The 288,358-nt window shown below is 38.9% G+C and overlaps 4 protein-coding genes and 1 long non-coding RNA gene across 8 annotated transcripts in view; 3 read left to right on the top strand and 2 right to left on the bottom strand.

Annotated features, from left to right (window-relative positions):
- The window catches only part of LOC108719941, a 133,559-nt gene extending 91,573 nt beyond the window's left edge, over nt 1–41,986 (top strand). The window contains exons 2-4 of one of the 2 annotated variants that reach the window (XR_005962187.1): nt 21,808–21,890; nt 26,757–26,893; nt 41,899–41,986. This is a non-coding gene — a long non-coding RNA (uncharacterized LOC108719941). Of the gene's footprint in view, nt 1–21,807; nt 21,891–26,756; nt 26,894–29,901; nt 30,226–41,898 lie in introns of those variants that run through there. The other variant, XR_005962186.1, reaches the window with a different exon arrangement.
- LOC121395027 lies at nt 8,702–15,797 on the top strand. Its single transcript, XM_041567511.1, has 2 exons — nt 8,702–9,133; nt 9,282–15,797. The coding sequence occupies exon 2, from the start codon at nt 9,460–9,462 to the stop codon at nt 15,262–15,264; it is 5,805 nt and encodes a 1,934-aa protein (XP_041423445.1). The 5' UTR covers nt 8,702–9,133; nt 9,282–9,459; the 3' UTR covers nt 15,265–15,797.
- A 17,961-nt stretch (nt 41,987–59,947) lies between the features above and the next one.
- Nucleotides 59,948–67,351, bottom strand: prr15.S (proline rich 15 S homeolog). 3 transcript variants are annotated; one of them, XM_018269253.2, is made up of 2 exons: nt 67,196–67,351; nt 59,948–61,264 (listed from the first exon to the last, which is right to left on the bottom strand). In XM_018269253.2, the coding sequence occupies exon 2, from the start codon at nt 61,194–61,196 to the stop codon at nt 60,807–60,809; it is 390 nt and encodes a 129-aa protein (XP_018124742.1). In that variant the 5' UTR covers nt 61,197–61,264; nt 67,196–67,351; the 3' UTR covers nt 59,948–60,806. The 3 variants fall into 3 exon arrangements, with proteins under 3 accessions (XP_018124742.1, XP_018124741.1, XP_018124743.1); XM_018269252.2 differs by having other exon boundaries at nt 66,962–67,341; XM_018269254.2 differs by lacking the exon at nt 67,196–67,351 and adding an exon at nt 66,710–66,948.
- Nucleotides 67,352–75,601: 8,250 nt separating this feature from the next.
- chn2.S (chimerin 2 S homeolog) lies at nt 75,602–230,587 on the bottom strand. The gene is made up of 13 exons (XM_018269249.2): nt 230,083–230,587; nt 180,374–180,412; nt 176,780–176,835; nt 168,553–168,584; nt 157,085–157,198; nt 154,113–154,395; nt 111,303–111,380; nt 98,652–98,736; nt 95,109–95,282; nt 92,684–92,761; nt 82,642–82,779; nt 79,261–79,366; nt 75,602–78,692 (listed from the first exon to the last, which is right to left on the bottom strand). The coding sequence occupies exons 1-13, from the start codon at nt 230,129–230,131 to the stop codon at nt 78,521–78,523; spliced, it is 1,404 nt and encodes a 467-aa protein (XP_018124738.1). The 5' UTR covers nt 230,132–230,587; the 3' UTR covers nt 75,602–78,520.
- A 15,409-nt stretch (nt 230,588–245,996) lies between these two features.
- LOC108719684 (probable serine carboxypeptidase CPVL) lies at nt 245,997–274,741 on the top strand. Its single transcript, XM_041567510.1, has 4 exons — nt 245,997–246,063; nt 252,441–252,556; nt 270,641–270,763; nt 274,413–274,741. The coding sequence occupies exons 2-4, from the start codon at nt 252,542–252,544 to the stop codon at nt 274,566–274,568; spliced, it is 294 nt and encodes a 97-aa protein (XP_041423444.1). The 5' UTR covers nt 245,997–246,063; nt 252,441–252,541; the 3' UTR covers nt 274,569–274,741.
- The last annotated feature ends 13,617 nt before the right edge of the window (nt 274,742–288,358 follow it).

The raw sequence follows: 288,358 nt of genomic DNA, 5'->3' as shown, positions 1-288,358 counted from the left end.
TCGTAAGATTCACTGTGCACACATACAAACCACATGTAAGGTCACATGAGCCAATTAACAGAGAGAGTTCTGCCTTTTGCTTCCTCACTTCTTCCTGTTACAGTTAATGTTGTAGTATTTCTGGTCAGGTGATCTCTGAGGCAGCACAGATAGAGTCACGAAATGGTGGTTCAAGGCAACAGATGTAAAAGGGCAATATTTATGTAAATATATATTCCAGTTTGGTAAGATTCTTTAATATGTCATTCAATTTGATATAAACTATCCGTTGCTTAAGTATTCATTTTGGGGGTATAGTTTTCCTTTAACTATTGGTGTAGACCATTCCAGTCAACATGATTTAAACCTGATTTAGTACAAAGGCAATGTAATTTTTCCCAAAATGTTTCTCTAGCACGACTGTGCTGCACTTACTGATTCCTGTTGCCTAAGGTTAGCACTACACGGGTGATTCTGGCGCGATCCAACACGCTGCGACAAAACGCATGCGACTTGTCGCATATGACAAACATAAGGTAATAGATAGAATTGTTGCATGGCATTGATCCGACACGACACGACTGTGGGATGCAGACGCTGCGCCAGAATTGTTCGTGCAGTCCTACCCTTACTGGAGAAGTTACTATACACACTTTACACATGATTAAAAGCTGGTTTAGTACAAATGCAATGTAATTTCCCCTCATATGTGTCCCGAGTGCATCTGTGCTACACTTGCCTCTGATCTAAAGCTGCATCTGATAATCTGCCCCTTGTGTTTGTCACTTTTTAGTTCAACTACAGCTACAATCTGCAGGTTGGAAAGCCCTGCTCTAAAGTGTTACTGACTCCAGCTTGTCTTACTGAAAAATTACTATCCATACTTCAATTAAAATATGATTTAATACGAATGCAATATCATTTCCTCTCATATGTACCCCTAGTAAATCTGTCCTGCACCTACCACTCATCTAAAGCTGTAGCTGACAATCTTTTAACTGCCACTTTCAAACTGTCACTTTGTAGTTCAACTACAGCTACAATCTGCAGGTTGGAAAGCCCTGCTCTAAAGTGTTATTGATTCCAGCTTGTCTTACTGAAAAAGTTACTATCCTTACTTTAAATGCAAATAAATATGCTTTTGTGCAAATGCAATATCATTTCCTCTCATATGTACCCCTAGTAAATCTGTCCTGCACCTACCTCTTATCTAAAGCTGAAGTGGACTATCATTTAACTGTCACTTTCCAACGGTCAATTTGTAGTTCAACTATAGCTACAATCTGCAGGTTTGAAAGCCCTGCTCTAAAGTCTTACTGATTCCAGCTTATTTTACTGAAAAAGTTACTATACACACTTAAAATGGGATTAAAATATGATTTAGTACAAATGCAATATCATTTCCTCTCATATGTACCCCTAGTAAATCTGTCCTGCACCTACCTCTCATCTAAAGCTGCAGTGGACAATCATTTAACTGTCACTTTCCAACGGTCACTTTTTAGTTCAAATATAGCTACAATCTGTAGGTTTGAAAGCCCTGCTCTAAAGTCTTACTGATTCCAGCTTGTCTTACCGGAGAAGCTACCATACACAATTTAATAACACAATTAACATGATTTAGTACAAATACAATGTAAGGGGGCATAGTAGGTGTGATCAATTTTGCACATGGATGTCTGGGGTAGGTGTGTCTCTAGCATGGCTGCCCAACTGAAAGCCTTTAGCTGTTGTTGCAACACAATTTGATCCCAGTGTCCAAATTACCAAATTGGGGATTACACTAAAGATGATTCTTGCTGCAGCACAAACCTAAGACCAAAGGGCACATCCCTAATCCATTAACGCTATGGTAAGATCCACCCTGTTAAGGTAAGGGAATTTGGTGGTGTCCTTACCTGGGAAAACGTCATTATGTTGAGCTGGCAGACTGATAGCTGATAGGAGATAAAATCCTATTCCATCACTGCCTTCTCTTGCTATTAGTCTGTTTCTCCCACAGCTGGTACCAGGGCATGATGGGAAAGTGATTAGCCAATCAGTAAGGTGTCCTTAGACATATGGTGGATGAAGCTTCACAGTCAATACCTGGACACTAGGAAAGAGAGCTTCACCAGTAAGGAAGTTGGGCTAAACCACTATCTGAAATAAGAAGGGGGGGGCAGTTAAGCTGTGAGTGCAGCAGTGTCAGAATCATTGCAAGGATCATTCATGTTGTTGATGTCATTGCTAGCCTGATATGTAGTTGTTATTGCGTTGTGATAGCTAATCCCACTCTGTGGAGAGCCCATATATGAACTGCTGGTAAAAATATTGAGAGATTTACAGTGTAGTTACATGTCATAGGGAAAGTCAATACACATACTGACACAGAAAGATCTCTTCCTTCATACACATGAGGCTAAAATTGAGGAAATACTAATTTCAGATCATGCACCAATACACATAGACTGTTCCTACCAGACTCTCACAATTCAGACAATGTTGCACCTTCACTAAGAAGGTGAGCTGAAAATCACGACACCCCCTGCTCATCCGCAGGTTTGTAATTACAATATAAATATAATTATACATCAAATGAAGCAAAAGTGGAACCTAACAAACTCCTGGGACATGCTCAGCCATAGCCTCCAGCTTTCAGATGTTGGATATATTGCACCATAATGCTCTAACAGTTTAAAACTTTACCTATATTATCAATTATGCTAATAAAAAATGATCCATATGCTTTACCCTTAGATGTACTCACTGACTTGTCACTGCCGGACATTGTTTTAAAATACATATATTTAAAAACCGCATAACATGGATGATTTTTGTGTATCTTTTTTACTCACATCAGTAACTACATATATGCATGCTAACAGTAGCTTCATATAAGTCCTATTAGTTCACTCACGCTTCCGTTTGTTCCCCCGAGCAATACCTGCCTATCCACATAATGAACAAGTGGGAGTTAGTCACAACACCATCCACCTATGACTCCCTACACGTTTCTCCATTATCACGGCTTCATCAGGGGCATAAGTGGAACATACGGAAGGAGTGGGGGTGAGTAAACTAATACAAATACAGAAGAATCCACATAAATATATATGCATACAACATGACACATTGCATACAGGAAATTCTACAGGAAACCAAACAATGACAAGTACATCACCTTTCTTGTATGGGCAGAGCCAATCAATTAATAATGATGAATTTCCCCAAAATGTTATACAAAATACAAAACCCCCCTGAATTGACATTGGAAAACGAAATCAAATTTTTAGTGAATTCATCTGGAACAAGACAAAACCAAGAATTAGCCTATAAAAATGCAACAGTGGAACCTTAAAAGAGGGAGGTTCATTTCCCCAACATTAAACAGTATAATATAGCAGCTGCACTGAGACAAAAAATTCATCCCACACTTAGGCCTTCTTTATACACTACATATGCACAGACAGCAACTTCTCAGTGAGATAATATATAATCCACTACTATACACAATGTGGCAAACATAGAAGCTTTCGAGAAAACTAGACAACCTGAATAGCTGCAACACTATCTACACTTTTTTGGACAGACATAATATCAAAGGCTGATACTAAGCTCTATAGTTAGTATAGGTATGGGTATATAGAATTTAATTAAAAATAGATAGGGGTGTGTGTATGGATGCTGGGTTTTCATTTAGAGGGGTTGAACCTGATGGACTTTGTCTTTTTCATCCCAGTCTAACTATGTAACTATGTACACTTGCTAAATAACCCAGATTTCACATGACCATTGACCAAAATGTGGACATGTGCAATACAACTATTTGCGAAAAAATATGCGCTGCACAAACTTTATAAATGACCCCCAGTGTCTTGATCTGTGCTGGGTTTTGTGCAATAATCTAAAGACTTTGTGGGTTCCAGGCAAAAATCTGAAAAAAACCCAGATGTTTTTTCAAGATTTTTTGAGGTTTTATCCCGCAGAAGAAAATTTCGGGAAAGTGTATTGATAAATAAGGAGAAAAAACCTGTGCGGATTTGGTCAGATTTGTTTTCAGAAAATATTGAGAGAAATTCGGATTTGATAAATGGGCCCCGAAGAGGGTTAAATATGCACTGGATAGAAGCATTCCTAAATAAGGACAAAACGGTTTGCAAGTTTTTTGAAACATGGGAAACCTCATTTGACATTATTCTGCAAACAATCAAGGCAAAATTCATTCATTTTTTCAAACAACAGACAGGATAGTAAGTGGAAACCCACCCATGTCCCTGCATGTAGTGTGACTGTAATGCATACTCCAACCCAGAAATCCTTCCATATTGTCATTTTTAGAATATTATTAGAGACCTCAGAATACTAGAGACGAGTTTAGGTTTCAGTCTACTTTTCTTATGTGTTGATAATGTCAGCCAAATGCAATGCTATCTAAATAGCAAGACTGTGACTATTTAAATTGTACAGGTATGGGACCTGTTATCCAGAATGCTCGGGACCTGGGGTTTTCCAGATAACGGATCTTTCCGTAATTGGGGTCTTCATGCCTTAAGTCTACTAGAAATTCCTTTAAACACTAAATAAACCCAATTGGCTGGTTTTGCTTCCAATAAGGATTAATAATATGTTAGTTGGGATAAAGTACACAGTACTGTTTTATTATTACAGAGAAAAAGGAAATCATTTTTAAAAATTTGGATTATTTGGACAGCCATTCCGTAATTCGGAACTTTCTGGATATCGGGTTTCCGGATAAGGGATCCTATTCCTGTACTATTTCTCTCCTGTGCAAAAACATAACTTGAGACTGTTTTACAACTCGCCTTATACTATTGAACTGTGTCTACCATATTACGACAGTGTCACGAATATTTGCACTGCTTTTGTACATGGAGATAAACAACATTTGTAATGCTTTTGCTCAAATGAAAAACACCATAGCTTTGCAGTTGTGTAATTTGGCGTAGAAACGTGTATTTAGTAGTGATCGGCGAATCTGTCCCATTTAGCTTCGCCATGAAATTTCCAGCAAAATTCATGAAACACGAAGTTTGACGCCGGCGACAATTTGTGGGAGGCAAAATTTACGCTGGTGACAATTCTGAAATTGATGCTGGCGTTGGAATTTTTGCCGGAGTCAAAAAAACCTTAGATACTGGTGTATTTTTCGCTGCAATTTAGCTAATTTATTTGCCTGCGACGAAACACGCTTGATAAAGGGGGTTACCCTGAAACGTTGCATGCTGCAAACCATTTAATAAAATAGCAAGGGTTTACCCTGCTAGCAATACCTGTGTGCCAGTGAATTTTCTTCTGACCTGTCATCACTAAAAGCAGCCCTATCCTTTTATTTATTTTAAAGAAGCAGCTACTACCTCCTTAAATTAACTATTGGTATAGACTATTCCAGTCAACATGATTTAAACCTGATTTAGTACAATGGCAATGTACTTTTTCCCGAAATGTGTCTCTAGCACGATGCACTTACTGATTCCTGTTGCCTAAGGTTAGGACTACACAAACGATTCTGGCGCGATCCAACACACTGCGACAAAACGCATGCGACTTGTCGCATATGACAAACATAAGGTAAGAGATAATAGAATTGTCATATGGTGTTGCAGTTTTGATCCGACGCGACACGACTGTGTTTGTGCAGTCCTACCTTTAATGAAGAAGTTACTATACACACTTTACACATGATTAAAAGCTGGTTTAGTACAAATGCAATGTAATTTCCCCTCATATGTGTCCCTAGTGCATCTGTGCTACACTTGCCTCTGATCTAAAGCTGCATCTGATAATCTGCCCCTTGTGTTTCTGTCACTTTTTAGTTCAACTACAGCTACAATCTGCAGGTTGGAAAGCCCTGCTCTAAAGTCTTACTGATTCCAGCTTGTCTTACTGAAAAAGTTACTATACTTACTTTAAATGCAATTAAAATATGATTTAGTACAAATGCAATGTCATTTCCTCTCATATGTACCCCTAGTTAATCTGTCCTGCACCTACCTCTCATCTAAAGCTGCAGTGGACAATCATTTAACTGTCACTTTCCAACGTTCACTTTGTAGTTCAAATATAGCTACAATCTGCAGTGGACAATCATTTAACTGTCACTTTCCAACGGTCGCTTTTTAACTCAACTATAGCTACAATCTGCAAGTTTGAAAGCCCTGCTCTAAAGTCTTACTGATTCCAGCTTGCCTTACTGAAAAAGTTACTATATACACTTAAAATGGGATTAAAATATGATTTAGTACAAATGCAATGTCATATCCTCTCATATGTACCCCTAGTAAATCTGTCCTGCACCTGCCTCTCATCTAAAGCTGCAGTGGACAATTATTTAACTGTCACTTTCCAACGGTCACTTTTATAGTTCAAATATAGCTACAATCTGCAGTGGACAATCATTTAACTGTCACTTTCCAACGGTCACTTTTTAGTTCAACTATAGCTACAATCTGCAAGTTTGAAAGCCCTGCTCTAAAGTCTTACTGATTCCAGCTTGCCTTACTGAAAAAGTTACTATATACACTTAAAATGGGATTAAAATATGATTTAGTACAAATGCAATGTCATTTCCTCTCATATGTACCCCTAGTAAATCTGTCCTGCACCTGCCTCTCATCTAAAGCTGCAGTGGACAATTATTTAACTGCCACTTTCCAACTGTCACTTTTTAGTTCAAATATAGCTACAATCTGCAGGTTTGAAAGCCCTGCTCTAAAGTGTTACTGATTCCAGCTTGTCTTACTGAAAAAGTTACTATATACACTTAAAATGGGATTAAAATATGATTTAGTACAAATGCAATGTAATTTCCTCTTATTTACCCCTAGTAAGTCTGTCCTGCACCTGCCTCTCATCTAAAGCTGCAGTGGACAATTATTTAACTGCCACTTTCCAACGGTCACTTTTTAGTTCAAATATAGCTACAATCTGCAGGTTTGAAAGCCCTGCTCTAAAGTCTTACTGATTCCAGCTTGTCTTACCGGAGAAGCTACCATACACAATTTAATAACACAATTAACATGATTTAGTACAAATACAATGTAAGGGGGCATAGTAGGTGTGATCAATTTTGCACATGGATGTCTGGGGTAGGTGTGTCTCTAGCATGGCTGCCCAACTGAAAGCCTTTAGCTGTTGTTGCAACACAATGTGACCCCAGTGTCCAAATCAGTTAATTGGGGATTACATTAAAGATGATTCTAGCACAAACCTAAAACCAAAGGGCACACCCCTAATCCATTAACGTTATGGTAAGATGCACCCCGCTGAGGTAAGGGAATTTGGTGGTGTCCTTACCTGGGAAAATGTCATTATGTTGAGCTGGCTGACTGATGGGAGATAAAATCCTATTCCATTACTGCCTTCTCTTGCTATTAGTCTGTTTCTCCCACAGCTGGTTCCAGGGCATGATGGGAAAGTGATTAGCCAATCAGTAAGGTGTCCTTAGACATATGGTGGATGAAGCTTCACAGTCAATACCAGGACTCTAGGAAAGAGAGCTTCACCAGTAAGGAAGTTGGGCTAAACCACTATCTGAAATAAGAAGGGGGGGGCAGTTAAGCTGTGAGTGCAGCAGTGTCAGAATCATTGCAAACATCATTCATGTTGTTGATGTCATTGCTCGCCTGATAGGTAGTTGTTATTACATGCTGATAGCTAATCCAACTCTGTGGAGAGCCCATATATGAACTGCTGGTAAAAATGTTGAGAGATTTACAGTGTAGTTACATGTCATAGGCAGTTCTGTCAAGTGGCACAGATTCAAAATGACGCCCATTTTGATCTGATTATGGGAATTGGGAAATCAGGTACCTGTTTATTTAGATCGATCAATAGTAAATTTAAGCTCAGCACCTTTGAAAACCCCATGGTACTTTGAGTAGTACAAGTAAAGGATCTATTAATGGAAATGCTCGGGACCTTGAGTTTTCCACTGATGGGAACTTTCTGTTATTTGACTGACCATATCTTAAGCCTGCTAAGAATCATTTAAACATGTAATTAACCCATTACCAATAATCTCAGTCATTGCATGTGCTCAATTTGTTTTATTTTCTTGTTTATGAAAAACAAAGGCCAAAGACCAAAATGGTCACTATTTAATACTGTGTATAGAAATATCAGACAAAAATACACGTTAGCCAACATATATGCAGCCAACAGCCCAAATCAGGACTTTTTTACTCACCCCACGCAGAAACTTGTGGAAACCCCATCCCTTAAAACTGATTTTGGGAGAAGAGTTCAACTCACTCCACTACCCAGACATTTAAAGGACAAGACCCCATACAAATCTCAATGGACAGATTACAGGAAACATATAACTCAACAATGATATAAGTCTACTGGATGCCTTGAGAGGGAAAGGCAATACACATACTGACACAGAAAGATCTCTTCCTTCATACACATGAGGCTAAAATTGAGGAAATACTAATTTCAGATCATGCACCAATACACATAGACTGTTCCCACCAGACTCTCACAATTCAGACAATGTGGCACCTTCACTAAGAAGGTGAGCTGAAAATCACAACACCCCCTGCTCATCCACAGGTTTGTAATTACAATATAAATATAATTATACGTCAAATGAAGCAAAAGCAGAACCTTTCAAACCCCTGGGATGTGCTCAGCCATAGATGTTGGATATATTGCGCCATAATGCTCTAACAGTTTAAAACGTAATCTTTATTATCAATTATGCTAATAAAAAAATGATCCATATGCTTTACCCTTAGACATACTCACTGACTTGTCACTGCCGGACATTGTTTTAAAATACATATATTTAAAAACCGCATAACGTGGATGGTTTTTGTGTTTCTTTTTTACTCACATCAGTAACTACATATATGCATGCTAACAATAGCTACATAGAAGTCCTATTTCCGTTTTTTTCCCTGAACAATACCTGCCTATCCACATAATGAACAAGTGGGAGTGTGCTGTCCATCACAGGACTATTGTGTTAAGACATCTAGTGGTCATTTGCGTAACTGCAGTTTAGCTCCTCTCATAAGGAACCATGAAGTGTCTTACACTTGTTAATAAAGTTTGTTAATAAAGTTTCACCCTCAGGCTGCAGGAGCCATCTTACCTCTCAGGAGTGTTCTAGGAAGTTCATCTGTCTTCCCTCCATACATATATGCTTGTAAGTCTGCATATTATTTGTTAGATTTATTGTGCATTGCATCACTGTATGTTCAATGTCAGTATTAGCTGTTCTTTCTCTGAAATGTGTTTATAAATGCCACATGCAATTGCATATTGTAATTTCAGTCTATTTGATTGTATTGCAGTTTTACAAAATAAACAACTCCACATGGAAGTATATTCAGTTTTACCTAAAGAACACAACCTCCTTCTGTCGAGTTATGTTCGCTAGCTGTCAGCTAATCGTTAGTAGGACAGCATAGTAAAAAAGCATACGTATACGTAACAGGCGAAGATAAAGAGCTGCATTTGAATTCATACATCATGAATCCAGATAAGAGTATGGACATCTCGCAACAAACTTATGAGACCAGGTCCCACGTGTCTGGCTCCAGATATTCAGGACACTCCAGCAGATCGTCTGCAAGCTCTGCAGGCCTCAGAGCAAGAGCAAAAGCTGAAGCAGCACGCGCAGCGCTCTCATATGTCGAAAAAGAAGCCGATATGATCAGACAGAAAGCGGAGTTAGAGGCTAATATGCATATACTGCAGATTCAAAAGGCAGCAGTATCAGCATCGGCAGAGGCTGCAGTATACGAGACTGCTTTCGGCTTGGAAGGAGATCAGCTCCACGATGTTCCAGAAGTAGCAATTCATGATCCAGTACAGAGAACTCAGGAATATGTACAGAAACACACTTTGGACCAAGTCAAAACAGAGTATCCTTCTATTGAACCCATCTCCAGCACAGTTCCACAGTTCCATAACTCAACATATAAGCAGCCTGTTCCAGATACATCTGAGGCGCCCCCTGCTGCTCATGATGATTCAAAAAATGTTCCAGCTTCAAAGGTGCGCGTTCAAGAAAACATGGACTATGCTAATCCTCAGTATCCATCAAGTGACCCGGGTTATCATACGCCCTCTGTGAGAAATGTCCCCTTAGGATCATCAGAGTCAAATGATCTAGCGAAATACCTAATTCGTCGAGAATTAGTAAGCACAGGCCTCTTAACATTTGACGATCGTCCAGAGAACTATTGGGCATGGAAGACATCATTCCAAGGTATCACCAGAGATCTCAACCTCACAGCCAGAGAAGAGCTAGATTTGCTGACAAAGTGGCTTGGGCCAGATTCATCTCGGCAGGCTCAAAGAATCAGGTCGGTGCACGTTCATAACCCTTCAGCTGGGGTTAGGATGGTGTGGCAGAGACTAGAAGACTGTTACGGCAGCCCTGAAGTAATTGAAAATGCCCTAATGAAAAAACTGGACGATTTCCCTAAAATGTCTAACAAAGACAATCTAAAGTTGAGAGAACTTGGCGACATATTGTTGGAGGTGAATGCAGCTAAAACAGAAGGCTACTTACCAGGACTGGCATACCTAGATACAACTCGTGGGGTTAAATCGATCATTGAAAAGCTTCCATATAGTCTGCAAGATAAGTGGATTTCTCAAGGTTCTAGGTACAAAGAAGTTAATCACGTTCCCTTCCCACCATTCAGTTTCTTCACCAACTTTATTGTCAACCAAGCAAAAATCAGAAACGACCGAAGCTTCATATTCTCAACGTACAGCAACCAGATGCCAGCACACACAGAGAAGACAGGAGCTAAGTATGGTAACAGACCTTCCGTGTCGGTCAGAAGGACAGAGGTGTTAGCCACGGATTCAGCTGTGCAGATTACTAACTCTGAAAAGAAATCTTTGGACCCAGATAGTCCATGCCCGATCCATAGAAAACCTCACCCACTGTCAAAGTGCCGTGGATTCAGGAGCAAGCATATCGACGAACGTAAAGCTTATTTGAAAGAAAATAATATCTGCTTTAAATGTTGTGCATCCACCAAACATTTTGCTAAAGACTGCAAGGCCAATATAAAATGTAGTGAGTGCAAAAGTGACCAGCATATCTCAGCACTGCACCCGGGCCCAGCTCCTTGGACATCAGAGACTATTGTAACCGTCAAAGAGCATGGCGGGGAGGACAATGAACCTATTTCATCCACAGTTGTATCCAAATGTACAGAGGTATGTGCAGAAGGGACAAGGCCCAGATCCTGCTCCAAGATTTGTTTAGTAACTGTATATCCCTCTAACAAACCTGACTGTTCTGTAAACATGTATGCAGTATTAGATGATCAAAGTAACCGTTCATTAGCTAAATCTGAATTCTTTACTGTGTTTAACATTAGTGGTGAAGCATTTTCCTACACTCTAAAAACGTGCTCAGGTACTATGGTGAAAACAGGGCGTAGGGTATCTAATTTTACTATTCAGTCTATAGACGGGAAATCACAGTTAGAACTTCCCACTCTCATCGAGTGTGACATGTTACCTGATGACAGGTCAGAAATACCAACACCTGAGATTACACAGCATTTTCCTCATTTGGAATCATTAGCAGACAAAATTCCTGCACTTGACCCTAATGCTCAAATACTCCTCTTGTTAGGAAGGGATATCCTGAGGGTTCACAAAGTACGTGAACAAGTCAATGGACCCCATAACGCCCCCTATGCACAGCGTTTAGATTTGGGTTGGGTCATAGTTGGAGAAGTATGTTTAGGAGGAACTCATCCATCAATGGGTGTGAACTCATTCAAGACAAATGTACTACCTAGTGGACGCACTTCGCTATTCAGCCCATGCTCTAGCTTTATGCAAATAAAAGAAAACTTTAATGCTTGCAAACGGCCTTTCAACCCCGCTCTATGCTATGTGAAAACGGCAACTCACAGCATGGACAGTTTAGACCATAATGTGTTTGTTACAACTCCAAATGATGAAAAACCTGCTACGTCAATTGAAGATAACATGTTCCTTGACATAGTTGAAAAAGAGATGTTTATCGATGAAACGAATCATTGGGTAGCACCCCTACCATTTCGTTCACCACGTCTTAGATTGCCAAACAATAGAGAGCAAGCTCAGAAGAGACTTCTTGCTTTGCAGCATTCATTCAGAAAAAAACCTGAAATGAAAGAGCATTTTGTTACTTTTATGCGAAAGATCTTTAGCCAGGACCAAGCAGAGCCCGCTCCACCGTTGCAACCAGATGAGGAAAGTTGGTACTTACCCATCTTCGGTGTCTATCACCCTCAAAAACCAGGGCAGATCAGAGTGGTTTTTGATTCAAGTTCTCAGTATCAAGGTATCTCACTGAATGACGTACTTCTTAGCGGACCTGATTTGAATAATACATTGTTGGGTGTACTCATGCGCTTCCGCAAAGAACAAGTTGCAGTGACTACTGATGTACAGCAAATGTTTTATTGTTTCATGGTTAGGGAAGACCACCGCAACTACCTGAGGTTCCTTTGGTACCAAGACAATGACCTTAGCCAGGAAATTTCAGAGTTCAGAATGAAAGTACATGTCTTTGGGAATAGTCCTTCTCCAGCCATAGCCACTTACGGACTCAGACAAATAGCGAAGCGTGGAGAAAGTGAATATGGCAAAGACGTAAAACAGTTTATCTTAAGAAATTTCTATGTAGATGACGGACTTATTTCTGTGCCTACTGAAGCTGAAGCAATCAGTCTCTTGCAGAGGGCCAGAGACATGCTGGCAGAATCAAATCTCAAACTGCACAAGGTAGCATCAAATAGAAGTGCGGTAATGGAAGCATTTCCTGCAGATGACAGGGCTAAAGAGTTAAAAGACCTTGTTCTAGGTGTTGATCCTTTGCCCCTTCAACGAAGTCTAGGAGTAAGTTGGAACCTACAGACTGACAGTTTCACCTTTCAAGTGTCCAGGGAAGTAAAGCCATTCACACGGAGAGGTATCTTGGCCACAGTGAATAGTCTTTATGATCCACTTGGTTTTGCGACTCCGATCACTGTACAAGGTAAAGCTTTAGTTAGAGAGCTTTCAGTAGATCAATGTGATTGGGATACCCCACTCTCTCCAGACAAAGAGACTCAATGGAGAACGTGGACAGAAGATTTGATTCATCTTGAAGGTTTCAGCATTCCCAGACCCTATGTGCCAGTGTTGTTTACAGCTACAAGGCGAAAGGAGGTATGTGTTTTTTCTGACGCTTCTACTATGGCAATAGCAGCTGTAGCATATCTCAAGGTTACAGACAGCGATGGTCAATGTCATGTTGGCTTTATTATGGGAAAATCCAAACTAGCTCCTAAACCAGCCCATACAGTGCCACGTTTAGAGCTATGTGCAGCAGTTTTGTCAGTTGAGTTAGCAGAACAAATTGTTGAAGAAATGGACTTTGAACCTGACGCAGTTGAATATTATACTGACAGTAAAATTGTACTAGGTTATATTCATAATACTTCCAGAAGATTTTATGTGTATGTTTCAAACAGAATCAATCGCATCAGAAAATCCACTAGTCCAGATCAGTGGCATTATGTTACCACTATTCAAAATCCAGCAGATCACGGGACTAGACCAATTCAAGCAACCCACTTTAAACATACTAACTGGTTTTCAGGTCCAGATTTCTTGTATTATTCAGTCACAAGTCATCAACCTGAAGCCAATACGTTTGACCTCGTAGAACCTGGTTCTGACAGTGAGATCAGACCCGAAGTGACAGCCTTAGCAACTGAGGTACATGAACGTCAGTTAGACTCACATAGATTTCTCAGATTTTCAAATTGGAAATCTCTTGTGAGAGGCATAACTAGACTTATTCACATCAGCAAGTCATTTTCTAGCAACACACAAAAAGATTCATGTAAGGGCTGGCATTGCTGTAGAAAGTTATGCCATCCCTTAGATTACTTGCAAGCAGAGACTGTCATTGTCAAATGTGTCCAACAAGAGGTGTTTTCAGAAGAGATTAAGTCTTTGTCAAGGACGAAGAAAGTCACAGATCAAAGCCTGATCAAATGTCTGAATCCTATAATTGACAAAGAGGGATTACTCAGAGTAGGAGGGCGTTTGTCTAATTCAGACATGGCCGAGAGTGAGAAACACCCCCTCATAATTCCAGCCAGCCATCATATAGCCACCCTCTTAGTCAAACATTACCATGAGAAGGTAGCACATCAAGGTCGTCATTTTACTGAGGGTGCATTATGTTCGGCAGGCCTATGGATCACAAGAGCTAGAAAACTAGTCTCCAGTATCGTTCATAAATGTGTTATCTGCAGGATGTTGAGAGGAAAGGTGCAGGAACAGAAAATGTCAGATCTCCCACCAGACAGGCACGTTGTAGCCCCTCCATTCTCACATGTTGGGCTTGATGTCTTCGGGCCTTGGAACGTGATGTATCGCTATACTAGAGGACATTCTGCTCAGAGCAAAAGATGGGCTGTAATGTTCACTTGTTTAAGTACCAGAGCAGTTCATTTGGAAGTGCTTGAATCCATGTCATCTTCAAGCTTTATTAATGCTTTAAGAAGATTTTTGTCTATCCGTGGACCAGTCAAGCAATTCCGATCAGATAATGGAACAAACTTTGTAGGAGCTTGCAAGGAACTGCAAATTAACTCAGAAGATCCTGAGATCCAAAATTACCTTTTTGAACAGAGATGCACTTGGACCTTCAATGCTCCTCACTCATCTCATATGGGAGGAGTGTGGGAGAGGATGATTGGCATAGCCAGACGTATTTTAGACTCGATGTTGGCACAAGGCAAAAATGTTAGACTGTCACATGAAGTGCTGATTACTTTGTTAGCTGAGGTTACGGCCATAATGAATGCTAGACCATTAGTTAACATTTCAATGGACCCTGAGAAACCTGAAGTTCTTACACCAGGAATGCTTTTGACTCAGAAAGCTTGTCCTATATCAGCACCACCTGGTGAGTTCACTTTGAAAGATCTTTACAAGTGTCAGTGGAAGCAAGTTCAGAACCTTGCTGATACTTTCTGGAAACGTTGGAAGCAAGAGTATTTGTCATCACTTCAAACAAGAAGGAAGTGGAAAGAGGAGAAACCAAATGTTCAAGAAGGACATGTTGTCTTGTTGAAAGACCCTCAAGCTAAACGCAATGAATGGCCAATGGGTCTTATTGTAAAAGCCATTCCCAGTGGTGATGGGAAAGTTCGCAAAGTGGAGGTTAAAGTCATTAACCACGGAGTTGCTAAAGTATATCTCCGACCTGTTTCAGATTTGATTGTCCTTTTTCATAGTAAAAAGTTATCGGATTGAATTTACAGTAATTCTTAGGTATATTATAGTGGCATATATTTACGCCAGGCGGGGAGTGTGCTGTCCATCACAGGACTATTGTGTTAAGACATCTAGTGGTCATTTGCGTAACTGCAGTTTAGCTCCTCTCATAAGGAACCATGAAGTGTCTTACACTTGTTAATAAAGTTTGTTAATAAAGTTTCACCCTCAGGCTGCAGGAGCCATCTTACCTCTCAGGAGTGTTCTAGGAAGTTCATCTGTCTTCCCTCCATACATATATGCTTGTAAGTCTGCATATTATTTGTTAGATTTATTGTGCATTGCATCACTGTATGTTCAATGTCAGTATTAGCTGTTCTTTCTCTGAAATGTGTTTATAAATGCCACATGCAATTGCATATTGTAATTTCAGTCTATTTGATTGTATTGCAGTTTTACAAAATAAACAACTCCACATGGAAGTATATTCAGTTTTACCTAAAGAACACAACCTCCTTCTGTCGAGTTATGTTCGCTAGCTGTCAGCTAATCGTTAGTAGGACAGCATAGGGAGTTAGGCACAACACCATCCACCTATGACTCCCTACATGTTTCTCCATTATCACGGCTTCATCAGGGGCATAAGTGGAACATATGGAAGGGGTGGGGGTGAGTAAACAAATACAAAAACAGAAGACTCCACATAAATATATATGCATACAACATGACACATTGCATACAGGAAATTCTACAGGAAACCAAACAATGACAAGTACATCACCTTTCTTGTATGGGCAGAGCCAATCAATTAATAATGGTGAATTTCCCCAAAATATTATACAAAATACAAAACCTGCCTGAATTGACATTGGAAAACTAAATCAAATTTTTAGTGAGTTCATCTGGAACAAGATGAAACCAAGAATTAGCCTATAAAAATGCAACAGTGGAACCTTAAAAGAGGGAGGTTCATTTCCCCAACATTAAACAATATAATATAGCAGCTGGACTGAGACACCTAAAAGAAAAAAATTCAACCCACACTTAGGCCTTTGTTATTCACTACGTTTGCACAGACAGCAACTTCCAGTGAGATAATATATAATCCACTACTGTACACAATGTGGCAAACATAGACGCTATTGAGAAAACTAAATAACCTGAATAGCTGCAACACTATCTACACTTGCTAAATAACCCAGATTTCACATGACCATTGACCAAAATGTGGAAAGATGAGGACTAATTTAATGCATAGGACTATGTGGTCCAGCACTTGATCAATTGTGCCCATGTCAGACTGACCAAGGGGACCAAATGCTGTTATTAATACTCACTGTAGTAAAAAAAAATCCATATTCCAGGTATGGGTCCGGGATACCCCACCAATCATTTAGGGGGTTATTTATTAAACTCCTGAATTTTAAGTGGGGAAAAAAAGCCCACAAAATTTTAGGTATTTATTGTATTTTGTATATTAAATAAAAATATACAAAAAATATACATTATACCCCGAGAATGGAAAAAAGTCTGAAAATCCTGGTATCTCAGATCTGCCGAGGTTGCATATAAGTCAATGGGAGAAGTCCCAAAGATACTGAGGCTCATTTATCAACACTGGGCAAATTTGCCCATGGGCAGTGACCGTTAGCAACCAATCAGCGAATAGCTTTTTAAAGCCAGCTGCAAGTAGAACAATGAAAGCAGCATTTTTTTCAAATTTGACCAGTGTTGATAAATAACCCCCACTGTATCTTGATCTGTGCTGGGTTTTGTGCAATAATCCAAAGATTTTGTTGTTTTCGGGTAAAAATCGGATTTTTTTAAAAGGTTTTTTCAGGTTTTATCCCGCAAAGAAAATTTTCGGGAAAGTATATTGATATATAAGGAGAAAAAAACCTGTGCGGATTTGGCCAGAGTAGTTTTCAGAAAATATTGAGATAAATTTGGACTTTGATAAATGGGCCTCCCTAAATAAGAACAAAACAGTTTGCAAGTTTTTTGAAACATGGGAAACCTCAATTGACATTATTCTGAAAGAATGAATGGCAAAAAAGTGAGAAAGGGGCGTGACCCCGAAACTTTGTACTTCGCAATAAACACGCAAGGCAGCTTGCTTGCATTGACCCTGTGTGCCTTGGGATTTTTTCGTTTGTCGCCAGCGTCCAAATTGACGGCTGTGTCTGGCGAATTTTCACTGCAATTTTGCAAATTTATTCGCTGGCGGCGAAACACCCAAATTTTCGCCTGCAGAATAAATTCACCCATCACTAGTACTTAGCCATGTTGGATACAGCAGAATATGTCCTACACATACCACCTACTTTGATATATCTATGAATATTGGGTATTAAACTTTTTAGTAGACCTCTGTTCATATTTAGTGCAGTTTAGTGACTTGCAGCAATTTTAACTGGTAATTTTCTTTAGAAAAGCAATGCTTCATAGTTTGGAGTAGAAAGAAATATTCACCCTAAGTTTCAGCAGAATGTGTAGTTTCAAAAATCAGTATTTGGTTTTCAAGGGTCCCTGTGCTTTTTTTTTTAAACGTAAGCCGTGAAATTAGTATATTGGAGGTTTATTTTGGGTCTCTACATGCCATGTACTTCTTCAGATAAGGAACTATGCAGTCTGGCATTTGGTAAGTTATTCTCCTCTCTCCCCAGCTTGGACACTTGTTGGGTAATTGTCATTTTTTGGCCAATATATTTGCTTCCGTGTGCTATTTTTGTAGTAGTTGAGGGAGTATGCAACTAAAAACTGTCTGGTGCTATGTCTAAGATACATTATTTTGCCTAATATATATGTGATTTTTTGTTATATAAAAATATTTATTTTAGTACCACCCTCTTTGATTCTTTTAGTGTGCAAGTTCTAACTGGAAATTTAAAATTTTTGCCATACTTTTGCTGCTAAGAATTAGTTGAAAGTCTGAGGTCTCCTCCATTCGAAATTCAAATAGTTAATATTACAAAAACGGAAGGATTGTTCCATTTGGTATTTAATTAGTACACAATGCACTTGTTGAAGAACAACTTCTCAGCCTTTGGCAGCTAAAAGGTATTGAAGGTTGTTACTCAACTGTAAAATAAAAGATATACCAGTACCCGCACATATGCTGATAACACATCTTTACAGCAGCAAAGCAAATTATAGCAAAATCACGGCTATCCACTACCTTACATTTTGGGAGAATTGAAAGCAAAAATAAACGCAACCTTTATAATGGAGAAACTAACTAATACTACACAATAAACAAAAACGATTTCATGTAGTATGGGACCCCTGGATTAAATACACTTTCCCTTATGGCTTTAATCAAACCACTTTGTCATTGTGATAATACCTGATCTTCTCTAACATGCATAGGGCAAACAGAAAACTGAAACCGAATACAGGTATGCTAGAATCCCAATTGCCATGTTGTACCAACTCAACTTTCACGGGCAACCTATCTGTTCATATACGGGAAGCTATGTTTTTTTGTTTGTTACGATTTGACTCCGTTAACTAATCTATCAACTCTCTGAAGCTAACTATAGCCGCAAGTTTGAAAGCCCTGCTCTAAAGTCTTACTGATTCCAGCTTGCCTTACTGAAAAAGTTACTATATACACTTAAAATGGGATTAAAATATGATTTAGTACAAATGCAATGTAATTTCCTCTCTTATTTACCCCTAGTAAATCTGTCTTGCACCTACCTCTCATCTAAAGCTGCAGTGGACAATCATTTAACTGTCACTTTCCAACGGTCACTTTGTAGTTCAAATACAGCTACAATCCGCAAGTTTGAAAGCCCTGCTCTAAAGTGTTACTCATTCCAGTTTGTCTTACTGAAAAAGTTACTATACTTGCTTTAAATGCAATTAAAATATGATTTAGTACAAATGCAATATCATTTCCTCTCTTATTTACCCTTAGTAAATCTGTCCTGCACCTACCTCTCATCTAAAGCTGCAGTGGACAATCATTTAACTGTCACTTTCCAACGGTCACTTTGCAGTTCAAATATAGCTACAATCTGCAGGTTTGAAAGTCCTGCTCTAAAGTCTTACTGATTCCAGCTTGTCTTACTGAAAAAGTTGCTATATATACTTAAAATGGGATTAAAATATGATTTAGTACAAATGCAATATAATTTCCTCTCTTATTTACCCCTAGTAAATCTGTCCTGCACCTACCTCTCATCTAAAGCTGCAGTGGACAATCATTTAACTGTCACTTTCCAACGGTCACTTTGCAGTTCAAATATAGCTACAATCTGCAGGTTTGAAAGCCCTGCTCTAAAGTCTTACTGATTCCAGCTTGCCTTACCGGAGAAGCTACCATACACAATTTAATAACACAATTAACATGATTTAGTACAAATACAATGTAAGGGGGCATAGTAGGTGTGATCAATTTTGCACATGGATGTCTGGGGTAGGTGTGTCTCTAGCATGGCTGCCCAACTGAAAGCCTTTAGCTGTTGTTGCAACACAATGTGATCCCAGTGTCCAAATCAGCAAATTGGGGATTACAGTAAAGATGATTCTGGCACAAACCTAACACCAAAGGGCACACCCCTAATCTATTAACTTTATGGTAAGACCCACCCACTTGAGGTAAAGGAATTTGGTGGTGTCCTTACCTGGGAAAACTTCATTATGTTGAGCTGGCAGACTGATTGGCTGTAGCTGATGGGAAATCCTATTTGCTGCACTGCTTACTCTTGCTAACAGTCAGTTTCTTCCAGAGTCAGTTCCAGGGCATGATGGGAAAGTGATTAGCCAATCAGTAAGGTGTCATTAGACATATGGCGGATGGAGCTTCACAGTCAATACCAGGACACTAGGAAAGAGAGCTGCACCAGTAAGGAAGTTGGGCTAAACCACTATCTGAAATGAGATGGGTGGCAGTTAAGCTGTGAGTGCAGAAGTGGCATAATCATTACAAACATCATTCATGTTGTTGTCATTGCTTGCCTGTACAGGTATGGGACCTGTTATCCAGAATGCTTGGGACCTGGGGCTTTCCAGACAATTCCTTAATTTGGATCTTTGTACCCTAAATTACTAAAAAATAATGTAAACATTAAATAATCCCAATAGCCTAGTTTTGCTTCCTATAAGGATGAATCACATCTTAGTTTGGATCAAGTACAAGGTACTGTTTAGTCTTACAGAGTTACAGTGTGTGTACTGGTACCGTGTTGGATAATTCATTTATGTGACGTGCTGTTCTAGCAGAAACTTATTGAGATATATTTGTGTATTTAGATAGCTGGTGGGGGGGGGCATACATGCTTTTAAGACAAGGAACCATGGTGTGATTTCTTACACCTAAATTAATTAAAATCTGTAGAATTTCTTTACTTGCAACTAATGAAACAAGTGGCAAGTTCTGTGAATTTTCTGTCTTGTGAACGACTGTGTATGTAGTGCGGCAGGAATTCTATTCCCTACACCCATTACACTGACATTCTAAGCACTGGTGCCATAAGTACAGGAAAATCAGATGAGTTCCCAAGGACTTGCTATCGGTATTGAATGAATCACAATACTACAGAAACATTTTTGTGAATGCTATTGATGGTGCCAGACTCACAACTATTTCTGTGGATTCAGCAGCAGACTTGAATAGTTGTGCTCTGATCGGTTGAAGAATTTACCTGATCAACCCTTTAGATAGAGCGCAGCCCATAAATAACAGCTGCTGGACTTTGCCTCTGCTCTCACCCTATCTCTTTGGCAATTATTTAATATTGATTGTCATGTAAACGATAAAGGGACATGAGCAGATGTGATGTGAGCAGATTCCACACTTGTTCCGCACCAGATAATATAGGGCCAGTTTCTAGGACTCTAGTACCTGCCGGGCCCTAGGCCTAATCTGCCTAATGGATAATCTAACCCTGTTGAATGCAAATTTGCATTTGTAATTGCACCTATCAAGACTATATCTAAAATTGTACATGTGTCTGCAAGCTCCTTTATACTTTAGCAGGTTTACATTTGAGGCTTGTTTTGCCAGGTGCAAAGTACAGGGATGCAAAGACTCCACGGAATTAACACTTGCCTGAATGTTGTGCCTACAAATGTACTTGATTTTAACTTATCACATTTTTGATCAATATATCTAAAGTTCTGTATACGGTAAGAATCAATCTTACTGAATGTGCGTTACTAAGGCATTACTTAGGGTAGTAGTGACACCTTGTGGTTGTAAGTATTTATGGTTTTTAGACTTAAAGAAAAATTGCATTTATAGAAAAGACAGTACTGATGCGTCATAAAATGATTTCCCCCACGCTCACCTTTAGCCACAATCACACCGCTCCCATGCCAACCCAGCCTCAATGGTGAACGGAGTACAATATAGCAGAACATGCCATCAGGCCCACTCCCCTATGCAGCCTCAGGGTCTGCTGTTTAGTAGTTACATCACTTGGCCCGCTATCAGACCTTTCATTTACTGTAACTATTGACTGCATACCTACAAAATGGCTAAACCCTCATTTCAATCCATTCGCTATAAATTTTATGTGTTTTATTTTATGTCTCTTGTAATTGTTGTATTTGTTCCCATGACTGTTCGTATAGGGCGGTGCAACTGGACCCCAATTCTACTTTGGAAAAGACAGTCCATCAACTTTTTGCCTGCCTTGCCTGAAGCAGAGACCTAGGTATTCCTGAAAGCTTGTGTTTTTAAATCTATTTAATTAGCAATAAAAGGTATGACTTGCTTTGTATTCTCTGGCTTTAATCTGTGGCTAACACTGTACAAAACTCTGCTACATAGTATATTCTAGTTCACCTGTCTAGTACAGGTGTAGTACTATTAAAACTTTATTGGGATGGCTGTAGGGGCCCACCTACACCTTAAATTGGCTCCAGAAAGTAAGCACATATAATAATTATATTCTGCCTTCCTGACTCCATATGGCAATGAGCATACTTCCTGGATCAATGATGTTTGGTATGTATTAATACCAGTGACATCTTACACCATACAGTTATTATCATCTAATTCTGGTCTGTTGTGTTATTAAGTGTTAATCCTTTAGTTATATCTGTATCCAAACAGATCATATATAACATAAGGAAAAGCACTATACACTAGGACAGGAGAGAAATTAGGACCTTCTTCCAGGTACAAAGTTAGATCCTGCTGTGAACAAATAGAAGGGATGGGCCAATTATATGGTTTTCATGGTTTTCATGGAGATCTAGTGAGTTAAACACCAGAGACAGGGGCTTGTGGAAAGGGCCAGGGCAATTAATAAAGATAGGTGCATGGAAAGGGCAGCATATGGGGTGTCAGCGATGATTGCCAAAGATAGGGGTTGATGGAAAATACCAGAAGTATTATCCAATGGAGAGAGACAGAAATTGAGTACTGGTGGCAAAGGGCTAATGTAAAGAGATAAAAGTAGGGGGCTGGTGGTGAGGGCCAGTAATGGTGAGTGTCAAAGTAAGGGGCTGATGGAGAAGGACAGAAATGGGGGGTGGTGGTGAGGACCAAAGAAAGGCCCAAAAGAAAGGGTCAGATGTAGCTCATCAGAAATGGAACAATGGTTCGGTCCAAAGGTAGGGGCTAATGGAATTGGTAGGCCTGGGTGATGGCAAAAGTTGGGGGCAAAAAAACCCTTAATATAGGGGTTAGTGGTGAGGGCCATAGACTGATGAAGAGACCAGCATTTAGGCCCAGAGATAGGGGGCCAAAGATAGGAGCAGATGGAGATGGCTAGAAATGACGGACCAGTGTTGAGGGCTATGGATAAGAGGCCAATGGAGGGGACAGAAATCGGCAGCCAGTGGTGAGGGTCAGAGATCCTCAGAAAACTACAATAGAGCTGAGGGATAGAAGACCAGGGGTGCTGGTAAGAACCTCACACTCAAAAGCTATTAACTGCTGACCTCCTTAGGAATGCTAAGAATGAGTCCAAACCATGGAGAGCTGTGTATGCCTTTGGGCTCAGTCCATTGTGTGGGTGCTGTGATTTGTTCTTCTTGATAAATAATTTCCAAGTACAAGGATATACTTGATTAAACGCGAAATCACCAGATTGCTTAGGGATTCACTTCAATAAAATTAGGCTATATGTTTCTATATATAATATTGGATATAGATTGAATAGAGAGTTTCCAGCCTAACCATGTGCAATAAAGATATTTAAAAGTTTTTATAAAGAACTCCTTGGCCAAACAAATCACTTTCTAAATATATTTTCAGGGGTCTGCCACTGTCCCTCAACTATTGCCCTCCATGTCATTAACAGAAACAACTGTTTCACATTATCATGTGATTATACTCCATATTGTGCAGGTTGAAGTTTCAAATTTGGGGGGTGTCACTCAGACAAGGACCTATGAATCCTCTTTACTTTCATAACTGGGTCTTTAATCAATGATCTGTTTTAAAACAAGATTTAACGTGAACACTTGTCATTTTATTTCATTTTCCCACACTGTTCATAGTTTTTGCCCCTAAAATTTTCATAATCATTGCATATACTGCAAAATATAGTGCCTACTGTTTTGTGCAAGTGATGCCCTAATACTGGTGCAGTTTTTGACACCACCTTGGAAAGTGTCCGTGACACTCACATGCTCAGTGGGCTCTGAGCAGCTGTTGAGAAGCTAAGCTTAGGGGTCGTTGCAAATTATCAAGCAGAAAATGAGGTTTGTCTGTAATATAAGCTGATGCTACAGGGCTGATTATTAAATTCTGACGCTAATTGCACTGGTTTCTGTGCTGCCATGTTGTAATTATCTGTATTAATTACTAATCCGCCTTATATTGTGACATTTATATTCTATGTGTACTGTATATTGTGAGTCAGTCCCTAAGCTCAGTAAGTGACAGCAGCATAGAGCATGTGCAGTGAATCAGCAGAAAAGAAGATGGGGAGCTACTGGGGCATCTTTGGAGACACAGATCTTTACTGCTAAAGTGCTATTGTTGCCTTGGGCTGGTACAGAAGCCCAAAACATAATCCCCTGAAGTAAAGGAGGCACATGAGGTGACGTGATGCTTCGTATGCGCATTCACTCGGGGGGGTTGGTTTGGAAGTCAGAAGGGGGCCACCGTTGGCTTCCAGGAGGGCCCTTCGTGTCGCAGCCCCAGTGGGCCCACAGTGCTCCAATCCAACACTGCACCTTTAACTTTTAGTATGTCATAGGATGGCTAATTCTCAATAACTTTTCAATTGGTCTTCATTATTTTTTTTAATAGTTTTTTTTTATCTGGAGAGCTGCTGAATAAAAAGCTAAATAACTAAAATAATCACTAATAATAATAATAAAATAATTAAAAAACTGAAAACCAATTGCAAATTGTCTCAGAATATCGCTCTCTATCATGCAAATTGGAGAGGCCTTCCTCTGGATCAACTAGCAGTTAGGCAGATTAAAAAAAAACTAAAAGGTTGAACTTGATGGACGTGTGTCTTTTTTCAACCTTACTTACTATGTTACTACTGTGTTACTAAAAGTTAACTCAAAGGTGAACAACCCCTTTACAGTTCATGATTGGCCAAACTGCACTTCAAATTGAAACTTAATGAATTATTAGCTAATTGCTTTGACCCTTTTAGTCCTGTGGTCAGCATTAATTACTGACTGGCACCAGGATCTTTTTTTATAAGTTGATAGATATTTGATGGATCTAAAGGGTTAATAATGACCCATTTCAACTTCATGGCTGTACAGATGTGCAGATCCTTTATGATGTATCAGATATCACTGTTCATTGTAGTTGAGGGTAATAACATATGCAACAATTGCTTGAGGTCTAGTAACCCAGATCAATCAATTCAGTGTTTGCCTTTAAAGAGTAATTGCCTCCTGCTGATTGGTTTCTGTGGTTTCCTACAACTGAAAAAAAACCCATAACATCTTTTATTTCATTACCCCGCAGGTGCCCTGTCTGTGCTGCTCTGTTCAAACTGTATAAATCACTCTCCTACTATTTTTGTTTTGCTTTGACATTTTTTTGAGCTGAAACATAAAAGTAAAACTGTATTTTGTAGAGAGAAAAAAAACAAAAGAAAAATACAAAAAGCTTTTTATTACTGATGTTCGTTAAAGTGATTTTAAACCCACACGTAAGACAGACTCATTGTGCCCACATTGCTGAAAAACTTAAAGGCCTTGTAAACTCAGCTGTATTGGTGTCCCACAGCTCCCCCTAGTTTTCTATACATAGTTGTTGCCGAAAAGCATAATTCTAGATGCAAAAAAATCACCTATAAGAATTCTACTGATCAGAAAACTTCATGCAAATGAACTGACAAATAAGAATGCTGAATCCCAGTACCATGTCAGGCATCTTGCTCTTATCTTACATTATCTCTTACGTAGAGGTAATTTTTGTCTTCATTATATTACACTGGAATCAAACATGGGGATAAAGGACAGACTTATTCAGTGCTGGGAAACTTTCAATCTGGCTCCATGTTCTTTGTTCCTGCAACTGGAGTTGAAACAGGTCATCTGGGATTCTCATTGGAAGATTTTTTTTTTTTTGCATTTTGGAGGAGATTTGGGGAAACGTTTTGGAAAAGTTTTATATATGTTGCTTTAAGAATACAACCCTGGTGTTGCCGGACTACAGCTCTCAGCGTACTTCAACCTTCATTATATGTTACATTATTATGAGATTTGTAGTCCAACAAGAACCGAGTAACGTTTGGCTGAGAAGTAAAGTGCAGCAGGGTTTACTACCCCTTTAAAACCCCCACATGCCTGGGTCTGCTAGCTACTGTCATGGACTGGGTGCATCATGGGTGTGGGGTGCAAGGCCATGCATTTTGCATTGTAGGAGGAATTCTGTGGGTGGAATCCCTGCCCCTCTGTAAAAGACACAAATTCACAAAAGTCCACTGTAGTTATCAGCAGTTTGAAAAAGTTCCCTTGATTAATGTTACATAGTTAAATTAGGTTGAAAAAAGACAAAGTCCCCTCCAAATGAAAACCCAGCATCCACACACACACCCCTCCCTACTTTTAATTAAATTCTATATACCCATACCTATACTAACTATAGAGTTTAGTATCACAATAGCCTTTGATATTATGTCTGTCCAAAAAATCATCCAAGCCATTCTTAAAGGCATTAACTGAATCAGCCATCACAACATCACCCGGCAGTGCATTCCACAACCTCACTGTCCTGACTGTGAAGAACCCCCTACGTTGCTTCAAATGAAAGTTCTTTTCTTCTAGTCTAAAGGGGTGGCCTCTGGTACGGTGATCCACTTTATGGGTAAAAAGGTCCCCTGCCATTTGTCTATAATGTCCTCTAATGTACTTGTAAAGTGTAATCATGTCCCCTCGCAAGCGCCTTTTTTCCAGAGAAAACAACCCCAACCTTGACAGCCTACCATCATAATTTAAGTCTTCCATCCCTCTAACCAATGTAGTTGCACGTCTCTGCACTCTCTCCAGCTCAATATTGGTGCACCTCTGTAGATTATTTTCACAATTTTGTGGTAACGCTAATAAGATTTGTACTGTATATCATTTGACTGTTACTTTTCATTTTACAGGACAAGATACAGTACATAAGGAACACAAAGAAGAAGTCATTGTGCCCTGGGAATGTTGCTGGCATGCAATGGTATCTTCCTTTTTCTGGTTCCAGTTGCATCTACAGGACATACAGTCTGACACCAGTGTGCAACAGGTGATTTCTGCTGCTTTTTTTCATTGTCATTAAAACACATTTTAAAGGGATCCCTAAACCTAATTCATGTTAATTTAGTGTGGCAATATAACACTGACACCGGGTATTTTTTTTCACTACTTTTCCACAAAAGTCACAAATTGCACCACAAGGTACTTGCACCCTTGCCAGGTCTATATGCAAACTGTGGTATGTAGCATATTCAATATCTGCTCTTAGCATCAGGTACACGAGGGTCATGTTACTGACATTCCGAGGGTCTCTGGTTACTATCACTACCACGAACATGCAGAGCTGATGCCAATTTAGTCCTGACTTTAACTGCAAATGCTTCTGGTTGGCAGTGACCACCATAGGGCCCAGGAGAGGAAGTCATTCATTAGATACGGAAACTGGCAACCACCCTTTGGATACTAACTCTGCCTGTTATCCTAAGGTTCGTTTTAGGCAGGTGGTTGCACAACCTTTGTTCCCTGCAGAAGCAAAGAGTTTTTTGTTCACCTTTAAGCCTGAGATTTGCCCTGGATTTTTTTAAATTGGTGGACCTATGCCTTGAAGGAGAAGGAAAGGCTAAAACTAAGTAAGCTTTATCAGAAAGGTCTATAGAAATACACCAGTAAACCCCCAAACAGAGAGTCCTCTGTTAAAAGAAACACAACATTTCTTTCCTTCTATTGTGTACACATGGGCTTCTGTATCAGACTTCCTTTTTTCAGCAGGGAGAGACTCAGGCAGGAAGTGATGTCACACCAAACTAATATGGCAGCTGCTATCCTAAACAGAGAGAGCTTCTAGAGCTGTTTAGACAGATATGGTAAAGCATTCTGCAGAATATATATAGTGTTATAGCTCGTACTTCGGTCTGGGGACCACTTGGATTTTTGTGGACCATTTTGTCAACTCTTGGCCTGCAAACCAGCAAATCTTTGTTTCCTAGATATACTATTCCTTATGAAGAAATGTTCTCTGTTTATAGTTGGTTACCATGTCTTTTGACTCAGAAGACTATCTCCATTTAGACCTTTCTAGATGTTGTAGCACTATCGTTCTTGGTCTGTACTTGCTCTCATTTCATTTCCTTTCAACAACCACAAGCTTGTGCCTGACTTCTACTTGGACTGTCAATGTCACTGAGGCCTAGCCATTAAATCTTGAATTTGTTTGCCAGTTTCAGCACAATAGAGGGAGGCAGAGCACAAAAAGCAGAACAGGCGCAGTCAGAGAGAAGAAATGTTGTGCAAATTGTTGGTCAGTAGTGATGGGCGAATCTGTTCCAAAAAAATCATCAATTTACCAGGAAATTGGCAAAATGGCGAAAAATTTGCATTTGAAGTCAATGGGCATCAAAATTATTTTTAGGCAAGCGACAATTTTTATACGTGCGACTATTTGGTCCAAATGAATTAAAGTCAATGAGTGTCCAAATAATTTTGAAGGAGGATTTTTTGACGGTGAATTGTCGCCGCAGTTACGCGAATATTCGCTTGCGGCAAAACGAGGAAATTCGCTGCAAATTTTTGTCTGGCAAATTTATTTGTCAATCACTATTGGTGAGGTAATTCTTTCAATCTATCCATTTTGCACAGTAATATTTCTGGAATGTCTTCGGTTTATGTGTTCACGTTACCCATATTCTTATTTGGGTTAAAATTTCTTGGGTTAAAGGTTCATTACACATTTTCTGCAGTGATTTTAGTGGCATGTCTGTGTAATTATAGCCAATGTGAGTGGCAAAGGGCCTAAAACATTGGCACCTTGCAATGTAGGAGATGGTGCTGAGGGATAAGTTGTCAGGGATGGGTGGGGGGCACCAAAGCATTTATAAAGTCCTGGCCCCAACTCTAGAAACAGAAAATCAATGAGAGCAGGGTAATAGGATGCAGAGAAACAAAACAATTCAGTTTCATATTTGATTACAGGGACTTCTGGTGACCAGAGCATCATAGCTGAAATGTAGATTTCGATATTTACTGGCAGCAGCACACCAACCTCAGATTTCATCTGATCTCATTTTTTGGAAGTGGTCTGGAGATGCAACTCCACCCACCTCATTGTTAATCTGATCCTGAGTGTAGTCTACAATCACCATGGATCAATATGCACATATTTCTGTCTGCAAGATTAGATGTGTCTCCCCTGCTCATATCCTGCAGCCATAATAACTGGTTTCTATTTCTGACTTTCCCCCACCATCAGGCCAAGGTTATCTGATGGAACTGCTTAATTCAATGGATTGGAGCATAAAGCAGACAGATTAACCGGATATGGTGCATATAGTTAATCCCCTAAATTACAGTAACACTTTAGGGAGAGCTGTACCTTGTACTATGCTAATATCACCATACATTTTATAAGGATTTACCTGTATTCACTGTAACCTGACAAGCTTTGCTAATGTCAAAACTAAATGTCAGGCTGATAAGCGCTATAAAGTTGTAACCTTTGTAAGTATAATATAATATCACTGAGACACTGTCTGCAAAATGGTATTATGGCTCTGTATTTGTGCTAACATAGCTATGATTCACTTGCTGCTTGCAATGCTGAAGCACAAGATACAGTCATCTTACCATACTAGCAGTAATACTACAGGTGGGAGAAATACACAAAAACGCAGGCATATCACGTTGGATGCAACGGAAATAAGGTAAGATATGGAAATGTCGGATGAAGTTGCAGCGTTGATCCGACGCGACATGACTGTCGGATGCAGATGCAGCGTCTGCACCCAACAGTCGTGTCGGATCAACGCTGCAACGCCATTCGACAATGCTACTGCTTATCTTATTTCCGTAGCATCCAACGTGACGCCTACGTTTTTGCGCAGTGCGTCGGATAGTGCCGAAATCGCCCGTGGAGTCCTACCCTTACTGGGACACCAATTTGTTCTTCTTGTTGTATCTACTTGTTTGTTAACCAGCTTCTATGATTGTTATTTATTATTCGGACTTACATTGTGAATATCAGAATATTCATACCACATTCATTTCTGTGAATTTTAAATGCAGGTGATTGGTGAGTGTTGTTTTTGATGCAGAATGTCTTCGCTAGAATAACATAAGCATTTCACCAGTCCTCGAGTTCATCAGTTAAGGAGGTAATTAACCTTCATGAAACACATTGTTGTCAAATAGTAATCCACTAATAACTGTAGTCTTTTTATTTCTTATTTCTGTTTTTCTAAAATGTTTTGTATTAAAAATGTATTTATTTTGCACCCCCCCACTGACATTTTAAAGAATAACAATAGCTTATGTATCTTTTCCCCAAATGTAATAAAAGGCACTAAGTTTGCCCAGGGGCAGTAGCGCATAGCAACCAGTAAGTTGTTTGCTTTTAAACAGGTGAGCAGTAAATGCTACCTGCTGATTGGCTGCTAGGGGTTACTGCTCCTGGGCAAATTTAGTGCCTTTTATTACATTTGAGGGATAGTGTAAAAGATTCAAAAACTGGGCCTAATAAAAAAAAAACATTTAAAGTGGAAGTAAAGGTGAAAGTGGAAGTAAAGGTTTCTAGTAAGTTTTTGGATTCTGTTAGCATTCCTTCAAATGTGCAAATCTGCAATAAACACTTGGTGCTCAAAGGAGAAACAAACCCTTAATAAATAAAAAAAAAACCCTACCCTACATAGACCCTCCCCCCCCCTCGGGCAAATTCCCCAAACTTTACTTACCCCTCTGCAGATTCTGTCCAGTGGAGTTCACGGATGCCATCTTCAGCTGCTTAGGTAATCTTCGGAATGAGAACGACGCTTCAGCAATTTTCGTGAGTTTCAGCACATGCGCAGTTGTCGCGAGACAGAAAATTGCTCCAACTGCACATGCGCCGCTTCGCTGGTCTCATTCGGAAGAGAAGAAGATGGCTGCCTTGAACTCTGCTGGACAGAATCCACATTATCCTATGTACTTGTCTTTAATTTGAACCTGTTGCATAGATAAGATGACATGGCCACACTGCATTTCAAGATGATGTTGGGACTGCCCCACATCTTGCAGGGGGAATGGAGGCTATGGCAATTCAACCCATTTTGTACCTTCAGTTAAGTTGGTTCAAGATAGTTCCCCAGAAATAAAGACTTCTTTTCAATTATTTTCTATTTGTGACCATTCCTCTAATATTGAAGTTTAAAATGTCATTGTTCAATTATGCCTTTCTGAAACAGCTCTCAGAGGGGAGTCACCAATTATATAAACTGTTCTAAATTGAAATATTTAATTGATACATTACTTATCTTTAACCCTACTGAGCACAATCCTTGAGTTTCACAGTGGGCAAAGACACAGAACTTTGTCACCAGTGATTAGTCTCGGCTACAGGGGGTGATGTTCTTGTTGCCTCTCCACCAGTTAACATAAAAATCACCACTGGAGAAGCATAAGTTCCAATGTATTTCCTCCAGCTCTAATTGGCTGATTCCAGCATGAACCAACAATCCGCAATGCAAATTGGATTGTTTATACTATGCTATATTATATATTTGCAGCTTTCTGTTTCTAATCAGCTATTAACATAAGCAGCTGTGTTCTACACTACTAGCTGATCAGGTCCTCCAAGTTCTTTAAGCTACTTTCTGTACCTATATACTTGTAACCAGACACAGATAAAGTCATCATGTAAGGACCTTGTTAATAACCAATGGCTGTGTGGTCCCATAGACCACCAATGTTAATATTAGTAAGGCATCTGCATAATCATATACTGTACTTAGTGGTCTCCCACTTAATTTTGTTATATAATTAACAACCCTTGGCATCCAAATATTATAATATAATGCTGTTTTGGTTCAGAGATATTTCATATGGCTTAGTTCCTAAAACAGGGCAAAAAGGATTAAATGGGAAGGAAAGGTTAAAACTAAGTAAGCCTTAGCAGAAAGGTTCACCTAAATATACTAGTAAACCCTCAAAGTAATACTGCTCTGAATCCTCTATCAAAAGAAACACATCATTTCTTTCCTTCTATTGTGTACACATGGGCTTCTGTATCAGACTTCCTGCCTTCAGCTTAAACCTCCAGGGCTAGTGCTTGAGCATGCTCAGTTTGCGCCTCTTCCCCCCCCCTTCTGTGCTGTAATCTGAGCCCAGAGCTATAAGTGAGCAGGAAGTGATGTCACACCAAGCTAATATGGCAGCCGCTATCCTAAACAAACAGAGAGCTTCTACAGTTTTTTACTCAGGTGTGGTAAAACATTCTACAGAATAAATATAGCATTCTAGCTTGCACTATTGTGGCTAATCTATTGGCAATAAAATGCCTCCATAGCTTTCTTTCTCCTTTAATTAATGTTATGTTCAAATGGTTTCAAAGACCTTTACACTTCATTCATAGACCCCAAGAAAGAGAGAGATAGAGAAACTCTTATTGAATGTATTTGAATATGATCACAGTTACATTTTAAATAATGTAGAGAGGAATTTTCTTGGTGTAATATAAGATGATGCTGACTGCACTTCTATTTATACACCATGGAAGCCTTTATACCTATACACTAAACTATATGGTATGTTCAGGTCTGAAACGAATTTGCGTCTTTTGAATACTTCTTTTTATAGTGAATCCTAATTTGTTCTTGTCAGTATCAATAACTGATTGTTTTTCTTTGTGTCTTTAGCTTTGCTCAGTTAGACAGTTACAATAGAACCTTCTTACTCTGGCTGCTTAAACATTTATCACTTAGTTTGTGCTCATTCAACCGAAGCAGCTCAAGATGATTGTAATTTGATATTAACAGTGTTTACAAGAGTTGCCCAGTGATTAAATGTGAATTAATGCCACAGTGAGATGCACATTTCTGCCAATCCTATATGTAGAAATTAAAAATATCTACCAATAGTGGATTAGGGTGGAATTTATTTATATAGCAGCAGCAAGTTACTCAGTGTTTTACATTAATTCATAACAAACAGGGGTCTTACATTAATTTAAAACACAAGGGTAACATAGAAAATATGGGATCAGAAGAGCTTACAACATATTAATGCATTACAAACAGAATACCCCCTGCCCTCTTTATAATGAGCTGTTCTTTTGTCTGATAGCCTAACAGGTTGCAGCTAGGGAAATGGATGGGGTTGTTTATACAGAGGGCTTCTCAGTGCACACATACATAGATAGATGTATGGGTTTCACCAAGAAAAAGGGTAAATTAGAAATGGAGAAAAATGGAGTGGAAGAAGTAAGTCCATAGGCAAAGCAATCAGGCAGTAAAAATCCATATTCTAGTGCCTCCTAATCTCTTGATTCCCAATATATTCCCTGCATATGTGTATGTGTGTGACAGCTAGATACCCTGTGATATCCAACTGTTCAAGGAGGGACTCAATCTGTTCACTGAGCACTGATTAGGCATTTCTAACTTTCCACTTAACTGATCTGTAACATGGCATGGGAGCTTCATTGTAGGTTAATGGTCTAACAAGCCGCTACAAATACAAAGGAGACTGGTAACTCGTCCCTGTTTTAACTCTTTTGATGCACACGCACGCTTTTTGTTTCTGATCTGCAGCAGATTCCCAGGTTGCATGGCAGTTTTGTATAAGCAGGAGCATGCACATTGACCCATGGTCCTTCTCGTAGTTGGGGAGAGGCAAGAACTGTACAATGGGACTATAATGTAAAAACTGCCTTAATTTACCCTCCTCTTTTTTGAAATAGTGCTAATGGGGTGAATATTAATGCTGGCTTTTGTTTGAGTAGCCAAAAGTAAGTTAAATCTTAATTGGATTTATACTGTATAAAAGTTCCTCCTGAAAAATTTCCCATGATCTTTTGTTTTCTCAAATCACTTGCCTTTTCATACACAGCACTGACCACAGACTTGGTGAGTTTGGTATTGTTGCATTGTGATAAAAAAATAAACCTTCCTGCTCAGTAAACAGCAATGGAGTGACAATGAATTAACTGTTGCATTATTTGTATGTATATACAGAAACTCAGACAATGGAGGACCAAACTGACTCCATTTATCCCTGAGTTTTAGAGGCTGATGCCACCTAAGGGTGAAAACACCCGGAGCTACTAGTAGCAGCTGCTTGTTGTGGCTACAAAATGCCAAATACCCTGCCATAGACAACAATTGCCTCTGCTAAACACATGTAGGGGGTTATTTATTAAAGGTGAACTAAAGCTTAACTAGAGAAGTAACTAGAAATGCTGTACATTATGTTTTTTGCTTCAGTACCAGCCCAAGGCAACCACAGCCCTTTAGCAGTAAAGATCTGTGTCTCCAAAGATGCCCCAGTAGCTCCCCATCTTCTTTTCTGCTGATTCACTGCACATGCTCTGTGCTGCTGTCACTTACTGAGTTCAGGGACCCACTCACAATATACAGTACACATAGAATAGAAATGTGACAATATAAGGCTGATTAGTAATAAATACTGATAATTACTACATGGCAGCACAGAAACCAGTGCAATTAGCGTCAGATTTTAATAATCAGCCCTGTAGCATCAGCTTATATTACAGACAACCCTCATTTTTGCTGGATATTTTGTGAAGACCCCTAAGCTTAGCTTCTCAACAGCTGCTCAGAGCCTACTGAGAATGTGAATGTCGCAGACACTTTCCAAGATGGTGACCCCCTGTGACAAGTTTGAAGTCCTGTATCATTGCTGCTATTGACAAGATGAAACTTTAGGCTGGTGAAATAAGTTCAATATATGAAATATGGCATTTTTAGCCACATACATTTTTAAGGTTTAGTTCTCCTTTAAAGTCCAAATGCCAAAACCCTCAAAATAAAACATTTGTTTTTTTACTATAAAATCCAATTTCTTTTGTGGAAAACAAAAAAATCGAATTTATTATACCCCAAGGATGGAAAAATTCTGAATCCGAAAATCCAGCATCTCAGAACTGCCTAGGTTACATATAAGTCAATGGGAGAAGTCCTGATATCTTGATCTGCGCTGGGTTTTGTGCAATAATCCAAAGGTTTTGAGTTTTGGTGAAAAATTCATACGGTTCATTTTTTTCCTACACAGTAAATTTTCAGGAAAATGTATTGATAAATAAGGGGGAAACACCTGTGCGGATTTGCCAATTACCACTATTGTCAATTTTGTAGCAGTGACAAGTAGCTGTAACTGGAAGCTCAATGTGTTTAGGAAGCAACATTAATCCCACCGCCTTCCCCCACATTTTCCCTCCTCAAACGTACCTTTTTTTGCTTTGGAGCAGGTCTAGACATGGCTACATTTGCACCCTGTCCACTAGAAGAACTTTCCAAGAGGCAGTGTCGGCAGCTTATAGGCCTATGTGTGCGACCCTACAAGGATAGCTGAACAAAAATCTTAAATATTAATCATAGCATTCAACATGGGTTCAATATCACATTGAACCACTGAGGTCCATCTTGAACTTTACATTTGTAAAATGACAAATTTAAATGGACACTATATTTCTTGTACCCTTTACCCTAAAAAAATTTTTTACTAAACATTTTGCTGTTGCCTGGCATGAGTCAATTCATGGAAAAAGGGGTTACGTCTGAAACGTTGCATCCGCAATAAACGAGCAAGGGTTTTCCTGCTAGCATTACCCATGATGTGCCAGTGTTCCTTTCTATTATAAGTGAATTCATGACCTTTCCTTCTCTTACTGACCATGACTCCTGTTGTAGGGTTAATGTCCCTGGGAAACCAGTAATTATACCTGGGTTGTGTGTAATGCTGTAGATCTGGTTTCTTTACCAAATTCAAAAAATGCTCATTCTAACATACTCAATAAATTCCAATCTATTTGGACTAAAACAAATAAGGCAAGGTGGGGGCAGAACAGAATTATTGGGAATCAACATAAGTGGTCTACAAATGAAATTAACATTTTATACATTATATTGCTGCACATGATTATCTGAGTTACATGAGACATTTAGTTGGTGTGCAGAAATAAAGAGAAATCCTTTAGCGAATGATCTAATTTGTGGTCTTGAATCTTGAATTTCATCCTAAAAACAGCAAAGCAACTATGTTTAGGGATACGTTTACAATAATATTCAGCTTGAGGGCAATAAGGCCTTAATATGGCTCTGAACCCCCGGGGCTATTTTGTCTCAATGATTGACAGTATCAATGACATTCTCATGACCCCTTAAATCTCTGTTAGCCTCAGTCTTAAAGCAAGACCAAATGAATTTTCTTTCCATATATATATATATATATATATATATATATATATATATATATATTCCGTTCGTGGAGCGCACACCATAAAGTAATTAATAACCTGGGTGCCAGCCTAAATGTAAATCATAGAGTCAATCCAGAAATGACGGCACTCTCAGGAAAAAATTCAAACAATCCAATAAGGTGAAACCATAAGGTTTATTGTGATCCTACGTTTCGGTTCCTTCTTGGAACCTTCGTCAGGGAAAGAAAACAGCTGACGAAAACCGAAACGTAGGATCACAATAAGCCTTATGGTTTCACATTTTTGGATTGTTTGAATTTTTTCCTGAGAGTGCCTGGATTGACTCTATATATATATATATATATATATATATATATATATATATATATATATATATATATATATATATATATATATATATATATATATATATATATATATATATATATATATATATATATATATATAAATAAATAAATGTGTCCTTTTTGTTGAAAGCAGAAAAAGTAACAAACCATTTTTCAACACTACAGCCTTAAAGGACAAGGAAAGTCTAAAATAGAATAAGGCTAGAAATGCTGTATTTTGTATACTAAACATAAACATGAACTTACTGCACCACAAAGCCTAATCAAACAAATAATTTATGCCTTCAAAGTTGGCCACAAGGGGCTGTCATCTTGTAACTTTGTTAAACATGTTTGCAAGACTAAGACTGTGCACATGCTCAGCATGGTCTGCGCTGCTTAGGGATCGTCATAAACAAAGCTGCTTGAGTTCTGCATGGCTGGTAAGTAAGGCGGTGGCTCCCCCTGCTGTTCATAAGTATGACTGTTTCCCTGCTCAGCAGTTAGGGGCTGTCTGACAATTCCTATCCACAGCAGTAAATGAAGGGGGAATTTCACTGCATACAGTCAGGTTTCTTATAAAAACGGTACACATTTTTTAATTAAAGTATATTGGAGATAGGTTTCTTTTTGATTAAAGAAAGTAAAAATGGGATTGTATTTTTTTGCCTTTCCTTGTCCTTTAACAAACATTGTAGAGTGATAAGTGGTTCAGGAATTTTTAATCTGAATACAGTGTCCATTAAAGGGATAATGTCACAATATCGGGGTTTTTTTCAGAATGTACCATTTAATAGTGCTGCTGCAGCAGACTTCTGCACTGAAATCATTTTCTCAAAAGAGCAAACAGATTTTTTTATATTCAATTTTGAAATCTGACATGGGGCTAGACATATTGTCGGTTTCCCATGTGCCACTAGTCTAACTTGTGCTCTGATAAACATCAGTCGCTCTTTACTACGGCACTGCAAGTTGTAGTGATATCACCCTCCTCCCATCTCCCCCAGCAGCCCATCAGCAGAACAATGGGAAGTTAGCCAGATAAAGCTCCCTGGTAGATATAAGAACAGCGCTCAATAGTAGAAATCCATGTCCCACTGAGACACCTTCAGTTACATTGAGTAGGAGAAAAAATAGTCTGACTGAAAGCAGTTCCATCCTGAAGTGCTGGCTCTTCTGAAAGCACATGACAAGGCAACATTATCTTGCTAATATTACAAATAAAAAGAAAATGCACTTGTTGGGTTAGGCATGACATCTTACACGGTGGAGGGAATTATTTGCAGTGTAATTTTGAAATAAACTACATCATAACAGAATCCCTTTAACTTTGTAACGCAACTAAGCTTATCTTTAATGTATTCATTATGTAGACTTCTGTAGCTTCACATTGTGCAACCAACCTTATCAATAAATGATCGACATGTATAAAATATGACAGATAAGTAAACACCATTATAATTTCATTTTAGTTTATAAAAATTGTGATAAGAATGGTTCAGCCATGAAGACTACAAGAGGAATATGGTATCTGGCATAATTATTCTGGAGAAACAATAAGTAAAGTGTAGCAATTTCTAATAAACAGGTACTTAAGATTTCTTATTTCAACAGCTGTGTTCTTGCAGTTTGATAGTGTATTGCTTCCATGGCCCATTAACAAACAAGCTGTTGTTGTTAAATTAATCTGCTGAATGCAAGTCTTGGCAGCTGGATTATCAAACAAGAGCAAAGGTTGGCACTATACCTGTGCTTTCAAACTGTCTGCTTTCTTTTTGCACAGCCAGTTCTATTCCTTATAATTCGACTGTAATTTATCTTCAGGGATGCCTAAGATCTTGGCGATATTGGTACAGGTTCACATGTAGTGTACTTTCTCATATTAATCTTGCTGGAATCTAGTTGCTATGAATAAATGGCACATCTGCTGTAACAACAACTGGTCTATAGATTGCTAGGTATGTATAGAATGATAAGGTTACTATATAAAAGATAATATTGTACTCACACACCCAAACACAACCTTTAAGCTTGTGAGCTCATTTGGGCAGGGCCCCCTTTACCCTTTGTATCAGTTATTGGCTGATTTGAGTTTAAACCTGTATGTTCAATGTATACACACATTTAGGGGCAGATTTATTAAGGTTCAAATGGTAAATTTGAATTTTCAAAACGCACAAACTTGAATTTAAAACCACCAACTTGAATTTGAATTAGAACATTAGATTTATCAAACCTCCACCCTGGAAACAGTTCTAATTTGATTATTCTCCACCTAAAACTTGCCGAATTCATGTAGAAGTCAATGGCAGAGGTCCCTTGAACTATTTAAAGATGTTAATAGTAGCGGTGAGCCAAATTTTTGCCAAGTTTTGCGTAAAAAATTACACCTCATAGACTCCAAAAGGAGAAAAAAATGTTCCATGTCATATTGTGTCCAAAAAAATAGAGGTTTTAGAGGAAAAGTCTATTTGAATTAGACATTTTTTCATAAATAACATACCATTCGAATTGTTTAAAAAATAACATTACTCTAAAATTTGACACGAATACTCATTATATTGTCCCTCACTTTTGGGGGGTTACAGTATTTATCAAGGTCCGAATTTATCTCAGTATTTCTAATATCCAAGCAACTCTGAATTCCCGAATGGACCTTATTTTTTAAGAAAAAAGCCCGAAAAAATAGGGTCAGGCAAAACACAGAAACTTCGGAGCTTTCACTAAAAACTTGTAATTGTTTGGAGTTTTACATATAAACTATGATTTTTTTCTGAGTTTTTTCCGCCGAAATTATTGGAAACGGTACGGACATCAGCGCAGACACTGGGACCTCCCCCATTGACTTATACAGGACCTTGAGAGCTTTTAGATGCCGAAAACTATGAATTGTAGTTCAGATATTCAAAAACTTGATAAATAACCCCTTGGTGTCTGTATGGTGCTTGTGCTATATACAGTACATACATGTTCACAGGAATGATGATATCATTACAATAGTTATCAATCATTTCAGTATGCAAAAGCAGCATCCATAATTAGGGGACCCAAGCCCATTTTTAATTAGGGGACCCACATTAAGCTGAAAAATCAGCTTTAGAAACAGTTATACAGCTCATTCTAATTACTATTATAGTAGGAAACAACACATCAATAAATAGAACCATGGGGCACCACACTCAACAGTATGGGAACCTATTTTTGAACTCGACCAATAGGTTAAAGATCCCTGTTTTACTCTTATAAAGAAATAATACAGCATATTATATTATCTCTCCCCTTACATATTAACACAAAACAAACACTTTGATAACATCCATCTGCTTATGAGTTGCATGATTGCCCCCAACCATGACTAATAGTTTTCTAAAGCAGGGTATGTGTATTTTATTTAAATTAAAGGGAAAAAAAAAGAAAACACAATTATAAGCAACTTTCCAATTTAAATTTATTAAAAATTGTTAGTGCTCCACATGTTGTCGCATACAAGAACTGAACTATAAAATAGTAACGAGATGGTATTATACCCCTTCCAAATTACAGCATATATATAAAAACTCTAATGGTATCTGCTGGCGTTGTACAAGAGAAACAGGCACTCTATACCATATATTTTGGAATTGTGACCTCCTGCGACCTTTCTGGACGGAGGTCTGCTTACTGGCTGGGCAAATCATGGGAGACACTGTGGCGGCAGATCCTTCGCAAATATTGCTCTTTCATAATACAGTACCTATGACGGTCTTTAACTCGGGTCTAGAGCCTCAACTGCTTAATGCCGCTAAACTATTGATACCACTACACTGGAAAACGACATATGTGCCTACCATTAAAGATTGGTTTAACAAAATTGCGGAAATTTGCAGATTCGAGGAAATGTCATCCCATACCCCTGATCGATTCGCGAAATTTTCTACTACCTGGATGAGATGGTTCCTATTTAAGGAAACGGATCTTTATAAAACCTACCTTTCCTGAGTTGTGGACTCAGTACCATCCCGCTGCACCCCCTCTCCTTTCTCCTTTCTCCCCCTCACCTTCACCTTCTTTCCTGCTTACACTTTTCCTGTTGTTTCGTTTACGTCTATCTCCTTCTGTTTTGGAGTATTAGGAGTCCTAGCTGTTCTGATATGAAACACTGTTGACTCGCACTGGTTAGTTTGTCATTTTGCAAACTCTTACCATCAGCAACCTTGTATGTGACAATGTAGATGTTTGCTCCACTGTTTAAGACATATGTAGCTTGGTGCTGTTAATGTGTTTACAGCTTTTGTATCACTGTTAATTTCCAATAAAGCTCTTTTGAAACTGAAAAAAAAAAAAAAGTGTTAGTGCTTTAAAGGACCAGTAACAACAACAACAACAAAAACCACAAAGACAAATGAAACTTTGAAATTGCTAAATCTTTATTAAGAAATAACTTACCGAAACTCCGCTTGCGCTCCTCTTCAGAAAAGGCAGCCGGGCGACAATCCATCATGCGGCCCTCAATGTCTCCCTGCCTTCCTTATAGGAGATAGCCAGGAAGGAGAAATCGAGTGCCGCACAATGGAACGTCGCCCTGTTGCCTTTTCTGAAGAGGAGCGCAAGCAGAGTTTTGGTAAGTTATTGAAACAAGAGAGAAAACAGAACTGCTAGTAAAGGTATGGGGTCTGTTATCCGGAAACCCATTGCTGTTTTAGCCTATGGGGGACCTCCTAGAACCTATTTGGAGTCAATTGGTGGACTTTGAAAAAAATTTTTGGGGGGAAAAACTTAAAATCAAATTTGTTTGAATGCGCTATTCCTTCGATTCGAATTCGGACATATTTAATTGAAAACGGACTTATTCAACCAAAAAAAAAACTTTGACTTAATTTCGGTTGGTCTTTTTGTATTGGAATTACGCAGTTTTTTCAATTCGAAATTCGACCCTTGATAAATATGCCCTTTAAAATACAGTAGGTGTAGGAGTCCTGATGGATTTAGTGGTTCCAGATTCCTAATCCAGAAGAATAATTCTTTAAATCTGTTCCCTCCTCATCACTTTGGTTGAATTGTCTCAACAATGTGGAATTTCAGTTGGTTTATCGTTTGAACAAACTGAGCTGTTGCTGCCTGTTCTTTTTTACCTGTATTAATTTATTAATTGAAGATCTGTGTCAAATTAGCAAATTATTAATTGGCAAATAAGCAACTTGGTGCTTTTCTAGCTGACTTTCTTGAGCATATGAGGGTCTCATCACAAGTGTCCTTATTTATGTTTGTATATAAATTAAAGGACAATTCAACCCCAAAATAAAAATGTGCCTAATAAAACATAATTCTAAGCTACTTCAGTGCTTTTATAGTTATTTGTACAAACAATGGCTATTGAAAGCAGCATTTGCTGAACTCCTGGTTGTTTCTTTTTAAAGGGGAACTATCGCGATAATGAAAATTTGATATAAGCTTCATCATACTGAAATAAGAAACTAAATACAATCAATTAAAAATTATGCATCGTTTCTGAAATAATCAAGTTTATCTTCACTGTTCCTCTCTTAGCAACTGCTAGCATCCTCTCTCTAATACATCTTCTGGGCAAAAGGAGCCCCCCAAAAAGATATATTGGATCATTCATCTGACACCCAACTGCTGAATGAAGACAGAATGAAGAGAAACAGATACTGAGAGAGGAATAGTGAAGATAAACTTTATTATTTCAGAAACAATGCAGAATTTTCATTTGTGCGAGAGTTCCCCTTTAAACAATGTTGCAAAACTCTTGGTTCCCCAGCAGCAAAGACATGTCTGTTAGTCAGCTGCATTGTCTGATATTGTTTCCTCAGTCTGAGCCATCAGGGCAGAAAACACAAAGGGACAAACACTGCTTTTAATAGCAATACATTTACAAATAACTTAAAAACCATATGTAATTTGTAATGAATGTAGATTGCAAAGTTGCTTAGAATTATGTCTTCTTTTATTAGGCAAAATAATATTTTTTGATTTGAAATTCCCTTTGTTTTATATTTCTGATTTCATTCACTTTCCCTATAAACAGAAATAACCTGTTATTCATTGGTTTAAGTATTAATCATTTTTTCCCATTTCTTTATCTAAGATAGTAACAGACTGTGTTTTTTTTTTGTTTCTATTTGAGTCATAAGACTTTTTTCTTAAACTCCCACATACACCACACCCACCAGACTTAACTATGTCATGTGCATCATATAACCTGATAGGTTATCTACTTGTATGCCACTGGCAGTTCTTTATAATAGTGCTGAAATAATACTGGTCATGCACTAATGGCAGCAATCCTTGACAAGATTAAAGGGGTAATACACCTAAGTTAACGTTTAGTATGTTATACAATTTCCCATTCATAGCAACTTTGCAATTGATTTTCATTCGTTTTTTTTGTTTTATAGTTTTTGAATTATTTGCCTTCCTCCTCTTCAATACAATTTGCTAGTTACTTTTTTATGTATAATTTATTAATTTTCCACAAAAAACGTATACATTCAGTACATAGTCCATCTCTTGCTTTTTAGTGTCAGTCCTTCTGATTCTCATTCAAACCAGGGTGTGGTTGCTAGAGTAAATAAGACCCTAGCAACTAGACAGCTGCTGGAATACCGTACTAGAGAGCCGCTGAATAAAAAGCTAAATAACTGAAAAACCATAAAATATTAAGACTAATTTCTATGGATGCACCGAATCCGCTATTTAGGATTCAGCCGAAAGATTCGGCCCAATACCGAACCAAATCCTAATTTGCATATGGGGGAAAGGAAAAAGTAGGGGAAAAACTTTTACATCCTTGTTTTGTGAAAAAGAGTCACGTGATTTCCCTTCCCGCCCCTTAATTTACATATGAAAATTTGGATTTGGATTTGGTTCAGCCAGGCACAAGGATTTAGCCGAATCCCAAACCAAATCCAGGATTCGCTACATCCCTACTAATTGCAAAGTTGTTAGGAATAGGGCATTCTATATCATACTAAAAGTTAATTTAAAAGTAAACTACCCCTTTAATAGGAGTATAGCGCCATTCCCAATAATCTTTTCACATGAAAACATAATATAATTTGCCTTTATACATGCAAACCTTCTACAGTTAATACAAAATATATATACATTTGTTGATTTGTTCATACCTTCCAACTGTCCTGTGTTTCTTGGGACAGTCCCGATTTTGACAGCTCAATCCCCAGATTGTTACTGAAATGTCCTGACTTCCTGCTTGTTCTCCTGCACTGAACAGCCAGAAAAAGTTACACCGTTTTTAACTTAATTGGCTTTTGGCAGAGAGCTCAAAAAACGTGACAGGCACACTTAGATACCTTTGTAACAATTTAAGATAACCAAAAACACTATTGTAACAATTTAAGATAAGCAGGTCTCTTGGGGAAACTTTAACTTGCCCTTCATTAGCAAAAGCTGCAGAAATTCATTTGAAACTTTCATAACCTGCCAAGACAGACAGACCAACAGAAATATAGAATTCCTTTTATAGGAGACCTAAAGCTTAACAAAGAAGTAGGGTAGAAATGCTGCACACTATGGTTTGTGGTTCTGTACCAGCCCAAGGCAACCAATGCCTTTAGGGCATTGCCCGTAGGGGTCAGGGGAGGGGTCGGTGGGGGTCGGCAGCAAGTTTGGACGCACTGGCTCGGCGGCCCAATGCAGGAGTGTCCGTGGCCCGGAGGTTGGGGACCCCTGACTTACACAATACAAATGTTTTGCCACTGGCAATTCACACTAACGTCAATGAAATAGTATTTTTGAAAGTTTTGTCACCCTCGCTGAAAGAGATTTAGCACAGGTGTAACAGAATGAGATTGGAGAGCCTGAGAATAAATATGATGATATGATATGAAATATGATATGATATGATGATGAATAGGTTCTTCTCATGTAGTGGGCAAATTATTATATACACTATGGGGCAGATTTATTAAGGGTCAAATTAAAAATTTTAATTTTTTTTTATGGTCAACAGTCAAATTGGAATTGTGAATTATCCAAACTCGTTTGGAATTTTAATTCAAATTTGATTTGAAATTCGCCACCTAAAATCTGGCAAGTTCATGTATAATTCAATGGGAGAGGTCCAGGGACCAATTTGGACATATTACTAGCCTTCCTGACATTTGAGGTTTTTTTCGTAGAAAAAACTCAAATCTAGTTTAATTGAATTAGATTCGAGTTTTCGAGTCAGTAAAATTTTGAGATATTGTTTTGTTTTTTTTATTAAATAACCCCCCAATCGAATTTAGAGTATAATCGAATTTAATAGAGTTTAAAAAAACTTACATAAATTAAAATTGGACCTTTAATAAATGTGCCTCTAAATATTCATAGACTGAATTATATCAATTATATAATACACAAAAGCCATGAATATCCTGTAAATTATATCCTTATAAACGGTGAGTTCGGATGTCATCAGTTATAAACAGTGAGTTCTGATGTAATTTTTGTCACATGACTCATTGAAATTTGTGTATTATAATAAATAAAGTACCCCCAGTTGTAAAATATGAGGATATTAGAAGTTACCTCGGAGTTCCATGACCTGTATAAAAACACTCGGCCTTCGGCCTCGTGTTTTTATATGGTCATGAAACTCCTCGGTGACTTATAATATCCTTATATTTTACAAGAGGGGGTACTTTATTCACTATATATCATATCAATATACAGTATACATATCATAAAAATGATCCCATAGGCCTCCAGATAGAAAGCCCCGCCCTAGATGAGTCTTTGGGCATCTTTGGCTCCCAGATGGGCACTGTGGAACAAAGTTTAAAATTCCCTGCTATAACTGACATATTTTCTAATCTTTCAGATAGATTTGGATAACCTAGGCGCTGATAACCCCGGTAATACATATCAATAGCTGCAGATCTGAAGAAGCCTGGAAAGAAGCCAATTTCATTATTCAATTTAAAATGGAAAGGGAATTTGTTTTGTTCCTGTTGAGATCACCTGGGATTCTGTTTGTAATTGTTCAGTATACAATAACAGGTAATAGTGCCAGTGCTGGGTCTAAGCCAAACACAAAGTTTTGACCTTGGCTAAGGCAAGAGGAAACTACATGGCATGAACATAGTTGTGGGGTTTTTTTTTAAAACCCCTTTTTACACAACCTCTTTTTTTTTTTAAAAGTATGTAGGGGAGGTCAGTGCCTGAAAAATCATTGATGACATTGGAGTTTGGTCAATATTTTAAAGCACACTTCTCAGTTGTATCTACTGTATCGGACAATTTCACTAACCTCCATAAATTCGCCAGGACAACGCTAATTCACTAAAATCCGAAGTTGCATCCAGGGCGCTGAACTCTGGCAAAGTTGCGCTAGCGTTACTGCTCCAAATGAACCGAAGTTGCGCTAGCGTTGGCTAATTTGCATACGGTGGGAAGTGGAAGTTGAATGGACGTATATGTTGCAGCAAATACATTACATTACACAAGCCGGGAAACCTTAAAACAGAAGGAAAGGCAAATTATAAATAAGCCTCTAATCAAAGGCTTGTGGCAAAGCAACTTATGTATCCTTTTAAAAGTTTTCTCCATGCTATGTAGTGTAAGAAGTAGCGCTGTTAGGCAGACTGCAGCCGTGGACTCGGGTGACGTCACGCTGTACACTGTTTGCTTGTGCCTTGATGCGCATTCAGTGTAATTTCCAGTTACTGCGCAAGTACTGTGGGCGCTTCCTTGCTCCTATTCATGATCATGCGCATGCTAATTTACATATGCGATCGTCATCATTGACCCTGAAGCTCACGCCCCCTGCCCAATCAGATTCTTAGGGTCTGGTTACTCAGGAGACACTCGATCTTTACCAGTTCATTACAGTTCTTGCTGCAAACAGTCTACAACAGGCGCATGCGGTGCGCTGCGAGGGGACATAAATTAATAATTAATAGGCTTCGGTAAGGCATGCAAGCTATTATTATTATATAGCTTTATTTGAATTTGAAAATACATACTGAAGGAAGGAGCGATCCTAGTTTTTTTTTTTTTTGCGCGTTCGTGTAATTCTTCAGTCTTCGTGCTGCCACTACTGATCTGAAGGCGCAGATTTCTAATGAGCGCTACGTCAGTAATGACCCGATTCCGGGGTCAATCGTATTTTTTTTTTTTTTTTGGTGCATGTGCAGTACCGAGATGGAGGTGAAGGTAATGTCCGTTACTGCCTGCCTGCCTAAATAAGCGCTGTGACCGACGAGATGGATTACAGACCATTACATTGGCCTGTGTGACTTACTAACTTAGTGATTGTAGAGGCCTTGGGGTGTACATTAATGGGAGATAAGTATTTAATTTTGCCTTTCCTTCTCCTTTAATAAAAGAAAATAGAGTTGTTATATTGCCCTACACATGAGCCCAGTGTATAGTTTATGTGCCATATGGCAGGAAATGTATGGGGGAGCCCGGGTACCCAAAAAAATTTTTACGGACTTTTGCAGCCTATCACCCTGAAAAAACGAAGACGCCAGCGTTTTTTGGAACTTAGAAAATTTTTCAACTAAAAATTGAAGAAGCCCTATACATTCCATTGTACTTCGCCTAGTCTGGCGGAACAGGTAGCGTTCAGTAAAATGCGCATTTTAAGATTAACTAAATAAATGTGTAGAAATGTTGTACATTATGTTTTGTCCTTCTATACAAGCCCAAGGCAACCACAGCCCTTTAGCAGTAAAGATCTGTGTCTCCAAAGATGCCCCAGTAGCTCCCCATCTTCTTTCCTGCTGATTCACTGCACATGCTCTGTGCTGCTGTCACTTACTGAGCTTAGGGACCAACTCACAATATACTGAATATATATATCATATAAATATCACAATATAGGGTTAAATATTAAATAATTTAGATTGTTGGTATATGTCAGCTCAGAAACCAGCACAATTAGCATAAGAATTTAATGATCAGCCCTGTAGCATTAGCTTATATAACAAACCACATTTTGCTTGATTCTTGATGGTTTGTAACTCGGGATGTGTTTTCATGTTTTGTATAAATTAAGTTAAACCCATCTACACATTTGAGCTTCTCAACAGCTTCCCAGAGCCCACTGAGTATATGCTTGTTGCAGATTTCAAAATGGGAATCTCCTGTGACAAATTTGAAGGCCTAGACCATTACTACTATGGAGATGCTGAATCTTTAGGGTAAGGAAACACCTGGCGATTCGGGGAGATTTAGTCGCCTGTTGACTAATCGCCTCTTGTTTGGGGCAACTAATCTCCCCAAACGGCTTCTGCCTGTCTTCCACATAATAAAAAATCTCCTGCAGCATGGCACACGCGGTGCTTCTTATTCCGAAGTTGCCCGAAGTTTCCTCGTGAGGCATGTGCCATGCTGTAGGCGATTTTTCATTATAGACGGTGGAAGACAGGGGAAAGCCATTTGGGGAGATTAGTCGCCCCCCCAAAGAAGAGGCAATTAGTTGCCAGGCGACTAAATCTCCCCGAATTGCCAAGTGTGGCCTTAACCTTAGGCTAGTTCAATTAGTTCATTATATTCAATATGACATTTCTAGCCATATTAATTTTTAGGGTTTAGTTCTCCTTTAAGGGTAAGGACACACTGGACGATTTGTCGCCAACGTTTTAAAAAAGTAAATCGCGGCGACAAGACGATCGTCTTTTTTGAACAGACGCTTCACAGCGACTATTGGCACAGAGCAATTTGTATCCCATTACTCTGTGCGGTACGTGCTCCACCCAAACCGGAAACGGTTTGTGCTTCCCGCTGTAACCTGGCGTTCGCATTGTAATTTGAATACAATTGCTGCTACTTATCTGTATGTGTGTGCGTGTCTAGGAGATTTCAGTGCTTTTCTAAGTACATGCTATTTCTGATAAATCGCTCGGAAAAGGGTCTCAGTGCGTTTTGGAGCTACAGGATTCACAAACGCGCTGTGGGCACAGGAGCTGGCGTCTTTCATTTGGTTTTGTTCAGAGACAAAACGAGTGATATGTCGCCGTGATTTGCTTTTTAAAAACGTTGGCGACAAATCGTCCAGTGTGTCCCTACCCTAAAAGTGCTCACTTAAGATTAAAATTAACAATACAATAACAGTCTAAGGATGAATGTTACGTTGTGAAATGCAAAGTTTTATTCTTATTTGTGTGAATTGTTTTTGTCTTTGCTACTTTTATTACATTTTCCCCCTAAAGTCTGGTAATCCAAATTACGGAAAGGCCTCTTATCTGGAAACCCCCAGAGCCCAAGCATTCCACATAACAGGTCTCATACCTGTAATTCTAATTACTTTTGGTTATTTCTTTTTATTCTACAATGATAAAACAGTAGGGCATAACAAAGCTGCATGGGTCCATATTAGTAGCAAAACAATCATATTGGGTATATTTAATGTGTTGTTTTTTAGTAGACATATGGCGATCCCAATACAGAAAAAAAACCCTTATCCAGAAAACCCTCAAGTCCTGATCATTCATATAATATAGTATAGAGTACATATAGAATATGGAGTATATTATTGATATCACTGTACAACAAAGAAAACTGAATGACATGAATGAATATATATATTAAAGAACTTGGGATTGAACAGGTAAATTAAAGGAAGCTCTGATTACAGGCATTTCTGTGATATCAGAGTCAACTTGTTTTGGCAAATAATACTGTAGGCTTATCCTTAAAGGGGAACTATCGCGAAAATGTAATATTAGCTTCAGCATACTGAAATAAGAAACTTTCTAAATACAATCAATTAAAAATTCTGTACTGTTTCTGAAATAATCAAGTTTATCTTCACTATTCCTCTCTCAGCATCTGTTTCTCTTCATTCTGTCTTCTTGCAGGAGTTGGGTGTCAGATATTCATTTATATCCAATATATCTTATAGAGGGCTCCTTTTGCCTAGAATATGTATTAGAGCTCACTCTATTAAAATCACCAGACATCATGGGGCCCATTTACTTAGCTCGAGTGAAGGAATAAAACTTTGAATTTCGAATGTTTTTTTTAGCTACTTCGACCATCAAATGGGCTACTTCGACTTCGAATCGAACGATTCGATCTATTCGAATCGAACTATTCGACCATTCGATAGTCGAAGTACTGTCTCTTTAAGAAAAAACTTCGACCCCCTAGTTCGCCATCTAAAAGCTAGCTTTTTTTGGTCGAACAAAAATCGTTCGATCGATGGATTAAAATCCTTCGAAACGTTCGATTTGAAGGATTTAATCGTTCGAACGATTTTTCCTTCGATCGAATGAATAGCGTTAAATCCTTCGACTTCAATATTCGAAGTTGAAGGATTTAACTTCGACAGTCGAATATCGAGGGTTAATTAACCCTCAATATTCAACCTTAAGTAAATTTGCCCCCATGTCTCTCTACATGCAGAATTTGTGCAAAAGGCAGTTATTTTGTTAGATTTAGTTTGTATCAGTTATTTGAGTGAGCTCTAATTCATCTGCTAGGAAAGGAAGCCACCCTTTATTATATATTGGATCTAACTGTCAATGAATATCTGACACCCAACGGCTGCATGAAGCGTGAATTAAGTGAAACAGATGCTGAGAGAGGGATAGTGAACATAAACTTTATTATTTCAGAAATGATGCAGAATTTTTAATTGATTGTATTTACAAAGTTTCCTCTTTCAGTATGCCGTAACTTTTATTACATTTTGGTGATAGTACACATTCTATTGCTAAGCTGTAGCATATGTGAATGAGCAATTGTGCAGCCAGCAATGACAGGGCTACTTAGGCAGTGCTTTTATTTTAATAGTGTTCAGTTACATTACAAGACACTGTTACACAGTTACAGAAGGCCGTTTTAATAGTGTGTATCAGCAAGAGCCATCACTTATCTCATTTAATGCTTTTTGGTACAATACCTCTTGTATTTTAATACAGTGAATAGGCAAACTAAAGGAATTAGAGCCCCCCCCCCCATATATATTATCGTCTGGCATGAAAATAATGGCTGGGATCAACAAAATGAAATAAGATCCATGTGACATTTGATTAGTTTGTTTTGCTCAGTGGTGGATCAGGCAGCCTTTCAGTATCAGCTTTCCCAAGCACAAGAGGAAAACACTAAGCTCTCCCTCCATTATCTTAAAAAATACTCGTTGGAGGAGGCGTGCCCGAACCCACTGCAAGAGAATGAAAGAACTCACAGCAATGTCACTTCTCTATACTGAGTGCACATTACCTCTTAAAATGATGGTCAGGCTCAACTAAATACTTTAGCTGGACTTAAAACACATTTTTGTACCCCTCCTGTAGGGAATATTGTTCCCCCTTCTGTAAAATATAAGGATTGTATTTGGGGTCCAGCAACAAGACCCCACAGGCTGAGTACTGTTCTACAGGGCAGGCAAGGTGAATTCTAATATATATCTAATTCTATATCTAATTCTAACAGATACATACATTGTATTTTCATATACTTCTCTAAGGAGTAAGATCTAAAATTAACTATTAATTGAACTACCGGTAACTGTTTATGAGGATATATATTTTATGGGTTATTCATGGCTCTTGTTTATTATTTAGGGAATACTGTATCATTAGAGAAGTTACTGAGCTGTCCTATGACCATAAAGAGCATCAGGCCATAGATCAAGTTATTACTCATTCAGATAACGGAGCAGTTTTATGTTGTAAGGTACAACTGCCAACAGAATGGTAGCACTATCAAAAGGGGTAAATTAACTCCTGCTGTTCTCCATGTAGAACACCGCTCTGTGCACCCAATTCTTTTACATGGGCCTACACAGGAATAATGGAGGTAAAGAATCTTCAAGTTGAATTATAACACTCACACGCAAATAACAGAAATAAAGGTAATTTGTTTGTACTTTGAATATTCATAGTAGATCATCAGCTACTCCCACCACTTGGTGTTTGTCCCTAGCAGAATCTCTTAGTCTGTCTCCAAGAAATTTCCAAGATACTGCCCAGGACCCTACCCTTTGGAGTCTCTACAGTCTGATGGATATCTGCTGGGAAACAATGCCACTCTACTTAACTGTGTGCCATGCCAGTTGCTACTCTATAATCATAAGAAACTAGCAAAATTGATTGCCCATAACAGCACCACTATGAATTAATGTCCAGGCAATAAAGATAAAGGGGGAGAAATATACTCACAGTTCACCCCAGTCCATTGGTGCATAAACATGTAACAGGAACCAAAAAATGGTGAGTTTTTCTCCAAAATAATAACCAAAAGTATGATTAAAAGTCAAACCATTTATTGGGACATTTGTTTGTGCCTGTTGGGGCACTTACTTTAGGATAATGAGCACACCCCTAAACACTCCTTTTAAAGAGGTATACACTGTTGTAATTGGTCACAACCCCTTTAAAAGGCATTTGCTCATTAGCCTATGAGTAAGTGCCCCAACAGGCACAAAATGTGTCAGGCCTTCACCTGTATGTCACAATAAATGGTTTGAACTTTGAATACTTTTGGTTATTATTTTGAAAAACTAACAATTTTTTGGTTCCTATTCTATAATTATAAGCCCTCAATCATGGGGTCCCAGCCTCAGACTTCCATTAAGGTCCAGCACCTTCCCTTACTGTCTTAGGCTTGTTATGAGACCTCCTAGCTCAGGTTCTCCAGCAGTATTAGGACTTCATCCATAGAGTAGATGTCAAAGAAGTTCTATTCCCTTTTATAGACAAAGGAACACCCATAACACCTACACAGGAACATGCCTTCCAACCGTTTTTCATGGTAAGTCTTTATATCCTCTTCAGAACAAAATGGCGAAATTCTATGGAAAAAGTGGTAAACTCTATTTGTCAAAGGGATTTATTGAACCTTAGTTAATTGGAATGTTAACTCCTTGCGCAAAGTCAAATGGATCCGCAAAACACACAGGGTTCCAACCTAGAGGATAAAAAAGTTTTTGATAGAAGTGTATGCGCTTCCTAAAAAAGGATTTTGCCGGATTTCACTCGCACATCAGCGCTGTTCCCCAGTGCAGTACGATCCGCGTTTAGTTCAATTGATGTGATATACCTGGTTTGTAAGTATAGGTTTTCATTTAATTTAACAAATATAAATAAACTAAAACATAGCAATGACCATGGCCGGATAGGGGATAGGCAGAATAGGCACATGACTAGGGTGCAACACTGGTGGGGGGGTACCCCTAGTCCTGTACTTCGAGTCCCCCCAGTACTGCCTGCTCTCCTCTGCTCCCTAATTGCCGTTAGAGTTGCTGAGGGTGTGGCCCTGGTAATGACATGGGTTCTTCTGCACAGGGAACTTTTTATTTCTGCATATTTTTGTGTAAGTTGGCATACTGGAGCAATATAGAATGTGCTCAACAAAATCTAATGAATCATCTCAACTGTACAGGTCTTTTGATGATTTGCCATAAAAGTGTGAATCATTTATTATTCTGGAAATCCAGGGCTGGCCCATTCAGATGTCTTTTTAAGATTCTAACTACTGTATAAACATTCAAACAATGACGCAGAATAAATAAGAGGCACTTTTAAGATGATTGTTAGCGCCAGACTGGCATAGAATTCTATTTCACCTGCATGGAGCCAACTGTGAACAGAATCTTGGAACAGTTTGGCTAAAACATTGCAGTTCTACAACTGACTATTTGTAAAATATCTTGGAATACTGTATTTCTTGATAATATACATCTAAATATTTAAATTCTTAGGGGCATATTTATCAAAATCGGAATTTTTGAGTATTTTAATAAAAAAAGTCCGACCAAACTAGAATCCATGATTGGACTTTATTTATTATTAAAAAAGCAAGAATTAATCGTATCAGGAACAAACACCAAAAAATCTAGTGAAAATCCAAATCATATGATTTTTTTCCTGAAAAGTCCAAATTTTTCATCTTTTTGCCTGAAAAGTCCAAATTGGATTTTTAGACTAATTCCAGCAAAGTAAACTTCCAAATAGGATAGGGACCTCTCCCATTAACTTACATACAACCTCAGTAGGACTGAGATGCTGGATTTTGGAGTATAATAAATCCTGAAAAATTTTAGTTTTTTTCCACTAAAAATTCAGATTTTATAGTAAAAAAAAAAAAAATCGAATATCTTTATATACACATACTGCGGTATTCTAATCTAGGCACAAACAAACAATATGGTGGAGTTTCCATTCCTACCCCTTATTTCCGGTAATGCAGTGGGGCTTACCTGGCTCATGTTAAAAGGCACCTATCACAGCCAAAATCAAACACATATTAACAATCTGACCCATACAACCTAAACATGTTTATTTAAACTACATATACAGTTTTGGGGGGGGGAAAAGCAGTTTTTAAAAAATCCCTTACTTTCCGTACTGACGGAGTCCATACCGTGACTATAACATGCAAATGAGTTCACAAGCATGCTCAGATTGTAGCACTGTCCTGAGTATTCTACCCAGAATGCCTAGCTTTAGTAAACTAGAAGTATCATGAGATTTCTCTTTCTTGTCCCCTGCTGGTGATGTCATTATGCAAATGAAGGGAACACACTAACTCCCAGACAGGTGGCAGCACTACTGAACAGCAGGTAAAGGTGGCCATATACGGGCAGATTAAAGCTGCTGAAATTGGTCCTTTAGGCTAGGGGCACACGGCGCGATTTCGCCGCGATTCTGCGCTGGGCGAGTTGTCGCTGCGTTTTTTAAGCCGAAATAGCTTTGCTAACTTTGGCGCTGGCGTCAATGCAAATCGCGGCGAAATCGCTGCGCTAATTCACACGCGGCGATTCTTTTTCTACTGTCGCCCGGAAACGCCCAGCGAGGCAACTTCGGACGACAATAGAAAACGAATCGCCGCGTGTGAATTAGCGCAGCGATTTCGCCGCGATTTGCATTGACGCCAGCGCCAAAGTTAGCAAAGCTATTTCGGCTTAAAAAACGCAGCGACAACTCGCTTAGCGCAGAATCGCGGCGAAATCGCGCCGTGTGCCCCTACCCTTAGACCGATTCGGCAGCTTATCTGCCCATGTGTGGGGGCTTCCGATGGGTCCAACCGATCGATATCAGGCCAAAAATCGGCCAGATATCGATCGGTCAAGTTTGATTTTTTGTACGAAACAGGACCACATAGACTAGTTGATGCGGTCCTGCGACCCGTCGGAGCCCATTTGTAGTATTGTAATTTGATATCGCCCAGCCGTTAGTGGGCATATCGGGTTAAGATCCGCTCGTTTGTTGACCTTGCCAAACGAGCGGATCTTATAGTGTATGGCCACCTTAACACAGAAGTTTGTCTGATATGAAAATAGATTAGAAGGGTTGCTAGGCAACCAATGACTTTCAACTGAGCAGGTGCGGGATTTCAGAGCTGCAGTTGGCTGGGAAGATATAAATAGGAGGAGCCAATGAAATCCAAGATGCCTTAACTAGAACTGCAGTGGAGATAGGGTAGATCTTGCAGTAGGTATAGTGAGCTGATGATTTACATCATACAAAAATTTTAAAAATCGGATTTCTTGAACTTTCACATAGTGTATTTACCGGTACTTAGTATATATCGATTTTAGTTATGATTGGTGCCCTTTAAGGACAGGTTTGGAGGCTTAATCATAAAAGAGAAAAAAAAAAACATCAGCACCATCTGTTCTGCAGACACTGGTGGGTGTCTCTTGGGGAAAGTAAGACAAATACAAGAGTCTTCTGCACTCCTCTTGGGGAAAGTAAGTCAATTCAGGTTTTTTTTCAAGTAACAGTTACAATAGGGATCTCTGTGACGTTGCAAGTAGTTTACTTAGTTTAAGGTCAGATTAAACATTACATATGTGGCTACTCTGTTTGCATGCTTAGTTAAAGTGTTCTTAGAATACACACAAGATATTGTAGCAATTGTAAAATGCACTTAAAACTCTTAATAGCAATTATTGAGGAATTGTTCGTGGTCCTTGAGACTGTTCTTGGGCCTTTTTTTCTCTTCTGTGATGCCACATCACTAAACACTTCATAGGGTCAGAAATTTAAATTAAACTGCATTCTTGTTTTCTGTCCATTCATTGTTTTGTTTGACATTTAGCTTTTGTTCTTCGGTTTACCAACCCAGTATCTTTAAAGGGGTTGTTCACATTTAATCTAACTTTTAGTATAGTGTAGAAAGCGATATTCTGAGATATTTTGCAATTGTTTTTCATTTTTGACTATTTCTGTCTTTTGAGTTATTTCACTTTTTATTCAGAAGCAGTTTCAGATATATGGTTGCTTGAGTCCAAATTACCCTAGCAACCAATGCACGGATTTGAACAAGAGGTTGGAATATGAATAGCAGTGGCGTAACTAGATATTACTGGGCCCCACAGCAAATTATTTTTCAGGCCCCCAAAATGTTTAGAGGTTGACTTGTTTCTCCAATATTTATTGAAATTGTATATGAATTAGGGCCTCGTGGGCCCCCTATACCTCCTGGGCCCCCCTGCAGCCGCAGGGTCTGCTTCCTCTATAGTTACGCCCCTGATGAATAGAAGAGGCCTGAATAGAATGGTGAGTAATAACAAATGGCAAAAACAATAATTGGTAGCCTTACATAGCATTTTCTTTGCAGTGACCCTCCATTTGAAAGGTGAAAGTCAGATGAAAAAATTGGATAATTTAAAAAAACTATTAAAAAAAATAAACAACAAAGACCAAATGAAGAGTTGAGAAAGTTGTGGTGGGAACTTAAAAAAGTAAAAATCTAGCCAAGCTTATACATGCCATTTAATTACAAAAATACTATCAGGTAAACTGACTCTGGTGCCAGTCAGGCTTGGGAATTGTCCAGGCCTGAGTCTGTGGCTAAGAGCTTACTGGCAAATTCTTATGACTGCTTTGTATTCTATAATGGACAAAAACTGGCATGGAGAAAAACATTACGTTTCAAATAGATGGTGCTTAGTCAGTCAGAACTTTTTCTCATTGTTCTATGATTAAAGCAATTTCCAAGCACAAAATAAAAGAGATCTGCTTCAGTGAGCTCTCTACCTAACAAACAAATGTGCAGTCATATTCTTGATTGGGTGGAGTTCTGACCCCCCAAAAAATCCTGGATCGACATTGAAATCATATGGAGAAATGATCAAGGTCCCAAAGTAGATTCACAAAACTCACCAATCACTGTAAGAGGCCCAGGTCCACCGCTCGAAGCCTTTAGTTAGGGGAGCGGATCAAAACTGTATTGATGTAGAACAGGAACGCAATGAGAAGTCTTCCCAACAGACACATATACTGTATAAGTTTATTGCATACAAATGGAGATTGCCTCTGTGTGTCCCCAATACACTTTTTTCATTTCATGCGTCTGTTGGGAAGACTTCTCTTTGAGTGCCTGCTGTACATTTAAATCACTTGCAAAATGTTATTACATTCCAGAAACGTTATTTAATTTACCGTATATACTCGTGTATAAGCCGACCCGTGTATAAGCCGAGGTACCTAATTTTACCTACAAAAACTGGGAAAACTTATTGACTCGCGTATAAGCCTAGACACAACTAAGACCCTTTATGCTACAATCACTACAGCGCAAACTAAATCACTGAAAATTAGTCCCCCCCCCCAGTGGATTTATATTACAGATATTTTTCAGCTGAGACAAAATATACTTTCCACTAGCAATTATACACACATAGACACACATATACTTTACACACACACACTCTTCCCACAAAATAATCACACACACATACTATACACACAAACTCCCCACACATATACTATATACACACACAAACTCTCTACCCACACCATCATACACTATATACACTCACCACACAATAATGAAATTGCGGGGAAACGCGAGGGGTGTCCGGCTGCTGCTCGAGCTGTGGACTTCCAGGGGAGTAGACGGGAGGAGGAGGCTGGGTCACTGGGGAAGGAAAGACTCGTCCCCGGATTAGACACAAGGGACTCGGTGTGAGCAAATAACAAGGCGAATTCCCTGGCTGGATCGGCTGATGATTCATCGCTCCTTCCGCCCAATGCCACACTCGATCATCCGCAGCACGAGCGGCTCCCCCGGGGGAGGAATGGGCTGATCGGGCGGGGGAAGGAGCGGACTGTGGATAAAGGGAGAGTCCATGTGTCCGAGGGAGGAAGGTCGGGTAGAGGGAAGACTCCCGGGGAGCGGATTCCCCACAGGTTGGAGGGACTGGCGGTCAGTTCCGGTTAGAGGAGCCGCTTGTGCCCGGGGTTCGCTAATTCCTTATTAGCCCAACACAGACCCCCGGCTCACAGCCAGTTCTTCCGCCCTTTGCGCCTGCTCTTTCCGGATCCTGTCCCCTCCCGGTGCTGGGCGGGTGCTACGGACAGAGGGAGCCCCCTGCAGGCAGCGCGGACAAGTCGAGCCCCGGGGAGGGAAGTGTCACATTAGGCAGGAGCCCCTCGCGTATACTTACCCGCGTATAAACCGAGGTCAATTTTTTCAGCACATTTTGGGTGCTGAAAAACTCGGCTTATACACGAGTATATACGGTACCTTGTTATTGCAAAGAGTGGAGTTGGGTGAATCCAAAGGACCAACTACTGTACATAAAAAGTATCCTTGTGGGTCCCAAGGTCCCATTACCTAACACATTCCTCCAGGATCTCTGTACCTTTTGATGAATACTTGCAAACTACTGCTCACTCTGAAACCAGAGACTAAAGGTGACCATAGACGCACAGATAATATCGTATGAAACTCATTTTCGTATGATATTCGGTGCGTGTATGGTGGAAAAAGAGCCGACTGAGATCAGCAGAAGACTTGGATATCCGTCGGCTCGTCGATCGGGCTGGACGGAAATTTTAGGGTAAATAGAAAAAATAATCCCTACCATGAACAACTGGCCATCTGTTGAGACTCAATCAGGCCAGTGACAGTGGATCTGATAAAAGACTTGTTACCCAGGGGTGACAGGTCAATTGCAATGTTCACCATGTATTTTACAGCTTGTCTGATATATTGTATCTGAAGTCAAAATAGTTAACAGGGAAAGCATGGCTTTGCCCCCACTAGGCAGTCACAATGAATACGACCATTCTATGTCATGTGGATGGCCCTGTCTCATATATCAGCTCTGTTACAGGCCATATAGGGTAGAGTCAGGATAATACAGAACAATATGTGGGTGTCTATAGCAGTAGATGATACCCCTCGAAGCTCTTGCTCCACAGACAGGCAATTATATGCCCCCTCCTTTTTAAAGAGCATTAGCAGCATATAGATAGACATATTCCTGCTAGTTGGAAAACTAGCAGGGATATAATAGGGTGGGAAGTGGAAACTGTGACCAAATACAGGAGGAACCAGGTTTAAATTCTTCCTTTTTTTTCTAATAGCCTGGACAATGGGTCTAAAACTGAAAATAAAACTTTGTTTTTGTGAGTGTAGCCATTTACATTTTGTGAGAGTGTGAAACTAACAAACTAAACTTTGAGGATTAAATGGGATGGCTGCTGTTATATATTAGTAGAAGGTGTAGTAGATTTACTTAGAAATACCGAGGCAGCCTTCTAGACTGGTAAAATAATCTTTTGACTTCAGCAATATAAACAAAGGATTACCATTACCTCCAGGCCTGTTAGAGACAGCTAGGGATTTGTATATGTCCTGATTGAAAGGAGTGGTAGAAACAAAGCACGGAAGTATTTCTTGCACTTGGAAATTACAGAAGATGCAAATTGTGTTTTTTGTATTTTATAACATTTGTTGTACATGAATGGCTTTAAACTTTGGCCAGACAAATCTATCTTGGTTTCATCTGACCACAAAAACTGCATCATAATCAAAGCGAGTAAGCCCTTAACCATAAAAAAGGTGCTATGATTTCATTTTTTTGCTCGTTTTTTTCTTAAAGAATAACAGAATTATCAGCTAAAAATGGGCCCTATGGAAGATGGCTTATTCGTAATTCAGAGCTTTTTGATAAATGTTTTCTAGATAAGGCATCCCATACCTTTACTAATGGTAGGCATTTACCTAGCAAGCAGTGGGCAAACTGGATGTTTAGGGGAAGGCCCAACTCCTTCTGTTTATAACAGCGGTCCCCAACCATTTTTTACTTGAGCCTCATTCAAATGTAAAAAGAGTTGGGGAGCAACACAAGCATGAAAAAAGTTGGTAGCCCTTATGTGGACTGGCAGCCCACAGGAGTCTCTGTTTGGCAGTACATCTGGTTTTTATGCAACCAAAACTTGCCATCAAGCAGGAATTTAAAAATAAGCACCTGCTTTGAGGCCACTGGGAGTAACATCCAAGGGGTAAATAAGTAACACGTTGCTCATGAGCCACTGGTTGGGGATCACTGGTTTAGGGTTTACCACTCTGTGCCATTCAGGCTTTGTTTGTTCTAACTCTTGGCTGCCATATGCCCAACTAAGAACTCCTTATATTTACAAATGAGCAGAAAAATCTGAAGCAAGGGTGGGGGTTATAACATGCCAAGCAGTCGAGGTACACTGCATGATCTAAGTTCTTCTAATATACCAATTACACAGCTAGAAAAAGATTAACATATTGCAGCTCAAAGTGCATTCAGAAGCCTAATCTTTGCAACGGTTCTGAGGGCAAATATTCTAAGACTGGTTCTATAAGAACAGCGTTTATATACTTGGCGGGGAAAAAGCGCTCAATATATTTATTTAACTCCATAGATTTATTTTTATTGACATGTGTAAAAATAATATCAGTGGTATAACAAGGCAACTCTTGTTTCAAGAAATAAATATTTAACTCATGAAATATTAACAATATGCAATTTGACACTTAGATTTAATTCTTCCCATGGGAAACAAATGTGTGTTAATTTTAGCCCTTGCAAATCTGGTCCTTCTGTTGACCACAACTACGTCATGTCAATGATACCCACTGTAGTGCGAAAAACGTAGTACATCAAATGCAGACCTCATTTCAGCCCAATAAAAAAAAAAAAAAAAAGAGTTTGTGTATATATATATATATATATATATATATATATATATATATATATATATAATATACACACTTTATTTTGCTATTAACTTACCATATTCTTCATCTATTAAACCATTTAACCATCACCAGACCGGGGATGAAAATAATCGCATAGTACAATTATAATTTGCCAGCAGCACATTATTAGAATATCTACAGACGCAAACTTAAATTATTCTTCATTATTTAAAATTATAAATATTCTTTAGGAAACATTTTTTTCTGTTCTGGTTCCAGAGACAAAACATATTCATGAAGGAGCTTCACTCTAAAGGTTTCTTATTGTGCTTTAGTCTCTTGACAAATAGAACAAAACATTATAAAACAAGGCACACAAAAGTTGAGTGGATTTAAGGCATGGTGAATGTTTTAACATTAAGAAATCCATCATTTTTTCCCTTCAGAGAGCAAGAGGTTTCCTGGTTCTGGGAAAATTGCCCAAAGGTAAAATAATATCCATTGTTAGCTCATTGCGTGAGTGCGCAGTCCTTGTATACAGTGGCCCTATAAATGGCCTTTTTTTATTATCACTGCCGCTCATCATTTGCATTTGATGGGTTTTCTTGAAAGAACTTAGGACTCTCTGGTAAACAAGCACGCACCTTCATTTTCTCCTTAAAGCGTCCTGAGCGAGAGATTTTTAGGTTCCTGCGACCAGTCTTCTCATTGAACATCTTATCTTGTTTGGCATCACTACAGTGTTCTGGGCCTGCAGCAGATATAGAGTTTGGGTGCTGGTTCTCTCTGGAGCCTGGAGACGAGCTCAGAGATCCACTTCCGACTCCCCAAGTTCTGTCTTCTGTTGTCTCAACTGAAACTGGCGTATTATACACAGAGACCTCCTTGGGCTTTTTACGTACAGTAAGTGATTTCCACCAGTTACCGCCGGGATTTTTCTCTGTGGCACTGTCTGCCATGATATCCCTTTCCTTCGATGAGACGTGACCAGATCAACAATGTTACTTCCTTCCTTTGGTCGACCACACTGTTAAAAGAAAAGCATTAAATATATAAATGATTTATTGCATTAATAATGAAAATGTTTTTTTTCTCTCCAGATCTGTCGTGTATTCATATATAACTGGGTTTGTGGAATTACAGGGCACTTGGTGCAAATCTAGCAACCCATGGCAACAATTTTGTTTACATTATATATGCTCTGTGCTCATTGGTTGAAATAGGCTGGGCATGGTCAAACTTTTGTTTTTTAACAACATTTGACAACCCTTAGCCCTCATGCATAGTTTCTTTAGAAATGTTTTCCCCTTTAATACCGAATGCAAAATGTTTACATTAATTTACACTACAACCTGTAGAAGATAGGAATTGCCATAGTAATGCCTCCATTCTTGTACTGAACAGGAGACAATTATGTGACTGGAAGTAACAGGACTAAAGTGACATTTTTGACAACAAAGCTGTAGGGAAGATTTGTGTAATAAGCTCCCAGTATTAGCTGCAGGGGTTGATAAGAAAAGGAAAAGCACAGAGCAAGCCTTCATCCTGATGCACCTGCAATTGTGTGGCATTATTAGATTCGTCAAGACAAAATGAGGAAATGTATTCTTTTGTGGAAATTCTCTACAGGTATGGGATCTTTACAGAATTTGGATCTTTCATACATTAAGGGGCAGATTTACTAAGGGTCGAATATTGAGGGTTAATTAACCCTCGATATTCGACCAGGAACTAAAATCGTTCGACTTCGAATATCGAAGTCGAACGATTTAGCGCAAATCCTGCGATCGAACGATCGAAGGATTATTCGTTCGATCGAACGATTAAATCCTTCGAATCGAACGATTCGAAGGATTTTAATCCAACGATCGAAGGAATATCCTTCGATCAAAAAAACGCAGGCAAGCCTATGGGGACCTTCCCCATAGGCTAACATTGAGTTCGGTAGCTTTTAGCTGCCGAACTAGGGGGTCGAAGTTTTTCTTAAAGAGACAGTACTTCGATTATCGAATGGTCGAATAGTCGAACGATTTTTAGTTCGAATCGTTCGATTCGTAGTCGAAGTCGTAGTCGAAGGTCGAAGTAGCCCATTCGATGGTCGAAGTAGCCAAAAAAACACTTCGAAATTCGAAGTTTTTATAACTCGAATCCTTCACTCGAGCTTTGTAAATGTGCCCCTAAGTCTACTAAAATATCATGTAAACACTAAATAAACCAAGTAGTCTGGTTTTGCCTCCAACAGCCTGCAACTCCAGTACAGCCAGGTATGGGATCTGTTATCCAGAATGCTTGGGACCTAGGGTTTTTCTGAATAACAGATCTTTCTGTAATTTGGGTCTTCATACCTTAAGTCTACTGAAAAATAAGGATTAATTATATTTTAGTTTGGATCAAGTACAAGATTTTAAAAATGTGCTTAAAGATTTCCAAGAATGAGGAGAGCACTCATAAATAGCAATTTATGCTGTGATGTGTTTATTCAGGCTACTACACGACATGTTTCGGATCCATGTTGATCCTTTATCAAGTGATAAACACACTTGATAAAGGATAAACATGGATCCGAAACATGTCGTGTAGTAGCCTGAATAAACACATCACAGCATAAATTGCTATTTATGAGTGCTCTCCTCATTCTTGGAAATCTTTAAGTATATATCGGGATAGCGGTGTACCCGTGGAGGATTGGATGCATTCTATTATCCAGCTGAGGCAGTGCGGGGAATGTTCCTAGAAATACAAGTTTTAAAAATGTGGTTTATTTGGATAAAATGGAGTCCATTACGTAATTTGGAACGTTCTGGATAACAGGTTTCCAGATAATGGATTCCATACCTGTACTATTATCCGCAGAGCCAGTAGCAGAATGGGCTCTCCAAATGGTCAGTCTGTGGGCCAGCCTTTTGAAGATTTGGGCAGCCAACTCTGGTGCAATAGCTGATGATAGACGGTCACCCTCTTTAATCAGAAATGGCTGAATCCTATGACCATATCAATGCAGGTATATCAGGTCTAGCTAGTTCTAAATCCACTTGTATTATGTTTTATTCCAACAATTTTAGCATTTCTTATATTATATGAATAAATCAATAAAAACGTAAAATAAGAGACCCTAATATCAGATGAAGTACTGCATCAAGAACATAGCAGGTTAAAAAACTAAAAGCATAGAATCTATGTAAAATGTTCTATATGTAATGAAATAGATTGCACAGTAAAGTGGTGTTTGCTGGTTGCATGCGCTCAGGTTACACGTTGGAGTCAAAGTAAAACACACTGCGCAGCTCTGACATGTGTTGTGTAATTTGCTTGAAGGAAAGTCTACATACAGAGATAGAGAGATACACACACACACACACACACACAATTTTAGTTTCGGCTATACACTTAGTTTACTTAGCAACGCAGTATAACAGTGCTACATAAACAATAAGTAATACTAAATAAATAGTATCACACAAGTCGATTTTAACGCTAACCTGAGGGTCTCCCTTTAAATAAATATATCAGTGAGCACAATCCTAAATGTAACTGTTTACAGACATACTGTATTAAACTTTCTGAATTTTTTGGGTATCACATGGATTCACCCTCTCTCCCACTACAGGGGCCCAGTCTCCCTTTTCCTGCACCAGAACTCACAATGGAGTTGCCTTGATTAAAGAAGAACCAAGGACCTAACAAAAGAAGTAGTCCATAAATGTTGTACATTATGTTTTGTGCTTCTGTGTCAGCCCAAGGCAACCAACAGCCCTTTAGCAGGAAAGATCTGTGTCACCAAAGATGCCCCAGTAGCTCCCCATCTTCTTTTCTGCTGATTCACTCCACATCTGTGCTGCTGTCACTTACTAAGCTTATATACAATATACAGAACACATAGAATAAAAATATCACAATATGAGGCTGATTAATAATTAATAGTGATAATTACTACATGGCAGAAGAGTGCAATTAGCATCAGAATTTAATAATCAGCCCTGTAGCATCAGCTTATATTACAAGCCAACCTCATTTTCTGCTGGATAATTTGTGATGACCCCTAAGCTTAGCTTCTCAACAGCTGCTCAGAGCCAATGAGCATATGAGTGTCACAGACACTTTTCAAGATGGTGACCCCCTGTGACAAGTTTGAAGTCCTGGATCATTGCTGCTATTGACAAGCTGAAACTTTAGGCTGGTGCAATAAGTTCAGTATATAAAATATGGCATTTTTAGCCATTCATTTTTAGGGTTTAGTTCTCCTTTAATGGCACCACCAACAGTGCAGGCTTGCAGCAGAGGCACGTGTTAACATAAAGCGATACCGAACGGGATAAGTTGCTCTATCGGGTAAAGTCTCGAGGACTTCATTTAAGAAACAGTCAAAGTGGACCTTATTATCTGATATTCAAGATATGAGCAGAAACATTACCACAACAATATATCAAAAAATCATTGGTATGGCCCAGCTACATATTACCCATAAGAAGGAGTCTGGTGAATTTTCCGTGACTACAGTATGTAAGTGCCTATAATCTGTTCGGTACAGATACAGATCTAGTGAACAACTCCAGCTCTCGCCAATTGCCCTTCCCAGCTCCTGACAGTGCTAAGCTTATAACCCTAGACCCATACAATGGTCACAGGAAAAAGTTGCTAAATCTTTGTTCCACATTTGTGTAGAGTAAACATAGAAAGGGAGTTTTTGGCTTGGCCCTGCTTTTATTCTGCCAGGCTGAACAATCATGTTATCCAGGGAAGAGTCCACCACTAGGGCCCTTGCTCAACAACCTGCTCCTCAAATATACTATGTTAGGGTTGCCACCTTTTCTGGAAAAAAATACCAGCCTTCCTATATATTTATCTTTTTCCCCTATTAATGTCATTAGGATCAGCCATCATTTTTACCGACCAGGCCAATAAAATACCAGCCAGGTGGCAATCTTAACTCTGATCCATGAGACTATGCTGTGATCTTGGACGTGACATAAGAAAATGCCCAGCAGATTATCACTGAATAGGAGCCACATAGGGAATTATTGCTCTTGCATGCAGGCAGGCTAGTTTGTATTTAGTGAAATAGTAAAGCAATCCATATGCCTGCATATAATCATGGGGTCTCAAATCTCTTCATGATCAGAATGAACAAACTGTGGCGGATACACTATAGCTCCCGCATATAAACAGACCGATTCCACCTATTCTATAAACTGTGGGTATTTTCAACAAGTTGTTTGATTTGTAAATTGAGCCTGATATATTGCATATTGCAATATTAATTCCTCGGAAACCAAGTAGACCAAGAATGAAGTTAGAAAAAAAATACACTGATAAATGCTAATCACAGTGTCCAATGACCAAAACTACTTAAACATGTTACTATTATGTTCTTCCTAACAGGCAGCTAAGTAAACGTTTTGTGGCAAATTGAAAATCTAAATAAAGCTGGCCACAGACGCAAAGATCCGATTGTATGAATCAGCGTACGATCGGACTTCCCCATCTCCCGACCTGCCACTAACCATTCCGATCAAATAAAGTAGTAAAAGAACAGATCAGCCAATGTTCTACCTCTGACAGCAATCGTACGATAGTTATGTCTGACAAAGCTAGTGACAGTCTCCCACTGAAAATCATACGATCGGCAATACACGCAGAGATATTACCCGCAGCCGACAGAAATCTTTGAACTTGTCTGATTGATCAAATTACCGATTTCCGCTGGAGGAAAAATGTCGGGACTCTCCACACACGGTCCGAAAATCGTACGAATCCTCGATTCGTAAGATCTGATCTTTGCGTCTATGGCCAGCTTAAGGGCAGAGACACACGTGGAGATTCAGTCGCCCGGCGACAAATCGACTCTTGTTTGGGTGACTAATCTCTCCAAACTGCCTTCCCGCCGATGATTTCGATTCCAGCCGGCGGGAAGGCAGTTCGGGAGATTTAGTCGCCCCGAAGAAGAGGAGATTTGTTGATGGGTGACAAATCAGGGAGAGACACACAGGAAGATTAGTCACCCGGCAAAAAATCGCCTCCTCTTCGGGGCAACTAATCTCCCTGAACTGCCTTCCCGCCGGCAGTAACATAACTAGAGGGGTGCGGGACACGCAGCTGAGCCCCCCGCCTTACGTGCAAGCTTGCTCCCCTGGTAGTTCCGCCACTGCCTGGCGGCTATAATCTAAATCGCCGGCGGGATGACACTTGGAGCGCTTCATTTTCCGAAGTCACCCCAAAGTTTCCTTGTGAGGCAACTTCGGAAAATGAAGCGCTCCGAGTGCCATCCCGCCGGCGATTTGCATTCTAGCCAGAGGGCAGGCAGTTCGGGAAGATTAGTCGCCCCGAAGAAGAGATTTGTCACCGAGCGACTAAACTCCCCCCCGAATGCGCCCGTGTGTCTCTGCCCTTAAGGAAAGTGGGGGGGCAACGGAGGAAAGGGGGTCAGGCTCCACACGAGATGACAAGGTTAGGGAGTAGGCAGCTCAATACTTACAGTTACACTATTAGTAGCAGATCCTTTAGTTTATAACTAATGTGGTACAACTCTCCCAGTCTCTGAGCACTTAGACATATACACTGAAAATAACCTTAACTGGTCTTCGCTGTTAGAGAACTACAATTCCCAGGATGCCACATAACACATTTAATTATTCCAGGTGATGGGTTTTTCCATTGTGACAAACACATTTGCTGAATTAGGAGAAAAAGTCTGTGCAGCGCTGCCTCCCAGCGGGTCCCCGCTCACCTCAGTGTTCCACAGCAACAGACTGTTTGGCGGGCAGCTTGTGTTTCCCAGGGGAGGACAGGAGACAGGTGTCAGCGAGAGCAGCAGTCACACACAATCCGAGCGACAGCATCACAAAGCATTCTTCCCCACTATACACGGACCCGGTGCAGCAGTGCAGGTACAAGGGAGCCGCTCGTCACTCTTCTGTCCCTATAATATTGCTCCTACCAACCACAGTCACGTGCTACACACCTGCGCTCCCGCTGAGCAGCTACAAAGACAACGAGACTGACTCGGCTTCGGCATAAAAGTGGCACCTCTTGTCGCTGCCCTCTCCTCACGCACCGCCCACTGTGCCCAGGTAAATGTTTTTCAGTCGCAGGTGCAACGGAGAGGTGGCTAGGCTAGCTCCGCCCATCGAAATTTGTGATTGGTTGTAGAACAAGCAGACTTTTACCAATTGGCTGGAAGCAGACAGGGAGCGCGGCGGAAAGGTTAAAACGAGGTGAAGGCGGGAGCGTTGTTTTTCTGCTTCACTGATACTATTGGACAGTATCTTAACATACAAACGCCCTCTTTCACTCCCATTACCTGCCTTATGTACTTGTAGCTGTCAGCAATGATTTATTCCTCCCCTAGCTCTCGTTTAACATTAAGTCAAAGACGGATAGTCACCGCTTCACGAGATTGAGCCTGACTGGAAATCACAGGGTTTCTCCATTGTCTTCACTAGGCTGCCCGAGCTGTGCCAAGCAGGGTTAAACACCAGAAACCCGCCCTTTTTATTTACTGCACCTTCTCCATTAATAACATTATAATAATTCATTGCTGCAGGGTTGCCAGGTCTCATGTTCAAAAGTCGGCTACAAAACCAGCCAAGAGGCACTTCAAAAGTAGCCCAAAAATAGCACAATATGTCCAGTGACAAAAAGTCTACAAAATTAAATGAATATAAATATGAAAGTATGGCCTTTTTCAAACTTTTCCATGAAGCAATGTGGGACAGATTCGGCTGTTGCGGGGAGGCAGGAGGAATACGGGCCCCAGAAGGCCCTAATACACAGACAATTTCAATTCATGTTGGTAAAGCAGATCAACCTCTAGACATTTTAGTGGCCAGCAGATTTTTTGCCTCAAAATTGTCTGAAATTGAGTAAATTCACCAGAATGTTTAAGGGTGGCGGGAGACTGGGGTACAGATCCCAAAATCTAGTAACACCTGACTTCTACACAAGTTAGTCCCATTGCATGCTGGGGATTGTAGTTATATATTAAACTGGGCAGTTGGCAAATTGTTAAATAAAAACGATTACCCAACATCAGGGTCGGACTGGGGGGCCCGGGGCCCACCGGGACTACTGGCCAGGGCCCCTTCCGACCCCCCCTGCCCCCCATTGTGATGCACCGAGTGCGCGCACACAAAGGCGCCACTCGGCGCACCAGCGTGAAGGCGCCTAGGTGCCTGGCGCATGCGCAGAAGGCGCTGCGCTGAACTTTTTTTTACAGATCTCTGGAGAGGTGTCTGGCCCGGCGGGGGCCCATTAAGGGTCGGGGCCCACCGAGTATTTTCCCGGTGTCCCGCCGGGCCAGTCCGATACTGCCCAACATGCATTGGGAGATGCAGGCTTGGCACATCAGGGCAAGAGAAAACTTTGGCTGGTTTCCAAAGTACAAACCAGACAAAGTCCCCAAAAGTAGCCCACATCTGTACCTTAGCTAGTTTGTAATTTCAAAACCCACCTGGGCTATAAATTAGTAGCCCCATTTGGCTGGAAAACCAACAACCTGACAACTCTGCATTGCTGTCACTGGTTACCTGAAGGCGACGTGAGTTGTTGATGTGACGCTGTTTTAGGAAAAACAGTGCTGCTCATTAGTGATGTGCTGGCCGATCTGATACCCGCAGGTTTACCCGCTGGTCGGACGGGTTCGGGTCGACCTCCCACTGCGGGTGCGGGTTGAGCTTTTTTTTTTTTTCGCCCGCGTATGCTCGCCCCACCCCTTTTGTGACGTCATCGGCGGGGCGGCGCGGATCTATAAAAGGACCCCAGAAGCGCGGGTGCGGGCTGGAGCAGGGCGGGTTAGCAGACCCGCACATCACTACTGCTCATAGTTATGGTATTCCGTGATGTCTATTACCTCTAAAATTTTCAGGAACTGATTTAATGGTCAAGAGAGTGAGCTAAATCTTGTTACAGCTACAATTCTTAGTAGCTTCCCTGTCAGCAGGGCTGGTGTCAAAGTATTATTCCTTCTCTTCAGATGCAAGGGGAGTGCATTGTGAGCAAATCCAGATTATGCAATAGTCTTATGTGCAGACATGTTGCTATTAAAGTCCCATGATTTAAGCACTGCCTCACAAACCACCCCCATCCATAATGGCCAAATGTAAATGTCAGCTTAGTCATACAGCAAGGGATGGTAAAGCACATTATGGTAAAGAAAGGATTAGTAATGTTTTTTGTAAAGATTTGTTTACTTTTCTTTCTAATATTCTCAGATATCCAGTTCACATATTACAGATATGTAGGATGTGGTTAAGCACTGCCTTGCATTAGCAGGGATACCGATTTGCAAATGACTCAATATAATGTTGTTTGCTTTAGAATGGATACAGGAGACTCAGACTTAAAAGAAATGTTGCAGAAATGTCTGCAAAAGGGAGTTATTTTAGGGGTTGACATTCAAGCGACATACAGGACTTGGGGCAAGTTGCAGACTAAAGGGGGGAATTATCAATGTTTGTATTCACAGTTTTCCACAAATAAATCTTTTTGCTAAAACTCAGGAATCTGAATTAAAGTGAAACCTCAATTTTACATCCCCTGATTTTAAAGTTTTCCCTCATTTTACATTGTTGTTTTTTGGTCCCACCTATATATTATGCATAATACATTTCCCTGATTTTGCATTTTCCTGGATTATACACCATTCTACTGTATGCAGAAAAAAACTTGTATGTACGCTATTTATTGCAAAAAAAATTGTAAAGCTTGTAAAACTGACGGGTCTATGTAGAAGTCAATGGGAACTGTCCTTATCAAATTGTAAAATATTTATTAACTTTGAGGTTTTTGGGATATTTTTGTTTGCTTGCAATCGCAGAAATTCTTATAAAAACAATGATTTCAAGCTATTCACATGTGTTCTGGATCTTTTTAAGTCAAGGTTAAAAAAACCTTTAAAATTACACAAATCCAGATTTTGATAAAAGTTTGTTGCCTATGTGAAGGATAGATCTGTGTGGTAGAAAGTGATTTAAAAATTTTATTGAATATAAAAGATAATTAAGTTACGTCTCCAGTGTCTATGGAGCTGACAGTGATCTCTGCACCAGATAAACCTGCTCCTTTATGTTAAGTAACTGCAAAATACTTTTTCAAAACACAATGCAGTTTTATTTATTTTGCTCTAATTTAAAAATTGAAATCAGAGTTTGATTTGGTTCAGATTCAGAATTCTGGTCACATCTTTGATGGATCTGTGCTTGGCCAAATAAAAAACCAAGGAATTTATGGTGAGGGACTCGTCAGAGACATTCATTATCTGCATCTTATACAGCAGAGAGTGCAATAATTATTATATAATACACAAAAGCCATGAATATCCTGTAAATCATATCCTTATAAACGGTGAGTTCTGATGTCTTCAGTTATAAACGGTGAGTTCTGATGTCATTTCTGTCACATGACTCACTGAAATTTGTGTATTATAATAAATAAAGTACCCCCAGTTGTAAAATATGAGGATATTAGAAGTTACCTCGGAGTTCCATGACCTGTATAAAAACACTCGGCCTTCGGCCTCGTGTTTTTATACGGTCATGAAACTCCTCGGTAACTTATATTTCACAAAACGGGGTACTTTATTCACTATATATACTTATTATATATACCTATAATAAACAAAAGCCATGAATATCCTGTAAATTATATCCTTATAAATGGCTCTTAGTGATGTCATCAGTTATAAACGGAGCTTAGTGATGTCATTTTTGTCACATGACTTATTAAAACTTGTATATTATAATAAATTAAGTACCCTGGTTGGAAAATATGAGGATATTAGGAGTCACCTTGGAGTTCCATCACCTGTATAGAACTCCTCGGTGACTTATTATATCCTTATATTTTACAATCGGGGGTACTTTACTCAGTATATTATATATAATATTTTTGTTACTTCTCTTTATAGACATTTGCAGTGGAACTGGTATATTATGACAATTTTAATGTTAGAATTGTAGAGATAAATATGTTAAACGCTTTAGTACCAGATGAAACCATATCACATATTAGGACTGCAGAAAAATAAGAATAAATTCAACTGGAGCAAAGAGTAATTGCTTCGCAGCATTTGTTTCGGTGAGATAAATTACTTGGTGTCCATGGCAAATGCTTCAGTTAAATTTGCTTTATTTGTCAAGGTGGCCATACACAGGGAGATCCACTCGTTTGGCGAATCTCTCCCCGATATGCCCACATTGAGGCGGGCAATATCGGGCCGATCCGATCGCGGGCCCTTGGACCGAACGATCGGATCAGAATGGAGGCAATATGAGCGGTCGGATCGCGGGACCGCAGCAACGAACAGATGCAGAGCGATCCAACACGATTCGGATCTTTTGGCCAGATATTGATCAGGGACACCCGTTGGATGGCCCCACACACCAGCCAATAAGCTGCCGACTTCATCTGTCGGCAGCTTTTATCAGCCCATGGGGGGCTTACGTGAAGTGTTTTCTCAAAAACAAATTGTTACAAAGGTACAAAATTCTAAAGTTCCTTTCTTTCCCCTTGGTGGATGACCCAGCTGGATTTTCTAGTGATGTTCAGATATAGAATAAAGGGTCAACTAATGGCATCTGGTCTTGTAAGACATGGTGGTTCCCATCCTTCTTTCCTGTCAGAAAGTTGCAGATCAGTCTTGGTAGATAACATCTTGCTCTGAAGCTGAGAATCCTGTGTGCCAAGAAATGGTAGGATTTAAAGAAACAGCAAATGAGTTACTACTTTCTTAAAAATCAGTGCTTTTAATTTTGCAGGCTGGATGTGGCCCTCCAAGGGATTAATACAAACCCAAGCATTTCCGAAAGTGGAAGACTAAATTGTTTTTAATATGTTGAAATTAACATGTTTTTACTCTATCTTTAAATGGTGCACCAAGTATATATATATATATTCACACACACAAATTGTTTTTGGTGTTTACTTCTTTTGGTCACTAGAGGTTTTGTGCCCTTTATTTTGGTAAACAGGCATTCTGACTTTTTAGCACTGAACTGGGACTCCTTTTTTTCTTTTTTTTGATTCTCAGCTATGCGGCTCATATTAATTGACTGTTACCCTAGTTCTGACACTGTTCTGTGAGATAACAGTTTTATTGTTATTGTTCATTTGTAGTCCTTATCTTTTTGTTCAGGCCCTCATATATTTGCCTTCCAGTCTCTCATTCAAACAACTGCCTGCTAGTTAGAGTAACATAAAGTTAAATAACTGAAAAACCATAAGAAATGGAAAAAAAAATGCAAAATGTCTCATAATATATATGTCTATATCACACAAAAAAGGAGGAGGAACAGTAGTGAAGCAAAAGCTTAACAAATGATGCAGGAGAATTCACAAATGAGAATGTCAGGCATCCTGCTTATATCTTACATTCTGTTTGCCTTTGAGTTAACTTTTAGTATGATTGCAGAGAGTGATATTCTGAGACAATTTGCAATTAGTCTTACTTTTTTATAATGCATGGTTTTTGAGTTATTTACTTTTTTATTCGGTATCTCTCCAGTTTGCAGTTTCAGCAAATCTGGTTGCTCGGTGGAAAGTTACCCTAGCAACCATGCATTGATTTTAATAAGAGACTGGCATATGAATAAGATGGGGCCTAAATAGAAAAATTAGCAATACAGAGCATTTGTTTTTTGAGATGGAGTCAGGGACCCCCATTTCAAGCTGGAAAGAGTCAGAAGAAGAAGGCTATAAAAAGACTATAAAAAATAAATAATGAAGACCAATTGAAATGTCATTTAGAATTCGTCATTTTATAACATACTAAAATTTCTCTTAAAGGTGAACCACCCCTTTAAGAAACCATGTTGAACTTGGACTACAGCTCCCAGCATGTCTTAACCTTGATTATATGTCTGCTGGGATTTACATTTCAGCAACAACTGAGAAAAGTGTGGTTGATCAGTGCAGAGCAGTAGGGTTTAGTGTCCCTTTAAGGCTACTAGAAACATTTAATCCTTAAATATAATGGGATTGTTTTGGAAGTTCAAATAGTTTTCTACATTATCCCAAGAATGATCTTTTGCCAAAAGTATTTCCATTTACTTACATATATATCAAAATAAAGTGAACAAACAGAAAAGCAACTGCTTATGAAATTTCAGACATATATGAATTGCTGACAAATGAAAATATAATACTTTTGGCTTAATATAATATGTTGTTGGCCAAATCGGTCCAGGAAAAACACAACTAACTTGTTTTTAAACTTCTAACTAAACGTTTATTCATCAACGGAATGCTGCAACTGGCAACCCTGTATGATTCTTCTTTTAGTTCAAGAGAAAAAGAAACCTATCCGGTTCTGAAAGTTCTTTATTCTGCTTATAAATTATTGATGCACAGCCATGTTAAAAGGGATTGCATTTCTGACACCATGTTAGATTTTGTAGCTCTCTGTAAAGGGACAATATGCAGCACCAGCCAGTGATGGACTTAGAAAACAGGACATGTTTCATCCAATTGCTTTCTATTATAGTAGAACAGGGACCTGTTATCCTGAATGCTCAAGACCTGGGGGTTTCTGGATAACAGATCTTTCTGTAATTTGGATCATACCTTTAGTTACAGTCCTGCAGCGGGTTGGGTACCCGTAAAACCTGCGGTACCCTGCGGGTTAAGATTAGAGGTTCCAGGTGCGGGTATAGACGCGTTTCTGCAGGGCGCGGGTCGTGTCGTGGGTATTTCCAATAGTGATTTTTACTCCTTTTTTCTGATGACATCTACTTCCAATGAGTTCACTTCCAGTTTACAATGACAGCACTTCCTGTTTTACTACTTTTTTTCTGATTACACCTACCTCCGATGACGTCACTTCACATGCTCAGTGTGGTCTGGGCTTCAGTTGGGAGGTTAAGCTTAGGGATCATCATAAATTATCAAAACAGCACAAGTCAAATAAAATCTGCAATAGAAGCCAATACAGCAAGACTGATTAATAAACAGAATATGCAGAATTGCACTGGGTCTACGGACACAAATCTCTACATAGTCGCCGGCTGCTCTACAGGGAAACAAACAAAGCTGCTCGAGTTCAGGGAAGTAAGGTGGGGTTGACCCCCCTGCAGTTTGAAAGTATCATTGTTTCCCTACAGAGAAGTTAGGGACCATCTGAAGTTTCCTATCTGCAACTGTCAGAGCAAGTAAAACAAAAGTGAAATTTCACTGCATACAGTCAGGTTTATAATAAAAACGGTACACATATTTAAATTAAAGTATATTGGAGATAGATTTCTTTTTCATTAAAGAAATAAAAAATGGGATTTTATTTTTTTGCCTTTAGATCCCCTTTAACCCCCTCTCCCCCGTCAGCATGTACCTGTGTGTGTCAGTTCCTCATATGATCAGGCGCGTGCAGGGAGGGGGTTCAGGAGCACAGGAGAGCGTGTCTGGGCTGGCAGGGCCCAGAAGGGTTGGGGAACTCTAGGTTTTTACCCGTCCTGCTGGCCCAGTTCGACCCTGGAGGCACATACCTCTTCTGCCTGCCCCTAGTTCAGCTGGACTAAAGCTGCCTGGTGATAGTGATGAGTCGGGAGTTCCTGCATCACTGTGTGCATGTACCTGCTGTATGGGAACAAGAATAAATAAAGTTGGCTCCATCTCTGTACATGTCATTAGTTGTGCCAGTGTGAGAGGGTGTGCAGGGAATGTCTATAGCCAGCTGCCAATGGGTTAAAGTAAGTTAGCTAGAGGAACAGCATCCTAACACACGTGTATAGTTTAGTGCAGACTCAGTACAGATTTAACTTTGCATATTTCTGCTGCCCAGTGGACTCTTATGGTTCTGTGTTTGTTTTTGTGATCACATACAGTAGCTCAGTGCAGTATATATTATATATATAATGGGGGTCATTTATAAACTTCGCGCAGGGCAGATTGGTTCGCAAAGTGAATATATTTGCCCTGCGCATGGTTATATTTATAAAGCTGAATAAGAGGGTGCATACAGAATTGCAAATTTTTTATTCACAATGCGAATATCTAAAGGGGCTTTATAAATATGTCACAATTCGCAAATTGCGAATCTTTATGCGCACACTCTGCGACTCAATTACGCCACAACTTTGGTGGCGGATAAAATATTCGCAAAACAGTTTTGCAAACTGCGAATTTAACGCTATTTTCGCGCACAACAACCTCGCACATTGGGTGCGCTCGCGCAAACTACTGTCTCATTTGCGCGCCATTTGCGAAAATTTATTCACACTGCGAATTCGCAAAAACCGGAAAGACGGGCAGAGCAGTGCAATATATTAGCGCTCAGCAAAAAACATGCGCAATACAACCATTTGCGAAAAATATGCGCTGCGCGAACTTTATAAATGACCCCCACTGAATTATAAATTCCAAAGAAATGAAAGTACAATTGTAAGCTTTACATCTTATTTTTATTTAAAATTGTGCATTCATAATGAAGGCGTTTACTGTTTGGTGGCCCACTAATCACAGGTCCCAGGTGCCACACAGTATCAACACAACCTGTAGTAACACACTGTCCTCACAATCAGCTGAATGCCAGTCCCATACACACAATAAGGGAACGCTGTCCAGTCATATTAGCGGTTTTATTAATAAATATAAACTCATGTCTTTCTCCAGCAGGGCTTTATTTTCCACAACGGACGGGATCATAAAAACAATGCACAAAACCCCACTCATTTAACAATTTGTTTAGTCAGCAAGAAATAAAATGTGAACAAATAACACAACATCGTATGAAATGCACTCTCCAAATACAGTATCGACGCATCCTGGAAATGAATTATATGAAAAAAAGTGCTAATGTAACGGTATTCATGGTCACATTGGACCCTCCTTGTGTTCTATAGTACAATAAAGTCACAATCATTTATTAAGTGTATCAGTGAATCCTGCACTGTTCTGTAAAGTCTGCTTGTGCCACTTGTTGGTCTAGTTGCTATTTCTGCTACTTGTGTGTTGCTACTAACCCTTGTTTCTGGATCTAGGGCATTGAATATCACCACCACTTTTGTGTAGGACAACTCAGGAAAAAACCATGATGAGGAAAGCTTTGTACGTAGTTATACTGGTAAGGAACAAAAGATACATTTCTTACAAATAAATCCTGTTATTTTAGGGGGAAACAATGCATTGTATAAGACTCTGTAAGATCATGTTAACAATACTGAAAAGGTTAAATAAACACAAAGCAAAAATGTATTCATGTGGTTCAATGAGCTAATAAATCAGCTCTCTGAGAAGAAACTGGGGGAAACACTTTTTATAAAGGGATTGTCCCAAGATAAAAGAGATGAGCAAATTAGCAAGCATCGTGGTTCTGAAAGGGTTAACCAAACAATACCTATTTCTGTACATACAGTATAAACCAAATGTTTTTTTTTAGGGGAATTATTTTAGACATATAATCTTATATACTGTAGCTTTAACGCTGTATAAAAATACTCCCTGCCTTGTAGGGCTCAATTACAAATTCTAGTACAAATTGGAAAAAAAACATGTAAACTGCCATTTTTGTAACCCACAATGCAATGTTTCATCCTATAATCCTGTTTAGCAGTAGGTGCCTGATAATTTGCATCTGCTTTGGTAAATTGGGTGTAGGTTGTGGTGGCATTTTGGAGGTACAGGTATGGGATCGGTTATCTGGAAACCCATTATCCAGAAAGTTCAGAATTATGGAAAACCGTCTCCTATAGACTCCAATTTATCCAATTAATGTAGATTTATAAAACTGATTTCCGTTTTCCCCGTAATGATAAAAAGGTACCTTTTACTTGATCCCAACTAAGATAGAATTAATCCTTATTGGAAGCAAAACCAGCCTATTGGGTTTATTTAATGTTTATACAATTTTCTAGTAGACTCAAGGTATGAAGATCCAAATTACGGAAAGATCCGTTATCCGAAAAGCCCTGGTCCTGAGCATTCTGGATAACAGGTCTCATACCTGTACAAAGGTTGATGATGCCTGTGTAGCCCTATGCACTGTGCTGAGAGTGTTGTAACAATATCTTCCACACTGGACTTCTGCACCTTAGTCTATAAAGTGAAGTTAGAGATCGTCACAGTCCTCTAGAGTGAAATTCCGCCACTCTCCATTCATTTCTATAGGATTTTGAAATGGGCATCAACATTTGTTTACGTGCAAAACACAATACAGTCAACGTTTTTTGGGCGCCTTTTCTTATGGGCATTTTTTCTCAGTGACTTTTTTGTCACGGCAATTTGTTCTGTAGCAAATTTGTGCCACATATTTACGAAAAAATTCACAGATGGAAAATTGAAAAAATGGAAATGTGGAAATTTGCCACAAATCCATGGCAGGCAAAAAAATTTGCCCACCACTAGTCAGCAGCTGCTGTCAGCCTGTGTATTTTCTGCTCCATTGTTTTGAATCAGATTTGATCAGACACATTTGCACCTGGGCAGTAACCCAAAGCAACCAATCAGTGATCAGCTTCTTTCAGTCAGCTGCAGGTTAAACGCTGAAAGACATCATCTGATTGGTTGCCATGGGTTACTGCCCAGGTACAAATTTGCCCAGTGTTTATAAATCACTGACTTCAGCTTCAGCTCCGCTATATGTGACCACACACAGGCTGATCAGATTCAAATCAATGGAGCAGGGTCACTGAGCAGATCTTCTCTCAACAGACGCTGACAACAGCCCGTGTGCCCATAGCCTTATTCAGCTGAAGCCGTTGCACTTTGGCACAATTGCCTTTGTGAATAGCATTTAGAATTAGCCAATGAGCCGAGCGGATTGGGATCAGCTGATAAGAAAATCAGAGTTTTCCTAAAATCTTCCACAATGTTATTAATAAATTAAAATGTGCAATTATTGTTCATGGCCTGAGAAACTATTGCTCTTATTATATAGGATAGACTGAATAAGAGGCCAGTGTGACAACCAATCACAAGCAGTCACTGTGCTGGAATCTCTACACATCTGACATGTTTTGTACAGGTAAATACAGAGTGCAGATACAGAAAGCATTACCAAACCTCACTTTCATTTTGGGGTTGAAAAAAATATAGTTTCTTTAATGATAAGACATTAAAAAAATAATTAAATGCCAAGTAAAGGCAAACAAAAGACTCGTTCCGACCTCCGCTCAAGAAATCTTTTTCCTCATTTCAAAGAGATAAATACACACAGTATGTCTATGAGACATGTCATCGTTTACATTTTGGCATCTATTTTGTCCACAGTGCAGCTGAAAATCCAAGTCCAGCAAGTGAACCGTTAACTCGATGTCACTGGCCATGTTGGCCCGGGCCGAGCAGACGACAAGCCTTCAGTTCCTCAGAACAAGACGTCTTCATTCAGTATTAAAAGCTGCACAATTTGCTTCTGGTGCCTCATGTCGTTTAGAGAGTTGAGTGGATTTTCTTCAGGAGGTCTCATCAGCGTTGGGCCAAACACGATGCCCAGGTTTTCTGCTCCCATCAAGTTTTCCTTCTCGTTCAGTGCGACCCTAGAATGGAGCAGAGCGGGGGAAGTTGATGAATGACGGCTGAGTCATGTGATCTTCCCATTACTCACCTCATCGACTACATATAATAGGTATTTGTACATTTCTACTATATTTCCACTTGTTATTGTAGAGCCAGGAATGTAACAAATAGAGAGAAACCAGCCAATGATATATAAAACATTATTGGGGTTATGTAATAAAATGCACGAGTTGCTCTGGTGGGGTAACGCATAGCAACCAATCAACAGGTAGCATTTACTGGTTACCTGTTTAAAAGCAAACATCTTATTGGTTGCTATGGGTTACTGCTCCTGGGCAAACTTAGCATGAGGCTAGAAATCACGTGACAGTCCTAACAACAGATCTCTCTGGGTGCAAAATTCTCCTTGGTGAAATCTATCATTGTGTTTTTAGCAATTCCGATATTTTTTTATGTGTGAATCTTACCAGAGGAAGACATTTCACCAGCAATGACACAGCTTTGGCAAATGTATCCCTTTTACTTAATAATGACATTTATTAGAGCATCTTGCAACGTTGGACCTGATCATGTGACAGAAACACTTACTTCTTCAGGTGGATCATCAGGAACCTGAGAGTCTCATAATGTGCGGGAGGCAGAAGCATAAGAGCATCATGTACGGCCTCTAGTCTCTCATCTGCGCTGGGTATTTCTAGAAAAGTAAATAATAATAATTACATGCAATATGCATTAAATGTTTTGCTTCTGGGCAGCATATACGTATGAGTTTCTCATTTGCTTCTGGTAGATTCCCACATTATTAATCAAATTTCTTTATTGCCCTTTGCAACTCATCTTATGAAACTCGACAAACCAAATCCCTGAAATACAACTGATATTTATGGCTCAGTCCCTTTTACTAATCTGTGTTCTTATGCTGAATAATCAGGAACAGTGCAAATCATTGCTCCTGAATAACAATCAGCTTCCTATTTGCACGGTGGATGAATAAACCAGAGGGGTGTTAGAGCTCAGTGCTATTGACCAGTTAAACATTCTAGAACCTTCATCTGTAGGGATAAATATGTCAGTTCCTTAAAGGAAGATTCAACCCTGCTGCACTGCTTAACCAAACTTTACTCAGCAGCAACAGTAGGGTTGTATTGTTAAAGAGCCCTGCTACACTGCACTGCTCAAAAAACTGTGCTCAGTTCTTGCTGGACTACAAAGTCCAGAATAATGTAACATATAATAAAGGCTGAGGCATGCTGGGAGCTGTAGTTCAGCAACCCTGAACCCTTTTCTTTCTTTCTGCAACTGAAGTTGGAAGACTGGAGAAACGAAGGCCAAGAATCTGCTGCCCCAATGCTCCTCCTTTGCTGCGCTGCCTGCACCTGGAATCATTACCTCCACTCGGTTGCAGGCAGATGCAGCTGATTTCGGCTTCAAAACGCAACATTTTGCACCGAAATTTGCTGTGCTTGAAGAACAGAAGAGCAGTGAGGCAGCTGATTCTCTGTCTGGAGAATCTGTGTTGTGTGGCGAATTAAAAAACGTTTCTAAGGGCTCTTACTGACGAGCGGTTGTAGCTGTGCTCCCCTGCGTTCCGTTTTTCTGCGTTCAGCCGCAGGGGAGTGCAGGAATAGACGCATTACGTTTTTTCCAATGGGGCTGTACTCACACAGGAGCGTGTAGGCGCCGAACGCAGCAAAAATGCAGCATGTTGTGTCTCAACTTCTGTTCGGCACCTACACGCGCCTGGGTGAGTACAGCCCCATTGGAAAAAACGTAATCCGTCTATTCCTGCAATCCCGGAACGTAGAAAAACGGAACGCAGAGGAGCACAGCTACAACCGCTCGTCAGTAAGAGCCCTAATATAGTTAGGCAGACAAAAATGTAATATATAAAGACTGGAGTGACTGGATGGCTAACATAATAGCCAGAACACTACTTCCTGCTTTTCAGCGACTTTAAGGGGGACCACATGGGACATAACTGTTCAGTGAGTTTGCAACTGATCCTCAGCATTCAGCTCAGATTCAAAAGCAGCAGTTATGACCCATGTGACCCCCCTCAAGTCACTGATTGGTTACTGCCTGGTAACCAATCAGTGGAAACCAAGAGAGCTGCAAAGCAGGAAGTAGTGTTCTGTTCTTTATACATTACATTTTTGGCTAACTCACTATATTAGAAACATTTTTTATTTTGCACATACAATCTATTTACCTAGTTTTTATTTTTACACCGACCAATTGCTTTAAGCAGAGTTTCCCAGCACCGTCTGTCCTTTATCCACCCGTTTGATTCCAGTGTAATATAATTAAGAAAAGAAAATGACATAATTATCTCTATATGTAAGATAACATAAATATGTCTGACATGGTGCTGCGAATCAGCGTTCTCATTGGTCAGTTAATTTGCATTTATAATGAAGTTTTTGGTCAGTAGGATTCTCATAGGTGAATTTTCTTGCAACTATAATTACGGTTTTCGGCAACTTCTATAGAAAACTAGTTGGTGCTGTGGGATGGTGTTACGGCTGGGTTTACATCCCGTTAACATTTTCCTGAGATAAAAGTTTTACAAATGTGCTAAAATTTGAGATGTTGGGAATCCCGTAGGATTTGAATGCTAGTATATCTGCCCCTTGGGATGTCAAAGGTCTGTTATTGAACTGCCTATCACCTCACAGCAAATACTCTTGCCAATTACAGTACAGCATCTGACATCTATTCTATGGATACAGCTGCCAACCTCCCCAATCAGTGTGCAAAAAACATGGTGGCTTTTGCACTTTGCACCCTGCCCTGCACTTAGCAAATGAGTTCTCTAGCTGAGCATTTTTCAGTGATTTGTCACAAAGTTTGTATGAATTTGGCCAGTTAGTTGCATATTTTTCATTAACTGAGCTGGGGGAATGCAGGGGCCAAACTGCAATTCTTGGATTAGGCTCAGACGGTACACTAGCCAGAATTGTTCTTGTGGCCAGGGGTGCTCGGCCAATTAGGCAGCCTGAGGCGCTTGCCTCAGGCTGCAGCGACAGATACATTTCCAGGGGCGGTAAAAAGCCGCTCCTGTACTTTTAAGAGCCGAATTTCTGGTTTTGAAACCGCAAATTCGGCTTTACTAGTGCGGGAGAGCGCAGTTGCTTTCTTGCCTCGGATGCCTCCCCTGCAGATGGGTAAGCCGGCGAGGGGGGCTTCTTCACCGGAATCGCCGTTGCTTGTGGCTAGTGCCACTGTCAGCACTAAAAATGTCTGTCTGCTCCATCCCTATCTGTGTGTATTGACAGATGCAGAAAAACATGGATTACCCCCAAGAAGATCACAAGATTTAATAGATTTACTTGCTGAATGATGGACAACTGAATGAAATGAGTGAATACTAATACTAATGAAAGCTGACAGTATTACATTTCTCTCTGACTATTCACAGTAAGTTTAATATCCAGCCTTTATTATTTGTGTCCCTGAGGAAGACCCTTAAGGTCAAACGCGTTGGGCTCACTAAGTATATTCTTTTTGTATTTTTTGTTATATATTTTTTCTCTTTGTAATAAATGTATTTTTCTTTAATTGGGTGTGCTATCCATTTTTTTGATTATCTTTAGTAGTTATTTTTGGAGACCCTTATGGGGAGCCTTCTATTGATTAGCACCCTGCATTTTATTTATGAGTGTGTGGGCTGGACTCTATGGGACTATGGGGGGTATATCAGGTTTCCAGATAAGAGATCCCATACCTAATGCATTTCTTATCCTTTAATACTGCATCCAAGCTGCCAGGTCCTGTGTGTGTACATTATATGATACATTATATGATACCAGCACACACAGGACTTGCACAACACAAACATCATTGTACATCACACACACTCAATCACATCACACAAATATACAGTACAGGTTTTTAAAAAGAACACAAAATACAATTATTTGCACATGTGTACTACTGAAAAACGGCCTTTCACAAATGCGCAGCACTTACTTGATGCCTCCATAAATTTGGAATACGTGTCATACGTAATCACTGGGATTGGCAAGTCCCTAAAATAGAGCTTCAGTGCTCCGGTTATGATGTTGATGTCGGGGTAGATAGTACTGGAGATGTCGGCTCTATCGCCATCTAGAAATGCAAGAGAAAATGTTATAGTCAATGTCCACTTCATAGTATGTCAGTCTGCCTTTCTTACCCTGGGGCTGTCCTTGACGATTATTACTATATAAATATATACTACCTGTCTTTACCCAGAATGCCCATCTGTTAGGAAACTGCATAGTGGTCAAGCAGGTTTTGTACCTGTATGACAAAATATAATTCAATTACCCTTTAATCCCCTTCCCATCCCCTAACTTGTGTATCTATATAGGGTTCTTGTCCTATGGCAAGAGCAGGACTGCCCTACACCCACTTTGATTTGTGTTCTGCACCTAACAACAGAATAAATGCTTTCTGAATAAGCACTAAGGGGTGAAATGTTGCATCTCTAAGTCCTCCAGCACCTTCATCTAGGACATTAATAGTCATATTTAGTACTTCTTAAAAAAGATACAAAGTACATATAGAGGTCCATTTATCAGAGGTTGAATTTTTTAAATTCGAATATACTCACAATTCCACTGGGAGGTTATTTAAGAAATAATTTGACTGTTTAATATCCGATCAAATGGTTCCGACCCAAAAATCCGAATCGTATTCGATTCGTATTTGATTCATACAAATTTTTCTCTCGAAAAAAACTCGAATGTCAGCAAGGCTATTATCATCTCCAAATGGCTCCACGGACCTCGGCCATTGACTTGTAAATGAACTCGGCAGGTTTTAGTTGGTGAATATTCGAATTAGGACTGATTCCATGGTTGAGGTTTGATAAATCTCACATTCGAATTTACATTCAAATATGGGGATTAAGATTCAAATATGTGCATTTTGACACTCGAAATTTTGAATTCGAATTCCAATTCACTATTCGACCCTTGATAAATCTGCCCCATTGCTCGCTAGAAACCAAGCCGTTACCATTTGAGTCAATTCATTAAATTATTTAAATTATGCAAAGTGAAGGAATAAATTAAGATCATGCAATCCTACTGTATATGCGGTGCCCTATTTATGTTTATAATATGTACATGCCTTGTTGGCATTTACCATGAATACAAGGCACATAAATCATTTTAAACAGGGTTGTGATGAACAAACAGTAATTCTTGTTAGCTCCCCTTTATTGACTGATAGAGTCCTTTCTTTTTTTTGAAATTCTTTTTATTGAGATTTTCAATAAAATACAAGTATATGACAATATGATAAACATACAGTGTTTCAATAAGGAGCAAAAGAAATATTCATGAACATTACAGTAAACATTTGACATGAAAGACAACAAAATAAATAAACAAACAAAGAAAAAGGGGAAATACAAATAACATAAAATAATGAAATATCAGAATAATAATAATAAAGTAAAATAAAATTAATTTAGATAATTTAGAAAAATAGACCTGGTATTATCTCCTACCAATTAAAGTCTGATAATGCCAAAAAATATATGAAGAAACATTTTTGTGAATGAAGGCATTAAATATCTCTTTTAGCATTTTATTAGCATAGATCTTGTCCCATAAGACCAAGGATAAATGACCTCTTATCAGCCTCTAAAGATGAGATATAAAGAGACCATCTATTCCTTATTCTATTTCTCTGGAGAAGATCATCCATTCTAAATCTAATTACCTCTTGAATACATAAGTTAAATAGATAAGACAGCACGTCCTTCAAAGAAGGGGGGTTCTCTTTTATCCAGTACAAGAATATAGATTTCCGAGTAGCTGCCATAACTAACCAACAAAAAGATAATATTTCATCTGAGACATTAATAGAAGAGCCATTGCAAGATACCTGAAAAAAGTCCTTCACATCTACTAGAGCATATTGAGGATTTAAAGAGACATCTAAATTAGTCAATTTTTTAATAAAACCTTTTATTTTTTCCCATAGGTTTCTAATAATCGGACAATCCCAGATATAATGAAAGAAGTCAACATTCTTCTCTGTACATTTTGGACAAAAAGAAATCTTCTGAGAGCTATCACAGTTTTGGAACAATAAGCCATAACCTAAATGAATGAGCTGGAAATGTTGGTCTCTCCAAGACTCAGAACATATATTCTTTCTAAAATTTTGGAAAGAATGCAGGAGTTCCCTGGAAGAAACATCAGTTCCCAAAAATGAAGACCATTTTTTGCTCGAGTTCTCTAGTGGATCTAAATCCTTGGAGACTGACTTTAAAAGATGTAATGAGATCCATGAAATATTATTTAGTTTAATATCATCAACCAACTGTAATAAACCTTTATAAAACTGATGATGACTTAATTGTGTTTTTGTTCTATTATCGATTAATTGAAAGCCTTGTCTAATCTGCAAATAGCTGAGCCTTTCCTTCTCAGAAAGACTATACTTTTCCTTAAACATTTTCCAAGGGAGTGGGTCTCCCAAAATTGGATCTAAAATGTGAGTAATTTGAGAAATACCGAATTTTCTCCATTTGTAAGAAAATTGATTTCTTTGCTTTATGGGAAACCCCTTCAGAAAGAAAGGAGATAAAAAAGGTGAGACATTGAAGTTTAGATTATTCTGTTTACATAGAATTTTCCAAGTACTGGTTGTATCCCTAAAAATTGGATTTCTCTTAATATCTATATGTTGCTCAGACCAGTTTTTATGTAAAGAAGATATAATATGTTCTTTTGAGTCTAAAAATAATTCCAGATTCAGATTAGTAAATTTCTCAGTACCCGACAGCCATTCCACAATATATCTAGTATTAGCAGCAATATTAAACTTTCTGAAGTCTGGGACATTAAGTCCTCCTAAACCTTTAGGTTTTCTAAGTTTAGATAAAGAAATTTTAGGTTTTTTGTTATGCCAAATAAAATTTCTGAGGATTCGGTCTAACTTCTGCACATCAAGATGTTTTAGCAATAGCGGAAGGTTCAGAATAGGAAACGCAATTTTCGGAAAAATTAGCATTTTGAATAATGCTATCCTTCCCATTAGGTTCAATGGACTATCCATCCATTTTTTGCAATGAGTTTGCATTATGTGACTTAATGGAGAAAAATTTAAAGGGTATAATTTAGAGAGATCAGAAGGGATCAAAATTCCCAAGTATTTAATTTTACCAGAAGGAGATTTAATTTGAAGATCAGCTAGCAATTGCCTCGGAATGTTTGAACAAATGTTCAGAATATCTGTTTTACTGGAATTAATGAAATATCCTGAAAAAGTCTTATAATAGTCAAAAAAATTAAAAATATTTTTAAGTGATAACGTTGGATTACTAACAATCAAGAGAAGGTCATCAGCATATGCTAATGATTTGTAATGTTTACCATCGATCATCAGACCTTGAAATATATTTGAAGAATCCAGAAATCTAATTAAAGGCTCCATAGAGATATTAAACAAAAGTGGGGACAAAGGACACCCTTGACGAGTTCCTCTGAAGAGATCAAAAGTCTCTGATAATTCCCCAACTGCTGCAATTCTTGCTTTGGGATTAGAATAAATAGAGCTAAGTAATAACATAAACTGACCTTTAAGACCAAATCTGTCACAGCATTCTGAGAGATATTTCCAAGAGACATTGTCAAAGGCTTTCTCAGCATCTAAGCTCAATATTGAACATGGAATCATAGCTTTCTTGGCTTTGTAAATAATGTTTATTAAAGTACGTATATTCTTAACCCCTGTTCTATTTTTTACAAAACCATTTTGTTGAGGAGAGATAATACTAGGAAGCAATAAAGAAAGCCTATCAGCTATTATTTTTGTTAAAATTTTAATGTCGAGATTTATTAAAGAAATAGGTCTAAAGGAAGCCGGTTGAGAAAGATCTTTGCCTTCCTTTGGAATTAATTTGATATGAGAAACCATACTAGAATTTAAGACTTTCCCATGACAGTAAATTTCATTATATAGATCGGTCAAAAAAGGGGCTAGTTCCAATTTTAGTGTTTTATAAAAAGGAGAAATTAATCCATCTGGCCCACCAGCTTTGAAATCCTTTAAAGAATTTATGGTAGACAATACTTCCTGAATATTAATTGGTTGATTAAGCACATCTAGTTGCTCTTCAGATAGTTTTGGGAAATTAACCTTCGAAAGAAAATTCAGACTTTCAGTTTCATCTAGCTGTGAAGGAGAATAAATAGATTCGAAATAACATTTAAAGATATTTACTATGTCTTTTGGGAGGTTAGTCATCTTACCCAAATGATTTCTAATCAACATTGGTTTATGAGACCATTTACTATGTTTAAACATATTGGCGAGAAATCTATTTGATTTATTATGTAAATTACCAAACCCAGCTTTACAATAGGCGAAAGAAGATTGGTCCCTCAAATTAAACCAATGTTTAAGTTTATCTAATGCTTCTTTATATTTTTCACTATGTTGTTTAGTAGGATGCATAACGAAATTCAAATATGCCTTTTTTTGAGCTTTAGAATGCAAAATAAATTCTTTATTAATTTTTCTCATATAATGTATTCTATATGAAGTAATTTCCCCACGGATTACCGCTTTCCACGCATCCCATATCAATGGCAAGTTGGGTTCATCCTCCTGAGTTGACATATTTTCTTTAAGAAACAATTTCCATCTCTCTCTCAGCTTTTTATTAAATTCCGGCTTATCTTTGAGGAAAATTGGGTAAGACCAAGGAATGTTAGATTTTGGTGAAGGACCTAGATCTACCTCTATTAAGACCGGGGCGTGATCTGATAAGTTGATACTACCAATATTTGCTGATCTAGTTTTATTAAGTACATCGATTGATGAAAATAAGAAATCAATACGAGTTCCTATTCCATGCGGATGAGAGAAGAAGGTAAAATCTCTATCTGTCGGATTCAACATTCTCCAGAGGTCCACCATCTTAGTTTGACTTTCAAAATTCGATAACAATTTTGATTTTTTAATAGACTGTTTTTGGACTGGGCCACTTTTATCTAAAGGCCATAAATAGGATTCATTAAAATCTCCGCCAATAACAAATTTATTTTGTGGATAAGACCCTATCTTCTGGATTATCTGAGAGTAGAACTGTTCTTTACCTGAATTAGGAGCATATAAGGAACTCATGAACCAAACCTTATTTTGTAAAAGCACCTCAGCTATCACGAATCTTCCATCATTGCCCCTTTCTGAGTTCAATAATTGGATATTCAAAGACTTATGAAATAAGATCGCTACTCCTCCTTTTTTTTTCACTGCAGGGGAATAGACTACATTTCCAACCCATCCCTTTTTTAATTTTTCAGATTCTACGTCAGAAAGATGAGTTTCCTGTAGCATAACTACTTCTGATTTCAATTTTTTTAACTCAGCTAACACTCTTTTTCTCTTTATAAATGAATTAAGCCCATTTACATTCCAAGTAACAATATTAAGCATTAAAACCTATCATAAGATATAAAACATTGTTACAAGAATACCAAAAGTTTCTAAAAATACCAGGTCTAGTAAAATAAGAGGAGAATGTAATGTAAGCCAGGTCACTTAAGTGAATGAAAAAATAAAATAGAATCATCATAAAAAAAATTGGACAAAACTCCAATAAAATACATAAAAAGACATCAGGGGTGTAAACCATCTATTGATGAAATGAACATCTTTAAGTATATCAACCCAAAAAAAACAAAAGCTTCTTAACTTTAGTGCTTTGGTATCAAAAAATCTCAACCAACCAAAAAAGAAAAAAAAACAAAGCACCAGAAGAATAAACATTAGGTTCAGTGACTTCACTTTTTTCCTAAAGAGAGAGAAAGCTTAAACTCTCTTACAAAGATAAGTGGCAGGGAAAATTCCACATCATCTACCACTTACAAACTCAAAACCTTCAAATTTTAATTTTAATTGAAATATCAAGTTAAATTAGGTCATCATATTATCCAAATTAGATTGTTCCTGTGTAATAGGGGATCTGGATCTAGATCTTGGATTTGCTGTTGTATTCTTATCTTGAATCTTCTGTGTGGGACGAGAAAAAACTTTTGTTTCTTGCCTCCTTTCCTTAGTCGAAGCAGGAAAACCAAATCTTGCATCTTTAGGGTGATCCTTAATAGAGGATGAGGATTGTTTCTCAAGCCGGAATATGAAGTTTGAAGCATCTTTTGGGTTTTCAAAAATGTGGGTTTCAGTTGCCAGAAAAATCTTCAATTTAGCTGGGTACGTGAGTGCAAATTTAATGTTCATCTTAAATAAAGATTGGCAAATTGTAGTGAACTCCTTCCTTTTTTGAGAGAGCAAAATTGAATAGTCTTGGAATATGAGGATTCGGAAGCCATCAATATCCAATGTATGGTTTTTCTTATAGGCTTGAAGAAATATAGCTTTTTCAGAGTAGTCTAAGAACTTAGCAATAACTGCTCTTGGTTTGAGGGGAGCTTGTTCTCTCAAAGGTCCAATGCGATGGACTCTTTCCAGCTTAATGTTTGTCAAGTCTTGTGAAATCCCTAGTTTTTTAGGAATCGTTGAAGTAATCATAGTGATAATGTCACTCATCTTATAAGATTCCGGAATTCCTATAAATCTTAAGTTATTTCTTCTTGTCCTATTTTCGAGATCATCAATTTTAGATTGCATATCTTTTGTCTTCTTTTCCAGATCATCCAATCTCGTAGAAGTGAAAATTGTGTCATCTTGAATATCAGAAACCAGAGATTGTAATTCCTGCATCTGGCGATTCTGTGAGGTAAGGTTTTCAGACAAACTTTTAATAGTGCCTTGTAGAAGTTCAAGTGCTTTTTCAATAGCTGATTGAATAGCCTTTTCAATCGTTGGGTTAAGTAGTTTTGCAACTTCGGCTGCTAGAAGAGAATTTTCAGTAGATTTTTGTTGTGGGCTCTTAATAGAGCCATTGTCATTTTCAGAATTTTTGGAATTCTTCAATTTACTTCTTTCATAGGTTTTCCCATTACTTTTAGTAGAGAAAACTGAGGGGGCAGGAGAAGTATCCATATTTCAGCAGTAGATTTTCGTCAAAAAAAAAAAAAAAAAAAAAAAAAATATATATATATATATATATATATATATATATGTAATATATATATATATCGAAATCCACTATAGTTGCAAGCAGTATCTCAAGAAAACACTTAATCTACTTCAATGTAGACTGGTGTGTGTTTCAAACTTGGGGTGGAATAAAATGTCCCAAATATATATTTTCTTCACAGTTGCAATACTCTTTGCAGTCTGGTATGAAGATGCAGTAAATAGGTTCAGATAATTCACTTGTTTTTACCTCAGCTTCTGTTTATTTGCATTACAAGAGTCTTTATACACAAATATTACTATTTGTGAAGAGAGTGTAACATGAGGCTATAGTTTAACCACCTTTTTTTTCTCACACAGATGCGTCTTTCATTAGTCAAAGTTAGGTATGACTGAAGATCTTATCATCTCTTTAATAAAACAATGAGACTCGCTTTGTCTTTCCCTTCACACTGGTTAACTTTTCCTCCAGCTCAATACTTTTTGTGTAGAAGCATTAAGGCATAATATAAGGGTGCATCCTGAGGTAAATAAAGAACCCCTTGTCGGCCATCTTGCTTCATAAACAAATGCGTCTCACAGTAATAACTTTTGTTATACTTGGGGTTATTACTGCTCCTTTACAAAAACTTAGTCACTGACTTTTTCCTCAATAAATATTTCACTTTCCCTCAGTTTGGTTTTCTGTATTTTGAAGACTTTTAGGCTTGGTAAAAGGAGTTATCATGAGGTGATACTTCTGTCAGCCATTTTGTCCCAAAAGTATATGACTCCCAAATCTTTTAGTTTTGCCAGGAACTATTTAAATCGTTAATATATAAGTTATAGTTACTGAAATCCTCGAAATAATTCTCTTTCCTTTCCGGATCACAGGTTAACAAGTCTCCGTTTCAGAGCCAAGGCCATGGGCACCCGCCAGCACCGAGTCAAAACTCTCCTGTGCTCTCCCCAGCCGCAACCGGATCACTTCGGAAGACTCGCAAAAGAGAACAGGAACTCAGAGGATCTTAAAGGTAAGTAAATGAAGTATCTTGCCGAATTTAAATAGCTGTTGTAAGTGGAAATGCGCGGAGCTTCACTCCTGCCCTCCCGCTCTCTCAGGCGCCATAACCGGAAGTCCCCCTGATAGAGTCCTTATAGGGCAGAATGGGATTGAGCCTTATAATGCTGAATTTAGAGCAATATCGGGCTGCGCTGGCATGTTCTTCCTAGGGACATTGCCCTGAGAATGAGGTGACTGAGGAGAAATGAATCCGCTTCTGTTCCTCTGTATTATAAGCTAATTAAAATGCTCTGACTGTGATGAAATCTGTCCAACTGGTCTGGAATCAAGTAAACACGAGAAAGAGGCCTGTATTGTGTTGCCTCCTAACAGTCACAATAGCAATGTGTTGGCCTATTAGAGAAGCTTTCATCCCCTCTGCCAAACACAAAGAAATTTATTTTTTTAGGAAGGGAAAATAAAGCAACAGGTGCACTAATATAGGCCCCGTAGAGCCAACCCTTTGTTCTGTGGATTTCATTTCTCCGTGAATTGGCTATGTAAACAAGGGGAGCAGTGAATGGATTTTGGATAAGTACCAGTGAAGTGACTGCACCTGCCATATACGATCACAAAACTCCCTCCTCTTCATCAAGTCACTATAATTCACTGATGCCCAACCTGAAGCCTCTTTCTGTTGTTGATCCGTGTACCCTCTACCAACCCCCTCACAGTCAGTGGCTGCTGGGAAGTTCTTCATGTATTAATAACACTTTTTTCAGCTAAAAGAAACACCAGGCCACAGGCTTTTATTATTTTGAGTTAGAAAATGCACATTCTGAAGTCAGAAAATAGTATTTTGGGTCAGGCCACACGAGCAGATCTGGGGAGATTAGTCGCCCCAGAGACAAATCTCCTTTTCTTCTGGGCGACAATCTCCCCGGTGCTTCGTTTTCCCCAGGCGATTTTCATTTTAGCCGTCGGGAAGAGGAGATTTGTCGCTGGGGCGACTAATCTCCCCGAATCTGCTTGTGTGGCCAAACTGTATATAGGGTATAATGTACCTGCTATTGTAAAATTTAAAGATATTATAAGTCGCCAAAGAGTTCCATGACTATATAAAATGGAATACGGTTTAAGTGCTTCTATACAGGTGACTTTAAGAGGCAGATTTATTAAGGGCCGAACTGAAAATTCGAATTCAAATTTTCGAGCTTTTTTATGGCCAAAACTGTCAAATTCGACTAGAGAATAGTTCAAATTCAATTTGAGATTTAACTTTGGCCATTTAACAACTCAAATTCATCTATTCACCACCTAAAACCTGCTGAATCGCTGTTTTAGTCAATGGGAGACGTCCTGGGATTAATTTGGAGTTGTTTGCAGCCTTCCAGACATTCGAGTTTTTTTCGGATTCGATTCAAATTCGATTCGAGTTTTTGGGTCGATCCTATTGACCCAAGTTTAGGAAATTCAATTTTTGAGTACATTTCGATTGGTTGAATTTCGAGTTCATGGGAGTTTATGGGAGTTTTTAGAAACTCACATGAATTCGAAATTCCAGCCAGAAATTCAACGTTTGATAAATGTGAATCTAATATTTTCACATTTTATTTATTGTAATACACTAGTACAGAATATCTGTCAGTTTCTACTGTCTTTGTGGCTGCCTCAAAGCAATGCAGGGGTTAACTCGGGTAAAAGTCAAGTGAAACTCTTCGGAAATCCATTGAGATGTTTCTTTGAACATCAATCGTACACAAACTATGAAGGCTGCAGAACTAGACCTACTACTCTGTCACCAATTGAAAGGCTACAATAAGAGAAAGGGAAGCCAAATACGCTTTCTATTGTTCTTGAATACTGGAGAAGTTAAAGGGTAAATACAATACTTGCAGTGACAATGATAAATCAATGCAGAGAATTGATTTATAGATTTATTTATTAATGCTAAAAAGTCACCAGGAGCGACGAGCGCAAACACACCTCGATCAAAGGACATTTTTACATCTTCAATGTGCTCAGCAAATCCGGAGAGTCTGTACAGACCTTCTGATTGGAGACCTAAAACGTGGCAAGCAGAAAGGAAAGAGATTTCAGATGGATGGAAACCTTTAATAGAAGCAGGTTCCTGCATTGTTTCTGCTGTTTGTCTCTCCTTTATGATCCCACCGCCCAAATCACCCTCCACTTAAGCCTATGTGAATCTTGTGAAAACACCAGTACCAGTGGTGTAACTAAAGAGGCAGTAGACCCTGTGGTTGCAGTTGTGCCCAGCCACTGAGTCTCCTTCCTCTATAATTTAGACATTTCCCCCCCGGCCCCTCTCTTACTTAAGGCCCCCATACACGGGCCGATAAAAGCTGCCGACAGACAGAGTCGGCAGCTTATTGGCCCGTGTGTGAGGGCAGGTTGGGCAGGTTAGAAATCCCATTGGATCGCGGGCGCGTCTGTGCGTCTATGCGGTCCCGAGATCGGACCACCCGTATTGGATCCATTCTGATCCGATCGTTGGGCCCTAGGGGTCTGTAGGGGCTGCTTTGCGCCTGGGCCCCTCTGCAGATTTTTTTATGGGGGGGGGGGCATCATTGTTACCCTGCTGCTCAGTGCAAGTGATTTTAACACAATTCTCACCCAAAAACACAATAAGAATTTCAGGTATAAGAATATCAGCCGTACCTGTGTTTTAACATAATCCTTGCCTTAAAATGTACTACTGCTGTTTTCACACAATTTACTAAGGAATCGGGGTAAGTTGGGGGGGGGGGTAAAAACTGCTCCATGTGCCCTTAGAGGGAAAAGCTACATTGAATTCTACATTTATTTGACTGTATAATAATTCTGATATTCCATTCTGTATACAGTAGGCTCGTCTGGAAAACATATTCTTAACATTTTCATAACCCTTTGTTTATTGTACATCTTTATGTCTGGCATTTCAGTCTTGTAATTTAATACATTTCAGTACATCATGTACAGTAACTGATGTGTAGATATGACCAGATTGGAGCTCCGGGCTATACTGGCAATCCTGTTTGTACTGGGCGGCTGGAGTGGGTGTTACTGGGGATCACCTGAAGGGATTCTGTAGGCTCAGGGGCTGGTGTAGGAGGAGTCATGAAGAAACCAAACCAACATACAAACATGACACAGGCTCTTTCCAGGTAATAGAGGTATTGGCTACAGAAGACAGGACCACTTGTACACTTATCTACTTGGACTGTCTACTGCAAAAAAAAATATTGTTTTCCCTTGATTTAAACACAGGCAAAGATGCTGCACAAAAATACAAGGGGTATTTATTAAAGGGAAACTGTCATGGGAAAATAGTTTTTCTTCAAAACACTTAAGTTAATAGTGGTGCTCTAAAATCTGTTTCTCAAAAGAGCAAACAGATTTTTTTTTTATATTTAAGTTTGAAATCTGACATGGGGCTAGACATACTATCAGTTTCCCAGGAGCCTACAGTTATGTGACTTGTGCTCTGAAAAACTTCTGTCGCTCTTTACTGCTGTACTGCAAGTTGGAGTGATATCAGCCCCTCCCCCCCCCAGCAGTCTAACAACAGAACAATTGGAAGGTAACCAGATAGCACCTCCCTAACAGCTAACAGCTGCCTGGTAGATCTAAGAAAAATCCAGGTCCCACTGAGACACATTCAGTTACATTGAGTAGGAGAAGAGAAACAACAGCCTGCCATAAAGCAGTTCCATCCTAAAGTGCTGGCTCTTTCTGAAAGCACATGACCAGGCAAAGTTTTGAAAGTATAAGAACCCATAAAAAATAAACACATTTTTTTTATAGTTTTACAATTTGGTATTTTGATAACTGGAAGAAAAGACACCGCTATCTGAGGTCAGAGTCTATATGCTTATTGCCATTTAAGAGTTGTAGTGAAGAGTAGTGCTCCTGATTAATGTATTAGAGTGACTGTAACATGAGGTCAGTAACACAGGGATGGTGACCCTTACACTGCAGAGGTTCATGACCCTGTAAATGCTGGATGATTCCTCCCCATGGAGGCAATCCATAGAAACCTGCCGTGTATTCATTCCTCTGGGCTACTGAATGAGACTGGTTGTCCCCAGTCTTATTCAGTTGGAAGCCATGTTGCTGAGACAGTCTTCATGGCTCCAGTCTGTCCCAATAAACAGGGATTAGAGTGTGCAGCTGTGAGACACATGATGGGATCAAGATACAACTATAAATAATCACTTTCTTCAATTCATAAATGTCACCAATATTTAACTAACAAGTTAAACATTAAGTCTCTCAAACCCTTTCTCTTAGTAAAATAAAATCATATATTAACGTGAGTTGATATAGAAAGTAGGAGACTTGTACACAGTCACGTGCAACTAAATAGAAGTGAAGAAATTATAACATGATATAGCAGGATCATTTTCCACACCTCTTGCTTCAATCTCTTGGATGCACATGTCCACAACCATAGGCCTGGGAGTATTGTGAGCCTTCACTAGGGTGGTAAGGTCGCAGCTATAGACTTTCTTTATGCGCTTCAGATCCGGCTGACAGTCGCTGGGTATATATTTGGAACATTGCTTATGTACACTCAGCCCACAGTCTGCAAAGAAACATTATTAATAATATTATTAAAGCTTCAACAATCATTCAGTTTAGCATTTAGTTGCAATAAGGATTAGATCAAAGTCCAAAATATCATATCATTTCCTTATCTAATCCTACTAATGATACACCAGATACTCAGGCAAAATTAGGCACTTTAGCACTTACAATCTGTGTGGTGTTTAGGCTCAAGCCATTTAAGTGACATACCCAAGCCTGGACTAAGGGGGTTATTTACTCCGAATGCAAAAATCATGATTTTTTTTTTTTTAATAAAATGTGACTTTTAAAAAATCAATAATTTTTCGGAATATATTAAACCCCGAGGATGGAAAAGTCCGAATCAGAAAATCCGGCATCTCAGACCTGTGGAGGTTGCATATAAGTCCATGGGAGAAGTCCCAATGATTTTTCGATGTGCACTGTGTTTTGTGCAATACCCTGAATGAAGTTTTCGGGCAAAAACAGAGTTTTCTGGTAAAAAATCCGTGATAATCGGATAAAAAAACCCAAAAAATTATAAAAATCCCGCAAAGCAAATTTTCCGGAAAATGTAATAATAAATAATCTTAAAAAACCCGAGCGGTAGATGCCGGCAAAAACAACTTCCACTTCGCAACATTTCAGCAATCTATGGGATACTCTCATCCCAAACTGCTACTACCACAAAAAGCCTACCCCACTTTACTGCACAAGAGACAGAGGATATAATTTTGAAATCCTTCACGGGACAAAGGAGCTGTAGAATCCAGGAAAATAATTATAAAATCATCACAAGATGGTATAATACACCCCTCAAATTGACCAAAATATTCCCAGGCACCTCGGACAACTGCTGGCGATGTGTTTCTACCTACAAGAAATCTCTAATGCAATATGCCTTGAATGCGGCAAAGATACGAATTCCCCGAAAGTGGAAATCATCAACGACACCTACAATAGTTGAATGGACCCTAGAAATGGAGGACATTCGTAAATTTGAGGACTTACATGCAGAATCGACCAAAGCGAAAAGGAATCATCGGGCAACCTGGAGACCCTGGCTCACCGAGGAAATGTTACTGGTTAGATTTACTAAGGGCGGCGCCCTGCCAGGCTAGAAAATTACCAGACCACTAGACCGATAAGCCTATAGTGAGCAGTAGAAGATATATGACAACCCCCTTATACAGCAGACAGTCCTTGACGTGACAATAAAACACCGACCTATCTGTAGTTCTGTAAGTTGGATACAAGTTTGAATAGAGGCCTTCTAGCCTGGAACCCCTATCTCTGGTTTAATTCATGCTTGGACATACCCCTAGTAGACAAGACAATAGTGACAATGACAATAATTTCAGGTAACGAGTGTTACGCTTATTGATATGCATCTTCTCTTTCGGCACAAATAAGTGTGACCGATTTGATTACTGTATACCATAATGTATGGATTGCAAATATACAATTGCTGTATGTTCAAGACTTGACCCTCTGTTCATTTTGAATAAAAATCAAAAATTAAAAAAAAAAAAAAAACCCCGAGCAGATTTGAACAGACTTTGTAGGAGAAAATATTGAGATAAATTCGGCCTTTGATAAATAACCCCCTACATATCCAGTTAACTACCTGGCATATTCTATACACAGGGAAGTAATGAGTGGCAATAGATAAAGGCAATAGATAAGAGGCCCCTAAGTGTGTGCTTGGATTCAAATGTTTTTGTAAATGCCAAGAATGAGAGTCTAAAAGCCACTTAAGTATGGTGTCCTAAAGCACTTGGATACAACAGTATCATATGGAATTATCAGCCAATAACTTGTCTACAAAATAATGACCATGGTCTTTGTCCTTGACACAAAGGTTCCAGATGAAAAGTTAGTGACGAGATTCAATTTGAGAGGCAATTCATATGAAGTCTATGGCAAAAAAACTAGAACTGAATTGGAAGAAACGTTTTTTCTCCTCAAACTGCATCTTTTCACGGGATAAACCGTGCGATAACTTTTTCTTACTGAATTGAATCTAGCCCAGAGTTGGAATAAATAGCAGAGGTAATTCCTTGTTTTTTGCTTTTATTGAACACCACAAAACAGTTGGTTGTACTCCATGGAGGTTATTATTGAAGTCCGAATGACAAAAAAACTAGAAAAAAAAATAAAGTTTTTTAACTAAAAAAACCCCTCAAAATTTTCAAGATTTATTAAACCCAGAGGATGGAAAAAGTACAAATCCGAAAATCCGGCATATCAGACCTAACGTGGTTGTATATAAATCAATGGGAGAGGTCCCTATCCTATTTGGACGTTTTTGTAGTCTGTGCTGGAATTAACCAGAAAATTCAGGCTTTTCAGTCAAAAATACAAAAAATTCTGAATTTTTTTTCACACAGGAGCGTGTAGGCGCCAAACGCAGGTTGAGATGCAACATGCTGCATTTTTCATGCGTTCGGCACCTACACACGCCTGTGTGAGTACAGCCCCATTGGAAAAAATGTAATGTGTCTATTCTTGCGCTCCCCTGCGGCTGAACGCAGAAAAAAACGGAACGCAGGGGAGCGCAGCTACAACCGCTCGTCAGTAAGAGCCCTTAGGACTCGTACAGATGCGCGTTTTTACCTGCTCTCCCCTCCGTTCCGGTTTCATGCATTCAGCCACAGTAGAGCGCAGGAGTAGACACACTAAATTCTTTTCAATGTGGCTGTACTCACACAGACGCATGTAATCGCCAAACGCAGGTTGGGACACAGCTTGTTGCATTTTACCTGCGTTTGGCGCTTACATGCGTCTGTGTGAGTAGAGAACAGTCACATATGTAATGTATACACACACTGAACAGGACTAACGTGATGCGGCACGTCGGGTTTTTTGAAGATAACTGAAATGTAATTAAACCTAAAGACTAAATGTGGAGAAAAGAAAAAGGATCAGCCTTGCTTATTAGTTACCCTCGTGTATTGCAAGGCACCTACCAGATCGCAAGCCTCCGAAGATGGAATTATAGCAAATCCAGAAAAAAAATTATTTTATCTAATGCAGCAAAAGAGGGGGGTCCTAGATTAAAGATTCTCTGGAGGCACTGGGGATTAAAATGGATTTTCAATAGAACAGCAGCTGAAAGATACAATCAGCACTAAATGATCTTAGCCCACATCTATCCATCCAGCACACATACAGTATATTTATGTTACGCTATAGAAATACACCCAATTTAGATCTAATGTTCAAGGGACATTCTGCTTTAATGGCTATTGTCCCACTGAATTTAAAGGGAAACCCACAGGGGAATATATATATATATATATATATATATATATATATATATATCTTTTTTTAATTAAGAAAAATGTATTTGCATTTAAAAACTGTAATTCTAAGCAAATTTCTGTACCTGAACATCGGACTCCCTGAGCAATGAGACCCCACATGAAATTGGCGCAGTACTCACACCAGTGTGGCCCCCGGAATGTGTGAACCTGAAATGTAAAAAGAATTTTGTTTAAAAGTGGACAGATGGTAAGACAGATTTAACTCAAAAAGAATACAATAAAGTAACAAAACTGCCCCTGCACCTGATAAATACTGAGAGCGGAGTTTTCTTGTCTTCAGCTACTTTACTGTACTTACATGATGCATTTCACAGTAATTCGATTTTAATGCTGCTCTTGACATCCTTACTCAACACTAGCTAATAGCAGCCCATCACAGAATTAATCTTCTCATTAACCTTAGAACAAAATGAATTCTAAAGGACTATTTTCTGGTCTCATTTTAGAAAATTACTTAATCAAAAATGACTCAATCAAATCAGTCAGATAAACTGGATCCTTTCCCTTGTAAAATCTCTTTAATCCACCTATTAGGGCTCTTACTGACGAGCGGTTGAAGCTGCGCTCCCCTGCGTTCTGTTTTAATGCGTTCAGCCGCAGGGGAGTGCAGGAATAGACCATTAGTTTTTTTCAATGGGGCTGTACTCACACAGGCACATGTAGGCCCTGAACGCAGGAAAAATGCAGCATGTTGCGTCTCAACCTGCATTCGCAGCCTACACGCGCCTGTATGAGTAAAGCCCCATTGAAAAAACCTAATGCGTATATTCCTGCGCTGCCCTGCGGTTGAACGCAGAAAAACGGAACGCAGGGGAGCGCAGCTTCAACCGCTTGTCAGTAAGAGCCCTTAGAATTATTGCAGCTGATTAAAGGGACACTTGCAGTAACCTGATTGGCTGGAAGGTGAAATCTTCAGATAGGAAAGACAGCTCCCTTGTAAAATAATGAACTAATTGCTTGAGAATAAAGGAAAGAAATCAATCATTTAATTTATTGTGGGCATTGTTATAAATGACACTGATTTATCACACCTCACTTTCTATTAATGACTATGGGATTTTTAGATTTGGAAAACCCTGGGTCCTGAGCATTCTGGATAACAGGTCCCATACCTGTATTAATTCCTTAATCTAATAATAAAATATTTTCCTTTACAAGAATTATAGTCTGGTCAGTTATTATTATTATTGGAAATGACAATGATAAAGCATGTTTCACAACAGATCTAACAAGATCAGGCTGTCTGCAAGTTTGGATATATGGCTCTGAACCATTAGGCTGTATCTGATGCTTAGTTGGCCAAAGGAAAATAAAAGAGTGATTTGTATGTCTAAGCCCATAATGCCTCATGTGACAGTTAACGTGTTGTTTGTGGTATTAAGGCAGTTCTATGTACTGTATCTGGCATGAGGCAAGTAAATACCTTTTGTTTTCAAAAGTCAGAATCAGGCTGTCTGTAAGTTTGGATATATGGCTCTGAAATAAGAAGCTGTATCTGTTCTATAACACCTGGATGCATAGTGGTAGGAGTGATTTGCATTTCTCCACCCATAATACCTTATGTGAGAGTTAAAATCTCATCCTTGGCATTAAGGCAGTGCCATATGTGTAGCATGAGGCAAGTAAATACCTTATGTTTTGTAGAAGGCTTTACACTGAATGTCTTACATTGTGAAGAGCTTTTTGGCTCCTTTTAGCCTGTCTGACCCTGACTAGATTGGCTTCTCTGCTTGCAACATATATTACAATAAAGTCAGTATAACAGTGGGGCTTCTTTGTATGGGGAGATCTCAATTTACATAACTTGAAAGCCAATATACACAACTTGCAAGCCAAATAAAACACACAGAATGCCTAAGTGTGGACTGACAATGTATCAGCATGGCAGACTTCTAGTTTGGAAACTTCATGTTCGAGATATATTTAGGTGGTTAGCTTCAAACATAATTGGACCTTGAACAGTACAGAGAATTGTGATTATAGGTTTTATTCTGGAACAAAAACCTACAGTTTCATATAATGAAGACATGAATGAGGCATAGTAGATTAGGGTCCGTGCTAGTGTATTGTAGGGAATGAAAATATTTTTGAGTTGTTTCAGCCACTTCATATTTGTCTCTTTAACCAAAGGTTGTGGAGGCTTTAACTCATACATTGACCATTTTTTGAATCATTGATAGATGTAGTGGTCTATATATATATATATATCTATATACAGTATATATATATATATATATATATATATATATATATATATATATATATATATATATATATATATATCTATATCTATATATATATATATATACAACATATTCTGCAGTGTTGTACAATAATGATACAAGAAAACATACAAAACAACCAATAACTAATACAAGAGGTGAAAAGGTCCCTGTCTGAAAGAGCTTACAATCTAAAAGATTTAGCATCGGCGTTTCTGTTATGTAGGCTACTGCCACACTAGGCTGTATCTCGGCCTGCTACTTGCATCAGGGATAACAATTCAGAGAGGCTTTTCTGCTACTGAGCCCATCTGTCAGTCTCCTGACTTTCAGGAATATGCCAATATATGTGGCATTACTTAAATCTGACACTCAGTTTCAGACATAGGGCCAGATTCAATCTTATGAAAAAAATCTTCTATTCCAGTTCCAGATTTCCCCACGGACATGTTCATGGCTTAACTGCCCTATGTGGAATTCAATTTGAACATCACTTTTTTTTCTGATACTGGTCTCATAACTGAACTCTAATTGGCATCTAAATAAATCTTGCCCATAGCTGCCCAGCTAAAAATTCTGATCACAGCTGAGTTCTGGGTTGGTATCTGAGTTGAATTTGACTAAATTAAAGGGATCCTGTCATCGGAAAACATGTTTTTTTCAAAACGCATCAGTTAATAGTGCTACTCCAGCAGAATTCTGCACTGAAATCCGTTTCTCAAAAGAGCAAACAGATTTTTTTATATTCAATTTTGAAATCTGACATGGGGCTAGACATTTTGTCAATTTCCCAGCTGCCCCTGGTCATGTCACTTGTGCCTTTAGGAGAGAAATGCTTTCTGGCAGGCTGCTGTTTTCCTTCTCTATGTAACTGAATGTGTCTCAGTGAGACATGTGTTTTTACTATTGAGTGTTGTTCTTAGATCTACCAGGCAGCTGTTATCTTGTGTTAGGGAGCTGCTATCTGGTTACCTTCCCATTGTTCTTTTGTTTGGCTGCTGGCGGAGAAAAGGGGGGTGATATGACTCCAACTTGCAGTACAGCAGTAAAGAGTGATTGAAGTTTATCAGAGCACAAGTCACATGACTTGGGGCAGCTTGGAAATCAACAATATGTCTAGCCCTATGTCAGATTTCAAAATTGAATATAAAAAAATCTGTTTGCTCTTTTGAGAAATGGATTTCAGTGCAGAATTCTGCTGGAGCAGCACTATTAACTGATTCATATTGAAACATTTTTTTTTCCCATGACAGTATCCCTTTAAAGTGATCAGGACTAAAAACTTTTGCAAAACAATGCATATAGGACACACAAAATAACCAAAATGCAACTTGAAGAAAACAGTTATAGTGGAGAATGGCCTACTTTTTCTTTTAGATTAATTAAAAGCAATTAAACAAAATAACAAATAGACACAAGCAGTGGAAAGCCACAGGCTGGAATCTGGCTCTTGAGTTTGCATTTTCAAAAGGGTATCCACACACTAGAAGCTGCCCAAAGAAGGTGAACTTCAATGAAATACATGACAAACTTTGAAATACATGAAATGCCTCAACAAAGTCCAAAAAGATGTAGATTGTAAAGGGGTTGTTCACGTTTGAGTTAACTTTAAGTATTATGTAGAGCAGTGATCCCCGACCAGTGGCTTGTGAGCAACATATTGGTCACCAACCCCTTGGATGTTGCTCCGTTTCTAAATTCCTGCTTATTTCTAAATTCCTGGCTTGGAGGCAAGTTTTAGTTGCATAAAACAGGTTGTTGCTCCCAGTTGCTTCAAAGCAGGTGCTTATTTTTGAATTCCTAGCTAGAAGGCAAGCTTTAGTTGCATAAAAAACAGTTGTACTGTCAAACAGAACCACCTGTCGGCTGCCAGTCCTAATAGAGGCTACCAAATAGCTAATCAATGCTCATATTTGAAACCCCCCAGAACGTTTTGCATTATTGTGTTGCTCTCCAACATCTTTTACATTTCAATGTGGCTCACTAAAAAAAAAAATGGTTGGGGATCCCTAATGTAGAACGTGATATTCTGAGGCAATTTAAAATTGGTTATTATTTTTTCATTTGTGAGTTATTTAGCTTTTGATTCAGCAGCTCTCTAGTTTGTCGTTCCAGCAGTCTAGTTGCTAGGGGCCAAATTATCCTAGAAATCATGCATTAATTTGAATAAGAAACTGTAAAACGAGTAAGAGAGAGAGTCTTAACAGAAATTTGAGTAATAAAATAATAGCAGTCCCAATAGATTTTGTTGCCTTACAGAGCATTTGTTTTAGATAGGGGTCAGTGACCCCCATTTTAAAGCTGGAAAGAAAAATAAATAATGAAGACCAATTGAAGAGTTGCTTAGAATTGGCCATTCTAAAACATACTAGAAAAAGTGAACCACCCCTTTAAGGGAAAGCAGAATGATAAACCATGAGACCTTGCCCTGCAGCTCTCTGGTGGGCTGCTTGGAAGTGTCAGTGAGCGCAGTTTAATGAAAGGGTAGGATACTTGTAACTCACTTTCAGCAAAGTATAGAACAAAACTAAAACATACATGGGATTAGCACAAGGGTATTCAAAGAAGCAACGTCATTAAAGGAGAAGGAAAGGCTTTGTGTACTTGGGGTTTCAGGTAAGTCAATACAATCACTTGGGGGTGCCTAACATTTGGAACCCCCAAGTGCACCAAGCCTTTCCTTCTCCTTTAAGCTCTGACTGTGTTCTTTGTGAAGATATCTAATTAGTAGGTTAGACTGACCTGTTGGTTATTTCGACTATGGTTGCATTTTTTCGGAAGAGAAATACACATATGGAATCTATTATCCATCATTTTTAGGATCTGCAGATTACCGGATAAAGTTTTTTCTGTCATTTTGATTAACATTCCTTAAGTCTGCTAAACACAATTAACACAAAATAAACCCAATATTGATTGTTTTGTCACCAATATGGATTTATGCAGCTTAGTTTCCATAAAAACAGAAAAATAATTTTGCCTAAAATGTTTCCAAATAATAGATGATCTGTTTTATATATTTGTCTAGGTTTATAGTATGAGTTGCTGCCCCTTCTCTTGTATATAAGCTGAAAATGACAATTGACAGGGTTCCCAAGAGTTATGAGAGTTTGGCTCCTTTTCTTGTTTTTTTTTTATAACTCTTTTGATCAATTTAGCACATTCATGTTTTGTAATGTCTGGAATATTCTTTTTATGGAATGTACCACACAGTATTATCTGTCATACTGGGCTGAAACTGAGAGAGATTATTATCACAAGATGTTTAGCTTTCTAAGCAGCAGCTCTCCAGATTGAAATGTCAGCAGCTAACCGGTTTCTAGGATTACATTTACCCTAGCAACTAGACAGTGTTTTGAATGAGTTTGAAATATGAAGAGGAGAGGGCCAGGATAGAAACACAAGTAATATAACACGAACACTAAAAAAGCAATTGATTTAGGCAGGAAGAGTCAGTGCCCCGTATAAAGGCCATAAAGAGGCAGAAGAGGAAAGTAAATAATTAAAAAAAATTAAATCAATTAAAAAGTTGCAAAGAATACAAGGTTCTATAACTTACTAAAAAAGTTAAAGGGGTGGTTCACTTTGAGTTAACTTTTAGTATGTTAAAGAATTACCCATTCTAAGCAACCGTTCAATTGGTCTTCATATTTTCTTTTTTTATAGTTTTTGAACTATATGCCTTCTTCATCTGACTCTTAAGAGCTTTGAAATGACCCCCATCATTGATTTCGACACTCTCCTATTCATATTCCAGCCCCATTTCGAATCAACGGATGGTTACTAAGGTAATTTCGACCATAGCAACCAGATTGCTAAAAAAATGCAAACTTTACAGTTGCTGAATAGAAAGCTAAACAACTCAAAACCTACAATTAATAAAAAACGGAAATGAATTGCAAAATTGTGTCAGAATATCACTCTCTGCGTCCTACTAAAATTTAATTTCAAGGTGAACAACCCCTTTAACATAAAGGTGAACTAAAGCTTTACGTATGACCAACCGATGACCCTCTAGCTATTGCTGAACCCCCATTCTGATGTGGGAGCTTAGCAATAACAGACATTCATGGATTAATTGTGGGTGCCTTCAGATTTTATGAGGACTGCCCTTATTATGCCACTACTAGTAATGGGCGAATTTATTCGCCAGGTGCGAATTTTCGGCAAATTTGCCTGTTTGGTGTCGGCGAATAAAATTCGCTGGCGACCATTCACTGGCGTAGAAAAAATGTTGACGCCGGTGACGGTTTCGATGCCGGTGTTACAGTTTTCCCGATGCCGCCGACTGTTGCGACGCCGGCGCCAATTTTGCGGCCGGCGAATTGTCCCAGGCGTCAAATCGTTACGCTAATTTTTCTCCAGTTTCACGAATTTCACAGGAAATTCGCAAAGTTCATGGTGAAGCGAAACGGGACAAATTCGCCCATCACTAGCCACTACTAGAGAGTTAAAGTTACACATATCAGTGGCTTGGGGGAATGTTTGCCCTTTGGGAAATCATATACAATTCAGCATATTGCTAATTTCTGGAGTCAGATTCCTGTTTTCATATGGAAAACCAGACCTTCTCAAAGATAACTCATATCAGCACTAGCCAAATATTCACGCCAAAATCCACCTCTGCTGGAAAGTTTCCTTTCATTCTTCTTCTTTTCAGCATAAAACTGGTTTTATTGTGTCTGAGAAATGCAGCCTCCATTGGGCAGAGTTGAAGAAGTGCATACTTTCCCAGGATCTCAGCGCACATACTTCTACAGACTTCCGACCTCTTTTCCCAGAAGAACCACATGAGTCAAATGGTTTGTGTACATTCACATTCACCACATTCATACAATAACAGTTATTCAGCTCTCGGACAGATGGGATGTTTTACTGTAACAGTGTGTGGGCACTAGGGATCGACATGGAGCATGTTGAAAACATTAACTTATCTTTTACTAGTCAATGCCTTTTTTACTGTATGACAGTCAGTTTTTCTATTGACTAGCTGAAAACTAGTCTTGTAATATTGTCTACTGTCAGTTGGTGGTACCACGAGAAAATGAGTGCAAAAGCCGGATTAGTAGCTATGGGCAGGTGCTTTAGTGTAATTCAGAACCTATTTTAGTAAATAATCTCCATGATGTGTCTCTGTAGTCAAGAAAACAGAAAAAAGGAAAAAAATATAATCCTGGAAGGGCATTATTTCACTGCCTAAAATATAAATATATATCCCAACAAGCAGGTGAACAGCCAACCCCTAACTGCCTTCATTGTGATATACAGGCCAGTGGGAGAAATGAAACCAGTTGTAAGACACATGTTGTGCTTTATGGATAACAGGTTCTCTTTCTAACGGCTCTCTCTATAGTAATCCTGTAGCTTCTGCAAGTTGTTGCCTGTATATCAAGTTTACAGATAAAAGAAAGTTCATTTGTCATAGGGTTTAATTGGGAAGTGTGATATAATTAACTTCCTTATACTTCTTATATTTTCTTGAAAGAATGCATACCTCACAATTGTCCCATTTTGACAGCTCAGCACGCAGTCCCGGATTTTTATTAAAAAGTCCACTGACACCAGAAAAAAATACAAAGTTTCTGAAATTGAATTAAATAAGAGGCTTTTTGGCAGAGAACCCAGAATACTCAGCACCTTAACTTAGATACGTTTGTAATAATTTAAGATAGGAATTCGACCAATCGAAATTTATTAACAGAATCTAAACCTAATCTGAAACGAATACAAGTCGAATGAGAAACTTGATTCGAATTTAAAAAACTTGATTCGGAAGGCTGCAAACATCACCAAATTTGATTCCTGGACCTCTCCCAATGATATATACAGCAATTCAGCAAGTTTAAGGAGGCGAATAGTCGAATTTAAGTTCTTAAAGGGCCAGAGTAAGATGAATCTCGAAATTTGAATTCAAATTATAACTCAAATCGAGTTTGGATAAACCTTGAATTCAAATTGAACACTTCGACCCTTAATGAATCTGCCCCTTAAAGTACTTAATTGTTCTGCAATCAAAATACATACACATTTAATAAATGAAGCAGAAACTGTCAACGCTCATTCACGCTGCAATCATGCTGATCATAAGTGTATATTGACGCAGTATAAAAGTTTTGGCTGCCTACTCTGGAGAGCTCAGGGACACAAATAGCATGTTCCCCTTAAAGATTAATTTGTCTGAATTATTTCCATCTTCGCGGTACAGTTATAATGAATCAGACAAGTTCAAAGGAAATGAGAGATAAACAATCTCACAGAGTCTGTAAAAAGAGCCTACTAATGTCTCAAATAGGACTCGTTTATGGAATTCCTGACTGAGTATGGCTGCTCACATGCCCCAGATACACTAGTGATGCATGCTAGCAACAATGACGTCTTTGCTTATTTATAAACCATAACTGTGGGACCCGTTTGCTAACGCTGTGCATATCTACCCAGTCCATTATTCAGCCTGCAGTGGACTGACCAAACTTACTGTAACTGCTGAATAATTGCTGCACTGGGACACATTTGCCTCCATATACTTCTGTAGACAGTGGTAAAACCTGTGCAGGGCCCCTGGATTTTTGGAGTATTTTCATATTATGCGTGGTTGTGATGCTTGTTCAGAACAGAATCCCTTAATGGATAGACTCAGTGTCGGATTGGGATACCAGGGGCCCACCAGAAAACCTCAGACCGTGGGTCCACTTTCCATTATTCCTCCTCTCCTGACTCAATCTCTTTATTCTCATAGTTTTTTTTATACTCTATTCTTCCATTATTAAGCCTCTTTTTTCCCATAAAGAAATAGAGAATGACAATGAAATAGGCCAAATGGTTAGAAGCAAGAGGGCCCACCGGGAGTTTTCCTGGTATCCCGGTGGGCCAGTCCGACACTGGATAGACTGCAAAAGCTAATGATCTAGCCTGACCTCCATATAGTGCACACACCTGGAATTTGTCTATGGCCTTAGGTTATATACCTGCATACAAACCTTGTCATTCCTCAGGCCTGTCTGGCAGGTCATATCTGCACCTCTGACGGCAGTTTTTTCCCATTGAATTCAGAATTTTACACAAAGCAATTAACTCCCCTAAGTGCTAAACTGCAACAGTGTAACTACCCACACCAATAAATCAGCAACTCAATCGTACAGGTTATAAAATGATCTAACTGGATGCAGTACCACCCTGTGCTTTTAAAGTCAAATTGAATATAAAAATGTATTCCTCTGGTGTATGACCTGTGTTTGGCGTGTGGAACACCTCAGAGGCTACAGACAATCTCTTATCTACCGATTACAGTAGTTTTAATATGGAGCAGAGGATTCTGGTTTTACTACAATACACTAGGATTTAGTGTTGCATATCAATAAAGGCTCTGTATCTGGGTATTAATGGGCTCTTTAGCTCACTGCATAACAATTGCACAGGTGACTGCCAGTGTCCTGGAAATTTATTATTTTTAATACACCTGGTGAATTAAATTTTGGACATAGCAATTGTACTTAAAACATAAAAACACACGTAGCATAAATATACTTCAGCTGAAATTGCCATGATCTCCTACTGACAATGTAACATTCTTTTCTAAAATAGTATAACTGATCCTACTACAAACCTGTGCCAGTTTATGTATTTGTGCCCTCCTGCATGTTAGAGGTTTCATGGGGTGGGCTCTTTTCAGGCAACATACAATATACTTAGGGCCACATTTACTTATGGTCGAATTTCGAAGTGAAAGAAACTTCAAAATTCGACCATCGAATTGCAGTAGTACGATATTCGAAGTCGAAATTTTTTTTGATCGAATATGACCATCTGCGATTGAATTAAAATCGTTTGATTGTTCGATTAAATTCTTCGATTTAAACGATCGATTGAATGATTTTCAAAAAAAAAACTTTGACTTCTAAAAACTTTAAGGTGGCGAAGTGTCGAAATCGAAGTTTTTTATAGCTACAGTACTTAGATTTTCAAATGGTCGAATATTCGAAGTTTTTACAATTCGAATCAAAGTCGAATTTGGCCTATTCGATGGTCAAAGTACCCAAAAAATTACTTTGAAATTCAATGTTTTTGAATACGAAAATTCACTTTGAATTCACTTCGACCCTTAGTAAATGGGCCCCTAAATGTCTATTTAAAGCAGGTGTTAATTACAGGGTTATCTGGCAAACCAGTGCCTGATGTGCCATGGGAAAGGTAACCAGCTAAGCTGCAGCACAACTGCACCCTGCAACTCTCTACCCATCGATGTGCCTTACCTCTGCTCTAAAATAACCACTTGCTAAGGGCTGCACATCCTGCACTGATATAAATGATGGGTTTCAGAGGTTTGAACCCTGTGGTTTGAATATTGTTTTGCTAATGGCACATATTTCCCTAGCCAGCCCTTCCACTGTACCTGAATGATAAAAATGTACATGTCTATCTATGGAGCACTTGTGCTCAGAAGAAGGTATTGCCAGTGTCGGACTGGGATGCCAGAGGCCCACCTGAAAACATTGGACCATGGGCCACTTTCCAAACTATTATTTCTCCTCTCCTCACTTAATGGACCAGTAACATAAACAAAAATTTAAAAAAATATTTTTTTCTACTTAACGAAAAAAAACCCACCAAGATATATTTAACTTTAAATTCGCAAAGTCTTTATTAAGAAATGACTTAGCGATTCTCCACTTGCGCTCCTCTTCCGAAATGGGGACAGGGCGACGATCCATCATGCGGTGCTCGATTTCTCCTCCCTGGCTATCTTCTATAGAAGGCAGGGAGGATAAATCGAACGCCGAACAATGACGCCGTTTTTATTATTATCATTCGGTGCCCTGGCTGCACTTTCACATTTTAGTGAATTAGCGTTGTCCTGGCGAATTTTAGGCCGATATGAGCGAAGCTGTCCCTGGCGAATTTCTGCAGGTTAGAGAATTTGCCCCATGTCAATCAGGCCTTCCTAACCATCTGCAGAACTGCAAAAAGCTCTTTTAGGGATGTGGTGCTCTGGAGTATTAGTCCATATTAATATATAAATAAAATATTTATAGCAACGCATACTTCTGCTGTGTCCTTTGCATCTTGTTGTATGAGCTTCTCATAACATTACTGAAAGGGCCCAATGAGCAAAGAGAAACTGAATAACACTCACAACAGGCCTCTTATATCAGAGACAATCTGAGACATCCCTCTGTTTCCCAGCAGAAATGATAAAGGAAGGAACAGTGTGACAGGCACAGTGCAGACACAAAGCCCTAATCACAAAATAACCTATTTGTTTCCCTTTGTGTTAGGATAGCCCTTCTTGATTGGGCATAAATAATCTGCTTGTTTTTGTACTTTGTCTGGTGTATGGAGTACAGCAAGTGTAAATACTGTACAGTATACTGCATGTCTGTTTGCATGTGTATGAGGAAATAATGGCACAGGCTTGTAGATGGTTCCTGGCACATGCCGAGAATAGTAGCGCAATATCTGTAAGCCTCTATGTACAACTCTCAACAGATGTTGTCAACATTATTTATTGGAGACAACAGGAATTGTAGATTAGCAAGAGCTGCAGCGTTATTATCTATATATTCTACATTCTAGTAATAATTCCACATCTGAGAGCTTGGTAGAGGAATGTCTGATCTGTAGACCCCTAGATGTTGTCAAAGTAGAACTCCCAGCATCCTTCACAGCCTTTGGCTATCAGCAGGATTATGGAAGATGCAGTTCAACAACACGCTGGATAAACATCTTTGGCTTACTACATTCCTCCCCCTATCATTTGGCCAGCCAAACATTAATATAGGCTACCCAGGACAATTAATATACCTTTTTGCCTTATGTAAACTTGCCAACAGAAAACTGTAAATTAATGATTAAATGAGCTGCTCTGAAAAAACAAGGAGGATCCACATGACTGTGCTGAAAACAGACCCTGGCTGCACTGTAACCCTGGACATAGTATTTGCATATATGGTCAGGAACTGCCACTCTAATATACTCTACATCTATAACTCTTGGGGTATACAGTAATATATATATATATATATATATATAGATATATATATATATATATATAAATATATATTCCCATTATATAATGTATAGCTACAGATCTGTGTACAAGCCACAAGAGGACTATCCATACAAGCATTTATATAGTAGTATATATACTTCATATTTACTGTACAGGTCTGTGCATTCTTCCCTGCCTTTGTATCTGATTAGTACTAGATTAATTACTGATCACTCTGCCATAAAAGGTTGAAAAAGATATACACTACGGCAGTCATTTCAAGGATCTTTCTTTCTCCTGATGGATGCCTTTGCAAGAGATTAAAATCTAGATACCGGAAGTGGATTACAGAACGCTTGCATACAAGGAAAGGTACAGCAAATCCTCTGGGATACTGCTGAGATCCGTTTATTTGCTGTACTTTTGCAGAGAAACCTTGTGGCACAGAAATGGATTAATAATGAACATATAAACATAGGAAAAGAATATTCAATCAGGTCACTTACCTTGAAGTTGTGTGCTTTATCGTAGTTGCAATGGTTGTCATTTTTGGCTATTGCTGCTCTTCTGACCAGGGAAGTGATCTGTGAATAGGCAAAGAGTTTTAGAGGTTGCCACAGGACTGCGCTCCTACTCCCAACCTTCATCCCTAGGGCGAGTGCTAGCAGCTCCTGTCGCTTCTTGCCCTTCTTAGACCTGTGGACAGCATTACAAGTTTTGTCACTTTCCAGCCATGGCTCATCGGCCAGCATGGTGTCTGGGTCCCAGATCCTTTCGCTTTCCTCCTCTGTGCCTTGAAGGCTTACAGTCACTAGGTTGGTCCAGCTGCTTCTGATGCTAGACAACAGATTGGAAGCAGCTGCAGCCCATTCTACAGAGACCTCCTACATGTGACTTGAATGGGCTGTCTTGTGGGTTGGATGGAGCTTCTGCATTTCAATTACTAACGACCCTACTTTGTTTCACTTCTAAAGGCAGGCGTGTGCCTGCAACTGCAGTCCTCACACTTCAAATGGACAAACCCCCTTCCTCAGAAACAGCATCCAGTAAACAATGTACAAGGGGGAGGCAGAAAGACAGGCTTTTGGTCATTTCAGACATCACTTCTGCTCTGTGAGCACATCACAATCATGCCAGACGCCTGCTCCTGCTGCTGCAGCCCATAAACAACCAACTCAAGAGCCCTTCTGGTCTGAGCCTCTGCAGATTAAACTATGCTAAATCCTGATGATGATATGATAAAATCTCTCTCTTTCCATATCCTGGGAGAGTGCAAATCCAGCAGGACTTGAAGGATTAGCCTGGGCTCTCCTGCACGTCATTTTTAATCTACCGCATTTATCTAAATGGAGTTTTGGGCTTTATATGCAGCTCAATGAATTGTATTCATGCATTCAGTATGGGACAATATAAAGCATCATCATGCAAATGTATTTTAATTACTATGGTCCAGTTGTAAAAAAAACTGCCAAGGCTTGACGTAAAAAGCAGTGTATATTCTGTATTAAACTGTGGGGTGAAATTATCCTACAACTGAGCAGGAGGTAAGGAGTCCACATCACAGACACACACACACATTTCACACCCCACATTTTTTAATTCAGCTAAGCAGTACAAAGAGCTCATATATATATAATACTGTTCTGCGTAAAGGTGGCCATACACGGGCCGATAAAAGCTGCCGACAGACCGTGTCGGCAGCTTATTGGCCCGTGTATGGGCCCCCCCGACGGGCTTCCTCGATAAAGATCTGCCCGAAAGTCGGCCAGATCTCGATCGGATGGGACAAAAAATCCCGTCGGATCGCAGCCGCATCTATTCGTTGATGCGGTCCCGCGATCCGACCGCCCATTACTATTCATTAGGATCCGATCGTTGGGCCCTAGGGCCCACAATCAGATCAGCCCGATATTGCCCATCTCAAGGTGGGCATATAGGGGAGAGATCTGCTCGTTTGGCGACATCGCCAAACGAGCGGATCTCTCCGTGTAGGGCCACCTTAACTCTGTATGTAGTTTTTATCTGCTGTATGTAGTGTAGTGTTAAGGTCCCCATAGACGCAAAGATTTCTCTTGCCGAACAACTGATTTTTAGCTAAGTCCGACCAATCCTTCGAAATTATCGTGGGGTTAGTGGGATTCGAACGATCGAACATCTTACAATTTTTCGTCCGACATCTTTCAGAAAATTGATCGGCCAGGTTAAAAAAATCTTTATCGGCCCCAGTGCAATCTATCTATGTTTGCAGGGCCAAGCAGGCAGCCACCCTTTGTTTTCCTGGCAAATTGGTCTTTTTAGTTTCGATGACAATCGGATCTTTTAAAAATCTTTACATCTATGGCCAGCTTAAGCCACAGAGTAAAAAAAAAAGATATGGGGGGCTCAGTTAGCAATGCTACTCACACTGGAGTGTTATAAGATCCTCTACGAAGCAGGTAGTAAGTCTCTGTTTGAAACCAAAGCTCCCCATCTCTTGATAAACTACCAGGTTCTGCTTCACTTTAAAAGCTGACTGCTCTGAACCCATTACAATACAATGCTGCAAGCATTTATGATAAGGGATTCCTGGGCTCTTTGCTAGTAGCTAAATCAGTGTTCCCAACATGTTGCTTACCAACCCTTTGCTTATTTTTGAATTCTTGCCTTGGAGGCAAGTTTTATTGCTTAAAAAACAGCTGTACTGTCAAAGAGAACCTCCTCTAGGCTGCCAGTCCACATAGAAGATACCAAATATCCAACCACTTATTTGGCACACCCTGGAACTATTTTCATGCTTGTGTTGCTCCCTGACTCTTTTTACATTTGAATGCGGCTCACAAGTAAAAAATAGTTGGGGACCCCCGAGCGACAGTATGCTTAGAGTTTGCCCTCTACCTGTGGTGGATATTAAATTATGATTATATGAAAATGTGGCCAGTTGAAAAGAAACAATGATATGCTATGCTAAAATAGTGAATAGTTTGTGGGAGGAACTGCCAGCAGATCAGATACAATAGAACCAGCATGTCCAGACATGAAAGATACAGTCTGTTATGTACCTTTAGAATTTATTTTGCAATAACTAGTTCTACACTCAAAAGTTAATTAACACCATATGTTAATATATATCACTAAGCAATGGTGTCTTTACCTCAGAGATCACTCTGGTGCAGGTCTGGACTGAAAGGCAAAACAGGCCCTGGCATTTCAGGTAGGTCCAAACAGACCCCCACCAGCCCAATAAATAGTGAGTGTCTATGGCATCTTATAGCAGCCCCTCTAGCATTTGCCAGAATCCACAGATTGCCAGTCTGGGCCTGCTCTGATGCTAGGTACATTTATTGTAACTGCTGTTTGTGTTTCACTGTGTTATAAATATATACAGTATATCAAGGCCTGAGGGGAGGGTTGAGATCACAGCCATCCATCTATAATACAATAATTAACCCAAAGAACAGTATATATTTACTGATAGTTGTAAAAAATTAGGGAACTTTTAGCCTATAGCAGGTAATACCAGCAGCATCATTGTAATTGTTATTATGGTTATATATACTGTGTATATTGTTGAGAGCTTATGAAATTGGTAACACAGTGTTGCTTAAATATCCCTGATCTCAGGCTATAAACAGTGTTATAATACAAATTTTTTCTGTTGCTGTTAACATGTTTATTTTCAGATACCAAAAAGCTCATCATATAACATAAAGCTTGTCATGTTTATTATGAAATCATAGTAAAGAAAGAGGTTGAAAAAGACACACAAACATACAAGCCCTCACGCAAATCATTTATTTGCAGCTTGAAGGTGATACAGTAGCTGAAGCCCCATATTATGGAGTTATCTCTAACTGCTTTCTGACTCTGAAAAGGTAATTAAGCAAATCCCTGAATCAGCACAATAATAAAACTGGCCTTGTGTCTTCTCACTTGCTAAACTGCATCCAGACCTTTTTTAAAGACATCTATTGTATTTGCAAGTAAAATTGCTACAGGGGGGAGAATTCTTTAACGTCAACTTTCTCCTTTCTTTTCATCTCATTCTTTACTCATGGGAGATGTCCTTGTGTCCTCTTGAAGGTTTATTGTTGGGTCAACAATACTGAGTAAACTGTCATGGTCACATGATTGAGGACAGACTGCACTGCTGAAATAACTGGCTAAATCTAATGTTCTCGTTCTGCTCATGATGCAGGAATGAAAGATCAATAAAACCCTTAAGTAACAGGTGTGTATTTAGCTTTATTATTCTGTAGGTTCCAAATCAGCAAGTACAAACTTTATCTAGTCCTGTGGTAACTAGTTGGGATGTTTAATACACCAGGCACCCAATATAAGTATTTATCCATGTTCTCCTCAGTTACAGTCATTACTTTCTTTTGAAGTCTTTCTGTAGGATAATGAATTCACTTTAAACTAAAAAGAGCATCCTTGCATTTCGGTTCTCTGTGGTGCTCGACCCCCCCATAGTCTTTAATTAAATGCCTTAACCCCTACTACTTAGTGTTAATGAACTTCTTTGTTCTTCCAGCCTTCAAACTCCCGTTTGGTATTTGCTTACATAGCATCTCTATTGCTGGACTATCTCCCCACATATTCCACTCTCATCCCTCCCATGTGAGATTAGACATGAGCAAGTCGATTTGTACCTACAAAGTGTTTTATGATTTTGCGTGGAGTTGAAAAAACACAAAGTTCTTTCTTTTTCTACAATACATTATTTGGCAATAATGCTGTTCATTGAAACAAAACTGATCCCTTCTATATACAAAAATAGAAAGGCCAAAGGCTAATATGTTTGGGACGACTACCTAGGCAGGGAGCCCTTATTATATAATATATAATATAGGAAGACTGCAAAATTTTCTGCAGTTGTAACCATAGCTGTTGCCATCATCTTAGGCATCAATATGTACATTTTAAATGAGATAGAAAAACAAAACAGTAGGAAATCCCTAGAGGGTAGGACACAGCATTACTTGAACTCGGCGGCCATGCTTGTATAGGGCTTGTATAGGGTTGCTGTGGTCATCAGTCTGGGGCAAAGTTAGAAAATGTATCAGCCACGTCTGCTGTCGCCAGTCCCATTTATTTGGATGACTGATTATTCATTAGACAGCACCCAGCACCTGTGTCTCAGAGAGTTAATGAAGCTTGTGCTTTACAGCTGAAATAATTGGTTCTACGGGATGTAGAAGTTGTGCAATGACATGACTCAGGCATTTTGTACCCATTGATAGAGAAGGAGCTGCGTTGCCTCACCTTCTTGTCTGTGTCTAAACAGGAAATAAAAGGGAGTTGTGGGACCACTCCAAGGCTAAGTAAAAATGTGTTTAAATACAATGGAAGTGCAACTAATTTGTCCAATAAATTAATGCACATTCCCTGGTCCCCTGTGTAGCACCCCAGCACCCGTCCCCTTCAACAAAGGTGGTCTCATGCCTTTAAAAATAGTCGTTGATTTGGGCAATCTCTCTCTCTTAGGGCTCTTACAGACGAGTGTTTTTACCTGCGCTCCCCTATGTTACGGTTTCATGCGTTCAGCCACAGGGGAGCGCAGGAGTAGACGCACTGAATTCTTTTCAACGTGGCTGTACTCACACAGACGCATGTAAGCACCGAACGCAGGAAAAATGCAACATGCCGCGTCCCAACCTGCGTTCGGCGCTTACATGCTTCTGTGTGAGTACAGCCCCATTGAATAGAATTCAGTGCGTCTACTCCTGCGCTCCCCTGCGGCTGAACGCATGAAACCGGAGCGCAGGGGAGCGCAGGTAAAAACAATCGTCTGTAAGTGCCCTTAAAAGCCGCAAAAGTTAGTGGGGGTTATTTATAAAGTTCGCGCAGTGCATATTTATTTGCAAATGGTCATATTGCCCATGTTTTTTCCTGAACGCTAAAATATTGCACTGCTGTGCCCGTCTTTCCAGTTTTTGTGAATTTGCATTGTGAACAAATTTTCGAAAAATGGCTCGCAAATGAGATGGGTGTTTGCGTGAGTGCACCCAGTGTGTGAGTTTGTTGTGTGCGAAAATATCGTTGACAGTAACTTAAATTCGCAATTTGCAAAACTGTTTTCGCAATTTGCATTTTTCACCAAATTTAAAAAGCTCTTATGGAAATTCGCAGTGTGAAAAAAAATTCTCGATTCTGTTTGCACATTAAGTACACCACCCTTATCCAGCTTTATAAATATAACCATGCGCAGGGCAAATATGTTCACTGCGCAAATCATTCTGCCCTGGGTGAAGTTTATAAATGAGCCCCAGTGGCGGGGGAGGATCTAGCCCTCTGATTGAAACCAATGCCAAGGTCAGGAGACACTGAACCCAAGGAGTGTTACTTTTATACTATAAACAGTTAGGGACCACTGTATGGGGTTTACCTTGACGTGGTATGGTGGCTTACCAATTTTATGATCATAACTTTGTAACTAAAAACCCCTGTTTTTGTAAACACATGCACTTGCATCTATACTGAATTACTTATGAGACAGGGACCAGGAATGTGCCTTGCATTTTTGTGTCTAAACAGGAGCAAGGATTTTACAAACTGTGTAGTTAATAAGTGCAATGAGTTCTTTTGCATGTATTAAATATAATATGTTCCTTTCTGCAGTGCATCCGCCATCATGAAAAAGAATTTAGATTTATAGTCTGAGCCAGCACACAATGTACACTAAAACATATGACAGAAAAAGTTATGTACCCTCTAAACAAAGATATGCATGCGTTAAGCAGGTCTTAAAAAGCGTGCAGTGTTATTTATGGACCTATTCTACTATCCAATTCTGCCCCTTTCTATCTGTAACTGAAACTGATATCTGGTAGTTGTGGGGTCTCTGACCCAAGAAAATTTGCGAAATTAGCGAAACGGCGTCCGTTTATGATGCCGGTGTCCGTTTTTTTGACGCCAGCGCAAACCTTAGGGGCCCATTTACTAACAATCGAGTTTCAAATTTTTCTACGAATCTCTAAAAATTTGTGTTTTTTTTTTAAATTAAAAGTTGTCATGGTCCTATAGTCAATGGGAGCTGCACTGATCCTATTGGACTATTTTAAATCAATTCGGACTTTTAGAGGTTTCAAAATGCTTTTCCACTATGAATTGAATTTTTAGAGGTTTTCAAGATATTTAATTTTTAGTGCATACTTCAGTATAATTTTTAGTCGTGGTTTCAAAAACTTCTAAAACCAACCTTTGATAAATAGGCCCCCACGAGTCACAGAACTATAGGAGCAGTAACCCAGAGCAACCAATAAGATGTTTTCTTTTGAACAGGTGAACATGCTTCTTGATGATTGGCTGCTATAGGTGACTAGACCAAACTTAGCTTTCTTACATAACACCATCAGCAAATTAAATAGGTAATGCAGTAAAGAATAAGGAACAGTTGAGAATGGAGCAGCAGAGCCAAGATAAGTGGCTGGATTTTTTTGTTTTGGGGATGACTTAAGGGGTAGTTCACCTTTAAATTAACTTTTAGTATGCAATATTCTGAGACAATTGCAATTAATTGGTCTTTTTTAAATATTTTTTTTTTTCAGTTATTTATCTTTCTGTTCAGCAGCTCGCTAGTTTGGTATTTCAGCAGCTATCTGGTTGCTAGGATCTTATTTACCGTAGTAACCAAGCAGTGTTTTGAATGACAGAAAAGCATATGAATAGGAGAGATAAGTAAAAAAAAGTTACAATAAAATTATAGTATCACAGAGCAATCATTTTTTTGTCTGCTGGGGTAAGAGACCCCCATTTGAAAGCTGAAGAGGAAGGAAAATAACAAATATAACAAAAAAATAATGAAGACTAACTGCAAAGTTGCTAGAAATACAACATTCTGTAACATACTAATAGTTAACTTAAAGGTGAACCACCCCTTTAAGTTGGCCATACACAGGTAAAAGTTACCAATTAGGTTATTTCAGATGGAGGTGGCATCTTATTGGCCAGTGTATGGGGCACCGACAGGCCTGCCTGCACAATATCTGACCAAAGTTTTTAAAATCAGGTTTAAAAATCCCATTGGACAAGGCGCGCATGTGGTCCCCATGCCAACTTAAGCCACATTTAGCCATGTGTGTGGGTAGCCAAATCCGGTCCAGATCCACTTAAAACAGAATAAGGAGAACTAGCCTACTGCTATAACATATGCAAAAATGTCTGAAGTTAAAAACAGCAGCAATTTCGCATGGGAAGATTCTGACAAACGGAGTAATCAAAAAAAAAATGTCATAAACAGGTGCAAAGTTTGTCCTCGCTCGAGAAACCAATTAAAGAACATTTATTGGTCTGATGCAAAGCAAACAAGTGATTGCGAGGGTTATTAGACCTGGGACAAATGTTGTACCTTATATTACATTACTTTACTAGTGTGCTAGATGTCATCAAATTTGCTGATAAGTTCAATTCCAGTTATCAAACTTTATTGAATAGCCATTATCAGAATTAGATAACAGATGTCACTGCTAGAGGTCAAGAGTCTATCCTGGTTTAACTATGAGATAAAAGACAACACTAGTATTACTGAAGAACAGGTTTATTATCTAAATTTGGGTATGTGTGTCACAACCCATGTAATTATAAGAGTTAGCTAAAATAAAGCACAGTCCACGTCATTATATGAAAATTGCTAATATGGCTAAAAACTGTCACAAATACAATGCCATTCATGCAGGCATTAATAATTCAGCATTGAACATATATTTCTAAAATCCCTTCACAGGAATCCCTCCACTTGTGCATCTACAGTAATTGTATGCAGTAAATCTGATGGAAATGCAGTGTACTCTCCTTTTGTATTGTGTGAATGAGCAGAACTTATAGGTTTAGGATCTATTACTCTAAAAACGTTTTATCCAGAAAGCTAGGAAACATGGCAATAACATTCGCTCTACTGTCCCATTTATACCAAGAATTCTTCATTACTGACTGATATGTTTGATGCTATTAAGATGGAAAAATAAACAAGCTGGGTTTTTCAATACTTAAATATTTGGTAGCCCTATGCAACCCGTAACAGTAGGCCCTCAACTGGTAATACCCCAGGTCCTGAACATTCAGATAACTGACCCCATGCCTTTATGAATATATCTGATAAGCTGCCCAAGGTCCAGTTATCTCTATTCTTGCATTCCGAACAGTGAATTTGTTTTTCTTGGTTGTGACTGAGCATGCATGTGTTTTTGCTGTACATAATTGCTCCCTGTTATACACAATAATTGGTATTGCTTGTAATGTAATGAATCCCGTCGTGGAGTTTTGGAGAATTTAAATTCCACTGAAACTAAAATGTTTTGCAGCTTAACCACGGCTACCCCTCATAGAAGAAAAAATGAGCCAAGCAGTTTTATAAGGCTAGCCAGTTTTTGCCTGCTGCTAGTGACCCACCCATTACTGTTTTAGCTGATTTCTCCTAATTCGGTCATTATATAACAGACGGGGTTAAGCAGGACCCAATGCATTATAATAAAAATAACCCTTCAATTAAAATAAAAAATTGTGATGTACAGATTGCCAGCCTGGTTTCGTGTAGTGCTGGATGAGGTATTTCCTGACAATTTCTCTACATGCATGGCTTTAACCAATCCCTTTTTCTGAATCTAGGTCAGGCATTCTGCTCCAGGCAAGCAATCCCTTGCACCAGCTGATTAGCTCGCTCCAGCTCATGCTTTTCTATGTGATTACTTCTATTCCAAGGTAGAGCGCAGTCATAACAGTCCAACATGTTAGTTCATTTTTTATCAGCTAAGATCACCTTGAGCTAAAGGGAACATCCCTTTTTAATTATTATATTGTAATTGCAAACTCAGCTCTGTACAAGCAAACACAAAATCACTGACACTGTAATTTAGGGCATTGTACCTACTAATTGTTACTTGAGCAATGGTTTGACAAGCACAAAACTGCTACTGTGAGCTACTGAAAAGGCATCTCTGCTTAAAACTGCTGTAATGCTGTAACTACTGTAATGCCCCACACTAAGGGGGTTATTTAATAAAACTCGAAATGTTCTTATTATTTTATTAACACGTTTTTGTCCATAAATTCAATAAAATCAGGTGCGGGAAAAGACTAAAATCGTGAAAGAATTTGATTCATACAAGTTTTTGTATTGGACAACTGAAAAAGGAAAGAATTTTTCAAATTATCGTCTGAAAACCACACATTATTCAGATTATCGTACAAAACCCATCACAGATCATAATATCTTTCAATTGTAAAAGAGACATCTGCCATTGGATCTAAGAGAGAGGGGAAAGGGGCACTGTGTTTTGGGTCAAAGGGTCCCCATATTTTCCTTTATGAAATGTTTCTGTTGTTATTTTATACATGCTTTTTATTAGTGTAGCATAGTTTCCTCTTGCCCAGATGTCCTGTATTCATTAAATTAAATATACAGATATAGGATCCCTTATCCGGAAACCCGATATCCAGAAAGCTCCGAATGTCTGCCTCCCATAGACTCCATTTTTTAAAAAATGATATCCTTTTTCTCTGTAATAATAAAATAGTAGCTTGTACTTGATCCCAACTAAGATATAATTAATCCTCATTGGAAGCAAAACCAGCCTATTGGGTTTATTTAATGTTTAAATTAATTCTACTTAAGGCATGAAGATCCAAATTACGGAAAGATCCGTTATCCGGAAAACCCCAGGTCCCAAGCATTATGGATAACAGGTCCCATACTACTGCTGAGTTGTTTCCTTTACCTTCATTCAGTCAAAGCCTTTCAATAGGAGGTGCAAGAAGACACCCTGGTCCCTGGAACCAGAATTATCACCTGGCATTTTCAGCCAAAAATCACAGCTACAATAGAAGAGATTAAAATGCCCATTGCGCTATACACCAGTGGACTAAACATCCTCAAATGATGGGAACAATGGGTCACAAAGTACAGGTATGGGATCCATTATCCCATTATTCCGAAAGCTCAGAATTACTCGAAGGCTGCCATAGACTCCATTTTGATTAAATGATTCAATGATATCCAGCAACCCCAGATGGAGGAAAGACACTTAAAATGCAGATAAGAGAAATGCTAATGTTGGTGCATCAGTGAAGCCAGGTTAGTGCACTTGATTTATGTCTTAAAACAGCTAAATCTGTTGCTCAGATGATATACTGTATAGACTTGCATATAGTGGCTGGGCTAAAAGGATTGTTTGGTGTTGTCCTAGCATAAGCTTAGCAGCCGTTGATCTAGAAGTTATACTTAGGTATGTTGTTGCTACTAGGAAATATGCCCAACAGTTATGAATCCATGACACAACCCTAAAATGTACCCATATGACAAATATATGAGGAACACTCTACGCCTTCTCCCACTGCACCCCTCATCAAGAGCAGTCACTTTATTTAAAGTTCATTCTTTAGTTAACAAAAAAGAAAACAATTGAATTCGGCTCATTTAGTGCATGTTTTCCATTCTAGGATATAAAGTCAGTGGATTAATATATGTAATATAACTTGAACTATTCACCCTAAGTAAATGCTTGCCAATTTATATACATTTCAATTATTTTACCATCTCAGTGTGATTCCAACAGTGGAATCACAGTGATATGGTGAAATAAAAGACTGTTGTTCAAGGATATTGGTGTGCTGGTCCCCTTTTCAGCTATACACAATCATTGATCGAGTAGCTAAGGATCTGCAAAGTTCTAAAGTCTTGTCAAATGTACCTTTAAGACTTGAGCATCTCTCCTCGCCTTATTCTTAAGCACTTTAAAAATCCTAACAATGCCCCCCAGACAGGGTGTGAACTTTGACGTAAACTCTGTGACTCTCTCACCACAAAAGGAATTCAGTGTCAGTGACTTGAAGACTAAAGGTGGCCATACACGGGCAGATTAAAGCTGCCGATATCAGTCCTTTAGACCGATTCAGCATCTTACCTTCCCATGTGTGGGGGCTACCGACGGGTCCTCCCAATCGATATCAGGCCAAAAATCTATTTGGCAAGTTTGGTTTTTACTGCGATCCAGGACCACATCGTCTAGTTGATGCGTTCCTCTGACCCGTCGCTCCCATTCGATCCCCAGGGCCGAACGTTTGGATTCACCCAATATCGCCCTGCAGTCAGTGGCCATATCGGGTTAAGATTCGCCAAATGAATGGATCTAATAGTGTATGGCCACCTTTAGGGTGTAAAAAACAACAGGAAAATAACCACACATCGCCAGGATTCGCCGTGTAAAAAATGAAGTAACTGCGTTTTTTCCTTGGGGGCATATTTATTATGCTGTGTAAAATTAAATTGGTTGGAACAAAAAGGTGTAAAAAGCTGTGTAAAATAAATGGTGAAGATGTGTGTAATTTTACACCATGTGAACGCCAGATTTGACGCTGTTATTTTACATTGCTTCTGGAGGAAGTTACAAAAGAAAAAATGAGCAGAAATGTTATGCCATTTTCAACTCGTTTTTTACATGGCAAAGCGTCGGGATGTGTGTCCCAATTTTTACACATAAGGGGGCGTAATAAATATGCCCCTTAGAAATGTAGCAAGATCAGGTTTGGGCACCTAGTGAGGCTAGCTGTCTCTTCCCCAACCAGACTAGATACTAGTAATAGTGTAGGTCCACAGTGGCTAAAGAGGTATGGAATACATCTGAAAACCCATCATCCAGAAAGCTCTAAAATTCAGCAATGACTTTTTCCACAATGTCTTATTGTAATGAATAATTCTTTATTTTTGGCCCATTTGCTTCTATGACATATGTGACAACACCACTAATTTTCCCTTATGATCTTTTTCAAATACACACAACTCTCCAAATGTCTCCCAGAAGTATTTTCAAATACACACAGTCTCCCTCTCCCAGAAGTATGGAGGTCCTTTAGCTTTACAATTAGCTTCCTTGACAAAGAAACATTTTACACACTGCTTAGATAAGGCAACACAAAATACACATCACAGCTCATTCCGAAGTCTGCTGCTGTGTCATCAAGGAGAAGTTTCAGAGAGTGTTATTAAAGATAACTCCATCTAAATACCATACTCCCACCAAAACATCCTTCCTCCCTCTCCCCCAGTGCACCAGACATGCCCTCCACTTTATTACAAATTCCACTCAAGGAATCCAACTACTGTCTCATAGCAAGAGCTGCTTCCCGGAATTGTTTATGTCACATCAAATCTTATTATTAACAATGACATGTCAATTTGTGGACTTAACTACAGGTGCTGGTAAGTGCTAAATATTTTCCAAGTAAACAAATACTCCCTTCCAGCTGCAACACCAAGACTTCTAAATACTTTATGAGTGATCACAGCACTGGAAACTGCAGAAAGATGGTGCTCATTGAAGCTAAACTGTAACCAGAAAGTACAATTTCTATTGAAAACTGACAATCACATTATTTGTTATAGCTTTGTGGGGTAAAACCTTGCATTATTTGAGACTACTGACAGCCTTTGGACATATTTAAACAGAGGAGAAGTTGCCCGAAACATCTTCCAGTGAATCCATCACCTTCTTGCTATGGAAAATGTGCCTTTAAATATACAATATGCCACTTATATTGTGCTATTGAACAGGCAAACATCTGTGTACACTCCGATGTTTCATAAGCGACTATATTAAAAATTAAGGTCATAATTGATCATTAGGCATCTTTTAGGCTTTACAGGATGCATGTTTGAAGTCTTATCTCCTGCTGAACATATCTGGTTTATATCCATTTGATCTACTTCTACCTATTAACTTGCATGTGCCATGGTTTCTCTTGCCCGTTCACTGGCCCAGGATGCTATTCATTGCCTTCTTGCCTGCCCATTATCCTTCAGTATTAAATTACATGCTGTTCTTCAGGCAGTCTGGATCTGCCTCAAATAAAACAGCACCCGGTAAGTCTACCCAACCTTTCTGTCAATCCATTCAAGTAGAAAAATTCTTCACCTAATTCAATTCCAAATTTCCCCATAGACTAGTGACTTTTCATGAGATAAACCACTAGGTATGTTTTTCTTATTAACGTGAATCTGGCCCAATGCATTATCCAAAAAGAATTTGGCATGGGTATTTCGATTTTTCCCAATAATATACATATTTTACATAAGAAGGTGATCCGCAACTGCAAATACAACACAATATTTTTTTTAATGCAAGAATATATTTCCTTATAAAGGTTCATCCTAAATAATAGCTATATCTTCCATTTTAAAAATATATTTGTGTGGAAAAAGCATCTGTAGAAAAGTAGCATGACTTGTATGAGGCTATACCGGTACCCTGTCTCACGAAGAAACTTCAGGTGACTTTGGAAAACTAATGTATGTTTTCCACCAGTGATTTAATTTAATGCTGGTGGAAAAGCATTTAGGGGAGATTTGAACTCTCTGTCTACCAGTAGCCCAAGAGCTATTTTTGATTATTGAGGCATGTGTGCTGTTAATTCATTTTTAGTCAGCTGAGGAAAGTAGATGGTCACATTTAATAAGGTCCCTTAAGAAGGGCAGAGATATAGTAAATTACATTAAAGTCTAAATTGGTCAGAGCCTTCAGTGGTATAAATCAGATTAGATCAGATTATCATCCTGACTAAATTGTGGCTCCCTGCTGTCATTTCTAGATTCTGAGAAATCGAATTTACTTGGTTTTAATAAAACAATGAACTCTGAACTTCAGTTTGGGTTGTCATGAAATATTTGAGATATGATGCATGAAGCCCTCTTCTCTATAGGAGAACCCACATACAGTATGTTGTTGCACAGTTTGGACAGAAAATGACAGAATTATATGAACAGTCTGTGTTTTTTTTCGGGGGGGGGGGGCATCCTAGGAGTAGTGCTGGCTTTCTGACTGAAGACACCAGAGTTCAGTGGTGATAACCACTCAGGGTCCTACAATTAAATAAGAGTCAGCCAAGTACGGAGTATATAAAACATGCCTGTTTAATATCTAACCTTTCTTTACATTTCATCGGTCTTGGGGTGCTACTAAATTTTATATGTATTTGTTGTTTACTGTATTGTTTTGCCATCAGTATGCATTTATACTAGCTAAGTTAACACAGACAATGTCTTATTTTAAGTGTAAGCAAACCAGTCACTAATCAATAACTGTAATCAGGGCATTGTTGGAAAACACACTGCCAATTTTGGAGCTTACTATATTACATGCTTCTGGATAACAGATCCCATACCTGCACAATAATATAAACCTATAGCTGCCAACATAACTTCATTAATGCCTCTGAAGTGCACATACTGGTAAAATCATACAGGTAAGGGACCCATTATCCGGGAACAGTAGACTCCATTTTACCCAAAAAATCCAAATAAATTTTTTTTAAAAAAAAGATTACCTTTTTCTCTGTAATAATAAAACAGTACTTTGTACTTGATCCAAACTAAGATATAATTAACCCTTATTGGAAGTAGGTGCACCGAATCCACTATTTTAAATGCGGCAAACCCCTGAATCCTTCACAAAAGATTCAGCCGAATACCGAACTGAATCTGAATCCTAATTTGCATTTTCAAATTAGGAATGGGAAGGGAAGAACATTTTTTACTTCCTTGTTTTGTGGCGAAAAGTCACGCAATTTCCCTCCCCACCTCTAATTTGCATATGCAATTTAGGATTCAGTTTGGCCGGGCAGAAGGATGCGCCCGAACCCGAATCCGAATCCTGCTGAAAAAGTCAGAATCCTAGCCGAATCCCGAATCGAATCCTGGATTCAGTGCATCCCTAATTGAAAGCAGAACCAGCCTATTGGGTTTATTTAATGTTTACATTATTTATTTATACTGATTTATCCTGAATACCCCAGGTCCCAAGCATTCTGGATAACAGGTCCCAAACCTTGTATTATTTGTAGTTGTTATTGTGATTAAGCCAGGCCTGGATTTGTGGAAAGGATGCCTAGGCCTAGGGCGGCAAGATTTTAGGGGGCGGCATGCTACCCAACCATACCCACATTGGTTCAAAAACACTGGGGATGCACTGGAGATATAATCATTTTTTAAATTTCCTATGCGTCAGTCCCCATTGCCCCGGTCCAGATGCACGAACAAAGGGGAGGGGACAGGGGCGACGAACAGCAGTGGGCCTAGGGGTGCCCACTATGTAAATCCGGCCCTGGATTAAGCTTTATTCAGTTTTCATGGCAAAAAAAAAGAGACCTTACATAGGCTGTAATCCTTTGCAATATTTTTCTTGTTCTTGCCATGTAAAGCTAAATCAGGTTTAAAAATAGTTTGCAGAAGGGATGAGACAGACATTGCAAACAGAGAGAATTTGCCTCTGGCCATAAAAATAATCAAGCATTTCTGTGCAGCTGTACAAAAGCATTATGGAATTTAAAATATTGCAAGTGTAGGAAAGGATTTTCAACTCTATCCAAGACAGAGATACTTACTGGCCTCATATGAAATCTTATTGGCCACAGGCATTTTGCAACCTGTGACAACGTTCAGTAACCTGCTAAACCGCCCCAGTCATGCCATATAATTTATCTCATTGTTTGGAATGGCTATATATTTTTTAACCATTTCTTTTCACTTCACATCATGAATGTACTGTCGTTCTTACTGTTCTTCAAACTGTATTGTACAAAGGAAATCATACGCATCACTTTGTTCTGTTGTAATAGATGGACTGTGTTTCAGATTTTATGGGGCATATGTATTATTACTTTAACAACATGATAATCCACCACACATGGCCACGCTTAGCTGTGTAAAAAACGGCATAACATTTTTACGTGTTTTTTTCTTATGTGACTTCCGCCAAAAGCAATGTAAGATAACAGTGTTGAATCTGGTGTTTGCTTAGCATAACGTTGCACACACCTTCACCATTTATTTTACACAGCTTTTTCAGCAAATTCCATTTTACACAGCATAATAAATATGCCCTTATGTATCATCCGCTGGGGCCCAAAATTATGCTTACTATAAAAAATATCAAAGAGAAGCAATCATTTTGCAGCCATAATACCTATATAGCTGATTATGGTAATGTTTCAGTCTCCTGGCATCCCCTGCAACCCCGTTCTAAACCGCATGTTTAGCATTTAGCATTGACATATGAGGGTTTATCTTCCAGGCAAAAGTATCATCATGCCAGTCCCAGGCAATGTTCATAAATCACAAGGAAAGGGGAATTTACTAACTAGGGATGGGCACATTTTTTCGCCTTGTTTCGCCGGAAAAATGACGCCCATAGACTTGTATGGCATTATGTGTCAAAATAATAAGACGCGCGTCCAAAAAATTTCGCCGCACGACAAAAAACTTTTGACACCCATAGACTTTAATGGGCGTCGGCGACATTTTGCCGGCAGCGAATTTTTGGCGAAATGAAACGGGTCATCCCTTTTACTAACACATTTTCACTACCATGTGAACTGAAAGGAAAGTCTACTTCACCAATTTGTTGGTGGCATCCCTCTGGTAATACAATTGCTTGAAGTGGGGCATTCAGAGGCAAAGTTACAACAGGTCAGTTAATTACTGGTCCAGTATAAAAGTATTTACTGGGGGGGATAATAAATTATATTATAAACAGGCCCGGATTTGCGGCAAGGCCGCATAGGCCGGGGCCTAGGGCGGCAAAAAAATAGGGGCAGCATGCCGCCCAGCCGCCGTTCAACTACACCAGCTGCGCCGGCGTTTTTTTCGCCGGCGCGCTGGGAAGGCGGGCGCTAGGACCGCGCGGCCACCTGGTCGGACCGCGCGGCCTAGTGGCGCCCAGAAGTGAAATCCGGCGCTGATTATAAATACATATATAATTCATCTCATGGCAGAAACCTCTGTGTGTTCTTATTCTACAGTATGTTGTAGAATACACAAATTTCAGTGAGTCATGTGACAGAAATGACATCAGAACTCACGCCGTTTATAAGGATATAACTTACAACATATTCATGGCTTTTGTGTATTATATATATATATATATATACATATATACACAGTCCAAAAGTCCTTAACGCATACCATAATGCATATCTAACTGAGTCGATTACCTGGGTGCTATCTTCACTGCCAAAATTATTCAGATAGCAAAGAAAAAGATGCCAGGGTTTATATATAAAAAGTTAAAATTCCATATTTATTGGTATACATTAAAAAGAAGAATCGGCCTATATATATATATCTTACACGGAAACGTGTAAATGTAGAATGTGTGGATTAATACTTATATTGCTCAAGTGTTATTTGCATTGGGTTATTTGGGTGTCTCCAGCTATTTCTCTTTCTAATTGAATATGACAGAATAGCAAGGACAGATGGCCGCATGCCTCTGTCCTGTCGTCTCCTTAGCAAATGCCATAAAACTAAACAAATAGATTCATTCCGTAGCATCAGACTGGTGCCTTTCATTACACCGTCTGAAATGGGTGGCTGTATAATTCATACAATGTAATTAAATGGAGCAAAAACTCAAGGAATTCTGTGAGACATATGAAAAGCCACCCACTAACAGGGATTTTATGCAGAAAGAATATAACAGTGAAAGTGTATATTGAATGTGCAATTCTGTAAAACAAATATAGCCCTCTTCTGCTACTGCATGAGATCTAGCACGCATTTATTGCATGTGGCGCTACAGGAGTCTTGTACCTCCGCTATATGGGAGAGCAGGTTCACTTTAATACACTTTAATATGGCGTGCCTCCACCCAAGGTCAGGACAGGCTGAACTGTAATACCCCTCTCTGATTCGCAATACACATACACAGTGGAACGGTTGATGTGTTTATTTGGCAGGACACTATACCTTTTAATTACAGTGATACAGGTAGCCTGCCAGCCAGGAGCAACGTCACTGAATAAATGCAGCTGACCATCTTTGAACTGTTAAGGCGAATTCCCACTTATGTGGCAGTTGCTTCAAAGTCCTTTGGCTTTCCATGCCCTGAGAAGAGCACGCTTTGCTCTTCAGAACTCTGACAAGGACAAGGACCCCCTTTCCTTCCGCACCATAAAGAGAGCGCACTTTTTCTGCCACTGGGGTTCCCTACTAACTTTCCCACACAGAAACTCTGGGAGCATACCCACTTTTCTTATAATCTGCTGATTCTATATCCCAGCAGCACTTCCTTTCTCCCAGCAGCACTTTCTCTCTCCCTCTTCCTTCCTGTCAGCTCTCAGAGGGTGGGGCTCCACCCCTCCATGCACAGTATCAATACAAGTGTACACAGCTCTCCTACACAAAATGCAAAAGTATTTTAAATATAATGTGCAACTGTGTTCAGTACATGGAAATACTAAATATCTAAGGCAAACAATATAACGATATTTGGTGGAAGAATAAAATATAGTAAAAGCTTTTGTTTCAGTGGAACTGAGCTTCAGTCTGGAGCAGTGTCAGCCTATCACCACCAGCATCTGCCATAGGCTAAGCATTTCTAATATTTTGGCTGTGGGATGTTGAGTTGTTACAGTCCCCTGTGTGCCATAGGCCTTTTTGAGTTCATACCAGATAACACAGGCAATAATCACTCATATTTTGATAAATATGCCCCTTGAATTTCAAGCTATTTTTTGTGTACTTCGACTAGGGACTAATCTGACTTTGATTCGAATTTGAAAAAACGTCGAAATTCGAAGATCGAATTTTTTTAAGTACTGTCTCTTTAAAACTTCGACCATTCGCCACCTAAAAGCTGCCGAAGTGCTGTTTTAGCCTATGGGGACCTCCTAGAACCTGTATGGAGGCAATTGGGGGAGAAAAAAACTTCAAATCGTAGTAGAACGTAGTAGAATCGTACGATTCGGAGTAGGCCGAATTCGGGCCACTTCGACCCCAAAAAACTTCGATCTCCATTCGGTTGGTCTTTTTGATTTCGAAGTTCAAAGTTTTTTTTAACTTCGACCTTTGATAAATCTGCCCCTTAGTGTTGAGTAAATCAGTATCAGGTTAGCACTGAAGCTAAATGAAACAACTAAATGCGATTTCCATGGCTAACTTTGGAGCAACTAGGACCTGATTCTATTGAACACAAGTCTGAAATGCAATCATAGGTAATAAGTCCATATGAAATGGATGACCCTGTCCACAATATACAGTCACATCTAGCCAATCAGTGCATTGGTTGGTGAGTAAGCAGTGTCTCTAAAAGTGAATTATGTTCAACCTCTCTGCAAGTAAATTAATTTCACTTAATAAAGTATACAATTTCTGAACTATCTTGTTGGCAGAATGTCACTACTGTACATTGTTAGTAGGGAAAGTGTTAAATGATATATTGTTCTTGAATGGCCATTTAAGGACCAAATATTGAAGGGAAGGCATTTGTGTTCTCATTTCTTTAAGAAAAAGTGTCCCTGCCACAACTGAGTGAAAGCTCTTAACCAGGGGACAATTAGGTCTGAACAATATAACTTTACTGTGTGAAGCCATCTGGGTCAATGCTATATTCAGCTAGAGTCTAAGTGGAGTTTTTTCACTGATTAGTTTATGGCCCAGTGGCTAGAGAGAGGCAAGGAAGAAGGCTATTGACTTTTTTATTTGAAAAAGACACCAGTGTTAAAGAAAATGCTAAAGGCGGTGGACACAGGATGACAATCTGCTGGCCAGACCCTTCTTGAATAATTATAGTAAAGTATGCCTGCGCTACTGTGCATAGCTAAGGAAGACTCCCACTTATAACCCAGCTGGTGTACATTACATGACATTGCTTCTTAATGCAGACACTGAGAGGTCTGTGCAAAAGAAATCTGTGGCAAACACTGAATAAATCATTGGCTGTAGGTGCCCGCAGAGAATCACCTCTGGTGAAATGTACATTAAGCTTTACTGTGCAGGGCTAATTTCACCAGCCAGCAGGGCTCAGTCCTGTAAAAACAAATATATGAAGATACAGAGGGATGTGCTCAGGGGAGAAAAGTAGAACAGCTGAACTCAATGTAATAGGATTAGCATTAATAACCAGATTTCCACTTAAGTGCTCCTGAAATGCACTGGATAAAATTATTATTATGTTGATAATTCATGCGGCAGTCTATAGCTCCTAGTCCTTGTACTAACTGCTAGGTGTATACGGCCTTCTTATTCATTTCATCTGGTCATTTTTCAAATTGTCTGTGCACAATATTAAAAAATGTGGCAAAATTATTTTTGCTCTTTAATAAGCAGAACTTCTCTATTATTTACATTCATACTAAAGAATATTCACTGATAATAAATGTTCAGTGCAGATAGCTACATAATGTAAACAGTCTGTTCACTTTGTGTGCTCACAATAAACAGTTTCACGTAGACTTTTTGATCCTATTCTTTCTCCTTCTACCACCCACAAACTATAGTTTAATACTAATTTCCCTTTTATGATGTATTGGTAACATTCATTTTCATTATCTTTAGCTTATATTGGGGAAAACACTATAATATTCAGTGCTATAGCTGATTTTTAATAATGGGAACATATCTATGCCTATGAAACATGGGGCTTTTTGGCCAACTTTTCCATCTAGCAGAAAACCGTGTAATGCCACTGCTTCGTGTGAATCAGCCAAGTCACTTGAAATGAAAGATTGTTTGATTCATTCCCTGTTGCTATTATTATATGTTAAAAAATCAAGTACCACAGATACTAGGGGACATATTTGTTCTGCAAGTACACCAAGACCTCCACTCCAAAACCATGATACACAGTGTAAAATTGTTCCCATCTGTGTAATGTGTAACTTTGTTACATCAGTCAGTTCTGTGCAAAGTTCTGTGTCAGTTGTGTGCAAAATATTGTGTAAGGAATCCGCCATTCCTCTCCCCAAGATGGCGGCGCCGTGTCTTCCCATGAGGTTCTTCCCGGCCGCATCGCTGTGACGCCAGCGCCGAATTGCCAGCATCTGATTGGTCGCCAGCGGTCGGAATGGATGCCAGCGTCAGAACGCCAGCGTCATGACGACATTTTGGCGCCAAAGGAGGCCTATTTAAGGAGCCTGCAGACTGCAAACTGTACCAAATTATAGGTTCCTCTTAGTGAGTTCCTGGGTGCGCTTTTGTGAATATTCTATTGATCCTGATATTGATCCTTGCCTGTTTACCGTGTATTGAACCCTTGCTGCCTGAACCGTCCTAATTGCCTGAACTTGACTTCGCTTTTCTCTTAACCCCTTGGATACCTCGAACTCTGTTGGACTGTGCTTAATCTTGGTCCGCTACTCCTGTCTGAGCCTTCGGACCCATATTGGTATGATTTTTTGAATTGTGATGTAAAATTAAAAACGTTACATATATGAAGATTAGTTTTTGTAATGGATTATTCCTATGATTGCAATGTATGGTAGTAAATCAGACATAATGACAATAAAACTCTATAACCACACCAACTATTTTACACAGTTTTTTATAGTTTACAAACCTTTTGTATAGTAAATGCAGACCTCAAATGTTAAGCTAGCCATATACAGATAATATTGTACAAAACAACATTTCCCATGTATGAGTTCCTTTACACTGCCCTGGTTTTAATGGCATGTTTGCATCAAAAACACTAGTCTAGTTTATTTGAATAAGCTGCAGTGTATCCATGGGGGCAGCCATTCAAGCTCAAATGGGCAAACTGGCACCTGTATATACAAACAACTACACGAAAAAAAGCAATCGGGAGCACCTTCCATTGGATGGAATAAGAAAACAAATTAATGGTGTGCAAGGTCAAGTGAAATACTAGTTAACCAACAAGAAGAAAATAATGACCCATTAAGCTGCACCCCCCATTCTATTTGTCAGAGGTTCCCACCAAATCAAAAATAATATTTAAAACATAACTTTTAATAATAAGTAAAAGGGTATGTCGAGAAATTAACAAAAAAAATGGTTAAAAGAGAAATTAGGAGGGAAAGCTATATGGACTCTGGGGTCTCTGACAAATACAATGGCTGGGGTGTGCAGCTAAATTGGTCATTCCTTTTGCTTCTTGTTGGTTCACCTGTATATACAGCAGATAACAGATAAAATATACTTTCTGTTCTTAAACGGGATAAACAGGAGCAAAATGTCATTGATGGTTCTCTAAAGAATTAAAGCCTGAAAACCTCTCGTATAAAAACAGAACATTGGTAGCTAAGAAATTTATTTTTCAAATTAAATTTAAAATGTAAAATGTTAAAAGAACATTTAAGCCCCCTTAGGGCAATGCCACATGGGGCGCTTTGTTGCGAGGGGGAAATTTCTCAACAACGTGCCTGAAAAGATCTTTTTGACCTTTGATTAATGTGCCTCCCAATCTACACTTATGATGTGCTCTACTACTTCTATACTCTGCAGTGCCTCCTACTTATGTATGTCTCCTTTGGGCATCAGTAGAGATCATGAATAGTGATGGGCGAATAAATTCACCAGGCGTGATTTTGTGACGAATTTCCACATTTCGGCGCCAGCGAATAAATTCGCAAAACTGCCGCGAGAATTCATTGCCTTCAAAAAATTTTGGGAGTGCGTCGAAAAAGTTGCTTGTGTCAAAACTGTTGCACGTCAACATTGTTCAGACGCCCCTTGACTTTAACGCCGGCATCAACATTTACGTTTTGACGCCGGTGTCAAAATTCACGTTTTGCGATTTTTTTTTTCGGCAAAGCAAAACGGGACAAATTTGCCCATCAATTATCATGAAGACCCCTCTATGTGGCATATGCCATGCAACCCCGAGCTGAGAGCAAGATTTATCATGAGAATCTTGGTTACCCATATTCCTTTCTGTATGAAAACAGGGTCTGCCCTGTGGTTACAGTTCCAGTGATTTTTGAATGAGTATTAGCCAGTTTTTAAAAAAAGAATAGCAAGAAAAAAAAATTTCAACGAAATAGGTGCATGGGCAGAAGGTTTTTTCTGCGTGAGCCTTAGCTCTGACTGTACAACACTTGCAGATACAAAAAAAACCAACATGAAGTGATACATTTGATCACTAACATATGCACAGGGGAGAACAGGAAACCTTTTAACTAAATATAGTAAAGCAGAGGAAACTTTCCACCTAAAATAAGCAATAGTCATTCCTACATTCTTTATATCCCACCCTGGGTCAATAGACAGAAGAATAGAGCTGTCACGCACAGACCCAGTATCAGCCCATTCTTGTAATATACACATTGTGCACAAATATGCCCTTCTGCAACACTGTAAGGCAAAGGCCATCACTCCTCTATGCAGTACTTGTCATGTAGTAGCCATGTTATCATAAATATTAAGAAGGAATATATATATATATATATATATATATATATATATATATATATATATATATATATATATATATATATGAAGGAATATATATTCTCAGATGCAGTTGAACTGCAGACTTTCAGCTTTTATTCAGTGGGTTGAACAAAAAGATTGCATAAATAGGAACTAAAGCCTTTTTTAACACAATCACTTTATTTCAGGGGCTCAAAAGTAATTGGAAAAATTAAAAAAATGAAAATAAAATGTTCATTTCTAATACTTGGTGAAAAACCCTTTGCTGGCAATGACAGTCTGAAGTCTTGAACTCATGGACATCATCAGATTCTGAGTTTCCTCCTTTTTGCTCCTCCAGAGCATTAAGCTCTGCCAGGCCTTTACTGCAGCGGCTTTCAGTTGCTGTTTGTTTGTGGTCATATGAAATGACATTAAATTGTTGTTGGTTTCAGGAATTAAAGTGAAACAAAAACGTGGAAGCAGCACAGCTGCTGTGCACACAAATCCATGGTAGATAGGGCCCTGTGAATTGCAAGATGATGGGTTGAATGACCCATTATGTGGCACATTTTCAAAGTTTGCATTGCTTGTTTGTCTTTGCCAGAGGCACAGGGAAATCCCATGATTACCTAGGTAGCGCAATAGCACCAGACTTACCTTTTTCAAATGTGTCTCTGCATATGGCCTGCCTAACCAATCCTCCTATAACTGCCAGACATTTCACTTCACACATATGGCAGAAAAAAAAACTTTTGTAAAAATATACAGTAGATATTTAAGGCCAAATCGAGGTTTGCATATTATGTTTTTCTGAACCTCTCACAAATGGGCCAATTTATTTAAGGGTGAAGGGAAGTTTTGCACACTCATATAGAAGGATTTATAAAATGTGTGCCTGAAATAATTTTTGTTCAGCACTCTTAATAGTGTAATATAAAATATTTATTGCTTTAGACACAAAATATTAGCTCTATTAAGAAAAACTATTGCTACAGAATCTGTTGCTTCTTTGTTGCTGATTATCTTTTAGCATCAGAAAAGTTTACCATTATGCTGGTAGAGCATTATGTGTGTAGGATGTATAGCAAAGGGGCAACAGCCCACACATTCCTAAGAATAACAGAGAAAGGTATTCACTTTACTGGATAATGAGAATGTTACAATGATGATAAGCATCACAATGAGCAATTAGTGGATAATGGTGAATAGTCACCATACTGTATTGTGTAACATGGTCAAGGCTGAGCAAAAGTAAACGTCTTATTCCCATTCTCACATATAGGACCCTTTAGGTTTATCTGTAACTGCTAGACCTATAGCCTAAGTTCCACTGTATATGGTTATTTTTGGCTGTGCAAAGGTGTCAGTGCTATATAAATAACATATTTTATTATTAATAATAATAATAATAATAATAATAATTTCCTAGCACAACTATAGTAGGCTAATTGTAACAAAATAAAGTTGATCTTTAAAGGACATGTAAAGACTAATATAGAATAAGGCTAGAAATGCTGTATTTTGTATACTAAATACAAACATGAACTTACTGCACCTCAACCCTAATCAAACAAATAATTCATGCTTTCAAAGTTGGCTACAGGGGGTCACCATATTGTAACTTTGTTAAACATCTTTGCAAGACTAAGACTGTGCGCTCAGTGGGGTCTGGGCTGCTTAGGGATCCTCATAAACAAAGCTGCTTGAGTTCTGCATGGCTGGGAAGTAAGGCGGGGGCTCCCCCTGCTGTTCATAAGTATGATTGTTTCCCTGCTCAGCAGTTAGGGACCATCTGCCAATTCCTATCCACAGCAGTAAATGAAGGGAGAATTTCACTGCATACAGTCAGGTTTATTATAAAAACCGTACACATTTTTTAATTAAAATATATTGGAGATAGGTTTCTTTTTCATTAAAGAAAGTAAAAATGGATTTTTATTTTTTGCCTTTACATGCCCTTTAAGCCTTGTTTTAAACTAAAGAAGGCCAGGCTAAAAGTTAGGTTACAATACATTAATTATAATAAACCATAGCAGCCCTACTGGCAAATACAATGTCAACTCAAATGCATATCATACCAATCACAGTTTTTAATTAATTTAATCTATTTGGTTGGAATGGATTTGCCAGCTCTCATTGTTGCACATGCACACAGTACAAAATATATGACCCGACTACAGACAAACTCAGACAGTAGGGTAATTGTAACAAAATAAAGTTGATCTTTAAAGGACATGTAAAGACTAATATAGAATAAGGCTAGAAATGCTGTATTTTGTATACTAAATACAAACATGAACTTACTGCACCTCAACCCTAATCAAACAAATAATTCATGCTTTCAAAGTTGGCTACAGGGGGTCACCATATTGTAACTTTGTTAAACATCTTTGCAAGACTAAGACTGTGCGCTCAGTGGGGTCTGGGCTGCTTAGGGATCCTCATAAACAAAGCTGCTTGAGTTCTGCATGGCTGGGAAGTAAGGCGGGGGCTCCCCCTGCTGTTCATAAGTATGATTGTTTCCCTGCTCAGCAGTTAGGGACCATCTGCCAATTCCTATCCACAGCAGTAAATGAAGGGAGAATTTCACTGCATACAGTCAGGTTTATTATAAAAACCGTACACATTTTTTAATTAAAATATATTGGAGATAGGTTTCTTTTTCATTAAAGAAAGTAAAAATGGATTTTTATTTTTTGCCTTTACATGCCCTTTAAGCCTTGTTTTAAACTAAAGAAGGCCAGGCTAAAAGTTAGGTTACAATACATTAATTATAATAAACCATAGCAGCCCTACTGGCAAATACAATGTCAACTCAAATGCATATCATACCAATCACAGTTTTTAATTAATTTAATCTATTTGGTTGGAATGGATTTGCCAGCTCTCATTGTTGCACATGCACACAGTACAAAATATATGACCCGACTACAGACAAACTCAAGGAGAAGGAGAAAGTCTGGAGCCCAGGGAAAGGTGCACTGAACCTGAGGGATGTTCCCTATTGGAGTGTAACTATTGTACTTTTCTATTCTCTTTATTCCAGACCTTGAATAGCAAAGCATTCTGTGCTCTTTATCTTGGGCTCAGTAGCCGATAGCTTAATGTCAAACAAACAAAACTCTCCTCTGCAAACATGCGCAGAGAAAGACTGCCTTTTCTTTGAAGATTTTCTTCTTCAGGAGCAGTGCACTTCAAAGACATTTTACAACATTTTAAACAACTTATATTGCACTTTTTTATAGTACATTTAACAACTCTGATGGATTTATTTTTTGGCAGTGTTCTTGCACTGTCTCACTTGGTTTGTGTATGCCGCTTGGTAGCTGGCAGTTTAAAAACTAATGTTTGCTCTCTCAGGGGGACCTCTTGTGGCACAGGAATAAAACTGCCTTGTGCCTAAACCATTCAATGTCACAAGTGTTTTTGAGATTTCACAATATTTATTTTGTATCAAAATATTTTCATAAGGAAATAATCCTTTACAGACTGTTCCTTTACAGAATATCACTAATGTATGTGACACCCACAGTACAAGGAGCTATTGTGAAGTACAGCTCCCAGGGAGTTCAGACATAAACAGTCGTTAAAGGAAAAACTATACCCCCAAAATGAATACTTATGCAACAGATAATTTATATCAAATTTAGTGGCATATAAAAGAATCTGGTTTATATATACAGAGAACCTGCGGTTCCTTTTTTAGGCGGAAGCGATCGTGCTGCGAGAGACCCAGGAAGGCCACCCGCCGCGGCAAAGGAAAGCACGCCAGCCACAACGCGTTCCAGGGGGAGACAGAAGAGGATGAACTAATCTTCAACCTATCCTCATACCGGTTGACAGCCACAGAAGAATCGCTACTTAAAAAGGGACTGGGCTTCGTTCTGGCAGTGAGTATAAACCAGTTTAATCATTATATTGATAACTACAAATTTACACGACAGCTTAGACTAAAGGAACATTTTGGCCCAGGGATAGCAGACTTTGGGGAAACGACTGACTTGGCACATGCAAATCACCCAGAAGGGGCTGGAGGCAAGTTTAAATTGAAAAGCACATATGATCCAGTAAGCCATAATCCCTCTATCAAAACTTTTAACAGAATGTTAAATATAGACATGTCCAAATGGCATAAGACCAAACAGAAGTAGCATGGGAATCTATCAGGAGCAGAAAGGGACGCAATACGATCCCTGAAGCAAAACAAGGAGATTATCATTAAGAGTGCCGATAAGGGTGGGGGAGTGGTAATACTGGACTATAAATATTACAGAGAGGAGCTCCTTACCCAATTGAGTGACACTTTGAATTATAACAAATTGTCTGTGGATCCCACAAATAAATTTAAGAAGGAGCTGAGTGACATTTTGAACATTGCCACAACCAATGGTTGGATCACTGAGAGCATGTTTAATTATTTTTTACCAGAATATCCAGTTAAACCAGTAATCTACACCTTGCCCAAGATCCACAAAAATGTATCCCACCCGCCAGGTCGCCGGATCATTTCATCAAATGGATCATTAAACGAGGGGATAGCTGAATATGTGGATCACTTACTCCAGCCATGCGTTCAACAGATTGGCAGTTACCTTAAGGACACTAACGACTTTTTGAAAATGATTGAAAGTATTGATTTTCCTGTGTCTGAGATTACGTTTGTGACCATGGATGTGCAGAGCCTCTACACTTGTATCCCTCATGAAAAAGGCATTGATGCCTTAAGTAAATTTATAACTGGAAACAAATTATACAAGGGGCCACCAGTGGAATTCACTCTGTCCCTATTAAACTTCATTTTGTACAGAAATTATTTCAAGTTTGAGGATCAATACTATATACAGTGTACAGGAACCGCCATGGGATCAACGGTCGCTTCCGCCTATGCCAACTCATGTATGCATGCATATGAAAGTGAAAATATTTTGAGCCATTACATGTTCAGAAAATATGGGGCCTTCTATAGGCGCTTTATTGACTATGTCTTTTTTGTGTGGCTGGGTCCAGAAATTGAATTGCAGCATTTTGTAAATGAGCTAAATGAAATGGATAACCCAGTCAGGTTCACTTTGAAATACAGTAGTGAACATATTGACTTCCTAGATGTTAAGGTCTATAAGAAAGATGTTAAAATTCACACATGCATATATATTAAACCTACTGACAGAAACACCATTGTCCACTACCAGAGCAACCACCCAGCCCATCTGTTAAACTCCTTACCAAAATCACAGATGTTGAGGGTGGTTCGCATCGATAGTGACCCTGAGAAACGGGCCCAGGATCTGGAGGACATGGGCAGGAAATTCCTAGCAAGGGGTTACCCGGGGAAATTGGTAAATGACACCAAACAATGGGCCATAGCACAAGATCGTAAAAACACATTGTGGGAGCAAAGTAACACAAGTATAAAATGCTGCTAATGATGTGTATTATGTGAGCCAGTATGGGACGCACTCCAGTCATGTAAACCAAAGTGTAAGAAAAAATTGGGCATTGGTCACTAGTGACGATAGCTTGAGCAAAAAATTGCCGACCAAACCAAAATTCAGTTATAGAAGGGGTAGAAATCTGAAAGAAAGTTTAAGTCTATCCGACCCCCGTGATAAATACATGTTGTGCCAAAAACAACATTTTCTAACACCTGGAGTGTATAAATGTGGGGGGTGTGTTTAATCACAGGAGACAGTTTCAAACACCCACAGACAGGTAAAAAATACAAGATTAAGCAGAGAATGACTGGCACTACCTCAATGATAGTTTACATCATAAAGTGTCCCTGTGGCTTAACATATTGTGGAAAAACCATCAGACAATTAAAAGAACGTATGGGAATGCATAGATCCAGTATACGGGCAGCGCTAAACCCTGAGAAAAATCAAAAAGAGATAAAAGAAAAAGGTAGAAAGCAGGATCTATCCCAACAGTTGGTGGCAAAGCACTGGGCTGAGGCCAAACATAGCCCAGCAGCATTTAGGTGTATGCCAATAGAACAAGTGTCAATCAGCCCTCGACGGGGTGATCATACTCATGCCCTGCTAAAAAGAGAGGCATATTGGATACATGAGCTAAATTGCGTTGCCCCCAATGGATTAAATGGCCAGCTAGTACTTAGTTGTTTCCTAACTTAACGGATCTCCCATGCTGCAACACTTATTTGAGACAGTAGTGACCAAATAAAATGAGATTTATTTGTGTGACAAAGTGGAAAGCAAGTTTGAATATTGACTTATTGTCTACATTGATTTTATCTTAAGTTTTTAACAAAATGTTTCCCTCTTTTTAAATTAAGGGAGATAACACTGTCTTGTTTGTAACTAAATAGATACTTTGTATAAATTTCACAGGTTCCTTGGCAGAATATGCTTCCAAATGGACTATTTTCATTGCACAATAGTGACACCCAGTGGTGAGAGAATACATTTTTGTCTTTTCTTTACTTGATGCTTACACTGTGGTTAATGTGGTTCTGTGGTTAAGAATGTGGAATTTTAATTGGTATGATGTCATAATTGGCTCCAAACACTCTTGAAGGAGTGGGGATATAAATATGTTAACATCACTGCATTTGTTTATCCTTGACAAAGGCCCTAATGTGGGCCGAAACATTGGACACGCAAATTGAGCACAATAAAATGTGAATTTATTCAACAGAACAAGTTGGAGTGCGGTTCTTTATGGAATTATATATATATATATATATATATATATATATATATATATATATATATATATATATATATATATATATATATATATATATCTATATTTAAATAAATATTGCCCTTTTACATCTCTTGCATTGAACCGCCATTTCGTGATGGTCTCTGTGCTGCCTCAGAGATCACCTGACCAGAAATACTGCACATTCACTTAGTTCGAGTGAAGGAATAGAATAAAAAAACTTTGAATTTCGAATGTGTTTTTTGGCTACTTCGACCATCGAATTGGCTACTTCGACCTTCGACTACAACTTCGAATCGAACGTTTTGACTAAAAATCGTTTGAATATTCGACCATTCGATAGTCGAAGTACTGTCTCTTTAATAAAAACTTCGACCCCCTACTTCGCCACCTAAAACCTACCGAGGTGCAATGCTAGCCTATGGGGAAGGTCCCCATATGCTTTCTAACAATTTTTTAGTGGAAGAAAAATCGTTCGATCAATGGATTAAAATCCTTCGAATCAAACGATTTTTCATTCAATCGAACTATTTGCGGTAAATCCTTCGACTTCAATATTTGAAGTCGAAGGATTTACATTCAGCAGTTAATTAACCCTCGATATTCAACCATTTGTAAATCTGCTCCTAACTGTAACAGGAAGAAGTGAGGAAGCAAAAGACAGAACTCTGTCTGTTAATTGACTCACGTGACCTTACATGTATAGTTTGTTTGGGTGCACCGTGAATCCTAGGATCCCAGGGGGCTGCCCTTATTTTTTAAAATGGCAACTTTCTAGTTAGGATTACATACCTCTCATCATTTTGGAAATATAAAGACGGACAAAAAAAGTTGTGCGTAGCGCAGCAAAAGGTTTTTGACCACATCCATTTTTGGCCACACCCCCTAATTACCATGTTCATTTTACAAAATTTGGTTATGAAAGTTTGAAAATATTTCTGTGTTTTTTTTGTCAGTTATTACAGTTATGCTAATGAAGGTGAATTGCCCTTTAAGCTGTGAGTCTAACTTCCCCCAAGAGACCTGCTTATCTAAATTGTTACAGTTACTTATTTGCTTATCTCAAAATTGTTGAATTGAATTTAGGATTTGAATTTAGGATTTATTTCAACAAAAGTTTATGGGGCAAGCTTTTTTTCAACCTCAGCTGCTGAACAGTATCTATGTAACAATGCCAGAGAAAGCATTAGAACTTATATCTCTCTCATTAATGTTTTGCCAGTAGTGGTTGCATTGTTCTGTCCAAGTTCCCATTAATTGCTTTGTCAGTACATGAAAAACAAGGAAAACTGATCTTCAGTTAAAGGACAAAGAAAGTTTAATTAAAGAAGTAGCTAGATATGTTGTACATTATGTTTTGGGTTTCTGTACCAGCCCAAGGCAACCACAGCCCTTTAGCAGTAAAGATCTGTGTCTCCAAAGATGCCCCAGTAGCTCCACATCTTCTTTTCTGCTGCTTTACTGCACATGCTCTGTGCTGCTGTCACTTACTGATCTTAGGGACCCACTCATAATATACAGTACACATAGAATATAAATGTCACAATATAAGTCTGATTAGTAATTAATACAGATAATTACTAAATGTCATCACAGAAACCAGTGCAATTAGCACCCGAATTTAATAATCAGCCCTGTAGCATCATCTTATATTACAGACACAACTCAATTTATGCTAGATAATTTGTGACGACCCCTAAGCTTAGCTTCTCAACAGCTGCTCAGAGCCCACTGAGCATGTGAGTGTCACAGACACTTTCCAAGATGGTGACCCCCTGTGACAAGTCTGAAGTCCTGAATCTTTGCTGCTATTGAGAAGCTGAAACTTTAGGCTGGTTCATTATATAAAATATGGCATTTTTAGCAATATTAATTTTTAGGGTTTATTTTAAAATAATTTTATACAGACTTTGGTTCCAGCAAACTACTGAACGGCTTTATATAGCACAATACCGCAGCCTCCACAATTTTCCTGTGTGAAGCTCTGCATTCCTATTAGAGTATATTTTTTTGTATAGATCCTAGATCTATTATCTGGGAATCTGTGTTTTTCCAGTATAAAGGGGTTTTCCCATACTCAGATTACCATACTTTACGTCTGCTAAATTTAAAGATGTCAATTTTTTTGCTTAAAATGGACTGTCCAGATAAGGGATTCCATACCTGTACCATGTGAGATATTTCTGGGGATTTTATGGTGAATGAAAATTCCAACATTGCGTAACATAATGTACAAACCCTGTATGCAAGAATGAAAGTGAAGACTGCTGGACTAATATAACCTGCCTAAGAACAACACACCTATTATTATAATCTCAGAGTCATACAGAATCCCGGACAGATTTGTTATCATTTTCTGCAGACTGTCTGACTTTTACCGCAATGCACGATTTATTACACTCAAGACATAATATAAATTGCTCCGTGGTCACTGTTTAACTCTCTTATAAAGTTGCATTGACATGCTATTTGCCTTTAGATGCATAACTCATAACATGCCACAAAATTATCTTTCTACTTTGTGTTAACCTTACAGTAAATATTTTCTCTAGAGTTTATGGGTCTCCAGCTAGTAACAGGTTACATTTTCCCAGGCCATTTAAAATAAATGACAACTATATTAGATAAATTCATTATTATTAAATAGTATTCACTGACATTTCCGTGTGATAATTTATTTTCAAGGTGTCCACACACATTAACACGGAACAAGGGGATATGAGATGGGCAGTCTTGGCATTTCCCTGCAACTCACCTGACATGCACATTAACCAGACTGCAGAAAGTGTGATGAGCCTAGAAACACATTGGGGCAAATTCACTAAGATGCGAAGTTGCGCCAGGCGCAACTTCGCCGCACTTCGATGCACTTCGTCACATTTCACCAGGCGTAGTTTCGCCAGCGCTTCGCAAATTCACTAAAATCCGAAGTTGCGCACAGGGGTAGCGTAAGGTTGCGGAGTTGCGCTAGCGTTGTTTCAATATATAAAGCGAGGTTGCGCTAGCGAAGGCTAATTTGCATACGGCGCGAAATTCAAATTTCAATGGAGGAACACGTATCTGCACTACAAATGCCTAAAAAACCTTCAAATCTGCAAATAAAAATTTTATTTTGCCCTACACATGTGCCCACTGTCTAGGTAAGTTGCCATGAGTCAGGAAATGTAGGGGGGAGGAAGGGGAGCCCCAAAAAATTTTCGATCTTTTTCAGCCTATCAGCCATCATGTAGAAAACACGCCAGCGTTTTTTGGGACTTAGAAAAAATTTTGACTTTTTTTGAAACAATCCCTATCTACTATATTGCGCTTCGCCAGGTCTGAGGTTGCGAAGGAAGTCTAGCGTAAAAGGTAGCGTTCATTACACTGCGCAAGTTAGTGAATTTGCGTAGTTTCGTCGCTAGCGAAGATTCGCCTGGTGTAAGGTTGCGAAGTAACACTAGCGAAACTACGCCAGCGTCCGTTAGTGAATTTCCGCAGTAGCGAAAATGCCAAACGCTAGCGAATTAACGCTAGCGTTCGGCGCTTCGCGCCTTAGTGAATTTGCCCCATTGTGCTTATGGCAGGTTTTAAAGGAGAACTAAACCCCCTTGCTTATAAAAACCCTACCCTTCATAGTACCCCTCCCTGCTCCCCCCGCAGTAACGTAACTAAAGGGGGGCGGGCCCTGGCGCGGGACGTGCAGCCGGGCCCCTGCCCCCCTCTGTATGCCCGGAAACGGCCGCAATTACTGAAGAAGTCATTGGCGCGCGAGCTGACGGGGGCCCTGAGTGGGTGCGGGCCCTGGCCCAATCGCACCCCCTGCTCTCCCGGTAGTTGCGCCACTGTCCCCCCGCACAGTTGTTAACATTGGTAAATACCCCTAAGCTGGTAATTACGCCTTGTTGCAGAGTCAGTGCAGCGGAGCTCACAGGGGCCATCTTCAGCGCTTCTGTAATCTTCGTTAAGTAAGCGCCATATCTGTGCATGTGCAGTTGGAGCAGTCTCCCACTCCGTGATAACTGCGCATGCGCCGAAAGTGATGGAAATTACCGAATCGCCGAAAGAAGACCCGAAGATTACCGAAGCGCCCCGGAAAGATGGTGCCCATGAGCTCCGCTGCACTGACTCTGCCATGAGGGGTAATTACGGGCTTAGGGGCATTTACCAATGTTAACACCTGTGCATGGGGGGGGGCAGGGATGGTGGACTATGGAGGGTAGGGGTTTTAATAAGCAAGGGGGCTTAGTTCTTCTTTAAGTACAGGGCTCCCCTGCAGATAAATGATGCAGCCCCCCTCCCTTGGCCCAGGGTTAAGGACTGCACTGGCTTGTTAATATGGTCCCAAGTGCAAAAGATTTGCATCAGCCCAATATCTACAATCTCAATAATGGACACATCAGGGAAAGATCCGCTCGTTAAAGTTTTAAGTCTCGGCTGTGTTATATAACAGCCACTAGAGTTCAGTATTGCTCTCCTTTAATTTTGAAAGTTTATCTCATAATTACTGAGGGGATTTCACAAAAAATACACACAAAAAACACGTTTTAGTGAGTCATGTGACAAAAATAACATCACTAAGCCCTGTTTATAACTGATGACATCACTAAGAGCTGTTTATATAAATATAATTTACAGGATATTCATGACTTTTGTGCATTATATATATTTATTTGTGTTCATTTCAGCATGCACCACTTGCACCTGCTTTCACACATAACCCTATATATATATATATATATATATATATATATATATATCATGTGACCAGGCAGAAGTGTGTAAAAGAAGCTAGATTTTCCTCAATCTTCACTTCACATCATATCCAGTGTGCTGAAAATGCATTTAAGTTTCAAAAACGATGGTGACTTTTCCTTTTCTGAAGCGGAATTGCCTGCAAAAGTCCTGACAAACTTTTTTTGGGTAACTGGTTTTCTCCAGACATTTCATAACATATGGAACATTCATTTTACAGTGGCCTCATGTGCAGGGCATTATATTAACTCTCTTGTCTTTATTAAGGTTCCCTGGAAATTTGTAAGGAGAAGTGGTAACATCAAGCATTTATAATAAAACACCTCCATACAACTTGAAATTACCCGCTGCGTGCAAATTGACCTAAGCGCAAGATCACTAGCGAATTTTCGCAAGGCACAAATGAATGCAAGCGTATCTTCGATATGAAATGCTCATGCTGCTAAAGTAACGCTAGTGAAAAGTCACCAGCAATTGGCACACAGGGCGCAACTTCGCATATTAGTAAATTAGCATAGTGGTAGCGAATTTGCGCCTGGCAAAGTGGTGCGATGTGTGCAAAGCAGTCGCTTGCGACAATTCGCCCTTTAGTAAATCTGCCCCTTGATTTCAGTTGCTCACACGAGGTACTTAGTGCTTGAGTGGATTGGGCTGATACTGGGAAGAATAGTGTTTGCCATCCCCCTGATAAGTGAGATGGATAGTTTCACAAATCCATCTGTTAATCGAGGCTGTGCTACCTGCCTTGTTTCCCTGATGAGGGGGTCCAAATAGGACAAAGAGATTGTTGAGTCTGTTTTGCATATGGATTATGTCAATGACTAAAGTATGCATGGCTCTTTGTTTGACGTAGGTCAGTTTCTGGCACGAGTGTAGGATTATCTCTTTTTTAATATGGTAGTCGGAAAACACTTTTGGTAGGAAATCGGGTTGAGTGCTCAGTACTAACTTGTCCTTGTGGAAAATGGACACGGTAAGAGAGTGCCGCAATTTCAGAAACTCATCTAGCAGAAGAAGTGGAGACACTGTTGGTGACGAGCGATGGATGGAAATGTGCAAATAGGCTTCCTGGCATCTGTTTCAGGTGAATCTCCTCTCTGGAGTCTTCCATTCCTTTTTGATAATCTCGTCTACTGTCTTGGAAATGTCTAGTGACTTTGGCTATTTGGTCTCTTCTTGGATCCCCAAGGTGACAAACATATCAGACAAAACTGCCTCCAATGCCTTGGACTGTAATTCTGTTTGGGACTCAGTAAATTTTAGGTCTGAATCAGCCACTGAGGCTTCTTCTGCAGGGGACTCATCTGCAGATAGGTTAGCGCTGTTGTCTAGCAGTTTGGGGGCGGCCGAGGTGGTTTGCAAGGAATGGCCTGAGGCTGTTTTTGAGTGACAGCTGCTATCTGTTTTTCAATGGAGGCAATCATTCCTAAGGAAACTTGGAACTCTTTTAGCCAATCAGGTATAACCGATGGTGGGGGGGATGTCTGGGGTGCTGTAACCTCTACGTTTTTTGTAAGGGGTTGCTGCCGTAGGTTTAGCCCTCTTATGAGTGGTCTTTTTAAGGGGTTCCGCATGTTTAGGTGGTTCCCTTGCTTCTGCATTAGCTAATTTTTGGGTTTCTGTCTCAGGATAAGGGTAAAGCAGTTGGATCTTTCCATTGGAGCTCTCTCCCTGAGCGCCATCTGTTGATCACTTGATGTTGGGGCGTGTTGTGTGGAGAGGGTGACGGGGTTGTCACTTTCCAGCACATTGGTTTTAAATTAAGCTTATTGTGGGTGTGGTGATGTCTATGTGAGAAGTAGGGTTCGGTTAGAGCTAATGCATACCGGGTGTCTTCCCCACATGAAGATTAGGTTTTTTTGCGAGTGGCAATGCAAAGGCATGCCGTAAGGAGGAAACAGATAGCGATCGGGCATGTCACTTAGTGAGGGTATAACAGCACTATGGCATGTCTGGTGAAATAAAAAAAATCCCTTCTAGCACTAAGGCATACTTAAAGGAAAACTATACCCCCCAAACAATGTAGGTCTCTATAAAAAGATATTGCATAAAACAGCTCATATGTAAAATCCTGCTTCATTTAAATAAACCATTTTCATAATAATATACTTTTCTAGTAGTATGTGCCATTGGGTAATCATAAATAGAAAATTGCCATTTTAAAAAATAAGGGCCATCCCCTGGGATCGTATGATTCACTGTACTCACAAACAAACCAACAAACCATACATGTTAGGTCACATGAGCCAATTAACAGACAGAGTTGTGTCTTTTGCTTCCACACTTCTTCCTGTTACAGTTAGAGTTGTAGTATTTCTGGTCAGGTGATCTATGAGACAGCACAGAGACCATCACAAAATGGTGGCTCGAGGCAAGAGATGTAAAAGGGCAAGATTTACTTAAATATATATTCCAGTTTGGTGAGATTCTTTCATATGCCACTTAATATGATATGAACTATCTGTTGCTTAAGTGTTCATTTTGGGAGTATAGTTTTCCTTTAAGGAAAAGTCCCTCACCACCTTCCTTGCAGAAGTATGCTGGATCTAAGTGGATTGCAACAGTGCTGAGGCAAGTCTGTGTGAGTTCCAAAATGCCTAAGGCATGAGCAAGTGTAAGTGCCTGGCAGCATAACAGCCTACCTTTACATGTATTTTGCCTAGCCAGCACAGGAACCTAAGGGACAGAATTATGGAGAGATAAAAAATTATTTTCCATCACACTTCCCTCATATCCTTTTATTTGAAATGTTTTTTATTGAATAGTAAAATAAAACCTAAACATCTTTGATTACATATGAGTAAGCTGATGTAACCAAATACAAGGACAATTGGAACCTAGTTAAGAAATAAGTTGCAGTCTTGTTGTTTTAGCTATGATGAGTCATACAGAAAATCTATATAACATAACTTATTCATAATACTCTGCTTGAATTAGACTCAACGGGGTTATTTATCAAAATCCGAAAAGTTCTCACAAATTTTTGAAAATTACTCTGACCAAATCCGCACTGATTTATCAATACATTTTTCCGAAAATTTCTTGTGCTTGAAAACAAATAAAATCGTTAAAAAATCTAAATCGTAGCCATTTTTCGGGTTTGTTGACAAAAACTGCGACTTTTTCAGATTTGTTGCTGAAACTTCAGACTTTTTTGACTTGATGCCCGTTTTATTAAACGAAACCCAGCGCATATCAGGATATTCACAGAACATCTGCCATTGACTTCTACATGAACTCGGCAGGTCTGAGTTGAAGTACTTTTTTATTTGAACCTTTAACACCATCGGGGTTTAATAAATCACCAAAAATTTGAGGGGTTTTTTTTCTATGAAAAAATGGTGGTTTTCCACTTAAAATGTCTCACATAGTCACTAATGCTAATCCTGCTGTCACATTTTAATTCTCAGTCCGGACCTGAGCTCCTACACTACCTACCTACCACATAACCATCAGCACCATTATAGCACAGAACTGCTTATTCATATATCCAGTGCCCAATGCTTTTTATAGATAGTTATAGGGATAATCTGGCCAACAATCCACATATAATAGTAAAACATTCACATCAGATCCTCCCATGGTGGATTCAGTCTGTAAGGTCTAAGTGGATGTGAAGATTTGATTAAGTAAGGCTTGGGGTGTTTTATTTTTCTTTTTGTATCAGTTTATAAAATAGTCTGCTTAAAAGGGCCGCAAACTTGTGCCAAAGTGATTGAATTATTGAGCAAGACCACAATATGTGATCCTGGACTACTTATGTATAACTCCCTAGCTCTATTTTTCAACATTACATTTAGCACTAAGATATATTATGCAAACTAGGATAAACTTGTTCCTACTCTTCTTCTTCTCTCTTCCTTCTTATCATTTTTTTTTATTTGCATAACCTTTTTTCTTTAGAATCTCATTATTATTGTACCTGTTTCTGAAGAAACAGAGACTACCTATTGTTCACTGTGTTTGTTATTACTGTCGTTGTAAAGGTTTGTAATCATTATTTACATATCGTCACTTCACAAAACCCTTATACTGAATAAAAATGTAAGTTACAAAAAAGCCCAGTATGTTTTTACAAACACTGGACTGGAAAGACGAGGAAAAAAAAAAGAAGTGGTATAGTTACAGGTTGCAAGTTACTGGATCAAAGCTCAGGGTCACATATTGCATAACATAAGGCATTGATTGCCTTTGAAATAAATGCACACACAAGATTCTCTATTTTGTCTGAAATCACGGCTTTATAATTATGTGTGATTTTAACAGGAATGCTAACATTGTTTTTTACACACCTTTATACTGTAACTATGACCCTTATGGCCTCATTTACAAATGATTAATTTGGATATAAATCTGATTGCACGTTGTCACTATTTACAAAAGGTGCTTGCAGACTCCTAGCAACTTGTGTTGTGAAGCAGTAATGCACCTGTGCAGTTTGTTCTGATGGGTGCAAGTGCACCATGGGCACTAAGTAAACATGAAAAAGCCCCAAGCCTAACCATGGCAGGAATTCCACAATTCCTTTAGCAGGTTGCGTCAACAGCCGCAATTAACCTGCAACAAGTAATTCAGATTCTAAGATATACTGTTGATAACATCACTGTGTCAAGAAATTAAAGGAATGTGCAACTGCATGGTGCAGGAGGAAGGTGAGATTCTATAGGTATTGGGAGCTTGCTTTGGAAACACAATTAAAGGTACTGAGCAATATAGTTAAGTAAAGAAGCAATGAGATTGTATAGGTATTGAGAACTTGCTTTGGAAACATAAGTAAAAGTACTGAGCAATACAGTTAAGTCAAGGTTTAATTAACTCAGATTTAGAGCTACCAGGGTCAGACAGGGGAGTCCAGGACCAACTGGGGCAGCCAACTCAGGGGTGCCCCACATCCCCCTTAAAGTCCCCATCCCAGTCTTGACTTTTCCAGAGGCTGCAACTCTTTCCTCACTGCGCGTGCCTTTTCACTGCTGTTCTTTTGCGGCTGTGATCGTGGGGAGGTCAGGGGAGCACCCAGTTTTCAGTGGGGACATCATGAAGGGGGTTTGGGTTGCCGGGGCAAACCAGTTTTTTTCCCGCCGGCCCAGTCCGACCCTGAGAGCAACATAGGAGTCCTATTAACAAGCAGACTTTTTCCATATACAAAGATTCTTTTACCCACTGTGTCACAACAGCCCCCAGATCTAAAGGGATATATATGAGCTGACATCTCTGCTACAGTTTCATGAGAAAGGTATTCCCTATGGACTGTTTCCCAACAGTTTATAGTTAGAGAAATTATTAAACACAAGTAATAAAACTTGATTAAATGATCATTTCTCTTTAAAGGGTGGTTCACTTTTTAGTTATCCTTTAATATTTTATAGGTTAATTCTAAGCAACTTTTTGACTGATATTCATTTTTTTTTATAGTTTTTGAATTATTTGCCTTTCTCATCTGATTCTTTCCAACCTTCACATGGAGGTCACTGACCCCATCTAAAATAAGATTGCTTTGTAAGGCTACACATTTATTGTTATTGGTACTCTGTATTGCTCATCTTTCTTTTCAGACCCTCTTCTTTTAAGGAACTACCTCAGGTGAGAGGTTTGTAGGAGAGAGCCTATATGTGCTCTTTAACCCAGGTTAAGCATGTTGGTAGGTAGAACGGAAGCGGAAACCATGTGATGTACAGCGAAAAGATTTAACGGTAACAATGGAAGACAAAAATAATGCAGAATTAACTGATATGATGGGAACAAGTCCGTGACAACCTGTGGGAAAGCACGAGCAAGTTCATAAGCAGGCAAGAGGTCTGGGGCAGGTAGAGTTTGGTCGTAATCGGGGACAGGCCAAGGTCAAAGGCAGGCAGGTTCTCCACATTATTTGGGGGGTATAGTTTACCTTTAATGCAGATGTAGGGAGGATAGTGTACCTTGGTGAGCCAAAAAAATTGGGAAACTAAGATTTTGGGTAGATGCTTATTTTCTCTTTATTGGCTATATAAGAAAGGTGCAGAGTTAGCAACCAACTAGTAGGAATCATTTACTGGGCACCTGTTTAAAAGCAAAATCTTATTGGTTGCTCTGGGCACATTTTGGAGAACGATTATGAGAATTTGGGCAAACATTTATTTTCTGCCCTAGCCATTCTTGTAATAGTAGCAGGAGGACTGATAAAACATTGCTCTGCGTTGAAATGAGTCCCAGCCAAATGTTGTACTACAAAGAGGAACTTATACTCAAAAAAGCCTGAGTTGCTTCTGAAGAACCTTGTGCGTGTCTTTATAAAAACCCAAGCATTATAACATATATGGCTACGTAACCCTGCTCACAGGAATATGTTGGTATCCCTGGTAACCATGGCCGGAGCATTTGTCTCTACACAATTTCAGACAGCACACAATATAATACTAGGAATTTTATCTTCTTGTTTGCCAAATTGATATGTGAATAATAATGAACAATGCATTTGAGAAAAGCACAATGCAAAAAAGGTATGGGGCAAATGGTTCACTTGCTGTGTAATTGTTTTTTTTATCACAGATTGATAAAATCAGAACATAAACATTATGGCTGCATATTACTGCTAATGAGATCTCTGCTAGGAAAATAATTCTGAGACAGACATTTAAAATGAAATTAAATATACACTCTTCAAAATATATAAAGGAATACTGACATCATACTATTTCCCTTTTTAATAACCCCAATTTCTAACACAATCTTAAAGGCCAAATAAAAGTCCCAATAGGGAATAGAGTTAATGTGGTGTTTGCCACCATGTCCATCATGTTAAAAATGTATGCCATAACTAATAGGGGCAGATTTATCAAGGGTCGACTTGAAAATTCGAAGTAAAAAAATTCGAATTTCGAGATATTTTTGTGTACTTTGACTAGGGAATAGTCCAAATTTGAAAAAAATTTGAAAATTCGAATATTGAAATTTATCATGTACTGTCTCTTAAAAAATTCGACTTCAACCATTCGCCATCCAAAACCTGCTGAATTGCTGTTTTAGCCAATGGGGGACCTCCTTGAACCTAATTGGAGTCAATCAGTGGACTTGACTTTGAAAACACTTTGAATCGAATTTGATAGAATACGATCTTACTTCGATTCGAGCGATCGAATACAGCCTATTCAGCCGCAACAAAAACTTCGGTTTTTTTAATACATTTCGGTTGGTCTTTTTTTATTCAAATTTCAAAGTTATGGGAGTTAAAAAAAAACCTCCCATTAATTCCAAAATCGACCCTTGATAAATCTACCCCTGAATGTCTCTTGCATAATTGAGTGCTTTGTCTCTGGTGCATCCAGAACTAAACTGGTAGGCTTCAATAAAGTGGTTCTAAATGGTTCTGAAAATGTAGTAACAAAAAATTGCATCTATCAACAGAAAAATGAGGTTTGATATTAGTGTGACTTTTACCTATCTCCCTTGATGTGAAAGCTATAGGTCTTTGGTCTTTTGTGATATCTTTGCTTTTAATGAACTGGATGGTTTTTCTCATTCATTTGAAGTTATATTTGCTGCAGTGGGAAGTAAAACAGTATGACAACAGAAAGAATAACTAATACTTTCCAGTATTTTTCCTCTAAGTTATAGAACTATTTCTTTTAGCCACCAGAAATCTGTGGGCGTCATAATACTTAACATTCAACCTGAGTGTAAAGTGTGCCAGCCTGAAAAAGCATGCATGCATTTTGTATGTTACACCCAATGCCAATGCTGAATCTATCCCAAGCATTTTTATTTTATACTACAAATACACTTGTATATAACATATACTGTAGGTATTTACCTTGTCCACAGACTTGCTTTCATTGGACACAGTTTTCCGCTTTGATTCAATCTTGGTTCTGCTCAACCTCCTGGTAACTTTCTCTTTCAGTTTGGACGTATATCCAGTTTGTTCATATATAGGGTTTGTTGTCATTTTTGCAATATACTCTGCAGCTTTTGTCTCTATATACAAAGTAATGAGGCCATCTGTTACCAAATCATGAATGGATTCAAACCTTTTCTCTCCCACAAAGTGCTTTCCATCATAGAAAAGCCTGTAGTTTAAGGTTTGAAGACCGAACCTGGGAAAGAGAGCATCTGTCAGAACACCAGTCTCAATGGTAATTTCCAGCACTCAGCATGGCCTCCTGCTAATCTCTAGTTTATATATGAGTAAAAACTGAACAACTACTCACACATAAAATTGTAATAGAAATCACACCTACTGACATGCTGATAATCTGTAATAGAGTACATTACGTTTTGGGCTTCTACACCAGCCCAGGGCAACCACAACCCTTTAGCAGTAAAAATCTGTCCCTCCAAAGATGCCCCAGTAGCTCACCATCTTCTTTTCTGCTGATTCACTGCACATGTTCTTTGCTGCTTACCTGAGCTTAGGGAGCAACTCACAATATACAGTATATACAGAATTGAAATGTCACAGTTTAAGGCTGATTCGTTCTTAATACAGATAATTACCACATGGCAGCACAGAAACCAGCACAATTAGCATCAGAATTTAATAATCGGCCTTGTAGCGTCAGCTTATATTACAGATAAACCTCATTTTGTACTTTTTAATTAACCCTTGGTTAGATTCTCAGCAGCTGCTCAGAGCCCACTGAAAATGTGAGTGTCACACAGGCTTTCCAAGATGGTGACCCCCTATAACAAGTTCCTGGATCATTGCTGCTTTTGAGAAGCTGAAACTTTAGGCTGGTACAATACGTTCAGTATGTAAAATGGCATATAGGGCATATTCATTTTTAGGGTTTAGTAAAAAAAAATTCAATACTTAATTTATTAATGTATTCATGCAAATATGTGATATATACTTTCATCTGAGAAAGCCTCTTTGTACTGGTTTAGTATTCTCTTTAGCTTGAACCTTTTCAGTTTTATGGCCAGATTCTTGCTCCATCAGATTCTGCGTAATCTGGCCACAGTCAAATGTGTAGTAATATATGTAGTCAAATTTGCCGCCCAGGAAGAATGAGGAAAATTTATATCTCTACATATTTATAATAGCACTACTAGAATATGTAGCACTGTACATATTTAATACAGAAAGGATAAACAGGGTTGATTAACAATGCAATATATAAATACAATACACTTATATTGGTTTAATGTGGCAGGAAACATCGGAGGAATATGCTTCTTGCCCATATAATTTACAATCTAAGTGTGTGAATAACAAAAATTGCACAATTAAGAGGGTAAAAGTGCTGCCATGCAAAAATATTTTGTTTGCAGTGGGCCTTAAGTTCTAAGAACTGACCAGATATTGTTCTAGTGCTTTAAGGATCTGAGTTTCTCTTGGAAAAGGTTGAGGAAGTGTTGGAACATGAATACAGCCATAGTAAATCAATTTTATTAATCTCATTTTTATGCACAGAAATATTGTCAGGGCAACAATGAAATGAAAAGCAAATTGAAATGTAAGGTTGTGTGTTGGTAGGTGCAAATCGGTGGCCTATAGAATTTGCATAATGCTTGTTCCTTAATGATTACTTAGCAAGTAATGTCATGCATCTAGCAAATGTAGGGTTACTATTTCACACCTTAGTAACATAGTAAGTAAGGTTGAAAAAAGACACATGTCCATCGAGTTCAACCTTTTTTTATTAACTACCTATCTGCCAGTTGATCCAGAGGAAGGCAAAAAACCCATCTGAAGCCTCTCCAATATGCCTTAGAGGGGGAAAAATTCCTTCCTGACTCCAAAATGGCAATCGGACTAGTCCCTGGATCAACTTGGACTAAGGGGCCGATTCACTAAATTCGAGTGAAGGATTTGAAGTAAAAAAACTTCGAATTTCGAAGTATTTTTTGGGCTACTTCGACTATCGAATGGGCTACTTCGACCTTCGACTACGACTTCGAATCGAAGGATTCGAACTAAAAATCGTTAGACTATTCGACCATTCGATAGTCGAAGTACTGTCTCTTTAAAAAAAACTTCGACCCTGTACTTCGGCAGCTAAAAGCTACCGAAGTCAATGTTAGCCTATGGGGAAGGTCCCTATAGGCTTTCCTAAGTTTTTTTGATTGAAGGATATTCCTTCGATCGTTGGATTAAAATCCTTCGAATCGTTCGATTCGAAGGATTTAATCGTTCGATCGAAGGAATAATCTTTCGATCGTACGATCGCAGTATTTGCGCTAAATCCTTCGACTTTGATATTCGAAGTCGAAGGATTTCAATTCCTAGTCGAATATCGAGGGTTAATTAACCCTCGATATTCGACCCTTAATGAATCAGCCCCTAAGAGTAGGACACTTATTGAAAAACCAGGTGACTGCATGGCTGCACACATATCTTTATTCCATACATCTAACTTGCATCATGTGTATTCAATAAGTGTCCTACTTTAAAGGGGGAGGTGGTAACCCTAAGGCAATGTATAAAAAAAGATTATCATTCATTATAGTACATTTAAAGTTCCAAAATGACAAAGTCTGGATTGGAAGAAACAGAATCCTTTGGCTGGAAGGCAGTAGACAGGCGCATGTAAACCAGGAAAGCCCACCCGGGAAAGCACAAAAATGTTTGTCACTTTTTCATAATGTAATACTTTTTTCCCATTCACTAATCCAGATATAGGTAATTTGGGGTCTTCCAGGTTCTGCTAAAATATAACGGACACAGTATGGCACAATTTAGAATACCACTAGTTGCATAGAAATTAATATTTTGTTTTTAAAGCTACCAGGGCAATTGTATGACATTAGTTTGTACTGAATTAGCAAGAGGAATATATGTACCTAAGTGCCAGCGTGTAGCAGCCGGGCTGCCTTTGACTTTCCCTAATGAGGTACGCTCCTTCCATTCCATACAGCAATGTATCTGCTTGCTCCCGGGAAATCATGCCATGAAACCTGAGAGACAACAGAGAATGAAATCAAAAATGTCTGTTTGTATTATTACAATATCTGCATTCAGAGAAGTCAGTTGCAAAAGGGAGATTATATTTCTATTACAGAGCCAGATTATGAATCTAGAGTGTTGTAGATTTCTCTGCTACTGAATTGTATTATATAAATGATTATTGTGTCACCCATAGCATTGTAACGCATTACTAGTCTTAAAACAGCCATCCTGCATTACAGTATATGGAGGAGACGTTCATTTAATCACATAGTAGACCTTTGGGGAGGATTATTACAGCTACATATTCAATCATATGTTTTAGGAATCCAGGATTCGGTTCGGGATTCGGCCTTGTTTATCAAGATTCGGCTGAATCCTTGTGCCTGGCCGAACCGAATTTGCATATGTATATTAGGGTTGGGTAGGGAAATGTTGCCACTTTTTCCTTTCCTGACCCTAATTTGCATATGCAAATTAGGATTCGGATTCGGTTTTCTGGCCGAATCTTTCAGCCAAGGATTCAGGGATTTGGCCCAATCCCAAATAGTGGATTCGGTGCATCCCTAATATGTTTCATAGTCAACTGGTACAGTAATGAATGAAATCACATGCAGTGCAATGCTAACCTTATACTAATGCCCCAGAATAGCGTTTCAGTGCCCTATTTACAGACAGCAGACTTAAATCTGAGCTTCAGGTCAGAAACTCCAAAAGGTGGCAAGTGCCCTCCTCTTGCCACCCCCCCAACACCCAGGACTACTACATTACATTAGAGTCCAGCATCTGCACCTGCAAAACAGGTGTTTTTCAGACATTAAGGGGGTTACTTATCAGAATCTGACTATTTTCTGATAACCACTCTGACCAAATCTGCACAGACTTTTTTATTAATAAACTTTCATGAAAATTTCTTGTTCGGGAAAAAACTCAATAAAATCGTAAAAAATCTGAATTGACCGAATTCTTCAAATTTGTCAGCAAAAACTGCAACTTTTTGCAATTTGACGCCAAAAACCTGCGTCTTTTTCAGATTATTGCCTGAAAACCATGGAATTTTTGGATTATTGAACGACAACCATCACATATCAGGATATCTTCCAATTATAAATGGAACATCTGCCATTGACTTCTAAATGAACCTGGCAGGTCGGAGTTTTAGTTCTTTTTTATTCGGACGTTTAAAAACGTAAAAACGTAAGGTTTTTTTCTATTAAAAAAAACCTGTGTTTTCCCCTTTAAAAGTCCGACCAGAAAAAACGGACTTTAATAAATAATCCCCAAAGTCTCTGATTCACTAACCGTGCATGCAGTCTGCGGGTAACCTGCCTGGGTGCACAGCAAGGTGCAGGACTGATTCCTCCAACCTGGGGATATGCCAAATTTTTCTCCCTTATCCATCCATTAATCTTGTGTGTAGATTAAGATAGTAAAGAGATTTTTAATCAATGAACCACCTTCTCATATAAGAACCTAACACAATTTCCACCTTGTCTCTAGGTTGGTGTCAGAAGCAGAGAACAACAATATTACAAATATAACACATTCATTTAAAACAGAGAAGTATTTTTATTGAGAATTCTTTCAGTTTTATCATCATACAATCCCTCAGAACATGCTAGGTTTTAAGCACTTATGGGGGAATGTAATAAAAGTCGGTAACGGAAAAACTATTCGCAATGCAAAAAGTTATGCCTTTGTGTGAACAAATTTTGCTTTTCGCAAATTTTATATAGCTTTTGCGAACTTTATAGTTTGCGCCAATTCGCAGTCAATGTAATAAAACTTACTTACTGAAAAAGTCATATGTTTGCTCCAAAAGATTATGACACCTTCAAGCACTTCATAAAGAGTGCGCAATTAAAATTCGTAATGCAATAACAGTTTAATGAACAGTAGTCAATCTCACTATAGTTACTGAGGCAGCATGGAAGTCAGCCTGGGTCCTAAAGGCATCATCTGTATTTTGTAGAAATCCAGCCTGTGACACTGAGCTGCTGCTACTGCAACTCATTAGAATATACAGAGAGCTGTAGTTGGACTATACAGAGAGGGCAGTGGGGCTCATTTGGGAGTCTGAATATATTTATTTGCTTGGGCTTTGCTTTACTAAGTCTGCATATTGCACAGTATTTCTAGAGATATAGTTATAGCAGCCTGTCTTCAGGGTCTCACCTATAATTTTACTGGGCTTTACTGAGTTACAGATGTTATCTATCTGTATATGTGTATATAGATATATATATATATATATATATATATACATGACAGAGTCTGTAGGCTAGTCATATTTTTATGTGAACAACATTCCAGCTGCCCTGTCATACCCTATAGAGGCTGCACACTGTCATTCAGGCTGTGTGCATAGGGCGGAATTAGTTCTATTGTGTTAAGACAGTTCCCCCTGTGAGTTAATCATGGAACATGTGACAGAGCTCTCTCTTTTACATAAGATTATTAGCTGCAGTATATACACATTCACTCCTCCCTATACTGCTAGCTTTGGGGGGTGTTAGTCTCTTACTGTTTATTTGCTGTTTTACAGCAGTCAATCACACTGTAGTCACTCAGACAGCATGGAAGGCAGCCTTGGGCCCAAAAGGGTACCCTCTGTATTATATAGAAATCCCATGGGGCTTGGAATAGGACAAAGTAAGACTACAGTAATATTCTGGGCGTTGCTTTCAGAAATCAGCACATTGTATGGTATTTCTATAGATATAGTTACTTGATTCAGCAGCCTACTATCAGATTCAGACCTCTATTTTACTGGGCTCTATTGAGTTACTGATTCAGCTCATGCTCAGAGGACAATCCGCTGCTACTGCAGATGGAACCTACATATAGTAATTCTCTGTTAGAATGTCTAGTAGGTTTCCAGATACTGAGGGGTAAGTATAAAGCAGTGACTGCTTATTGTAGCTTGGACCAGATGTAGATTACAGTATTTAAGGGTGTGTGCATATGCGGTATGTATGTATATATAATATATATATTTATATGTATATAAATTTATAGCCGACTACGCCAACATACAATAGTTCTCACAGTGCCTGTGGCTTGCAACAATGTCAGGATGCTTGCCTTGGGGCGCGATGGACAGAGTTTATTGGGCTGAGTAGCCAATGGGTAGCTAGACATGCTCTTGATGGGCAGGGGTCCTGCAGGAGTAGTGACAAGTGGCTGCCTGGTTACACTTGCCCACTTGACCCATAGCTGTTAAGTGGCCAGCATACCAGGTAGTCCAGGAAGGGGCATGGCGTTTGATTATTGGCAAGCATTCTCTCTGGGAAAGGGTTAGTTTAACTTTATTATTTAAGTTTCCATAAAATCCATAGCACCTGCAAAAAACAAAAATAATAGTAATAATACTACCGTACAATTAGCACAAGTGCTCCACAGCATTGGGGCTGTCAGACCGCGGGTCTCCCAGCATGTTTGGGCTGTCGGAGTGCGGGGCAGCATGTTTGGGCTGTTGGAGCATGGGGTCTCTACAGCATGGAAGGGCTGTCAGAGCACGGAGCTCCACAGCGTGGAAGGGCTGTCGTAGCGCGAGGCTCCACAGCATGGGGGCTGTCGGACCGCGGGTCTCCACAGAATGTTTGGGCTGTCGGAGCACGGGACAGTGTGTCAGAGCGAGTCTCTACAGCGTGATTGGCCTGTCGAAACGAGTCTCCACAGCAAGTTTGGGCTGTCGGAGCGAGCCTCCACATTGTGGATGGGCTGTCGGAGCGGTTCTCCACATAGTGGAGGGACAGCTACGGGACCAGCATGGTAAGTGGTTGGTTGACCTCACCCTCTGAGCCAGGTAAAAACGGCTGGAGGGGGGTCTTTACAGAGCTTCTATGGAAGAAGCATGGTAAGTGGTTGTTGACCCTACCCTCAGAGTTGACAGGGGCAGCTGAGGGCCCCCAGAGCAGAAGGGTAAATTTGGTATCTGGGATGGAATCAAATTGCCTACCATGTTAGCATCATAGTCCACCACATGGGCTCCTGTTCTTAGCAGTGAACTATTTGGGCGGATATGTCAGGCAACCTAGTTGGTAGTTCACTTTGCTATAACCTGTCCAACAATTATACATCCACAGGGGGGTAGCTGGTTATGCCGGCAATTGCACATGGTCATAGATTATTTAAAGATATTTCAACGAAGGAATGTAGTTAGTTCTGTTTTGCATACCTATGATATTAAAATATATATATATTCCATAAGGTTAATGTCTTATTTTATTCCATCCTGTGGTACAGAATGTGTGATATAAAGGAAATGCTTTTATATCTTGTGAATATTTAGTTTTCATTCTTTTTCTATGTTTTATTAACTAATAGCCAATAGTTATAAAGTTATGGTGGGGATGAACCCAACTGAAGGTTTTTCGTTGTGGCGGTAGGACCTTGCCAGAGTACTGCACAGGTAAATTTAGAAGAGGGAGAAAGGAGGTTCTCTCCTGTGACTGCACAGTGGGTTTATTGATACAGACGCTACTACTGCTTGTGCTAGGTGACAGCCTGCTTGGATTTCCTATCATCGACACACTGCAGATTCCGGACCGACAGCAGGGCTGCTGAACATCTCTCATGGTGCGAGATGCAGCTCCTGCTCATAGCAGAGTTTGGGGCCATCTTCTCTGTAGGTAGAGGCAGCCTAATACTCAGTGGTGGATATAATGACATAGTGCTGATCTCAAGTGAGGAGCGGCAGAGCATAGTAGCGACCCCTTATGGAATTCTGGCTTTGAATATTGCCTTGGGGTGAGGCTGGCAAGGTCCTATTTATTTGATAATAAATGCTGTGGCCATTTTCACCATTTCTGGCTCCTTGTGTTTCATTACTGTGTGTAACTAAGGAGTTCAATGGGATGGCTGAAGGTGAAGGGTCAATTGAGGAGTCCCATTGTCAGTGGATTCTTAGGGTAAGGCCAGACGAGGAGATTCGGGGAGATTTTGTCGCCTGGCGACTTATCGCCACGTCTTTTGCGCGACTATCTCCCCGAACTGCCTCAGCGTTTTTTCCCCATAGGCTAGAATGAAAAGTCGCCTGCGCTAATGCACTCACTCACTGAGGCAACTTTGGGCGACTATTGAAAACGCATTGCCGCGTGTGCATTAGCGCAGTCGATTTAGCGCTGTAGCCTATGGGGAAAAGACGCTGAGTCAGTTCGGGGAGATAGTCGCGCAAAAGACGTGGCGATAAGTCGCCAGGCGACAAAATCTCCCCGAATCTCCTCGTCTGGCCTTACCCTTAGTCTTATTGGTGCAAATTGTTTTGCTCTTTGTGACTTTAATTACATTCCCCCGTTAGAATCTCAGCTTTCAAATTTACTTTCTCACGCAGACTATTTCTGACTCTTGAAAAGTAAAGAAATGAATCAGGAAATATTTCTCTGCTTGTGTTTTCAATGAACAAATTCAGGACATATTTTGTAAGTATGGAAATTTAAGAACAAACAGTATTCAGTTATATATCATTTTTCAAAAACTCAGAGAATGGTTCATAGGAAAAGTTAATGTTTCCTCTGCGGCCAACATCCTGTTTTCACCTCTACAGGGTGACACAATGAACTGTATGTGCAGTCAAGGTGCAATTGTGTAGAGTAATTCATGTAAAATAAGAGATGTATAAACAACCCAAAAATCTTGAATAGATGGGATGTAATTTTAAGGTCGCATTTTGAAACCAACTGCTGCAGAACATTGAGAGCCCACATCAATGCTGCATTAATTACTATCCAATTTCCATTCTATCTCTTTCATTTCTGAAAACAATGGGATCTCATTTACTTTCTAAACCCGGCTCAGTGAAATCCTTTGCAGAAGATTATATTGGATGCATTCTGCTGAAGGTTAAATATGTACATAGCCAAGGCATAGCTATTACAAAAGACTTCTATTGAAATTACATTGCAATCAATGTGTGAAGGGCAATACAGATTGGTTGCTTTTCAGCTATTAAAAAAAAGAACGAGAGAAAAATCAGTTGCGGCCGGAAAAAAACACAGGTTACTTAGGAAAACTCAAGGCTATGCTACCGATTAACTATTTCAGCAGGAAACCGAGACCATGTTAGCTTTGAATTTGTATTTCAGTGTTTTGCAAATGTAAAGCCCTGTGTGAATCCAGTTCCTGAAAAGCAGACATGTGACCAGAACCTACTTTTTAACCTGCTTGGACCTGATGCTACTTCTATCTGCAAGTGCCAGGTCAAGTGTCGTCTGTGTCACTTTTCTTTTATGAGCTGGGCCACTCATGAACGAAATGTATCTTCATTAAAGGGGTGGTTCACCTTTTAAGTTAACTTTTAGTATGTTATCCAATGGCTAATTATAAGTAACTTTTCAATTGGTCTTCATTATTATTTTTTTTTACAGTGTTTTAATAATCTGACTCTTTCCAACTTTCAATTATATGTCACTAACATCATCTAAAGACAAATGCTCATGCCCATTTATCAAAGTCCGAATTTATCTCATAATTTTTTGAAAAAAATAGTTAATACATATTCCCAAAAATCTTCTGTGATGAAAAAAAACGAATTGTACGATTTTTTTGGATTTCCACCGGATTTATGCTGATTTTTGCCCGAAAACCCAGCGCAGATCACGATATCTTCGGGACTTCTCCTCTTGACTTATATGCAACCTCGGCAGAGCTAGTTTTTCAAATTCTGAGTTTTTCCATCCTCGAGGTATAAGAAATCAGATTTAATAGTAAAAAACCCAAAAAATGTTTCAGGTTTTTGGCATTTGGACTTTAATAAATAAGCACTTATTGTTATTGCTACTTTTAAGTACGCATCTTTCTATTCCCATTCCAGTCTCTCCAATTCGTGTATGGATTGCTGGGATTGAAAAGTGGAGAGCTGTGGAATAAAAAGATAAATACGGTAACTCAAAAACCACAAATACTGAAAAATTAAAAACAGGACCACTTCAAGGTACCAGTGTGCCCAGGTCAGAGACCTTATTAGTAGGCCCCACAGCTTCCCCAAGAAATGTGTAATAGGACTACCCTAAAGCAGGAGAACTTTATTGTAATAGGGCAGGCAATAAAGAAATAATCTGTACTTAAAGAAGTACACGTGAGGTCCAGGCGCACAGATACCAGTGCACAGATACCAACTTTTTATTTAATAAAATCTCTTTTGTAAATAATAAAAATAAATGGCAATGTAAAAGAAACTGTAAATAAAAAAAAGAAATGGAGAAATGTAAAAATTAGGGGCCAGCCATTTATGGGAGATGCTTCAGTCAAAATTTATAGCAGATTAAATTTCTGGTGGCCTCTGGGCAAATGTTCCTTTTGGCCATTTATCAAAATGACCCTGACTGGGAGATCAAACAAAAACATTATGAAACTGCAGTATAGTAATATAGTAATAAGTCAAATCAACTTGACTTGCTGTATATTTTCTCAAGAGACCTGTCTGAGTGAGAACCTTCCCTTAAGGGATATTTTGTAGTTTATTTGGGTACCTGGTCATTAGTAAAATGGCAGAAGTCAAAACAAAGAACACAGTTATAGAAAATTATAAATGAACACAGCAAGAAACAATGCTGCGGAACTGGTCTGGAACCTAGTCTTACAGCTTTCTCTGGGAATTAACGTCCTAGTTACTGTTACTTTATCCTGCATGTATATTTCTTTATCCTTTTCAAAATACTTTCATCTAACTATTAGCTATTGCATAAGCTGCAGAAGTAAGTAGGCGGCTGAGCTGATGTAATGAAGCCTCTTTCTCGGTTGTGGAGATTGTTATTTAAAGCTGATAGCTGATGCAGAACTGTAAGAAAAATATGTCAGATATAAATTCAGAGCAAGCAGGTATGAATTCATTAGTTTATGATCTGTGAAATGCGCTGCTCCCATCTCCATTCTACTCCTTCTCATTCTTCAACTCAAATACTGACAGGAGCCCAGAAGATATCTTTATCAGTGACTTCCAAAGCTGTAGGTAGCCTGCAGCACTATTTAAATGAAAGCTGTTTAATAACGTCACTGAGCTGTACAAAACCTATTCCAGTGTGTAACCAGGCCAGTAAAGCATTAACGTCTTTTAAAAAGTAGGTTTCCATCAACTGTAAGAAACAGCAGAGTTATTAAACATGTGGCCTCACACCTGTTGGACTAAAATCCAACCCCAAGTGACTGAATAATAGTGTCTGTTATAGTTCCCCTTCCTGTTGTGTGATGCCAGTTCCTCCCATCATCCTTTTGTGTTCCTGTATTCAATGAGTTAGGAGCTACTCTGAGGTTATTAAAGGGGAAGGAAACCTAGTTGGTGCAAAAACCCTCCCCCCCTCCCGTGTGTTGCTCACCCTCCCTCCTCCCCCCTGGCAAATGCCCCTAACCTGTTACTTACCCTTCTGCGCAGGTCCAGTCCAGGGAGTTCACAGACGACATCTTCATCCACGCGATCTTCTTCCTGCTTTGAACGGCGCATGCGCAGTAGGATCATTTTGTCGGTACGATCTACTGCGCATGCGCCAAAAGTTCTTCATGACTTTTGGCGCATTCGCAGTAGATCCCTACCGACGAAATGCTCCTACTGCGCATGCGCCAAAACGCCGTTCAAAGCAGGAAGAAGATCGCGTGGAAGAAGATGTCGTCTGTAAACTCCCTGGACTGGACCTGCGCAGAAGGGTAAGTAACAAGTTAGGGGCATTTGCCCAGCGGGACGCGTAGGCCAGGGGGGAGGAGGGAGGGTGGGCAACACACGGGAGGGGGGGGGAGGGTTTTTGCGCCAGCTAGGTTTCTTTCCCCTTTAAGGGCAATAGTCTTTTTGACCTGCAGCACTTGTACACCCGCTCCAAATAAAGCACCTTTGTGGATTCCAAGTGTCTGCAGTGGTAGTTACAGGTCCATACAGGCCAGGCAGAGAGGTCTCACTGGGAAATCAGCTATTATCACAGCAATTGGAGTCAGAATATAAATATTTGTTTTTTCAACTTCTTTCTGGTACTGCAAAGTACAGCATTAAAGCCACAGCAACTTGATCTGGCCACCCACATGCTGAGCCAAATCGGGCATATCCAATCATTGGCCTATCATCCTGTTGCCTTTACAGAGACCACACAGACAAGCACTGTATCAACGGGCCATGTGCTCCTTGTCTGACGGGATTTTAAAACTTGCTCAATAAATATGTGGCAGCTTTTTGTCCTGTAATCTGTTGGACAGACCCGCTGGTAGGCCCTGTACCTGGGCCAATACGTTTTAAACACTGTCTGGAGGAACCAAGTCAGCAACTTTTATCAGCCTGTGTATGTTCACCTTTAGGGTAGAACTTGACGGTGCCCTAGGTGACACTATTAAAGGTGTAAATTAAATTATACATTGTGTAAACACTACATAGACTAGAAAGCCAAATCAGTGGGCTGTATTTATTTTCAAGGAATGATACTTGGAGAACTGATATAAGACAAACAATAAGGGTATAATGCAATGATGCGTCTCGAGCCGACACATCGCCATGCAATGAAATGCATTTAACGTTTTGGATGTCCTGCAGATGCAGGAACTGAAGGAGAAATCACAGGTAAGAACTACATTTATCCGACTGTTGGATGAAGCGTTTTCATCCGAAAATGGGATCTAATCATGTTATCATCATTCCTCTATAGACAGTTGCCTTATTTTGAAAATTAATTAAAAATTTTGAACCCAAACTTTTTTTATTTTATTAAGGTACAGAAATTAGGTTGCCTTTTAAGGATTTTTAACAATAACAACATAATATTTTTTCATTTTGCTTCACTTTGGGCTGTCTGGGGAATAGTCATCTGTAAATAAAATGCAACGCTTGTATTAACTAATTGAGAGCTAGAGGCGTTCTGATTAGCAAACCACAAGGGGGCTTATTGCATCTTCATTCCTCACTTTTTCTCTTTATAAATTATGGGACAGTCACTTCATTATAGATAGTTGGAACGGCTTGCATCAAGTAAATTGCATTCTCAGGGCTGCAGCTTATTTTGTGAGCTTGGCAAACAAGTGTTGAGTGGTCGAACTGGTACAGTGATAGATATTCACTGTACAGGTATGGGCCCTGTTATCCAGAATGCTCAGGATCTGAGATGTTCTGGATAAAGGGTCTTTATGTAATTTGAATCACCATACCTAGTATTGTTCTGCATCCAATATGGAAAAATTATCTCACAGTTGGGATGAAGTACTGATGTACTGTTTTATCATTATAGAGAATAATGAAATCATTGATGAATTACTTATTAAAATGGAGTCTATGGGGAAATTTACTAAAGGGCGAAGTGGCTAACGCTGACGAAAATTCGCCAGCATGACGTTATTTCGGCACTTTGCATATTTACTAACAGTCGCTGGCGTAATTTCACCAAGGCAATAGAATCTGGAGCAATTTCGTACTCTTGTGAAAGAGCGTTGCTACGCAAATTCACTAGGTTTTTGATTTTACTGACCGTTACCTCTATCGCCAGACTTGCCTTCGCCACCTCAGACCAGGTGAAGTGCAATAGAGTAGATAGGAGTTTCTCAAAAGAAGTTGAAAATTTTTCTAAGTCCCAAAAAACTCTGGCGTCTTTTCCTTTTTAAAGGGTGATAGGCTGAAAAAGATCAAAAATTTTTTTTGGGGTACCCTCCGGCCCCCCTACATTTGATAACATATGGCACCTAAACTAAACTGTGGGCACATGCAGCGTCGGATTCGCTGGGCGGGCGCCCCTAGGCCGTGCGCGCCACGCGGTCCTAGCGCCTGCCTGCACTACCACACGCTGGCTCAAAAGCGCCAGCGTACGAGCGCCGAAGCACTGGGGAGTACAGGCGGCTGGGCGGCATGCCGCCCCCAAAAATGTGCCGCCCTAGGCCCGGGCCTATGTGGCCTCGCCACAAATCCGGGCCTGGGCACATGTGTAGGGCATTATATAATTTTATTAAGGTTCCCTGGCCTTGTGTAATGTAATGTATTTGCTGCAGCATATACATCCATTGAAATTTAACCGCACGCCGTATGCAAATTAGCCAACGCTAGCTTAACTTCGAACTGCTGAACATATTTTCGCTATTGCAACTTCGTCAGTGTTCGGTACCCTGTTCGCAACTTCGGATCTTCGTGAATTAGCGTTGTCCAGGTGAATTTGCACCTGGCAAAGTGTTGTGATGTGTGCGACGCCATCACCGGCGAATTTTCACCAGTTAGTGAATTTGCCCCTTTGGGAGGTGGCCTTCCCGTAATTCTGAGATGGATAACTAATACCATACCTGTATTATAAGCAAGCTCTTCTGTTAAATATAAAAATACTTTATCCTCCAGGACTAGGAGAATTAAGGGCAAGTAAGCTAAGGAAGTAAAGAAAACAGCAGGAATAACAGTACAAATAAAAGTCTTACGTACTCCCTTCCATAATGTTTTGGTCTGTTCACCACCTGTGTTTAAAAATAAGAAAGAATATATACATTAGTTGCAAAGGTGACAATTTAAAAGCTGCTAAAAATTAAGTTGTTCATGTTTTAACAGCTTACAAGATATGGATTGCTAGACCACAACGACAAATCCCAAACAAAACACATATTAATATGGAAGTATCCTTTACGTTAAACTATGAAATGGCAACCCCAATTGACTTTCATGAAAAACGACCTATATGGGAAGCTTGGCAATCTTGGAAAGACTTTTACAAAGGGGCAGATTTATCAAGGGTCAAACTGAAAATTTGAATTTTCAATTTTTTTTATGTTCAAAACTGGTAAATTCGGCTAGGGAGTTATTCAAATTCGATTCAAGTTTTTAAAAAAAATTTGAATTCGATTTTCGAGATTTATCATAGTCTGGACCTTTAAGAACCTCGAATTTGACTTTCCGCCACCTAAAACCTGCCAAACTGCTGTTTAAGTCAATGGGAGATATCCAGGGATCAATTTGGAGTGGTTTGACAATCGGAGAAAAAACTTGAATTGAGTTTTTTATAATTCAAATAGAATTTGATTCGAGTTTTCAGGTCGATTTAATTCATCCGAGTTTGAAATTTTTAATTTTTTTAATACATTTCAGTTAATGTAGAAGTCAATGGCAGATGTCTTGTTTACAATTGGAAGATATCATTATCTGCGCTGGGTCTTGTACAATAATCTGATTAATTTGGGGTTTTCTGGCAATAATCAGAAAAAATCTGAATTTATGGGTGTCAAATCCGAAAATTTTTTTACAATTCGTACTCTTTTCCAGCACCAGATTTTTTTCAAGTTCATTTATTGATAAATACGGTAAACATGTGCACTGGAGTTTGTTCAAAGTTGTTTTACGAAAATAGTGAGAAATTTTTGGATTTTAGTGAATAATTCCCTAGGAGTTACCTTTCATTGTTCATTTTTTTTGTTTTTTAAATAACAAATCATGTAAAGATATGTGAAACTAGATATTAGTGGGCCCTACAGCAAATTATTTTTCAGCCCCCCAAAATGTCTAGAGGTTGACTTGTACAGTATGCACAGTATGTTCAGCCTCAGTCTCATACATGGGCAAATGTAGTCCTCAGCCGACAAGTCCAAACTGATACTACTTTTTGCATTTGTGCCAGTTGGCTGGCATAACCATGTCTGGGAAATTGCGGCATATTTATCAAAAAATCATGACTGAAATTTGAAATTGCTGTAAAAAAATGGTGCACTTTTCCATGCCATTTTTCCTGCTGTTTTGAGCACACATTAAAATCTAGAATCAATTAATAACTGAAAGTTGTGAATGGCGTTTTTTGGTTTTAGGTGGCTAGATGTTAATTTTTTATTATATATAGTTTTAAATTGTAAAAAATCATCATAAAATAAATGTGACTTAATATAGCTAAACCTAGTCACTGGCACTAAACCTGGTTTTACTTTACAAAAGTTCATGTAAGTAAAGTTCATATCCTGCTAAACAGGGGATACCAGTAAGGCTTTAAATAATTGGGATAAAATGATCAAATCTCTCCATTATAAAATAAATATAAAATATGAATAAATATAAAATGTAAAACACTTTTACTGACTTTACTGATTTGTCTGTATTAATTTTAAAGCAGAAAACCCTTTGGCTCCTTGTATGCCACCTAACCATAACTTTACTGGTGGCTCTATTTGGCATGTAATTAAACATACCTTACTTCTGCCCTGGAACCCACAGAAGTCATATTGAAAGTGAAAGAATACAGGGGTGCTGGCAAAAGCAATACAAAACAATGTGAATATCTAGAACAGTATCTAAAAAGAGTTTGTATGGGCTTCCTATCCTTGGAGGTTGTCCTCCCACACTCCAAAACCATACAGGCAGGTTAACTGGCTGATAAAATATATAAGAACGCACCAAATCCAGGATTTGGTTCAGGACTCGGCCAGGATTCTGCCTTTTTAAGCTGAATCTTTGTGCACGGCCGAACTGAATCTGAATGCTAATTTGCATATGTAAATTAGGTGGCCCATTTACTTAGCTCGAGTGAAGAAATAGAGGGAAAAAAACGTCGAATTTCGAATGGTTTTTTTGTCTACTTCGACCATCGAATGTGCTACTTCGACCTTCGACTACGACTTTGAATCAAACGATTCGAACTATAAATCGTTCGACTATTCGACCATTCGATAGTTGAAGTACTGTCTCTTTAAGAAAAAACTTGGACCCCCTAGTTCGCCACCTAAAAGCTACCGAAGTCAATGTTAGCTTAGGGGAAGGTCCCCATAGGCTTAGCTATCTTTTTTTGGTCGAACAAAAATCGTACGATGGATGGATTAAAATCCTTCGAAGGATTTAATCGTTCGATCCAACGAATAGCACTAAATCCTTCGACTTTGATATTCGAAGTCGACGGATTTAACTTCGACAGTCGAATATCGAGGGTGTGGAAATTTGCCCCTAGGTGTGGAAAGGGAAATGACGTGACTTTTTGTCACAAAACAAGGAAGAAAAAAACATTTTTCCTACCTTTTCCTTTCCCGTCCCTAATTTACATATGCAAATTAGGATTCAGATTTGGTTCAGTATTCGGGCGAATCTTTCACGAAGGATTCAGGGATTCCCAAAAAGTTTAATTCGGTGCATCCCTAAAAATTAACCATAGTGTGCGCGAGTATAAATGTGATAGGGACCTTAGACTGTAAGCTTGACTGGGGCAGAGACAGATGCGAATGTGAAATATATTGGCACTATATAGTGGATAAAAACATCAGAATATGGGATGCGTCAAGTCAAGTCAGCATGTGGTGAATTAATGAATGTAAAAATATGTAGAAGCACGCCACAGGAAGCTAATGGAGGGGTGTCTGTGTGGGAGGGTAGTGGTAAGAAAGGGGGCAAACAACAGGGAATTGTTAACGTGCTTGTTATGGCCCCTAAACTGTGACGCCACTGGGAAACAGACATGTAATCCTCCTGCTACCTTGATGAGATACTAACATAGTCAGATTCACAAGAGCATTAGCAAAGGCATCTCACAGAGCTGTGGCCATATACTGTAGCACCATTCTGCAGTTCCCCTTTTGATTTTGCAGAAGGCTGCAGTTTAGTAGCAAAATGAAAAGCAGGTTCACAGTTTTTTTCCCTTCTTCCGCAGAAAGGCCATCTAGTAGTGGCTCAGATGTATGAACTAGTGTGTTTATTCCACTTCATGTAACCACATGTTACTTTCTGAAAATGAGTGCATAGCATACATCGCTTGCAGAACTTTTATGTGAACTGTATAAATAACACAAATATTTACTTTTAATATTTCCTTCTAATATGAGATATTTGTGTCACATATCTTCATGGGCTTCCAGTAAAGCACTTAAATTATGCCTTAAAGGGCATGTAAAGTCTAAAATGGAATAAGTCTAGAAATGCTGTATTTTGTATACTAAATATAAACATGAACTTAATGCACCACAAGCCTAATCAAACAAATAATATATGCTTTCAAAGTTGGCTACAGGGGGTCACCATCTTGTAACTTTGTTAAACATCTTTGCAAGACTAAGGGGCACATTTACCTAGGGTCGAATATCGACGGTTAATTAACCCTCGATATTCGACCGTCGAAGTAAAATCCTTCGTCTTCGAATATCGGAGTCGAAGGATTTAATACTATTCCTACGATCGAACAATCAAAGGAATAATCGTTCGAAGGATTTTAATCCATCGATCGAAGGATATTCCTTCGATCAGGAAATTGTTAGGAAGCCTATGGGGACTTTCCCCATAGGCTAACATTGGCCTCGGTAGGTTTTAGGTGGCGAACTAGGGGGTTGAAGAAATTTTTAAAAAGAAAGTACTTCCTCTATCGAATGGTCGAACAGTAGAACGATTTTTAGTTCGAATCATTTGATTCGAAGTCGAAGGTCGTAGTCGAAGTAGCCCATTCGATGGTCAAAGTAGCCATATTCAACCATTCGAAATTCGAACTTTTTTTCCTCTATTCCTTCACTCGAACTAAGTAAATGGGCCCCTAAGACTGTGCACATGCTCAGTGTGGTCTGGGCTGCTTAGGGATCATTATAAACAAAGCTGCTTGAGTTCTGCATGGCTGGGAATTAAGGTGGGGGCTCCCCCTGCTGTTCATAAGTATGATTGTTTCCCTGCTCAGCAGTTAGGGACCATCTAACAATTCCTATCCACAGCAGTAAATAAAGGGAGAATTTCACTGCATACAGTCAGGTTTCTTATAAAAACGGTACACATATTTTAATTAAAGTATATTAGAGATAGGTTCTTTTTCATTAAAGAAGGTAAAAATGGGATTTTATTTTTTTGCCTTTACATGCCCTTTAAATAATTTAATGTACTGATCAGTTGTTCATCCTATTGGTTGCTATACGCTATAGACCCGCGCAAAACGTAGGGCCTTTCATTACATAACATAGTAATGACACAAAACTCTCATTGTTGAAGAGCATGAACAAATTGACGGTTTAAAGGCCCGAGCGGAAATTTATTCTATTAAAAGGAATGTAAAGCTAAAGATAACATTTTCATTTGTTAAAGAAATATAACTCTAAGCAGCTTTCCTGCAAACATTCATTAAGGGAAAACTACATTTGGATAAAACTGCCAAAATATGTATCCCATCTTTAAAGGGCAAAGAAAGCTAGAAGCACTAGGGGTGGCAGTCTTCATTTTCAAGCCTCAATCACTATGTAACGATGTAATTATGTAACCTGTCTTGCTTGACTACTTCTAGATTATTTGAATAGCAGCCGGTGGGGGCAGGGGGGTTTATTTGTAAACAAAATCATTTGGTTAAAGGTGTTGTTCAGCTTCAAACACTTTTTTCAGTTGTTGGTTTCAGATAGATCACCAGAAATAAAGACTTTTTCTATTTACTTTCCATTTTCTATTTGTGACCGTTTTATAACACTGAAATGTAAAGTTTAATTTTTCACCTTCTAAAGCAGCTCTGGGAGGGGGCGTCTCCGACTTTTTAACTGTTTAAATTGATACATTTAGTTGATACATTTGTTATGTTTGTCCCTGCTGAGAAGAATCTGAGTTTCATTAAAGGCAGCTGTCAAAATTGATACGATAGTTGCTAATATTCCACAGCTACTTCTGAGAAATGTATCAACTAACTGTATCAATTAAATGTAGCAAATTGTAACATTTCAGAATACTCCAGGATAGAGTTCCGAATTCTTATCCGCTTGGAACCGCTACCTGACCCGACCCACAAGTACCTTATACGCTACCTGACCCGCGACCCGCTGACCTCATCGGAAGTAGACACAATCAGAGAAAAATGAATAAAACAGGAAGTGCTCTCATTGTAAACCGGAAGTAGACGTAATCAGAAGTAGACGTGGCCAGAAAAAAAGGAGTACATATCTCTATTGAGAAGCCCCGCGGCCGACCAGCGAACCGCAGAACCGCCGTACCGCTTCTTTACCTGGACCCTGAACTTCTACCCGCAACCCGCAGGGTACCGCAGGTTTTTGAGGGTAACCAGCGGTACCCGACCCGCTGCAGGACTCTACTCCAGGATCACTGAGCTGCCAGAGACAGGAACATTAACTTTAAACTTAAATTCTGGGAAAACTGTAAAAAAATAAAAGACAGAAAGCAACTGAAAAAAGTCTTTGTTTATGGTGAACACCAAATTACTGAAAAAAGTGTTTGGAAGGTGAACAACCCCTTTAAAAAGTTTTACATAATGGAATTAAGAAACTTTCTAAATAAAACTCATTAAAAGTTCTATACCATTTCTGAAAAATTAAAATTCCCTTTTCTCCAATACTTTTTTCATCAGGAAGAAGGAAGAGTTGGGTTTTTGTGGACCATTAGATCATATACATCACTGGTCTCTGTCCCCTTGGCCTAGGCAATGTAGTAACTAATTGTTTTTCAAAATAACCGAGACTCCAACATAAAACTTGATTATACAGTACTGAGAAATTTGATTATATTGTTTCTAGTTTCCATGAGCTGGGCCAACTTATTAATTATAGGGCCCAGTTTGGACCATTTGGGTAGGACAGTCCTTGACTCAAAGGACACAATTGTATATGAATTATCAACCATTACCATCCCAGCAAGTAGCTGATGGCTGGATTCATTTAACAGTGAGCTGTGTGGTTAGGTTTCCTGCCTCACCCCCCAGGAAACCAGCAAGGAACCAGCAAGGTTAGCTGACATAGACCTGTGGTAGAGGGGAAACAATAGTAACTTTTAAAGAAAAGTCCCCCTGTGAGTGATGCAGCTGCTCTATCCTGTCAAACTCATAGACATAACGGTTGAGCTAAGGCACCAGCTCATTATGTGCATGCATGTGTCCAAACAAGGCCGCCTACACCAGGAGTTCCCTCCCTATGCCAGGGGGAGAACACTTGTAAGGGACCTTTGTTTTAAATATACTGTCGTTTCCCACCATTCTGAGTGATGGAACCTCTGGTGGGGGGGGAAACATTTGATGTGATAGGTGCCCTTTAAGCAAACACTTGCTACAGAACAGTGTAGGAGTACTTAGACAATAAATAATAAATAAATATCCAGCAAATGGATATGAAGGCTATCTTTAGGTCAAGTTTGCTATGTATTGCAATCACAGAAATAAGTATTATACTATTATTTTACATCACCCTAGAATTACACAGTGTTTTTATTTATTTCTTATATTTCACTAATGGCTGTAACAACCCAGTTACCTCCTCCTCACTAATTTGGACCTGAAGTTATCTTACCCCAGACACTGCAGTTAATTGAAAACACAACTCAAATCATCAGAAATAGGCAGTTTTGAGTAAAGCAGGCAGCATGATAGGGTGTCGTAAAGAGCGTTGACAAAATGCAACTGTAAAATAAAACTTTCGGGTTGGCATCTCTGCTCATCCCACCAAGAAATATGACATTATAGGGGGTTTTTAACAAAAGGTGCAAAAAAGGTGTTTGGGAATTATGTACAGTATGGCTCATCACTGAATATTTTATTTCCAGTATCTCAACACCAAAAGCACCAGAGTACTATTAAGCACTGTCTACAGTGGTCAAAGACAGGAGAGCTGTAGTTCTCTAGTAGGTCCTAGGGGAAACCCAGTGCTGTTCCCAACCCCAGTACTACTGTCATGAGTGAATATAAAGCACCTGTTCAGTAAAAGGTCCAAACCAGTATTGCATCAAATGCTCCAGTCGCAAGTATAAAAGAGGTTGTTCACCTATGAATTAACTTTTAGTATGATGTATAGAGAGGGATATTCTGAGTCAATTTGCAGTTGGTGTTGTGGTTTTTGAGTTATTTGGCTTTTTACTCAGCAGCTCTCCAGTTTGCAGTTACCCAAGCAACAATGCACTGATTTGAATAAGAGACTGGAATATGAATAGAGGGCCTGAATAGAAAAATAAACAATAATAAAAAAGTAGCAATAACAATAGATGTGTAGCAATACAGAGCATTTTTTTTTAAGATGGGGTCAGTGACCACCATTCAGAAGAAAAAAGCAAATAATTAAAAACCTATAAAAAAAATAATGAAGACCAATTGAAAAGTTGCTTAGAACTGGCCATTCTATAACATACTAAAAGTTAACTTAAAGGTGAACCACCCCTTTAAGTACCTAGAAATGTCACTTCTTCTTAGCACTGCTTCAGGTGTAATCTGACTTGAAAATAGTCACAATTATACACAGAGATCAATGCCAGATGGAGGAAATTTTGTTTTTTTTAAATCTTACATTAAGAAATATTTGCACTGTACAACTTTTGTCTAAGAATGACATTTCTGATCCTTGTTAAAAACAACCTTTTTGGTATGGTAACTGAGAAAGTAATGTAGAATGTAGAACCTGGTTATTTACGTTTTAACTGCTGTTGGGGCACTAATAGAATTGTTGCTCAGAATTCCATACCTACATAACTGTTTCTCTAAAAATGTATAGGCACTGTATACAATGTTGCAACAATCTAGCAACTCACAATGTACCTCAAATTACAAGTGTTACATGTCCAATAGTGATGTGCGGGTCTATAAAAGGACCTCCGGAAGCGGGTGCGGGTCGGTGCAGGGTGGGTTAGGGTTAGGTGCGGTCAGGGCACATCACTAACGTCTAACTACACAAATCTTTTTTCTACTCTCTTCAAAATGTTTACTACTTCAAACCACATTTTTAAATTACTGTATTTCAGTACATACCTCAAGAGAAGATGTGATTCTCCTGGGTCGTGGAGCCTCCTGTTGTAACTGATACACTGTGAAACATAAAAGAGTACATTTTATACAATCCATTGCATTTACAAAAGGTTTCTTTCGGCAGACATACTGTAGAATTTGCATACGGAAATACTGAAGAAATGCAATATATAAAACACAAATGAACAATGAATGCACCATAGAAACAAAAGAAAAATATTAGCAATGGGTGTGATAGCATTAAATTCCATGTAGTAGAGTCCTGCGCCGGTCCATTTTTTGGGACCCGTACCTGACCCGTATCCAAAACCTGCAATCCGCAACCCGGACCCGCAACCCACATTCTTACCCACTTGGAACAGCTACCTGACTCGACCCGCAATTACCTTATTCGTAACGTGGACCCGCTGACCATCAAGAATCAGGAAGTGCTGTCATTGTTAACTGGAAGTGACATCATCGGAAGTAGACGTGATCAGAAAAAAAGGAGTAAAACTGGAAGTGCTGCCATTGTAAACCGGAAGTGACGTCATCGGACGTAGACATGACCAGAAAAAAGGAGTAAATATCGCTATTGAGAAGACCATACGGCAGGTTTTTGCGGGTAATTCACGGGTACCTGACCCGCTGCAGGACTCTACCATGAAGGACCTATGGTATCTTGGTCAATACACTGTCCCAGTTCTGTTTCATCTCTCTTAAAAAGTCAACATTCATGGGACCATGTACAGTGGAACCTCAATTTTACATCCCCTGATTTTAAGTTTTCCCTTATTTTACATTGTTGTTTTGTGGTCCCACCTATATATTATGCATAATATATTTCCCTGATTTTACATTTTTCCTGGATTTTACACCATTTTTTTCTGTTCCCCTGAAAAACATAAAATGGGGATTCTACTGTATTTAATCCCTACTAAATGCTGACTATAACAGCATGGACTATTTGAACTAAGGATGCACTGAATCCAGGATTTGGTTCAGGATTTTACCTTTTTCAGCAGGGTTTGGCTGAATCCAAGGGTCTGACCAAACCGAATCGATAAAATCATGTGACTCTTCATCACACAAACAAGGAAGTACTAAAATGTTTAGCCATGCACCACATGTGTGATTCTCTTTGGCCCTTCCTAAGCCCAATTTACATATGCAAAGTAGGGTTCGGATTTGGTTCAGTATTCGGCCAAATCTGATCTGGGATACAGACAAATCCCAAAATAGTGTATTTTGTGCAATTTGAACATAGCATATTTCATCCCTTTAAACACCGCACTGCTGGAAAAATGGTTGAACTGGTTTGCACAATGTAGTCAAATGATGACTGAAATGAAAAGTATGAAAAAAAGAAAGTATGTATGTGCATTCTTCAAACATATTTTTTTTATCTGGGTAAATATAGAGGTCTAGAAACCTAGCAAGCTAGTTACTGTACAAATTGTGCTGTGGTCAGTTCTTTATTTCTTTAGAATAGCCACATGCTTTTCTACTGATGGTTTTACTGAGAATTAAGAACATTCTGCTGAGCCGCATATCTTTTTCTGTGGTATACTGCTGTTTTTATTATTATTATTATTATTATTTTTATTAAATTTATATCAAGTTAGATTTGTCCAAATATTTTCAGGGACTACTAATGCATGGGGTCAAAGGCTGAAGAGACTTCTTTCCTCGCCAGAAATATTATTAATGAAAATGGAGTTTGTAGCTGGATTTCCGATTAGCTTAGACTAATAACATAGTGTGTCTCTAAGGTACTGTATATCAAGGAAAGAGGAAATTCTCTAGCACAACAGAGGTACTGTAATAAACATGGCTACAGACATCAATTATTTACACAATAAATGTAGCTAAACATTGATGTAATGATATATTCATTACAACATATGCATCCTTCCGCAGTTCCATAGAACATCCTATCATTTATAGTAAATATCCAAAATTCAACTGTGCATGAAGCTCAGACTGATAACAGTGGGGTTAATTATAAAAAAAAACAAAGAAGTAACCCATAGTAACTAATATCTTTTAATCAGGCACAGAGATCTCTAGCGTTTTGAAACCCAGGCATATTTGTAGCTCTAGGGATAGGGACAAAATGCTCCAAACACTCCCCATTTACTTTAAAAAGCAATTGCCTGAAAGCATAAGTGCAATTATTTTTGACAGGTTACTGTCACTTAGAAACATGTCAGTGAGTTTTTTGAGCAATAATCATAAAAGTGGTCTAGCACTTTCTGGTGACAGAAATTGGGGACATTTTAAGCATTTTGTTGTCATTCCATGGTGCTTCCTAGGGCCCACTGATTTGGGGGACCAAATATTTATTTTTTAATTTTTTTCTCCCCTTCCATCTTCTTAGCTCTACTGCCCTCCTCACCCTTGTCTGCTGACTCTTCAGTTCTTCTGAGAAAATCCTAGGTGGCTGTGCGTTCCACTGTGGAATGCATGGCCATCTTGGATTTTTTTTACAGGCGTGAGAGAGAGAGAACCAAGCAGAATAGGAGTGCAATTAAAGAGAAAACTTTGATCTGGTATATTCTGCTTGTACAAATGTAGATAATGCATTCAATTTATCCACTGATCTTACTGGCATTTCTGGTGTTAATGGAGTGCTAACTGGCAATTTTCCAGTGAATTTCTGGCATTTCTAGAGGTAATGGAGTGCTCCTTTTCCAGTGATCTTAATGATGTGTGGAGTTAATGAAGAGCTTACTGGCTATTTTCAGTGGTCTTACCAACATGTCTCAAGTTAATGGAATGTTCAATATCAATTTTTCAGCAATCTCATTTTCTTGTCTGGGATTAAAAATGTGTTCACTGGCAATTTCTACAGTGATTATACTTGCACAGCTGGGGCTAATATGCTAATTATCCGTTTTCTTTAGTAATTATACTGACATGTCTGGGGTTAATATGCTCATTGTACATTTTCCGTAGTGTTTATACTGGCATCTCTGGGTTATGTTTTGGTAAAATGTGTGTGCCCAAAAACTGCTTTGCTGCACTGCATGTGAAATTCAGTTCTTAAAGTTACCAAGTTTTTGCAACTAGTTAGGTAACATAACAGCGCTCGCTTTAAATATGAGAGAGTATATATATTGCTAAAAAGGCAGTGACTTTTTGCAGTGTCTGGTAAATTGCCACCTGAGACAAGGTTTTTACCTTGCCACATGTATACAATGGCACTGTTTCCCTTAGAATAATAAATGCGATTTTTTGATTGGTAGATGCAGGTTGCAGATGCAGGTGGATGCAGGTAGATGGGACAAATGCACATCTACTGCATTAAATGCCAAAATATCAACATGCCCACAGGTCATGGGATCCCCAGGCCAGCAAAGAATGTAGCGGAAAAAGTAAAGAACTGACAATTATCTGGAGGAAAGTGTAATATGCAGGATCCAGAAGCAGAATTATTTCTAGTGGTCCAGTACAAATAAAGACTTTCTCTAAATGCCATATTAATTTATTAACTGCAATTATTGATTTGTCTCTAAGTATTTAATACATTGTGTTCATTGTTCCATTGATGCACACACATAGTCTAGACATTCAGCAGATGGAAAAAAAGGAAGGAAGAAAAATGTCAATACTCACAGTAAGATTTCCAGACTGTAGGCTGGTATTCCTCTGCATCTACAACACAAAGAGATCAATCCATTACTAAATACTGCTGGGAAGTGAACACAAAATCAGATATACAGCAGTACATTGAGAGTTACTCTTAACAGGTGCAATAGCGGCATTTTCATAACGCATTTATATCTGCCCTTGAGAAAAGTTCTATGAAATATGCTTTTAATGGCAAAGATAAAGGTAGTAGCATGCCACTGACAGCTAAGAGTGTTCTAGCTCAAAAACAAATAGAGGATCACAGGTTACCCATTTTTTCACTTGTAAATTACAGTTTATACGCTTCCCTAAACAACTGTAGAAGCTATAATTTCCCACATTAAGCAGCCCATTGCGTCTGCCCATGGTTTAGAAGAATTTGGGATATATTCCTCCAAAGTGGTTGCAACCAGTATCTCATCAGCCCAGCTGGTTAAAAAGATGGTGATGTTATTATTTATTTTTAAATACAGACAGATCAGTTTTTACTCCTGACATGAATTGAAATAAAAAAGAACGAAACACTGATTAGACTGTCCACCATCACTAATATAATTGTAAATAATAACAAATGCTGCTTCCTCTCTTTATTTTCTTTCCTGTTCTCTCTCTCATCTCTATTTCTAATATGGGCATCTTCTTTGACTTCTTTGTGCTGACTATATACTTTTTCATGAAAAAAAAAAAATATATATTGGTAAATATATTAAGGCAATACAATTAATGAATAACAAACTGAAAGCACAAATACCGTAGATACTGATAAGGGAATAGAATAAGGAGCAAATCTTCCTCAATGCACAGTTTCCCTGCCAATCTAGGCAGGCAAATCAGCATCTCACATGCATATCCTAATGCACTCACACTAGAATATGTGAAATGTTACCAGAACTTGTTTCAGTTCAGTCAAAATTGTCACGGTCGGCACCCAACACCAGAACAAATGCCAAGCACCCTGGTCTCGGCTCGTGCTTTACCTGTAGTGTGACCGCCTTTGGCCTTGGGAGGAGCCCTCAGCTACTTGGATGCCACCAGGACTTAAACGAGAAGTTCAAGGCTAGAGGTTCTGGATAAGCAGAGGGGCACGACTGTTAGCACAGTCTTTGGGCAGAAGGTCGTGGATACAAGGTGTAGACAGAATCGTAGTCGGAACTGGCCGGGTCGAGGCAGGCAGAGAGTGAGCGTAAAACAAATCAGGCTGGGTCTGGGCAAGCAGCGTTCAAAGCGAGGTCAGGCAGGCAAGGGTCAAAACCAGGAGACCAATCAGAAGGATATAGCAGAAGGGATGTTCGAAGTTCAAGCAATGGATCAGGATACAGAGGTCAGAATCGTCAGGAACAGGCAGGGGTCACAACAGGTTGTCAGAATCAAGCTCAGGATCAGAATAGCAAAAGCTAAAGGCACCAGGAACAAACCTAAAACTAGTATGATGGGCCTTTAAATAATAGAATTTTTGCACCGTTGCGCGCTGGCGTCAATAAGCAGCAGAAGCGCGCTGCGCGCGCCCTTAGTTTGACCGGCACCTAGGAAGGAGGGACACGCGGCGGGCGTCCCCACCGATGGGGTGGCAGGCGTCCCTGCCGTCCCCCCACTAGACCACCAGGGTAAGCTCTTACTGACTCAACTAGCAGCTAGTTTGGCACTAGTTTTAATAAGAGGGGGTTTTAATTACCCTGATGTTAACATGAGCAACAGTACTGCCAGAACATTTAATGGCACAAATTGGGATGTTAGGTTTGGTTTTCAGCTAAAAACAGAAATGGTTATCATTTAAAATTATATTGAATCATTATTCCCGAAAAATTAATTGTAAAAGCTTTAAGGAACCGCCTTTGGAACTTAATTCAGAAGTAAAGAAGCCAATAGAAATGAAGAGAAAAGCATTGCAGACTACGGGGGTTATTTACTAAAATCTGAATGCAAAAATGCCAAAAAATTTGTGATTTTTTTTCCCAGAATGTTTTTATTTCCTTATGCTTTACAAATGAAATGATATAACAAATGAAACAAAGTAAAATAAACAAAGCAAATACGAATCAAGTTTTGAAGAACAGAATTGGCTATTAACATCTCTAGATCTTACTAAAGTGACCATCTAGACAGTTCAGGTGTACCCTTATCTTAGTGAATTTTTTTATACAATTGACTTTTAAAAAAAATCACAAATTTTTCGGAATTAATTAAACCCCGAGGATGGAAAAATCCAGCATCTCAGACCTGTCGAGGTTGCATATAAGTCAGTAGGACAAGTCCCAACGATTTTTTGATGTGCGCTGGGTTTCGATGCAAAAAAGCATAAGAAATCATGTTTTCGTGGTGAAAATCCGAAAAAATTGTGAAATTTTTTCCTGCAAAGCAAATTTTTGGGAAAATGTAATAATAAATAAGCGTAAAAAACTGAATGGATTTGATCGGAGATTGTAGCAGAAAATGTTGAGATAAAATCGGACTTTGAAAAATAACCCCCTACAAGTCAGTGTGGACAGGTGCTTCTTTTAATGCATTTTTTCCTCACTGGAATTTTTCGGGAAAATGTATAGATAAATAAGGGGAAATACCCGACTTGGTCAGAGTATATTTCTGAAATAATGAGATAAATTCGGATTTTGATAAATAACCCCCTAATATTCACATATAAATAAAACCTCAAAAAAATAATATATGACTCTGTATTTATGGCTGTTAAACCAGTGACTCTATGGAGTGCAGAGTGCATTATTTCACATTCTGGAATCTTCAAGATAGTCAACTTGGTGCATGTAAACTACAGGAAATCCAAGTAAATAAAAGCTGAAATTATCTCATGCAGAAATAAAGTTGATACCTTACTTGACTTAACACAAGGAATGCATATTAACATGATAAGAGTGAAGTCAGTAAAAAATGTAAATATCTTTAGCATGGGTTTAGGTAATAGGATTATTAAATTGCGTGAAAAAGCAGCCCTGCCACATGTTGCAACCTTTTTTTTTAAACAATTACTGGCCTTCCTATAAACTATGTTTCTTCCCTACAAATAACATTGGCATAGATTATAATTTTTACTTCCCAGCCTGGTAAAATAACAACCAATTGACAACCATAACTACATGAAATGTCATAACCATGTGGTGAGGCCTCCAACAGCCCTAGTTTTAGGAATATATTATAGATACTCCATTGCTGAAGAGGTCTGACAAAACACTTAAAAGGGTCATTCATATTGTCTCTTTCAAAGTAATATAATGATTTCTATGCTTCGCGAAGCAAAAAAATATGCTGGCTGCAAACTTTGCAGAACATGAATAAGAGGCGTGATCAGAGCTGCTGCTATGGGTTGCTGACAAATTGGCACTCCAGCATGAATTTGGGTTTCTTGTCATTTAATGTGGGAGTCTGTATGATGAAAAATGGTGCAATATTTCAAAATTAGGGGAAATAGTTTTATGTGAAACAGCTGTTACGATGAACTGTATTGTCAATAGATGAGAACAAGTGAATAATAAGGAGCTAAGGAATATATAAGGAATATATTGGACAGAATGTGAAATGTATACTTTATGAGGCAGTTCACTGGGAAAAGAGATGTTAGTAGTGAGAGATGTTTAGTGAGTTGCAGATAACGTAATGCAGCATAAAGGATTGTTCGCAGCAGGTTGGAATGAGAAAGAAATGTCCTGGACCACTAGACCCCTGCTTTTGGAGACAAGAAATAGAATGATATTGTTGAATCAGGTTAGGATGGTTGTCAGTATATAGGTGGTTGGGGAAGGCAAAAGATGTGATCAAGTGACCATGAGAAAGAATGTTAAGAGAGAAGACAGAGAGTCAATGGCTGAATGCGCCTGTTAGAAATAGCTACACTGAAGATACAACTGGAGCAAAAATAAATAGGCACTGATACTAAGTATTTAGAGCTTTTTTTTTTTTAAAAAAAAAAAGAGAACTGTCAGCTGTTTCAGAAGATCAAAGAACACAAGAATGGTCCCTGTTGTCCCTGGTCCTTAGTAGCATGGGTATCATTGATAATCTTGGTTAAACCTGTTTCAGTGAAGTGATAAGTGTGGAAAACTGATCTAGAATACATTCTACATTCAGACAAATGGTTCAATATATTCAATTCAATTCAATTCAATTCAATGGGTCAATCTATTATATCATACACATCCATACTTGTAATTAAAGAAACAACTTCTATTTTCTAGTTAGAGGGACAAGCAACAGTTAATCTGGCCTGTATCAGAGGAGGCTTTTTTAAGTGTTGGGTTACACATGCATGCATGTAGATAAATGGAAAAAATCCAATTTAGAAGAACAGAAGATTTTAGTTAGTGCATGGCAGATATTTTGGTTGGTCAATGGGGTGATGGGAACAAGTGGTGGCAGGGGAGGAAGAGGGTAACCTTGATATTTAATCTTTGGTAACAGGGAGGAAGGAATCAAAGAATGCCTGAGGGTGTTGGCATATATAGGTTCAGTTGCGCAGGAGGACTGTTCTCAATATCTTGTATACTATCACAAAGTACTATACAGCTATTTGGTAGTACAGGTATGGGACCTGTTATCCAGAATGCTTGGAACCTGGGGTTTTCCGGATAAAGGATCTTTCTGTAATTTGGATCTTCGTACCTTAAGTCTACTAAAGAATCATGTAAACATTAAATAAACCCAATAAGCTACCCAATAGGAATATGATTCATTAAATCTTAGCTTGGATCAAGTACAAGTACTACTTTATTGTTACAGAGAAAAAGGAAACCAGTTTTAAAGATTAAGATTATTTGATTATGATGTCTATAGGAGACAGACTTTCTGTAATTCGGAACTTTCTGGATAATGGGTTTCTGGAAAATGGATCCCATACCTGTATGCATCAGTAGTGTAGACTTTATATAACACTTTATAGAACTATTCATATCCAAGGACTGTGCATAGAACTATACACAACCCAATTCAAGTTCAGAAGAGTACTATCTCTGCACACGTTCTATCAGGTCAATGTAATATTGTGAATCCTAAACAATCAAATCTGCAGGAATCTCTTTGGCATGCATGACTTCCTCTGCGAACACGAAACAATTGATATTTAGAACTCAGTAATTTTATTTTGCTCCTTCTCTAAATCCAATTACATTCTGCCAGTCTTGTCAATTTCTTCTAGAAAAAAAGCAACTCAGCTTCAAAATCCTGATTACTTGCAATTTTCTTCACCTGCCAAGTCAATATTCTCTTGCTTTTGCCAGGGCATAATGCTATTCCAAAGGAGAATGCTAAAATCAATTTCAGGCACACAGTGTCTGCAAGTGGATCGGAAGTTCAATGCCTACATGGCAAGAATAAAACTTTGTAGTAGTGAAAAGTTTGAGCATTAACAAGAAACTGAATGTGTATTTTTAAAGATAAAGAAATGTGTTGCATAATCAAGTTGTTATGTATACAGTAACCCATGAAAATATTATTAAATCACCTGGAATTTTTATTTGTCTGTTTGTCACAACATCCTTATAAATGTTTAAACAGTGACAATAAGCTGTGGGTTCACATGCGATTGTCATGGAAATAAATTGCGGATTTTTAGAATTTGATGCTACAAATCATAATTTGTGTTACAAAAGTACCCATGGAAACCAAGCCATACACACCGACACTTTTAATTAAGGTAAGGTAAGGTAATTAAGGTAATTAATTAAAAGCAATTAATGACTTTTGTAATCAAAGAAACACGAGACACCTCATGCCTCATTCATTTTAAAAAAATGCTTCCCTTGTGGTGGAACGTGTTACACAGCCACTATGAGGTTTGCAGAAAAGCAAAGTGTGTGAGAACAATGACAATGTGTTTATGAAAGAAAACAGAAAATCATATCATACTTACCGAGATTTTCGTTTCCTGGACTGTAACATGGCAGTGGGCACACAAAGGGTTAATCCCCCTGCCGTGAGGAAGGTACAGGAAATGACGTAATAAAAGGGACTCCCCCTCGCCTTTCGCCCATTCTTAATGACTGAGTAAAAATACCCATGGGAGGGAAGCCCCTGCCCACTATAATATTCAGAGCAAGCTCACCAAATTTCGTTGTTGGCTTCTTCCACAGGTATTCTGTGTATAATACCCAATAGTTCAATGCATTCAGTAGTTTGTGGAACAAATCCAGGGCAGCAACTTGTCTGCAAAGTTCTTTATTGGGAAGCTGAGTTACCCCTGCCCACTGCCATGTTACAGTCCAGGAAACGAAAATCTCGGTAAGTATGATATGATTTTCTGTTTTCCTGTTCCTTTCACATGGCAGTGGACACACAAAGGGACTTAACAAGCTTATAAATGCAGGGTGGGAAAAATAAAAACCATACTCCAAACGTAAATGCAGAATTATTTAATGGAAGTAGCCGCATCCAAAATGGAGTGACCGAAACTGGCCAGCTCTTTGGAGTAGGTATCAAACCTATAATGTTTTGAAAATGTACAAAATGAAGACCAGGTTGCTGCTCTGCAGATTTCTTCTGCGGATACCTGGGCTCTGAGTGCCCAGGATGCTGCCATCCCTCTAGTAGAGTGAGCTCTTGGTGCTGGCCCAGGTGTTGTCTGCAGTGAGTAAGACGTCTGAATGCATTGTTTTATCCAACTAGCAATAGTACTTTTGGAAGCTCTGTTTCCTGCATTAGTGCCTCCAATTGTAACCAACAGATAGTCTGTTTTTCTGAAGGTTGCCACTTTATCCAGGTAAGTACGGAGGCATCTGACTACATCCAGGGTGTGTAGTTTCTCCTCTTGTTGATTTTTTGGTTCAGAGTGAAAAGTGGGCAAAACTAAATCTTGACACTGGTGAAATCTAGTGGGAACTTTAGGCAAGAATCCGTCCGCTGTTTTCAGTACCACTTTGTCTGGGAAGAACGTCATTTTTGAAGTTTTTATGGAAAGTGCATGTAACTCACTTATTCGCCTCGCTGAAGTAATGGCTAGCAAGAAAACTGTTTTTAGACACAGAAATTTAAGTGATGCCTCTTCTAGTGGTTCGAAGGGACTTTCCATCAGAGCCTTGAGAACCAGGGACAAATCCCAGGGAGGATTAATAAATATACTTGTCAGTATATTCCACTTGTAAGCAAGGAACGTCGTTGCAAAGCAAAACCTTTTTGGTTCAATAGAAGCGTTGGTGTTGAGGTGGGTAAGAAAAGACATGCTTTTAAGGCTTTCAAGTTAGCTGGTACAGCCGAAACATTTATAAGGTACAAGGAGGCCAATAAATCATGCAAAGAAGCTATAAGGCAAGCTAAAATTGCTATAGAAAAGGATATTGCAGCAAGCAGTAAAAAAAATCCAAAATTATTTTTTAAATATGTTAATAGTAAAAAAATGAAGCAGGAAGGGGTGGGAACCTTACTATCAGAGGGGGGTCAGCTGGTTGATGAAAACAAAATAAAAGCGCAGATTCTGAACTCATATTTTTCATCTGTCTACACAAATGAGGAACCAGTAAGTGAAGGTTTCCTTCTTAACAGTCCCAATTCTAGTAATACAACTAATGATGCATGGTTCACACATGAAGAAATTCAAAAGAGACTTGAACATGTTAAGATTAACAAAGGTCCAGGGCCAGATGGTATTCATCCCAGGGTAATTAGCGAGCTTAGCTCTGTGATTGCCAAACCTCTTTACTTAATTTTTCAGGATTCATTGAGATCTGGCATAGTGCCGAGAGACTGGCGAATTGCTAATGTGGTGCCTCTATTCAAAAAAGGATCCCGTTCTCAGCCTCAAAACTATAGGCCAGTTAGTCTGACGTCAGTGGTAGGAAAGCTTTTCGAAGGGTTAATAAAGGATAAGATACTGGACTTCATAGCAAATCATAATACTATGAGTTTGTGCCAGCATGGTTTTATGCGTAATAGATCTTGCCAGACTAACTTAATTTCTTTTTACGAGAATGTAAGTAGAGACCTCGATTCTGGGATGGCAGTGGATGTGATTTACTTAGACTTTGCTAAAGCATTTGATACAGTGCCACACAAAAGGTTACTGGTTAAATTAAGGAATGTTGGCCTGGAACATAGTATTTGTACCTGGATAGAGAACTGGCTAAAAGATAGACTACAAAGAGTGGTGGTAAATGGAACATTTTCTAATTGGACCAGTGTTGTTAGTGGAGTACCGCAGGGCTCTGTACTAGGTCCCTTGCTTTTCAACTTGTTTATTAATGACCTGGAGGTGGGCATTGAGAGTACTGTTTCTATTTTTGCAGATGATACTAAATTGTGCAGAACTATAGGTTCCATGCAGGATGCTACCACTTTGCAAAGTGATTTGTCTAAACTGGAAAACTGGGCAGCAAACTGGAAAATGAGGTTCAATGTTGATAAATGCAAGGTTATGCACTTTGGCAAAAATAATATAAATGCAAGTTATACACTAAATGTGTTGGGAGTTTCCTTAAATGAAAAGGATCTAGGGGTCTTTGTAGATAACACGTTGTCTAATTCTGGGCAGTGTCATTCTGTGGCTACTAAAGCAAATAAAGTTCTGTCTTGCATAAAAAAGGGCATTAACTCAAGGGATGAAAACATAATTATGCCTCTTTATAGGTCCCTGGTAAGGCCTCATCTGGAGTATGCAGTTCAGTTTTGGACTCCAGTCCTTAAGAGGGATATAAATGAGCTGGAGAGAGTGCAGAGACGTGCAACTAAATTGGTTAGAGGGACGGAAGACTTAAATTATGAGGGTAGACTGTCAAGGTTGGGGTTGTTTTCTCTGGAAAAAAGGCGCTTGCGAGGGGACATGATTACACTTTACAAGTACATTAGAGGACATTACAGACAAATGGCAGGGGACCTTTTTACCCATAAAGAGGATCACCGTACCAGAGGCCACCCCTTTAGACTAGAAGAAAAGAACTTTCATTTGAAGCAACGTAGAGGGTTCTTCACAGTCAGGACAGTGAGGTTGTGGAATGCACTGCCGGGTGATGTGATGGCTGATTCAGTTAATGCCTTTAAGAGTGGCTTGGATGATTTTTTGGACAGACATAATATCAAAGGCTATTGTGATACTAAACTCTATAGTTAGTATAGGTATGGGTATATAGAATTTTAATCAAAAGTAGGGAGGGGTGTGTGTATGGATGCTGGGTTTTCATTTGGAGGAGTTGAACTTGATGGACTTTGTCTTTTTTCAACCCAATTTAACTATGTAACTATGTATTTCAGGTATGATTATGGGCCTGAGCTTCTTTAGACCTTGAAGGAATTTTTTGATAAGCTGGTTAGAAGCCCATTGCTTACTGGTGTATGAAGATATAGCCGTTATTTGCCCTTTTAGTGTGGAGAGCCTTAACCCTCGGTCCATCCCTGATTGGAGAAATTCTAGAAGAGTGAATTCTGAGGTCATGACAGGGTTGTGGTCTTTTTCCTCACACCATTTCTTGAAAACTTCCCATGATTTTGCATATTTAATGTGTGTTGAGTTCTTTTTTGAAGCCAGCATTGTTGTGATTGTAGCATAGGATAACCCTAGCTTGCTCAGCCTGATCCTTTCAGTTTCCATGCTGTTAGTGCCCAGTTGTTCGGATCTGGGTGTAGTATTTCTCCTTGGTGGAGTATTGTTGGTAGGATGGGAAGGTGAAAGGGTTCCTCTTGTTTCAATTGCATCAAGATAGGAAACCATGCCCTTCTGGGCCACCAGGGGGTCACCATGACCACACTCGCTCTGTCCATCCTGATCTTCCGTATTACTTTCGGAATTACCGCCAGTGGTGGGAAGATATATGCTGTTTGGAACTTCCAGGGGAATGAAAAGGCGTCCCAATATTTCGTTTGACTGTCTCTCCTCCAGGAGCAGAATGTCTGTATTTTTCTGTTCTGGAATGTTGCCATTAGGTCTATTGAGAATGGCCCCCATTTTTTGGATATCATTTCGAATATCTCCTGACTGAGTTCCCATTCCCCTATAGCAGGGAATTTTCTGCTCAGGTGGTCTGCTAGAGAGTTCAGGATTCCCGGGATGTATGTAGCTGAGATGTCCTTCAGATGTTCTTCTGCCCAGGAAAATATAGTTACCGTATATACTCGCGTATAAGCCGAGATTTTCAGCACCCAAAATGTGCTTGAAAATCCTACCTCGGCTTATACGCGGGTCAGCTGCCTTACCGGTAAATTTGTAGAGATGAATCCCACATGATCCCCCTCCCAGCCGCGAAGAAAGAGCAACAGCGCAAGGAGTGTGTGCGCACGCTGACGTCATCAGCTCAGCGACGTGACAACTCCGGCGCCGGCTGCAGGAACAGTATCCCCGGCTCTCCCCTTCTGCCTGCCAGCATCTCCGGGCTGCCCCCTCCCAGCCACGAAGAAAGAGCAACAGCGCAAGGAGTGTGTGTGCACGCTGACGTCATCAGCTCAGCGACGTGACAACTCCTGCGCCGGCTGCAGGAAGCAGTATCCCCGGCTCTCCCTTTCTGCCTGCCAGCATCTCCGGGCTGCCCCTACCCCAGCGATCGCTTAAACTTTGAAGGGGCCCAGCAGCAGAGATCAGCTTCCCCTCCCACCCACTAACAACTCTGGGCAGCCTTTGAAGGCGATCAGCGCCTACTACAGGGAGCAGCTTCCTGACTCTCCCCTCCCATTGGAGCAAATTTACCGGTAAGGCAGCTGTCTTCTTAATATATCTATTTCATCTACCAGAGGTTTTTTTTTATCATTGTACGATGAATTAATGGTTTAAGCATCATGGCTTGATTTTTAACATTAAACCGACTGTTTGATATTTCTGAGACTTTTCTGAGTTGTGTCTAGGCTTATACGCGAGTCAATAAGTTTTTCTGGTTTTCATAGGTAAAATTAGGTACCTTGGCTTATACGCGGGTCGCTTATACACGAGTATATACGGTATGGTCGTGTTCAACAGTGCTTGAGATCTGGTTCCTCCTTGTTTGTTGATATAATTGACTACAGTGAGGTTGTCTGATCTTATCTGGACTTCTTTCCCTTGGATGATCCTCAGGAATTTTGGCAGACTCAATAGCACTGCATTCAGCTCCCACCAATTGGAACTTTTTCTGCTGTCTTCCCATGACCATGTATCTTGGCATGTCATGCCCCGGCAGTGAGCTCCCCAGCCTAATCTGCTGGCATCCGTGGTGATGATTTCCCAGATCCGAGGTTTCAATGAAATAGGTATTTTCAGATTCTGTTCTTTCATCCACCAAGCTAGGGACTGTATAGTTTTTGCCGACAGGCTGATAGTTTGTTGTGGTTTTAAGTGGTCTTTGCTCCATTGTGTCAGAAATTCTCTTTGCAACGTTCTGGTGTGGATCCTGCTGACAGAGTCCATCGTGGAGCTGAGTTTCCCCAAGATTTGTTGACAAGTTTTCGCCGATGGATTTGGGTTCGAACAGAGTCGTTTTACTTGACTCTGGATATCGGGTATCTTTTCCTGAGGGAGGCTCAAGTACCCTTCTTTAGTATTTATCAATGTTCCCAGGAATACTATTTTCTGGGTCGGTGTTAATACGGATTTGTCCCAGTTTATCAACCACCCCCAATCTGACAGGGTGGATTCCACCTTCTTTAGGTGTTTGGTCAATGTCTGGGATGTTGGAGCTTCGATGAAAAGATCGTCCAGGTATCCAAAGATTTGAACTCCTTCTATTCGGAGATGTTCTAGAAGTGGGGCCAGGATTTTGGTGAAAACTCTGGGCCCTGTTGATAGGCCAAAGGGCATGGCTCGATATTGGTAGTGCTTCCCCAGGATCAGGAAACTGTGAGAAATTTTCTGTGAGGTTCCCATATAGGTATATGAAAGTAAGCGTCTAAGAGATCTATTTTTGCCATCCAGTCTCCTGGGCAGATGTGCATAGCGATTGTTCTCATTGACTCCATCTTGAAGGTTTGTACTTTTAGATGTTGATTGAGGGTCTTGAGGTTGAGAATCGCCCGGAATGCTCCATTTTGCTTATGCTTTAGAATTAGGTGAGAATATATGCCTGAGAAGAGTTCTTGCATCGGTACTTCCTCTATGACTCTTTTGGTTAGAAGATCTGATAGGGCATTTTTGATGTTTTTCATGTCTTGTTCTGACCTCCTCTTGTCGGATGACATGAAGCGTCTTTTGGGGGGGGTTTTTAGTTGAAGAATATACCCCTTTGAAATCGTGTTGAGGACCCAAGAGTCTGTTACATGTTGAGCCCACACTGGCAAAAAGGCTTGTATTCTGCCTCCCACTTGGGCCAGAGGGGCTCGCGCACCTTCATGCTGATTTTTTCTCTGTTTTTTGTTCTCTCTTATCCAGATTTGGAAACCTGTCTCTCCAGGGTTGTCGAAAAAATGGTTTTCCTGGCTTATACTGCTTTGTGTCACGAAAGGAGGGTTTTTGGTCCCTGGACCAATTCCTGTAGGGCTTTCTGTCTTTTCTATCCTGTGGCAAGAAAGCAGATTTACCTGCCGAAGCTTTAGAGATGATCTGGTCTAAGCGTTCTCCGAAAAGGAATTTCCCTTTAAATGCTAAAGAGCATAAATTGTGCTTAGACTGGGAGTCTGCTTGCCAATGACGCAGCCACAGTGCCCTTCTGGCTGCCACTGCAATTCCCATAGATTTGGCTGCCATTCTTGACCCATCAAGCGAATCTTCGGCAGTAAAGTTATTGGCTGTCTTTATGTCTTGGACAATATCCAGTAGATTTTCTGTGTCTGCTCCTGACTTGATGGCATTTTCGATGTCCTGTATCCATATGCCATTAGCTCTAGCCAGTGAGGTGGTAGCTACCGCAATTTTACATGCCATCCCTCCTACCAAGAACATCTTTTTCAGTATGGCATCTTGCCTTCGTTCCATGGCATCTTTTAAGGATACTCCTTCATCCACGGGTAGTGTGGTTCGCCGGGCTATTCTGGTCATCGCAGCATCTACTTTTGGTGTCGACACCCAGTTTTTCACATCCTGTTCCGAAAAAGGATACATTTTAGTGAAGCGTTTGGATTCCCCCAGTTTTTTATCTGGATTTTCCCATTCTGATTGAATCATCTTGGAAATGACCTCATGTACTGGGAACATTTGAGCCCTTTTACTTGATTTGAACATTTTGTCTTGTTTAGGTATGGGGTCTTCCTCATCCAGGTCCAGCGTAGCCCTCATGTGTCTTATTAGAGGTTCAATAAATTCAATGTTGAATGTGGTATCCTCTATCTCTTCTGTTTCCGAATCAGAGAGAGGTATCTCACCCTCCGAAGTGCTTGAGTTTTCCAACTCCTCAGTTTCTCTAACTGAGCTCTTGTCACTAGGTCGGAGAGTAACACCCTGTTTAGTCAGGTTTTTCATGACATTACCTGTCACTTCATCCACCATTGTAGCCATGGACTGTTTGAAGGTGGATTGCATCCAGTCCATCATGTTTGTCATTTGTTCTTGAGCTGGTTCGCTCGCATCTGTCAGGCATTTTTTACATAGCCTTTTATCTGGCATGGCAGGATTGTCACAAGCCATGCATTCTTTTCTTGAGCTTTTGCTTCTGCTAGGTTCATCTCTGTGTGACGAACTTCTGTAAGGAAAAAAAAATTGCATCTTACTTACAGTCCAGAGCTTTTATAGTCCCATAGTTTCTCTCTCTCCATCCATGCTTACCCTCTGGAGCTTGAATGCGAGCATCTGTGACTCATTACAGACAGCCTGCAAAACATATACACATAACAGGTTACTTTGTTTAATTAACCTGAGCTCCCAGCGTGAAAAACTCCCACAGGTAACTACTTACACCTGGGACCAGTGATATAGTCAATACACACTTGTTCTGCCTTCACAAGCAGCAACCAGCCACATACAGAATCAATGTAGCAGCTTAGGGGATTTAAAAACATTTTTTTTGCGCCATCCCGCCCCTTTAAGGCTTACCCGGAAGTTCGCGCATGCGCATAGCGCATCAGGATGGACGTTAGTAATGGGCGCTTCAGCGTCTTATTGCGCATGCGCCGCTCAACGGAGCGGCATTGCGAGTTATTGCGCTGTCGGCAACGGATGGCCATGAGCCCGCCGGCTCCTCCTGGGGCACACATAAGAAGTTAGTCTCGGCTCAGGAGCTTCAGACAGAGGGAGAGCAGCTCTGCTGGGTAAGAGGGTATTTTTCCAGGAAGAAAAAGAATGGGCGCCAAGGCGAGGGGGAGTCCCTTTTATAACGTCATTTCCTGTACCTTCCTCACGGCAGGGGGATTAACCCTTTGTGTGCCCACTGCCATGTGAAAGGAACAGGAAACCACATTATACTCTAGCTTTTCTTGGTGCACATACACATGGGTAAAGATGAGTCAGGCTTCCTTAGATGGTAAATATTGCAAAATATCTGGCAAAACATTATTAGCTTACAGTAATACCAAAAACTGAAAGAAATGAAAATATAATGTACAAAACTAGAAGCACAACTACAGTTTATGTAAATAAGGTGCTGTGTAGCCATGGGGGCAGCCATTTAAAGCTGAAAAAGGAGAAAAGGCACAGGATACACAGCAGATAACAGATAAGCTCTGTAGTATACTGTCACGATCGGCACCCTATTTTAAGAACCAATGCTAAGCAGCCAGTTCTCGGCTCTTGCTTCTGCCTTTAACAGCCGCCTTTCACCTCGGGAGGAGCCCTCGGCTAATCGGATGCCGCCAGGTCTTAATAAGAGAGGTGCCTAACAAAGGGTTCTGAACAAGCAAGGAGCACGACGGTAAACAGAAGTCTTTTGGGCAGAAGGATGTAGAACAAGGCGTTGACAGAAAGCAAAGTCAAAACAGGCCGGGTCGGGACAGGCAGAATACGAGAAGTTACATATACAGTGCAATTCTTCAGAATTTATCTGTTATATACTGTCTCTTGTGCTTGATTGGCTGCCCCCATGGCCACACAGCAGCTTGTTTATACAAACTATTGCAGTGTTTCTGAAGCAAACACACTAGTTTAACTACTGAAAGGCAACAGTATATTGCATTCTCAATTCTTTAAAACACTTTCATTTTTTGGTCTTACTGGTCCTTTAAATGGTCATAATAACAGGTATAAATACTTTAATTAAAAAAAAACTGTTTCATGTTTAATTTAAAAAGGACTTATACAGTTGTACATCTCCGGGTGACATGTCCCCTTTAAAATTTTTGAATACAGTATGTGCGCCAGTTGGCTGTCAATTATATATTGGCTGCTCCTCCTCAAATCCTTTGCTAATTACTTTCACTTTCCATTCTGAATATCCTAGCTATCACTGCCCTCCTCACATTCCCCTTCCATCTTCATCATCTCATTGTGTAGCCAGTGCATGGGCATCAGGTGCATAAACAAGATTTTGGAATGGTGCACAGCTTGCCTTAATAACAATGTTCACAAAATGGCACCTGTCTTGGTTGTGAATTCCAAGACTTAAAGAAACAAGCTTTAAATAATTAATATAGTGAAAGTGAAGTTTATTTTGCTTGACTAACATCTTAAAATAGGGTTTAGAATTAATTTTTATGGTGACAGGTCCCCTTTAAAAGAAATCTGATAGAGAAAGAAAATAATACATTTTTGTGAAAGGTCCAAGACATTACGCATTAACAGGGTCCTTCACCCACAAGTGCACAGTGAAAGAAAATGTAATGCAACTTTCCGATATTTACAGGTACTGTATGATGGCTACTTGCACATGGATGTATAGCTTTATGTAATTACCTGGATATACCTGAACAGTCCTAAAGCTAGGCATGAAGCATGAATTGAAACCTGCCTTCAGAAGTACGATAGACACACTGGCTGTTGCTGAACAACAAATCTCAGCATCCGTTAACAAATCATCATGGTTGTATTTTTAAAGCAATATTTCCTGGAGAGATGCATTAAAATGCAAAATAATCGTCCAATCAGAATCCCACCTGATATTTGTAAATTTGGCTCCATGCACAGAATATAAGGGGCAGATTTATCAAGGGTCGAATTTCGAGGGGTTAAAACCCTCGAAATTCGACCATCGAATTGAAATCCTTCGAATTTGAATATCGAATTTGAAGGATTTAGTGCTAAAATAGCATTTGATCGATCGAATAAAAATCGTTCGATCGAACGATTGAATTCTTCAAATGGAACGATTCAAACGATTTTTAGTGATCGATCAAAGGATTTTTATTTGATGCCAAAAACTTTAAAAAATGCATTGGAAGGTCCCCATAGGCCATATAGCAATTCGGTAGCTTTAATTTGGTGAAGTATTGAAATCGAAGGATTTTTAAAGAGACAGTACTTCGACTATCGAATGTTCGAATATTCGAATGATTTTTACTTTGAATCGAAGTTGAAGTAAATTCGATGCCGTAGTATCCTATTCGATGGTCGAAGTATACAAAAAATTACTTCAAAATTCGAACTTCGAAAATTCACTTGAGCTTAGTAAATCTGCCCCTAATCGGCAATACATGTAGAGAAATTATAGGCAGCCGACAGAAATCTTTTAACCTGTCCGATCAACCAAACGACCGATCTCCACTGGATGAAAAATGACGGTACTCTCCACATATGATCCGAAAATCATACGAATCCTCGATTCGTAAGATCAGATCTTTGCGTCTATGGCCAGCTTTAGATCTACCAGGGACCTGTTATCTTGTGTTAGGGAGCTGCTATCTGGTTACCTCCCCACTGTTCTTTTGTTAGGCTGCTGGGGGGGAAGGTGATATCACTCCATATTGCAGCATTAAAGAGTGTCTGAAGTTTATCAGAGCACAAGTCACATGACTGGGGGCAGCTGTCTAGCCCCATGTCAGATTTCAAAATTGAATATAAAAAAAATATGTTTGCTCTTTTGAAAAATGGATTTCAGTGCAGAATTCTGATGGAGCAGCACTATTAATGGACGTGTTTTTAAAAAAAACATATTTTCCCATGACAGTATCCCTTTAATAATTTGCGACAACCACTAAGCTTAGCTTCTCAACAGCTGCTCCGAGCCCACTGAGCATGCGAGTGTCACACTTTCCAAGATGGTGACCCCCTGTGATAAGTTTGAAGTCCTGGATCATTGCTGCTATTGAGATGCAGCAAATTTAGTCTGGTGCAATAAGGTCATTATATAAAATATGGCTTCTTTAGCCATATATTTTCAAGGTTTAGTTCTCCTTTAATTCAAGCTCTGCTTCACTTCAACACTCCAGCATCAACTTTAGCCAAGGTCCTTTTGGCATAACTAAAACCTGAGCCCTAGGCCACAACTGACCTGATCAATATATCTATAGCTTTGAACAGGCATCAATCAGTAAAAATAATTGTGTAGGGGCACCTTAAGGCACTGCCTATCATACAGTTCTGAAAACAAGAGTTAATCATCTCAGGCCTTAAATTGCAAAAGATATAATTAGGATTCATGAAGCAACTTATCTTGATCCCAAGTATAAGCAAATTCTAAAGACAGGAATAGGTTAGTGGAAATATTTTGAACTCAGCACACATAATCTTAGCTGAATAATGGCTGCTATTAAATAATGTAGCCCAGGGAATATTTGATTTTGGCCTTTGTGCATTGGCGGCTCTGAGTTCCAGCGATCTTAACAATGCAAGCACGCAGCAGAATGTAATTACATTGTTAAGAAATGGTTGAACTGCTCATACATTCTAATGGCACATATTTCACTTGTATATGCAGCATTGTTATTTATCTCAAAAACATGTAGTTACTGTCACTAACTATAAGACCACTTCTACTTTCCTTTCGGGAGACTTACTGTATGTAATAAAGAACTCATAGGGCGTTATTTATTAAGCTCTGAATTTTTCTAGTTGAACTTTTAAAATACAATTTTTTTGTATTGTATTAGTCCGATGGTGTTAAAAGTCAGATGAAAAAAGTACTCCAACTCAGACCTGCCAAGAACAAGCAAAAATCTATTATAGATGTCCCGTTAACAACTGGAAGATTTTGAAGTTGAAAGATTGGAAGTTGAGGTGAGTTTCCAAAAAAAATGTAGGTTTCGAGTGCAAAATCGTAGGATTCTAATTGATTTAAGTGTATTTAAAAGTCGGCAGCTTATTGGCCCATGTGTGGGGCTTCCCCGATCGATAACTGTCCGAAAGTCGGGCAGATCTCGATCGGACAGGTTAAAAAACCCATTGGATTGTGGACGCATCTGTGCGTCTATGCGGTCCCACGATCTGACCGCCCGTATCGGGTCCATTATGATCCAATCGTTGGGCCCTGCCCACGATTGGATCAGCCAGATATCGCCTACTTCAATATGGGCATATCGGGGAGAGATCCGCTCGTTTGGCGACCAATTTGCAATAATTCAACAAACTGGCTAAATCCCTTGTCAAGCAGAAAAGTTCTTATTTGGGAAGTGTAACTTCGACAAACATGTTATATACCCCCTATTCCCTTTTTTTTAAGGCTTACATTACAGTGTGTGAAAAGAAATATCAATTGGCATATACTATAAGGGTGCACGCTGTCATAATCAGTTAAAAGTCCTAATGGCTGGATAGAGCCGGCTATAATAATTAATGATTTAATAGACACTTATGCAGTATGATATACAAGGACTATGGACTGAAGATCTGTCTCCTAGCAGTGAATATTGCCTGGGATTAGCTAGTACTTCAGTACTTCAAATGATTTGCTCAGTAGTCTGCTTGCAGCCACAGAGGCTCCTAAAAAGAGGTAAAGACGACAAATCTGGCAAATCAGAGTTTAAGCAACTGAAATAAAATCAATATCGATGCTATGTTAATTTTAAATATAAGAAAAGAAGCAAATGTGGAGTCACCATTATGATAGAATGTCTAAATGAAATCATTATCTTCCTGATGACATGGAACTGTAAATATGCATCCTATGACGCTAGAAGTCAAAACTCCACAACAATTTAAGCATGAACAGCCAAACCCTGGCCCTCCCTACAGTGGCAGATATGCTGGCTTTTTAGTGGAGCTATGGTGCAAAGGAAAAGAGTCATGTTCATTGCAGGTAAAAATAGTGACTATTGAAAAGTTGAGCATCTCCTTTCTTTACAAATTTCACATAAAGCTGCTGAGTTTCTATAGAAGTCAGTTGGAACTTCTATAGAAGTTGTATCAAACAACTTTAATCTTGTCTTACATTGTATCAACAGTCTAAAGGTGGCCATACACTATTAGATCCGCTTGTTTGGTGAGGTCGACAAAGAGTGGATCTTAACTCGATATGCCCACTAACAGCTGGGCGATATCGGGTAAATCGGAACGTTTGGCCCCGGATTAAAATGCTGCGAATGGGCTGCGACGGGTCGCAGGACCGCATCAACTAGCCTATGCGATCCTGGATCGCTGAAAAAAATTACCAAATCGGTGCCTGTGTATGGCCACCTTTAGCCATCAAAGCACAGCATAGAAAAGGACAGACAAACGCTGCTTTTAATAGCAATATATACAAATAACTTAAAAACCATAGAATATTTGTCAGGAATAAATATTGCAAAGTTGGTTAGAATTATGTTTTCTTTTATTAGACAAAAAAAATATTTAGGTTGACATTCTCTTGAAAACATTTGAGAACATTTTCTACAGGACAGTCCCAGTCCTTACTGAAATGTTGCAAGTTTCTCTTTGATCTCCTGCAATGATGCCAGAAAAAGATACAAAGTTTCTAAAACTTAATTAAAATAAGGGGCTTTTTGTCAGAGAGCCAAACACCTGCTCTTAGCTACATTTGTAACATTTGTGACAATTTAAGATAAGCAAAAAGTGGGTGTGGTCAAAATGTTTCCGCTCTACGTGCTTCACAGCTTTTTGTCCATCTTTCTGTTTTTCAAATGTTGGGAGGTATGCTGTAGGCTGCCAGTTCATATGGAGGCTACCAAATGGTCAATAAAAGTTGTATTATTCAATTTTCTGTTTGCAAACACGGGAAAAAATCTATCTAATTTTTTTCGACCTGAAATATTAGTAAATAAGCCAAATAAACCAAAAAATTAGTTTTAGTACGTACAGGTTAAGATTATTTTTGGCTAAACATGTCAGTTTCAAACAAATATCCAACCTGAATCCTGGATGTGGTGCATCCCTGGTTATGTCAGATGATAATGGTTATCACATTAACTGAAATGTGAATAGTGAATAGACATTAGAGCACAATATTTTCTAACATCGTACATCATGTATTACTGTAAATTTGGGATAAAAACAAGATAACATAACAATGGTCACATAAAAGTAGCCTTACCCATGTATTAAAAATATTTCAATAAAAAAATTCAAATAAAAAAACAACAAATAGCTGTTGCCAAAAATGTGCCTGAAGTGTGGTTTGCTTGGATCCATGTGATCTAAGAGCTGTCCTTTATTCAGAATTCTCAGATCTTCTTTTAATTAAGGAAATGAACTGAAATATTTGCATGAAAAGCAAGAACTTAGAGGAAGTGAAGAAAAACACAGGTAGTCTAAGGAGAACACATGCTTCTTCTTTGTATTCAGGGCCCAAGAATGACACACTTCTCCTTTGTAGTAAAGATACTAAGCCAGTCATTTAAAGAGGATCTGTGCACCATAATATAAGGTGTAAAGACTAGTAGTGCAAAGAATATAAACAGCCAGACAGATACGTAATTATAAATAGTTTAAAACCACTGACATGTTTAATCAATTAGTTACATTTTCTGCTGAGACCCCCTTATGAATGGAAATCTGAAAGGACACTGTAATAATACATTATGAAATTGCAGTGTAGTGCCAAATTTATTTTTGTTATTCAGAAGATGTATCACACATCATGTCTCTCTACATGCAGAATTTGTGCAAAAGGCAGTATTTTGTTAGATTTTGTTTGTACTGGAATCAGTTATTTGAGTGAGCTCTAATCATTCATCATTCATCATTCATCTGACACCAAACTGCTGCATGAAGACAGAATGAAGAGAAACAGATGCCAAGAGAGAAATAGTGAATAAAAACTTGATTATTTCAGAAACAATTCAGAAACAATTTTAATTGATTCTATTTAGAAAGTTTCTTATTTCAGTATGAGGAAGCTTATATTAAATTTTTATTTTTGCTATAGTTCATTACAGTGCTGCCAACTGGCACGATTTACCTAGAGTGGGGGGTCCCAAAACCTTTTTTTACCTGTGAGCCACACTGAAATCTAAAAACGATTGGGGAGTAACACAAGTATGAAAATAGTTCAATTTCATGGTCAAATTATGTGCGTAGTTTTTAAAAACTGTATGCTCAGGTCAGAATTAATACAAAATGTGTTTTTTCACACAAAATTCTTTGTGCACACCACAATTTGTTGTTTGTGCTGGCCTCAAAATTTGTGTGCTCACCTTAGAGTGAGCATTACCCCAAGCCAGGAATTCAAAAATAAGCACCTACCTACTGAGGCTACTGGGAGCAACATGCAAGGGGTTGGTAAGCCACATATTGCTCACAGGAGAAAGAAATCCAGTAGCACTCTGGAAATGAGGCAAAATATCCAGTGATTTTATTTAGCCCATATACAAACAAACAAAGCCCTTTGTTTGTTTGTATATGGGTTAAATAAAATCACTGAAGATTTTGCATCATTTCCAGAGTGCTACTGGATTTCTTTCGCTGAATGTAGCAGTTGACCCAAAAAGCAGGCAAGGGTCTTCCAGTCTAGCACCTGAAACCTGCACAAGTATACAAGAGGGTAGAGCACTCCTAATAACTGCTATTTACATGTTGCTCACAAATCACTGGTTGGGGATGCCTGATCTAAAGAGTCCAACAGATGTTCAGCTAAGACATAAAAACATTGTGGGACTACCACTATGACCAGAGTGAAAGTGATTTTAGGGTTTCCCAGCTACACTTCATCAGAGCAAATTGGGTGGTGCATTGCCACTCAACACAACTATGTAAGGACTGTGTTTAGGAGCAAGAGAATGGCTTTGATGCAGGCTCTGTCCATTTAAGCAAGCTGCACTTGTGCTTGCAGTCAAAATAGAGCCTTTAAGTCTAACAGTGACCAGTTTCAGCCTATATTCCAAACCTATCTATAACTCAAACCATAAATAGTGCCTTATTGGAATACTGCCTGGAAATGGAATTGCTGTGTCACAATATAAAAGCTGCAGTATGTGTGCACTGGCAAGAGTACAAGAGTACCCATTATGTGGATCACCGTACCAGAGGCCACCCCTTTAGACTAGAAGAAAAGAACTTTCATTTGGAACAATGAAGGGGGTTCTTCACAGTCAGGACAGTGAGGTTGTGGAATGCACTGCCAGGTGAAGTTGTGATGCTGATTCAGTTAATGCCTTTAAGAATGGCTTGGATGATTTTTTGGACAGACATAATATCAAAGGCTATTACAATACTAAGCTCTATAGTTAGTATAGGTATGGGTATATAGAATTAAATTAAAAGTAGAGAGGGGTGTGCATATGGATGCTGGGTTTTCATTTGGAGGGGTTGAACTTGATGGACTTTGTTTTTTTTTAACCCAATTTAACTATGTAACTATGTAAGAGTAGTAATCCCAAAATACTGCACTTAAAGGATACCTGTTGGGCAAAAATATTATCCCCAACCAAAGGTGTATGCTAATAGAGCCTGCACTCCTGTTGGGGGTAACAGTCTTTATTACTTTCCACAAGAAAGCTGTTCTGTGGAAAAGGTATTTAAACTTAATTGGAGAATTGGAGTGTCTCTCGGAGCAGGGCACAGAGCAGGAAGAATACTGCCTGGGGCAGAGGGACTAGGGGTGCTGCCTGCCACTGCATGGGGAGAGGGAGCCCGTGACAAGTGTCAGAGAGTCTTGAGTGAGACTGAGGAAAAGCCAGGAGGCTAAGGACTTTACAAAAGGAGTAATGTGAGTACAGGGGTGAGCCAACTATTTGTTTTTGATGGTGGACCACAAGGGGCCCAGTTTAGTAAGGGTCCTCTTCTACAGGCCCAGATTCCTGTCTTCGCCGGCCCAAGGCCAATTCGCACCGCAGGGTAGCTCCCGGCAACGTTGCACTGCCGGGTCCTAGCATCCGTGAACTTCTCACGTAACACCCTGTAGAAGCGTGCGCGTGAATGCGACAAAACGCTGGTGGTTAGCGCCTCTTAGAATGCAGCTGGGCGGCATGCCATCCCTACCATCTTGCCGCCCTAGGCCTGGGCCGTGGTGTCACTGTCTTATTGCTCCTTTGACCTATGCTGCCTGCCCACCATTTACTAATTTCCCCAGAATTTACGTGTACAACCTATCAGTTTGTCATAAGAAAGAGAGAGAGAGAGAGAGAGAGAGAGAGAAAGAGAGAGAGAAAGAGAGAGATTCCAGAAATATAACATTAATTCCCATAGCTAACAAAGATAACTAAGCATTTACTACTCAACTAGAGTTGACTGTGGAGATTAATTCCCTCCTCTCTCTGCTCAAACTCAGATAAAACAGGAAAAAAACAAATAAAGGACAGAGCTATGTGGGTAAAAGTCGGCCACAGCTTTATTTAAACCACAGTTTTAGTTCTAAACTATAGCCATAACAAATGTAATACATAAATATAATACAGGTATGGGACCTGTTATTCAGAATTATTGGGACCTGGGGTTTTCTGGATAACAGACTTTCTGTAATTTGGATCTTCATATATTAAGTCTACTAGAAAATCCTGTTAACATTAAATAAACACAATAGGCTGGATTTGGATTTATATCTTAGTTGGGATCAAGTACAGGGTACTGTTTTATTACAGAGAAAAAGGACATTTTTTGAAATTTGGATTATTTGGATAAAATTGAGTCTATGGGACACAAGCTTTCTGGATAATGGGTTTCCAGATAATGGATCCCATACTTCTACATAACAAATGTACTACATATTTTATATGGCTAACAAATTTGTGGAGGGAATGAGTAGCACAATCAGCCCCTCTGCACTTTTATTATGCTTTTATACAACATATAACCTGGTATTACATAGATAGAACAGACAGATGATTTTTATGTCAATGTACAAAAGTGTGTGAATGCTAAAAAGCCATTTATGCAAACACTTTATAATAGTGTATGTAATGACCAAAGCATTGTATAACCAAAGCATTGCACATAAAAGGTATATAATTTGTTTTAGTTTTTGCAGATTTGTTTCATCTGAAAAAAGCATTTGCTGAATCACATCAATACAATGTACATCACTGCATACAAAAATACATCAAAATATTGTATTATGGGTTTTTTAATGGAATGAGTTTGCTGCATTAACTGTAACTCTGTTGTCAAGGTTTTGTCTGTAATACACTATTTATTCTGTTTTCATCTTACATTAAGATCAAGTGAAACCATTGTAACATAAAGAAATAGAGTACCAAAAAAACTAATATCTGAGTACCCACAGGATAGAAGCTATTGGGTTTGACCAACCATTATACTTCATTAAAACATAACAGATGTGTCGGCTTGGGTGCATGGACATGTGGCTGATTTTGGTGCAAGATTACAAATGCTCAAATGAAATCAGCCTATCTAGACTGTCTGCAGAGCAGTGTAGCAATAACTGCAAAAGGCTTCTTTCCACTTTCGAATCTAAGTACCAGCTTTCATCAGATGAAATTTTCAGTTTAGACGTATTGGACCAGAGTCAATTTGATGAGAAAAGCTTATCTCCTAATTCAATTCCAAATTTCCCCATAGTCAGATGAAATTCAATGAGGAAATCTGATTTGCCTGTTTAGCACATGAAAACTATATTGAAGGATCTGGAAAAGTTTCTCTCCTCAAATTGAATCTCACCTATAAGTGCTCAATGGGTAAACCATAAAAAAACTTTTTCTTGTGAAATTGAATTGTGCCCATTGTAGGCAATCCGATAAGATCACGGGGTGTTCTGCTGATTTTTGGTCTGAGGAGAACCAAACGCCAACCTGGAAAACATTCCCAGATGGTCATGTAGTATGGATCAAACTGCCAGACCGAATCTAAGAATGTACAGTCAGCTTTACAGATAGAAAGTTCTAACATCATATATTCCTGCAGAGGCTAAATCTACAGTACCTTAAATATGGCCCATTTCATATTTTGGAGATAACCAGCATTTTTACTAGACAATTTCAAAGTATCAATGTATTTTGCTGTGGAATACACTAAAGTACCTGTTACAGAACATCACATTGTGGTGTTGGGCAGGAAGGAAAACATTTAGAAATATTTTAGCTTAATATTTCCTCAAACTGGCGACATGTAGACAAAATGCAACAATAAATGATGACGATTATGAAAGTATCAATTTTACATAACAGCCCTATCAATTTTCCCACAAGCTGTCCAATCTAGTTTAATTACACTTAAGCTGGCCATAGATGTTGAGATTTTTAAAAGATCAGATCTTCATCGTGAGACCACGATTTTCTCGGAACGATCGCACGATCGTACGAATTTACCATCAACTAAAAAGACCAATTTGCCAGGAAAACAAAGGGGAGCTGCCTGCTTGGCCCTGCAAACATAGATAGATTGCACTGCGACCGACAAAGATTTTTTGACCTGGCCGATCAATTTCCTGACAGATGTCGGCCGAAAAATCGTAAGATGTACGATCGTTCGAATCCCACTAACCGCACAACAATTTCGAAGGATTGGTCGGACTTCCATAAAATCGGTTGTTCAGCAAGAAGAATCGTCGTGTCTATGGGGACCTTTAGCAATGAATCAGATATTTGTTTATTACTGGAAAAAGACCAACTCATTAAATGCTTACTGCTCACTAGCATATATATTATATTACTTATATTTACTTTATAAATGCAAAAACAATTTGCATGCCCCAGAAATTTTCACTTACACATGGTAAGTACCAGACATACAAAAACCTGCTGTGACAGTGCTGTACCTGCTGTGTTATGCATATTATAGAACTCATTTCTGTTTGCAATGGCCAGTGCAAAAAGCTAAAATTGACACAAAATTTAGCACATATTTACAAAGGTACTTGTTTCTATATATGCTCCTTTGCATCTTGCGACCAGTGTATCCACCCAGCCTGTTCTGATGAACACAAAAATTGGAGCACATGGACAAAACAAAACTCTGAAATTACACACAGTCTGCCATTCACTCAATAAAGCAGTAAACATGCACCACAACTTGGGGCAGATTTACTAAAGGGCGATGTGACCGTGACCGTCACTAGCTACAATTCACCTGAGATCCCATCCGCAGGGACTTCTCCAATTCACGTGCAGGCGTAGAGGACAATTCACTAGAGAAAGAGCATATGTTTGCACCCTATCGCCAGGCGACTTTTCACTCTGGCGAACAGCCATTACTCAGCAAATTCACTAGAGTGCGAATTTTATTGAACGTTACCTCTTTTGTCTTCGGCACCTCAGACCAAGCGAACTGATAAAACTAAGCTACATCCTCCTCAATCTTATGTCAGTGACATCATATCCTGTATGCCGGAAAGTCATAAAAGTTGTAAAAAAACGCTGGCGACTTTTACTTTTTTAAAGTGGGATTGCCTTCAAAAGTCCTAACTATTTAAAGATTTTTGTGTTAACATTTTGAGCAGCGGGCCAGCGGATTCTCAGCCTGCGTTTCTCCACAGGCCAAGATCCTTGTTGGGTGGCCCTAGCGTTAATCACCTGGCTTATCCTTGTTTCAAAAGGCTTAGCCTTAAGGACAGAGAATAAAAAGGGACAGACAATTAATAAATATTCAGCCATGTATGACATGAGCCAAAAATTAGACTCTCAATCAGGGGCGTAACTACAGAGGAAGCAGAGGGGCCCAGGAGGTATAGGGGGCCCCATGAGGCCCTAATTAATGAGCAATTTCAATATATATCAGTAAACAGGACAACCTGTGAATTTTTAGGGGGCCCTAAAATTAATTTGCTGTGGGGCCCAGTGGCATCTAGTTATGCCACTGCTCTCAATGCATAACCCTAAGGGGGTTATTTATCAAGGTCCGAACTTATCTCAATATTGGCTGCTACAAACTCTGATCTAAGCCGCTCTGGTTTTTAACGCTTATTTATTATTACATTTTCCCGAGAATAACCTTTGCGGGAAAAGCTCAGATTTTCAAGATTTTTTCGATTTACATCCGAAAGCTCCAAAAACATTGTGGAATTGCCCGAAACCCCCGACACAACCAAAAATCAATGGGACTGTTCCCATACTTTTTATGTATAGTTTAGGTGCCATATGTTAGGAAATGTATGGGGGGAAGGAGGGTACCCCAAAAAAACCTGTCAATCTTTTGCAACCTGAAAAATGTAAAAGACGCTAGCGTCTTTTTGGGTATTAGAAAAAATTTAAACTATTTTTGAAGATCCTCCTATCTACTCTATAGCACTTCGCCTGGTCTGAGCTGGCAAAGTCAAGTCTGGCGCAAGAGGTAACATTCAGTAAAATCCGCAAGTTAGTGAATTAGCGTAGTTACATCCCTTTGCCAGAGTGCAACTTCGCCTGGCATTAGGGTGCGAAGTAGCGCTAGAGTATGTCTGCTTCACTAGCAAATTTATGCCAGCACCCATTAGTAAATTGGCGAAGTGTCAAAATGACATCACGCTGGTGAATTTTCGCTAGCATCAGCCACTTCGCCCTTTAGTAAATTTCCCCCATTCCTGTCCTGTTTCGACACATATAAGCTTCTATATGGCAAGTAAAATAATAATAGGGGCGTTTTGTATAGGAGTCTGCAATTGCATTTTCTGTTTCCTCTCTAATTATATTTGCATGAAAGGGCTCTGATAATGGATTAAAGCAGGTTTTTTCATGAAATGGTACAATTATCTCATAAACCACATGCTCGTGGACTGCATTGTATTAAAATAATGACATCACAGAAAGAAGTGTATATAGCTCTGGCAGGCAGGAGATCTTAAACTTACCCCAAGGGCCAAATGTAACCATGGGCCAACAACTGGGGAGTTTTGCTTTTGATTTAAAATAAATACTGTAACTAAATACCTGTACCTAGAGAAACATATTAAAAAGGCAATGCACAAAGCACTTATTACTGATTTTGTTGTGTTCTTATTTACATAACACATTAACATTTAACCAATGTAATTATAATTTATTAGTTGTTTTTTTTTTTTTTTTTAAAAAAAAACAAACATTAGAAATACATTTTATTGCTTGTTCTTTTCTGTTGACAGGTGGCTCCATTAAGGCTTGAACTATGAGGATTGTAATGCACTGATACTGATCTACTGGGAATCTTTTTCTTCAGAGTTGGTTGCACATGGACACAGATCAAAAATGGTACAGCAAAAATGAAGTGATAAACAAATAAAAATGGTTGTGACAACCCCTGCTTGTCACACTTTACAATCTAATTATGGAGTGATAAAAATGAGTACATAAGCAGGCATAGCATTATAGAGTTTGGAACTTTAATGTAAGGGCAATTTAAAATGTAATAGGTACTCTTCGTATCTAAATACTTACTCCCTTCACTGATTATAATACATGGGGGCAAATTTACTAAAGGGCGAAGTGACTAACGCTGGCGAAAATTCACCAGTGTGACGTCATTTCGGAACTTCGCCAATTTACTAACGGACGCTGGCGTAACTTCGCTAGCAAGGAAATCGACTCTAGCGGTACTTCGCTCCCTAACGCCAGGCGAATTTGAATGGATGTAACTACGCAAATTCACTCAGATGCAGATTTTACTGAACATTACCTCTTGCGCCAGACTTGCCTTCGCCACCTCAGAACAGGCGAAGTGCAATAGAGTAGATAGGACTTCCTCAAAAAATAGTTGAAAATGTTTCTAATTCCCAAAAAACGCTAGCGTCTTTTCCTTTTTTTCAGGGTGATAGGCTGCAAAGAGCGTAAAATTTTTTGGGGGCAACCGGTTTCCCCCCTACATTTCCTAACATATGGCACATAAACTATACACTGGGCTCATGTGTAGGGCAATATAACAAATTTCTTTTATTAAGGTTTCCCAGGCTTGTGTAGTGTAATGTATTGGCTGCGATATATACGTTCATTGATCTTTAACTTCCCGCCGTATGCAAATTTGGCAATGCTAGCGCAACTTCACTTTGCTTGGCGCAGTAATGCTAGTGCAACTTCACCAGCGTTCGATGCCCTGGACACAACTTCGGATTTAAGTGATAGATAGATACAGCTAGAATCACAACTTACACTCACTCACACCAATGTCCACCTCAATATCTTTTACATTTTCTTCAAAACAGTACTTCTAACAATAATGTTTATCAGAACAAAAGTGTCAATTTTTTCTAAATACAGTCAACAGTCCCAACTTTTAGGCCTGAATTGCTGGGGATACCTCAGTACCTAGAGCAACAGGTAGGTGACAATTCCTCTTTCTTGCTACTAGAGTTATACATGGCAACTGCAGCAAACAATTGACTTTTCTTTTGGCTAGATGGGAGACAAAGTATTTACTGGCCTGGGAAGGTCATTAAGAGGAAAGGGTTTCTTATGCTTTTTTTTTTTTTGGATGGCCAGAAAATCATCTTTACAACCCAAAAATAGACCTCCTTGAAACTACAAGCATTGCACAAAGAGTTTCATTACATTTCCAGTGGCACTCTGTTCAAACTTTCTGAATTTTCTTTCAGTTGGATTAAAATTGTGCATGTCAAATGCTGTTTTCTGCTGCTGTGCATCTGACCCTGTGCCAGGTGTAATCTTTCTAGTGGGATGATCAGAGGCTACCCTCAGGAGCATACAGCTGTTTAGAATTACCATTTAATAACCTATAAACAACTAATATATTAACAATCCCCAAAACGTAATAACAAAATACTGGTCTCTGAAATTACACTTATGGTGACCTTTTTGGGAAGCTGCTATGCACACACGCATGCACATATGCACACAGCAGATAGAAGGGACTCGGCAAATTATATAACTGAAGAAAGATTTCTTGTTTTCCAAGGCTAGTGATCCATGGCAAGCAACCCCTTTCAATTTAGGAATAAGATTTAATCAACAAATGCATTCATTTTCTGCCATCTATCTAAAATTAATACAGTAGATAGAAAGAAAACGTTGTTAGCTATCACCACATAACAACGGCATATAAAACAGAGAAAAATATATCCTACTAAGAAAGTCTGTATTGCAATTTGTTTATTTCTAGATTAGTTTCCATTAGTTGTTATAGGTTACTGGATGGGGGAAATTTCACAGTGTTAGTAAATGACAAAAAAAACACAGAAATACTGTATCACAAGATATCGCAGTAGATGTAGGCACAGGAAATAGAAATTGCAATGCAATAAAAACAAAATGTATAGAAGTAGGACAAATATCAATACCTAGTCATGCAAGTGCCAAAAGAATGCATGCTATACATGTTAAAATGGGCCAGTGGCCAAATTTTAGAGAGAATTAAAGTCAGGTGGCTCTGACTTCCCTTTAAGGTTATTAACTGTTGCTGGTTTCTATCTCACCTTCTTTTGCCCCGGTTAAAGCAATTACCTCCCCATTCAAAATGTGACATGAATTCTTTGATGTGAACATTTGTCACCCAAAGAGCCTGCCAAGCAGGGGCATTCCACTTTTTTTATACCATGTATTTACTAACAACCATCTACATGGGAAATGAAAGACTATGCTTATCTTGTCACATAGATATATATCAAGCTATGCACATATACAGATGCTTTACATCAGCATATATTTTAGCCTATAACACACTGAGAATTAACATAGATTTCTCTCTATCACTGCTGAGATCATATGAACTGAATATCAACATGGGGATTTTTTCTGATGACAATGTTAACTGGTGGTTCACCTTTAAGATAACTTTTAGTATGTTATAGAATGGCCAATTCTAAGCAACTTTTCAATTGGTTTCATTATTTATTTTTAGTTTTATAGTTATTTGCCTTTTCCTTCTGACTCTTTGCAGCTTTCAAATGGGCGTCGCTGACCCCTTCTATAATGCAAATGCTCTGTAAGGCTACAAATGTATTGGTATTGCTACTTTTTATTGCTAATCTTTCTATTCGGGTCCTCTCCTATTCATATTCCAGTCTATTCTTCAAATCAATACATGGTTATATTGTACATTGTGTATTGTGTATGGTTGTAGGGAAATTTGGACCCTAGTTTCCAGGTCGCTTACATTGCAAATTGAAGAGCTGTTGAATTGTCTCAGAATATTGCTCTCTACACAATACTAAAAGTTATCTCAAAGGTGAACAACCCCTTTAATAGATTCTCTCCTATTTTAAATGTTTTGGGTAATATACGTTTTTACTAGTCAGTAGTTTAAGATATTTGTTTGATCCTGACATTTATCTTGAAAGTCAAAATAATTCTTTCTACACAAAGAGAAAGAGAAAATTTTCTGCCTTTAAAAATAATTATTACATAAAAATGAGGTGTTAGTACCAAACTTTGGCCAAAATATGTAAGCTCACGTGCCACGTCAAGTGAGCTTACATATTTTGGCCAAAGTGTGGTACTAACATCTCGTTTTTTGTAATAATTATTTTTAAAGGCAAACCGCAAATGTTCTCTTTCTCTGTGTGTACAAATATTGGCTTTTTATCATTTATAGCAGCTGATCAACTCCATATTGTGGGATAGACCGAGTGCTGGCACAATGGTGTTTATAGCAGCTGGGCAACACCACAGTGTGTGTTAGAGTGCTGGCGATTTCTTTCTTGTTTCGTGTACGAAATAATTATTTATTATTTTAGACAAAGGAAGATGAATTGCATGTCTGCACTTGCCAGGCAGCTGTATGATTGATCAGCAACATCAAGGACGTTATTTACTAAAAGCCTTAATTTTCTCATTATTTTAGTAAAACAACTTTGACCAAACTCCCATCCACAATTTGACCTATTTATGAATAAAATAATTTAAAAAATTTGGTGTCGGAAAATACTCTATAAACGCTATAAAATTGTGAAAAAATTTGAATTGCCTGTTTTTTTACAGATTTGACGCCCAAAAAAATTTGACTTTTTTTGGTCACCGAAAACCAACATTTTTTTGGATTATCATAGAAAACATATCGCAGATCATGATATATTCCAGTTGTAAAAGGGACATCTGCTATTGACTTCTACATGACCTCACCAGGATTGAGATGGAGTATTTTTTGATTTTGATTTTGAAAATTTTAAATTTTTGTCCCCTTTAAAACTCTGACCAGAAAAAAAATCGAACTTTAGTAAACTGCAAGTATTTGTTGTAAGATTCATAATAACATCAGGTTGCCTATAGCCTTCAGCCCAGCAATATATTACAATGTTTTACAAAGAAAGATTTTTATTTTGGATTTTTGTTAAAGCCAATATAGTGATAATGTGCCAAATTTAATATAAATAATACGAATGTCGCACGTAAAAGCTGATTGCATCCGGCACGACTGTCGGATGTGAACGCTGCATGTTGCGTCTTCATCCGACAGTCATGTCGGATGCAATCAGTTTTACCTGTGACATTTGTATTACTTACATTAGATTGGGCGCATCTGACATGTCGCCTGTGCTTCCTTGCTTCGCGTCGGAACAGATGGACACGCACTGAAAATCGCCCGTGTAGTTCTACCCTTAAAGCTTACATAAGGTAAGCAGTCACAGTAGCCACACTTTATTGAAGGGGGTCACACAAGGTGGGTCTGTGGGCCACCAGTTGGATAGCACTTGCTTAAGGAACAATTCAAATCTCCCACTGCATATGAGTATTAACAACGTAATTTTCAGGTATGTGCTGTAAAATTACAAAATGCTTTATAAATGCTAAGTCAAAAAGAAAGCCATTTGCAACTTCCCAGACAAATTGATGATTTTTATTGTTATTATTAATGAGCTAAATGCATATCCTAATTGTGATAAGAAAATTTAGTTCAGCTATAGATATTATCCAGTGCTATGAATTACGCATACTTTAAATATGCATTCTTTCAATGTGCATGTGAATATAAGAAGATGAAGAGGCAGTCAATCTTGCGGATAATTCAGGGCAGTCACTTTCAAGGTATTAAGGCTGCGGCAAAAGCCTGTTGTACATAGAAATGTATGAAAAATCAGTGTGCTAAAAAACAAGCAGATATAATGGATTATGTGCAAAAATGCATGCAGCCCTGGCATACATGATCTTTCTTACAGAAGAGCCAAAGTTAATTTACAAATAAACTTTTCAAATTAGACTCTACAAGGATTTATTATTTTTATGTGAAATAATTTTGTAAAACTGTTTTGTTCAAAGGTTTTTCACTTGTTATGCTAACTATGCACAATTAAGTTAATTGAGTGAGGTGTTAATTATGCTACGTAGGGAGTGTTATATTGCCTTCTCTCACAAAAAATCTTTATGCTTGACAAAGGAGTTTACCCCGAACTGTTGCATTTTCTGCTGAATAAACACGCAAGGGCTTGGCCCTGCTTGCTCCTGCCTCCGAGTGCCAGTGATTCCCGTTCGCCTATACATGATCCCCATGCACATGCAGCAAGTGCCATTAAAGAACCCTGGACCTACCACCACCAACACCAAGCATTCAAAATTGCACTTTGTACAATACACTTGAATTCCTAAATGAGCCCTACAGTCTGTAATGAATAGTATTATATGGAAAGTGCAGCCACCAGACAATATGTATTTTGATATAATACAACATAGCCATAAATAACCTGTAAAATATCCTTATAAATGCTTCTTAGTGATGTCACTTGAATTACTAATACTAGTGTATTATAAAAAAAATTAATGGCTTTGTGCAGGCCTGGACTGGGAGTCAAAATAGGCCCTGCCATTCCAAGTACACAGAGGCCCAAACAGCCCCCTACCAGCCCACACAGCCTTCTACCAGCCCACTATATGGTAACTTTCTATGGAACCATACAGCAGCCCCTCTGGCATTTGCCAGAACCCACAGATTGCCAGTCCGGGCCTGGCTTTGTGTCATTATATGGTTGTAGAGATATTCAGTGCCTTCTAATATCCTTGTATTTGCAAAAGGGGTACAGTCCTCCCTGTATAATGTATACATCCCCTGGCCTTTGGCCCTTGTCCAGAGTAAGTGGTCATACACCGTTAATATATACTGTATTATGGCAGAAAAGAAAAAATAACAAATTGATTCAATAAAAAAAAAGATCAGTCATTTTACCTTAGACAGAGGCAAGATGCAGGTTCCACATGTTACAAATACGCAGATATAAAAGTGCAGTATAACATTAGTACATTTGTGTGTTTGGTTTACTATACAATTGCAGTAAAGTGTAAGTAAAATCATCTTATACATTTGGCATATTCTCCTTGTAAAAATTGTTGTAGTTTGCATATTCTCACCCAAGAAACAAATCTAGGTAATGCATGTACTGCATGTTATAATAGAACCATCAGCAATTGCTAAACTGCCAATAATATCTTTATAATTATTTTAATGATGAGGAATAACTAGCTCTTTGTTCAGTCAGGAAACCACTGATCAACCTCAACTTACCCTGCTGCTTCGTCTACATTGATTTTATCATGCAATTAGTACTAATCAAAAGCAGATATGCCCAAATAGGTCCCCTTCCTTTCTACATTCCACGTAACAGAGAATAGCAGCTATATGTACTGTATATATATATATTTATAGCAATTTCCAAAAGGACCCGCACTATGAGTATATGTATAACAATGACAATTGTAGGCCTCATCTTGATGCACAACTACTTCTCAGATACCTGTGCTGGACCAACAGGCAGGTGCGCTCAAGGCAAATCTGTCATTGTCTGCCTCCAACATCCCCTACTCCCTCAACCCCAACTCACTTGCTTGCTCTAGGCATGTGTTTCTTCTGCCGACCCCTAGTTCTAGCCCCTCAGATACTGATATGGGTTTCTGTAATAGCAACAGAATAACTTCCAGTCTGTATGGGGAAGGGGAAAAAATGCTTTTAGTTACATCCTTTGCGGTGGATGTACAGAATATTCTATTATCTATTGAAACAGTATTATAGTGTGTCATCTTCTTGACAGGAAGGCACTCTAGAGATCTAACTGTAGTGATAAAGGACAACTTCAGAGATGCCTGTGCACCAAGGCTACAACTGAACTTCAGGTGGAAAATGATCACGTCAATGGGAAGCCAACAAGCATTTTACTGAAATGTTCCACAAACCAAAGTAACTTTGCAGACATCCTTACATGATATTTGTTTATGGCCTAGATCTCCTCAGCTGATAATTGTCTGATTGCACCAAACAATCACCATGAAAGCATATGGAGAGGCAAATCCAGACCACCTCATGTGCCTTTTTACCCTTAAATGAGAACTAAACCCCAGTATCAAAAAAGCCGCCCTTAACCACCATTGCCCCCTCCTCTCTCCACACTGTGCATTAGTAAAAAAAAAACTTTTGTATGCTAAAAGCTTTTTAGCAATTTGTGAGAGCCAAAAGAATATTGTCTAGGCCTGAAAGTTAAATGGAGGCCACTACTGTTCTTACAAAGAGCTTTTTAGAGAAAGGATACATTCCCAAATTGACAAATAAAGCGTTGAGGAGCTTGAAAATCTCCCACATTATAGTCTACTGGTTAAAAAATCATGAGATATGGTCACCTATAGTATACATTTTGTATCCCCATTTAAACAACATAGTGGCAAAATGGAAAGAGTGATTAATGAATAATGACCTTTAAAGTGGACCTGTCACCCAGACACACAAATCTGAATAATAAAAGTCCTTTTCAATTTAGATATGAAATCCAATTTATATTTTTTATTAAAACATTCATAGCTGTTGTAAACTCATTCAAAAATCTCAGCTGTCAATCAAATATTGTCTGCCCTCCTCTATGCCTAGGCATAGAGGCGGGGCAGACAATTGCTTTCAATTTCCATTCAGCACTTCCTAGATGTCACTGCTCTCCCCACTTTCCCCCATTCTCTTCACCATTTAATTGTGTAACCAGGGCATGGGGATGGACATCAGGTCCCCCATTCTAGTGCACAAACAAGATTCTGAGATGATGCAAGGCTTGTCTTAATAACAGTGTCTACAAAATGGCTCCTGCCAGGTTGCTATTATTATGAATTCCCAGACTGAAGGAAACAAGATTCAAATAATTTATACACTGTAATTTAAGTTCATTTTGCTTGACTAATGTGATAAAATAGGATTTTGAATAATTTTTTTGGGTGACTGGTCCCCTTTAATTCAGACAGGCAGTTGGGTCACCTGTTCACATATACACCTCTGTTCTGCTTTAAATGTGGCCGTAACCTAAAAGACATGCTCTTTCCCTCTGATACAAAGCTTAAGAAATTAAATTCAGGGGTAAACCAAAGTATGGGATGTACCCTTGTCTAGGGTGCAATTGTTGCTCCTCAATAATCAATAATTTACACCCCCACCAAAAGTCATGATAATAACATTACAAGCTATGCCACCTGTAGTTTAATGTATGTTGTATATTCACTGAAATGTCCCTGTGATATAGGCTATGTTGGCCAGACATAACATACTGTAGATGAATACAGATCCTGGTAAGGCTAATAAGTGCTGGTGTACGGCTTCTTAAATCTGATATTTTGTTTTGCTTGTATGTACCTTGTGGTAATCTCTTCTTTTTCCAGCAGATTGGACACAAATATATCACTTTCATTGACTTTGTTACAAATGTATTATTGTGTAGTATTAATGGACACTGTTACAAACACTGAGACACACTTATCACAGGATATTTATCCTCTCTGACAAAGGACTCTCGTGTCTTAATTGGACATTTTCCTATGGATTGGACTCTATTTTAATTTACTAGGGTTGCCACCTCACCCCTTTAAAACCGAACACATATGGAATACATAGCCTGCATGGCTAATTAGCAATTCATTTAGATGCATGCTGCAGGCTGTGTATTCCATATGTGTTAGGTTTTACAGGGGTGAGGCAGCAACCCTATAATGAATAGATTTTAGACACAGCTTTTTCTGTTAATTTAATACCTAAGCACTGATGGGGGGGAAGAAAGGGGTGTGTTGATAAAGGCCTTGTGTTCTGTTTTGCCTTGCACTTGAGAAAGGGCACACAATCACATCACAGAAGACATTCTGCTTTAAGAGTGCACTTCTCAATCTCATGCTCAGGCAGCTAGCATCTTTATATTACATGCTCTATACAACTAAATCCCTAAATAATTTATTAACTAAATAATTAAAATGAAACACTTTGGCTAATTTACTATAACAGTGAAATTGGCCTTGGTGCAGTAACCCATAACACCCAATCAGCAATTAGCTTCCATGGGTCTATTGAAGATCGAATAATGAAAAGTAAATCTCTGTTTGATTGCTATGGGTTACTGCTCTGCTATTTAATCACCAGAGTAAGAGGTAGTGGCTGCTGTAATAACTCACAAAACACATTTATGTCCATGTTTTTTGACTGCTTATATTTGCCAAACTATTCACTATTTATAAAGTGCCATATGCCACTTATTTGGGGATTCTATGACATTCTGTCTGACATATTCACCTAAACTTTGAAACTTTTAGACGTAAGATTTCTGATGTAACCTATGTTAATGCATTTTTGTCAGAAAATTGTCACAGAACTTAAAATCGGACATTTCAGCTTATTCAAGCACTACGAGAAAATTCCCTGCAATCCAATCTCCCGAGCTTTCACTTCTATTCACTGTCTGGCTTACTGATAATAAGCAACAAACAAAAGTATTATGCCAGTCATTGGAAACATGTCTTAGGGTAGGACTCCACAATCGAACCACACCTTTTTAGCCCTATAAAAAAAAATTTTATCTCAATAATTTTTATTGATTTTCCGACAAATTACAATTTGAAAGTTGGTGAAAGGCTTACATCATTGATATTATCCATTTTCCAAGTCCAACATACCACTTCCATTATTTTACAATAATATTAAAACAAAAGATCAACAGTACAGAATTTGCCAGTAGTTAGATATTATTCATCCTATCATCTAATGCAGAGCATGGCACACACAGGGTGCATAGGGCAGGCAAAGTATGACACACACAGGGAGCATAGGGCAGAACAGAGCAAGAGACAGGGAAACAGTTAATACAAATAATTTTCTGCTATATACATCTTATTTACTTTTTGTCAATATTACATACTCTCATAGTCAATGTCACAATCACTTCATTGCTTTTAAATCTTAATTACAGCTGGTTTGTGTTTGCTTTCACAAAGCAAAGGTTAAATCTGACTACAAATGCCCTTGGCCAGCTACAAAAACATACAAAGCCTAGTGCAGAAAATGTAAAAAGCTCAATGCATAGTCCAAAGCTCAATATTGATTACGCAACATTCATGGGTGCATGTATTATGTAATGACCATATTGATCAGCAACTTCAATACCACACTGCAAAAGGACTTGTCATGAAATGTTTGACAGCACTTGGCATAATGGTATAGACACATGACTGATAGCTTTACACATTAGACAGACGGCATTGTTACCTTGCAGGCGCACATGATTAAAAACATTCATGGTTGTAGTTTTGTAAGCTCAACAAACAAATGGCCTACATTTCCTTTTTCCCCACCACATTCTCTTACATCTCATCTCTCTTGAGCTTTGAAGTATCTCTGAAATATCCTACAAACCCAAGTCTCCAGGTATGTACAATAGAAGGTGCCTTTTAGATCCTATGCCAGTTTTCCCAGGATTGTAGTTATAATAGACAATTTCTCCAGAGGTAACATAAAAAAATAATCTTTTTAGAATGCTAAAAGTATTTCATATTTTGCCTTTGCCATTCACTTTAATGGTACATGAGTCCTGTGGCAAGATACAGATTCAAGTTTCTTCTAAGTGACATGGGCATTTATTTTCAACCTTTCTTCCAGGGCTATCTTCTTGTGTAGTGCACTGACAAATCAGAATACCAATGTGTATCACGAACCCTACTATACAAGTCATACAGCTCCTGTGCCAGATCCTAGACTCAGGAAGGAAGTCCAGTTGCGAGGAACCCCAAGAACATACATTTTAGCTTCAAGGAGATTGTAGGGGGTCATTTAAAATGGCTATTCTGAGTGCATGTTATTATCCCACAATCCCCCTAAATTTCAGCATTGTTGCAGTCACCAGGGGGAGTTGTGCCTGATCTATTTTCAGCCAATGCATTAAATCAGCACAATTGCAAACAATTGCATTAAAAAAATCCTAGCATTTGGTGTGCAGGTAATATGTGCAACCTATACTTTTGGTGCAACTGTGCTGTGACAATTGACGCAGGCTAGTGATGGGCGAATCTGTCCCATTTTGCTTCGCCAAGAAATTTGCGAAACTCTGAAAAAATGTGCGAAATGGTGAAAAATTAGCAAAACACGTTGAAGTCAATGGGCGTCAAAATTATTTTGATCCGTGACAATTTTGACACGAGTGACGATTTTTATTTTTGTCCAAATGCAATAAAGTCAATGGGCATCCGAATAATTTTTATGCGCATAACAATTTTTACACAATCAACTCTTTTGTGCAAATGCATTAAAGTCAACAGGCGTCTGAATAATTTTGACGTGCAACAATTTTGACGAGCAACAATGTTTTTGTTGCAGCAAATTTTTCCACTGTGAATTTTTGCTGTCAGCGAAATCTGGAAATTCGCTGCAAATCTATACCTGCCGAATAAATTTGCCCATAAATTTGCCCTAAAGCAAGCCACTGTGTAAATCCTGGAGCTTCAGGGTTTGTCTTGTAATGGTAAAGGGCACAGCACAGCTGACTTGTGTTGTTAAACTAATTCACAGAGGAAAATTTTGTGATTACTTGCCCTATAAAAGAGAAATTACTTTCATTCCCTGGCAGCCAACTCTAACAGACGTTTGACATACAGCACCTTTAATGTCAGGAAGCAATTGTCTTCCAGACACCACAAGAGGACCAAACCATTCACTATTATTCAAGCTTCTAACAATACTAATATTTGAAATGGAAAAACCATGCAGTAGCCATCCGCTCTTTTTAACAAGAAAAGGCTATATTATATACAACTTTATGTTTTCTAAATAATCATGAACTGGAATATGGGGCAGCCTCTGGCATTCTCCTAACAGCATTTTTTCAATAATAGATAGGCACCCAAAATCCCCACCCACTGATAATTAAGATATAACTAAGGGATTGCGCACAAACAAGGTGGAAGCAAGGTGAATCCTGGTGTTTTATGTGGGGGGAAAACACAGATACTTCGCCATATGAAAGTCTCAGCAGAATTTTCATATTTCATGCAAAGGCACAAAGAATGGTTTTGGCCAGTTTTTCAGTTTTCAAAAATGCTATATGTATTGCTATGAATGGGAATGGGATATTAGGGTATTACTTATGTGAAAATCACGTGATGATGTGGGAAGGTGTATAATGCTTTAGTTTTGCCCTCTGTATACCCTGCATATTTAATGGGATCTGCTTTTTATTTTTTCTACACATGTAAACAGAAGAATGAGAAATGACTAAACATATCTTCTCGAAAATATGCAAGGAAAAAGGCAGCTATTTAGTATAAATGTGCTGTTTTTTTTAAAAAATTACTTCTGGGCACAAGGCACAGTGACTGACCCATGTACCCTAAATTAGCAATAGAACTTGGTGGAGGAGCTGCAAAAATAGTGGAACATTGGCAGGCAGGTTGAAGGCAAGTACCAGATTAAGGAAGAGTGCTCATTTTTTTCTCCTACAGTACATACCTGAAAATTAGTTTGAAGGTCTATTAGGATAATACCGGGAATGAAAACATATTTAAAATCCTTGTTATTTTCAAAACGTTGGATAAATGACTAATATGCCAATGGTTTGTGATATATTTTATCTTGTTATGAGCTAAAGGGTCCCTGAGCAAATATCTGGTTCTCCAAGGGGATCTGAATAAAAAAAATAGACATAAACATTGAATCTGACAAGAAATCTAAGGGGCATGGTATAACATAGTATAACTTGCACTAAAAAAAAGCCGCAAGCCTGTTTCCGTGGCTAAATACTTATTGTAACAAATAAAGGAGACGTTAGATTTCCTAAGAAATCTCACTTTATTCAGCACCATTTAGCTGCTTCTTTTTCATTGTTTTATACAAGGAATCCACGTGGGCATTTAGAAATATAAAGGATTGTCAATCTTGTGTGGTAGCTGCCAATAAATGAAAAACAAAATACACATGCTGAATAAGAAGTCATAAGCAAACAAACAATGCTCAGTAAGTGCATACTAATACAGCAAAGCCATGGAGTGCTAGCCCAGCTGAACAGGGACTGAATGAACAAACATTAGCACAGAATACTGGATACTGGTACTGCAGGTTCGTTAGGTTAGATGAGCAAATTTTCAGTCGACTGGGCTTGAACAAGAATATTTTATTGCAATTTTTAAAAGGATAGATAGAAAATTACATGTGGAAAGGTTACTTTTGTGAAAAAAACATTAATGCAATACATGCATTTTGAGCATTTGAGGTGTTAAAAGTGCATTTGAATAGACAACTTAAAACATCTATGTGTATGTATGGGCTTTTACCAACCCCTTATAGGGACATATATACATGCTGCTTAGCAACTTTAGGCACATGCCAAAGCACCCACTTATCCCGCTCTTGCATGAACACAAGGATATCCTGGAATTACTGGCAGCCTGGACCTAGCAGTAATTTCAGGGTTCCATAGTCACAACTGACCTGAAAACTTATGTTATTATTGACACTGTTGGCAGATTTATCAAGGATCAAAACTGTTAAATTTGACTAGGGAGTTATTAAAATTCGATTCGAGTTTTTCAAAAAATTCTAATTAGATTTTCGAGATTTATTACTCTGGCCCTTTAAGAACTCAAATTCAACTATTCACCACCTAAAACCTGCCAAATTGCTATTTATGTCCAGGGATCAATTTGGAGTTGTTTGCTGCCTTCCTGACATTCAAGTTTTTTTCGGAGAACAAACTCGAATCAAGTTTTTTAAATTCGAATCAAATTCGAGTTTTTGGGTCGATTCCATTCATCCGAGTTTAAAAAATTTGAATTTATTAATACATTTCGATTGGTTGAATTTTGAATTTATGGGAGTTTAGGGGAGGATTTAAAAACTCACATGAATTTGAACTTTGATAAATGTGCCTCCCCGTGCCAAAGACTAAACTAGCATATAAATATTAAAAGATAATTTTTGGCCACCATTTGTCAAAATGGGTTCTATTTTGCTTCCATTTTAGTACATTGGGTGCTACTTGGCACTATTGAAATGCAGAATTGCATTTAGAGAATTTGGGAATAAGCTCTACTGTCTGGGGAGATATGAGATTTGGGAATCTATTCCCTTCATTAAGCATAGTGCGCAGAATTTAAACAAGGCAAAATGCAAAGCCACAAAGTAGTCAATATTTGCATAGTTCCAAGTGATAGTAATTTTTGAGAGGATATATATATAGGGTGAGTAGTGAGAACTGAGAAGTAGCTTTGCAAATAGGGGTGGTCTCTCTCTCTCCTTTCCTTTTTCTCTTTTTCTCTGTAATAATAAAACAGTACCATGTACATGATACAAAATAAGATATAATTAATCCTTATTGGAAGCAGAACCAGCCTATTATTTAAAGCTTATATGATTTTCTAGTAGACTTACAGTACGAAGATCTGAATTACAGAAATATACGTTATCCAGAAAGCCCCAGGTCCCAAGGATTCTGGATAACAAGTTCCATACCTGTACATAATTACCAGAGCAATTCTAAAGGTATAAAACTCATTTACAAAAGCAAGTGAAGTGTACAATTTCGTAATTTGCCATGTTTTCACCTACAATGCAGTTACAATTACAGTGTAAGTGGGCGATGAAGGGGAGTTGCATATAAGCTGATGTAGCTGGTGCACCAAAACATGTGCAATGGCTCATATTGTATGTGTTTTGACAAATCAGATGCAAAAGTCCCGAATTGGAACTGTATTATTTCCTGTGCTTATCGACATGACACCTGCAGGTTATTCATTAGGTGCAACTCTGCTATGTCTATTGACTCCCAGTCCACAGTGGAACTCTGAAATTACAGCACCTCCATGGTGGGCACAGGTTTTTCCTATCCTGTCCAATATTCTGAAATCAAGAAAAAGTCAGCCCACTGAAATTATAGGTCACCTTCTACATCCCGATGCATACAGATATAATCATCCAGACACTGTATAACAGGCCAACAAATTCCAGATGGTATAATTAATGAAAAGTTCAATGCTTTGTGAGATTTCAATTTTAAATAGAAGATACTGAAACTTTCATCTTTTGAACTTCCATGAAAGTTAATTAGAAAAACAGTGGAAAAACATGACACTAATTAAGAGACCTGTTTTATAAATGAAGCACATACTGTAAGGAAGTGAACATACAGTACACGCAAACAGAGAACTTAACCTCCTACTTTATATTCTCTTTTCTTGTATGTATTCCAGTATGGCTGTAATACAGGATTCCAGCAGAAACACAAAATATAATATAGTTACCCTTTTACTGTGAGAGGTATAAGGAGTAGATCTTATAATGTTCCAAAGTTTACAAAATGCAGCTTCTATTTATAGTCTAATTAGCCAAGTCTAAAGGTCATTCTTTCCTTCTGGACCTGTCTGCTGTCTGTAACACAGTTATTCACTATTTATCTTTATCTGTGCTAGCATTCATTAAACAGCTATAGCCCTGTTATTGATAGGGGACATTTCAAAAATATATTAAAAATAGCAATTTAAAGAAAAGTAAAGTTGTATAAAATATGCTTCAAATAGTTTTGTCTTCCTTCTTTTCAGACAGAAACACGTTTTCTGATAATTACCTGAAGTATCTCTTTCCTTTCTGTCAAGCAGACTAGTCACCTTGCATTAGCATCAGCAGACTTGTAAGCCATGACAAATTTAAGATATTCCCTATCTGGACAGCAAGTATAAGAAAATAAGCTGCTGATGGCATAGCAAACCATAAATCCTAAATCTAACTATCCACAGTACAAGTATAGGTAATTACAGGTTTGCAGCACATACCTGGGCCCCAAATGTCCAGAAAAGCACCCATTTATAATTTGCAGCTCCAGGTATATTAGACTGATAACCATGATTTCTTCTTCATTTTATCAAATGCTTTTGTAAGATATAACCCACTCTGCTAAAACAGCCCATGCGTCGCCATGCTATCTTCTGGCCTTAGAACTGAACTAAAACTACACAGGAGATTTTATAGATCAGATCGATAGAATCAGGGGCGTAACTACAGAGGAAGCAGACCCTGCGGCTGCAGAGGGGCCCAGGAGTTATAGGGCCCCAGGAAACCCTAATCAATAAGTAATTTTAATATATATTGGTAAAACAGGACAACCTCTAGAGAGTTTGGGAGCCCCTCAAATCCAATGGACAGAATGAATACTACAAGTTGGATGTAGTCAACAATTCTGTAGGGAAGCGCAAACACAGAATTATTGACTTCACTCCAATCAAGTTACTACACACAATTTAGCGCTTAATTAACTTTCTTTTTCTAAAGTTAGATTAAGTTGCATGGTTCAAGATATAATGGGAATGATACAAATATCTGATGTGAAAACTATTTGGAAGATTTGTCATCTGGCATGACACCCCTGCCGGAAGGGAACGCTGCATGCTATGTCTGCATCCGACAAGATCCAATTTGATGTCTGATAAATGAAATACACTGAATAGGCAAAAAGTAATTTTGGGATTTACAACTCCATTCTCAAATCAGTGTCTCTCTAAAAAAATTACATTAGCAGTAACCAAAATTACTGCTAACTTTTTTTTTTTCAAAGGGGACCTTTCAAATAATTTTCTATCATTTTAGTTCAGCAAAATAAAATTTACTTAAAGTACACTATATAAATCCCAGAATTCCATTTTTGGAATTCACAGTCACAGCACGTTTTGGAACATTGATTTTATCCCCAAAATCTTGTATATGTACCAGAATGTGGAACCTGATGCCTATGCCCACACATGTCTAATGTCTAATGGCTACACCATTAGACATTGAGGAGGGATGGGGAATGTGGGGAGTGCAGTAACATCTAGGAAGTGCAGACTGGAAAGTGAATGTAATTGAATGCCCCGCCTCTCTATGCCTGAGGCATAGAGGCAGGAAATATACGATTGGCAGCTTCAATTTTTAAATACATTCATAACAGTTATGGATGTTTTAATAAAAAAAATTGAGGATTCATGTTTAATCTGCAAAGGACGTTTATATGATTGGTTGCTTAGATCTTTAAATACATTCATAACAGGTATGGATGTTTTAATAAAAAAAAGAATTGAGAATTCATGTTTAATCTGTAAAGGCCTTTTATTATACAGCTTTTTATGTGTGGGTGGCAGTCCCCTTTAAATGCAATATTAGGGCTAATACAAATAGGTGTTTTTAAAATGCACGCTGACCATAACAAATTCACTTATTGCATTTATATGTATTTTTTTTTTTTTTTTTAAAAACTATTTTTTGTCAGTTCTAAATGCAAGCCTTTATTATATTGCTTTTATTGCATCGAACGCAAGAAAATGCAGCATGGGTGTGTCTAAAGAAACACAATGAAACGCAAATTGAGTAATACACAACTCTGAACGCTAGTAAAAGCAAGCAGAATATAATGGAAGTGAAATGCAATTGCGTTTAAAGTGGACCTGTCACCCAGACATAAAAAGCTGTATAATGAAAGTTTTTTTTAAATTAAACATGAAACCCAAATTCTTTTTTTTATTTAAGCATTCATAGCTGTTGTAAACTTGTTTAAAAACCTCAGCTGTCAATCAAATATTGTCTGCCCCTCCTCTATGCCTTAGGCATAGAGGCGGGCAGGCAATTAATTTCACTTTCCATCCAGCACTTCCTAGATGTCACTGCACTCATATTCCCCCCTCTCTTTCCCATGAACTGTAATTCTGAAACCAGTGCATGGGGATGGACATCAAGTCCCCCAATCTGGAACACAAAGAAGATTTTGAGATGATGCAAGGCTTGCCTTAGTAAAAGCGTCCACATAATGGCACCTGCCTACTTGCTATAATTATGAGTTCCCAGATTGAATGAAACTAGATTCAAATAATTGATTTTTAGGGTGACAGGTCCCCTTTAAGTGCGCTCAAACCTGCGTCAAACACATAAAAAACAGGCATTTGTATGAGCCCTCAGGCCACGTGTTTTTCTGTGCTCTCGTGCGGTGGCATTTTTATGTATTCCACCTGAGAGGACCAGCCTGAAGTGCTGAATGCAAGTGAGACACTGCATATTTTGCCTCATCTGTATTCAGTGATTCAGAGCAGCGCCATTGTCATAGGCCACTAGGGAAGAATGTGTTTCCATGCAGTGGAATGCATAAAAAAGCCACCTCACAGATACACATATGAAATGTTTATGCGTGGGAAGAGTTAAACAACTGCCCAATTGATGAATCAATTGTTATGATTGTATCCTATTTTTGTACTAAAGCTTGGACAATCATGAAATACTGGTAGCAGAGTGTATTTAAGTGCTTTATTGTGCCCTGTGTTTGCAATTCGGGGGGGGGGGGTAATCAATGGTGATAAGATATACGTTATAAAATGAATGAGCACTGGTATTGCCATTCGGTGGAACACACACACACTGAATGGCAAATGCAAGTTGAAACACTTGTGGGTACTGAGTACAAGGATGAAACTCTATCAACCAGTCTGTTACTGCGTCAACAGGTGCAACCATTAAAATTCTGATATTACTCAGAGATAGCAGTTACATAGGAGGAAAAAAATTCTGTAATTACTTCATATCAGAATCCCAAAGTAAGTATATATTTATGCTCAAAGTAACGCTGTGAATAAATATTATAATCAAAACTTCCCATAAAACATACAAGCAAAACATAGATTTTCCATAAATGAATAATTCACCATATTATTAAAAAAGTCAAGCTGAATATACTTGGGGAAATCGCATAACATCTGGCTCAGTTCTGGCACTCATGATGCAGTGTCAACCACTGTAAACTGAAGCACTTAATATATTCCTACTTGCTTCTGTTACACAGCTAGTTAGCTCTTAAGATCTATGGGGCAGGGACCTCCTTCCACTTAGCATTTAATCTGGAATGTAGTTGTACTTTGTATACGTATGGGTTCCATTATCCAGAAGCTCCGAATAACGTAAAGGTCATCTCCTATATGTTCCATTTAAGCGAAATAATTATTGTTAAAATGTATTTCCTTTTTCTCTGTAATAATAAACCAGCAGCTTGTCATTATAACTAAGATTTAACGAATCCCTAATGTTTAATTTTTTGTAGACCAGGTATGAAGATCCAAATTACAGAAAGATCTAGAAAACCCTAGGTCCCAAGCATTCTGGATAACAGGTCCCATACATGTATTTTAAATACCTCCCAACATGAATTTTTTATACCTCCCAACTTGACAATTTTTTTTGTTACTGAAATGTCCAGATTTTCTATTTGATCTCCTGAACTAAACAGCCGGAAGATACAACGTTTCTAACTTAATTGGCTTTTGGCAGAGAGCCCAGAATACGTGGCAGGAGAATTTCGATACTTTTGTAACAATTTAAGATAAGATAAGCAAAGAAGCACTTGTAACAATTTAAGATAAGCAGATCTCTTGGGGAAACTGTGACTTGCAGCTTAAAGGGCAATTCACCTTCATTAGCAAAACTTTTATAACACATAAAAACCACAGAAATGTGTTCAAACTTTCATAACCTGACGAATGTTGTGCCTCTTTCTTTTTCGAAAATATTGGGAGGTATGTATTTATTCTTGTATTAACCCCTGCGATACAGTGATACATACACACATAGCACTATACAAATAAAAATATACATACATATTTTACACAAACTGAAGTTGTATTGGGTCTAAGGTCTCATGTACTGTAGATTGGATTTTATGGTTTTATGCCACTTAGTGCTCTTGCACTTGAAACCACGGGTTAATAAATTAGCTCTGATACATTTATTTTCTTGTAAGTAGCATTGGCATAGATTCAAATACCACTGTGTGTTCTAATGTGTTTTTAAACACAACTGCTACATTTCCTTTGACTGGCATTAAAAAGACAATAAAATACAGTAGAGGGTTGCGTTGGAACAAACTTAGTCGGCTCAAAAAATGTGCTTTTAAACGTCATGCCCAAAAAACCCAATGCCCAAAAACATCCACGTGTTAAAGCCCTTAGAAATACGGAGCAGGGACAGATCAGTGACACCCATTTAGGGCTGCAGATCCCTTGTGGTTCACAGTGCTGCTACAGGAGATTCACTAATGGAAAAAATACATGTAAAAATAATGTCAGATATTTTAGCACCTATTACTGAACTTTATTTTTATACATGTCCCACGCTTCTGTAGAAGAAAAAAAAAAAAAAAATATATATATATATATATATATATACACATACAGGAAAACACTGTAAAGCAGTCATAGACACATATGCATCAGTGGGCTGTACCGTACATCAGGGTTATATAGAAATAATCAAATAAAATGGATAAAATTAGCAGAATACTTCCACCATCCTTACACCCAGCACTAGTACTAGAATGCTGTGTTAGAATGCAATGTTAGAACATCAGATCCAGCAGTTACTGTGGGGCCAGTAAGGGGTCATGATTGACAGCTAAACTACACTGGAGATTGTGTAGGCTGCTGTCAAAATCAGATTGTATCCTTCCTGGCAAGGGCCAATATATCAATATATAATATAATGGGATATAAAAATCTGATGTGCAATCTACATAGACAATTTGCCTGAAGGAAAGGGAAAACTCCAGGCTGTGTCTACATCCAAGATAAAATCCTGTCTTTATCTATGACTTACAGAAAAACATCCCACAATATCTCATGCTGTTGCATACAAAATTTTAAGGGTCAGAGAAAGTCTGACCCACAAAATCAAATCCAAATGTCCCATTTAGTTTAGCCCTAAAGCAACAGGTGCACAACTTGATCTCCCCAACTGTATCCATGGTACATTATACAGGTGATCTCCCCAACTGTATCCTTGGTCCATTATACAAGTGATGTGCCCTACTGTATCCTTGTTCCATTATACAAGTGATCTCCCCTACTGTATCCTTGGTCCATTATACAAGTGATGTGCCCAGTGTGCCTCTATGCCACCCACTGTCCCATAAAACATGACCCACTTGTATGCTTCCCAACATGATTCCACCTAACATATCCTTCGCTAATAAGCAAGTCCCATAAATTTTTCAGCCAATGATCACTTTGTACATCGGAGCAGAACTTGGAACAGAACATTCTTGGCAAAATGATGGAGGGGTGCACCAATATAACAAGAAGAATCAGCACACAAACCTAAGGGATCAAGAAAAAGCCTACACAAAGCATGGCAGAAATGCAAATATAAGCCTGGATGCTACAGCTTTATGTGCATAAATAACATTGCACCTCATTCTTACTCTCCCGCCCCACACAAACACATTTGATGGACTGTTAGGGCAGAGATGTGTGGCTTGTGCAACCCTGGCTACAGCTTTTGCTAAATAAATAGAACTCCCTGGGGACTGAGAGTTGTAGTTCATGAGCAGCTGAAGAGCAACAGGTCTCATGATAAAGCAGAGGCAATGGGCAAACACTCAGCACTGGTGACTGACATAAGAGCAGCTGGTGCAGGGACAGTGCCCAATGTTCTGTCACGTGTCAGCAGCAGCAGCAGCACTACTGAGCCCCACAGTCCCCGGGAGGAAAATAAAGTCACTTGTTGTCACAGTAGAATTAAGCAGAGGAAAGACACCAATGATTTCCCCCCGAGATGCACCAGCAGGAAATGTCCCCCCTCTTACCTGAGGATACAGAGGAGCCGGACAGACTGGAGTTGCTGGAAGCGGCCATCCCGGTGCTGGACAGCAGGAGTGTAGAAGAGCCTTTTTAGCCCATGACACTGAGCCGCTAACCAGCCTCGCACTACTTTCCCAGCACTTCCTGTTCCCTCACACGACGTTCGCGCTTCTACCGCTGCTTATTTAGGTGTCACTCACGCTGTTAGTGGGCGCTGCTCTCAACTGTGACCGGCACTATATAAGTCTCTGCGTCTTCCCTCCAGCATCAGTCTCTGGCACTGACAGCTCGTGTGAGAGGAGATTCAGTGCAGGGCCTCCCCCCTCTACTCAGCAATCTCTCACGCTGCACCCACTTTGCTTTGCGGGAGAAGAAGCTACTGGTGTGACAAGAGCCTTCTGGGAAGTGGAGCCCGCTGGTTAAACACGTTGTACAGCCACTCGTTTGACAGCTCTCATTCTTAACCGTGACCAGGGGCGTGATTATAGCTGGAAAATGGCACCTTCCTTGGGGCAGAGTTACCCCTAGACCCTGGGAACAATACTTGCTCCTCTCCTGCAGCCAACAACAAACACTGGGGGGGGGGTAAAAAGACAGGTGACCTGAAGGGGATGTACCTTGAGCTGTTCAAGTCACTATTTCTAAGATAATGGGGAAATAACTTTTTAAAAGAACTTTTGTTCTTTTTAACTATTTGCCTTTTCTATTTTGCCCTTTTTAGACTCTGTCCTTGACAATGCTGTCCAGTTGTCAGGGCCACTGACCCTAGCAACAATTGACAGATTACACCTGAGGTTTCAGTTTAAGGGGTAGATTTACTAAAGTTCTAAAGCTAAATTGGAATTTTCGAATAGATTTTTTTTGGTCAAAACTCACAATTTCTATTTTAAAACCACTAGTTTGAATTCAAATGTGAGATTTATCACACCTCGACCATGGAAACAGTTCTAATTCGATACTTCGTCACCTAAAACGTGATGCGATCAGTGTCGGACTTGCCCACCAGGATACCAGGAAAACTCCCGGTGGAGCCAGGTGTTAGTGGGCCTCTTGTAACCTTTTGGCCTATTTCATGGTCATTCCCTATTTCTTTATGGGGAAAAAATGTGTAATAATGGAAGAATATAGTAAGTAGATATAAAAAAGACTATGGGGCAAATTTACTAACCTTCGAAGTTGCGCCAGGGCGCCACTAATTCACTAAAATACAAAGTTGCGATCCGGGAGGCAAAAGGTAGCGAAAGTTGCGCTACCGTTATTTGATCAAGCAAAGCGAAGTTACGCTAGTGATACCTATTTGCATACGGCGCCAAGTTAAAGTACAATAGACGTATATGTAGCAGCAAATACATTACACTACACAAGCCTGGGAAAGCTTCAAAAAATAAAATAGAGTTGTTATTTTGCCCTATACATGTGCCCACTGTATAGTTTAGGTGGCATATGTTAGGAAATGTAGGGGGGAAGGAGGGTACCCCCAAAAAGAATGTACAATCTTTTTCAGCCTATTACCCTTAAAAAGTAAAAGACGCCAGCGTTTTTTGGAACTTAGAAAAAATGTTAACTTTTTTTGAAGCAAGCCCTATCTACTCTGTTGCACTTCGTCTGGTCTGAGATGGGGAAGTCAAGTCTGGCTCAAGAGGTAACGTTCAGTAAAATCTGCATGTTAGTGAATTAGCGTAGTTACGTCCCTTCACCATAGCGCAACTTTGTCTGGCGTAAGGGTGCGAAGTAGCATTAGAGTAGGTCCACTTCGCTAGCGAATTTACGCCAGCGCCAGTTAGTAAATCAGCAATGTAACGAAATGACGTCACGCTGGCGAATTTTCGCTATAAATAACCTCCAGTTTGAGTTGAGAGTACATTCAAATTCACATAACTTTAAAATTCGACCTTTGATAAATAACCAACTTAATGTATTTTTGGTATTCTTACTTTGTATTGTTGAACTTACTATTCAGGCGTTCTGCTATTCATCTTTCATTCTAACTTACAAATTGCTAACTACCAAGCTGCAGAAAGAAATTAAATAATTTTACCCCCCCAAATGAAATAGTGAATGCTAAATACAAAACTTAGAATATTACTCTCTACATCAATGATCCCTAGCCATGCTGCTCACACCATCCCTTTGATGTAGCTCCCAGTGGCCTAAAAACATATGCTATTTTTTTTACAGTGAATGTGGCTCATGTGTAAAAAAAAAGGTTGGAGTACTCTGCTCTACACCATAGCAAAAGTTCATCTTAAAGGAGAACTAAACCATAAAAATTAATGTGGCTAAAAATGCCATATCTTATATAATGAACTTATTGCACCAAAAGTTTACCTAAAGTTTCAGCTTCTCAATAGCAACAATGATCAAGGACTTCAAACTTGTCACAGGGGGTTCTCCATCTTGGAAAGTGTCTGCTCAGTGGGTTCTGCGCAGCTGTTGAGAAGCTAAGCTTAGGGGTTGTTGCAAATTATCAGGCAGAAAATGAGGTTGGCCTGTAATATAAGCTGATGCTACAGGGCTGATGATTGAATTCTGCTGCTACTTGCACTGGTTTCTGTGCTGCCATGTAGTAATTATCTGTATTAATTACTAATCAGCCTTATATTGTGACATTTATATTCTATATGTACAGTATATTGTGAGTGGGTCCCTAAGCTCAGTAAGTGACAGCAGCACAGAGCATGTACAGTGAAACATCAGAAAAGAAGATGGGGAGATAATGGGGCATCTTTGGGGGCACAGATCTTTACTGCTGTGCTTGCATTGGGCTGGTATAGAAGCACAAAACATAATGAACAACATTTCTAGCTACATTTTTAGTTAAGCTTTAGTTCTCCTTTAAGGTGTGCTACACTAGCTTATGCACTGTCACATTAACACATACTCCAGAGTTCAAATTACAGGGAAATCGTGTCTCTACTCCATGTCTAAACCTTAGCCCGTGACTGAATTCTACACTGCCTGAAAATGGCCATTATAAGCTGTCAACTTATTGTCCCTTCCGAAGTCCTGCCTGTCCTGAAAGTGGTCAAATACAGTTATTATGTATCAAACAGGTTAGAAAACACTATCATGTGTGAACTGCATCATGAGATCCACTTCTGCACAGCACATATTAGGATCCGATTGAGCAAAGAGGAACTACATTCAGTTCTTCATTTCCCATACACCTGCTGCCATGGTGCACTGGAAAATGATGACTTTAGTTTGTAAAGATCAACTGAGATCTAACAAGATTGCAGAATTATCTGTATAAACAGGCCCAGAGCTGACATATACTGTATGCACAGATGTAGTATGATGAGATTTAGCTAAACTGCCCAACCAGATCTGATAATGCAGAGCAGAGCATTCTTATTTGTGGAACATGTAGTCTGTTGAGGTTCTATCCATCTCTCTCTCTCTCTCTCTCTCTCTCTCTCTCTCTCTATCTATATCTGACAGTCCATATCATGTATGACAGGACTGAACAACCGGAGGCCCTTGACTAGGACATTTATTTCGTATAGAAAAAGGCAATGTTGTTTACCATAGCAAAGTGGTTGCTAAACTAGGGGTTGGTCCCCAAGGGGAGAGCTTGGAACAGTGCTGTGGGTGGGTTCTCAGCCAGACAGCCGATTTGGCTCAGGGATGGGCCAAGCCGGCTGCCACCTCACCCCCAGCTGCCGCCCAAATTCGAAATTCTAATGTGCCTCGAAGGGTTCTTGACAAGAATGCCATGTCTTCAAAACACAAATCAAGCTCTTTCTTTACTTGTGTATTTGTTCTAGTCTTAAGACTGGGTGCTAGACTTTGGATCCTTTTAACTATGTTCATGTTCCCTTTTGTCCAAGGATGATGTTCATGGTAATATTAGGCTTAGACTGGCTAGTTTGTGAGGCTATAGAACTGAACTTGTTCCCGAAGGACACGCTATGTAGTAGAATTACTGCCGTTACCATCTAATGGCAGTTCTCTGAGTGTTATTGCTCTTTTTTCATTTTAGTTTATTGATACCTTATACAGTAATCAGCAATTATAGACATAACAGAGGTTCGTCTTGTTGGTTATCTGTAATGTAAGTATTGTTGAAAGCAGTTTCTGTCTATTACTAGTTCTGACTGCTATAATAATGTAGCAGAAGCCAGATGGTGAATGGAACAGTGGAAATGCATAGTATTTGGAGTGGAAACTATTTAAAAATTCAGACCTGTAGTGCAGAAAGGGACAGATAGATTCTTCTTTTAGTAACAATTACAATGGTTACATTAATGTTGTGTATAATGAAAGAAAATGTAGTTCCAATATGTGTTCATTGACATTTTTTTAATGAAAATGTATTGGAAACATTATTATTACATTTTATTTTATCAGCCAAAGCAAAAAAAAAATTCAACTGAATGTTATCCTGATTCTTTTGCTACTGTATCTAAAAAATATTGACTCTTGTATGCATATTTTTTAAGACAATAATCTATTGGTTATCCAGTACAAGGATATTGATTTTTTTGCAGCTCCCATTACCTATTAAAGGAAAATTATAAGTTGGCGAAATATGAGCCTTTTCTGTTATAGACATACATTTAAATTGCTCTTTAGGATATATACTTTTTTTATATTTGAACATTGCCAGGTACAGTGTATTATGTCTATGCTTTGCTGGAAACATTTTGGGCATTTTCTTGTGTTTGCTATTGAATCTTCAATATCCAAGGTTCCCAAAATGTGTATCTGCTGCTCCTGGGGGCCTGGAGCAGTGGTCAGGGTGAGATTTGAAATGAACACAAATTTGCTGTCCTAGATATTTGTGGGACATACATCAATGATTTTCTGTATCTGTACCGTTAATATAGGCTACTGTATGTTCTGAACAAAGATTGGCCTTCTGAAAAATGTCCAATAATCACTGTACTACAGATTAATGTGTAAACTGATTTAATAAATGCTATAGAATGATATATTTTAAAATGTAGACAAATGTTTAGATTTTTATTGTAGGAATTATTCTATACATTTGAAGCCATGGAATTTATTTGGTACCTTGGTTCAGAATTACTACTGCAATATTATTGCCAGTGATCTGTGAAGTAGAGTTTTCATGTTGGAAAAAAAGACATTTTATAATTACATTGGGTATAAAAGTAGTTTATTGGTTTCTTCAAGTGGTAATTGTTTTTTTAAGGGTAACCCAGTGTTACATTATTCAATTTACTATGTCATTAATTTGTCTTATACAGTACAAGTTTTCATCCTTCTAATTGATGCAGTAAAAATATTACATTGAAGCGATTTATTCTTATTGAATTTTGGAAAAAAGGAAATGTTTGGTTGTTTGTCTTGTTTTAGATATATAGTGATGTGCTTGTGGATATTCTAGCTGTACACTTGTAAATATACTGAACAGAAAGGCCTGTCTAAAGTGGGTTGCTTCCCCAAAATGTTGAAAAAAAATGTTTCCAATTTTCCAAATGGAAAAACAACATTGGCTATTCTAAAGGGAATATTCAACTTGACCTTTCATACATCTTCGCCAGTGTGTAAAATGTTTCTATGCACAAAGTGCTGGAGGGGCTTTGGCTTCAAAATGAAATAGTTATTGTCATTGCAAGTTAACTTTGTCTAAAATGTGACATTTAATTTACCAATAAAGATTCTTAAAAATTAAACAAATGTATGACGTTTTCTTTTAGACTAAGGTGTATATATGTACTAAGGTGTATATATATATATATATATATATATATATATATATATATATATATATATATATATATATGTTTGTAACTTTTCACAATGCTTCCTCTGGCTCCCAATCATTTGAATGTCCAATGCTTGTAACCCTTGTATAGGTGCTTTTTAGTTGCAAGGATTTCCTATTAAAGTGAATGGATGCCGCAGTTGGCATCTTGTTGTCATTTTAAGCCAACCCAAAAACTATAGCCATAAGAGTATTTCCATATCCAAGAAGTGTTTACAAGCATCGTTATTCTGCAAAACCAAAGAAGCATCCTACAATTGGTCATGATAATTATGCTTCTGTTTCATCAGACACTATAATGATCATTTTTTATCACAGACAAGCAGTCGGACTAGGCACTCTAGTAACAAATATATATTAATATATATACATATATTTATATGATCTGATTAACATATGCCTGTCTCATGATCATTTATAGAAAATAAATTCAAAACACATTTTAAATTTGAACATATTCTGCCATTGAACATCCTTTTGCTGCTGACATGTGTGTTCTCTAAAAGAACTGTCATTTCTTTGCTTCAGTCTTTATCCAAAAGGGAAAAAATTTCAATGAGAAAAATCTGATAGACATCTTTGGTCCCAAGCGGACATACACAGAGGAGAAAGTTACATGTTGTGAAGTTGGGCTGTCCCAGCAGTGACACTGAGGATCATGAAGCAGAAAGCTGCCATTCCTTATAGCTGAGGGAAAAGTGAAAAATGACTATCCAGAAGAGAAATCCTGTTGTCAGATACTAAAGCCTGTTTGTAAGGTCTAGTAGTGAGTCTGCAGGAACAATTAACAATGACTTAACATAAACTGGAGATCCAGCAATTCATTTGCCTTCCCCTGTAATTTCTAGATTTAACTTCATACTACTAAAATGGTCGATAATCCTACAACACAATAATATTGACATCTTTTAGTGCCAAACTGTTTTGAATCTGTCAAGCCACATACTGCATTCTACAGTTCAAGAAACGAAGGCTGATGGTACACAGGACACTTTGTTGCTTGCAGGAAATCACCTCCTACAGGCAATTACTCTGTTTGAAAATATTGTATTATTGTTGCCTATAATCAGGGTCGGACTGGGGAACCCGGGTCTACTGTCCAGGGCCCCCCCTCCAGACCTAGGGCCCTCCCTCCAGACCTACCCGGCCACCCCTGCTACGCTGGTGCTGCCGTGTGCGTTTGTGCGCAGGCGCGCACTGTACTTTCTGGGCGGCCCCGCAGGGAGAGACGTCGCCTGTGCTCTGGCGTGTGCGCGCAATACGCTTTCTGGGCGCCCGCAGCAGGAAAGCATCTGGAAATTGTGCATCTGGGTTCGGATCTGGGCTGACGGGGCCCACCAGAGCGAGGGGCCTACCGTTTTTTTTTCCGGTGTCCAGCCGGCCCACTCCAACCCTGCCCATAATTATACAATAACTGATTTTATAAGTAAACTTCACTGGGGGTATTGATGTGGATGATGTATAATATCTGTAAAGCTCTGCGAAAATGGGTCATGGGGTTTAAATACTTAAATGAGGTAGGGTATTCAAGTGGGGTAGGGCAAGATGCTTGAAAGAAGGATATGCTCCAGTCCAAACAGGCCAGCTTATAGATTTATTATGTTTTAATTATCTTTCACTGTGTAATGAAGGGTTATATGAAGGATATTTCCTAGTTGCTTTTATTCCCATATAGGATGGATTTTTTTAACCCAATAGAAGACAGAAGAATATTAGATTTAGATAGATACTGGGCCTTGCAATATAACATTTTGGCAGTTAGCTAATATAGGTATCCTTTAAATTCTAGATAATCCTAGCATTCATAAACATATTCTGTAATGTTTGCATTCTTTTAAAAAAAATATTTGCTGACAAAAATAACTATGTGTTAAAGGAAGGGGATATCCATATTCCCTTTAATGTTACACGGTCTAAACAGAAAATGTTAAGCCTCATACAGCTGACATTCATTTTTCATAGCCGCAGGAAACGCTATTATGAGTGCAGTGGGAGTATTGGTCATGAGGACTGCAAAACCAATGAAGATTATTTCACATAAATCAAATATCCAATTTCACCCTGCAATGTCCTTCAGTAATAAAGCATTGCCTTTAACCTTTGTACATTTCTCCATAGCTTCTTTACCAACCTACAATTAAATGTACACTTTTTCAACAACTTGACTGCACTTGATCAGTTCAATTGTGCTAATATTTTTTCCTAATAAGAGGTTTAACAAGTATGCAGTTGCCATAGGAGAGCCCAGAAAGGGTACAGAGACTCAAATTGCTATGTTAATCCTTGAACCAAAAGGGTAACAGCATTTGCAGCTGAACAGCCATGGAAGCTATTAACAAAGTTTTATAATAATAGCTATTCACAGCATTCCCTCATCCTCTCCTCTTTAGCCTCATCAATATTTATACCATTTATGCATGTTTCCTCATATAAAGACTACTAATTCCAAAATGAGAAAAAGCTGAAAGGAATCTACAATTCAGCAAATCAGGCTACAACCACATTGATGCTGAAAATATGTGATTACAGGGCATGATAAACAACTCATTTGATAAAAGTAAAGGTAAAATTGCCTCACGAGGAAACTTCAGACGACTTCGGAAAACGAATCGCCGCGTGTGATTAGCGGCAGCGTTTTTTTAATTTTAGCAAGCGCAGAGCCAGGGAAGGCGTTTGGGGAGATTGTTCGCCACAAAGACGAGGCGATTATTTGCCAGGCGACCAAATCTCCCCAAAACGCCTAGTGTGGCCTAACCCTTACATAATATGTAATGTTAGTATAATATGGAAACACAACACATTATTTTGTCTGAATTTGTTAATCCATACAGCCCAATTATGCCGAGCTTCTGTCAATATGGTATAACTATGTATTCCTAGTTGTTCCCCAAAAATAACCTCAATAGATTGAACAGTGAAATATAGTTCATACCATAAATACACTGAGAAGAAAGAAACAAACAATGATTCCAGTGAACTTGAAACTTTCACTCCTTCCATCTAGCTGGGAGCAAAATTAAGACCCCATTACTTAGTATTGAAGACTGAACACTGAGACTGAACATTTGAAATCTTAAAGGAGAACTAAACCCTAAAAATTAATATCGCTAAAAAATGACATATTTTGTCACATGGGGTCACCATCTTGGAAAGTGTCTGTGACACTCACATGCTCAGTGGGCTCTGAGCAGCTGGTCAGAAGCTAAGCTTAGGGGTCATTGCAAATTATCAAGCACAGGCTGATGCTAATTGCACTGGTTTGTGTGCTGCCATGTAGTAATTATCTGCATTAATTACTAATCAGCCTTATATTGTGACATTTCTATTCTCTCTGTACTGTATATATCCCCTAAGCTCAGACAGCAGCACAGATCATGCTCAGTGAATCAGCAGAAATGAAGATGGGGAGCTACTGGGGCATCTTTGCAAACACAGATCTTTACTGCTAAAGGGCTGTGGTTGCCTTGGGCTGGTACAGAAGCCCAAAACATAATGTACAACATTTCTACCCTACTTTAGTTCACCATTAAGAGAGCTTTGTATCTCACTTTCCCAGCCTGCACCATACACTTTGACACAAAAAAAACACCTCTTAATTTGTAGAACTGTCAAATGCTGCTAAAAGTATTTTACATTTTTTTCTGTTGGCTAAAGGGAAGTCCCTGAGAAAAAAATGACAAACTTCTCTTTGTGGCTCACTAATTTTAGTATCGGCTACATGGTTGATGCAAAGTCTAACAAACAAAAGTTAAAACTCCCACGAGAAAGTAAGATTGCTAAGTGGTTACTAATTAAAGACACAGCTCAATTTAAAGACAAAAATATTAGGGCCAACGTCTTATTTTAAGGGGTTCATGTGCCCTTTGACGCAATTTGCAATTGGTATTCATTTTATAGTCGAATTTATCCTAGCAACCAGACAGTGGTTCGACTGACTCACTGCAATATTATTAGGAAAGGACCTAAATGCGGAGAGATGGGTGATGAAAAGTAAATAAAATTAAAATTGTAGCCTCACAAAACACTCATTAATGACCCCCTTTTTGAAGAGGCAGAAAAGAAAGGCAAATCAAGAACTATAAAAATAAAGACCAAAGTTGCTACGGACAGCAAATTCTATAACATACCAAAAATGTAGTTTACAGGTGAACTCATTTAAACAGTCTCGTTTCCCACAACTGGGCACATGTATCAATATTTGTATTTTGTTCCCTGCAAGTGTTAAAAATATGTTTTTTTTAACTAAATTTTTCAAACACAAAACCCACAAAATTATAATAAAAATTTTTCTACCTAAAATCTTTTAAGATTAAGATATGTCAGTGGTGTTGCATCTGAATCCTTCATGTAATTTGATGTTTGCTTTTCTTTTTTTGAGATCTGGTCGCAATTAATTCATTCACATTTTTCTTTGAAATATGCTAGCGATCAATTGAAAAAGCACAGGGGAAACTGCTATAGGACATTTTATCAGAAACCTGTTATCCAAAAAGCTCTAAATTATGGGAAGGTCATCTCCCATAGAGTCCATTTTAAGCAAATAATAATTGAAACCAAAAAATGGTTCCCTGTTTCCAAGTAATTGTACATATATGTGGCAATCAACTAATGCAGTCATTAGTAGCAAGTGTCCAATGTTAAATTAAATCTAATATATGTCATCTAAATGTACAGATATGGTACCTATTAAAAAAATCATCAAAACATTAAACAAAACCAATAGGCTTGTTTTGCCCCATAAGAATTAATTATATCATAGTTTGGATAAAATACAATGTACTGTTTTATTGTTACAGAGAAAAAGGAAATCATTGTAAAATAATTGAATCATTTGTATAAAGTGGAGTGTATGGGAGATGCAGTGGTGTAACTAAATATGATGTGAGCCCCCACAGCAAATTTATTTTAGGATCCCCAAAATATCCATAGTTTGTCCTGTTTTATTAATATATATTGCAATTGCTCATTAAGTAGGGTCTCATGGGGCCCTATACCTCCTGCCCCCCCCCCCGCAGCTGCAGGGTCTGCTTCCTCTGTAGTTATGCCCTTGGGGAGATGGCCTTTCCGTAATTCAGAGCTTTCTGGTTAAAGGACTTCAGAATAATAGATCCCATACCTGTACTTGTTTTATACAGTGCTTAATGTTTTTTTAGTAGATTTAGACACTGTTTCTGTGGTCCCCTAAGATCCATTTTGCTGTTTGCATTGGAACTTCAACCAGGAAGCAACACATAGGGGCAGATTTACTAAGGTTCGAGTGAATTTTTATACTTACAAAAAGTTTGAATTGCGAAGTAATTATTTGGATACTTCGACCATTGAATAGAATACTACGACTTTGAATTTACTTCGACTTCGATTCAAAGTAAAAACCATTCGAATATTCGACCATTCGATAATCGAAGTACTGTCTCTTTAAAAAAACTTCGACTTCAATACTTTACCAAATGAAACCTGCTGAATTGCTATGTTAGCCTATGGGGACCTTCTACAAACTTTTTCTAAGTCTTTACACATCGAATATAAATCCTTCGATCGTACGCTAAAATCGGTTGAATCGTTCGATTAGAACGATTTAATAGTTCGATCAAACGATTTTTATTCGATCGGTGGATTGCCAAATTCGGTGAAAAAACTTGAATTTGATATTCAAATTCAAAGTTTTTCAATACGATGGTAGAATTTCGAAGTTTTTTGTACTTCGAAATTCGACCCTTGGTAAATCTGCCCCATAATATGAAATCCATAAACATGTTTAAATGAATGATAGGATGAAAGAGAAGTCTATTAGTGAGGTTCCAAAAACTGATCTCTCTATAAAGTCAACTGAAGAGACCAAACCCTGGGCAAGTTGTTCCAAGAATGTAATTTTGGAGAGTGAAAGCTGCCACAAATCCTGAGCAGGGCAAGAATTAGGAGCTGGTTTATCAAGTACCACAATATATACCTTTTCCTTTTTAGTTAACTACAGTTGTGCTCCCACCTGATGAGCATTCTATGTGTCGGAAAACAACACTGAATGAATAATAGTTCTGCATAGAGTGTAGCCACTGACATCTCTAGAGGTGAAGGCCCACTTTGATCTCAAACTTTCCCAAGTTCTTAGTATGTTCAAATGCTAAGAACTTCAAATGATATATATGATTCTATGGCAGAGAAAACAAATTAAGATAACCATGTGTTTTTCATGTGAAGATGCAATTTGTGAGGGCTCTTACTGACGAGCGGTTGAAGCTGCGCTCCCCTGCGTTCCGTTTTTCTGCGTTCAGCTGCAGGGGAGCGAGATCTAATAGATTGTGAATATGAGTTGGTGTATTGGAGTTTCACTCTAAAATGCAAGTCATCTGTAATTTGTATATACAGAAAATCCTCTTCATATTTACCACTATACAGTAATTGCTCAGATCTGACAGCAAGGATATGTCTGTAAATTCTTTCATGTGGAGTTTCTGAAAATTGATTAAACCATTTGACATTTAAGAGCAGTCCAAATAAACCAGCTGATTTACTTATGGGAAATGCATGACTTTTAAACCAAGAGACTTAAAAAATTGACAATCTTAATCTGCTCTTTTGAAGAGTTGCTTTGGTGATTTGTACAAGAACTGGCTAAAGGAATTTAAACATAAAGCATATATAGAACATGGAAGTTCTCAGCAGGAAATCAATTCCAAATGCTTGTTTGAATTTCTTTTTTGACATAAAAGCATATGAAAGATTTAATTCAGTTTATTAGGTGTTGTTGAAATTATGCTTTCTTGGATGCTCATTGTAGTTAGAATGAATAGCCTTTTTAGAATCAAGTTGTTTGGAATTCCCCAGCGGCCACAGTTAAAGTGGACCTGTCATCCAGACACAAAAATCTGTATAATAAAAGTCCTTTTTAAATTAAACATGAAATCCAATTTCTATTTTTTATTAAAGCATTCATAGCTGTTGTAAGCTCATTTAAAAATCTCAGCTGTCAATCAAATATTGTCTGCCCCTCCTCTATGCCAGTGGCATAGAGGCGGGGCAGACAATTACTTTCACTTTCCATTCAGCACTTCCTAGATGTCACTGCTCTCCACACATTCCCCCGTTCTCTTTACCGTTTAATTGTGTAGCCAGGGCAAGGAAATGGACATCAGGTCCCCCATTCTGGTGCACAAACAAGATTCTGAGATGATACAAGGCTTGCCTTAATAAAACTGTCCACAAAATGGCTGCTTCCTGCTTGCTATAATTATGAATTCCCAGACTGAAGGAAACAAAATTCAAATAATTTATATAGTGTAATTAAAGTTCATTTTGCTTGACTAATGTGATAAAATAGAATTTGGAATATTTTTTTTGGGTGACGGGTTCCCTTTAAGGTAAAGTGAAATGGCTTCACAAAGTTCTTCCATTTTTCTAGTGCTGTTTGTCAGAGTGCACATCAAGGGGGTTATTTATCAAAGTCCGAATTTATCTCAATATTTTCTGCTACAAAGATCAAATCCGCTCGGGTTTTTTATACATTAACTATTACATTTTCCCAAAAATTTACTTTGCGGGAAAAAATCTGACTTTCACAAGTATTTCTGACTTTTTCATCCAATTTTCACGATCTTTTCGTAATTTTTACACGAAAACTACAGGGTATTACCCAAAACCCAGCACACATCAAAAAATCATTGGGACTTCTCCCATTGACTTGTATGCAACCTCAACAGGTCTGAGATGCCGGATTTTCAGATTTGGAACATTTTTTCAACCTCAGGGTTTAATAAATTTGGTAAAATTAGGGATTTTTTAAAAGTCAGATTTATTTAATTTTTAAAAAGACACAAATTTTTCGTGATTTTTGTATTCTGAGTTTAGTAAATAACCCCCCAAGTATGCAATATACATCATCTGAGACCAGGTTTAGTCAATATGATGGAATTGTACTCTCTTTGAAGCTCAAGGGAAGGCTGAGGGTCATAAAAATCCCATGGAGGTCCAAATAACACCTGGCTAATATTTTATCAGCCTGTCAATTACAAAATGATACTTAAAGACATTTTTATTAAAAGGAAATAAAGAAATAAAATAAAAAATAGGAAGACCAGTAGTTTTTTAAGAAAAGGTGACAACATAAGACACCTCCAGTGTCCACTTGTTTTAGACTGAATTGGAACTGTTGTTAGGGAAAAGGGTTGAGATTGATATATGAATTGTTAAGCCTACATGTCCCATTCATTCACAGGGCCAATATTAATCCTGAATTTTCCTGTAATTTCTCATTAGCATTATATATGTGACATAAGCAGACAACTAGGTTAGTTTGTTAAAAATACTTTATCTCAGGAATCAAACAGGTTTCCATAAGTCTAAGAGTGTTACTAAAACAGAAATGTAATAATTAATTCAAATGTATAGTAGTAACATAGCTAAAATCATCTTTATCTTTCATAATGTGACTGGCTTGCTCTTAATATTTTTGTGGAAACTGAATGTATGCATTGAATATAGCCACGTGTAATTGGTGGCCCTCCTGATATTGGGTAACTACAATTAATCAATCCCTCTGAGATCCAAAGACTTATAGAAAATGCTGTGCCCGTTGTGTTGAATTGCCCATGGGCAAGCCATGTGTGTCCATATGCACACCCCTTAACTGCATGTCAATACTCATATGAAACGAGTAGCGTCTATATGCTTAAGATTCAAGGTGTGCTTAGTGTTGTGTGAGGCACTTGGGGGTCCCTCTCTGTGCTTGATCCTGTTAAGCCTGACAAAGACATTTTCAATATACTGAGCCACAATATTATAGCTGCAAAAGCACCACACCAGATCCTTTTTATAATGGGTGCACATTCCACTGTGTTCACTCCACTCCATTTAACCAAATGAAAATATTACTTTGGAGTGCTATCCAGAATCCAGAAATAAACTGAATCACAAAATACAGTAGATCAAAAAGGGAACTAAAATTGTTGAATCAATAGCATATTGTGTTTAAAGGGTTAAAGTGGATCATTAGGCACCACAGTAGCTACAGTATATGTGAGATTCTAGTAGAAACTCTGCTTGGAAACTTCCCTTTCATATATGGTATCATTATAGTTCCCATTAAACACCCTTCATTTATATATGGACAGTGTGCACTGGAATATTCATACTTTCCCAATATTTCTACAGATTCACATTTGACATTAATATAGTAATGTAAGCATTTAAGGTTCATTTTGGAGTAAATGTGCAAATTTTGATCCTTTTCACTTTGATAACAATAATATTTTTTAAAGAAGATGCAGATTTAAGGCATTTTTTGTTTGTAGTAGAGAAAATGCATTTCACATGAACAAAAGATCTGCACAGCCTTATACAAGATAAAATAAATAATTTATCTTCCAATAAGTATGACTACCTATCATTACTAGGGATTTTGAACATGTTATGGTTGTAAGAAACAATGTGCACCAAATAGGGCTTCCTTTAGAAAAGAAGTATGGGTTGTACCAGACAAACTACAATTAACCAAATGACCCCCATGTGATGTAAAAATGTCATGTAGAGTACCCTGTATGCACTAGGGTTACCAGGACATGTTAAGTTAACCCACCTTGTCATTCATCTAGAGGAGCAAATATTTATACTGAAAAATACACTATGGTGTATAGCGAATTTATTCTCCTGGCGCAAATTCGCGGAGAATTTGCACGATTTGCCGGCGTCAAAAAAAAATGGACGCCGGCGCATTTTCGCCAAAAAAACTGACGCCGGCATCAAAAACTATGCCGGCACAGTTTTGCTAATTTTTTGCCGTCTCGCAAATTTCGTGAATTTTATGGTGAAGCGAAACGGCGCAAATTCGCCCATCACTAATGGTGTATTATTTGTCTAAAAATATTAGACATTCGATTTTTTTCTTAAATAACCTCCCATTCAAATTGTGAATAAATTAGAATTTAAAAAAATTCACATGACTTCGAAATTCTACCTTTGATAAATGGGCTTCTAAAAGTTAACATAAAAGGTGAACTACCCCTTTAATAAAAGTTAAAGCCTCTCATTCTGGAGTCTAGCTTCCATTTATTTGACTACAATGTGATATAAAGCTTTTGATAAGAGTTGGCACAGTTGTAGAAGTAAGATTTGTCTGCCCAGCATAACAATCTAATGACTTGTCTGTCTTGTTCCAGGGTGAAAGTAACCAGCAGGACAAGAGAGGACCCAGGAATATCTCTTATCTCACTGTGAACAAGACTTATAACAGCAATATGTTCTTTTTTCCCCCCCTGCTCAAGTATGTATGCATACTATGTCTATTTGTGTATGTATGTAAAACTCTAGGCCAGGGGTGCCCAGACTTTGTTACACTGGGATCTACTCTCGACACCTGGCCCCCATCAGGAGATCTACCTTGATAATGCGTAGCAAAAATCTTTGACCAGGCCCATTTTTGACCACACCCCCTAATTACCATGTTTATTTTACAAAATTTGGCAGGTTATGAAAGTTTAAACAAACTCCCTTCCCTGTGCTTGCTGCTCTCAACTTTCCCTGCTGTCAGCCCTCCCTTCCCCTCCCTACCATGTCCTTCCCCTCTGTGCCTGCAGCCCTTCCTTCATGCTGTTCTTGTCTCCCTGCCCTACTGTGCTGCTCGTCTCCCTGCCTTCTCTTTGTGCCACTCTTCTCCCTCTTTACTTCGTGCTGATCTTCGCCCTTCCCTTCTCTTTGTGCCGCTCATCTCCCCTCCCTTCCCTTTGTGCCGCTCTTTTCCCTTCCCTTCTCTTTGTGCTACTCTTCTCCCTTCCCTTTGTGCTGCTCGTCTTACCTCTCTTCCCTTCGTTCTTCTTCCTTTCCTTCCCTTTGTGCCACTGTTCTCCCTTCCCTTTGTGCTGCTCTTCTCCCCTTTCTTCCCTTTGTGGCGCTCTTCTCCCTTCCCTTCCGTTTGTGCCGCTCTTCTCCCTTCCCTTTATGTCGCTCGTCTCCCCTTTGTGCCACTCTTCTCCCTTCCCTTTGTGCTGCTCATCTCCCCTCTCTTCCGTTTGTGCCGGTCTTCTCCCTCCCCTTCTCTTTGTGCCGCTCGTCTCCCCTATCTTCCCTTCACGCCCGTCTTCTCCCTTCCCTTCTCTTTGTGCCGCTCATCTCTCCTCTCTTCCCTATGTGCCAGACTTCTCCCTTCCCTTTGAGCCGCTCGTCTCCCCTCTCTTCCCTTTGTGCTGCTCTTCTCCCTTCCCTTCCCTTTGTGCCACCCTTCTCCCTTTCCTTCCCTTTGTGCCGCTCGCCTCCCCTCTCTTCCTTTTGTGCCGCTCATCTCCCTTCCCTTCTCTTTGTCCTGCTTGTCTCCCCTCTCTTCCCTTTGTGCTGCTCGTCTCCCTTCTCTTCCTTTTGTGCCGCTCTTCTCCCTTCCCTTCTCTTTGTGCCACTTGTCTCCCCTCTCTTCCCTTCATGCCTCTATTCTCCCTTCCCTTCTATTTGTGCCGCTCTTTTCCCTTCCCTTTATGCCGCTTGTCTCCCCTCTCTTACCTTCGTGCCGCTCTTCTCCCTTCCCTTCTCTTTGTGCTGCTCGTCTCCCCTCTCTTCCCTTCATGTCACTCGTGCCCCTCCCTCTGTGCTGCTAATCTCTTCAAGTCAGTGACCCCGGGCCCCAGATTGCGGTCTACCAGGAACATTAACGCGATCTACTGGTAGACCGCGATTGACGTCCTGGGCACCCCTTCTTTAGGCAGTTCCCCCCCAACCCAAGGATTAGGTAGTGTTCCCCCAACCCAAGGATTTGACAGTGGGTTATGTCCCAGACAGTAGTTCTCACTGAATTATACATGGCCACAGATTGATGTCAATGCAGTGTATACTGTGTGTAAAGGACTCTGGAATATATCTGTACCTGTAACTAGATATTACTGGGCCCCACAGCAAATTATTTTTCAGGCCCCTAAAATGTTTAGAGGTTGACTTGTTTCTCCAATATTTATTGAAATTGTATATGAATTAGGGCCTCATGGGGCCTCTGTACTATATAAATAAAGAATAATATATTAAAAAGTACCTATCATAAGAAAATTGTTTACCCTACTGGAGGTGCAGGCTAATGGAGCCTGCACCACCTCTGGGGAAAATAATTTTACTATGATAAATGCCCTTTAAGTACTTGTACACATGGACATTTTGGCATTGGCATTTTTTTGTTTTTTGGGACATTTTTTAAGGTGTGCCACTCATTAGACCATTTTTTGTATTTGTAAAGCACCAATATATTCTACAGTTTGTTCGTTATTAGTGATAACTTTTTTTTGGAAATCATTACCTAACATGGACACAAAACAGAGTATTTTGGTGCTTTATATAGTGAATAAAGTACCCCCGGTTGTAAATTATAAGGATATTATAAGTTACCGAGGAGTTTCATGACCATATGAAAACACGAGGCTGAAGGCCATGGAACTCCGAGGTTACTTCTAATATCCTCATATTTTGCAACTGGGGGTACTTTATTTATTATAATACACAAATTCCAGAGAGTCATGTGACAGAAATGACATCAGAACTCACCGTTTATAACTGATGACATCAGAACTCACTGTTTATAAGGATATAATTTACAAGATATTCATAGCTTTTGTGTATTATAAATGCATAATCATTTGGTCCAATGAGTGGTACACTTTAAAGAAAAATACATAATCCAAGCAGAAACTTAAATATGCTGAATGCAATTGTACCATAAATATGTCCCATGATGCTGGATTCTATAGATTTGTAGCATGGTTAAATGGATAATCAGTTATGTAAGTTCTAAATAGGGATGTAGCGAACGTCGGAAAAAAAGTTCGCGAACATATTCGCGAACTTGCGCAAAAACGCGAGCGGTTCGCGAACGGTTCGCGAACCCCATAGACTTCAATGGGAAGGCGAACTTTAACATCTAAAAAAGACATTTCTGGCCAGAAAAATGATTTTAAAGTTGTTTAAAGGGTGCAACGACCTGGACAGTGGCATGCCAGAGGGGGATCAAGGGCAAAAATGTATCTGAAAAATCTGCCTGTGTGTGCTTGGAAGAGATAGTGTAGGGGGAGAGCTGTTAGTGATTTCAGGGACAGATGATAGTAAGTTTGCTGGCTAGTAATCTGCTTGATACTGCTCTGTATTGGAGGGACAGAAGTCTGCAGGGATTTGAGGGACATTTTATCTTAGGTAGCTTTGCTGGCTAGTAATCTACTGTTCTCTTTAAACAACTGCCATACGTTGACCTTGTAGGCATTGTTTGCCCAGTTTTTTTGGACGCAGCCACTGAAGCACAGTTGCCAGAAAAAATATGCCATATAAATGCTGAAAATAGTAATTTTTCGCCATACGTTGACCTTGTAGACATTGTTTGCCCAGTTTTTTTGGTTGCAGCCACTGAAGCACAGTTGCCAGAAAAAATATGCCATATAAATGCTGAAAATAGTCATTTTTTTGGTCGCAGCCACTGAAGCACAGTTGCCAGAAAAATTATGCCATATAAATGCTGAAAATATAAATTTTTTTGGTTGCAGCCACTGAAGCACAGTTGCCAGAAAAAATATGCCATATAAATGCTGGAAATAGTCATTTTTTGCCATACGTTGACCTTGTAGGCATTGTTTGCCCAGTTTTTTTGGTCGCAGCCACTGAAGCACAGTTGCCAGAAAAAATATGCCATATAAATGCTGAAAATAGTCATTTTTTGCCATATACGTTGAGTCAACGTATGGCAAAAAATGACTATTTTCAGCATTTATATGGCATATTTTTTCTGGCCTCTGTGCTTCAGTGGCTGCGGCCAAAAAAACTGGGCAAACAATGCCTACAAGGTCAACGTATACACTACTACAGCGGTGGATACGGATTACGTAAAATATATGAATGCTGCTTGAAAAAAAGTAACTCAAGTGGTTTTTCTAGAGACGATAATATTATCAATATTTAGACAAAATGTGAACAAGCTCACACAGCTAGATGGCGGGTTGAAGAAAACACTGTGCAAATAATGCCTACAAGGTCAACGTATACACTACTACAGCGGTGGATACGGATTACGTAAAATATATGAATGCTGCTTGAAAAAAAGTAACTCAAGTGGTTTTTCTAGAGACGATAATATTATCAATATTTAGACAAAATGTGAACAAGCTCACACAGCTAGATGGCGGGTTGAAGAAAACACTGTGCAAATAATGCCTACAAGGTCAACGTATACACTACTACAGCGGTGGATACGGATTACGTAAAATATATTATGGCTGCTTGAAAAAAGTCACTCCGGTGTTTTTTCTGGAGACGGTAATATTATGGATATTTAGACAGAATGTGAACAAGGTCACACAGCTAGATGGCAGTTGGTTGAATAACACACTGGGCAAAAAATGCCTACAGGGCAAATAATGCCTAAAAGGTCAACTTATACACTACTACAGCGGTAGTAAAATAAAAAAAAGTAAAATAAAAAAAAATGAATATTAAAAAAAAAAAATTAAAGTTGGTGCTGCTGAACTACTAGGAGCAGCAGATTAGCACACCAGTCCCACTCCCCAACACTGCTAGACTAATAGCACTGGGCTCTTATAGTAGTAGTAGTAGTAGTAGTAAAACAACAAAAAAATAAATAAAAGCAGTCCTTACAAGGACTACTGTTATTGCAGCAGTCAGCAGATGAGATCAGAAGCAGGACAGCTGCCCACAGCAGCTACATACAGAGCACTGCAGTAGAAGGTAGATTACTAGCCAGCAAAGCTACCTAAGCTTAAATGTCCCTCAAACCCCTGCAGACTTCTGTCCCTCCAATAACAGAGCAGTATCAAAACGATTACTAGCCAGCAAACTTTCAACTGTCCCTGAAATCACTAACAGGCAGCAGCTCTCTCCCTACACTATCTCTTCAGCACACACAGGCAGAGTGAAAAAACGCTGCAGGGCTTCGGTTTTTATAGGGAAGGGGAGTGGTCCAGGGGAGAGCTTCCTGATTGGCTGCCATGTACCTGCTGGTCTGGGGTGAGAGGGCAAAAAAAAAGCGCCAACAATGGCGAACCCAAAATGGCGAACGTCGCACGACGTTCGCGAACTTCCGGCGAGCGCGAACACCCGATGTTCGCGCGGCGAACAGTTCGCGACATCTCTAGTTCTAAATCAATGATTGTCAAACAGTGGGGCCCAGAGCATGTGTACTCTCCTTGATATCTAGCTAATTATGGCTGAAGTACAGCAGTGTGTTTTATGTGCTTGTACTAAGTTTAAGCTAACCTGAACAGATGCAATATCATTGCTGTAAATTATTTGGGCTATATGGTTTAGTAAACAGCAGAGGGCGCTGCTTGCCAATGCAAATTTTCGAATGTCTTTTTCTTTCTTTATAAGCGTTAAGGAACTGTATTTTTAGACTTTCTTGGGCATGTGCAATGCCCAAGTGACTCATAGCTTAATATCAATGTCACTTGCATTTAGGGAGGAAATTGTTTTTGTTTTTTTTACAGAAATTATTTATAATTTGGAAAAAAAACTAATTTCTTTAAGTGGCATCTGTGATTTTTGCACATCAATGGAATCCTATTTAGGGCAAGGTCACATTATTGACTATATATTACACTGCATACCTACCAAAAAAAATATTTTTGTGTTTCTAAATCTATAATTTACATGGAAACCGTAATTGAACAACAGGCTCCTATTAGAGTTTTTATAAACTAATGTAAAGCCATTCTGAAGGCCTGATTAAACATGGCCTCGTTTTAATAGTCTTAAATAGAGATCTTAAATAAAAGGGCTGACATGCCTGATCTTCAGCCCTCTGCAAGTTAAGTTAGAGCCTTTAAAACTTGTTGTTGTAGTAGTTCTAGACACCTACTGTAAATTGCACACAAAATACCAACCAAATTAAGCAAGTGAAAGGTAAAATAACTGGGGGGAAATTTGTTATGCACCCTCCAGTGATTATAGTCGCTTACCTGTTACCCCAGGCTTCTCTTTTGTGTGTGGGCTTCTTTTTTTTTTAAAATAGAAGCACCTGCTTGACGAGAATCAATGTAGGTGCCTGACAGCTTGCCACCCCACAGTAAAATTTTACCTTTCCTTGTCCTTTAAAAGATACGCATTCGCATAAATATATTTTATCCTTGAGTTTGTCCTCCTTTGAGGTCACATTATTGTTCATGCCCCCCCCTTAGCACAGAACAAAATTTCAATGATTTCTAAACATTAAAGTATCAGTCACCTAGCCGAACTTCCAAGAATAGGACAGCTATTTAATGTTCTCTTAACATCTCATCCTCACTAAACAGCAAACTGGGCTTTTAGGTCTATCTAGGAGAGCAAACAGGCATTCTCCCTATATATGACCCCAAAGGCATTTCAGACTTGCTCCAGGGCCTCAATTTGTAAACCACCAGTCTAGTGTATCTTATACATGGCTATTGTGTTGCCCTACAACTTATTGTCCAGTTCTCTTGCTGACCATCTTTTTTTTCTCCTTCCACTACTGAATTTGACACATGCACCTGTACTGCTGTGTAGGTATGCATAAGACCATTACACTTTGTAAAACGATTGCGTGATGGTACATTGTAGTTTAGGTTGCAGATACCATGGGACAACTTGCAATGGTGGCTGAGCAACTGGTGAAGTTTAATAAGATGTTGAGGCTTCCATATCTTTATGTTATAGGTCAGTCCAGAGGATGTCCCTGTCTTACTTTGGTTGCAGGGAGGACCAATTGGAACTTCAATGTTTGGCCTTTTTTGTGGAGCATGGACCTTACATTGTGAATGAGAATCTTACATGTAAGTGGAGTGTTTAAGTTATTACTATTATTTTGTTACAAACAAAAATATAGCTCACTTGTAATTAATGTTCACTCACTTACCCAATTTCAGGCTGTGTAGAGGTATATAAACCAGAATAAGGATATTAAAAACAAGAAAAAGCAGTAAAACTCCACACTACCTTACTAAAATTAATTGAGGTCTAATTATATAAGTGCTTAGTGCTATTATAATCATATGCTTAGTTCTCAATCAATTTAACACCAACATACAATTAATGGTATTTCAATCGATTGTGTTATATACAAGTAATTAAAATGATTAAAGTGCTTAAGTGCTATAAATTAGGTGCTGTGACTTTCAATAAAATGTATCTACACACAATTGATAAATAATCTAAAAGTTCATGGTTCTTATATGAATTAAATAAGGTGCTAGTGCTGTAGTTATAATTTTAAAGTGAGTTCATGGTATCAAACAAATAAAAATAAAGCGTCAGCAATTCATGAATAAAACTTAGAAATTAGAAAATAGTAAAGAAGTGGAGTTGTCCTGAAGAAACTGGCTGCGTTGTTCTAAGCAGTGGGACACCACACGTGGGAGAAAGGCAGAACACTGAGGACTGTGGTCTTGTAAAAGAGCTAACTTTGCTATAAAACCAACAAATCCTCAGTGCCTTAAGGTGGCCATAGATGCAAAGATCCGCTCGTTTGGCCACATCGCCAAACGACCGGATCTTTCCCCGATATGCCATTAACAAACATGGCTATATCGGGGGTAATTTGATTATGGCCGAACGATTCGATTACGATGTGCCGTGGGCTCCGACGGGATCGGTCGGGTCAAAATCAAACCTGACCGATCGACCAAACGACCGATCTCCGCCGGACGAAAGATGTCGGCACACGCCACACACGATCCGAAAATCGTACGAATCCTCGATTCGTACGATAGGATCTGTGTGTCTATGGCCACCTTTAGAGATAAAAGAGAATAAAAGGAATGAATGCTGCGCTAGTAGCGCTACAATTTCATTAAATTTCTCTGGATCCGAGATTCAATTAAAGTTTAAAAAGGTAAGATTTCAATAATAAGCTTTTTTTAAAAAAAAGGGTTTGAAGGCTCGCCGACGCCCGTTTCGCATACGCTTTATCAAGGCAAAACATTAGTAATATTTTATTAAAGGAAAATAAAGTTTTTGACTGTTTGGCTTGGCCCTAAATTGGCTGATTAAGCAGAGGAAGTTAAGGTGATCATCAATAAGGGAGAGATATTAGGCACCCCCAGTGATTATAATGACATACCTGTTGACAGAAATCTGCACTGGCCTTTGAGTACTTCTTAACGATCACATTCACTGAAGAAGTGCATGGAGGAGGAAGATAATCGTTCCGTGGTGCTTGCTCAGAAGTTCCCAGGATGGCACAGCCTCCTGCTAAAAGGAGCAACAGCTGTCTTTCCTTCTCATTTAATGCAGTAATAAAAAAATTCCTTTTTTTGGAGTAATCCTTTTCTTTTCATGGCGCACTACCTAATGTCCTTTCTTATTGGGTACTTTACTTTTCTTAATGAATGACAATTTTAAAATTTCCCTGCAGAATGGTAAAACAAAACCTTTCCTGTATGTACTACCAGTGCCTTTTTTTTAATGTTAAAAAAGAAAATCATGAGGAAATTATATAATTTAATTATAGTTTAATTCAGACAAGGGAATAATTCACACATGACTCAATTCAAAGTTATGCACATGGAAATTCTGCACCTTTTACAAGAGCCACACTGTCCATTCCACAAACTTAAATACAGACGTTATAGAAAGGTGACTAATGGATAATGTTTTCTATGCTCACAATACATCATTAGCATTTGACATCTGAGTTTCATCTGTTTGCTGCAAATTCTAGTCTCTCTACACTCCTTTTATTCATAAGGAGGTTCAGTCAAGATTTGTCAGTTGAATAGGATGCTCTTGTGAAAACATCCATGGTGGTCTCCATTGCAGGGGGTTGTTGGGTAGCTGTCTCCTGGATCATCAGGACTTTAGACAGGGGTCTGTCTGGATTTAACTAAATTGACAGTGCCTTAAGAGCTGAAGTCCGGAAACTAGTGGTGATTAAGTTTCTTATTAAGCACTTTTTCTGCATACTTCATCTATAGTGTTTGGAGGATGAACAACCCCTTTAAAGGACATGTTAAGTCTAAAATAGAATGAGGCTAGAAATGCTGTATTTTGTATACTAAATATAAACATGAACTTACTGCACCACAAGCCTAATCAAACAAATGATTTATGCTTTCAAAGTTGGCTACAGGGGGTCACCATCTTGTAACTTTGTTAAACATCTTTGCAAGACTAAGACTATGCACATGCTTAGGGTTTGTCATAAACAAAGCTGCTTGAGTTCTGCATGGTTGGTTCATAATTATGATTATTTCCCTGCTCAGCAGTTAGGGACCATCTGCAGTGGCGTAACTAGACCTTTAAGGGCCCTGGTACGTAATATTTAAAACTGGGCCCCCCCCACGCATTGTGCTGGAATACAGCATTACCGTGTTGGGAGAGCAAGTAGTAGGGCGAGGATTATCGTTGCAGGCGCTCGGTCAGCTCCAGTCTATGGAGGCCTGCTCTGTAAAGATGGACTTTGTGGCATTGCTCAGAGGACCATCTCAGAGGCACCATCTCTCCCTACTATACCTGCTATCCCACAGTCACACTCCCTTCCCAGAGACTATTATCCACTGTTACTATAGACACCATCTCTCCCTACTATACCTGCTATCCCACAGTCACACTCCCTTCCCAGAGACTATTATCCACTGTTACTATAGACACCATCTCTCCCTACTATACCTGCTATCCCACAGTCACACTCCCTTCCCAGAGACTATTATCCACTGTTACTATAGGCACCATCTCTCCCTACTATACCTGCTATCCCACAGTCACACTCCCTTCCCACAGACTATTATCCCACTGTTACTATAGACACCATCTCTCCCTACTATACCTGCTATCCCACAGTCACACTCCCTTCCCAGAGACTATTATCCCACTGTCACTATAGGCACCATTTCTCCTTACTATACCTGCTATCCCACAGTCACACTCCCTTCCCAGAGACTATTATTCCACTGTTACTATAGGCACCATTTCTCCTTACTATACCTGCTATCCCACAGTCACACTCCCTTCCCAGAGACTATTATTCCACTGTTACTATAAGCATCATCTTTCCCTACTATTTCACAGTCACACTCTATTCCCAGGATTTTGTAACCCAAGCCATTAACTAATCTGGTACATGGCAAATTACAGTTGATACATGTAGCTGGTTAAAAATGTGTTTGTATCCAATGGTAAAAACCTACTGCATAGCCATTTAGCAAACCTATCCAAATGGAATTATCAAGCTGCAAATCGCAGCAGTGTGAGGGATGCTGGGAGATGTAGTTCATTTGATTGCTTATATGTGAGCCAGCGAGTAGCTAATCCATGGCGTGTCATTGGAGTCTCATGGGGGGATATGGAGATGGACAGAGATAGTACAGGAGCAATATGTCCCTTTACAAGGAAGCTGCAATAACCCCGGGCCAGTCTTACCTCCCCTATAGTCACCTAACGCTTCTCTTTCCCTTCACGGTTCTGCTGCTTGTGTTGTTCCTTCACGCTCAGTACTAGAGCCCGCCCCGCACTCCCTTCCGCCCTGCCCGGGCCTGGCCCTCTCCGGCTCCTCCCTCAGGCTCTGCCTCCGCTGTAGGTGCAAGATGCAGTTTTTCAGCTTCTCGTTCTCTGCCCGTAGCTGTTCCAGCGCGGGTTTAAGGTTGTGCTCCACTGTACCCTGCAGGCCCAGCTTCAAGAAGCTTCCGATCTCCTTTCCCTCACCACTTCAACGGTTAGGGGGGTGGTGGTGCAAAGTGGATTGGATGAGGGATGGAGGGAGCCCGCAAGCCCGCCCACCCAGTCAAAAAAAACATTGTAAAAAAAAAAAACTAAAAAAAAGTCAGTGGAGGCGGAAAATTCTGGGCGGGCCCCGAGGGGAGCGGGCCGTGGTGCAACTGCACCGCCTGCTCCCCCGGTAGTTACGCCACTGACCATCTGACAATTCCTATCCAGAGCAGTAAATTAAGGGGGAATTTCACTGCATACAGTCAGGTTTCTTATAAAAACGGTACACATTTTTTAATATTGGAGATAGGTTTCTTTTTCATTAAAGAAAGTAAAAATAGGATTTTATTTGTTTGCCTTTACATGCCCTTTAAGGGGCAGTATGCCTACTTGTTCAACATAAGTTCAATAAATAGGGCTGCTACATAAGCTAAATAGGGAAACTAAAGCTACTCCATGTTTGATCCTTGTGAGGTAGATAATTAAATTAACAGTACACAATCCAGCTTCCTAAATCCTTAGTTAAATTACCAGGGCGCAGCAACAACAATCTACCTTGCCAAGACCAAACATAGAGTATCTTAAATGTCCCTGTTTGTCCTGTTAAACTTGCTCATTGATATCCCAACCATTTTTTTTTCTGTTTAACCAGATTTCAGTATGGCAGGCCTGTTTGTAGGTCCTGGGCCATTAAGATGCCTTCAGATGCCTTAGGCCAGTGGCCAGTGTTTGTTTGTTTCTTAATATGCAACTGTTTGGTCACAGCTACTGCTCTGTTGATTGGGGAACTTCCACCCCAGTGCATTCACTTTCCATGAAAGGAACAGTTTAGTGTAAAAATAAAATGTGGGGAAACAGGGAGTTTGCAATTGATCCTTAGCATGCAGGTCAGATTCAAAAGCAAATAGTCATGACCCATGTGCCCCCCTCAAGTCACTGATTGTTTCAGTGGAAACCAAGAGAGCTGAAAAGCAGGAAGTAGTGTTCTGTCTGTTATGTTATTCATCCAGTCACTCCAGCTTTTATAAATTACATTTCTGCCTAACTATATTGAAAACATTTTTTATTTTTGCACAACCTATTTACCCAGTTTTTATTTCTACACTGTTCCTTTAACAGTAGTATTTATGGGCAATTACTATAACCTCTAAAGGGCCTAAATAAATTTCACCCAAACCACAAGAATGATACAGGCATGGAATATCTTCTCCAGAAACCTAATATCCAGAAAGCTCTGAATCATGGGAAGACCATCTTCCATAGACTTCCTTTTAGGCCAATCATTCTTATTTTTTTCATTATTCCTTTCTGTAATAACAAAAAAGTACCTTGTACTTGACTTAATTAAGGTGCATAATTCTGTATGCCAAGCAAAACTGTCATATTGGATTTAATGTTTAAATCATTTTTAGGAAACTGAAGGTATGATGATCCAAATTATGGAAAATACCAGGTCCCAAGTATTGAGAATACATGTATTCATTCCATTTACAGTTGGAAACATTGCCTGCTGTCTTGGGATTCCTTTACTAGTAAATATATAAAAATATGTAATGTCTTTGTATTTGCCAAACAATCTGAATATCCTGTCTTAAGTAGTATAATATTTTCTAGGCCTTGAAATGGGTTTAATACGACCAAGAGATTAGATAGAATCAAAACCACCATCAGAGAGGAACTTGTATTTATCATGTACATATTAAATCAAATTCTTACTCCTGCATTAAGAGAAACAGACTGCTAAATGTAATACTGAAGATTAACTTATAAGTGTTTTTGTCTGTAAAGAATGTGTAATCATATAATTTGTGCATAGGCATACAGCAAGTGTGTTTTTTCATGCCGTATTTCTTATCACCTCAAAGTAAATAACTGCAGTTAAAAGAACATTAAATGGGCTTTCCACATTGTTGCCTTGTGGATATTGTGGATTTTCCAAAGAATTACTTCATCTGCATTTAATATGCGCATGTGTTTTCCAGTTTTTGAGTCATTGGCTTTTAGAATTCAACTATAAACCCAAATCATAGCTGGTCAGCCGGGACCTGTAAGTCTGTTGCCTTTACGTCACATAATGAAAGCTGAAACTCAATCCAGAGTATGTCATGTTACTTTGGCTACTTGTTAACACATTTATGTCATTTGGTTATTGTTTTTTTATGTTGGGATTAGCTTCAGCTTCACAGATAATGACAGGGTTTTTTGCAAAGGATCAGAATGATGTTGCACAAGATTTATACAGGTTTAAATAGTTTTTTTGTAAAGCATTCTAACTTCAGATTTTAGCACAGCAATTTACTGTTCATATTATTTTTCAATGTATGAGAGGAGTATACAATTATATCACTATGGCAGGGGGCTTGTAGATTCTACAGATTTGTTTCTGGTAGTGCTTGCAGTGTTAGTCTTGCCTGTTTGAAAGATTGTTCTCATTTTGTTCTAGATCTCTATTATTTATTAACATGATCTGTATATTTTTAAAATACGATAGCATAAAATTGAGTAATAGCTCTAGGTAGTCTAGAGCTAGGTAGTAGATAGTAGAGCTGCATTGTCAGATATACAGGTAGAAACAATAGAATTCTACCTGTATCTACCGATTCAGCACTTTCCAATGTCTGTTTTTCGGGTGCCTTCAACGGCACCCAATCAAAATTTTCCCCCTGAGCCGATCAACGAGCAGACTGATATCCAAGCCTTCTGCCAATATCAGTCAGCTTGTCTTCCACCATACTTGAACTAAATATCGTACGAAAATGCACTTTGTACGATAATATTGGTGCGTGTATGGCCGTCTAAGTCCCTGGCCTGTTGAGCTTTCAATAAAAGAGCAGAGTTAACAACTTACAGGGGGATATGTGGTGTGTGCCCGCAAGTGATGTCAATGTAAGTGACAAGATGCACATAGACACAACCTCTCCTGAAGCCAAAGATTCTGTTGATATCAATAAAATGATCTGTGCATGTGCACTTCGGATTCTTGCTTGCAAAATCGTCAGAAATACAGAATTAGAAATTGCTCCAGTTTGTTACTAAAATAGTACTTATAGGAAATAATAGGTTAAACTGGCCACATTCTGGGTCTTTGCACAATAAACCAACCAATTAGCCTAAATATAAAAAAAAGTTCCAAAGTAGGCACACTTATGGATTAACTGGTATGACTGATTCCATGGATCACTTGATCCATGGGCCTGATTTAAAGATTGATTAGTAATCCCATGCACATACCCATCAACATCATCAGTCAACCGTATTGGACAATGCACAAAATGTTAAGGGGTTCCAGAGTTAACTTTAGTCAGAATTCATGTGGGATCAGTTCAGGATTTTGCATAGTCTATACGAAGAGAGAGAGTCTAAAATTGTCTTGTCTACCTTATACATGCTCTTGGAACTATTCTACAAAATAAAATCACATGGTTGCAATGCTTTGTACAGATTTAGGACCTGTTATCCTGAATGCTTGGGACCTGGGATCTTCTGGATAACAGATGTTTTTGTAATTTGGATCTTCATACCTTAAGTCGACCAGAAAATCATGAGAGCATTAAATACAACCAACAGGCTGGTTCTGCTTCCAATAAGGATTAAATATATCTTAGTTTGGATCAAGTTGAAGGTACTATATTATTATTACAGAGAAAAAGGAAATAATTTTTAAAAATTTGGATTATTTAATTATGATGTAGTTCATGGGAGATGGCCTTTTCCGTAATTCGGAGCTTTCTGGATAACAGGTGTTCTGATAACAGATCCCATACCTGTACTGCTCCTTGCACAAAGGACTATATACAGGTATGGGATCTGTTATCCTGAAAGCTAAGAATAACAGAAGGGCCATCTTCCCTAGACTTGATTTTAAATTAGACCTGTCACCCAAAAAGCTGTATAATAAAAGTCCATGAAATCCAATTTCTATTTTTTATTAAAGCGTTCATAGCTGTTGTAAGCTCAATTAAAAATCACAGCTGTCAATCAAATATTGTCTGCCCCTCCTCTATGCCTTAGAGCAGTGCCAGCATAAGCCAAAACATACATCATATTTTTACCCCCAATATTTACCTATGCCAGCGGCAACCAAAAGAATCCATCATATTGCCCCAATTTGCATCTGTTCTGGCAGTAGCCAAAAATCCATCATATTGCCTTCAAACATCTGTGTACCTGTGCCAGCAGCCACCATATTGCCCCATGTACCTGAGCCAGCAGCAGCCAATTCCTTATATTGCTCACAATCTGTACCTGTGCCAGCATCAGCCAAAAAATACACACTATTGCCTCCATATATGTACTTGTGCCAGCAGCAGCCAAATATCCATCATATCATCTGTTTACCTGTGCAAGTAGCAGCCAAGATATTGCCCACAAATATGTACCTGTGCCAGCAGCTGCCAAAAGGGAGCTGGGAGTGATTCTGTCTGGAACAGGGGGTTAATGGAGCAGCACTATTAACTGTTTCATTTTGAATTTTTTTTTTCCCCATGACAGTATCCCTTTAATGTAAGTTTAAGTTGGCATATTTAAGTCATCATAGTATGAATAATGTTTTGGCCAAACCTAAGCATTACATTTTATTAAATAAGCACTACCATAACTCAACATTATTCCAGCATCAATTGGCCCCAGTGCAGTAACCCAGAGCAACAAATCACTTTTGTTTGTTATTCCATTTTTAGTAGACCGATCAAAGCTTTTTGCTGACTGCTTGCTATAGAAAACTGCACTGGGCGGTTGAGCCCAGTACTATTAAATGCTACATTTTATTCTGGAATTGCAATAAATGTACACAGATTTCTAGAAAATGACCTTTGTTATGCTTCCAGGTGCCATGATGACCTGCTGCATAAATACATGGAAAGTATGGTTGAAAGTGGAGTTGGGGGGGGAGGAAACATCTTTCACTTTATAAAATAAAATAATGTTTTTTTTCTTCATTATGCCAAATAATTTATGCATCTAGTGTAATTATTTATGCACCCAGGGGCAGATTTACCAAAGGTTGAAGGGACTAACGTTAGCAAAAATTCACCAGAGTGACGTCATTTCACAGATTTACTAACGGACGCAGTCATAACTTCGCTAGAGAAGGAGATAGAGATTCTAGCGGTAATTCGTTCCCTTACGCCTGGCGAAGTTGCGATCTGGCGAATGGACGTAACTATGTAAATTCACTAAGATGCGGATTTTACTGAACGTTACCTCTTGCGCCAGACTTGCCTTCGCCACCTCGGAACAGGCGAAGTGCAATAGGATAGATAGGAGTTCCTCAAAAAATAGTTGAAAGTCCCAAAAAACGCTGGCTACTTTTCATTTTTCAAGGTGATAGGCTGCAACAAAATCTCCCCAAATCACCTCGTGTGAACTAACCCTTAAGCAAAAGCCCAGTTAAGCATTTAGCAGACTCACTGAAAGAACTAACTGATGTTTTTTTTCTGCTGTAAAGTTCTGTATGTCTACCTACCATCTGTCAGTTACCTGGTTTCTTTTTTGGCTGGCTGTCTGTTTAACAATAAAATCTTGGCAAAAATCACTATTTATTATATTATACAGTATATGTATCAGGTTTTTAGCCTTTGGTTCTCCAAGTGAAGTCTGGGCTTGTGACCAAACTTCTGCTTAAACATTATGATCTATTTATTATCGTGTCTATACTGTCTTGGGTCTCGTTAGCCTTTTATTTTTAATGATTGTTTCTCTCTGGAAACAGAGCTCCCCTTTTCTTTGTCCAGAAATGTTTTACTTTACATCTCCATACTGCTGACCATTCTAAGTAGCTAGAGATGCTGCCAAATCAGAGATGTGCTTTTACTTTTTCATTGAACTTTTCATGAAGTGATATGTTGCATGCCAAATTGAGTTATGTTATGAATTTATAATTCTAAATTATCCTTCTGGAACTTGTCCCCATCTAACCTCGATTTTGTACACAGCGGTGTGTCGGTACAGATAAGAGCAGCAGTTGAATGAAAATCTTGATGTACATTGTAAGTTCTTTAAGGTAAAGTAATGGCAAAAGTGTGTTCTATTATATGAAGAGAACCACAAACCCACAGCACAGGTGGGTGCTATAGTTAGATTATATCTTGGATGATGAAGTCATATCCTGTTTTAGCCTCCAGGTTTTACACAGGTCTCCCTGGATGTGCCATCGAAGCCCCAGGATGTGGTACAATATGCATGGTGTGTGTGTGCTTGTTTGGTAACTAAGCAAGGGCCACCAAGCAAGCTAATGTGTGCATATATCCTGTGCGGTTATGTGATATAGTAAATCTTTTAGACTGTGACAAATCTCTTTACCAGTATACTTGACAAAGGGGTTTTACTCCCCGAAACATTGTATCGCACTCCGCTTTGAAATAAATTTTGAAGAAATAGCCTTCCACACAAGGGCCTAATCTCAACTATCCATAATATACTCACTTCTCCCTCAGATAACTCTCAAGGCAGCCATAAATATATGGACAAATGGGTCACTGTTCTTCCACACCCACTATCCGAGGCGGACTTGACTAAAATATGGGAGAACGCTAGAAAGATGAGTACATGTGTTTAACAAAAGGAACACATATTAAAAATCCTGATGTTCTGGTAGCATACTCCAGATAAGCTCCATAAACTTTTTCCAGGCTCACCCTCCATTTGTTGGAGAGGCTGTGGAGCACTGGGAACGCTACAACAGTAAGTCTGTCTGCAAAACTACCAATCTTCCTTTAAGAACCCAGCTCCAGCAACTAAGAACCTGGCTCTGCCCCCAGGCCCTGCCCCTCTTTTCCCCACCACTGGGCAGCCACTCTATTGTTTTAGCCTGGGGAGTTGGGGGCAGCCAGGTACTATGACACACCTGGGGGAAGGGGGCCCTGCCTAACCTCATCTCAGCCCTAAACAGGCTTCATTCCCACAAAATCTTGATGTTTTGATACCATACTCCAGATAAGCTCCATAAACTTTTTCCAGACTCACCCCCAGCTTGTTGGAGAGGCTGTGGAGCACTGGGAACGCTGCCACATATTTTCTGGGACTACCCGACTATTCAGCCTAAATGGAGGGAAATATCAAAAATGGCCAAACATTAGTTAATCAGATACTAACAGCAACACCATTAGCAATTGCAAGCAAATGGAAAACGACAACTTCACCTACTCTAGCAGAAAAAATTAAAAGAGTAAACACCAATAAGATATTCGAATATGGCATTGCCACTCTCTACAATACATTGGAACAATATAAGGATGTATGGGAATTATGGGAACTGCACTGTCCGACTAGAGATTGTGGGTAGGTTTACAACACCCAGCTACCAACTGCCCAATAATGGCAAACTGCAAAAGAGTGATTGTCTCCTGGAGATATATATATATACTAGGGATACACCGAATCCACTATTTTGGATTTGGCCGAACCCCCAAATCCTTTGCGAAATATTATGCCAAATACCGAACTGAATCCGAATCCTAATTTGCATATGCAAATTAGGGGTGGAAAGGGTGAAACCTTTTTTACTTCCTTGTTTTGTGACAAATAGTCACGCGATTTCCCTCCCAATCCCTAATTTGCATATGCAAATTAGGATTTGGATTCGGTTCGGCCAGGCAGAAGGATTCGGCTGAATCCTGCTGAAAAAGGCTGAATCCTGGCCGAATCCCGAAACGAATCCTGGATTCGGTGCATCCCTAATATATACTGTAGGAACAAGCATCCAAAATATACAGTAGGGATGCACCGAATCCACTCTTTTGAATTTGGCCGAATACAGAACCAAATCTGAATCCTAATTTGCATATTTGGATATGCAAATTAGGGGCGGGAGGGGGAAAACATTTGTTACTTCCTTGTTTTGTGACAAAAAGTCACGCAATTTCCCATTTGGATTCGGTTCGCTGGGCAGAAGGATTCGCCGAATCCGAATCCTGCTGAAAAAGGCAGAATCCCGAATCGAATCCTAATTTGCTTTACTAATATACAGTATGCATCTCAGTAACTTGCAAGGTTTTTTTTTCATTTATGCTTTGGTTCTTTTTAATTTTTAATTTCTTGTTTATGTTGTAATTTGTATTCTGTTTTCTTGTATATATATGCCTTCTTTTTTCTTTGATTTGGTTCCCTCATCATACTGTTTGCAGTACATTCACGAGGCAGCAACTTCTGTAATATTGATATCAGGCTATGTGCAGTGTTTCATTTGCACTGTCCAAACGAGCAAAATTAAAGGTATACTGTAGCTCACCCTTTTTCAATTATTGATGGATTTTCCTGCAAGGGATATCCTGTGTCCATACCCCAAAATGTCTCAAAAGATATAGCTGTAAGAAGCAGGACCAATCCAGAGCAGTAACTATGACTGCAAGTGCTTTTATTGAGGAAACATGTTGTGTTGCAAATTTCCTCAATAAAAGCACTTGCAGTCATAGTTACTGCTCTGTATTGGTCCTGCTTCTTACAACTATATCATTTGCACTGTGAACTGCCTTTTATAAACAAAAATAAAAAATATAAGTTACAAAAAAAAGAATAGCTATAGCTGTTTGGTTGAATACCACACAAATTTTGACATAGAGACATGGAACCTGTTATCCAGAATACTCAGACTTTCTGTAATTTAGATCACCATACTTAGCTAAAAAAATAATTAAATCATTAAACATAATTAAATAAACCTAATAGGGTTATTTAACCACTAGTATGGATTAATTATATCTTAGTTGGGATCAAGTACAAGGTACTGTTTCTTTACGACAGAGAAAAAGGAAATCATTTAAAAAAATTTTTAATTATTTGATTAAAAAGGAATTCCAGATAACAGATACCTACATTAATTGGACACCGTGGTGTTTGATCAGGTTCTGGGAGGTGGTTTTGTTCCGTGTGGTCTCTTATTGCACAATACTGCTCTGCTTTATAGAAAGATAGATAGATAGATAGATAGATAGATGTAATTTTTCATGTGTTCCTCCATTTGTTATATTTTTAATGTATGTTTATCCTTGGCCATGTTCACTGAAATTCAATAAGGATAATGTTTTTTATAAGAAGCACAGTGCAAGCCAAAATCTGTTCAGTCAAAAACACCTTTTATAAAAGATTGGACATCCCCAGCTAACCAGACATGTGTGGTCACACAGGGCAGTTCAAGGCATATGTCCCCAAGGGATTTCCACCTCAGCATGTGGACTCATCCTTCATTCATTGTAATGGCTGTCACCTAAACCCTCAGCTGCATTCACAGGTCAAACCAGTGGTGTACTGTAACTGCCGGCATACCTTGAGGGTGCCAGAAAGTGCCCATATAAACGCTTTGTCCTGTTAATGCTGAAGGGATGAGCGGCTTCTGTGGATCTAGCTAACGGTCGTGAAATTAATTAGATTGATTTTGAGCCTTTTGTCTGCCAACTGAGCAAAATATTGGCCTTATGCTGATAACATGTTAGACATATTCACCATCACAGTGAGCATGGGGCCAAAAAATTGAATTTTAGAAGATGTCGCTGTATCCCTCAAAGAGGTTAGAGAAAAACAGGAAATATATAGTGTGGTGTTCTTCATTCAATCAGCCACCCTTAGTGCTCTTAACACACATTTAAATCACTGTAAAATAAAAACTTTCACCAAAAGGATTTTTATAAAAAGGTGGAAAGTGCTTAAATATGCGTCAACTTTGTGGTGAATGAACAGAGAAGAGAGAATTTTAATGCAATGAATACCCACATATTTGAATACCCACATATTGGTAGTATATTACACTCACAGACACAAAAATAATTGTTTGTGTTTCTCAAGGGATAAACTGTTAGTTAACAGCTTCCAGTGCTCTTTTTCTAAAAAATCTCCAAAAAAATCTTTAAAATCAATACCTGCTGTAGTAGCACAAGCATTCACACAATTCCGCACTCATCACCGCTGATGAATTTCGCCTACATACTTCCTTCAAGAGCAATCGGGGCCTTGCACTTTACACCTACTTGGATTTGATCTGGTGGCAATCCATGGTTCATTTTGTGCATTTCTGTAGGTGTACCAATTTGTGCCAACCAAGTTATGGGCAAACCACTTTATTGATACCACACTCAGGAATGCAGACTCTAAGGCTGCCACGACTTGTGCCTGATTTGTAAAGTAACTGAAGTTTTAATAGCAGGTTTCAGTGTGTGAGTTTTTTCTTTTCATTAAAGAAAAAACCTTGGAATGCTGCACTGCAGCTTAAATCATGCTTAGATGTGAGGCTTTTTTATACTCTTCACCTAGGTCCAGCACAGGTATGAGACCCATTATCCAGAAACCCATTATCCAGAAAGCTCTGAATTATGGGAAGGCCATCTCTCATAGACTTCATTTTAATCAAATAATTCAAAATTATAAACATGATTTCCTCTCTGTATTAATAAAACAGTAGTAGTAGACAGAATCTTGTCTACTAAACTAAAATGTAATTTATGTTTATTGGAGGCAAAAGAATCCTATTGGGTTTAATTAATGTTTATAAAACATTTTGGTAGCCTTTAGGTATGGAGATCCAACTTACAGAAAGATCCCTTATCCGGAAAATGACAGGTCCTGAACATTCTGGATAACAAGTCCCCATACTTGTATAGAAGTAATGCAAAATGAACTTGTTGTCTGTACGTGTAAAACTTTACAACTAAAAGCAAAGTGAGGATAACCTCATAATTCAGCAGATGCAGGATATTGTGTTTTTCATCTTTACTGCTTGTCCTGTTTTAGAGTTTATTTTAGAGTGTTTTCTGTTTGAATTATGGTCTGCAACTGATCTAAATCCATCCTATGGAGGATCTCTCTAAGGGAAATCCAGCTCATTACTAAATATAATAAATTACTACATACTAAAGACGTTAATCCATGTAAGGGCTCTTACAGACGAGCGTTTGAAGCTGCGCTCAGCCGCAGGGGAACGCAGGAGTAGAGGCATTCAGTTTTTTCAATGGGGCTGTACTCACACAGGCGCATGTAAGCGCCGAACGCAGGTTGAGACGCAACATGCTGCATTTTTCCTGCGTTCAGCGCCTACATGCGCCTGTGCGAGTACAGCTCCATTGAAAAAACTGAATGCGTCTACTCCCGCACTCCCCTGCGGCTGAACGTATAAAAACAGAACGCAGGGGAGCGCAGCTTCAAACACTCGTCTGTAAGAGCCCTAATATGGATTCTTAGTAGGATTTCAGTTGTGCAACACGTGGAAATATTAGAGACCATTCATTCCAAGAGATAAAGGCTTTGACCACAAGGGGCTCATAACCTCCTTACAGTTTCCCCTCATATATACTCTAGGTCTGCAAAGGGTATTTCATGCTGTTTTAATATCCTGCCAACCAATTGCTTCTTTATGAGATAATGGACCATGTTCTCTAGTTGCAAGAAATCTAGGACTGCCTTTTCCAGTCTTTGTTTTAATTAAGAATGGAATATTGAACATGTGATTCTGATCTCTCCAGCACTAATCTGGCTCAAGCAATTAGTTATATATAAAACAGCTTGTGCTTTCTTTATATAAAAATGACTGTTTTTTTCTTGCCTTGAAATGAATGTTCCTGCCAGACACATTTGTTTCTTCTTACCAAAACTGAAACCAGTTGCTATGTTTTCTGAGGAGAAGAGGCAAGCAGAGGAAATGAATGTTTATTTCTTCCAACCCAACTCGTAAAAAAAACAAACAAATAATTTGAATAGCATTACATTTCTGCCTGTAGGTAGGTGAGCTGGATATTTAAGTAATTATATCCAAGTTCAGAGAACAATGTGTGACCTTTTTGATATGCAAAGAAGACATTCAAGAACCCCTGACTAATCTTCTACAGGCTTGTTTCTGTGCTGATAAGCTTTGATCATGCCATGCCTGAAGCAGTCTTGAAAACTTGCATTTTTAGTATACTAATGTATCCAATAAAGGGTACCACTTTTGGTAATGGTGGCTGAGCATTTCGTCACCTGTGCATCAAAGAGCAAATAAAATATTCCTATTGAAGACATGAACAGGCATTGGCAGTGCAATTGCATCATCGTGCAAAAGTGCCCCATCTCCCATTATATGTTCTTTGTATTTTGATTTTATGCTCAATGTTAGACATTGTGGCAACTCCCTGATACTAAAGCTTTTATATGCTCACTCTCTGGTTTAACATTGTATATGCATGTACTACAAGTATAGGATCTGCTATCTGGAAACCCGTTATCCAGAAAGCTCCAAATCACAGAAAGACCGTCTCTCATATCCTTTTTGGAAGCAAAACCAGCCTTTTGGATTTATTTAATGTTTACATGATTTTCTAGAAGACTTAAGGAAATTACGGAAAGATCCTCTATCTGGAAAACCCCAGATCCCGAGCATTCTGGATTACAGGTCCCATACCTGTACCTTAATAGATTTTAGCATTATTGTGAAGCTACTTCAGTCTTTCTGTATGCACGTTGCATTTTATGTGAACGTGCACACAAGCATTTTCCTTAAAACGGGCAAAATAATTGACTCTAAAGCTTAAAGTTATTTTTGCCCAAGGCATCTCATATGGTTAATAATTCTAAGAACTTGCCTTGAAATGGAATTTGTAATACTAAGAAGGTAATTTGTATATCTGCAAATCAACTAACTGTACATATCTTTCACACACAAACACTGTCAAGGAGCCAAGAGTAATGTAAGCTAAACAGATGTTATTGGATTCAGTAAATATCCCTTACTACTGAATGCCAAACTACCATACAATGTATACCAATATGTAAACCAAGAACACATCTCAGCCTCCCCATCTCCTTCTCCCGTTAGTTGACTTGATGCTACTACAGGTATGGGATCTGTTATCCGGAGAGCTCTGAATTATAGGAAGGCCATCACTCATAGACTCCAATTTATCCAAATAATCCAAAATTATAAAAATGTATTTTTCTCTGTAATAATGTAACAATGCTTTATACTTTATTGAAATGAACATATAATAAATCATTATTGGAGGCCAAACAATGCTATTGCTTATTAATGCTAATTGTTTATTTAATGATCTTCTATTAGATTTAAAGTATGAAGATCCAAATTACTCGAACTGTATTATTCTTCCGGCTCTTCTGTATTCTTCGGGTCCTCTTTCTTCCCGATTTTCAACACTCTTGGTGCATGTGCAGTTGCTACGAACCGGAAGACTGCTCCAACTGTGCATACGCCAATACAGCGTTTACTTCCTGAAGAATACCGAAGAGCCGGCAGATGGCACCCATGAGCTCCGCTGTGCTTACTCTTCACCTATATGTGAGTAATGAATTAGGGGCACTTTCAGGGGTAATCACCTATGCAGGGAGAAGCACAGGGGGGGGGGCTATGTAGGGTAGTGGGTATGGGGTTTTTATTATTGGGGGGGTTTAGTTCTCCTTTAAAACAAGTCTAAAAACAAAAATTAATACTTTGTGCATTTGCTGTGTAATTGCTCTGTGAGGGGTTGGGGCTGGGTCAAATGGCTGACAAAAGCCAAAGCTCAAAGCTGTTTAACAACACAAAATCACACTGAACATGGTCATTTTTGCATTGGCTGTGCTAAGTACAAATTTAGTAACATAACCAGCGCAGTTAGCTAGCTATTATTGGTCCCCATAGCAGAATTTGAAGGGCCTGTGTCACATTTAAGATGGTGGTTTATTCATTCTGAGTGTATCTCAGAACACCACTGGGCCTCTTACCTTAAATTTTCACATCCCTGTTATATATAGGGATGGGTGAATGTGCTCTATATCGAGTTTTGTGAAATGCTAACACAATCCTCCTCTGATTTGAAACTGCTATTTTGTGTGCGAAAGATAAATAAAGGTAGAACCAATGGATGATTCCCTATCTCCCCCCCCCCCCATGCTCATGCAGTTTGAATCTATGTCTTTGCACTACAGGTTAGTTTTATCTAGAGATCTCCAGGGCCTACTTCTCTTTCCTGGACAGTTTATTGCACTCAATCCCCAGATATAAATCCCACTCAGATGTAGGAAACATTACATAATTCATCTACACAATTTTCAACTTTCCTTTGTGTCACCCTTCACTGACCATACATGGGAACTTCCTGTAATTGTAAACTTTCTGTATAATGAGTTTCCAGATAACAGATCCCATACCTGTATATAAAAATATGACAACATTTTATTATGTAAGATATCCTTGTCAACAGCTTATAACAAGGTGCATATGTAAAATAATTTATCTTTTTTTTCTTCATTTCTGTCTTAAGTGTAATGCATGGAAATACATGCCAACCATTGGTTATTATATTCACACTCACAATCCAACAACAAAGTTGAAAATCAACTTCAAGGGAATTGCCATTGGAGATGGGCTCTGTGATCCTGAAATGGTAGGCTGTTTTAATTCAATTTACATTCTTTTCAAGGCCAAAAGGAGGTTGAATTCCTTTCTCCTTTTACACATTGTTTTGATAATGCTTTGCACACTCCCTGCTTTGTAATGCATCCTTAGCAAAAGTTTTGGATCATGAGTAAATTAAAAGGATACTGTCATGGGAAACATTTTTTTTCCAAAATGAATCAAAATGAATCAATAGTGCTGCTCCAGCAGAATTCTGCACTGAAATCCATTTCTCAAAAGAGCAAACAGATTTTTTTATATTCAATTTTGAAATCTGACACGGGGCTAGACATATTGTCAATTTCCCAGCTGCCACAAGTCATGTGACTTGTGCTCTGGTAAACTTCAATCACTCTTTACTGCTTTACTGCAAGTTGGAGTGATATCACCCCCTCCCTTTCCCCCCCAGCAGCCAAACAATAGAACAATGGGAAGGTAACCAGATAACAGCTCCCTAACACAAGATAACAGCTGCCTGGTAGATCTAAGAACAGCACTCAATAGTAAAAACCCATGTCTCACTGAGACACATTCAGTTACATTGAGAAGGAAAAACAGCAGCCTGCCAGAAAGCATTTCTCTCCTAAATGGCAGGCACAAGTCACATGACAGGGGCAGCAGGGAAATTGACAAAATGTCTAGCCCCATGTCAGATTTCAAAATTGAATATAAAAAAATGTGTTTGTTTTTTTTGAGAAATGGAATTCAGTGCAGAATTCTGCTAAAGTAGAACTATTAACTGATGCCTTTTGAAAAAAAACATGTTTTCCCATGACAGGATCCCTTTAATGTATCAGGTTTAGGCTAAAAAGGATTTAAAATTAATTACATAGTTAAATTGGGTTGATAAAAGACAAAGTCCATCAAGTTCAACCCCTCCAAATGAAAACCCAGCATCCATACACACACCCCTCCCTACTTTTAATTAAATTCTATAATCCCATACCTATACTAACTATAGAGTTGAGTATCACAATAGCCTTTGATATTATGTCTGTCCAAAAAATCATCCAAGCCATTCTTAAAGGCATTAACTGAATCAGCCATCACAACATCACCCGGCAGTGCATTCCACAACCTCACTGTCCTGACTGTGAAGAACCCCCTATGTTGCTTCAAATGAAAGATTGGAGAAACAGATTAGCATTAAACACAAGCCTGCATCACACAAGTGTAAATGATGCTAACAAATGTTGTGTTTCTTCTTTTGTCTGATGTTGGGTGGTTATGCTGATTTCCATTACCAAACAGGCATAGTGGATGAAAATCAGAAAGCATTTAACCAGGGGCGCTTCGCCAATGAGGCGACTTGCCACTCCTGGTACTTTAAGAGCGGAATTTCCGGTTTTCAAACCAGAAATTCGGCTCTTCTATCGCAGTGCACTGGCCCTCTCTGCTGCCCTGGTGGACCCCCCCCCGGACCCCCTCAACAGTAACTTCTGCTACCTCGGGTGGCGGAGGGGCCAGGATCGCCCCTGCATTTATCCAGCAGCAAACAGATTTGGCAATAAAGTATATCCAACAGAAGAAGTGGATTGAAGCATTTAAAGTAGGTATTGTTCATCTGTATATTATGGTACAAAGCTAACAATATGACTACTCATTATATGGGTCATGGGACAATTAGAAAAGGACCAAAGCAGAAGGAAGAACAGAGTGCGTAAATCTGATATTTCTTTATTATTTCAGGTTTATTGTTCTTGGCATTGGTCATTAGATGGGATTATTTTAAGATATTAATACAGCCTGATTATTCGTAAACTGTTTTAGATTCAGTAATTAAATATGTTCCATGGCCTCAAGGTCTAAATCATCCAGTGGAAATTGGGAATTGCAAAGGCCTTGCTGTACATTGGATACAACACTGGTAAATAAACAGTGATTGGATGCTTTATTGCCTTGCCCATGGGAGAGTAGAACACACAAACTCCTTGCAGTTGAATTGTACGCATTAATCAATGAACCACTGTGGATCCTTCTGATACTTTGAAACCCATAGAAAGCGGGTGTCCTTATGAGAGATTAAAGATATCTTAAATAGTTCTCCAAACAAGTTTGTGTCCAAGATTTATAGTGTTTTCTATAAACTTTGTTTACTAATGCCAGGTCCTTGAGCATGTAATACATGTAGCTAGGTGATGAGCAAAATTCCCCCATTTAGCTTCACACAAAATGTGTATGAAAATGGCAACATTTTGATGAAGTTTTGTCAAAGAATTTGTATTAAGTGCAAGCGCAAATACACATGTAGCACAAATCTGTGCTTTTATTCCTGGAGCAAAAAGAGTTGCACCTTCAGGGCCATGTGGCACGAAGTGTTTTCTTCACCGGCATAACTACGGCATAGGAAAAATTCCTTACACTCCTAAATGACTGGGTGTTGCCAGGCTTGGGTAATTGGTTCAGTAAAGGCCAGAAAGCTGCAGACCTCCCAGAGCACAACAGGAAGGAGACACTGTAGTGTAGATTAGTGTGAGAGGTATGGCAAGAAAAGTAACACATTTACGAGTATCCTGGGAAAGGTTGCGATCTGTGGAGACACTGTACTACTGCTGTCTGTGTCATCTGATAATCTAACAACTTTGCACTTTAGCTTTATTTTATGTTCAGCCACTTTGATCTTAATTCGTTTTTGACCACGTCTGTGTCTCCTCTGCATAGTCCCATGTGTATGTCTATACTTGTGCCTCAGTTTATGCATGTGTATATTCCTTCATTTGTTGCTTGGTCTGCTTCCAGCATTCTTTATAAATAAATATGTATTAAATATATATAATAAACCTTTATCAAATTCACTGTAGCGAGAAAAGGGAACTGAAATATTCTGATCTTCTTAATTTGCCTATAAAAGTATTACTGTTTACATTGTTTGTTATGTTCAAACATGTGCTAATGTTTTTAACTTCCATATGCTACTATATTGCTGCTAATACTTAAGATAGGGGCTTATCATGCAGTTAATGTTCTGTTCCTTTATGGTACCTTAAAACACTGGCCCGAGGAAAGGCCCAAGGGCCTGAAACTTGATGATTACTAACGAATGAAAAAAGAATGGCACCAAATACTGTATGAATATCCCTTTTAGTTTTTTTAAGGTTTCCAAAAGATTGACACTTATTGGGGAACCCATTTAAAGTAGTAATACTTTCCAGTATTTTTTTGCTAAATAGGGGCCCAGTAGTATTCATGGATTGGAATATAAACTTTTATCAAAGTAAATGACCATTTTAACAGGCGTGATCAGGTGTTTCTCTTCTAGATTATAAATGTCTGCAGGGAATAGTCCCTGTATGCCATATTTTTTCGGTGAATTTTGCCGCAAAAATTACGCCCATAGAATGGCTAAAAAAAATTGTTGCACTACAAATGAATTTAAGGTGCCGCATCGCGGAACAAAAAAATTTGATAACCATAGACTTCAATGCATTTTGTAAAATTTTCGCAGTTTCGTGAATTTTTGGCAAAGCGAAACGGGTCAGATTCGCCCATCACTAATGGCAAATAAAAGCCCACTTTTTATAACATACTCCTTTGTAGTTTGTATTCAGATACTGAAAAAAAAAAATGGGAGTGTCGATATACGAATATGATTATATCTCACTTAATTATTGCTGACCTCTGCTTGTTTTCACTTTTAGGTGTTTGATGCTCTGCTAAATGGAGATTGGACAGAATACCCTTCATTTTACCAGAATGCCACAGGATGTACCAATTACTTCAACTTTCCTTACTGCCAGGTATCCATAATCAATACATACTTCAGCCCTGTTGTGCTGGGACTATTTAGGGCATAATCTTAAGGGGACCATTGACCAGAATATGCCATTGGCAAATGTACATGAACATTTTATGACACTATCCACTGTTTGCAAACTACACCACTCAAACTGCTGCTGAGCTGTTAATGCTAGGAACCATTTAAAGGTAAATTTTGCTGGGGAATTGTTGGGACCTGTAATACAACAACAGCTAAGTGGCTGTAGTTTCATTGGACCCCTCCCCACTTTATGTAATGTTTTCCCTTTGAGTCCGACTTTGTTAAGTGTAGATTCTATAACGAAATCACAGCACCATCCAAATTGTGTATAATCTTAAAAAGCCTTTATTGGGTTTCTGACTTGGATCTCAAACGAACAACGTTTCAGGCCTGCGTGGCCTTTTTTCAAGTTAATGAACTACTTCTGGTTACAAAGTTTTTATACTCACTCATTAGATCGCCATCTATAGGCAAATAATAAGAATTAATTGATACAGAGATAGAAGCATAAAGGCAACATTGTCAGATACATTGTAATGTAGATCAACTATTTGTGTTATTTCTTTACAGGAAGTGAAGAAAAGCTGTTCCAAAAAATAGCAGTGTCTGTATTCTTCTTTACAAGCATTCACTGTATATAAAAAAATATTTCAAGATGTTGCTTTCCTTTGGATCTGTTAACTAATAATTAGTTGTATAAGCAGTGTTTCTGAGAAATGCCGCACATCTGGGTTGCATTGAGTCCACCAACTTCTGCGCCTGTTACATTGCACAATTCTCGGTTTTGTCTCAGAAACAGCATTTTTTTATGTCACTCCTCAAGTTTTCTATTGGATTAAGTTCTGATGATTGGGCTGGCCGCTGCATAACGTCAATCTGGTTGGTCTGGAACTAAGATGTTGCTTGTTTACTGGGGTGTTTGGGGTCATTGTCTTGTTGAAACCCCCATTTCAAGAGCATTTCCTCTTCAGTATAAGGCAAGAGACAACCTCTTCAAATATTTTGATTTATTGAAACTGATTCATGATCCCTGCTATGCAAGAAATAGGCCCAACACCATAGTATGAGCAACATCCCCATATCATGATGCTTGTGCCACCATGCTTCACTGTCTTCACACTGTACTGTGGCTTGAATTCAGTGTTTGGGGGTCATCTGACAAACTGTTTGTCACCCCTAGATCCAAAAAAAAAAAAACAATCTCGCTTTCATCGGTCCACAAAATGTTACATTATTTGTCTTTAGACCAGTCAATGTGATCTTTGGCAAATTGTAAGCTCTTCAGCACATAGCCGATAGCTTAGCTTCAGATAAGTGTCTTCTAATTGTAACATTACTCACAGGTAACTTTAGACCTTCTTTGATCTTCCTGGAGCTGATCATTGGCTGAGCATTTGCCATTTTGGCTATTCTTCTATCCATCCGTATGGTGGTTTACCATTTTCTTCCTCATCTTTCAAGTTTTGGTTGCCATTTTAAAGCATTTGTTCATTTTAGCTGAGCAGCCTATCATTTTCTGTACTTCTTTATATGTTTGCCCTAACTTTTTAATCATAGTATGATGTTCTTCTGAACAATGTCTGGAACAACCCATTTTACTCAGATTTTCAGAAAGAAATGCTCTATAACCAACATGCACAACATTGCTGCCTTCCTTCCTTAAAAAAGGTCTATAATTGACACCTGTTTTTTCAAAGAATGAATGATCTCACTAATTGAACATCACACTGCTATTATTTGGAGCAAGTATTTTGAACACTGCTATTATTTTAAACAAGCCTCAAGTAATGATTCAATTACACAGAATCAACAGCATGAATGTCATAACTGTTGGGTCTGTTGGTTTTCTATTACTCTACTACACCTACAAGATAATTATTTGCCATGTAGAAATATAATTTCTACCAAAAACAGAGATTGATCAGGTTAGTGATGTTGGACTGCTATTATTTGGAATACAAGTGTATAAATAATTTATTGAAAAGAAGTGTAAGGCACAGGCTTCCAGCTTTTGTGAAAAGGAATTCCCAACATACTCTGTCCACAAACTGTGAGTGTGACTTTTTATAATTCTGCCTAAAGCATCATACTCCAGTAAAACAATTTCAAATATCATGGTTTTCGGAATCTACAGTATTAGTCTGTGTTCTGGGATCATGCGAGCCAAATACATTTACTTTCCAGTAACAGGCAGAAAGGAAAGAGATGCAGGTTCTCTTTCAGACTGCCAGTCCATATAGGGACTACCAAATGGCTAATAAGAGCCCTTATTTGTCCCCCCAGGAACCTTTTTCATATTTGTGTTGTTCCATGACTCTTTTTACTACTTTTTTACTACTGAATGTAACTCACTGGTAAAAAAAAGGTTGGGGATCCCCTATGTAAATACTGCAGTTCTCTGAGGCATTTAGGGCTAATCTTGTACACTAGATCAAAGGTTTAATATGATTGTTAAATAAAAACCTCATGCTCCTGGAAATCTTGTCCCCCCCCTTGGTATTCCTTAAAGTGAAACATTTGTTGCTAAATCTCTCAAAGATAAGCCTTTTGCATGACAGATGGCAATGACCAGTGCCTAGGATTAAAAGGGCTTTGGCTAATCAAGTAAGTGTGGTGCAGCAGGGCCCCCCTTACCCTCCGGGCCCGGTACAACTCTCCCCCCTGTCCCTCCCTGATGGAGGCCCTGAGTATCCCACCAAACATATATGTAACCGGCGCTACTCCCGGGCTTCACATTCAATTGTTTAATCACTCTGGGTGGGATAAGGCTATCATTTTCTGAGCAGTCCTTAAAATCCCCTTGTAGCTCACCATTTAACACTTTTCGGTCAGGGTGCATTCTGCCCCGGACCCCTCACTCAAGACTCGGAGTCTGTATAATCCAATAATCCAATCCAATTCCACACAAACGGGACAATATATAAAGAATATAAGGATGAGTCTTACCCCCAACCTCACTGTGACCCGGGTGCAGCCGCCCCGAGTCTGTCACTAAGAAGAACGTAATCAGCACATCAGCTAGTTCAGCAGCACACTCTGGAACCACCTCAAAGAAACGCATGCTCCCAGATCACCGGTAAAAGCAAAAAATCTTTATTTCCTCATCTGATTCACACACATAGACCTCAGTACCCCCTGTGCCTCCTGATAGCAGCCCTGGTAGGGATGATATTAAGCCTGGGGGTGTAATTTCTCTCTATTTTAACTTCCTTAGTTGGATGTGAACAGGAAGGCATATAGGAAAGTGATTGTTTGGCTTTGCAGTTAGCACACTTGACTCACCTTTGAGTTTGTTTGTTGCAGTCCTTAGCATGCAACATTTCTCTTGCTTTGCTTTCCTGTTTTGTTTCCTACTCTGGACCCTTTGGCTCTCTGCTGTCTGATGTGATGGCTTGCTCCTCTAGTAATATATCTATCAGATGTAATTTCTGGCTCTTTCTTCCTCAGATACCGGTTCTCTGGTTTCCTCCAGCCTGCGTTTGGTCAAAACGGAACCATTTGTTTTTGCATTTTCTGGGTCCTAGCACACTCTGGAAAGTCCCTTGCAGTTTCTTTATTTTGAGTAATACTTGAGTTACTGATAAATTCACTGTATTCCTCAACTGCCAACATAGGCCCTACCTGAAGACCACTTTGACTGGTTGGCCATCTTTGTATTGTTCCATTTGTTGATGCCAACTAGCCAAATGATTTTAACAACAGGAACAGAAGTAGGGTTGCCACCTGGCCGGTAAAAATGTAGCTTGATGCCAATGTAATTTATAGGGAAAAACCATAAAAATATAGCAAGGCTGGTATTTTTTCCACAAAAGGTGGCAACCCTAAACAGAAGTGGAGCTGCTCTGATGGATTTTTTCCATCACAAAAGAAAATTCTCAAATCACCAGGATAGCAGAATTATCTGTCTGAACCTGACTCACCATACATGCCCAGATGGTCAGGCAGAATAGTCAAAATTGGCTACTGCCCTACCAAATTTGAGTACCTACCTTTAGCCCTGGTCTACTCCCTGTGCACTTGTAGAACTGGCTCTAGATAGAAACAAATGAAGCTCTGCTTACAATTAAATATGCTGTTCAAAGATAATTCTAAAAGGGAACTGATAGAATTTTTTCGAAAAGTATGTAAAGTGTGTAAATGAAAGAAAGAATTTACTATAAAATAGAATTATTATAATTTGCACAGTTCTGGTCTCATCTGGCTTTGCAGGCAAAACTTAGCAACCCTGTTGGGCCTCACAATGTCTGAACTTTATAAGTTAGCACTGGGAGACATTCTAAAATACAGCTTTTCTCTACATCAGGAATTTTAAGTTTGAGTACTCATATTACTGCTGCAGACTTCTTCACTATGCAAAATGTAGTCTCCACTTTCACAAGTAAGCTTCTAGCAATTTTTTTTATTTTTTTTTAATCTCAGTCTCTGTTTTTTTTTTTTTTCTAAGGTGAATGGAATGTTAAGTCAATTAGCACTTGTGCAAGCCACTATACAGTATAATGTCTAATACTACATACTGTAAATGTGTAATAGTACATTATATGCTGAAGCAGTTAAAGACACTGACTCATGTTGTCTGTCATCATTGTTAATATTCATTAAAAGTCTTTCCTGACTTCCTATTGGACTCCTAGTTTGATAATTGAAATTGTTCTGTATTGTAAGCCCTCTTGTGTATGTTAGAGAGATACTGACATCAGAAAATAACCATTTTTATTATCTATCATAACATTGTCTTTGAATTCTATTTATAATTTTGCCATAAAAGTATTTGCCTGATGCTTTTACATTTCCTTTCTTACTACCCTGTTCCTATATGACAGGGCTGTCATATTTGTGCAGCAGCAGTCTGTTAGCATTAGAAACTCTAACTGTCAGGTTAAAAAGGGACAGTCAGGTTGGCAAAACAGTCAGGTTTAGGAACTTCAAGTGAAAATTACTTACAAAAGCAGCGAAAAAATGATCAACATGACCTATAGGTAACTTTTAAGGTAGATTGATATTTTGAAAAGAAAATTTGTAGTGTCAGTAACTAGGGATGGGCGGCGGTGAATTTTTTGCGAAATTAAATGGGTCAAATTTGCCCATCCCTATCAGTAACACTTTAAATGTACTGTATATGTACATTTATATGTGTACATTTACATTTGTACAGTGCTTGATAAATATGTGGCAATAATAATAATCTGCCCCTGAGTGTCTGATTTTACCTGATAGGGGTAAATCTAGTTGGTTAGGAAGGAATAGGCTAAATTTATGGAATTAGGCAGTCAACATTTAAACATTACATGAAAGGTAATGGTGCATCATAGGAGCACCAAGACTTTTTATGGCAGTAATTCTTCAATTCAAACGCCACAAGGGCTAGTACTGAACCTACGGTGCAACTTATGCCACTGCATTTAACATGTTTGCAGGTACTGCACACTGACACCACACACTGGTGGTGCATAAATGCAAATCAATTCCATGCATTTGACCATAACTTGACTGCCACCTAAGGTCCTCCATGTGGCACCCACAAGACATACACATATACATGGTACAGTTATGTGCATTTTTATTGGCCAGGCATCTATGCAATTAGCAAAAGAACCCACATACTTACAAGCTGGCAATTGCTCAGTGCAAGTGTCTGTCCTTTGCAGCTCATGCATAATACATGGTGCAAGAGGCACATTGACCCAATTGTAGATCGGTACTAGCATGTTGGAGGTACTTTATGTATGCTGCAAAAATGTGAAATTAGACCTATGGAGTCTTTTCCAGATGAACCCTCCGTCATCTTTTGCTGTTGCCATTGTACCAGCGAAATAGCTCCTTGATTAATCCTTCTGTTTCACCAAACGGCACTATAAAGTCTTTACATGGGTGAATGCTATGATTTACAGTATGTTATAACTGTTGCCATCTTATCAGCCAAATGCCATTTGTTTACTTTCTCTGATATCTCAAATAAAATTTTTTTAAAAAATGACAGTTCTCATGATGCATCGTGAAGTGGGAAGCATTTATCGCGAGAAGAAACAGATAACAAATGCTGGTCCTATAAAGGAACTTGGTCTGTGTTTTAGAATTGTTATATATAAAAAAAACTACAAATGTCCATAGACCAAAATACAAAATGAGGCAATACTGGAAGTCACTGGTGGCCAGATATTGTCTTGTGAAATAACACATCTGTGCTGTACTTTTTAGTTAATCCCATGGACTAATAACATAACAAACCCTGGCCAAGCAAGCATCTGTAAGTTTTGAACTGTTTACTGTCGTTTGAAACTCAAAACAAATGTTAGTTAAAAGACACTCGATTTCTTTACTTCTTAGCGCCGCTGTAGAAGGAGTGAGATTAGCTTGTGGTTGCACAGATTTGATGTTAATGGCATCTGTCTTTTTCTCTTGTAAGCAGTAGCCCCATAACTGGTTTGGGCAAATGGAGCAGGTGAGGCTGTGAAGCTATGTTCCCCTGTGGGACCCATGCTTTTTACAACAAGTAAGGCAGCCATTATAGGCACACAAAGTATGCATAGACAGTTATGGGATTTGTTATCCGGAAACGGTTATCAAGAAAGCTCCAAATTATGCAAGGCTGTCTCCCATATGGGGCAGATTCACTAAGCGCTGAATTTGCGCTAGCTTCCGCTTCACTCACATCGCAACACTTCGTCTGGCGTAAATTCGCCCATACAACGATAATTCACTAACATGCGAAGTTACATCCAGGGCGACGAACGCTGGCGAAGTTGTGCTAGCTTTACTCAGGCAAGCAAAGTGAAGTTGCGCTAGCGTTAGCCAATTTTTAAGCGGCGGGAAGTGAAAGTTGAATGCACGTATACAGTATTTTGCAGCAAATATATTACATTACACAAGCCCAAGGAACCTTAAAAATAAAATAGAGTTGTTATAATGCCCTACACATGAGCCCAGTGTATAGTTTATGTGCCATATGTTAGGAAATGTAGGGGGGAACCCAGGTACCCTAAAAAATTTTTTACGGACTTTTGCAGCCTATCACCCTGAAAAAGTGAAAAAAACCTCCCAAAAAAACGAGGAAGTCCTATGCACTTCGTCTGGCAGAACAGCTAACGTTCAGTAAAATCCGCATCTTAGTGATGCCATAGCGAAATTTCGCCTGGGGTTAGAGTGCGAAGTTGTGCTATTGTCTATCTCCTTCGCTAGCGAAGTACCGAAATGACGTCACACTGGCGAATTTAATTTTCATAATGAGCTGTGTAAGCAATGTCCATGATTGTATGTGCTTTAAACATGTAAACTTGAGACATGTACGTACTTTGAATAACTTTATTGCATAATTAACATGCAAGTTAAAAAAAAAAAATTACAGAAAGATCTCTTACCTGGAATACTCCATGTCCTAAGAATTCTGGATAATAGATCCCATATCTGTATGTGTATATGTATGTATGTGCTTGCCTACCTGCAAAGTGGGATACATAAAATACATTTTAAAATACTTACATTTAAAATCATTTGTAAACAAAGTATAAAAGAAGCTGAATTTCCTGCTCCCTTTGTAGTGTATGGGAGGTTAAGTGAACTATTCTAAAGGCCCCTTTCTAATTAACAGTTGATTGAATGAAACAGATACTTTCTTAATGCATTTTCCTCTGAGTCTGGAAAAGTTTACACTTCTCCGTTCCTGCGTATCGTGTTTAAAATTGAAAATGTGAACTGACCTCCACTCAACTTTTTAAGAGGCCCCATAATTTAACCTCCTCTTTTGGCGTGTGTGTCATTGACAGATTGAGCCCATGGGGACTGCATTAGGCAATGCACATTCTACCACATGTTTGTGAATTCTCACATGTTTCTGCATGGTTATTACCCACCTCCATGTGCAGTCACTCAGATTTAGAATTCTACAGTGATGACAATTATAGCTGTAATGTTTTCTCAGCGTGGAAAAACACCCAGCTGGATTAGTGAAGCAGTTTCTGGCCTGTATATTTTTTTAAAAAATTTTCAGCACTGTTTTACATAGCATTTGACATTTAGAGGCACAAATACTCAATTTTTTGTTGTTTTTTTGTTCCCATTTATGTTAGAAGTAATAAAGTAAATCATGCTGTTCTACAATACTCGTAATCAGCCTTTGAATTGGGATCTCAGGATAAACTCGGGTTTTGATTCCCCATGGCAAATCATTTATATAAACAAGCTCCTGGGGAGCCACGGAGGGCAGCAATTCCAGCACAGTATTCTGTATATTACAGAACTTATCTGTTATCTGCTGTGTATCCTGTGCCTTTTCTCATTTTCAGCTTTGAATGGCTGCCCCCATGGCTATACGGCAGCTTGTTTATGTAAATTATATCTTATTCTGAAGCAAACATACTGTTAGGAACTCACTCCAGGGAAGCAGGAGTTAAATGAGAGCTTGCAACTGGCCAATCAGCGGCTGAGGAAGGTTACTTAGAGCCAAGGCACATGTGGGCCAGTTGCCAGTCCAATTGGTAATTCAACAGAATCTCCTAACCGCTTCTGGCTATCCATGTCGACACTCGGTACTCAGCCGCTTCAGACTCCGCGGCTCTCCTTCCTGCACAGTGTCGGACTGGCCCACAGGGATACCAGGAAAAGTCCCGGTGGGCCAAGGTGTTAGTGGGCCCTCATGCTGCTAGTCATTTGCCTATTTCATGTATACTAGATTATAGTATTGTAACGCGCAGTATGTAAAGAAAAGGAGAATAGATGAGTGAGGAAAAGAAGGCTAATAATACTAAGAGTGGGCCCCTGGTCTAATATTAATTGGTAGGCCCCTAGTCAAAGATTTTTGGGTGGGCCCCTGGTGTCCCAGTCCGACACTGCTCCTGCACCACCTTACCTGCCGGCATTCAGTCCTACTGCCTTGCTAGTTCCCAGTGCGGCTCCTGTCGTATCCTCCATCACAAGCCCGGATTTGTGGCAAGGACACAAAGGCCCGGGCTTAGGGCGGCAAGATTTTTGGGGCTGCATGCTGCCCAGATGCTTTACATTTTAATTAGAAGCACTGGAGACGCACTGCTGTTTAAACAGCCCACCAACGTATTCCCTAGTGCTCCGGAGGGAGCCTGCACATGCGTGCACTTGCAAGGTGGAAGGAAGCTCTTGTGGGGGGGAGGGAGCACTCGCGAGGGGAGGGGGCAGGTGTTTGACTCTCCGGCCTCAGGGCGGCCCAAACAGAAATCCGGTCCTGCTCCATCAGTCCATATCACGCACGCACGTTAAACACATACTTTCACAGTGGAAATATTTTTATGCAGGTAGAGTTGTAACCTGGCTGGTATTTCACCTGCCTAATTGATAAAAATCTTGCTCAATGCCAATGTTATTTATAGAGAAAAGTAGTAATTCTTTTTCCAAAAAATTTATCAACCCTATATGCAGGGATGTAAAACAAAATGTTGCTTTCAGTGTTAAAAAAAAACATTCTTTATTTCCATAAAGCACAAGTCAGCAAGCCCAGGGGCAGTTTCAGCATTAATTTGTGGCAATTTGACCTATGGAGGGCAAAATACTCTAATTTTGTTCTTGGTAAGTGAGAATGAGTCCAGCTTCTGGCACTTTTGGGTCAGTGAGTGATCTGTTGATGTTGAGGAGTGTGAGATGAACATTGCCTCAGGGTCACATGAGCTCCCATTAAATGCCAGAGCATGCAAGATAGAGACTCCTATTTACTGCTGAACATTAGTGAGCCCTTTAACAAAGAGATCATTTTGACCACGTTGATTCAACCCCATATGACAACTGCTTTTCCCAGTAACTGATGCTGGTGGAAGTGAAAGCTCAACCACGGTGGATGACAGAAGTGGTTTCCTTGTAGAAAAAGCAGAACCTTATCCAACTTATGTAGAAGACACCAGAAACATCCTTTCTATTCCCTTATTGTATATTTCTTAGTGTTCATTTGAAGCTAACATATGTATGTGCACCTTAATAACAGTATCATTGTATTCTTTTCATTGCAGGAGCCTCTAGACCAAGATTAGTTGGGTCCTTTTTATCCCTCTCAGAAGTACGGAAATCAATCCACGTGGGAAACCTAACACTCCACGATGGTTCTGAGGTTGAAAAACATTTGCTTTCAGATGTAATGAAGACCATAAAGCCTTGGTTAGCTGTGCTAATGGATAATTACAGGGTAAGGCATTTACCGCTTCAAATCTCATTATTATTCACAGTAACCATCAAACAGTCACTTGGTGTTGCTTTAAAGCCTGTGTGTTTAACATCCTCTTGCGTGAGATGAAAGAGTAAGAACACTTTACTTCTCATGTAACAGAACCGGAAAAAGGCATACACCTAAATTACGAGTTCTAATTAGGTTAGACTACTGCTGGTAATTAGGAGAGAATTGCATTGGCTATTAAGGTGAACCTAAATATGAGGCCTTTAAGGAGAGTTGTTGTATTTGTCCTTCATTTCTAAATATACATTTTCATCTGGGTGAATATTCCTAAACTACCACCTGAATAAACCCTGTTATTTTAACTTTGCTGTTATTTTCTGAATATTTTTTTTTGTTTCTCTAGCAAAGCCTTCTATATTTAAGTGAATTTGTATCTCTTGTTATTTATATAACATATGTTAGGGATTTGAAATGCCATATTTGGAGTCATCCTCTGTAAAGATTACAATATACCTGAGTATCCTCACTTACATATTCAGAACGTACTAGTGTGAGCTATCTCACTGCTATGTTGGCACTTACAATACCTACAAACAAGCTTTGGATAAAGGGAAGGCATATTTGAGCATTATAGGAAATACTAGAAGCTGAACAATCCTTGCACCTGTGTGTGAATAGGCTTACCGTTTTTTATGGTGGGTTTTTTTGCTTATGCCCCAGACCTTCAGCATAGCGGAGTAGTTCACTAAGAACTAGTAATAGCAGGCAGGCATCAATCCGGAACACCAAGGAGTAGAATTCAGGAGCCCAAAATTTAAAAACAAAATCTTTTATTTTATATTATGTATAAAAACAGAAAGCCTTATGCCTTTCGTGTCACCAAGGGACACTTAATCATAGGCTAAATTCTTGTAGACAATCCAGAAAAGGAGCCAATTAGAAGTTAGATTGGCAGAGTTTATACAGTCAGCCAATAGCCTTCTATATATCATATTTCATATTTGAGCATTATACAAATAACATTTTGCAGTATGAGTAAGAGAATGAGAAGCAAAAAGTATTTTTTTTTCAATTATAGCAGTAAGATTCAGAAGTGATCTTAGTGGAACATGGGCAGACTCTTGGGCAGTCTTATTGAGCCCCTGCAGTAAGCACTTAACAATTGGTATATCTCTATAACAGTTTTTCCAATTTACAGAATTTTGTGACTTCACATAAATTATCCATGCCAATTTTACACAGTGCTTCACCTAGCTGATGAAATTATAAAACACAGAATTGGCTGTGAAGTTGCATGTTAAATAAAAGTGTAGTAACTGGCACATATCTACTGTAAACGTTTATAGGCTTGTGCTGCAGTCTATAAAATTTTACATTTAAACTTATTTCAATAAAAAAGGAGAAATACTTGTATAAAGCAGTAACTTGCTGATATTGCAAAGCAGAAAAAACATTATGGATCTAGTTGTACCCTAAAGTCCAACTCACTCAATCACAAAAACACAATCAAAGTATTCACACATTTTCTTTCCCATGCTCACCTTGGTGATCACTTTCCAGAAGGTAATATTAAGAGACAGGCTTGCTGGAAATCCTCACTGCAATTCCCAATGAACTAACACTCAGAGGAGAACTAAGGTATCCAATAACATTGAAGTAAAGGTGGACTGAGTACGATTCTGGCCCAGGGATGCTCCCTGCAGTTTCCAATAATTCACATCCATAGGAGAACCAAAGTATTTAAGCTATATTTAATATCCAGGTACAAATGACTGCTAGGTGGCCTGGGTAGGGTTTTTCTCCTGGGAATTGTCCCTGTAGTTTCCAATGATTGCCGATCCAAGATCCCACATAAGGAAAAATAAAACGAAGTGTAAACTTGAATGGAATGAGAATTTAAGAAAAGATAATGGTGTGAAAGACTGAGATACCAGAAGGAAGAAGTGGTGAGAGGGAAAGAGCAAAAAAGAAAAATGGAGTAGATAAGGGGTAAAAGCAAGGACATGTTAAAGGCATACTATCATGGTTGAAAAAGGTTTTTTTCAAAACGCATCAGTTAATAGTGCTGCCCCAGCAGAATTCTGCACTGAAATCCGCTTCTCAAAAGAGCAAAGAGATGTTTTTATAATTAATTTGGAAATCTGGCATGGAGCTAGACATATTGTCAGTTTCCCAGCTATCCCCAGTCATGTGCTCTTATAAACTTCAGTCACTTTTTACTGCTATACTGCAGGTTGGCGTGATATCACCCCCTCCCTTCCCCCCCCCAGCAACCTAACAAAAGAACAATGGGAAGGTAGCTTGATAGCAGCTCCCTAAAACAAGATAACAGCTGCCTGGTATCTTGTAACCTTGTTAAACATCTTTGCAAGACCAAGACTGCACATGCTCATTGTGGTCTGGGCTTCAGTTGGGAGGTTAAGCTTAGGGTTTGTCATAAATTATCAAAACAGCACACTTCAAATAATTTCTGCCATAGAAGCTGATACAGCAAGACTGATTAATAATCAGAATATGCAGACTGCACTGAGTCTGGGGATACAAATCTCTACACATTTTCATCTTTCACAAAAGATTCGGGGGTTCGGCCGAATCCAAAATGATTCGGTGCATCCCTACTGCTAACCCAACTTAATACACACTCTGATTTCTACAAGTGCTGTCTGCTAAAACAAAAATTCATAATCTGACAAATTGAACAGCCTTTTCCATTTATTTTATTTTTTTTTCTTATTTATATGTCGCTGACACAGTTATTCACTGTTACAGACATCCTATATCTCAGGTGCATTACTTTTTAAATACACAATTGTTATGACCATGAGATCCACAGGTCCTCATCCTATCTCTTACAGTTGTGTATACTGTTACTGTATATACTTATTTACAGTCTAGAAAACCACTGTTGTGAATAAAAATATGTACAGTGCTGTGTACACAACATCAATACTGTATATAAATTAAAAATATAAATTACAGGTATGGGATCCATTATCTGGAAACCCAAATTACAGAAATGTCGTCTCCCATAGACTCCAATATAATAATAATCCAAATTTAAAAAAAATATATAATTTTTCACTATAATTAAACAGTACCTTAGTTTCTACTAAACTAATATATATATATATATATATATATATATATATATATATATATATATATATATATATATATATATATATATATATGATGAATCCTTTTTTAAAGTAAAACCAGCCTATTAGGTTGATTTAATGTTTAAATGATTTTCTAGTACATTTAGGGGCACATTTACTAAGGGTCGAATATCGAAGGTAAATCCTCAAATTCAACCTGCAAAGTAAAATCCTTCTAATTCGAATATCGAATTCGAAGGAGTTTGCGCAAATCCTACGATCGATCAATCTAAGTAAAAATCGTTCGAAGGATTTTAATCGACCCGCCGAAGGATTTTTCTTCGATCAAAAAAAGCTTAGAAAACTGATGGGGAAGGTCCCCATAGGCTAACATTGTATCTCGGTAGGTTTAAACTGCCGAAGTATGTAGTCTACGTTTTTTTTAAAGAGACAGTACTTCGACTATCAAATGGTCGAATAGTCGAACGATTTGTACTTCGAATCGTTCGAATCGAAGGTCGTAGTTTTCTTACTTCATATCCTTCACTCAAGCTTAGTAAATGTGCCCCTTAAAGGGCATGTAAAGGCAAAAAAATAAAATCC

Source organism: Xenopus laevis, chromosome 6S, assembly GCF_017654675.1.
Source record: "Xenopus laevis strain J_2021 chromosome 6S, Xenopus_laevis_v10.1, whole genome shotgun sequence".
In the NCBI taxonomy this organism is placed as follows: domain Eukaryota; kingdom Metazoa; phylum Chordata; class Amphibia; order Anura; family Pipidae; genus Xenopus; species Xenopus laevis.
This window is presented reverse-complemented; position numbering and strand designations above follow the sequence as displayed.

Coding starts and splice junctions, on each gene's coding strand:
- LOC108719684 (XM_041567510.1), top strand. Junction 270,764..274,412: donor GGCTCTGTGATCCTGAAATG/GTAGGCTGTTTT, acceptor TTTCACTTTTAG/GTGTTTGATGCTCTGCTAAA.
- prr15.S (XM_018269253.2), bottom strand. CDS start 61,196: ATGGCAGACAGTGCCACAGAGAAAAATCCCGGCGGTAACTGGTGGAAA.
- chn2.S (XM_018269249.2), bottom strand. CDS start 230,131: ATGGCCGCTTCCAGCAACTCCAGTCTGTCCGGCTCCTCTGTATCCTCA. Junction 111,381..154,112: donor AAAGCAAGTCTGTGGACAAG/GTAAATACCTAC, acceptor GCCTATTCACAG/ATCACTTCCCTGGTCAGAAG. Junction 98,737..111,302: donor ATAAAGCACACAACTTCAAG/GTAAGTGACCTG, acceptor TTTACATTTCAG/GTTCACACATTCCGGGGGCC.
- LOC121395027 (XM_041567511.1), top strand. CDS start 9,460: ATGAATCCAGATAAGAGTATGGACATCTCGCAACAAACTTATGAGACC.